We start from the raw sequence: 243,581 nt of genomic DNA, 5'->3' as shown, positions 1-243,581 counted from the left end.
CGTGAGTTGTAAAGATTTACATTACATAAACCTTTAGTAACAGGAGACTAACTTGTGCTAAACTTAATTCAATAAAAAATAAGCACTTTTGAGCTTTTTGATGGCAGCAGAATGTAGAAAAAAAGCTCGAAAATTGGTACTAAAAAGAAAAAAACATTTTGCAACATTTTTACAACTATTTAGGTAAACTAAAAGCAGGTAAGCAACATGGCTCCCTATAGAATTGGCAGCTTACACATATTGACAGGCACCATCAATGCTGAAAGGTTCAGGACCAACACATGCTCCCATGCAGACATCTTTTTCATGGAATGCTTGAAAGAGGCACAAAACAATGCAAAATCACATACTGCATCTATTACTACAGCATGGCTTCCTAGAAGCAGAGTCCGGGCGTTGAATGATCTTCCTGCTGTCCAGATCTTTCACCAATTGAAAACATTTGCTACATCATCAAATTAAAATATGAGAAGGAAGATCCAGCACTGTTGAGCAGCTAGAATCCTGGATCCGACAAGAATGGGACAATATTCCGAAAAGTCAAACAACTGGCCTCCTCAATTCCCAGACTTTTACAGACTCTTAAAGAACATAATGATACTATATAGTAGCAAACATGGTCTGTTCCAACTTCTTTGAGATGTGTTGCTGCCATCAAATTGAAAAAGTGCCAGTATTTTTCCAAAATGGTACAGTTGCTCAGTTTAAACATTTGACACATTCGCTATGTTCCGTTGTGGATAAAATATGGATTTATGAAATTTGCAAATCATTACATTCTGTTTTTATTTCCATTTTACACAGCATCCCAAGTTTTTCAGAACTACCGAGTAGTCTCAGACACATTGTAAGAAGACACTAAAACCAGAATGTTGTCATTTTTAGAGTTAGTATCCAGTTTATATAAATCCTGAAGGACCAAACATTACACAGCACTCAGCTGTTACAGTGACGGAATCCAAGATGGATCTAACTTAAGGAGAAATTTGCCAGAAATAGGCAGTAATCCTGGGATATAACGGTGTCTTTATGTTCCAGAAGGGTCACAGAGGATTAGCAAAATACACTAGAGAGATGCACAGAGCATTCTCAGTAGCTGGTAGAGGGACTTGGTGACTTTCATACCTTGCTTTATTGGTCACAGCTATTTTTGGCGGGGGTATAAACTCTGGCATGGATATGCTGCCAGTATATCTTGGCTCCATCCCAGTTTTCAGGTTTTCTTAATTGTCATGTTATTTATAAGAGGATGACGAAGGGATTGGCAGCCAACTTATATGCATGTGCGGCTCATTTTTAAAGTTTAGAAGACAGACTTGGAGGAAGAAGCTGCTGTTTGAATTGACCTCTTTGTTTGGATGGTTGGTTTGCAGTGCCCTTCTCACCTGTGTGTGGACTTTGCACCACTTAGGCTACTGTATTTAGTCTTCATTTACAAGTCAATAAGAAAGAAAAACACACAGCTTGGTGATATGTATAGAAATATTGACAAGAGGGACAGCCCCTCAAACACTCAAGCAGGTGGTGGATCTATTGAGCAATGTAGGCTAAACAGATCCAAGTGGGTAAACAAAACCTTTGAAATGCATTTTGGAGTTATGGTTCTTTATGGCTTTTGATCTTATTCCATAATTTGCCCTACATTTAGCTTATCCTGTTGCACTTTTTTTGGCCTATGCTGCACAGACTCACATGTCTATAGTTTGTGAAGATGAAGCATTTTGCTTCCTGCTGAAGATGAACCCCATTGCTCCAGAAACGGTCACCTCACACTGGCAGGGAGACAGTGAGAAGGAAACTATTTTAAATCTTTGTCCATTCTGGCAGTGAAATACCATTTTTCACTGAAATGACTGGCACAATTTTAAACAGATGTGTCCCAGCATACTGTCCAGATGTCAGGGTAAAATGAGAAATATCTGGGATACTGACTTATGCTAGTTTGATAGTTTATGATCATTTAGAACAAAAAATAATAATTCTTACTGTGGTGAACAAACACTCGGGCAATAGATGCCAAAGAAAAAAAGCCAAAGAAAAAATAAAGAGTACTAATAATGACATAATTGCAGTGTACTGTGTAAGAGCCAAACATAAAATTCTATGCTTGAATGATGCATTACTCAGCCAAAACAGTTTCTGTTCACTGTAAGTCTTATGAGTCAGGATTTACTCAATTTGTTTCCTTCAATTTATTTATTTTTTTACGCATTTTTTTCTAGCTAATAGCAGATACAGTATTTCTGTGTTGCATCTGTGAGTGGTTTTAGATAAGTATTCTTATCTTGCGCTGAATGACTGACTCCATACCCTGAGTGGAAATCTGAGAGGAAGTTCATACAGCTTTTCAAAAGTCCACGGCCTCCTGAGCATTTGGCTAATGCAATATAAGTCAGTGACATTTACACTGCGCTATACTGTAGGGGCAGTTTCCTCATTTTTATTTGGTTTCAACTCTGGATCTTTTTCCATACATACAGCCCGTTTTCAGTTTTTTCCCTTAGGGAACAAGCTGTGAAAGGAGCCTTCAGTTTGTAGTGTCTCTGTGCACCCTCCTGCAGAGGTGAGATACAAAATGAATCCACTGCAGTGAAACAGGACACCACTCCGTTAGTTTGATTTCCCTAACCCCTCCGTGAACCAACCCCATCATTTGCTATCAGTCTTCTCTAGGATTTTTACAGACACTTTTATTAGATATACATATATTAGATATAAGTACAGAAATGGGATGGATTCCAGGTCAGTGACATCAGCTACTTAGCAATGAGGACACTCGATCGCTTCTTACAGTAGTGACCTGGGATGCAACCCAGTCTTCAAAAAGTAACCAGAGGAATCAGGAAAATAGCTGTTATTTATGTCCCTATATTATGTCCCGAGCTTTGAGAGTTGCAAGACTGCACATGTATACTCAAAACCGCACCCAAGTGTCCAACAAATGCCAGCAAATTCAGCAGTAAGGTCTCTAAGTGTATTTTGTGTAAAGTTACCCAAAACTTCTTCCTCATGAAATGTATTCATTGTTTGGACACTTGGTGTGTTGATTCCCTGTGGTGATATGACTCTCCATTGCTTGCACTGTAAAACGTGCTTTTTAACATGTGACACCGGCAATAAAATCAGGCCTCCATCTACAAGAGTTCATGATGGATGGTGATAAATGACCTGCTGTAAACACTCTACAGACACTCTACTGGTGCTTTCTAGCTAAAGAAAAAGGAAGTATTCTGTGTTGTCTATGGTATGGTAAGATGGTGCGTACATAAAATGATCTGATTTCACTACCACAAAAAAGGGCCTTAAAGTACATTTTCCATTTTGCTAATAAGCCTCTTATTATCAGGGTGATTGGACATATTGTGAAGGACTCTTTTGGTGAGAGTATTTTGTTAACACAGAAATAACCTTTGTTCATGCTCTTCTCATGGGTTTGAAGAAGGCTCCGCAAGAACAAAGTGATGCCACAAAGATTGTACCAGTCTTAATTTAGCAAAATGTAATCTAAATAGATATTCATGCAAGGAACAAAGACTTTGGTACTGGAAGCTTTCTGGATTCTGCTTGTAGTCCAAGTTCTATTGACCACTGATGAGAATATTTACGCACAAAATCTATTTTCTATTGATCCCTCAAATAAAAGCAGTGTTTTCACGGGAGTGAACGTGCCTTTCTGTGATGGAAAAAGGCCCTTTTCCCATAACAGAACCAGGAGAAACTCCTAAAGATGTTTGTATGGGAAAGAAAAGGCATTCCAGAAAGTATACATAGATGACCACAGGTCATTTTTTCCTCTTCCTCTCATCTGCAAAGTACCAGAACAGTTCTTTATGCTGTTGTCATTCCATGTGAGCTATGCACCAGAGTTTACTTTCATTCCAGTTTTCCAGACAAGACAGAAAGGCGGTGAGTTGGGGCACACAGAGACCCCTTGGGAGTTTGCAACAGAGTGGGACCTTTTGGCAGAGGAAGCATCTTTGCTTCATGATGTTACAACTTATGCTGTAGGGACAGCAGTTCCAGTAAGACCAAATGACTGAGAAACATCCCAGGCTTTTATCAGGAGATGGGGAAAGTCCATTACTGTCTGTTAATATCTGTAGGCTTTTTTATCAAAGGCTTGGTTTCAGTTTGTAACACTGAAGGAGGAATATTTTTTTAATACACTACAAATAGAGACTGTTAATTTCCAGGTCTTGCATAACTTTTTACACTAACCACATAAAAAGAAATCCACAAATACTTCCACTTAGGGAAAATGCTTTAGTAATATAAAGGTCAACTTTAATTGTAGAAAAACAGAATAATAATTCCAGTATCTCTTATAAATACTGTTCGTACTATAGACACTACCAGGCCAGCAGCCACGCTGATTTTATTGTCTGTGTTACATTTAAGATTTGCAATGGCATAAAAATCACACAGTTCTTTACAAGATAAGACAAGACAAGATAGCATAAATGAAAATCTTGAAAAGTGTAATTATAGAAGCCATTGTGATGTAAAGCCAGTTTTGCTATCAGTGCTTCAACCACGGTTTGTTTCCAAATGCTTCTCTTAGCTTGTAAACACCGCTGCTACTTATTTAGTGCCATCTCCACAGCAGTCCCGATTATCTGCCCAGAGAATCTCACAGAAACCTTATTAACAGTTCAGATCTTTTGCACATTCCCCATATGCATCATTTTCACCAAGTTGGTAAAAATGGAGGACATCCCCACAGCAAGTGCCATCAGCAGTGGATCCCCAGTTTAATTTTCTATGGCTGGGCTTCTTGCATGTCACACTCACATACTCACCAATTCTTTTTTTCTGGGACTTTGTAGATAAGTCTTTTTCAGACATTTTAATTATGTTTCAGCAGAGTTGCGTGCAAACAGCTAAATGTAATTTTTAATCTGCATTTTCACTGATATTTAGATTAGTAGTTATTTGGAATACTGGAAAATTCAAGAAGTCAAAAAAAAAAAAAGCTGATCGAGGTGCTGCTCGGTGCCCGCATACCGGACCATTTTTCATGCCCGGACTGCCACTGGTAGTAGCTGAGGTCATTTTTCTTTCAGATGTTGTTTGACAGATGCCTTGTGAGCCATTGTAACACTGCTGCTTATTTCTGAAGTTCTGACACATGAATGCTAATATTTGTGCTTACAGACTAAATTTATTGTGGGTAAGTGTACAGAAAATGATGCTTGGGGGGGTTGTATTTGGCTCCCTGCAGCTTTTCACTCCAGAAGAAGCTAATGATGTATGTGAGAAACTGTAATTTCAGTTATTCACAGTGCAGTCATACACATACATTTCCTGTAATCATTTTAAGAAACATTTACCACAAATATACATATAGATTTCTTTCTTTTTTTGTCTACACACTCCACATGCAGCAGCCAAACATTAGAGAAGCTTAAACACATTGTGTTCATGTAACTGTCATGCGGCGGCTGTGTGAAGGCGAAAGAGGACCCAAATGCACGGCTCTAGACACACGGGGATGAACTCAAAGGCAGGTATTTATTAACAGGAACATAAGAAGTCATACAAAAACTATACTGGGAGCAACTAAAGCTGAGGCGCTGGGAAGACACGGTAAATGCACACAACCTAGAGGGACGACGCAACACAGAACAAAGGGACACTCTGACATAAATACACAGAAGGTAATGAGGGAAGTGGGAACACACGGGGAACACAGCTGAAGACAATTACTCATGACCGGGCAGGGAGGACACGAAACTGAAAATACTGACACCAAGATGTGGACCTTAAATACAACACAGTACACAGAGAAGAGCACAGAGAGAGAGGCAGAGAACAAGGATGAATACACGAGGGGATGAGGAGAACACAGAACACAAAGGACGGGAACATGGTACCAGAACAAACACCACAATAACAGCATGGATAAGGGGGGGGTCCAAATACCAAACCAAACAATCCAATGAACATAAGGAACGAAATACAAACCCACAGGAAAACTAAGAACACTGGGTCAAAATGACCCAGGACCATGACAGTAACAGCCTTATCTTAAAAAACATTCAGGCTCTATAGATTAGACTCCTGTAGAAATAGTAACAGAAAGCGTAACATCAGGGTGGAGACTCAAAATATAAGCTGGTTATCCTAAAACAGACTCTGCATTCATGATACTAAGATAAGGGCAATTAAATAAATCTGCTCCACGTGAATTGCCTCAGTGAATTCTACTCCTTTCTATACACCAGTTTATTCATGTAATCCTTGCCCTCTTGGCATCCATTGAAAACACCTGACCACTTCAGTGAGTCTGTTCATTCTTGCCTAATAACATTTTAAGAAAGTACAAATAAGAGAGGGCGCACCGATTTGGTAAGATGATCTAATAGATTGCTGCAAATACACTATGCTGCCTGTGCTATGAAAATGGTTCAACAAATGAAAGCATCACACTCTGTTCTTGCAAATAGGTTGATTAGATTTGGCTAATTTGTTAAAAAGGGATTTGGTTCATTCTGAGTAGCTGTTCTTGCTTTGAAATCGCCATATTAGTAATGCGTGACTTGTTTCTCAGGTAGTCTTTCTGGGAAAACTGACTTCCAAATAAAGCTAATGATCAGTCCTCCACATGAATCTCTATATCAGCTTAAACACGCTGACCTATAACTGCCACGTATTGACATTTTAAGTCACTAGAAAAATATAAATAAAACTACTCAAACTCCTGAGATCTAGACCAGCAGTGGCTATACTGTATGAAGCCTATGGAATTTATGGATCAGTTATATGAAGCATGAGCTCATTCCAGCAAGCACAGCATCCCCGCACTGCCAAATGTGGTTGGTGCAAAGCAAAATTACATTGGATTAGTAATCAGTGAGGGTGCGCTCCATGCACAAACACACACACACACACACACACACACACACACATATACACTGGGTTCATTCTCCCCACTGGGTACAAAAGTTTGCATCCACTCCACATCTGGTTTACATCATAGCCAGACCACCACCACCACCCAGCCTAGATCTATCATCAGTCCCCCTCTCGCGCGCTCTCTCTCTCTCTCTCTCTCTCTCTCTCTCTCTCACACACACACACACACAAGCCCGTTCAGCTATCTTAGTGAGGACCTTCATTGACATAATGCTTTCCCTAGCCGCTTACCCTAACCCTAACCATTAAAAACGAATGCCTAACCGAAAACCTAACCATAACCTAATTGTAACCCTGACACTAAAACCACATTTTGAGTCTCAAAAATGCCTTCAGATTTGTGAGGACCGGTTTGTGTGTCCTCACAAGTGACTGTTGGTTCTCAAGTATAGTAGAATGCGGATTTCGGTCCTCACAAGGATAGCTAGACAGGAACACACACACACTCAGATAGTCATACTCAGATGAATGTATGCACTTAGATTATATACTTCTAAGCATATATAAATATATATTTCTAAGCATAAATGACAATCCAACAATATAAACCTAACATTCAGTGTTTCATTTGATTACACTTTGGTTAAAAACCTATTTATTACTTATTTATAGACTGCTGACTCTTCATAATTATTTTCTCCATAAAAGTAACATTTTAAAACTTTTCTTTATAGGATATCTAAAGAAGCTTTATTACAATTTACCAAGTCTTGCTACTCAGAATCCTACAATCACCTGCAATTACTTCAACTTTTTGTGCTCATTGTTTGAAATTTCGTTTACAAAAATCACTGGTCAAATCTTTCTTTCTCACACTCATCTCGGGGTTATTGTTGCTACGTAACATTAATAATAAAAAACAAAAAAGAAAAAAAATCGTTGGCTTCTCATTGTGTGAAGTTATTGGGGACAGATGATATTATACTACTGCCCACAGTACTATGTAAACTGTGCCATTATCTCTTGTCGTTAAGGCCATCATTTATGAACTGCAACTGCTGGCACACACATACACGCTTGCCCACACACCCACTCACCCACACACCCACACACACAGGGTGTCTGCATGTGAGCATGTTTGCAAACACTTAGTCTTTTAATTGCTGGCTTTGTTTTTTATAGTAAATGCTGGTGGGGGTCGGTGGTCTGCACAAAATATGAGGTGCGTTGAGATGAACAGGCACTCACAAAGAGCCCCTTGTTTCCTCAGCAATCTGTTCTCAGTTGCAATGCAATTAAAGACTAGTTTACTGGCGAGGACCTTGCTTTTCTCTGCATGTGACGCAATCCTCCAGGTTTGCCCAGCTGAAGGCTGAGTGATGGGCATGCACACGCAGCAGCAAGCACAAAAAACCAGACACGTGTATGTGCATACAGGGGGAGACACACACGGACAAACATGGACTTGTGCATGCCTGCGAGCATGCATATACACCTACACACACAGATGTCATTTAAGCTCAGCCAAAGCTGGCAGAAGGAAAACACTCCACTTTACTTCAGCACAAGGCATGCCCTGTATGAGGCTCTTATTTTACCAACCTTACAATGATGATAAATCTCAATGAGTCACAGAAACTTTCACATTAATGGCAAAGATATATATATATATATATATATATATATATATATATATATATATATTAATTAGGGGTGCAACGATACACAAAATTCACGGTTCGGTTCGATACTTTGGTGTCACGGTTCGATATTTTTTCGATACAAAATAAAATGTTCATGCCTTTTTAATTTGTCATTTATTAAAATTATAAATATATATTTTAACTCAAAAGTACCGTTTTTAAATTTAACCCTAACCCTTGTGCGTGTTTTTTATTTTGACAGCGAATGCGCACCTGCGGAACACTTATGTGCACCCCTGGTTATTTAGCTCATCATATCGCAGCCACAGAAATTCTTTTGTCCATGAAACCATAAAGCTGCACTTTCTTTTTGCCTTATAGTCTGATTTGTCATAACTTCTCCGTTTTGTGGTAAGCTTTTCTTTGGCTGTCACTTCTTCACCCTGACCTGTCTTATTTGGCTCAGCAGAACTAAAATATATATCCTGCTGCTTATACACACGCACTCACATAAGCTCAGCCATTCTCTGCGCGATCAACCTCTCACATGTTTAAGCTTGCTGCGGGAGATTTCACTTGTCATGTTTGCGTTGTAAGCTAACGATTAATAAGACAATGTCAGAGGAATTGGTGCACAAATTATCATCACTCACAGATCAGTGCTGTCGCTCTCTATACACAGTTCACGCGATTGCAAAGTGAAAGCAAAAAAACAAGCGCAAATTCAAACGCGATTTCAATATGTCACATATTGACAGTGGCTCACCGATGCCAATGACATAATTACCCAGCTACATTTCCGAAAGAATGCAAAAGCATTGACATATATTTTTCCTTCCTACAATAGCCGGACGGGCAGGGCAGAGATAGATTTTGGTAGCCCGACTGGAAAAATCGCTAGCCCCAGGACGTCGGGCTAGCGATTTTGCGAGCCCTGTATCTTATTGAGGAATCACTCATCTTTGGAAAAGAGAGTTTATTACAGAGAAATGGCTCTTTCCAAATTAAAAGCTATACTATCCGCTTCTTCTGGGCTATATTCTCAGCAGCATATTAAACATATCAGGTCCCCATAAGGAGAATCATGTGCTAACGGCTGTCTAAATGACTCGGGTAAAGTTTGTAGCATGCATGCTTGTTGTTTTTGTCTTTGCACTAGGATGATGTCGGCGTCAATGTGCAGTCATATTCGTTGTGTTCCCACGAGTGCTTTCAGGTTAACCTCGTTAAAATGACCTTAACGCCACAACACGGCAAATCTCCGTTAACGAGCTACCCCTGATAGCCCCGTGCACGGGGCTAGACGGCCAATAAGTTAACGAGCTAACTGCGCTAACACACTAGCTCCCACCCATGTAATTGAGCATTGCGTGGCACATCCAACATACTGTTTTACTTTAGTCCATGACGCGTTTACCTTCAGGGTCATACGTCACATGAAAACCAAAATAATTCCAAACGCCAGATCTGAATGAGGGTGGGGGAGGTTCAATTTGCCATGTAAGGAGAGCTTAACTTCTGTCTCGCTAGCTTGCCCTGCGCTCTTCCTTCTGACGATGCTGTCTGTGTGGAGCGCTCAGTGGATCTGCGCTCGACAGTGCAGCCCAGGCGGAGTAGTCGAACGCAGATTCACTGAGCGCTCCACACAGACAGCATCGTCAGAAGGAAAGTTGATCAAATAAATTACAAATGTTGTATTGTTCGATACATATGCGTACCGAACCGAAAGCACTGTATCGAACGGTTCAATATCGATGCGAATATCGTTGCACCCCTAATATATATATATATATATATATATATATATATATATATATGTATAAGCAAACCACCCAGCATGCCTCTGCAGGCGGTTTATCCTTCAAGCTCGGGTCCTCTACCAGAGGCCTGGGAGCTTGAGGGTCCTGCGCAGTATCTTTGCTGTTCCCAGGACTGCGCTCTTCTGGACAGAGATCTCCGATGTTATTCCTGGGATCTGCTGGAGCCACTCGCCTAGCTTGGGAGTCACCGCACCTAGTGCTCCAATTACCACGGGGACCACCATTACCTTCACCCTCCACATCCTCTCGAGCTCTTCTCTGAGCCCTTGGTATTTCTCCAGCTTCTCGTGTTCCTTCTTCCTGATATTGCTGTCATTCGGAACCGCTACATCGATCACTACGGCCGTCTTCTTCTGTTTGTCTACCACCACTATGTCCGGTTGGTTATCCACCACCATTTTGTCTGTCTGTATCTGGAAGTCCCACAGGATCTTAGCTCGGTCATTCTCCACCACCCTTGGGGGCATCTCCCATTTTGACCTCGGGACTTCCAGGTTATACTCGGCACAGATGTTCCTGTACACTATGCCGGCCACTTGGTTATGGCGTTCCATGTATGCCTTGCCTGCTAGCATCTTGCACCCTGCTGTTATGTGCTGGATTGTCTCTGGGGCATCTTTACACAGCCTGCACCTGGGGTCTTGCCTGGTGTGATAGACCCCAGCCTCTATGGATCTTCTACTCAGAGCTTGTTCTTGTGCTGCCATGATTAGTGCCTCTGTGCTGTCTTTCAGTCCAGCTTTGTCCAGCCACTGGTAGGATTTCTGGATATCAGCCACCTCCTCTATCTGCCGGTGGTACATACCGTGCAGGGGCCTGTCCTTCCATGATGGTTCCTCGTCTCCCTCCTCTTTCTTGGGTTTCTGCTGCCTGAGGTATTCACCTAGCACTCGGTCAGTTGGGGCCATCTTCCCAATGTATTCTTGGATGTTCGTTGTCTCATCCTGGACTGTGGTGCTGACACTCACCAGTCCCCGGCCCCCTTCCTTCCACTTAGCGTACAGCCTCAGGGTGCTGGACTTGGGGTGAAACCCTCCATGCATGGTAAGGAGCTTTCTTGTCTTTATGTTAGTGGCTTCTATCTCCTCCTTTGGCCAGCCTATTACCCCAGCAGGGTAACTGATCACGGGCAGGGCGTAGGTGTTGATGGCCTGGATCTTGTTCTTACCGTTCAGCTGACTCCTCAGGACTTGCCTGACCCTCTGCAGGTACTTGGTGGTTGCAGCTTTTCTAGCGGCCTCTTCGTGGTTCCCATTCGCCTGCGGGATCCCCAGGTACTTGTAACTGTCCACTATGTCTGCAATGTTTCCTTCTGGTAGTTCAATCCACTCAGTTCTGACTACCTTCCCTCTCTTTGTTACCATCCGACTACACTTCTCCAGTCCGAACAACATTCCAATGTCATTGCTGTATAGCCTGGTAGTGTGGATCAGTGAATCGATGTCTCGTTCACTCTTGGCATACAGCTTGATGTCATCCATGTACAGGAGGTGGCTGACAACTGCTCCGTTCCGTAGTCGGTATCCGTAGCCAGTCTTGTTATTGATCTCACTGAGGGGGTTCAGGCCTATGCAGAACAGCAGTGGGGACAGAGCATCTCCTTGGTAGATCCCGCACTTGATGGTGACTTGTGCTATGGGTTTGGAGTTGGCCTCTAGTGTTGTGCGCCACATCCCCATTGAGTTCCTGATGAAGGCTCTTAGGGTCCCATTGATATTGTACAATTCAAGGCATTCCAGTATCCAGCTGTGGGGCATTGAGTCATAGGCCTTCTTGTAATCAATCCAGGCAGTGCACAGGTTGGTCAGTCTGGTCTTGCAGTCTCGGCTGACTGTTCTGTCTACCAGTAGCTGGTGTTTTGCGCCTCTGGTATTCTTGCCAATTCCTTTCTGTGTCCCGCTCATGTATTGACCCATGTGCCTGTTCATCTTAGCCGATATGATGCCTGACAGGAGCTTCCATGTAGTAATGAGGCAGGTTATTGGTCGGTAGTTGGAGGGGACCGGTCCCTTCTTGGGGTCCTTGGGGATCAGGACCCTCCGACCTTCGGTTAGCCATTCCGGGTGTCTCTCGTTAACTAGCAGCTGGTTCATTTGTGCTGCCAGACGCTCGTGGAGTGCAGTCAGCTTCTTTAGCCAGTAGGCGTGAACCATGTCGGGCCCTGGTGCTGTCCAACTCTTCATACTGGAGACCCTTTCTTGGATATCTGCCACTGTGATGGTTATTGGACCCTGTTCAGGGAGATCGCTGTGGTCTGCCCTCAGATCCACTAGCCACTGAGCATTGCCGTTATGGGTTGCGTCCTTCTCCCATATGCTCTTCCAGTATTGCTCCGTCTCCAGCCTTGGTGGTGCTGTTCTCTTATTATTATTGTTCCCTTGCCACTGAGAGTACACCTTGGCTGGTTCCGTGGAGAACATTTGGTTTATTCTCCTGCCTTCTATCTCTCTGGTGTACCTCCTCAAGCGGCTGGCCAAGGCTGTGAGTCTTTGCTTGGCAGTTTCCAAGGCCTCAGGTATGGACAGCTTGCTGTATTTCTTATGCACCTTCTTTGTCGCACCTTTCTGCAACTCCGTTAGTTGGCTAACCTCCCTCCGTGCTACTTTGATCTTGCCCTCTAGCCTCCTTCTCCATGGAGGGTACTGCCCCTTGTGGCTGTTCAACTTGTAGCCAAGCATCTCACTGATCACTGCTGCCGTATTGTAGATCAGCTTATTAGTGTCGGTAATCGTGGTTGTAGGTATTGTCCGTAGTGCTGCATTAACATCATCTAGCAGACCTTCTGAGGGTACTTCACGTAATCTTGGTAACCGGCTACGGGGGATCCAGGTTTCAAGCTTGGGGTTACTTGCGTAGTAGCATTCCAACAACGCCCTGTTTTTGTCTCTTGTATATATGACATATATATATATATATATATATATATATATATATATGATATAAAAATAAAAAAAACACCCATCACGCCCCTGCGGGCGGTTTATCCTTCAAGCTCGGGTCCTCTACCAGAGGCCTGGGAGCTTGAGGGTCCTGCGCAGTATCTTAGCTGATTCCAGGACTGCGCTCTTCTGGACAGAGATCTCCGATGTTGTTCCCGGGATCTGCTGGAGCCACTCGCAAGACAGATAAATATGAAGGCATGCCGGCTCGGACGTCGCCCGGATCAACAAGGTCCGCGTCAGGTGTTGAGGAACCAGGGCACCCTGACGAAAAGTGGGCTACTGGAACAGGAAGGCATCGGTGGGCAAGAGACGAAAACAGGGCGTTGTTGGAATGCTACTACGCAAGTAACCCCGGCGGAAGGGGCTACATGAATAGGATATATATATACACTCAACAAAAATATAAACGCAACACCTTTGTTACTGCTCCCATTCCCCATGGGATGGACGTAGAGACCTAAAATTCATTCCAGATACACAATATAACCATCCCTCCCAAACAGTGGTCACAAATCAGTCCAAATGTGTGGTAGTGGGCACATCTGCTATATTGAGATAATCCAGCCCACCTCACAGGTGTGCCACATCAGGATGCTGATCTGACATCATGAGTAGTGCACAGGTGTACCTCAGACTGCCCACAACAAAAGGCCACCCTGGAATGTGCAGTTTTGTCTCACAGCAAAATGCCACAGATGCCACAAGCAATGAGGGAGCGTGCAATTGGCATGCTGACAGCAGGAATGTCAACCAGATCTGTCGCCCGTGCATTGAATGTTCATTTCTCAACCATAAGCCGTCTCCACAGGCGTTTCAGAGAATATGGCAGCACATCCAACCGGCCTCACAACCGCAGACCTCGTGTAACCACACCAGCCCAGGACCTCCACATCCAGCAGGTTCACCTCCAAGATCGTCTGAGACCAGCCACCCAGACAGCTGCTGGAACAATTGGTTTGCACAACCAAACAATTTCTGCACAAACTGTCAGAAACCGTCTCAGGGACGCTCAACTGCATGCCCGTCGTCCTCATCGGAGTCTTGACCTGACTCCAGCTCGTCGCCATAACAGACTTGTGTGGGCAAATGCTCACATTCGATGGCGTCTGGCACGTTGGAGAGGTGTGCGCTTCACGGATGAATCATGGTTCACATTGTTCAGGGCAGATGGCAGCTGAGAATGTCCCAGTTCTTGCATGGCCAGCATACTCACCGGACATGTCACCCATTGAGCATGTTCGGGATGTGCTTGACCGGCGTATACGACAGCGTGTACCAGTTCCCACGAATATCCAACAACCTCGCACAGCCATTGAAGTGGAGTGGACCAACATTCCACAGGCCACAATTGACAATCTGATAGACTCCATGCGACGATGTGTTGCACTGCATGAGGCAAATGGTGGTCACACCAGATACTGACCGGTTCTGGGTCCCCAGACCCCCAATAGCGCAAAAAACTGCACATTCCAGGGTGCCCTTTTGTTGTGGGCAGTCTGAGGTACACCTGTGCAGTACTCATGATGTCAGATCAGCATCCTGATGTGGCACACCTGTGAGGTGGGATGGATTATCTCAATATAGCAGATGTGCCCACTACCACACATTTGGACTGATTTGTGACCACTGTTTGGGAGGGATGGTTATATTGTGTATCTGGAATGAATTTTAGGTCTCTACGTCCATCCCATGGGGAATGGGAGCAGTAACAAAGGTGTTGCGTTTATATTTTTGTTGAGTGTATATATATATATATATATATATATATATATATATAAAAACACCCAGCACGCCCCTGCGGGCGGTTTATCCTTCAAGCTCGGGTCCTCTACCAGAGGCCTGGGAGCTTGAGGGTCCTGCGCAGTATCTTAGCTGTTCCCAGGACTGCGCTCTTCTGGACAGAGATCTCCGATGTTATTCCCGGGATCTGCTGGAGCCACTCGCCTAGCTTGGGAGTCACCGCACCTAGTGCTCCGATTACCACGGGGACCACCATTACCTTCACCCTCCACATCCTCTCGAGCTCTTCTCTGAGCCCTTGGTATTTCTCCAGCTTCTCGTGTTCCTTCTTCCTGATATTGCTGTCATTCGGAACCGCTACATCGATCACTACGGCCGTCTTCTTCTGTTTGTCTACCACCACTATGTCCGGTTGGTTAGCCACCACCATTTTGTCCGTCTGTATCTGGAAGTCCCACAGGATCTTAGCTCGGTCATTCTCCACCACCCTTGGGGGCATCTCCCATTTTTCCTGTACACTATGCCGGCCACTTGGTTATGGCGTTCCATGTATGCTTTGCCTGCTAGCATCTTGCACCCTGCTGTTATGTGCTGGATTGTCTCTGGGGCATCTTTACACAGCCTGCACCTGGGGTCTTGCCTGGTGTGATAGACCCCAGCCTCTATGGATCTTCTACTCAGAGCTTGTTCTTGTGCTGCCATGATTAGTGCCTCTGTGCTGTCTTTCAGTCCAGCTTTGTCCAGCCACTGGTAGGATTTCTGGATATCAGCCACCTCCTCTATCTGCCGGTGGTACATACCGTGCAGGGGCCTGTCCTTCCATGATGGTTCCTCGTCTCCCTCCTCTTTCTTGGGTTTCTGCTGCCTGAGGTATTCACTGAGCACTCGGTCAGTTGGGGCCATTTTCCCTATGTATTCTTGGATGTTCGTTGTCTCATCCTGGACTGTGGTGCTGACACTCACCAGTCCCCGGCCCCCTTCCTTATATATATATATATATATATATATATATATATATATATATATATATATATGTTCTGCATGGCCTGAACCCCCTCAGTGAGATCATTAACAAGACTGGCTACGGATACCGACTACGGAACGGAGCAGTTGTCAGCCACCTCCTGTACATGGATGACATCAAGCTGTATGCCAAGAGTGAACGAGACATCGATTCACTGATCCACACTACCAGGCTATACAGCAATGACATTGGAATGTCGTTCGGACTGGAGAAGTGTAGTCGGATGGTAACAAAGAGAGGGAAGGTAGTCAGAACTGAGGGGATTGAACTACCAGAAGGCAACATTGCAGACATAGAGGACAGTTACAAGTACTTGGGGATCCCGCAGGCGAATGGGAACCATGAAGAGGCCGCTAGAAAAGCTGCAACCACCAAGTACCTGCAGAGGGTCAGGCAAGTCCTGAGGAGTCAGCTGAATGGTAAGAACAAGATCCGGGCCATCAACACATACGCCCTGCCCGTGATCAGGTACCCTGCTGGGGTAATAGGCTGGCCAAAGGAGGAGATAGAAGCCACTGACATAAAGACAAGAAAGCTCCTTACCATGCATGGAGGGTTTCACCCCAAGTCCAGCACCCTGAGGCTGTACGCTAAGCGGAAGGAAGGGGGCCGGGGACTGGTGAGTGTCAGCACCACAGTCCAGGATGAGACAACGAACATCCAAGAATACATTGGGAAGATGGCCCCAACTGACCGAGTGCTCAGTGAATACCTCAGGCAGCAAAAACCCAAGAAAGAGGAGGGAGACGAGGAACCATCATGGAAGGACAGGCCCCTGCACGGTATGTACCACCGGCAGATAGAGGAGGTGGCTGATATCCAGAAATCCTACCAGTGGCTGGACAAAGCTGGACTGAAAGACAGCACAGAGGCACTAATCATGGCAGCACAAGAACAAGCTCTGAGCACAAGATCCATAGAGGCTGGGGTCTATCACACCAGGCAAGACCCCAGGTGCAGGCTGTGTAAAGATGCCCCAGAGACAATCCAGCACATAACAGCAGGGTGCAAGATGCTAGCAGGCAAGGCATACATGGAACGCCATAACCAAGTGGCCGGCATAGTGTACAGGAACATCTGTGCCGAGTATAACCTGGAAGTCCCGAGGTCAAAATGGGAGATGCCCCCAAGGGTGGTGGAGAATGACCGAGCTAAGATCCTGTGGGACTTCCAGATACAGACGGACAAAATGGTGGTGGCTAACCAACCGGACATAGTGGTGGTAGACAAACAGAAGAAGACGGCCGTAGTGATCGATGTAGCGGTTCCGAATGACAGCAATATCAGGAAGAAGGAACACGAGAAGCTGGAGAAATACCAAGGGCTCAGAGAAGAGCTCGAGAGGATGTGGAGGGTGAAGGTAACGGTGGTCCCCGTGGTAATCGGAGCACTAGGTGCGGTGACTCCCAAGCTAGGCGAGTGGCTCCAGCAGATCCCAGGAACAACATCGGAGATCTCTGTCCAGAAGAGCGCAGTCCTGGGAACAGCTAAGATACTGCGCAGGACCCTCAAGCTCCCAGGCCTCTGGTAGAGGACCCGAGCTTGAAGGATTGACCGCCCGCAGGGGCGTGCTGGGTGTTTTTTGTGTTATATATATTAGGGGTGCAACGATATTCGTATCGATATTGAACCGTTCGATACAGTGCTTTCGGTTCGGTACGCATATGTATTGAACAATACAACATTTGTAATTTATTTGATCAACTTTCCTTCTGACGATGCTGTCTGTGTGGAGCGCTCAGTGAATCTGCGTTCGACTACTCCGCCTGGGCTGCACTGTCGAGCGCAGATCCACTGAGCGCTCCACACAGACAGCATCGTCAGAAGGAAGAGCGCAGGGCACCTCCCCCGCCCTCCCCCACCCTCATTCAGATCTGGCTTTTGGAATTATTTTGGTTTTCATGTGACGTATGACCCTGAAGGTAAACGCGTCATGGACTAAAGTAAAACAGTATGTTGGATGTGCCATGCAATGCTCAATTACATGGGTGGGAACTAGTGTGTTAGCGCAGTTAGCTCGTTAACGTGTTGGCCGTCTAGCCCCATGCACGGGGCGATCGGCGGTAGCTCATTAACGGAGATTTGCCGTGTTGTGGCGTTAAGGTCATTTCAACGAGGTTAACCTGAAAGCACTAGTGGGAACACAACGAATATGACTGCACATTTACGCCGACATCATCCTAGTGCAAAGACAAAAACAACAAGCATGCTACTAACTTTAGCCGAGTCATTTAGACAGCTGTTAGCACATGATTCTCCTTATGTGTTTAATATGCTGCTGAGAATATAGCCCAGAAGAAGCGGATAGTATAGCTTTTATTTTGGAAAGAGACATTTCTCTGTAATAAACTCTCTTTTCCAAAGATGAGTGATTCCTCAATAAGATACAGGGCTCGCAATATCGCTAGCCCGACGTCCTGGGGCTAGCGATTTTTTTCAGTCGGGCTACCAAAATCTATCTCTGCCCTGCCCGTCCGGCTATTGTAGGAAGGAAAAATATATGTCAATGCTTTTGCATTCTTTCAGAAATGTAGCTGGGTAATTATGTCATTGGCATCGGTGAGCCACTGTCAATATGTGACATATTGCAATCGCGTTTGAATTTGCGCTTGTTTTTTTGCTTTCACTTTGCAATCGCGTGAACTGTGTATAGAGAGCGACAGCACTGATCTGTGAGTGATGATAATTTGTGCACCAATTCCTCTGACATCGTCTTATCAATCGTTAGCTTACTATGCAAACATGACAAGTGAAATCTCCCGCAGCTTAAACATGTGAGAGGTTGATCGCGCAGAGAATCGCTGAGCTTATGTGAGTGCGTGTGTAAAAGCAGCAGGATATATATTTGACTACGATGACCTGGATGACTGAGAACCTTCACAGACAGATATATATTTTAGTTCTGCTGAGCCAAATAAGACAGGTCAGGGTGAAGAAGTGACAGCCAAAGAAAAGCTTACCACAAAACGGAGAAGTTATGACAAATCAGACTATAAGGCAAAAAGAAAGTGCAGCTTTATGGTTTCATGGACAAAAGAATTTCTGTGGCTGCAATATGACGAGCTAAATAACCAGGGCTGCACATAAGTGTTCCGCAGGTGCGCATTCGCTGTCAAAATAAAAAACACGCACAAGGGTTAGGGTTAAATTTAAAAACTGTACTTTTGAGTTAAAATATATATTTATAATTTTAATAAATGACAAATTAAAAAGGCATGAACATTTTTTTTGTATCGAAAAAATATCGAACCATGACACCAAAGTATCGAACCGAACCGAACCGTGAATTTTGCGTATCGTTGCACCCCTAATATATATATATATATATATATATATATATATATATATATATATATATATATATATATATATATATATATATATGCGCTAAATGTAAGGGTGGAGAAGTTTATATTCAGTTATTTCAACTCCTTTCTTTAGGGTTTAAACCTAGAAATGCATCACAGATTCTAATCGAGTGATACCTAATTGCTTTATCAAATCTACAAAAGTTATGTAAATATGCAAGTTCTTTTGCTTTCTTTCTCATACCTTAATTTCCTATACCCAGCACTTTTGTTTTATTTGGATTACATTTCAGTAAAATATCCATTAATCAGCCACAAGTGATCATTGTTATTCACTCGCCTTAGTCAATAAAAATTTAAATAGTTCTCACCGTTACAACACAAGCAAATCACTGAGCGTGAGTATACGATGTGGTTTAATATTATTGGACCTCAGTCGGACCAGTCTCCACAGCTCACACCGGTACCATACAGGTTGTGTGTTTTCACAGAGAGAGCCCCGCTCTGTGCTGATGTGTCTTATGATAGCACTGCAGGGTATGTGAAAGGACATAACTTCCTCCATGTGTGTAAGCAGTAGGCTTTACCGTTTCTCACTCCCTCTGAAATCTCTCCAGAAGCAAAAAAGACACACATCATAAAGAAGGATTAGATGGACTTCAAACAGGCTTCTACAGGACTGGGCCACTTGGGGTCAGCTGATTAGGGATTTTTGCAGTGGCTTAAGGGGGCGAAAAGGTGGAAGTAGCCTTGTCTATGTTTTTTTTTATGAGAAATACCAGCTGTGAACTTTACTATCACCTGGGGTTGCACTATCACATTAAAAATCTAATAAATCAGTTCGGTCCACAGGCTGTAGTTGTTTTCTACTGATAGCTCCCTCTGTGATGCTCTCCTTGTCTGATGTAGAGGTTGAATCTCACAATAGCTGCTTTGTGGTCTTGTATTTGTTCACTTTCCCGTGGCTTGTGGTAAAAACACCAGAAATGATCCAATCACTCTTACAAAGTTGTGTTTTATGTGTAAAGATATACAGTATGTGTTTGCATGCTCCCTCATTTTTTAAGCCTCTGAGTGGGTTGTTCCCACAGACACATGACTCACATGAGGCTAACACTTAAAAGGGTCATAAACTTATAATACTAAAGCTTAAATGATTGCCTTTCCCATATCATTAAATATCACTGATCTGTCTGTAAAATCTTATCGGCCTCATTCTTCATTTCTCACCTGTTCTCCTGTCCTGACAGTATGCAGTTTACGCCCGTCTCCAATCTTTCTCTCCACTCCTTCCTTCAGATGCCTCCTTGCTCCCCAACACTACTCTTTCATCACTCCATCATAATGGAGGAATTTGATTCTTGAGACTGACCTCCGCAGTTCTCCAGCCACAGTTTGGCGTGCTTTCTAAGCTTATCATGCAGTGCATTAACTGTGATCAGGGCCCGTATCACCACCTTCTCGGATGTGGTCCAAAACCTCCCTGTACAATGAGAGCATGCATCAGGAGTTACAAAAGCATTCACTTTTCCACAGTGTCACTGACTGGTGCCAGCTGGTTTCTCCTGGCTTGTCCATATAAAAAGGGATTAAGTGAAAAAGCCCAGTGGAGTGTCACTCAAGAGCAACAAAACCCTAAGCGCCAAGCCACTTATTTTAAATCTCAAAATTCATCTAAATGTAATCAGTCACTCAGTGGAGGGAGAAAAAGGAAGTTAGTAAAGTTGAATCGGAGCTGCAAAGGAAAGCACGGCCATCAAAACACACACAGAAAAAAGTGCAGTGCATTAATTGCAGATATGTTCAAAACGATTGCATGACAACCATCCACTGGGTGTTCCCCCTGTTATTTTTTTTAGCTTGAGCTACATTAGTGTTTTTTGACTTTATGACTTGTTGGATTTTTCCCTGTGAGAAATTTTCCACACACATTCAACTATAGAGTATTTAAGTAATCAAGTAACCAAGTAACACTTTGTATTAATCACTTCATTCTAATTCCACTTTGTCTTTTACTTATGTCATTAGTTTTAGTTAAAAAATATAAAAAAGCGACAGTAAGAATTCCATTCTGTTGACTTTGGCATATGTACCATATTATTTACTGTAAAATCTACCCATCCAGGCTACACTACTCATTAGAGTATGCAGAGATGCCAGGACCTCTAGCTCTTCTGAGGGGACACGGAAGCATTTCCAGTCTGTCCCATGTTTTAACCAGACAATAAAGGTTTCAGATTGGATAAAGCTACAGTTTTATTTCATATCAGAACATTTTTTCAAAAGTTTTTTCTCATCAAATTTGACACAAAAATTCAATGGGAGTTGGGGATCAGGGGTCAAGGTCACCTCGTCCGAGACTGTTTGGCAGATGCACCTGTGGTATCAATTAGAAAATCCTAGGCCAAGTTTTCAGAAAACCTGACCTCCACCCTTGACCTTGAGTTCAAGGTCACCAGGATTTGAACTTGTCTGAGATTTTCTAGCAAATGCACTTGTGGTATCAATGACAAAGTCCTAATTGCATCGTTCTTCAGGTATTGGATTCACAAACTTGGGTGTCCAAGTCAACAACACCAAATATATTTTTATAATTAAAAGAAAAAACAAACAAACTTACTATTACAAAGGCTTACAATAGATTAGAATAGAATAGATAACCAGAAAAACAAAAATATCACATAAAGGTGTTAAAAAAGCATGCACAATAGTGTCAGTATATAATTAAAACAGATTGTTGGAGAACAAAGTAAAGACACATCACGCTTCCATTTAAGTTGCTGTGTTCCTTTCTGGATAGAGAATTTGCCCAGGGAGCAAAATGAATACCTGTTGTTAGAGCTCTGTGGTCTGCCTGTGTGTTGAGTTTATAATTTATAAACAGCACTGACAAAGAAAAAGAAAGAAAGAAGAAAAGCACTTGGCATGAGCTGCAGAAAAAGAGGGGCCATTTACTATGCTGTGATCTAGGACCATGAGGAAAGCTTTTATCACCCAAACTAGTGCAGCTTCTAATCTTTCTCCTTTTTTACCTTCACCACCCACCACTGCACTCCCACAACACTCATAAAAACTTGTTAGTATTGTTCCGCAGTAAATACATCAGGCTGCCATCAGTGATGTTTACAAGTTTTGTACTGAGTTTCTTAGCATTCAAAAGAGGGCTGAGAGTGTTTATTTACTGTTATAAGTCATCACTTCAGCACACCACTCAGCAAATAGGTGGAAAATCAGTGCAATAACACTTTCGCGCCTGTTTTTCATTCAATTTAAATATCGCAGAACCAAGTTCTCACAGCAACACAAAAATGGTCAAATTTTGTCTGTGAGTTTAAGCTTTGCTTTTTCTTTTTTTCTTCCCTAATTTCCTGTGAGCTCAGCAAAGCAGACATGTAGTAAATGAGGGCTCATATGGGCTGCAGTCTAAAGCTGCAGATGCCAAGAACCCCTGCCCTGCATACCTGAGGGAGCTGAGACAGGACAGAGGAGTCAAAGAAGCAGCATCAAACATGCCGCCAATCAGTCTAAATGCTGCTCCAGGTTAAGGGTCTCTCACCAGTCTTTGAACTAGAATCATTTTTTTTTCTGTGCAAACATTGATTGCACTTTTCCTTGTGTGGGTCACAAAAGGCTTTATCCATACTAGTAAACTAAAAAATAGTAATAACTAGGAGCAACTGAAGGACACTATAAAGCAGAAGCACTATAACCATTTCAGAGTGATAATTCAGGAACATAACACTTTTTTGATGGTCTGCAGCTGTGTGTGTATGGTGGTTATAAAATACACATGTACAGAGCCATGGATCTAATAATGGCATCAATAATGCTATACAACAGTATAATAATGGTACTGTGGTGCGGATTGTGTTATATGTTTGATTTTCTTTTGTTGCACCAAGCAATAGCGTCAAAGTGGAAAAGACAACTGTACTTGGGTGATAAGTATCAGCCAGCTGTAAAGAGCTCTACTTCAAGGGTTTGGCAGCAAATGGTGCGTACCATTTGAAGTCAGAAGTTGGAATTTCTAAGTTCCCAGTAAGAATCTTCAACTGGAATACCCCTTAAAGTCAAATTTCCAGCTTGGAAAGTTGGAGCAGCCCCACCAATCCTGACTTTACAATCCACGATGGAGGCAGTGCACATAAACGCCATTGTACCGTCATTGCTGTGTATTTTGGACTGGATAAATAAGCTGTAAGCAGCACACTGACCAGGCTTTGGCCATGAATTTGTTGACCAGTGGTCATGGCAATTAGCTTTTTAATGATCATGAAACTGAACTCCTGGTCTATTGTTAGTCAATGATGCTAGCTTTGGTCATTAGGCTAATTTCAATTCAATCGGAGGGATGACCATCTGCCATTACCAGCTGGGGGTTAATAATAACTAATGATTAAAGGCAGAGTGGTGTATAAATACATAGCGAATGAAAAACGTGAGTGAAGCCCTAACTATTAGAGAAAGGAACCTTTAAAGCCATAGCTTAAAACTTGGAAGGGTTTCCATGGTCCAAATGCAAAGTAGAACCTGGTTCGACAGAAGAGGAGCTGAAAGCTGGAGGCCTCCCATTCTACTTTTAAACATCTTAGAAACCACAAGTAAGCCAGCAGTCTGAGAGTGAAGGGCTCTATTAAGGTGAAATGGTACTACGAGGTCTTTAAGGTAAGATGGGACCTGATTATCCAAGACCCACATGTGAGGAAAGGTTTTAAATTTGATTTTGGATTTAACAGGGAGCCACTGAAGAGAAGCCAAAATGGAAGATACATGTGTGGAGGGAGACCTGCAGTCAGCTCAAAGTGAAGAAGTCAACTGATAAAACATTTCTCCCACTGAAAACACAATGTACAGATGGAACAGAATCAACTTTCTGGATGATTGAGCATGTATGAAGGCATTGCATTACACTGAATTGCACCATATTGCTTGGTTTTTCCAGTTTCTCCTCCCTTTTCTTTTATTACTAGAAATCGCCAACTTAAGAGTGACGACAGTATACAACATCAATGAGAAGGATGCAGGTGAAAGACCATCTAAATTGCTTTGGCTTTTCTCTTTAGATAAGGCTGTAATATTAGTCCACTTGAAATGTAACTAAGCAATAACGGTTATTAGTTCAATAATAATTAGTTCTTTCTGCATTTTCAATTTTAATGTAGTCAGCACAGGTTTTTAATTTTCCAATGAATGTAACATACAAGCTTATCCACTAAAAACACGTGACAGGAAATTTGTTTTACTCTGCTTTGTTCTGATATTGAAATTTTTTCCACCTCTTCTTGCACTATTAACACATTTCCACGTACACATACACACGCACCCCGGACAACTTGCTGCTCCACATACCTGAGTGAATTATTCCAGTATACCTAATGGATCACATGTGCCACGGTGCACATTGGCACTTGGTCAAGTCACTCTCCACTCCCTGGGGCCAGGTCCAGTAAAAAGGCTTCTATAAATAAGGCCAACTGTTTCTCTGGAGCTCATAAATCTGAGGGAGCTGGATTTCTCCCCATTCTTGCATCTGGCGTCATTTGTCACATATGTGGTGAGCAATTAGGTTTAAAAGCAAACCAGGAAACCCAGCAGAGGCCACACTGGCTGGTGCCAGCAGCCAGTGCTATGTTAAACTTCACCACAAAGAGCCCTCAATCCAGAGACTCCAGTGGGGTTCGAGGGAAAGCAAAAAAAGATAAAAAAAAAAAAAAAACAGGGGGGGAAAGCAAAAGCAAAAGACTAAGAAACCCAAGTACGGGCTTTCGGAAATGACATCATTGTTTTTTCAGTGAATGATGTGGCTGAAGTTACAGCACTGTGTCTACCACAGGCTACCAAACATTTAAGGCTGTGCATAGACTCCAGTCAAATTCATGCAAGTCTGCACCCTCAAACAAACAGAGCAATAGTCTATTACTGCAATTCAGTATTAGACACTATTCCATAAAAGATGGCCAGTTTATGGTGTCACTGTGCAGCATTTCCCGAGCCTGTTCTTTTTAGACTGATGTATTTCTGTCCTCTTATCCAAACAGCAAGCAACATTCAGTGCAAACCAAACGCTAAAGTAGTTGCTTCCTGTGTCACGCCCAGTCACTTCCTGGAGCCGATCACTCTGCTCTGATCACCCCTGTTGGGTTGTCTACTTCAGACAACCCAGCCAAGAAGTTTCAAAATCCATTTTTACATTTACTGTATAAAGAACACAAACTTGTACTATAAATACTGACATATTGTAGGGAAAACTGTGTCCACAAGACTTTATGTGACTTTGATTACATGCTTGCTACACATTTTGTGTGGGTTTTACAAGGAGTGGACCAAAAAGCTCCCCATCCTTTTGCAGCCAATGCAAAATCAGAAACTAGCCGCTGCTATACCTTTCATATCCATCCATTCGCTTCCGCTTTTCAGGGTCGCGGGGGGCGCTGGAGCCTATCCCAGCTGTCATGGGGCGAAAGGCAGGGTACACCCTGGACAGGTCGCCAGTCTGTCGCAGGGCCAACACACAGGGACAGACAACCATTCGCACTCTCATTCACTCGCACATTCACACCTAGTGGCAATTTGGATTATCCAATTAACCTATCCCCACAAGCTGCATGTCTTTGGACAGTGGGAGGAAGCCGGAGTACCCGGAGAGAACCCACGCAAACACGGGGAGAACATGCAAACTCCACACAGAAAGACCCCGGCCTGATGGTGGAATTGAACTCAGGACCTTCTTGCTGTGCGGCAACAGTGCTAACCACCGTGCCACCGTGCTGCCCTACCTTTCACATATTAACCGCAAATAAGGGGCTTCACGGTGAAGGGGTTAAACAGCCGACCAACAATAATTACATAAAGAGGATTAGGCACATTAATGATTATAGACAGAACAGGACAAGTCAAACCTGCAGGGAATTCTCCATAAGTTAAATGCCTCTTGTCGTGATCTAATGTTTACATTTGTACTTCAGAATTACTGACTTAAAGCTCAGCCACATGGACACTAAAGCCACTTCCAGATCCCATCTAGTGTAAGAAAAAACATTCACCTCCACCTTCACTGGTATTCAGCTTCTCTTTCATCAGAACCCCTTCTGTTTCTGCTGACTTCCTGATCTGGCACGTTCAAAGTCAAGGACTGTGCTGAAGCACTGCACCTGTGCCAATAAACATAAAAGCATAAAAATCAGCACATATGTATGCACATGCAAACATATGTGCACACAGGGTCACACACAGATAAAAACAAAAAAGTTCAAAAGTCTTCCTTCTTCTTGATTATTACCCAAACATCTGTGACATAGCAGATCTTGGTTAATTGATTTGTTTCATATGGACGCACAAAATGTCTCTGTCTAGACACGTCTTAGTGCCTGAGTGTGTGGGCGAAGGGACGTCCCATTTGAGATTTACTGACGTCTGAAATGGGAAAGAGATGGGCAGCAGAAGCAAATTCTTTTTATTACCAGGCTGCCCTTTCCACTCACTTTCTCAACAGCAAACACAAAATAGCAACAAAATGCTGTCTTAATGGGGCTTTGACCTTCCCAGTGGGAAAGGGCTTTTGAATGCAGGAGCTATAATAGGGGGACGGGTGTGTATGGGCTGAGAGCAGAGTGGGATCAGTGATGCACACTGAGCTGTCAGACGTAAACCCTTCAAGCCGTCAACTACTCAATCCCGCTTCTATCCAAAGCCTCACTTCCCCTCCCACCACCACTGCTGTCTGTGGCATTCTTTCACCTTCCACCCCACTCTTTCTATTTCTATACATCTTTTATTGCCACTTTCCCTCTCTCCTCTCTGGATGTCATAGGAAAAAAGAGGGACTCTTTTAAGTTCACTGACACTGAAACCCCATTTAAAGCATTTTTGTCATAACATTTCTTTTTCACAGTAAAACTCAATCCTGCGATGTGCAGTTTTAACACGGTCCTTTAGCAAAGGTAAAGCCTTTTTTTATTTGCACATCAAACGTGTCTCGCATGAGCTGCGCATTTTCAATATGCCTATGTGCAAATGTCATATCCTCTTGTGAAGAGACTCTGTGCCGACCTTTGACTTTTTCCTATTAGACGGAAGCCGTAGCACACACCCGAGACCTTTCTAGCATTTACTGGTTTATGAAGAATTAAAATTTCTTGTGTGTGTATATATATATGCATGCGCCTGTGCAACTGTGCATTCTTGCACTGACATTTAATGCTCTGACACTTCACTCTAAGTGATAAAAGCCATTCACTAAACACTTGGAGCCAACTCTTGGAACTCCTGCATCACAAAAAAAGAATGTAATGCACCCAAATTAGACAAAGCACAATGTAGCTTCTGTTGTTACAGTGAAACTCGCCCCTCTATGTCCCCAACACACATCTGCAAAATCATTAACAGATGTCTAAAGAACCTCCTTTGGCCAGCCTATCGCAAACACACGCTCTACCTCACTATATTATTCCATTTTCTCAGTTACCATGTCTGGCTCCACTTCTCTCCATCTTCCCCTGCTCACATGCTTAAAAACACTCAGACCGCAAACACATGCAGACACACTGGGAGAAAAACATAAAGTTGAAGAAAAACTTGCTAACTCACTCATTCAAACTTCAAGAAAAACATTCAATCTTTCTCATGTATTCTGTCTTTTTCTGCAGCAATCACTTGATTGTGGCAGATCTGGAACATTCAGAAGAAGAAAAGAAAAAAGTATCTTATTTAGTACTTTTACATCAATGTGTTTGTTGAACACACCAAGCTTTTCCAAGCTCATTAAGCTGCACACCTCCAAAGGGAAAAGAACAGCAAGGGAACCCTGCATCATTACCCGCAGTCGGCCCTTCATCAGCTGTGCTGAATATAATTATCACCTCGTAATTGGTGGTCCAATTTTTCCCAGGCTAAACAGAAAGAGCATAAGGTGTGCCAGGGGAAGCGCTTGCCAGTCTGTAAAGCTGGAGGAGGCAGAATTTGGTGGAGTAAGAGAAAAACTGGATGCAGTCCACTGTGAGACACAACTCACTCAGGAATTTACAGTTGGTCTCATAAAGCAAATGAAAAGCAGAACTCAAAAACAGCAGGCATAGTCATCCGAAGTCAAACACTGGGAGGAAGAGAGACGAGCGGCAGTAAAAAGCTCTGAATGGACTGGTAGACAACAGGCAGAGGAGCTGAGAACCTGAGAGGAACAGAACAACACATCATGTTTATTTATTCATTTTCAGCTATCATTAATAATGAAGTATTGCTTATTTAACACCTGCATATTCGTGCTTTCCCATCGCTGCTTTTAAATACATCGCTACTTGGCTGCAGGATCAGAGGAAAAGGGATGAAGTAAATCGTGTGTGGTTTTCAGAGTAAAGTGATAATGTCTATTAGGGCTTATAGGATTAGTCTTGGTTACAGACGAACTCTGGAATGCGTAGAGAGTGTGGTTATTCTAGTCAATCAGTACAAATCCACAAGGCATTAGTCTGCTGACAGATCAAGAGGTTTGTGAACCGGCGCTGCTGGTAAAGGCTGGAACAAAGTCGTCCCGTTTGGGCCAAAACTAATGGAGTTCTGCCACAGACTACCTCACAACCAGAATGTGGCTTAGTTACACTGGCACTGGATTAATTGTGTGTAAGAGTGAGAGTGAAAGAAGGAGCAAGGATGCAAGTCAAAGGCATGGGCTATTAACCACCGTAGCAGCTGTGCTGGCGCTTGTGAAACCACACATTCATCACTCTTTGACTGAGTTATATTATGCTCTTGTACATTTGAGTGTAAGTGCATGCATGGGGGTCCAGGGAGGGCGTAATCGGGCAAAATGCGCACAAATCGTTTCAAATCCATATGACTCCGAAAGCTTACAATAAATACAACAAATGGAGGGGAAAGGGTAAACGGAATCCGGCGTCAACAAAAAATCAAACAGTTTGGAGCCAAATGATCCTGAATGAATGTGTAAACAAAGCTGCGCTGAGTTTCCATCAGACATCTGAGTGAACTCTGAGCTGCTGCTGCTGCTGGCCTCTCACTTCATGTTCCGATGTTAAATTAGCACTCCAACCACCAGGACTTTCCGGGAGACATGAGGCAAGATTGAAGGAGAATGACAGATGGCATGAAAGAGGAAAGACAGAGATGACACGGAAGGTCTTTGCTTCTTTTACTTTAGTTTCTTGGGCATTTGGCTCTTTTTTACTACTAGCATGAAGGGTCGACATTCAGAGTCTGGCTGTTAGGCTTTCTCATGGGGCAACGCACAGCAAAGGCAAGAGTCTTCTGTACAAGGAGGCCACAACCAGGCCAAACAAGTCTCTTTATTTGAGCACTCTTCACACATGCGATGGTGAGTACCAATCAGGGAAAACTGGAAAACTAAATTTATGTGAACAATAAAGCATCAGGCTCAGTGTGTGGTGCTGTATTATTATTTTGAGCACCTGAAGATTTTGACTTGTTATTCGTGAAAAGATAACTGATGAAACATTCTCAAAAGGTGCTTTGTATTCATTTGCAGATGGCTCACTTTGAAGTTCTTACAGAAGATTTGCATGTTTATTTTTTTTATAATGCTCCGTCTCATCTTTTGGATATTAGTTTTTCTTTTTCTATGACTTTTTACTCATAGTCTGAAGTTAAACATGAAAAATCTCCTGCATCTGCACTTGCCAGACTCCCATTATTGCACCCACAGCCACTCTGGAAAATAATAACTCTGACCTTTCCAGAAGTGGCACTGACTGTGCAGAGGTATCGCTGCTGTGACAAAGTGCTGCATGTGTTTGGATAGCACAGGAGATGGTTATGTGTTATAAAAACAGGCTGATTAGAGGCATTTAGCAGGAACAACATATATGAAAGGAACACAAAAGGTCTGAGCTGGATGCTATCACATAATAGAAAGCCTACTTTTTAAGCAACATCTAAGAAACAAGGAAAAGAAAAAATTAACTCATAACTCTATAATTTGTATGCACACAAAATAAAATAAGTCTAAAAATTATATTATTCACTTTAACATGTGGAATTTTTCAGTTAGAGCATGTTTTAGGGTTTCAAATGATCCGGACCTTGTTACGGGTGACACTGGGATATCTGATTGTTAAAGCTGCAAAACAGATAAGGATGTTAAAATATATTATAATCATCTGTCAAAATATAATAGCTGATAATTAGCTCCCTCCTTGAATTTGCACTGCATGTTTCATTAGTGAGTAAAAACTGATTTGGGGCTGCTATATGCTATACCCTCTACAAAATGCCCTATGTAAATGAGATGGTGAAATCTTACTTTAGAAGTGGTTTTAGTTACAAGGAAATTATTTCTCTTCTAGCACATAAGTGCAGTGTGGCGACCAGTATAGGGAAGTTGAAAGGATTGTGGAGAAAGCTGCATCTGGTCAGAAGGAAAATCGACAAAAACGTGGAACAGTTGGCCAGATTTATACAAAATTAAATAGCTGGCAGTGGACAGATGCAAGGATACTGGTGGTCACACCCTTGTGCAATAAAGAGGATGTATGTTGTATCACAAGACACAATAAGACAGCTGATCAATTCGTTTTGCTAACTCATTTACAGAAAGCTCATTTACACATTTTGTAGAGGGTATAAGAGCCAAAGCAGTTGTTTCGCTAATTCCACATTTCAACTTCATTCTCAAAATAGTGTTTTGAGAATATGATCAAAAATGTATATTTTTTTACCATATGTGTCCCTAATAATCCTACAGACTTTGTAATAAGATTAATTAAAAAAAAAAAAACTGCAAACAAATCTGTTTTAATTATTTTTTCCCCTCTTGAAATGTATGATATAAAGAATTAGGAGATATGTTAGTGACAAGCACAAATAAACACCTCTTGGTCATGGATTTTGGTATCATCTTGTCAATTATCACAGAATGTACTGTATATCCAATGTAATATCCCTTTTACAATCTGCAAGGCAACTTGGAAGTTTCTTACAATTCCAGGAAACCAGAAACCAGCTTTACTTGCAATATTTCTGTCAATCATATAACTGACCTATGTTTGACAGACCACAAGTAATTTCTCTGTCAGATCTTCAGTTTTACAGCCTGATTCGACACTTTCAAACACAACTTGTGCACAGATGGTTAACTGGGAGAGTGCTACAAACTTTTCGAAGCAACCGGGGCCGATAGATGACACTTTTTTTCGTGCTGCATGCTTCCCAAATTTGGAACGGTCTTGCTGCTGAAAGCCTTTTCCTGTTTTTTTGACTCTCAAATCCACAGTCGTCCTGTGATCTCACTGGCCAATGAGGGAACGCTATCCACTGAGAATACATAGCCTGCATGCCAAAATCAGTTTAAACAGTGTCATTCTGGAGATGGACTCTGGGCTTTTAATGGCCAGGTACAGTATGAGGTTTAGCAGACAAGTCAGTGATATGTCCAAACCACTTACTTACTAAAGGAAGTAGTTATACAAAGTCAAGGATTTGAGAACAGTTCTGTTTCATATCCAAGTATGAAGCAACAATTGGAATAATGGTTGGGGGGAGAGCGATTTCCTTGGAGTTTGACGCGGAAAACTCCTTGTCTTGATGGGCTGCTGATGATAATGACTGGGTTGCTATAATCCGGGTGGTCAAGGATCCCAGTTGTCCCAGCTCCCTCAGCCATGCCAGCTGGAAGCAGCAAGACTCTGAGAACCACTGGGACGAGGGGAACATAAGCCAGGAAACAGGGAACAGACTTCCTGGTATAATTGGTTGAATTAGCAGCATAAGAGGCACAGCTCAGAACATCCAGTGGATTAGTGACATATTTGATAGCAATTTGGCACTGTTTTTTGTGTGGAACAGAAACAAGAAGAGACAGTACTGTTTGGGTTGAATGAAAAATGAAAATCATAGGAAACTGAATGAAATCCATCGATAATACAAACACAACTGGCTGAGGGAAAGACTTAATGTCTTCATTTTGGATTCTAACCATCATTAGTAGCTCTGAATGCCTCTACAGATAACTTCAAGTACAGCACATGTCTGTTCTGTCCTTGCATTTTCCATTTTCAATGGTAGACAGATAGCTGACGCTACGAACTTTTCCAGTGAAAACAAGTTGCTACTTTTCTTAACTTTCTCAGAGCTTCTCATAAGTAATTGTAAGCAATAGTATTGTAATTCTTTTTCTGTAAAACTGCAAAACATATTCATAACATTAATATTCAACATTATTGTGCTCCCATTTACTATATAGCTCAAATCCTTGGAAAGGAACATAAAAGAAAATAAAAAGTCACTCCTCCAGGGTTGGTAGCAGCCTGTATGAACTGGACAGACTTTGAGAGGGGGCATTTGGTTCGAATCATTTTGCTATTCTGTTAAAAAGTCAGCTTGAAGACACATAGTAGCCTCATAGAGAAATGTAACCACTTCTAAAAATGCAAATAATATCTGCAAGGAGACACAAAGGACAGACATTTTCTCCGGGTGCAGAAGTGGATTGATGAACAAAACATTTCCATTTGTTTTGTAATTTTTGATCAGGTTCATACTTTAAAACTAATTGCACAAGCAGAGGAGCTTTTAGTTTCAAAGAGTCATGAGGGGTATTTCCCAGAGTCTGCTGAAGTGCTGAAGCCTGATTGTGTGGTGCTGAAACCTGCATAGGCCTGTCCATGCAGTGTCCTTCTCAGAGTCATGTTGGATGCCACGATTGCCAAAGAAGCACTAAACTAATATGACTTTCACTGCAATAACTTATTGATGATGTGGATGTTTAAGTTTTTCATTAGCAAATTGTATGAATTAGCGTAAAGAAATAAGTTAAGCTGAGGGGACACAGTGACTTACTTTTTTTTTTATCATGCTGCTCTCCACATCCAACCAAATATCAGTTATTTGACTTGAACTATATTTGATCAAACTTAAAATGTACCTCAATTAGTGTTTAAAGTACAATTACGCAAAATACTCACAGACAAACAGTTTCCAAGGCAACAAGGTGTAAGAATAATCTGAAGTAAAACAAGCTAGTTACACCATGTGCTCTGCAAGGTCCACAACTGCACTTTCTTGGCTTCAGAAGGTGGCACTGTGGTTCACAAACATGCTCAAACATGCTCTCTAATACTGAAAGCAGAAAACTGGCTGTATCCAAATTCAAGGGCTGCCTCCTTTGAAGGACCTGGCCAAAGTCAGAAGTAAGCGCTGTTAAATTGGATGGCCTAGCCTACAACTGCAACTCACCTAGCAACAGTAGTGGTGGACAGTATGTTTGACTGCAATACTTTTTTTTGGAGGAAATTAAGATGTTTTATTAGTATCTGGATCGAGTCATGGCCATGGATTGAGTCCAGTGGCATTACAGCAGGACAACTGTCAAATGTAAAATCCAAAGTACCAAAATAAAGTGATTTCTCTCTTTTTTTTCTTAGACATCACTATCATAAAGCTCCTAACCTGTCAATTATTTTTTGCATACATCCTTTCTATTACTGCCATCTTATGGCTACAGTCGAATATTGTCACCGAAAGCTGTGTATACTTCAATCTCATAGAACAGCGTAGTCGCGTCTGTCTCTGAGGGTGTGTCCATTTCCCGTTAACACTAACTGAAGTTGGCAAGATGAGAGGCCTGCAGCTTTTTTTTTTTTTTGGTGGTTTGCACACTGTGGATAAACTGCAGGTCTTTGACGGTACACTGAAAGGATACGAGCGTGCGAGGCAAGCTGCTGCTGGTTCTGGTTTTACTATTCCTAGATTAGGTATGAACTGCACCTCAAATGGAAACACAGTCACCATTAGCAAGTAAACAAGCTTCGGTGAATTAGCATCGTAACAGATGAGTTTGCGCTTGCTAATCACCTCGGCCAACATGTGTGATGTAGAGGAGATGGAGCATGAAAAGTTGGTAATAGCTACTTTAGTATATCAACAAGGAAAACTTTGATGATGATGGAGAGGAGACGGCAGCTCTGACGATATCTGGTCTATAATAAAACAGGCAAGTTGAGCAGGTGCATGCTCAGGCAGTGCTTTCAGAATAACATCTGTGAGAATGTCTGAATGTAAGAAGTTTCATAATATTTTTTATATGTTTAATTCCTTCTGTAGATATCGTCTCTGCTTGCCTTTCTGGTTACTGCACACCACAGACTGAGTCCCTTTAGCTCATGTCATATAGCTCTGTACCTGTATGACTGTCTCAGAGACAAATATTAATACATTGCAACCACCATAATTGTCTGAAATCTTTAGTTAGATATATTTAAGGGCAATATCCTATAGTGATAGCTAAAAATAAACCAGAAAAACATAATCATTTTCTATGTTTCAGATAAAAATTAATGGTAAATGAATGCAATAAATTTTACTGGGTGAGAAAATTGTGCAATATCATCATGGAAAACTCATCGGATGGGGGGCAAAAGGCTCTCAAAATCCCACCTGTCTGTCATTGAGCAAGTATTTATTTTGAATAAATGAGTGTTGAATGACTCATATTTATGCATACTGATGTGTGGTTGTCAGATATTCCATATCTAATCAGATTTATCGGCTCATTTGCTTGCTCATTTGATCTCCACATGTGTTACTGTGAGTATAAACGTGAGCAAACCCGAATACATGTAGAACTCCAGAATAACTAGAGTATCTGTGTTAATACCAAGGGGTATTTAACCCAATAACAGGAGCTTAAGTGATCAGATATCATTACGATGTTAGAGTGGACAGGGCCATACCGTGAAAGAGAAACGTTTTCTAGATTAAGAGATTTTAGACAACTTTACCAATATTCTCATTGTTATTTAAAGTTCTTTCATCTCCTTTCCTGGAACAAAAGTTTGCACAGTCATATCACAGTTTCTTCCAGTGGAATCCAATGGTTTAGAGAAAGGTCACTGTGGTCAGACAAGGATGAAAAGCCAAGACAATTGTTATGTGTCCGGTTTGGCTCTGGTGTTGCTTTCTGTGTTCTAAGATTTTGAAAGACACAAATCTTCCACAACAAATATTCACATCTGCAGACCAGAGCTAAGCACAGAAGAGATTTGATGCAGTAAAGCAGGGTGACACGCTTACATTTCCTAATGCAATAACAAAGTGAGAGAGGGCGAGAGAGAAAGTGAAAGTTAGAAAACCCGCGTGAGAACTGTATCTTGTGGTTGCTGCTGGATTTGATTATGGCACTCTTGCATTATATGGAAATGGACATGGCAAAAGAAGACAATGTCGCAATGCTCATTTATGGTGATGACTAATGGACTGCATCAATTTCATTTTTAGCTTATTATCACTAAATCATGTTCATGCATTTATTTCCTTTTCAGTCCAATTTGTATCCATGAGAGTGCTTTGTTAGTAAATAGAGCCCAACATGTCATTTCCCAACGGGGTGATTTAACTCTGTGTGATCTCCACTGAGGCCTTGATGGTGTGGTGCTGAATATGTCCATCTCTTGGATGAAAAAGCTTGTTTTCCCATTCTCTGCATCTCGTGGGGCCTCTCAACTTTATCACTTCCAGACAGTTCGATGACCGTGTACACGCACATGCACATCCACACTTGTGGGTGTTCAGCCTGTAAAAGCACAACACGAGATTGATACGAGCAGCAAGCCACAAAAACAGCTGCAATTCTGACACGAGGGTAAGCCGAGTCCTGCACAGTGTGGCCTTCTCATTTTTTAAACAAACATTAAATGGAAATTCCTCAACGCAGTGAAAGGAAAATACAAACACATAAGCACGTGGAGTAGATCGAGTGGAAAGTCATGGTGTTTCCCAGTCCGGGAAAACCAAGTAATCAAACCTTAGGATCAGGAGCTGTGCAACAAGCCTATATCCTCGCTGATAAGCCAAAATCCTGTTCCTATCATGCTCTGACCTTTTGGTTCACAGAAACTTTCAGTAATCCAGAGAGATTTTTTGTGTTGCGTCTTTTCCAAAATATTCACTGCAGCAATAGCGTTCAAATCTGCCTTCAGCGCTCTGGGTTGTTTCTGTGTGTTCTCCCTCCTTTTTGCTGCCTTGATGCTTCAGGTGCTTTGGTTCGCTCTCACACAAATGCTTATGAGACTAATTATTTTATTACCCTGTTTCTCTGTCTCATCCTTATAATAGAGTAGGTGTGCCCCACTTTTTGCCCAATTTACACATCTAGTTGGATAAGCAGTTAAGAAAAACAGATGAAGGGAAGATATACATCCATGCACAAAAAGATCCATTCACCTTGGGTAACAAAGTAAGAATTTGGAAGCCAGGAGCCCTCCTGTCTGAGTGTCTCAGTTTGCACTGTTCTCAGAAAGAATTATTCGATCAATCACAGAAACGTGTTGTGTTGAAATGTATTTTATCGCCCAACTATTTGGAGCTTTTGCTACATTATTGTAAACCTTGCTTTACATCGTCTGGCAGGACATTCAGCCTCACGGGATTAGGATGAATGTGATCGTTTTTAGATCAAACACATCCAGAAAGATTAAAAATGGCCAATAAAACTAAAACCTGATGTAGCGTAAACATTTAGAGCCACGTTTAAAGTAAAAAAGGAGCCTGAAATGTGCAGACATTACGTCATTTGTCTTCGTATAAACTTCCTCCATGTAAACAGTCGCCATGAAGACAGAGGGCTGTACACAGATCAACGAATGTTTGAACTTGTTGAACAGTGTCTGTAAACCCACACCTGTAGAAATAGGTGTATGGAATGGTCATTAGTGGCACTCCTGCCATATTGTAACATTCTGCAGTGTAGCGTGATGGCAGAGATCACTTCACATTGATAGGAGTTGGAGTTGGAGAGACTGAGGCTCATAAAATGTTTTTTTCCCTCTTTTACCAACAGATTTCCGAGCATTTCAATTCAAAGAATGCTCATGCTATACCCATTTTTATTAAAATAAATAAATGTTATAAGATTTGTAACATTTTTAACATATCTGTTAGTTGCCAGTCGAAACAAAGAGACTAGGTCACTCAACATCTTTAGCTGCTCATACATCCTGTTGGTGTATGAGGACCAATGGAGAAGACTCAAATACAGATGCCAAACTAATAAACCGAGAAAAACAAGAGGAGCAAGTAGGACACCAAAGAAACAACTGGAAATAAGGAAAGGACCTAACTCTGACCCATTAGATAAATGCTTTACCACAGCTCTGTCGTGTTGGTGCCTTTTGAGGCATTTTAATGAAATCTGACAAAATTTTTGGCTTGCTGTGTGGTTAATTGTATTAGTACACTGTCAAAGAGCCAGGGATCTGTTTGCTATTCACACATGAAGTGCATGGATCTATCTTGCTAACCAAGCTTGCCTGCTATAGGCTGTGCCTTTATTCTAACCACTTGGTCTACAGTTTGAAGTAATTTTGATCAAACTTTCTTTAGGAAATATAATGGAATACGCTCGTTTTGTCCCAGAGATAATTTCATAGGATTACATTTCACTGGACATTAGTTAGCCAGGGATTTTACTCACTAATTAGGTCGGACATCAAAGTACAAACAGATGCACTTGAAAGTGTCAGACTGGTCTGAAAATAATGGGATCTGGGTCATATTAAAATGCCAGATACGGATTCAAAAACACTTTGGACACATAGTGACAGCTCAGAAAAACATTTATCTTCTTTGTTATTAAAAGAAATCCAGCAGCTGTTAAACAATATGTTTGCTTTATTTGCTCCTATGAGAGAGGATATGTTCAGAAATTGGCCGAATTTCACAGATCACACACAGGGACCAGGACATAAAGAGCCTTATAGTCCAGTACATTGGTATGCAGACTTACCCGTGCATGCACACATGCACAAACAAAAACAGGCACCTTAGTTTAAGTGGACGGCTGCAGCCACTAAAGCGTGTTTGTTTTTGTGCTGATGGTCAGTTCCAATAGGCAGACTTTCAAAGCTGTCTCTAATCCGTTTGATTAGCTGAATCCAGGCACCCTGGCTGCACACAAAGAGCTCTTTCACACATGCAACCACTGCTTGCAGCTACATGTGATCTCAGGAATCTTTACATCATCAAATACTCTGCTGATCCCCATCTCTTTTGTCCTTGTTGGCAGATAAGTCTGAAAACTTGATATGATGTATTAGGGTAGATTATCGTGTACACAGATGATTTCAAGCTCGGTAGAAACTTTTCTTGTGACTCTTATGTGTTTAAAGTACACATTTTCTTATGAAAATGTGACTCTTCAGCACAGATGACAAACTATGTTAAGAGATGCACAGAAAAAAACTTGCAGTCCAACAGACTGACAACAAAAAACAGTTCCACCTCAATCATTACTTTTTTCTCTCATTAGGATAAAAGGTAAAAATGCACTCCTACAAGCTTACTGGATCACAGAAACATAAAACATAAATGTTCAAATTAAACACATAAAAAGTTATGATACCCTGATTTTATGTCCCTCTCAGCTAAACCAAAGGGGTTCTTTGTTTCACTGTTGTAAATGTGCTTAAAAATAAACTGCCACATCACTCAAACTCCATGAGCCATAAACTTCCTGTCCTCTGTGAGCTGCTACACCTGTCAGACTTTCCACTCTCACAGACTCATCATTTACAGATTTTGAAACATTTTGAAAAAGTCACCTGCTTACTTAATAAACCAATTGCAACCCCTGACCTTTTGCAGATTGTTCCTGTCAGCATATACTTTTGAAGAAGCAAAGACCTCATCAAGCACTGGGATTTGGGGGAACCTTTGTATTACCTCGTAATGCATTTGCTTTGCTCCTCAATAAAATTTGCATTGCCTCGACTCACACAGAAAGGATAAGTCAACACATCTGACCTACATTTTCCCCAAATTTAATAGAAACATGTTCACATGGAAGTAGCCGTGACGGAACCAGATGACCAGACGGAAACATGCGCAGGTCTAGAGTCACATATTTCTCACAAGATGACAAACTATAATCATAAAAAAAAGAAATATCATAATAGAGACTAAATGCATTACAGTTGATGCAGACAAAAAGAAAGGCTGACTGAAAAAACACTGCAAAAGATGGCTTAGATATACTCGTTTCAAACAAATTTTAAGTAACTAAACTTTTTAAAATTTGCTGAAGTTTGCATGGGCTGAAAAAAGAAGCTTAACTAAGCTAGCTACAGTATTAACTGATAAAATAGCACTCCACTTTTGCATCATCTGCACCCATCTGTCTATGCCTTAAAGCTGATGGCTTGTTAAGGCGGAACAGATAGAAATATAACATGAACATCTTCAGCTCAAGTTGTAAGTTTCACTTCTTGTTAGACCTCATATTTGGTCTCATTTTGTGTTATTGTTTTAAAAAAAACCGGTTCAGTTGCTCCTTGAATCAAAACAAAGCAAATAGTTCCCAAAATGTCTGAGAATGTGACCATAAACAGGATCTGTTTAACATATGAATAAATGGCAGCAGAAATGCATTCCGTCTTGTTAAATTTATGTCAGCATGCCATTAGCAGCTCCCATGTGTTGCTATCTCTGGTCCTGAACCTGATAAGTAATGGAAGGGCCATCTGGTTTGACAGCACCTCTGACATCAAATGTTTTCTGTTAAAAGACCAGAAAAAAATCTCCCAGGGAGGACCAGCATGGTCAAAGTGATGTGAACACAGCCATGCAGTTGAAACCTAACACATGATTCAGGGAGTGAAGCATACGTTGTAAAACGGTGGTGATCCAAAAAACCACAGAGGAACCATAAAAACCTGTAGTGTGAAGAGCTGAGACCGAGCGCTCTTCTTTGGTTTGCTTCACCCGTCCTGGATTAAAGATTTCACGAGTCCCCCAAAAGTTCACTGCTCACCCAATCTCAGTTCCGCTCAACGCTTTTACAATATAAACTGGAAAAAAAATCAAGTGAAGAGGGAATGGCTTGAATTCTGTTTTCACAGCTTTCTTCTTCCCTACACAACACAAGACCTTTAAATGGACAAACCCAGATGGTCAGAAACATATTATGTCATGTTTGTTTTGACACTATGTACCACCTTCTCCTACACACAAGCATAAATGCACACACGTGCATGTTTTACAGCTGCCTTCTCTAATGGAAAAAGACACCCATTTTCTCATGACCGCTGTCATAAATAAAATAACACAATGTCAAAACATTTAATGAAATGTGCATTAGCTATCATCCCCAAAAGACCAATTAAAAGGTGTGTTCCACAATTTAAGAGACTGTTCCAGACAAAGGCACTTGGGAGGCAGGCTGACTGAAAGCTTGTCCGCCTTTATGTGTATACGTGTGTGTGCGTGCACGCGTGTGCGTATGAGTGTGCAGGCTGTGCATGACTTTTATGCGACACAGAGGAGAGACAGATCTTGGTTAAGAAGGGAGTGTCGGTGTGAAGGGACAGTGGAAGCAGGCGGCCTTGTGTCTCTTGGGTGCATCTCTGTTCTGCTCGCTGAATACGCAGCAACAGTTAATGACATGTTTTCACAAATGACAATGATGACGACGAAACAGATAGACCATAAAGCGTACATACCAGCAGAATTATCCAGGTTTGATAGGTACACTCAGCTCTTTCTCTCCTTTCCCTCACTTTTTCCCCTCTCTGTTTCTCATCTGGTGCTCCTAGCCAGCTGTGAGATTGCCCAACCAGCCAGCCAGCGTGAGACATCTGGGATACATTGGGCTTGTGAGACAAGAGAGAAGGGGCAGCTGGAAGCTATCAGAACCCAGGAGATCAGCAGATCTGTTCAGTGTGTATGAGATCTGACCTGTCCTGAGCGCTGAGTTCATCCCATACAAGACTGATGTGAAGGTAAAAACGAGGGTCAGTGACTAAAATGCTGAGAAATTAATTTACTGAAGGTTTACTTTGAGGTTTTAGGTTTCTGTTGATTGCACCAGGGGTTTTTTTGGGGGGTTTTTTTTTGCAGATTTTTCCATGACAGGAGTTGAATATTTGCTTGTGATAACGCAGAGCGGAACTTTGGTTCTACTTCATTTTATCGAGTTTCAGAAAGATAAGATAAGATAAGATAAGATAACCTTTATTAGTCCCACACGTGGGAAATTTGTTTTGTCACAGCAGGAAGTGGACAGTGCAAAAGTTATGACGCAAAAATTAGAATACAATAAGAATAAATACAGTACACAGCTGTACAGAATAGAATAAAATAATATACTATATACAGTAGAATAAAATAGAATAAAAATATACAATAAGATAAAAATAGAATACGAATGCTATATACAACTGAGTAAAAATACAACGATGCCAGAAAAGATTATTGCACTTAGTGTTATTGCACATGTGTGGATGTGTGTGTTTGTTCAGTTAAAGTCTTTGTTGTGGAGTCTGACAGCAGTGGGGAGGAAAGACCTGCGAAATCTCTCCGTCCCACACCGTGGGTGCCGCAGTCTCCCACTGAAGGAGCTGCTCAGTGCTGTCACAGTCTGCTGCATGGGGTGGGAGACGTTGTCCAACAGGGATGACAGCTTAGCCGCCGTTCTCCTGTCACTCACCACCTCCACTGGGTCCAGAGGGCATCCTAGAACAGAGCTGGCCCTTCGGATCACCCTGTTCAGTCTCTTCCTGTCCCCAGCAGAGATGCTGCCGCCCCAGCAGACCACACCATAAAAGATAGCAGAAGCCACCACAGAGTCATAGAAGGTCTTCAGGAGTGGGCCCTCCACCCCAAACGACCTGAGTCTCCGCAGCAGGTACAGCCTGCTCTGCCCTTTCCTGTAGAGGGCGTCTGAGTTATGAGTCCAGTCCAGTCTGTTGTTAAGATTTGTCAAAGCATTTGTCAAACGCTATATTGATTTTTTTTTTAATATAGTTTTTACATTTTAAAAGAAAAATAGAAAATAGAAAATTCAAAAACCCTAAATAAATACAGACTGAAATGTAAAACTGATTTATTTTGTCAAAAAGCTTTAAAGGAGTTGGCTGACCCTTGCAAATAGTGGGTGGGGACGCTGCGCTCAAAGCCAGAGATGGGAGGATCTCTTGTTTTTGACATCATACAGGGCAGGGATTACTTGCACACATGCTGACCTCACTGTTACGTTGTTTAAAAAGCTGGTCATGTTTAATATGAGGATCCAAATACTGTGCACATATACTTAAGAGTGAGTGTCAGCAAGCTAGCATTAGCCCACCCTGCTGAGTTAAAGTGGAATATGAGATACGATGCAATAATTGTCTGTTAAACAAAAACAAAAAGTTCTTTGTAAAAAAGCAAGATAGGGGTGCTGGCTGGCTGGTAGACTGAGGGTGCTACTGACTAGTGAGGTCATTTACATCTGGGATTTATAGGGTTTGGCAGGTGTTGGAACCCCTGATCCAGTGAATGGAAGCAGCAGGGGAAAATGACTCACCTCAAAACAACTCATGAATTTATTGAAATTGTACTGTGCACTGTTGGACCTGTTCTCTTTGCAGGACATGTGATCAGGTGACCAGTGCTGCTGGCTGTGAGGTTTGCTACTCTTTAATGTATTAAACCAACTTCATTTTTTATGCACATTCACTGACAACCCCCCCCCCCCCCCCCCCTCAAAAAAACAAACAAAAAAACCCCAAAACTATTTCATGTGATGCAGAGCAAGCAGCTGGAGTACACCCAGAATGCAGGACTCAGAAGACAGGTGGAAAACTCAAAATCACAGCAATATCGCTGGCAAAAAGGCACTGCAAAATTAATAGCTATGCTGGGTTGGGACAGACTAAGACAGACATGCACAATATACAGATGCTCAAGAGTTGGGCGTTCGCCTTGTAATCAGAAGGTTGCCGGTGGTGGTGGTCAGAGGTGGCGCCAGTGTTCGGCAGCCTCCCCTCTGTCAGTGCACCCCAGGGTGGCTGTGGCTACAATGTAGCTTGCCATCACCAGTGTGTGACTGGGTGCATGACTGGATGTGTAAAGCGCTTTGGGGTCCTTAGGGACTAGTAAAGCGCTATATAAATACAGGCCATTTATACACAGAAGGAAATTAGGGCAAAGCTGACACACCTGTGGACCACAGCTGAACGAATCTGACTGATGACGAAGCGAAGAAAACGCGAACATCACACACACACAAGACATGAGACTATCAGAATAAAACAGGAAATAACACACTGAGACCAGACTAAGGCACGTGAACTTCACACAGAGACAATAAACAGACATGAAGACATGGCTGATGAAAGGATAGAACATGTTGCTAGCTACACTGGTAATAAATACCACAACCAGTCTTTTCTTTTCTTTTTAAACACTGAATTTGAACCCATTCAAGGGAGTTGTGAGGAGAGTGGAAACACCATAGAGACACATTACTTTCTCATTTATCGAGTTAAACAGATGAACTTGAGATTGACATTCAGAAAAACAGCTTCAGATTTTTTTTTCTTTATTTGAAGGTGCAGGCTCCCTCTGGCCCACCTTAAACTCTGGTGACACTTTAAGGCCAATCATGAAAAGATAGCATGTATGGCAATTTTCTAAAATCATTTCATATATGTGATGACTGGACATAAGCCCTAAAGCTTGAGCTAAGTCAGTTGATTTTATAAAATAGCATGGAAAGAGCTGAAAATGGAAACTTAAATAATTACATTTTTAAAAAGTAAATTATTGCTTTGTACAGACATCCTCCCCTGGCCTGTTGACTTATTTTGACTATCTTATCTCATTTTTGGCACATCCCCTGTGCTATAGACATATAAGGTAATTTACTTGGGGGCAGAGAGAGAATGACTAATGTCACTCTACAGTCCAAATGAAATGGAACAGCTGCTGAAAACATTTCCTTCAGTCAGTGCCTCATTAAGGATTCTATTTTTTTTTTCACTGTTCACAATTGGTTTATAAATGACCAGGTTTATTCCAGCTTAAAACTACGGTGTTATGTTAAAACAGCATTTATGTGTTCAACTTTACAATGCAAGTCTTGTTGGATGTAGTTATTTATTTTTTGTTTACATAAAAACAAAACAAAGCTTAGAAACTTGAATAAAAAACGAAACAATATTCAAAACTCTTTCCCCTTAAATTTAAACTTCTACCACATTCTTTGTTGCAGCATAGATTTTGATTCAGGATTCTTTTAGTGACACTTTCTCAGTCTATGGTGTTAGAGAGGAAACACCGATGATGGTCACAAACACATTATTATCCATTTATTGCACATGAAAGTGAAGCAACAGGTCTAACTTACTCTGTAGATGTTATTGTGGCAGTGCAAGGTACAAAGAACTGTGCAGGGAGTACTAAAACAAATATGATATGGAAGCTTGAGATAAGAGCTTTTGTTTGGTTTAGCTTGGGAGTGTAACGAATAACAAGTGTTTAATCAATCACTGCTTTCCATTCATTGGCGTAAAGGCTGCACCAAGACTTGCAACATCTTTCTGTAATATATATATATATAGAGAGAGAGAGATAGATAGCTCACTTTAAAGGACAGTTTGAGCTCAAGGGTGACTATCCTGGAGACCCAGCGTCCCTCTCTTGATGCTTGTTTTTCTTTCTTGCGTGTAGCAGGTGTCCAAGCTGTGATGGAGCGCTGGCGGGGCATTAAGGATTCTAGACTATTGTCTTCAGCAGCTTTGTGGGCAGGTTAAAGCAGGTGTGTCTGGTCCTGGGCCCAAGAAAGCTAGAGTTAGACTCGGCGCTTAATGGAGGAGGACAGATGTGTTTAGTAGGCATGCTGACACTAATTTGGCCTGACACTTGGAGCCTACGGTGATGATGGCAGTATTTGGACATGTCTATACCCAGTAAGCCTTTTATGAGTGGCCTTTTCAAAAGGGAAGTCCAGTGAGTGAAAAAAATGTGTCAGAAAACCACCTGATCAGCATATTTCTGGATCTCTTCCCTGAGGAAATTTGTCTCTTTTTTTTTCTTTCTTTTTGCTTTGTAAATTTAAGCCTGCCTGCCTCATGGCACCTGGCACCTGCTACAGCTGAGACGACAGACGGACAACAGACAAAATGTCAAAGTGTAAGGGGTCACCGTTGAGATGTGTCAGCAAACATGAAAGTAATTTTAAATTATGTTGACGGTAGCTATAATTGGATTAGTGGTTTTTCCCCCCCTAATATAGCTGAAAAGATCATTTAGCTTTGGCACCTGAAAGAAATTCTGCAAACAGCAGTGCACAACAATAAGAGCTACAATCATGTGGATACTGCTCATCTGTAAGGGCTTTAGGTGTGGGTAGTCAGAGAATGTGCTGTTGGCTTTCAGAACAATAATTGACTTTGTTCCACCCAAGGATAATTGAGCAAAATACAATGATCCTTGTGTGTGTAACACATTTATACAATTAAACATACAGACCCTTCTCTTCTGCAGCCACACATGCATACATGCATGCAGGCCTGAAGCAAGATTTATGATATTTGATATACCTTTATTCACAGTTTATACAAAATTTAATATATTCCCATAAAATTCTTGCTGATTCCCAACACTAGAGTCATTTGTTTAATACGATACAGTGTTTCCACTCAGAAGTGTCTACACTCAACTCTGCGAACTTTTACAACTGCAGATCCATACCCTGAGTTTACAGCTAGATTAGTGTTTCACATTTCATTCCTCCCATTGTCTTTTCTCTTATCTCTGGCCAACACACCGAATGCCTTTATTCACATACTGAGCCCATGTGTTTGATAAGTGCCCTGAGCAGCTGGCAGTATGGGCTAAAACTAAGGCTACAGAACACAGTATGAAATATCCAGCAAAAAAATGTGTTCATGGCTGCTAACGTGGCTGTTTCCTGATCATCAATGTGTAGTGAATCATAATCAGGCACCTTTTTTGCCCAGCTGTGTTTGGGGGTTTTTGCGTGTTGCTCTCTAATTCCGGACTCCTCTTTGCTACGATCCGTCTTCCAGTTTTCCCTCCAGTCACAGCACATTAACATATTATATAATCCTCAAATTGCAGCTTTTGTTTTAGTGTGCTTTCCAAATAATCAGAATTCACTCGGCAAGACACTGTCCAGCACTGTGACTCATTGTTTTCAACAGCACACTAGAGGCCTGTATATTAATCACTTCTCACAATGACAAAGCTAAAGCAGCCCCCTGTTTGTTTATGGGTTTTTCTGAAGAGTGCTTTTTTAGGAAAGTGTTGTAAAAAGAGCACTTAACACAGTGTCAGTGCCACTGAGAAAGTCTGAGTGACTCAAAGATGAAATGCTCAAAAAGCAAATGCCCGGTCATATTCAATCCAAAACTAGTGCCTCCTGCATGTCATTTCAAATGAATCTCAGCTGTCTCAAATATCAGTCAGTCTCGCCAGTGGGAAACACTATATCCTTTAAACCACTTGAAGCATGGGCCCTTCTTCCAAGACAATAAATGCAGAAATCACATTCCTCTCATTTACATATTTATACAGATTCACATCCTGTCAGGAAGCCGACTTTTCTCCATCCTGTCACTCGAAGCCAATCTGATTCCTGCAACTTCCGAGCCACCGTGGGGAGCTTGAGAATCCCGGAATTCAAGAATTCCAAAAGGGTTCCCTTTCCTTTCAGGAAATATCTCCACTTTCGTGTTTTTCTACTTATCCTTTCTTTTTTGTGTCTTATAGGTCAGAGGATGTTTTTTTTTTAAACAGTCTAGTTCAGCAATGCAGTAATACCAAAGTCACAGGTGGAGAGCTGTCCTGCAGAGCTGCTGTTAGACTCACTGTCACACAGTTCACTGACTCACAAACAACTCGTGACTTTTTCAGCTTTTCTTTTTTTGACCTCTCAGAGACTCCTTTCATCGATGGAACCATACACATGCAAAGTCATAGTTTCCAGTTATTCACTGAAGCAAACTGACAAGTTGGATTCCCCTACTCCCAGACTGTATCATGGACCACCCTGGTCCTCTTGACCTCTGACCATATAGTTGACTGTTAGCTACATCCACTGCTCTCTACCTCTCTTTACATCTGTCTGCATCTTTGTCCTCCTCACTGTTCAGCACTCTCATTGCCTTTTATCTCTTTTCTCCATCTTTTCATACACAGGCCATCTACTGTAACAGTAAAAAAAATCTCAGAGTATGATTAAGTTCCACTCCTCTGTTGTGTTCACAGCTCCTGCAGTGGTGTAAGAGTTACTGCCTGTGTTTCTCTTCTTCAACTCTGTGCCGTCTTCTTTGAGGTCTGAGCTTAATGCGATGCATCGAGCTGGTTATTTTGTCACTGAACTAATAAAAAAGTCCACAAGTATTTGTTCCACTATGTGGCTTCTCTGGCAAGAAGCCATATAGTGTATTTATCCATGCTGAGAAAATAAATAAATAAATAACAGTCGGGGCTTAGCCCCATTTCATCGGCTCGCCAGTGAAAGAATCTGTGTTTTTGTGTCTGTGTGGGCACCAAAGAAAAAGCTTAGTTTGGAGAGGGCTTTTGTGGCAAGTTTCTTTTTCTTTTCATGGCTCATTTCATGCCAAATGGAAAAATCTAAATAAATATATATATATCTGCAGTAATATATTTTCACAGTTATGATAAATGTAAAGGTCTTAAGAATAGTCTTTTAGCACCAGTGTTTGTAGTGTCTGTGCGTTTTGGAGACTTATCGAGACTTATTAATTTATGGTATGTTCTCTATGGAACAGACTGTTGGACGACATTCATCTTTTATATACAGTTTATGAATGACACATCTGAATAGTTAAATATATAGAAGCTGAACTGTCAATGTAGTGACATAAAGTTTAAAGGTGGAGTTCATTTCACTTTGGCCATGAAATTGAACAGCTTGGCTTACAGTGAAACACAGAAGCTCTGTTGGCACAGCTGGTTGTTTATGAGGACAACAGAGAGTTAAACTGAATAGATACTCTGGGTCTGAGATACAGACTGACTCTGTGGCCTGCTGGTCAAACAAAAGCCAGATGCTTTCCTGGCTTCCTGCATTATTCTCTATATTATTTATTAGCTTCACTCAGGGCCCATGCCAAGGATTTCCAGAATCTGACTTTCCAGCAGTCCGTTGCATCCAACACATTATCAGGCAGAATCCTACCCAAGTGATCATTTAGCATTTTTAACCTCTGGGTCCATCTAATGGAGACTGAAGACCACTGAAACAAATCCCACCAATCAATGACGGGTCCAAACATTTCTAAAACACAGTCAAGCACCATTTAGACTCTATAATGGCTGAACATGTGCAGTTAAGAGTGACTTCAGCTGCGCTTACTCCATGTTTTTAGCATAGGGAAAAACATTCATTTAGCTTTGTGTTTTTAGTGCTTAATCATTCCTGCCGGCAGGGTTTTTAGCGGGTTGTAAACACTATTTTTATTGTATACGGGGATTTTAGCTTGTATTTGGGGTTCTGACCGTGTTTTATCCTGAAAATAAATGGTGTGTTTGAAGCCAGCTAAATTTCTGTGCTCTGAGCGCTGACCCACTCACTCCCCTTTCTGCTTGTATGTATACAGACGTGGTGGTGAAGATTTAGGTCCACCAGTCTAGCGGCTACATAATTTTGGTGTTTGTCGACAGGATACAAGTTTGGGGAGCAGTGTTCCGCCCCTGGAGTGCAGATATAGAGATGATGATGCCAGTGTATCCGGGTGCCCCTTGGGTACCAAAATATAAGGGTCCTGAAGCAGATGTTTCATATGGAGACTGGAAAGAACAAATACAAGGTTTATTGAATGCTCAAGAAATAGCTGAGACCCGGAAAGTAGAAATTTTAATTGGGGCTTTAAGCGGTGAGGCAAAGCGTCAAGTAAGCGTGTTAGAAGAAAAAGATAGAGACCAGATTAGGAAAATATTCGCATATCTAGATTCTCTATATGGTGACAATACCTCCCTAGCGGTTTTGAGGTCGCAGTTTTTTAGCTGTATACAAAAACAAAATGAGTCGGTAAAATCTTTTACCTTAAGGTTGAGGGAGTTGCACTGCAGGCTACAACAGCGCAATCCAAATCAAGCACCTACTGAAAAGTGTTTACAGGAACAGATGCTGTTGGGCGGGCCCGTTGTCACAAACCCTGCGAGCCTACGTGTGTCACCATCCAGAAGAGGATTTTGCAACAGTCCATCGGGAGGCGTTGCTCCTAGAGGAGGAACAGTTGGGACACCAGGGATTGCAAACTACGTGCTTGGCAGTGGGTGAGTCCAGGTGTGTTAAGCCACCTTATGAACCAGACTGGAAAGAGACATTTAAAAAAGAAATTATGGAGGATGTCAAGGGTCAAATGCGCGCGATCTCGTCAAATATGTTGTTAATGAAATTAAACCGCTCTTGCCACAGCAAACCCCAGCCGGCTCAGCTTTTAATAAATCAAGGTTTAAGCCAAAACGTTCTGGGTATGCTAATAACTGGACCCGAGAGGGAGAACCCATTTGCCATCGTTGTAAACAAGCTGGGCATATTGCCAGATTCTGTCCGAGCACACTAGACCAGCAACCACCTTTAAACTAATAAACCCTGCTGCCGAGGCCCAGGCGGTGGGGACAAGGGACTATTCAAACAATCAGGGGGCCAGTACAGCTTTTGTGGGAGAATGTCCACTCATTGAGGTGTGTATGAGAGGGGTTAAGATGACGGGATTATTAGACACAGGCTCTCAGGTTACACTAGTGCAACAGCAGGTAATGGATCTCCATTTCCCTGAAGTGAATAAAACTGACACACCCCTGTTGTTCGCCTTAAAGGCAGCCAATGGACTTGAGATACCATACTCAGGCTATGTGGTTATGGATTTTGAGGTAGAAGGGGTGGAGATACCAGGAAAAGGGGTTGTGGTTGTGAGAAATGACTGTTCCACGCACCCTTTAATTATTGGTATGAATGTTATTAGTGCATGCTGGAATGATGTTTTTGCCAAAGGCAAGTCTGCTTTTCATCCTCAAAAGCTGAAGTCCCGCAGAGCATGGAAAGAGGCGTTTGCCATCTGTCAACAGACTGCTACCACCAAGACTGAAGGCTTTCTAGGCTATGTTCGACCTGCTAGCCGCAGAGGAGTCAAGGTGCCCCCGAACTGTGAAGTGATGGTCTGGGGCCGGACGTGTAAAGGTAAGGGTGTAAAGGTAAGGGTGGGACAGAATGCTTGACACTAGTGGAAGCCTTACCTGATGCCTGATGTCAGTAGTCAAAGGAGGGAGGCTCCCTATCCGGGTCTGTAACCCTAATCCATACGACGTGACTATAGGACGCTACCAGAAAATGGGCCAGTTGTATCAGGTGGAGGAGTCGGACGTGGAGATGGACAGTGATCTTAGCCTGACAATGGGATCCGATGGTGTGATCGAGGTGGGCGTAGTTGAAGTAGCTGGGCCCGAAGAGCCTGCGATCCCTGAAGAGGAGGTGAGTCAACTGCTTGACGGCATAGACTTGACCCCCCAGCAGAAGGCCGAGCTCCAGACCCTGCTGCAGAGGTGGCGAAAGGTGTTTGCTGTGAACGAGGAGGATTACGGAAGAACTGATTTGGTCCAACACCAGATCCACACAGGTGATACACCACCCATTAAACAAAAATATCGCCCTTTACCACCACTGATGTACAAAGAGATTAAGATACTTCTAGCAGATATGCTGAAAAAAGGTGTCATTCGGGAGAGTAGCAGTCCCTGGGCAGCCCCCATTGTGTTGGTGAGGAAAAAGGATGGCAGTTGAGGATTTTGTGTAGACTACAGAAAATTAAACGCAGTAACTCATAAAGATGCGTTCCCGCTCCCCCGAATTGAAGAGACTTTAACATGTCTGACCAGAGCTGAGTGGTTTTCCACAGTGGATCTTGCCAGTGGATACTGGCAAGTGGAAATGGATCCTAAGGATCGGGAGAAAACTGCATTTACCACTCCTCTGGGTTTGTTTGCGTTTGATCGCATGCCTTTTGGACTCTGTAATGCCCCTGCCACCTTCCAGCGCCTGATGCAGCGGTGTCTAAGTAGTCACCTTTCTGAATCTGTTTTGGTATATCTGGATGATATAATAATCTACTCACCTGACTTCTCTACTCATCTACAGCAATTGGAGAATGTCCTGCAGAAGCTGTGGCAACATGGTCTGAAGCTGAGGCTGGACAAATGTAAGCTGTTCCACCGTCAGGTGAAGTTCCTGGGGCATCTTGTCGACCAACAAAGGGTAAGACCGGACCCTGAGAAAATCCAAGCTGTCCAGAACTGGCCTGTTCCCTCTACCACCTGTCAGGTCAGAGCTTTCCTTGGCCTGGCAGGTTATTACAGGCGATTTGTCCCAGGGTTTGCTAGGTTGGCTCGACCTTTAAATGCTCTGCTCGTGGGAATTTCTAGCAGGTCATGCATGCAGGTCCAGTGGTCTGCTGAATGTCAGGAAGCCTTTGACAGCTTGAAATGTGCTCTGACCGAGCCCCCTATTCTGGCTTATGCAGATTTCCTGGAGCCCTTTGCACTTTATACTGATGCCAGCAATCAAGGCTTAGGTGCTGTGTTAGCTCAGGTGCAAGATGGCAAGGAACAGGTGATTGCATATGCCAGCAGGAGCCTACACCCCACCGAACGAAATGACAAAAACTATAGTTCCTTCAAACTGGAACTTTTAGCTCTAAAATGGGCCATTACTGAGAAGTTCAAGGATTACCTGACAGGTGCCAAGTTTGTCGTGTATACCGACAACAATCCTGTGGCCCACTTACAGAGTGCTAGACTTGGGGCAACAGAGCAACACTGGGTGGCACAGCTGGCATCCTTTGACTTCGAGGTTAAGTACAGGGCTGGAAAAGAGAATGCTAATGCTGATGCTCTCTCTAGATTTCGCACAGACTGTCAAACAGCTTACATAAACATCACGAGTGCTCCACGTCGGGATCCACAGGGGCTGGTGCCGCAGATGAATGACTGGAAGGAGGCTCAAGAAAAGGACATGGATCTGCGCATCCTGAGGGAGTATGTGGAACAGGGAATCCCCCCTGATGCACCAACGAGGAGATCCCTACCTAGCTCTGTACAGAAGTTATTACAGTAATGGAGAAGGCTGCAGGTTTGCGAGGGTACGCTGTGCAGAGAGGTAAGGGACCCTAACACTAACGAAATGTACCTTCAGATCCTATGTCCTGCAGAGAGACACAAGGAGGTGTGGGAGAAGTATCACGAGGCAGCGGCGCATGCGGGAGTGGAAAAGACACTGTCCAGGATACGTCGCTTCTTTTATTGGCCCAGCATGGAAGAGGAGTTGCGCGAATTCCAGCTAGGGTGCGCTGCGTGTGGCCTACGAGATAGAAATAGGCCTAGAGCCCCCTTGCATCCCGTTATTGTGTCCTATCCCCTTGAGGTTGTGGCCCTGGACGTTCTTACATTGGGGAGGCCCACAGACGGGTACCAGAATATTCTGGTTATGACTGATCTTTTCACACGGTACGCCTGGGCAGTTCCTACCAAAGACCAGACTGCTCAGACTGCGGTGCATGCTCTTTGGGCTCACGTGATTCAGACCTTCGGTTGCCCGACCAGGCTACACTCAGATAGAGGTGGTAGTTTTGAGTCTGCCCTGATGTACCAGCTGTGTAAGTGCTATGGCATTACAAAAAGCAAGACCACCCCATACCATCCGGCTGGAAATGGTGGGGTTGAGAGGATGAACCAGACATTGCTGCACATGCTTCGGTCCCTAGAGTCAGAGAGACAACAGAGGTGGCCAGAATATCTCCCAGAGCTCTTACAAGCATACAATAATACTGTCCATAGTGCCACAGGGTATGCGCCGTCGTACCTGATGTTTGGGCGGCATTTGAGGCAGCCAGTGGATTTGAACCTAGGTGTTGAGCGGGATTCCCCATGCCACAACCTGGGAGGGTGGGTTAAGGACCATCACCAGAAACTATCTTTTGCCTATGAGATGGCTAGGAAGAAGATGAGGGCAGCAGCCACCCAAAACAAGAGGGCTTATGACTGAAGTGCGCGGGCCCTGCCGTTGGTGCCAGGCGAGAGAGTTTGGATAAGGGACAGGAATAGGCAGGGACAAGGCAAGTTGCACCCAGGTTGGAGCTCAGAGCCGTATGTGGTAGTGGAAGAAGTTGGCAATACAGGTGTAGTATATAGGGTGCGTCCGGAGAAGGGGGGGGAGAAGGTCCTCCATCGGAATGCACTAAAGTTGTGCGTTACCCCTGCAGCAGACTACCACTCAGAGGGGCAGGAAGTCAGCCTTGAGGGAGAGGTGCTAGTTGAGCCTCCATTTTATGGTTTTGTGCCCAGCGCTCCAGCCCAGCAGCCGGGAGAGTTGTCGGAGGTGCGGCGCTCGACGAGGCCTAATTTTGGTCAGCCACCCGCCCGTTTACAGGTCGCTTGACTAGGGTGACGGGGACTGTCACAGGTAAAAATGTGGGGGGATGTCACACAGTGGAAAATTGTGTTTTTATATTTTGTTTTGGATCAGACTGTGTTGGTACATAGTGTCGATTTTATTTGTATGATTTTATTGTAATAGTGATATTGCATGTTTGTTTATTGATATTCCTATTGCATGATTTTATCCCCATATTTATAGTGTGTGTTTAGTGTTGATTGAACAATATGCTTTTTTTTATTCCACTGTGGATTAAGCGGACAATTGTAGGCACCTGTGAGGTGGGGGCGTTCCCCGAGGTGGCCTATCAGCCGCCAAACTGACTTAAGGGAGATAGTGAGCGCAAAGACTGAAAGAGAGACACACGAAAAGTGAAGAGCTGGAAACAAAACGTGTGCAAGCCAGCATATGAAAAGAAGGACCTCCGGCCTGACTGTGGGGCGCCACGAGACATTCGGCGATCGGCCAGCATAACCCGGCGATCCAGTCCCGACGGACAGAATAGCGACCGTGGGAGGTGACGCGTGAAATCCACAGTAGGGCAGGGGTACGCCTCTGCCTGCATCTGTGAGTATCGCTTTCCCACTGTTGGGTGCTAGGCGTAGCTTTGCCGGGGAAGGGTAACAGCGGCTGCGCCGACAACGTTGCTGGCCCGTGTCTGTTGTTTCAGGGCGGGGCTACGAGGGAGGCCGTGCGCGGGTGTGGAGAGTGGCTGGACTGCACAATCGCGCACAGTCAGGTGGAGATAGGAGCCTCCTCCCTGGTCTTCTGCTGGCGAGATTCCCCATCCCGGAAGAGGAGTTCCCCTCCTGTCTCTTTCAGCTCAGGACAATTTGCCCATGTGTTGCTGGACTGTGAGAATTAGGACCCTGGGGGGGAGTTTTTAGCATAGGGAAAACATTCATTTAGCTTTGTGTTTTTAGTGCTTAATCATTCCTGCCGGCAGGGTTTTTAGCGGGTTGTAAACACTATTTTTATTGTATACGGGGATTTTAGCTTGTATTTGGGGTTCTGACCGTGTTTTATCCTGAAAATAAATGGTGTGTTTGAAGCCAGCTAAATTTCTGTGCTCTGAGCGCTGACCCACTCACTCCCCTTTCTGCTTGTATGTATACAGACGTGGTGGTGAAGATTTAGGTCCACCAGTCTAGCGGCTACACTTACACAGGCAACCGGCCAATCACATCACTACAGTCCAACACTATCCCCTCTCTCAGTATCACTGCCATATGGACAAACCACAAATCAACAAGTGAGAGGATGTCAGTATGTTGAAATTGTTAACATATTAATGTGGGACATGTGCTGATGTGTAGGAGCACCCGGCTACGACAGGGAGTTGTGTATGTTTAGAGCTCTCGAATACGTTCTTAAAGTGGTTGCATTTTGTTTTTTCCACACTCTGCTTTGCAAAAAACAAAAAGCTGAAAACACGACGGAGACTGTGGAAGCTGCATTGCTGAAATTCTCCTTAAGTGCACTGCAATGAAAACAACAAAGATCTAAGAATTTTAAAGTCAGCTCCCTTGTGCCCCAAGTCGATGACACATGACGATAAGCTGTGTGATTGTGATCATAAAACTGAAAGCCATCTCTTCTGGAGGGCAGCCAAGAATTCCAAACATGTTTAATCCAGTGAGTCAGTGCTCTCAGCATCATGCACTCATTCAACCCTCCCTGTCTCTGGGCTGGGATCTACAGGAGCTTTAAAACTGATTTGATATGGTTTATTTGATATGGCTTATGTGAAAACCCCAATCAAACAGTGATGTGTAACTCCATGGTGTGGAATCTTTAGGGTAAGCCACTAAAAGTAGTTTTATCACTTAAATAACAGGCGGTTAACCAGCAATGTGCATAGCCTTCTGTGCTGACTTATCAGACAGTTTTTTTAGGTTTCCTGAATAAAACAGCATATCTGGATAGGTTCAAAATTTTGTGTTGCATTTTTAATTTATACCTTTATTTATTCATTAAAAAAATAGTTGGATAAAGTCTTCTGTTGCACATTTACAGAAGGCTGGCTAACAAGCTTCCGAGTTTTGAGTGTTGACACAGCTGCAAAGATGAGAGAGACCTGGCGACGGTAACGTTGCATAAGTTTTTGCTTCCGCTTTCAGTCGTTGGACAGTTTCAGTCCAACTTTACGATTTGCTCAACAGTTTTCTTTGTGTCCATTTCATCGCCAGTGCAAAGTCAAATTAAAACAGGGATAACCATTTATTTTCTTTCCCATAGTTTTTACCATGACCTCTCTTTACAGCCAGAGATGGCCTCGTTAAAATAATCCTACTTCCATAAAGTTGATTTACAAGACATTTCAAATGTACACGTGACACTGTCCAAACCCACAACTGAATCTTCTCTGTGAAAGTCAAGCTCAGCAAACAACATAACCTCTGATGAAATCTCATGTTGTGCTTGATTCCCCTCAAGCTGCAAATGAATGGAAATCAGCTTTCAGTTGTGAGCATACACACATGTGCACACACACACATAGATGTGCTTACTGTACTGAATGGGCACTTTATAACCCAAAGCAAGGATTTAAAAAGTTATCTGATCATAACAAAGCCCATTCAGCATTAATATAAAAGAATAGCACAGGAGATTTTAGAGCCAGGCACAGTAACCACAAACAGATGGGTCTTCAACCACTGAACTTAATTGATTGAGGAATGGAAATAATTTCAGCCTCACCAATCAGAGGTAATAGATGCTAGTCCTCCCCTGACACCCCTGTTCTAATTAAATAGTACTGCCAGTGTGTACTATAAATCTTTCAGTGGTTACTTCTGCTATGAGCTGAGATTTTTGACTTTGACTCCCCTCTGCAAAGCATCACATGACCGGACCCTCTAATTGTGCAGAACACGCTGTAATCGTACATGAAATTATTGTGTGCCTTTCCCTCTAAGGCAAAGTAATTAAGATAAGCATCTACTTTTTTGCAGGATCATTTTACAATTTGGATGACTTACAGATGAATGGTTCTCACTTTCATTCATTTTTTAATGAGCATTGGGCAATTTTTTGACATTAACATGGTGAAATGATTGCACAGTGTAGTGGCTGTAGAGTCAGAGTTACAGTGGCTCTCTATTATAATACAACTATACAGATCTTTCCCCCAGCGACTAAAAAATTTATCAGGAAAACGAAGCTGCAACCAAGAAAAAGGAAGATGAGAGCCCTTTAGTTTTCATGGCTGCTATTTGAAGCTTTCCAAAAGTAAGACAGTGGGACAAACAGACTAACGGAAAGCAAAACAAGACTGTATCCGGGGCAGGTTTCAAAAGTGACATTCAGTCACTTACACTTATTCTAATAAGTAATGAAAGTTGGACACTTATTGGTCTAATATGAGTGGGTGTTTAAACCAGAAAACATATAACGTCTGTATGATTCACTTATGTTGGTCAGTTATTTCCCCCATACTTTGCCCCATAATACTCCCACTGCACTGGATTACTACAAATATTTTCTAATTTAACAGGAATGACTTGTTTCCTTTGGAGTGTCTTAGCTCTTTTGCTGAGTATTCTGTTTTTATGCTGCGGCAGTTAATTAAATGAAAGCAATTCAGGGCTTTGATGTCTTGTGAAGAGGCATATGTTATGTACTGCTTTTAATGGTAATAAGATGCAAGGAGGAAAATGTTGGAAATACAAAACAGTTGAAATGAATAAACTGCATTCCGTTCAAGCATTGTTTTTGCCTGCGGTGGGTGACTGGAGAAGAGACTGGAAACTGGAGGGAAGGAAGGTTCAGTTTGCTGGATGCTGGTCAGGAGCTGAAGACAGCAACAAACTGAATGCACACCAGAGGCTGGTTCTCAGAACTCTGGAGTCCACTCGGTTCGGGTAATAATGTTGGAGCTCTACAACCGTAAACGCTGAGAGAGCTGCAATCAATCAGCACCTCAGGCAGTAAAAAGAAACTGCCAATGGAGGCTTTGTGGAGCTGATTATTGGTGTGTAGTCAGAGTGATCACCTAATCATTTAGGTCCATGTGCAAAGAACAAAAACTGCATACAACACTGTAAGACAATGGTGGCAAGATAAAATATGCTGCAGTTTATTGTGGAAAAAAAATATAGATTTGCCTAAGAGGATCCAGAAGTCTTTAAGGTGGTCTCTTGGAGAAGCTGGCAGAGTCATAGTATTGTATTCACTCACACTCTGGCACAGAGTCTTTTTTTGTTTAACAGCAGAGATGCTGAGGTTGCCTTGGGAAAAGGCCCTTGCTAACCACTGCAGTGACTTGAGTTCAGTTGAGGGTACTACTGGTTTTGTTTTGAAGCTAACCAAATGCAGAGCGCCTGTGGGGAAAGGAACCAAGTCTGAGGCACATGGCATCAACATCCTTGCGTGCGGCGCCCTCCTGTTGAAGCTGACTGCTCACAGGTGTAAAGAAGCAGATGGCACTATCACATACATTGAGACCAACACGTTCGCACAGTCCAACAGTGCAAGTTAGCATTAAGTAGAAAAACTTAGTGAATAATAAACTGAACGAAAACATGCAAATTGGTAATGATTTATCAGATGACAGAATTCATGTTCCAGTTCACACTTTTGCTGCCACTCTAAAACCCCTTTTGTAATATGAACCTTTGTTTTATATCCCCTAATTCATATCAGCATTTGACACACATGTGAATGTGTATTTAATCAGGCAGACATCTGGTGACATGACAGAGTAAAGTAATTAATCTGATGCTTTTAGACGTTTAGACAAGACCAAAAGAGCAAATCTCAACAATAATATATCGTGGCTTAAACTTGGCAAAGAAAGACTTCTGCAGCTCATTCTGTCTCAACACCTGTAATAACAAATAGAGAATCACTGCAGTTTGGATCCTACCTCTGTTTTCCCCGTTATCCCTCCAGTCTTAACCTGTGACACTGTGTCACTTGCAGGGACGATGCTTTTTGTCTCCTGATATATGTTTTTTTTTACATTCCAAGAGGACCTGGTTAGAACTCATCTGAAATTAAGAATGAATATAAATTTCTAAAAAAAAAAAGAAAAAAAAAAGAGTCTGACGTTTTGCTTTTCATTTTTCTGACAGCAGATAATCTTTGAGTCACACAAAAATCCTTTGTGTTTATGAGTTCAGGCCACCAGAAGGAACAGTTTCATGAATGTGTGTGGTAGCTCTGGAAAACATGAAACTAGAAGTTTAGACTACAGATAAAAATAAATAACAAACACAGGAGCATAAGAGAATAAATCAGAAAAATCATTTTTCAAATAAATAAAATAGTAGCACTGTTCATTGAGTCATGGAGCGTGGATGAGCTTTTAGTGCATCAGCTGTCCTTCTGTCCCAAAATACAGCAACAGTTTCCGATTGTAAGGAACAGGATTTCTCTAATTTGTCATATTTTTCTTTTTTTTTTTCAGTTCCAGAAGCTCAAATGTAAGGCCTGACTTTTTTTTAATCAACTGGCTGAAAATGTAAATGCGCACTGACATACATTTACAAACCTTCATTATAGCGTTTACATTAATAATTACCACGCATGAGTGGGTTTACTGTAGCTGTGACTTCATATAGGTTTTGCAATACATGTGTTAAAGAACCACTTTTTGAAATTGTGTGTAATATGTACAGTCATGATTTAGTTTAAAAGTTTAAAGTCGAATGAATGTCGTGGCAATAAGGGGCATGAATGATGTCTTTGAACTATTCTTTGTCCGGGGTGAAATGATTGTACTGCATACATCCTTAATGATATTAAAAAAACAAGAATTGGGCCCAAAAGTCTGAATTTATTTGGCATTGTTGCCAAGCTCAAAAGCCCAAAATTACCATGAAGTTCATGCTCAGGATGAGTGTGTGTAAACTTCTGATCATAACTGTACACAAGTAGCATTTTATAATGTGTGTAACTGGTACATCTGCATGTTAAGCCAATAAGCATGTGGTAAACACACTCAGACTGCAGAGTTTATTAGCAGGTATATGCATGAAGTCTTCTGGTCATAATGTTGCAATATGGCTTTTATTTGCTGATTTTTATGCTGATTTTGAATTTATTCAAAACGGTGTGTGTTAAACTATAAATCAAACATATTCATAATTAAACATTTACTCTATTCGGGTAATAAATCACTGTGCAGAACCAAACATTGCCCAAGATTTCATGGAAACAGAGCGAATGGACTGCATTCATAAACCACACTGATGGAAATTTAATGTGTAAACTGAATAAAATGAAATACTAAACAGTTTTGGGGCCTCTGTGCCAGGGATTGCATTTCATCACAAGCAAATATGCGTAATAATGTGTTTTCTATTGAGACTGTAACCATGAAATACACTGTAGGCCTGAAATGGGCATTACTGAATTCCTTTAATCAACTACATGAGGGATTGCACTCAAAGAAAAAAAATACTTTAAGGGTTTGCAGACGCATACCCTCGTGTAAGTTCAATGTGTGAAAAGAGAAATGTTAAATATATCCAACTAACAACTGAAGAATGACTAAAATTGATAAATTAATACATTTTAAACCTTAACATGGAGCAAATCCAGTAGTAAAAAGTCTTTTTGTATTCATTTAGTCATTCATCACTGCTCTGCCCTTCCAGAAACTTCATACCTCTATCATTATCTATACTGTATATCACCATCAAACGGCCAGTGAACTGGGAAGAGAGCAATGCCTTTCATTAAAGAATGTGTATCATCCCCTAAACTGAGCGCTTCACTGACCCACTTGGTGCATTGCATGACTTATTAGATGAGCTCAAGCTAATCCAACTGTAACCAATTGTGCGTTATTGTTCACGGTAATTACTCCATTAGAGGAGGCTGTTCTCTAGTTCACATCAGGAGGCCAGAGGTCACAGTCGCCCAGGGTTGAAACCTCTCACTCAAATGCCCACCTTCACCATCACCTAATCCCCCTTTCTCCACTCAGCAGTCTAACGTACATTTATAGTCCCCATACCGTCGCAGTCTGGGAAAGATTAATCTGCAATAATGGCAAAATTGGGTTGTCGCTGGAGATTTGAGTTAATACGCATACATCCGCTCCCCATTGTGGCCCTGTGACCTGTGCATGTGCTCCCGTCAGTTGAGAGCACAGGTATGCAGGGAATGCTATCACAGCAGAGCCAGACAGATGCTGCTCAGGGGTGCGAGTGGGAGGAATTGTAGGTTAAGGGGTGAGGACCGTGCTTCGCACCCAGCTGGATGTTTGTTCAACCTGGGATCTTTTATGAAAAAAGCACACGCTGAAGGAGGTGGTTACGCCGCCGTCGTCTCTATCTCGCCTTCTATCTGTATAAACTGTTCTCCCCCAAGCCGCAGGACACAAAAGAAAGTTGCAATGATGTGGAAGAAGTTAGTCCAGCACTGTACTCCCCTGTGGCGCAGCACCAGCCTGCAGCTATCGCTCAACACTGTCTAGCCTCTGTCTTTAACCCTGATTTGTCCTGTCTGGATTATAGGAAGAAGTGAGAAGGCTTATCATTTCACACATAATAATCTCATTTCACAGCCTCTGGCACAGGGTCAGAAAAAAGGGGAAGCACACAGAGTTCTGAAAGCTGGAGGTCCAATCACATGCTGCTGCTGCTGCTGTGTGTGTGTGTGTGTGTGTGTGTGTGTGTGTGTGTGTGTGTGTGTGTGTGTGTGTGTGTGTGTGTGTGTGTGTGTGTGTGTGTGTGTGTTAGGGGTCCTTTGTCTTTTGAGGCAATGGGATATTTAAGTTTCCTTATAGTAAAATTTAGGATGGCATTCAAAACGTATTAGGGTGCATGTATCCCCAAGTTATATATCTGAAACACAAAGTTCTTGGGGGAATAACTTAAATTCACCCTTCCTTCCCACTTATATTCACACCCTTCTCCAGTTTCCTCAGTTTGTGGCCTGCAGAAACGATCCCTCATAGGCACTGACGTTTTTTGGCTTTCATTCAGATTAAAATGTTTGGTCTTAATTAGAATCAAGTTAAATGGTAGCTGTTGAACTATCAATATCACAAGTATTTTCACTGGGTTCATTCCATCTTTGATTCCTATTTTGTTGAGCTATTTTTACAAGCTCAAAGCCTAGAAGTGCCCTTTAACCACCCTTACAAGACAGGCCTGTAGGACACATCAAGAAGGCTAAGCACCATTCATATTAGCTAGTAAACAACTTTGATAGCATCATAAAATTGTGATTCTATCTGATGCTGTCTTTGCATATTTGTTCAGTATGACATTATACAAATTGCTCAGACAGTGATATCTGCTGTCACATCTCCTGACCCCATGTTGTCACTCCTGAAGAATGCTTTAATGACATGTCAGAGGCTATACATGCAATTGTAATGGATAGAGCACATACCAAACACACAGCAGCTGCTATCAGTGCCTCTACTCTACATACCATCCTGTATGGCGCTTCACTGTGCCCTTAAAAAATCCTGAGCATGCATGCATACATTACTTTCAGGGGTGCCTGCAAGTCCCACCCTTGGATTTGACGAAGTGCAGAGGGGCTGTTGCTACATTACAGTCTGGAATGCAATTATGCTCGTTTGGTGGATCAGTGTCAATAAATCCCTAATGAAATACATGGATTTAGCTTGCACGCTGGATCGTGTTAGTTTAAAGAAGAGCTATATTTCACGGTGAAGTTTTGTATGACACAGTACCAGCCAAACAAATCTCATATTTTAATAAAGAATGTAATTCTTCATCTGACTGCAAGAGGGACCAAGTCCCGACTTGGTGCATTGCTGGAGGGAAAATATATTACGTACTTTAAATGTTTTGATTTTTAATATAAGGCCTAATGTGTGCGTATGAAATTGATTCTGGTGATATGTGATAAGGGGAGTCTGTTCCCTATTTATGCAGTCAGCAAGCCATGGTTGATAAGCACCCAGCCAATTATTAAATTAATTTCAGCAAAAATCAGGATGTGACACAACCAATCACTTTTAAAACGAAGACATTCACTGTAGATTAAAAGGAAAGGTCTAGCCCATAAAGGTTTGATAAGCCAGGTATTACAACATGAAAATAATTATTAAGAATCAAAGGTTTTTATTGTGGAAACGGTAATGTGGAAACAAGAAGTTTGGAATCTCAATGAAAACTTAATATTTTGTTACAGGAGTTGTTGCAAATAAAGGGCTTTGTAATAGCCAGATTTAAATCAGGTACCGCTTTAACTCTTTTTTTTTTTCTTTTTTTTTTTTTTGGCAAAGTCACAAACATTTTGATTGTAAAATGGTTGTAAAATAGCTGAAAAGTACCTTTCTCTAGAAGGCTATGCGGTCATTTCTTTTAAATAGCTCTGGGCATTGAAGACATTTTCATTTTGATGTGCTGTGCCATAATTTACACATATTTTTAAAAAGGCACTCCAATCACTATAGAAGCTGTGAGGAGCCACAACTAGGTTCATAAATCCAACTTCATAATCATCAGTATTTGCAGTATCATACGATGGTCATTACAGACTCTAAACTGATCTTTCTTTCTTTTTTTGTCTCTTATCGGAGGTGTCTTAAATTTTTACACCTTGTGAACTTTGGAGCAAACATGTTTGTAAGTACCAGTTCTAAGGCAAAAAAACGCTAAAAAGTACAGTGAGTCATTTTTTGAGGTTATTTAAAAAAATTTATAAGACTATTATACGCATAATAGTATATCAGTTAGTGTGTAATTACATCTTCCAATAAATTCATGGAGTCTCATAAATTTAGAATTAATCCCATAAAAATACACAGGAGCAGGTGTCAGTTTGTGGAAGCTGCCATGTCTTGATTATAGTCGCCAAGATGTGAATCACCATTCCAACTAATCTACATACTGTACGTAGTACACCAGGGCAGACACAAGAACTCGTAGGTGTTCATGTACAGTGGAGACAAATTTTAAGTCACACGTGCACCTTCAGACTGAAGATATAATGAATCATGCCTATGTTTTGTCACCTGAGAAGGGCTTCCCTTCACCAAAGAGGTAAAAACATGACAGAAAGAGACAAAGTGATGATTTTGGCATAGTATCTTTCCAGAGACAAGGATTTGCAGAGAGAAAATGATTTAAATAATCTTGACACAAAAAAATGTCTTTCCAACAGCAGGCGCTGCAGCTAGAATAATACACTTGAACTGGGTGGGGTAAGAAAACTGAATTCAATTGACTGCAATCTGCTATCTACAGTGAGATTTTCCACACTATACCATTAAGAATAGCAGGAATGCAACGGCCCGTGCTAGTTTAACTGACTCTAACCAGCAGGCTTCTTCATTAATTCAGCTCTGCAAGCTAAGAGCATCAGTCATTGTTGCATTCATTATTTCATTTGTTGGTTAGAATAACAAAATAATGAAAGGATGCTCTTCTTCTCTGAACCAGACTGGTCGCTACAGTGACTATGGACTTTTGAGGTACAAAATGGCACTAAGATGAGCCTAGCTGGTTAGCATGGATAACAATTCAGAGATGTCTTTGTCCTTGGAGGTATTTTTAAAGCCTTTACTATTATTCAACTTCATGCAGTGTAGAGCAGGTGGTAGTATGGCCATGTACTGCTTGCAGTTGTAATATAGTGCAATTGTAGTTGTCCTTTGCATCACTAACAGTTTATCAAAATAGAGAAAGCCATCAAAAAACTCTCAGTGTGTGAATGTGGTAAATGCACAATCTTCATGACTTTGTCCTTCACCCTAACCCTGATCCCATCGCCCCAGACCCATAAATTATATTAAATATCTTCATACCTAACAGGTTTCATTCAAGGAATGTAGTACTAATGAACTTTCTTCTAGTTTATTTGAATGAATTGTTCCACCTTCTTAATAATTTAGAGTTACAAAAGCCTTGAATCTGTAATTTAATAACTCATACTCTGAGAATAAAATACATCTTCCCCTGCTTGTAGCTCTTATCATCTCTTACTCTTCATGATGTAATGAGCTCAGTATTTTAAAGCATTTTACACTTTTCCTGCCCTGAAGATGATTTTTCTTAATGAAAATAAACAAAGGGTTCCAGTGGTTGTGATGGCATGAATTTATTAACACATCCAGGAATCTGAAAAACTAACAAATCTCCATTCTTTAGCAGACAGAGTATGAAGGTTATATGCTGCAGCAATCATAGAGCATGTGCCGGTCAAACACGTCTGGGTACGTGTATGTGCATTTAGTGCATGTGGGAGAAAGAGACACAAAGTGCATGCATGCACATGTAAGTACATTTTTGTGGTTTGGATTAAGAACCCCCAACGTGCAAACCTCCAACATTTGACTTTTCTCAGGCTATTGGTTATTAAGGCAAGAAATTGTGCACTGGTGACCCCAGACATCTAACTTATGGCTGATTGTTCCCACTTAGCATGGCAGCACTTCAGCTGAAACCGGGTATGGCTTTGACTTAAACAATTCCCAAATGGACTGGTCAGGATTTCTGTTAGATTAGCTAAGAAAGCCCCTAAAGTATACAGCCATCACCAGTGCATCCCAGAAAAGAGAAGCATTTTCATTGTTTTTTATGGTGCGTATATGTTGCCCAGCTGCAGTTACTCATAAAAAGTTAACATCTTTCCTTCATAATACTAGAACTCAAACAAAACCATTCATAATGTGCTCACATGTCCTTGCCAGAGACAAAGGTCACTCCTGGGCGTGTGAAATCACTCTGTGAAATGCTGGACTCCAAATTGGTTGGGTGTGACGGCCACTGATTTGCCAATCATTCCATTTCTTTCAGGAGACTGACAGGGCTGCCAAAAGAAGTGTGAAACACTGCCTTTCAGATTAAACCAGAAAGAGAAAGAAAGCCAACACACAGACCTGTAAAAAAGCATTATTTTTAAAAAAAAGCCTTTATTTAGACATAAAGAACCAATGCTAAATCGTGTGTGTGTGTGTGTGTGTGTGTGTGTGTGTGTGTGTGTGTGTGTGTGTGTGTGTGTGTGTGTGTGTGTGTGTGTGTGTGTGTGTGTGTGTGTGTGTGTGTGTGAACACAGAAGAAGACAACCTGTTATCCTTCTTCTCAAAACAGTTGTCTGAACACCATAGACTGCTTTGAACCACTGTGTAGTATCAAGGTTTTGCAGAGATGTGACTGCTAACCATGTGATGTTAATGTGTCCACCACTTTGGACCTATGACATCATGGTGTCATAGGTCAAATGAGGCACACAGGCCTAGAAATTGGTCTGCGACTGACTTGAAACCACCTGTTGCTATGGGAAAATGTTGGCAAAAACTGTAATTGTTTTGGTTTCTAATATTTTCTGTTGTTGCCTGTAGTTTGCACAAAGTGGCATACTTGTCTCAGAAACACTGTCCAGCTACTCTCCGAGTTGTCCTGAAACTAGCTGTAGCTCAGGAGGTAGAGCATGTCACCTACTGATCGGAAGGTTGGTGGTTTGATCCTTGACTCCACTGGTCTGCATGTCAAGTATCCTTGGGCAAGATACTAACCCCAAGTTGCTCTCCGATGCATCCATCGGAGTATGAATATGTGTGAATGTAGTTAGAAAGCACTAAGTACAGAGAAAGTGCTTGTGAGAATGGGTGTGCTTTAAGTACTCTGGGAGAATAGAAAAGCGCTATATAAGAATTGGTCCATTTACCATTTACCAAACTGTGAAAATGACTGTTTGCCTTCAAAGTAAAAGCTGTGTCCTTTGAGACATGTTGGCTTACTACCAATCATCTAGTATTTAGCAAGTATTTGAAGGCAAACATGAATAATTATAAGCACCCGTGGCAATTGGCTAGCAAATGAGAGCTAGCAACCTCCAGAAACATTGCTAACAAGTCAGGGAATACACATTTTTTCCTATCTACTGGTGGTTGTATTATATTCAATATGGCAAACAAGTCTAGAGTAACATATGCATGTCTTCAGCTTTGCCAACTTTAAGTAAAACTCTTGAGTGTGTTGTTAAGCAAGTGTGCTTGACAACACACTCTTTTGAACTTTTGAGCACAATACTAGAATCAGTAAAGGCTGGATGCCTTTGTGCACAGCATACACTGGGAACCAATCTTCCGTGTAAAAAATATTGCTTCCATTCCTCTCTTTGACCATTAAATGCGACCAGATCACTGCACGTGTTTCCGTCCGAGTGAGGGTCTTTGTTTGTCTACACATGAATCCCAGCAGCCCTGGTGTTGGGGGGTTTGCAGGGAGGGATGCAGGCTGGAAGCTGTGGGAGTAGAATATCATTAACCATAAAGCATAAATCTTCACTCTGCAGACCTCAGGATGGGGCAAGGACTGCATAAGGCCGAGGGAGCTTCTTCTTCCTTCAGTAACATACATGAACAGGACCCTGTGAGTCTGAACTGAGAGATGGATACTCCTTTTCAGTTTTGAAAATGTTTTTCAGTATGTGGATGCATTAGTGTCTCCCAAGGAGGAGGAGGACTGCAGGAGAATGCAATCTCAACTGTGGGTTCTCCTACTTAAAAAGAAATGGAGGTCCCGGTCAGCTAAAGAACATAGCTGAGATCAAAGATTTGATTTTACTTATTTATTTGCATGGATATAGCATGTTAACCAATGGATTGACTAATATACAATAACAAATCACAATTATGCTCTCATGTTCTTGGCTTTTATTCAGTAATATTTATATTGCGGCAGTGGTCTCTCTCCTGTTACTACACTACAGTAGTCTTTGTGCAGGCATTCTGTGGGCAGTCACTCCTGACTTTCATTAAGCAGCTATGGTTCCTCGCTAATCTGGACAAGAAGAAGGGCCTAAAGGAGAAACGTGGACCTCGTTCAGACCATGACAAGAGCCAGTATCTGTTTACTTGCCAGACATCTTGGGTTTAGAGAGGTAAACATAACAAGAGTGAAAAGAGTTGGTGAAAAAATGTGGCTGATTTGATACAGCGAAGAGGGAGAAGTTTGCTAAATATGTTTATGACAGAAAGCTGTGCTGCAGCTTTAAGTGACATCACAACAAAATAACAGCTTCTGCAAGTTGTTTGTGATTTGGGTTGAGTAACTCAAGTCCCTTAATTATCCTAAGCTGACATACCACAAATATACCACACCTAACATGTTTTTGGATAGCCGGAGAATTCTTTTCTTTTTTTCAAATCTAGATGATTTAACACTGGAGGTTGTGTCTGTTTTGCTTGTTATAAAGTATCGACACTCTCATTTCAGCTTAATCAAGACCCAGTGAATTCTCATGTGCAGATCAGTATTGTTTATCTATTAGCGTCTCGTCCAGGGTCATCTTCTCTTGCTTGCAGTTTCATTAAAGTATTGGAAAAATCTCAAACCACTTTGGCCATATCCACCAAATTTCAAAAATAATTGGCCAAATTTGCATTCCTGATTATATCTTCCTACGCATCAGTTGCCAAGTCCTTGGCATCAAATACAATCTTGCTCTATGTTCACCACATGGCTGAGTTTATAGTCTATGGTTTAACATCAATAGAAAAATGGCCTCCTATGAGCCAAACACGTGGCCACCTGGCTCCAGTGAGCCTGGCCACAATACGGACCCATACTCGCATGCACATACACACACTGACAGAAGCCTCTTCAATTAGACAGACTTAATAGCAGTGGTGACAGCAGTAGGATAGGAAAGGAGACAGCTAGCACTCAGATTAGTGATGATGGGCTTGGATGAGTCTAGGATTCTGGCCAGGGACACAGGGGAGTTAGAGCTGGAAGGCTCGATGGAAAGAGTTTAAAGAATATGGTAATTAAGAGTTATTTACTTAATAAACACCCTGATGAGAAGTGATGTTTCCTTAAGGTCTGCTAATGATTATGAGGGAATTTGGGGAAACTGACATTGGTACAGCAATGTCAGTTTCCCCAAATTCCCCAAAATACTGATAGCCGAAGAGAACTGACCTCTCTCTGCTCAGCTACGGTGGATGATGGTCCAATAACTCAACTCAGGCCTAGACGCAGAGACGCAGAGGTATGGGGGAAGTGGAATATGGTAGGAAATAGTGGGAAGGGTAAAAAGTACATAAAGGAGACAGGAAGATCACGATTTACTGTTGTATTAAAGAGATGTGGGAATAAAACAGGGGAGGCTGGGATTTTTCTGTGGCTTTTTAAATGCTGCCTGTGTCACAAAATAAATCGTGCACATTTAAAATGAGCTAAAGCACAATTAATAAAGGAGCATATGTGCAGTTGTAGTCAGAAGTTCACATACTCATCATCATGGCAGTTTGGGGCTTTGAACTGTTCTTTTTCCAGGGTGGAATAACTGTACAGCATAGACTGCTCAGCCTTGGATTGTCAGAACATGCAATAGCGTGGTTCTCAAATTATCTGAATAATAGAACCCAGTGCATTAAACTTGAAGGTCTTTGTTCTAAATTTGTTGCTGTCCACAAAGGAGGTGCCACAGGGCTCAGTTTTGGGTCCCCTTCTGTTCCTTTTATATATCAATGACTTGGGTCAAAATGTCTCAGACACAAATTTGCATTTTTATGCTGACGACACAGTTATTTACTGTTATGGATCATCTCTTGCTCAGGCCATTGAAACCCTACAGAAAGCCTTTGTTGCTTTCCAGCATTCACTTATTCAGCTAAAATTAGTTCTCAATGCTGACAAGACTAAGCTAATGTTGTTTTCTAAGTCAAAGAAGGTCCCGGAGCCTATTCCAGTGGTGTCCACCCTTGAAGGAAATGTCATAGAGATAGTTCATGAATATAAATACCTTGGTGTCTGGATTGATGACTCCTTCACCTTTAAACCACATATAGAGAGACTTGTAAAGAAACTGAGACTTAAACTTCGTTTTTTCTTCCGTAATAAACAGTGCTTTTCTTTTGCAGTAAAAAAACGTCTTGTCACTGCAACCTTTTTATCTGTGTTAGATTATGGTGACATTCTGTATATGAACGCTTCTTCTTCATGTCTTCTAATGTTGGACACGATGTATCATGCTTCCTTGAGGTTTATTACCAACTGTAGATATCTGACCCATCACTGTGACTTGTACTTAAGAGTAAAATGGCCTTCTTTGGCCATTAGAAGACAGGGGCATTGGTACACTTTTATTTACAAAGCTATGCTTGGATTGCTGCCTCCTTATATTTGTACTTTGCTCACAAGGACAAATAGTGGTTCTTACTCCTTGCGTTCTTGGTTTAAAATGGAGCACTGTAACAAAAAATAATTTCCCCCAGGGATCAATAAAGTATTCTGATTCTGATTCTGATTCTGATTCAAATGATCAGCTGCTGCTGTCTGTTCCTCTTGTCCGCACAGAGCTGGGTAAGAAAGCCTTTGTCCACTCTGCGCCTTTTTCGTGGAATCTGTTACAGAAAGACTGGAAACTGACTGAACTGTTGTCTTTAAATGTTTTTAAAACTAAACTCAAAGGCCTACAGACTGCCTCAATAATGTGTAATTGTTTTGTGTAATTTTAACTTTGTTTGTTCGTATGTATTTGTTTTGAAATGTGCTGCCTCTTGGCCAGGACTCCCTTGAAAAAGAGGTTTTTGATCTCAACGGGACATTCCTGGTTAAACAAAGGTTAAATAAAAAAAAATAGATCTTTAATAAATTTTTAAAAAAAGAATTGGGTACAAAGGTTTGAATTAATTCTGGATTTTTTTCTAATCCAGACAAGGTCAAAAGTACAGTCATAGGCTCAAATATATATCTATATATCTATATATCTATATATCTATATATCTATATATAGGGGGTTCAGGCCTATGCAGAACAGCAGTGGGGACAGAGCATCTCCTTGGTAGATTCCGCACTTGATGGTGACTTGTGCTATGGGCTTGGAGTTGGCCTCTAGTGTTGTCCGCCACATCCCCATTGAGTTCCTGATGAAGGCTCTTAGGGTCCTGTTGATCTTATATAGTTCTAGGCATTCCAGGATCCAGCTGTGGGGCATTGAGTCATAGGCCTTCTTGTAATCAATCCAGGCAGTGCACAGGTTGATCAGTCTGGTCTTGCAGTCTCGGCTGACTGCTTGGTCTGCCAGTAGCTGGTGTTTTGCACCTTTGGTATTCTTGCCCATCCCTTTCTGTGCCCACCCATGTGCCTGACAGGAGCTTCCACGTGGTGCTGAGGCAGGTTATTGGTCGGTAGTTGGAGGGGACCGGTCCCTTCTGGGGGTCCTTGAGGATCAGGACCGTCCGGCCTTAGGTTAGCCATTCCGGGTGTCTCTCGTCAACTAGCAGCTGGTTCATTTGTGCTGCCAGACGGTCGTGGAGTGTAGTCTGCTTCTTCAGCCAGTAGGCGTGAACCATGTCAGGGCCTGGTGCTGTCCAACTCTTCATACTGGAGACCCTTTCTTGGATATCTGCCACTGTGATGGTGGGGACCCTGTTCGGGGAGGTTGCTGTGGTCTGCCCTCAGATCCACTAGCCACTGAGCATTGCCGTTATGGGTTGCGTCCTTCTCCCATATGCTCTTCCAGTATTGTTCCGTCTCCAGCCTTGGTGGTGCTGTTCTCATATTGTTCACCTGCCACTGAGAGTACACCTTGGCTGGTTCCGTGGAGAACAGCTGGTTTATTCTCCTGCCTTCTATCTCTCTGGTGTACCTCCTCAAGCGGCTGGCCAAGGCTGTGAGTCGTTTCCAAGGCCTCAGGTATGGACAGCTTCCTGTACTTCTTAGGCACCTTCCTCATCGCGCCTTTCTGCAACTCCGATAGTTGGCTAACCTCCCTCCATGCTACCTTGATCTTAGCCTCTAGCCTCCTTCTCCATGGAGGGTACTGCCCCTTGTGTTGTTATACATATCCTCTATTTGAGCCTTTATACATGGAATATAGAGAGCCTCTATGCCTCTATGTATACTTTTGACCCTGTGTGGATTAAAGAAAATCCCAAATAAATTCAAATTTGTGGATCCAATTCTCATCAAGAGAAAAGTTCAAAGTGACATTCATGCCCATGATGAGTGGTTGTAAACTTCTGACCACAACAGTATCTACAAGACTTTTGTTTCATAAGAAAACAAACAAACAATCAAAAATAACTAGCAGAGGTTAATCCAAAGCAATGTAAATAAGTACAAATCAAACAGGAAATGAAATGTTGGAAGCAACACAGTGTTTGCTTGTGTGTAAATGGTAAATGGCCTGTATTTGTATAGCGCTTTACTAGTCCCTAAGAACCCCAAAGCGCTTTACACGTCCAGTCATCCACCCATTCACACACACATTCACACACTGGTGATGGCAAGTTACATTGTGCGTAAAGAATAAAAAAGGGAATTTTAAAAGTTTAACAAAATAGCAATGAATAAAGCAGGACTGACAGGAAAGCTATGAGTAAAGAAAGTTTTCATTCACTTCAGAGACCAATCTCAAAGGTCCAGTCTGCTTATGTGTTTGCCTCCATGCTGCAGCCTTTTGGGGGAGTTCTCTCTTGAGTGTTTGGCTACCAGGAGGGGTCTGCTATCACCTCAGAGCCCCCTAACAGAAAGTGAGCAGCTGGAAGAGTGTGTGCATCTATGTGTATTTGGGGTGCAGGGGTATTCAAATCCTTTTTGCTGTGAGGATGTCGGCCAGAGTTCGTGCCATGGCCAAAGACAACACGAGCTCACTAAAAATGGAAGTCAGATTCAGTCATCTGAAGAGCAGGTGGGGTAGAGTGAAAGATAGCTGATGGACTGTGAACGGGGGATAGGAACCAGAAAGGTCTTGGTTTGTTTAACCCGCGTTTGATTCTCAATGATCATCTGATGTTTATTTAAGCTCTCAGGGATGACATACAGCACAGGTGTAGACACTTTTATAAGCTCTGTGACAAAACTGAAACATGTAAGTGAAGGTGATCTAGGCCTCTGTTGTCCTGGAGCATCTCTATGTGTTCATCACGGCCGGTGCTTTTTTCACCTCAACACATTTAGTTGCTTAGTCTGTGAAATTTATTGGCCAGCTGCTGTGTGCTTATGCTGTACTTGATCAGAAAGACACACAGATGACTGCCGACTAGGTCTCAAAGGTCTGTCTTCTTTTTAACTCCTGCCTTTAATCGCTTCACCAGATCACTATAGCAGAACATATTGTTCATAGACTCACTCTCTCTCCCCTGATGTGTATGAAATTTCCAGGAGAGATTTTTTTTAACCTCGTTCATCCTTTCTTTTAACACCCCTACAACTCTGCCGTCAATAAGTCTGGGTTCAAAATGTGCACGCACCCAGACCGCACACTCATATATGCACCCTGGGAAAATGTACACGTGCCTGAATCACATTTGGGTCATGCGAGTCAGACATGTGAATTCCCGCTAGCACTGCAGCAGAGAGGGATTATTGCAGTGCCTGGTCATCAGCATATACTTCCCAATTTAGTAAATGCCAAACATCAAGACAACAACAAAAAAATGAGAAAAAGTAGCTTCTGAAAACTGATGTGTGTATGAACAGGGAATAAAATCCATTCCACAGATGCACACACCATCAAACTTTTTCTGACACCAGTTTTGGTTTATGAGAGCAGGTCATTTTGCCTTCATCTGGAATATTTGCTTGCATTTTTATATCAGCAAAACCAGGTTTGATGCAGAGCAAACACCCGTTCCACTTCTGGATCTATATGTATCCTTACATATAACTTTGGGACGCAAACAATGACTGAAATCTTACTTTTTAACTAGTTTTTATCCAGATTATGCCTTCTGCTATAGCTCAGAATAGTCCTGGAAACATGCAGACATAACTGTGTGTACACACAGGGAGGGAGAACAAAGGAAATCACCACATGAAATTAAAAATAAATAAGAAAATCATTTGACATTTAGCAGCAAATCTGTGGATCCTGATATTTTTTATATTTCCTAGTTAATCTCTGACTTTACACCACAGGGATGGCAAAACGTAACTGTTTATCCCAAATGAATTAAGAGTTAGTAATTTAGCAGTTCAGTACGCGCATGATCAAACACCTGATTTGTTTAATCCACAATGAATTCATCACATCCAGCCCACCGACTGTCAAGACGTCGCACACACTAAGCGCTATCCATCTTTCTGTCTTGAAAAGAGAAAGGCGAGTGGGCGAGTGACTGAAAAAGAAACAGAGGGGCCTGTGTTTACACTGGCAGAGTGAGCGGCCTGTGAGCCCCATGGAAATGGCCAGCTCACATCTGATGGCGAGAAAGCTCCACCATGACTGACAGGGCCTGGCTTTTGAAGCTCTGCACAGTCAGTGCAGTCTGTTTCTCTATGTGCCTCGCTCCCCCGGGGTGGCCACACCAAACAAAACAAATAAGAGAGATTAGAAGGAAAATGGTTGCCATACCAGGGAACACAGAAGGAGAGCCTTCACTGAGGGTGAAGGGGTGCATGTGGCACGGAAAAACTGGACCCTCAGTGAGTTGTCCGCTGAATTCCTATACACTGTAATTCCAGCACTAATAGAGGGGCTGGAATGCCAAGGACATCCCAGTGGAGTCATTTCTGCAACTGTCTTCATCAACAATGTACAGTATTTCATCTCCGGAGAGGAAAATGCATTTACCAATCACTGGCATACATTTTCCTTCCATGTTGTGCTGATAAGTTTCCGCCATGCTCTCCAAGCCATACTCGCCATTTAATTGCATTTAAAAAGGAAAATAACAACCAGCACAGGGCCCCAGTGGTCTCACAGCGGACCACAAACACGAACTGATCTTCTTTAAAGGGTTGCGTAAATCTTCAAAGGGGAGTTTTCAGTGTAAAGCCCACTATTACCATCACTTTCACAATACCAGCTGTCTTCCTGGAAGAGAATGGATTTCTTGTATTGCCATTTAGATTTCCAGCAACGGGCTCGGACTCTATTGATTCCCATAATTGCATTAGATGACTTTTGTCCTTTTCAAAACAGCTTTATAGCTATAGATTGGTTCATGGAGCCAGGGCATGTCAAATAAAAGAGGTCCAGCTGAAGAGAAAAGGGTTCAAGAAGTGCAAGAGCAAGATTAACGGGTGAACAGATCAATGAACCAACAGGAGAGCACAGTCTGTGAAATCCACCGTTGTAATTGAAAGGATGGAGCTGAAAGGTATGGGTAAACTGTATAGGAGTTGTAACTGCATATGTATACAATTACATTCCTCCTTTGGTGTTTTTCCACACCGCTCTAGATAATCTTATATAGATATTTGAAGATAAGTGTTAAGAGTGATGGTGGAAGAAGAAAAGGTCGATTAACAAAAAAAGCTCTTATCCCAGTCATCCATGTCATCATGATAGCAGCACCTTTTATCTTCTCTTTACTCTTCTTTAAGTGAAAAAAACTTATCAAAGCTACTAAATTGTTGGTTGAGTGTGGAGTAAGTGCATATGAGAGCATGAGGGTGGGAATGGATGTTTGTATCTGTGTGTGCCTGTATGTCTGTGTCTATATGTCAGGTTGGGTGTCAGGCGCCACCTCTCTGGGGACATCTCAGGCCCTCCAAGGTATGGAGGCCTATCTCCCCCTACCACCACTTCCCCTGCCAGTGGCGGTCCCCCTCGGACATCGGTGCGTTGGTGGTTCTTTGTGTCCGGGGGTGGGCGTCCAGGTACACACCGGCTCACTCCTTGGCGGCCGCTTATCGGGGCCTGGAGCCTGGGGCTCGCTCGGGCCACTTCGGAGGTGGGGTGCCCCCGGCCTCTCGGCCTGGGGCTCGGTCACTCAGGCGCGGCTGGCTGCCGGCGGAGCTCACGGGCGCGTCACTGCAACTCCCCCTGGCTTCTGCTCCGCGGCTGCTGGGTGAGCCCTCATCTGGGACTCTCCTCAGCTCTTTCTGGGACAGTGCTTGTTTTCTTTTTTCTTTCTCAGCAGGTGACCCAGGTGATTGATATATGCATTTTTTATTTCTTTTTTTTTTTCTGCTCATTCTGTTGGTTTTTGTCTTTTGCCCTTCTCCCCCGTCCCTCTTCTCAGCTGTTTCTCTTTCCCTCTTTCTTTCTCTCCTTATTTCCCCCAGTCAAGTCTGTCCCGTATTCAGTAAGTGAAAATAAAATAAACAATAAAAGGTGAATCAAATGGACCATTACGGCAAGGCTGGGATGGTCAATTTGGTAAAGTAAATCCGTTGGGCATCTTTCTTTGCCTTTAGACAACAATTCTGATGGCAAAAGAGCCAAACGGGACAGGCAAAAAAAAAAAAAAAAAAAAAAAGCTACTAAATTGTATGAAATTCTTCTTACAAGTCCTTCCCACCAAAAACAGCAGCTTTTATCGATTGTGGAACTGACAATCTGCAAATATGGTGTTATAGAGCAGCTTTAAAGCTGTAAATAAGCCTATGTGCGCCATCTAGTGGAGGAGAAAGAGAAAAGACATGGCAGCAAGTATTGAAAGCTTCATTAATGATAAACAACAGTGACAGAAACCACCAGACACAGGTGGATATTTTGTTTCAGAAGTGCTGTTTTTATTAAATTGATTACAGTAAAGAAATATAATAAAAACAAAATTTAACAAAGCAGTACTTTAACAAGAAAATCATTACTTTATGAGTTCCAACCCTTTCAGAAAACCTGGTAAATCTTGTGAGTATGCTTTTTCCCACAGGTGTAGTGCAGCTCACACACGATCATTTCAATGCACTCTGCAAAAGAACTAATAGAGCTACACAAACTAACATTATGAGGATTCCTTGTAACTAGGAGAAAGACAATGATGGTAGCAAACAGCTGGAAGCAGTCGCAGTGACCAACAACACGCTCAGCCTCTGAATGACTGAATAGGTTCTGTCTGCAATCACTCTCAGACAGACTGGAGAAAGTATGCTGTCTAATTTATGAACACAAACAGATTCAACACAACACAATCTTTCTGAGTCAGTCTCTGCTGAACCAGACTTCACTGCATCTCTCTGCAACTGTTTGCCAGCTGCTAATTTAAATGTGAGGCTGCCGAATGCTTATGTGACTCTGCAGCTGAATCATCGTCCTGCAGCAGCTGTGTCACCATTCGTGTAGAAATGTCTGAAATTATGCTTCAAAACTATCAGGTCCTAGCTGGACTCTGAATGTAAGTACATAATGTGAATTTCAGTGTATTGCCATTTTATCGCCATCACCAAATCCACTTTAAAGATAGCAGTTGTCTGCAAGTGATCACAGACTTGGTCGCCATCTTCAAAGCAACTATTTGAAAGCCAATGAGATCAGTCAGTTGCAAAAATGTTTGGTCGTGCCGTCGTCTCCACCCACTGTTTTCCCTAGTGTGACTGTAGCATAAGATACTTTGTGGATCTCCTTCTGTGTTCCTTTTTCTCGGTGAGGAGAGTCCATTGAGTAGTTTCAGTCGACTGTCACACCTTCAGGCAGCTCCACCACAACAGGTTCACAGTCGTCCAAGTCTGAATCGAAATCCCATCTGAACTTCTTGGTCAGGTGGGCTTTGAATTTCTCTGCTCTCTTACGCAGGTTGGCATCTACACCAGGCCCAATGGCAAACTGGAAAAAATCCTGTGAAGAACAATTAATCAAACAATTTTATAAACTGGTAACTGTAAATGTGATCTGTAAAAATTCAGGTGATGCTTTGATACTGTGGTCCATTTTCTGTTTGCAAGCATTTCTGTGTGTCGTGGAGATCATTCAGGATTATGAACGTATGTTGTACGGATCGAATTATAAACTGTCCTCAGATACCAGCCATAAAAAAATAGTGTTGTGAAAGGTATTCAACACACTGGCAATTTAAACATCCCTTTCTCGTTGCATACGAATTATTATCTTTATAATTTATTTTTTTACATTTAACCAGAAGAGCATGCAAAGTGTGGAGCAAGCCCAGGTTTAATCCCCGCTGGGGTTTAAGTAGTACAAATGCAGGGTTCAACATAACCAACAGGCCAATGGCCCAAGGCCAGCAGAAAACTCTACTGGGAAAGTTGATACCCCAGCTGCTGACCCATTTGGACCAGTGACGGTGTTTCCACTGACCGATTTACCCCTGAACAGAGCTGACCGAAATGATCGACTGTTTTTAGCTGCTTTGACTTCCATTTTATTTATTCCACTACATTTATTTTAAACCTTTATTTACAGCTTTTTTCCTAATAATCTTCTTCTTTTAGCTGCGTCATTTAGGGGTCACCACAGTGGATAATCTGCCTCCATCTCCGCCTATCCCTAGCATCCTTCTCTGTCACACAAACTCTCTGCATATCTTCCTTCACTACATCCATGAATCTCCATATTCAGCTTCTTTTGTACAATCTGGCCACTATCCCTCCTCTGCATATGTCCAAACCATCTCAGCCTTCCCTCTCCAAACTCTCAAACCTGAGCTGTCCCTCTGATGTACTCAATTCTAATTCTGTCCACAGATCACAATGTAGTCTGAATACAGCTTGAATCTACTAATAAAAAATTATATGTTCCTATAGTATAATCTTGAAATTAAACTGTCATTTTTGTGGGCCAATAAAGTCACACAAGGAGCAAGTAAAAGGCTGATCTTCTGGCTTGTTGGTTGAAAAGTGTGATACTGGTTAATGGACCCTAAATTACTTAAGATTAGTTTGCAAGAACACATTTTTTTAACTTTTTAATATCACAACATCTTAGTTCACATCTAAAATCAATTTTGCACCAGTGAGATGAATATATATTATTTAGTTAGATATAAAGGAGCATCAAGTGACAAACACTATAGTCTGATTTGTGCATGTACCTGCAGCGTGGAGGTAAGGAAGTTGTTTTGAGATACAATGTCAACAAAAAAATCAGGAGGTATTTCTCCAAGCTGGTGGTAGAGCACGGCGATGAGCCCCAGGTAGAGGTCCTTGCGCTTCAGAATGGACTCCTCTGAGCGGCACAGCAGAGCGAGGAGGCACTTCCAGTGCTCGAAGCCCTCGTACACATTTCCAAAGAGAAAACACACAAAGGCAAACTGCAGCTCACCTGAGAGAGGGGCTAAATGTCAGTACTTTTTCTTGCATAATGAATCAAGAGTAACCCATTTTTAACAAATGTGATACATACCCAGCACGTTAAGAGCGTCCTGCATGTGGTTCTTCTCCAGCACCGTCTCCAGAGCGTAGCTCAGGTCCATGCTGCACTTGGTGATCTCAGCCGGCGTAGCCCCGGGAGGGTAGGTCTTCTTAGGGATGACAGAGAAGCGCAACTCCGTACCCTCCCTTTGTTTCATCTTGGGGAGCCTGTCAAGCCCCTCTTTCATGCTCTGACAGGCCGTGTCATTCCTCGGCTGCTCCGCCCTGTCTTTGGTGTGTGTGAACTGAAGCTCGGGAATCACGTCACTGAATGCACATACTCGACCTGAGAGAGGCTGCAAGTTTTTGGCCATTTCCTCACTGATACGGTCAGTGAGGGACACCCACTTCCTCATCACCTCATAGGGATAGGGGCCCAGGTAAGGATCCAGCTCGCGCAAGCTGGCACGAATCCGACTCAACTCCTCTTCATTCTTGGAGGCTGAGAAGTCCAGATCTTCTTCCTTGGCGTCCCAGTTGGCCAGTATGATCTCTCTGGGTTTGAGAGAGAGGAAGAGGCCTGTCTTCGGGCCAATTTGTCCTCCATAGCCTGACGAGCAGTAGTGGAGGAAGTGCAGACCAGGGGGGATCATTTTAACACCCCGGAAACGAGGACCCACTTGCCAACTCTTGCAGTCGATTCCGAGCTCTGTACCCTGAGGAACACCCAGCAGCACGAGGGTAGCTCCCTCCTCGAAAAGCCTCAGGGCAACATCTGGATCCATGTCCACACTACCACTGCTGCTGCTGGCCATGTCTTTTAAGGGGTACTTAACGTGAATCTACTAACGAATTAACTAACTAAACTCTGCTCTCACCTGTTAAATGCAGATCACTCAAACGGATTTCCTCAAAAGGTCAGAGAGCCGCTGCTGCTTTGACGCTAATACTTTCAATTGATGCGATTCTCGATGACTGAAAACATGGCAAAAAATTTTTTAAAGCTACACTGTGTTAGTAACTTCGGTGTAATAGCCTTTCTCACAGCCACACTTCATACATCCAGCTGTTGACGTTTCGAGTCGTTCGTATGGTGGAAGTTGTGCCACAAATTTCTTGCTCCGGACGGAAACAGTACCATGAAACACATTTGTGTCCGTCTACTTTTAATTTAAATACATTAATTAATAAATTTAAAATGTTATAAATCGTTTATGTATAATAGAATAATTATATAGATGTATTATATGATTTGTGTATGTGTATAGTTATTGTATATTATCTATATTTGCACTTCGTCTTTTGCTTGCTGCCTGTAGGTGTCGCCAGAGATCTCACCCTATGCATCGTCCTCTGTCTCACCAAACCTTGGCATGCTCCCCTTCGCTACATCCACGAATCTCTGTGGTCTTGCTCTTTTCTTCCTCTTCATTCTTGTATCCGCGCATGTCCATCTCAGCCTTGTCTTTCTAACTTTGCCTCCAATCCACTCAACGTAAGCTGGCCCTCCAGTAGACTCATTTCTAATCTTGTCCATCCTTGTCACCACAAATGAAAATCGTAACATTTTCAACTCTGCCACCTCCACCTCCTATATTTTTGTCTGCCTTCATTACCTCTGCTCCTTGCATCCTCACCTTTACCCCCTCTCAGTCACACACATGTCTTGCTTCTTCTGACTTTCATTCCTCTTCAGTGCACACCTCCACCTCTCCAGGCTCTCATCCCCCTTCTCACTACTCTCACTACAGATCACAATGTCGTTTACAAACATCACAGTACACAGAGACTCCTGCCTGACCTCATCTATCAGCTTGTCCATCACAACTGCAAACTACAAAGTGGCTAAGAGCAGATCACTAATAAATAAATAGCAGATTGGTTGGGGTTTTTTTGCTACACTTTATTTAAAATATAATGATTTAGCCAGCATGTATTAATATCTGCTTTATTCACATTTAGCTTTTTCTTGTGACCTCTTTATGGAAGCTTTTTTCCGTCACTCAGAAAAAAAAAAGTAGTTAGAAGCTAAGTTAGAACTTTTTTCACAAAACGTCAAGTTACTGACTAAATGTTTTAAAATTGAGTGATTTGTCATGAGTAGAAAATTTCAAGACATCACCTGAAAATTTTGACTAACAAAAAAAAATTAAATTAAAATAAAAAAAATCTTGATTGACAGAAACAAGCTTCTATATGTTTCCATTCTTTACAATAAAGACATTGTGCAATATTTATTGAATGACATTTTGTAACACTAACATTCATTCCTTAATCAAAATAATGAAAAAAAGGATGGTTATATAATATCTTGCAACAAAAGTCTATTGTAGCTGATACACCTATAGCACCCCTAATAATAATAATTAATTAATTAATATCATTATTACAATAACTGCATAGGCTCACTTCAGAATAGTATAAATCAAACATGTACAAATTTTATTATGTGGCATATACTCAACTATATAACCGACATAAGAACATCTTTGGGTATGATGACATGTGGTTTGCAAACACAAAACATAAGAGTTTGTACAACAGGAGAAACTTTTAAAATGGTCTAAAAGTATCTGAACGCGTCGATCTTTAGCTTATCTTTGCTTACTATATAAAGCTATTCCATAAAATGTAGCAATGCTGACATGCAGATGCTGGTGTAGCTTTTAATACACAAGACACTGAGAACTTGACAACAGTAAACATTCATGACTTTGCTTTTGAAAAATAGCTGTCTAAACACAGTCACTGATTGGTCACATGTAATATTCGCTATCTGTAGCAAGGAACACTGTGTAAATTCACCTTATGTCTTCATGAGAAAGTAGCACAGGCCTATAGGAACCAGGGAGATACATTTCCTACTTTTAAAGCACAGAGACACTTTGAAGTTTTTGCCAGCAAGTGATCAGTGCCTTGATAACTCGGATTAACCTCATCCTTTTTCTCTTCTTTCCTCGTATTTTCTGGACAGCTGAACAAGAGGTTTTATTTCCCTGAAAAAAATGGAAAAAGAAAATAGCACAAGAGCGGTTTGGCTTGTTTTCTCACTGTGCGGTGGTGCTGGGGGCTCAGAAGAACACATTAAAGTCATCTTACCAAATACTGGGGACGGCAGTTTTGCACAATTAGCTGCTCCATGCTCTCAACTGGCTTCTCCAGGTCAGATTGATTTTTGCCACTCCCCTGACACCGCATCTGCTGTGTCATACCATAGATGGAAACCAGGATGCGACGTGCCTGCCATGAGATAACAGCCCAAACGTGTAGAAAATTAAAAAGGTGGAATAGTCCATCTAGCATGTCAGTCAAAGGTTGAAAACTTCTTCTGTATTTACCCAAACGTAAATGTACAACATGTGCCACGCAGGTTGTCATTTTTACCCTGTCCATGGTGCTGAAAGTGCATATAATGTAGTGCCACTTACCTTTCCTGAGGGACAAGGGTCTCTCTCTTTAAATTTATTCGCTGAAACAGTCAGATTCTGCAAAAGAAAAAGCCCAGTGTTGAGTTATTTAAGACATTTATTTGGCTTGTGATGCAAAAGAGAGAGGGGAGAAAGAGCTTTACTTGAAGAGCAAACACTGGAGGGCAGCCTAGCACATGTTATTAACTCACAAGCTTTATCACAGCTGTAACTGATTGCAGTGAACTTGCATTTAATGGTAGTTTAGTTAGTGGGGATGTCTGCCAATACAATACTTAAAACACAATCATTTTTAAATATCTACCACAGTTAATTAATCCCACAGTCTTATGATAAACTTTGCAATCATACCAGATTCTGTAGTTCAACGGAGATGACTTCTCTGTAGGAGCCCAGTATTTCTTTATAGTTACATCTACTTTTCCCACAGGAGTAGGCCAACAAGACAGCCACCAGGACACTACGGAGCAGAGTTCCAGTCAGACACTATGAAAAGAGAGCAGTGTTACAACTCTTCACACGCAACCAAGGAAAACAGGCCACGAATCATCGCTCAATTTGGCTCCCGCTGAGGCGCACAGTGCGTTAAAAGCATCTGTCAGTTTCCAGCTGTCTGCGCCACCTGACATCTCGACCAAAGTCGAAATAACCACATTAATATACGTCGGTGTGCACGCTTCATCAGCAGCAGCTCATTTACTGCGTAAGTACGCACCAGATGTTCAAACTGCGCTTACCATTTATCATGTTTTTCTGCAGGATCTTCAGACGAGCAAACCCATCTCTAGTCGTGACCGTCTTCGCTCATGGTGAGCTCCAAACTTTCACTTTTTTTTTTCTTTGGCTCCCCTTCAGTACTTTTGCACTACCTGTGGCGGAGACGTTAATACGGCGACGGGTAGACTTCCGATGTGGCGCTCCGTGGCTTCCAACATTACCAAACTGACTGCTCCTATTTCCTTCCCCGTCGTGGATTGCTGACGCCGGGCTTAGGATTTCACCAAACTCCAGTCCGATCAAGTCAAGGACAACTTCTGCAATCAATCATTTGCCTCCATCCTTTCGGTTTCGTTGGAAAGACACGACGCGGCATTTATCCAAAGCGCCGATTTAAACTTTTTAAAAGCTTGTTGTGATAGCAAAAGAAAAAAAAGGCAGCCTACAACATAAAAAATGGAATGAAATACCAGAGAGAGCAGTCAAAACTATGACCCTGCATGGGAACTGCTTGGGAGGATGAATGTCACTCTTAGAGTGAAAGTGTGGGAAATCACATCTCACAAACAAAGTGTGCAGTCAGAGTTTGAGTTGACATTTAACTTACAGCACAAGAAAAAAAAAGTCTTAGAAACCAACTTGTTTGGGAGAAACAGTGAATTCTGCAATAAACTTTGTCTGTTTATTGGATGCCTGCAAAGTATTTTTAAACACATTTCAGAAAAGATATGTAGAAAGGACAAAAATCATGGCTACATGATATAATCCTTGAGAAAGAGTTTATATACACTGTCATGTGTTTCTAAACAGATATAGCCAAATCTGGAGAAGACACAAAACATATAATTCCACAAAAATGTAAAGTGTTTAACAAACACAGCTACAGATAAAAACACCTTAATGTGTTCAGTTCAAACATTCTGTAAATGTGAAACTGCCCTTTTTAGATAGTTCTTGTATAAAATGCCTGAAATATGCATTTATTTCACAATTGTAATAACCACATAGACTGAACTCAGAACAATAAATCAAAACAATAAAGCATAATTTTTGATTTAATAGTACATTTTTACCACCTTCAATGTGAGCTATAAATATAATTCGTTAACAGAATTCTCATGTGTGCCAAATCCAGCTGACAGTGTGCTGGTTTGCTGTGAGATGACTTGAAATGGCTGGTCACAGGCAGCTAAAGAATGATGAACAGATCAAGCATCGTGAAAGCAAAATAAGTGCTTGTCAACACACCAGAGAACACATTTTCTCATTTAAAGATTTCACAAAAACAAATTCAAGTGTTACAGAGTAGGGCTGGGTATCGTCACTGATTTCTAGAATAGATTCGATTCGATTCGATTCGATTCGAATCTGGGAAATTTTGCCTCAGACAGTCAGAAATGTTATAATTCAGATCAGTACATTTACATATTTTTGTATCTATAAAAAGGAAGCTGACACTTTCCAGACTTTATCAAAGGTGTGAGCATCACAGCAGATGCCTTTGTGTCAAAGTAGCTGAAGATAAAACACAGAAAAACATGAAGGAGGTTTTCCTGGCCTGGGATTTTATAAAAATATTCTGCAGTACATCAAAAACGAAAGAAAACCATTAATCAACATATGAACATTATCTCTGAAGTTACAGTGGTTTTATTAGAGACACAGCGTTTTGCATTTTGTATAATTTTAAAAAGTTTAAATTTGTTCAGAAGCCTATTGAATGGCAGAAATTAGGTTTTCTTTTCGGAAGTAAGTAAAAGGAAAAAAAAAACAGTGGCCGACAGCGCTGTAAATAACGGTGGACTTGTGCGTAACAAGCAAGCGAATAATGCAGAAAACAGATTTCGTGAATAGACGGGAAACTGTTCTTGAAGTACACTGAGAAAGAGAGAGAGAGAGCTGTGCATGAAGTGTGATTTTATTGTGGTGGAAGCAAAACAGAAAAAGTCAGAGGGAGTCCATGACGATGTTTTTGTGAAGCGTAGTTGGGATCTTCTTTTGCTGCTGGTTTGGTCAATATTGTTTGGAGAGAGATAAAACTAACAGCTTTAGAATCAGCGCAAAAAGGGCGTAAACACAAAGCGCGGACCCGCGGATCAGAATCAGCGAGCTGTCGGCTTTCAGCCCAGACCGTGTCCGTGCTGTCGGGTGAGAAAGGCGACATCTCACTGATTCTGATCCGCGGGTCCGCGCTTTGTGTTTACGTCTTTGTGCAGAAGCCGTGTACCTGCTCTCATTTACTGTTTTAAATGTTTGGTGGTTGTCAAAATTTTGTGACGTTTCACCTGAGATTCTTGAATTTTGGGCAAAATACATTTATATAAAAAAATCGATTCAGGATTTTAATGAATCGATATCACGTTATCCAAGCCAGAATCGATTTTAATCGATAAATCGATTATTAAAACCCACCCCTATTACAGAGTGAATATGGACGTTAAGTACAGACTCTCAGCTTTGAGTTAAACAAAAATATTGCATGAACTGTTGAAAAATCACAACCATCTTTCACAGTCACTTATTTTCAGCAGCTAGAATGTAATTTAATAAATTAATGTGGAATGAGTTTCCTACTTTGTGGTGTTTAGCCCAACATTTAAGTTTTTCATGACTCTTTCTGTCTTGTGTCATCACAACACTAGTGATTAGTGAAACTGGAAAGCATGTGTGTCTGTGCATCATACTGTTTCCAGTCCATTTTTTTATTAGATGCTGTATGCTTGATTTATGAGCCAATGGATGGCTGTGCCAAATTTTTTTTGTCCCGTCATTCCGGTAAAGGTTGATGTCAGTTTTATTTGTTTAAAGAATGATGTTTCCAAACTGCTCTGGCAAAGTCTTTCCTTTTACTTTCAGGTATGGTTTGAACCTTGTCGTTAACCCTCTGTATCCTTATAATTAGAGCCCGACTGACTTAGTTGTATGCCAGTCTATTGGTATCTGCATTTGTAACAGCTCATAAATGACATAGAAGAGAGAAACGCCCTTCAACCACGTTGTGGGTGTTGATATTGCATAAGTTGTCCACCAGAGGGCACTCTGCAACTTCCCTATTCGCAACCCACCAAACGCAACAAGCAGCTGATCCGTGCAGCTTCAGGTAGGAGATAAAAAAAAAGTACCGTACACGTAACAAATGTTTATGTTTATTTTATGTCTTCTTTAAAAAAAAGAAAAAGATATCGACAAATATATCGCAATATCATATTTTTAAAATAACAAATATCAGTATCGTCCTAAATATCAGTCAGGCTCCATTTACAATGGAAAGGATCCCAGGATCATCCACCGGTGTTGTCATCCATGGAAATGTGGACTTTGTTATGTTGCAAAGTGCCTTGGTTTGTTTTTTTTCCTGTCTAAATGATTTGGCCTCTCTAATGCACTCGCTATCACGCTGAAGGAGCTGTTTTTTCTTGTTTTGCAGCTGATATTTGGTCTGTTACACTTGTACTTAAGAGCTCTTTTGATGGCACGTTGTGGTTCACAGCTGCTTTCCAAACACGTCACTTGGAAACATCTCACAACCTTTTACCGCATTAACTTGTGAAGAAAAAAAAATAGAAGCAGCTCACAAAACAAAATAATAAATAAAAACAGAACACTGTAAAAACACTGGACCAGCTCTAACTCATCAGTGGTATTGGACACCCCTTGAATTAAAGCTTATAAGTCTGTCCTTTAAGTCCATATTGATTATATAACTGTAGCTTTTGTTACATTTTCAGTAACAAAAAACTGCCATCTTCCTACTTGTACACAGAGCTGAATGTTACCCAACTCCAACTCCACAAAGCTATTATAGCCTGCCCTGTTTATCTTTTGTTGCCCTTCTTCTGCCTAACAAGCAGAATACCAACACTGACCAATGGGAGTGCAGACTGTGATATTTGATCGATATCGGTAAAGTTAGTCAGGTTGTTAGCTGAACTAGGCAGACCTTTGGAAGAATTCTGTGGTAATATATTAAAATTTAGATGATGCTGAATGATCCAACACGGCAGAACTATAAAATAACAGCAGGGATTATTGGATAAAAAAGATGGGAGACACTCTGCATGACTCTAAACCAAAGAGAAGAGAACGGCAGATTTACTATGACATAATCATTTATTTAATAAACCTGAAAGTAACCTTTTATACTCAGTAATATTCTAAAAAGGTGGATTTAAAAATGAATGAATGAATCACTAGAATGGGTGTTTTTCTCTTTAATTATTCAATGCACATGCGACAGCTGCTTACTAGATGATTCATCGGTTGCATCTTCACAGCAGAGTTGCAAAGGGAAAACAATGTATTATTTGCCAGAAGGCGTGTGGGACCTGAAGCAAAACAAAATTCAATGTTTTAACAAAACAAAACAAAACAAAACAAAACACACCACCTCTGATCTTCAACATCAAGCAGAGCATGACTCAGGAGGTTTAAATAATAACAGAAAAATGCTGTGAAATCCGAGAGGACACCTAAGGGTACTCTTCTAGCACTTTTAGGAGAGTATAAGACAAGGATTTTAACAAAGAAGCCAAATCACAACGATAGCTGAGGCCACACCTTGAAACCCCATACACACAGACAGATCAAAAACGTATCCACAAAAATCTCACATCGCAGCCAAAGATCTCCTTACTGCATATCAGGATGAAGAGGGTAACCATCAGTCACTTTGATTTTTTATTTTTATTTTTAAAAAACATCCACAGATTCCGTCACTTTGACGTCAAATCATTACTTTCTCCTGACACATACAACAACAAAAAAATGTAAGGGCGTGTGTAAATACTTTAAATCTGCCAGAGATGGGCAAGTCCTGGTACAGAATAAGCATGTCAATAGCTGCTCACTTCTATACTGGTGACTGCCAGAGTCCTCCAGGTGTTTTCAGTCCAAATTTCCCCACTCTCAGAATGTGTTCTTGATCTTGCTGGCTACCTGTGCTAAGATCTCTCCTGTCTTCTTCTGCCAGTTTAGTACATGTTTGGACTCGGCACACCACAGCTCTCCATGACGGGGCTCTGCATTCTCACAGCGTTTTCGCACCTCTTCCTGCTGCTCCTGAAGCATACAGAGCAGTAATGTTATACAATCACAGCACAACACATGGACCGGCCACACAAACAAGTGACTACCAACTTTGTGAAGAAAGGAAAAAAAAGCAAGAATGTATACCATAAATCATGCAGCTGGAAAAACTAATTACATGTTTATCATGTATGATTTCACATGTTTTACTGCACATTTTAACGACTGAACATAAATCTGAAAATTTTAAGTTTATAGCAGCTGACATATCCACTTCATACAATAACACTAAGTAATAACAAACAATTGATTCACAACCAACGCCTGGAGTAAAACTGGACCAATGCAATCAATACTGAGGAAAACTCACACAGCTACATGAAGAACTAGAAAACTCCACACAGAAAGCCCCCAGCCAGGCAGCAGGTTTGAATCAAACTTCAAATGATTTAATCAACTTATTAATGCATGAACAAAATAGCACAAGTCTAGACACCAGATCCTTACCTCTGTGCCATGCTGCAGCTCAAACTTGTAGAAGAAAGCCCAAGCATCCCCCAGATCTGGCTCAATCTTTACGGTCCTGAGGAACCACTCTCTAGACTTGGTGATCTTACGCTCACTCCAGAACAACCTGACATATGCAGAACATCTCAAAATGTTAAGAGTTTCATACAGAAAGGTCTGCTGAATGTAAAACACCAACAAAATACACATTTTTATATTGTAGGTTATCACAAAAAGTAATAGCTATTACTAAAGGGAGTGAAAAGTTCAAGTCATACTTGGCTACAGCGAGCAAGACGTGTGGATCATGTTCACACTTCTTCAAAGCATCCACACTCTTTGTCTTCCTCTGGGGCCTGGCCTCCAAAAACACTGCCTCAGCCCACAGGATACCTTTGAAGGAAGAAAATAAAAGGAGATTGAAATTTGTGCATTAAAGTCCAATAGTGCCAGTGCAATGAACAAAAGTTAAGTCTGCATAAACGTGAAGGGCACAGAGGAAAACAAACCATCTAAAGCAGGGATCACAAACTAAATACCCAGGGGCCAGATTCGGCCCGCCAAAGACTCCAATCTGGCACAGCCTACTTCAAAACGATTTTATGTGGTACACGGCGCTCGAAAATCTGTCAAATGTTTTAGCAAGACTTTGCTAAGCTACGAACCTGCACCGCTTGATGGATTGTCTGAGTATTATGGCTATCGTAGGCAGGAGCCTCACGGAGTGATACGTACTGTGCTTCAACATAATATTGCCGTATTGTGTGTGTTTAACCTCTTTTAAGTTTTGTGGATATTATACATGGTTATGCTGAGGATATGTCGGCCAATTTCCACTGGAAATGCCTTTTGGTTAAACTGTCAAATTTTTATATAACTTTAATCCACATAAAAAACAGTTGCTTGTTTAACTGAAAATACATTGATGTTGGGTTTTTTGCACTAATACAGGTTCAGAAAAACAAAGCTTTTCCATCTATAGCAGCATTTTATACACACCTGAATTTGGGCACTCCTGCAGGGCTTTGGCCATCAGCGTATTGGCAATGTTCTTCAGTCCAGCCCTGTACTCCAATCTGACTGACTCCAGCCTGATTAATAAGATCATATGTACTTTTAGATGCCTTTATTTCAGAATTTATGGCAATAAATGGTGTTGGTGTTATATATGTTCTTGATGTGCCAGTTTCGGTTGATGTGGTTTTGCAAAAGCAAATTAAGCCTGCTTCTAGTTTGGAGGCACAAATATAATGTTTTCCAGCTGTAACTTTTTACAGGTTTTCATGGATAGGAGAGAAAAAAAACCTGCATATGCTAAAATACACTGCTGCGCAGGTGACCTTTTCCAAACTCTTCCTAGTTCCTTGTTGTCGTGTATTTTCTTACCACAGCTCAGCGGTCTGGGGATTCTTGAGCCGCGCCTTCTCGAGGATTGCTCTGGCTCTGGTCAGCTGTCCCACTCTCTCTTCCAAATGTGACAGCAACAACCACAGTGGCACAGAGTGGGGACACTTCTTTAACTGTACCAATGAAAATAAAAATCCTTAACCCTTACTCTGGTTTTTAATGATACACTCATTTTCAAAAAAAATAAAACACTTCCTTCCTTTGCATTTGTGGTCAATCCAATACTACCGGTAAAACAAACCCACGCCCCAAACATAACCCCATCCTCACCCCTTGGTTATAGGCCTCTCTAGCTTTATCCATATTTTCACATTGCTCCTCGATTTGGCCTCGCATCATCCAAAGCTTAGGGAAGTCCTCGTAGTGCTTCAGGGCCTCGGTGCACAACTCCTGGGCAGCTTCTATGTTTCCCAACACCCACTCCAATTTCACTGACTTCATAAACACCTGTAGAGATTACAAATACAAATGAGACCTATGAAGTTTTATATTTGCAAATGCATTGTAATACACCTGAAACAGAATAATGTAAAACAAGGAAAATGCTTATACTGAACCCCAGTACTTGCAAGTCTATACATCAGTTTTATCAAATGCCAACTTGCTAAGTTTTTGCCTAAATGCTTAAGTGGTTAACACTAAAACTTTGTGTTATCTGATAGGACAAGCAGTACAGCAAACATTAAGGCAGATTCTCTTACTCACATCTGTCAGCATACAACAAAGATAAAGGGGAGTGTTGCCAGGTCACTTGACAGACAGAGTGGTGGTTTAAAAGCTTGGCTGACACATCTGTCAGCCTATGTGGTACTTAACGGCATAATCTGTGGAAAACCTGCAAGCCTGAACCTGACAGTGTTCCCAGAAACAACCTCAAGGAAATTGCACCATTATGTAGAGAGCAGTGGTTTCAAAACAGAAAAATAAACTAACACTTGAATCACTCATCCAAAATGTGTCAGAGTTCAAAAATTAATAACACTACATGAAAAACACAATGTAGTACAGTTCATAAAAGGCCAGTCAAAGTGAAAGGACAGGATTGATTCAATGCAAACGCAGTCATACTCAGTGCAAGTGACATGAGATAACCTGAACAACTTGATTTCATTAATCTTCTTATAAAAATATTCAGTTTCCTTTAATAGCTTTTTAGGCAATTCTATAATTCAACCAAGTATTAAAAGCTCAAACAGAAAACCAAGTATTAACTTTTATCCTTTCTACGAAGTAACCTTTACAATAGTTCCCTACTCTGAAATTCACACAGATACACTTACCCTGGCTGTTGGTGCACTGCTGCGGGCCTTGGCTAGCAGTCGACGGGCTCTTTCATACTCATTATTCTCCGACTCCAGTTTGACAGCAGCAAGCCAGATCTCTTCACTGTTTGGGTTAGCCTATGAAAACAGACAGAGGAGGACAGAGGGAGAGGAGAAGCAGAAGACACAGGATAACAGAGTTAGACATAGGTATACATAGATTACTCTAATATTTGACATGCTGTATCGAGAAGTGAATGCTTTTTAATTACCTGGAAGGCCAGAGCAAGGATGCTTCTGGCTGCTGGCACATCCTCAGCAAGCCACTTGGACTTGGCACCCATTAGCCACAATACCTCTGCTTTGGGGCAGTGAGCCACAGCCCTCTGAAGTAAAGCCTCCAAGGACTCTCTGAGAAATTAAATGTGCCATGAAAGAATAATGGATGCGGCGGCAACGACGAAGCAGCAGGTCATAAAGCACAGGAGCAAAAAAGAATAAATAAGTATAGTGATGCGAAACAGCAACTGTCACCTTCTGACTGCTAATGTTTGCATTTGGAAATTAAAGATTGTCACCTGGTGCCATGGTTCTTCTCAAAGTAGGCAGCTCTAAGCCAGACACTTTTTTTACTTGGGAATACTTGGAGAGCATGGGCATAGATGGCCCTGGCACACTCCAGCGCCCCATGGGCCACACACTGAGGCACAAACACACAACCATCTCATTGTTAAATTTAACTACAACAGCAAGTATGTAAAAAACTTATTTTAAAAAACCCAAACTAATCTCTCTATACTTACACTCTCGGCATCTTCCATCCAGGTGTGTTTGCGGTCCTCCTCCTCAATTCCAATCCCTATGACAGCCCTTATCACAGCCTGGCAGGTAGCCACACTACTTGCTTTGTCACACTCCTCTGCGTCCTGCAGGGTATGAACAAGCATTTAGAAGGATAGACACTTTGGTAGAAGAAGAAGAAGGGTGCAAAAATTACTGGATGAACTGCTGGTATCAATTCTAGGTAAGCCATTCAAATGAAATGATAAAGTGATTAACACAAAAATAATTCTAATATTAATTAGAAAGAAATTTTAAAACTGACATCAGAACACCTGCAGATTTATAAAATAATAATAATATTAAAGCTGACAGACATTAATAAGCAAATATTTGCGGTGACAAGAAAAAAATACCACTGGCAAAAAAAAGAAAAAAGAAACAAATAAAACAACTATGCAAAAGAGGAATTTCAGTTAAAGCCAATTACTGCAAAACAGCTGTGTACTGCACTAAAGAAAACATTAGACACAGTGGTGTGTTGTTTTGCATCCAGATGAAACATTACTGGCATCTCTTTGAGGATCTTGTGTGAGTTGTTTGCTGTTCTCACAAACCATTCATTTAACATGTCCCACACTTGGCAAGTGGATTGCTGGGGAGCCAAGGAAGAGTAGGGTTGACTTCAAAGTTGTTTGGATAAGTGTTCCGCATATTCTGGCTAAAAGCCGTTTTCTCTTCACAACAGTGAGACAGGTAATGTGTAAACAGGCAATTCTCTGGAGCCTTTAGGGGACTCTAGTCATGTAAATGTAAAATAAATCAGTAGTTTGTCTTTGCAAGGTTTTAATTTGCTCTTGCAGACTTACAAACTTAACTCCACAGCAAAGTCTCTAAAAGAGTAAGTCCAACAACAACAACCAATGAACAATTCGCAATAACAAGTTCGTATGAAATCTCCCAAAACAGATCCTCGCTTCAAGTTTAAGTGCAGCAGGCTGTTCAGCGTGAATCTTTGGGCCTTTTCAGAAACAGGATACGTCACATTATTGGCTTCCTCACTTAGTTAACCCTTTAAGACCTACCATAGAACCAAGTCCGCCAGAGCTTATATTATATTTTTACATGCTGTAGAGCCATTTTTGGGAGCATTTCAAGTTGATATACATCAATACAACCATTATAGCTCAAATTTAAATAATATGTCTGCATTAAGTGCATAGTAATAACATAATTTGCAAAAAAGTGCAATAAACTACAAAAAAATTTAAAATCGTTTTTGTTTTTTTAACATATATTTCTAGTTAGAGAAATTTAAGAGGCTTACCCCTCAAAACTGCAAATACAAAAAAGTTGCACAGAATAGTTTCCCACCACAGGAAATTTATTTTAAAGTGTCTTCATAGTTTTATTTTTGAAATACACCAATTTTACATACTGCAGGAAAAATGAAAATAAATATTATAATGCAAATTTGCAAAAAAAAAAAAAAAAACAGCATATGCATCAAAATAAACTATTTCCAGCAGTGCAATATGAGTCCTAAGCATCCCAGAAACGACACAGAAAGTCATAAAGTCAAACATAACTTTTAAAAACACCAGTATAGGCTCATAAGGCCCTGATGGTAAAAAAAAACTACATTTCCGCAAAATGACGTCACTTCCAGTTTCGGGCAGGTCATGGCGGACATGCGATAGTTCGCGCTGTTGGATATAGGAAGTGTTACAAATAGCTAGAGCTGGGCGATATAAGATTTTTTCATATCACGATGTTTTTTTCATTTCAGGCGATAACGATATCTATCACGATATAAGCCAAATAACTATATTTGTAAGATTTAAATGTGCCGTTGCTCACAAGTAAAATGTGAAATAATCAGCAGCTTGTTTTTATTTAAATATTTATTTCCCATAATAAGTTCAACAGGGTAGATGTACTTAAGGAACATGAGACTTTTTCAGATAAATAAAGGCAAATATTGCAAACTACACAAAAGGCAGCCGCTAAAGCGTTTAAGTTTCAAAATAGAACAAACGAATCAGACTCCTAAATTGTCAATTCCACTTAGAAACAAAATATTAATTCTAAAAATAAATCTTAGTTTGTTTTACAGAAGAACAGACAAAACTGACTAACTTTTGTCAATATCAAATAAACTGAGAACTAAAAGGAAATTCTCAATCTCTCCTTGTTGTATAGCTTAGCTTTTCAAACAGTTTTAACAGTTACTTTAGTCTGACAAAAGCCGAATGACGAATTAGCGCTTCCAGTCAGAGACTGAGGCTACGTCCACACGTACACGGGTATTTTTGAAAACGGAGATTTTCCGTTTTCGTTTTAAAAAATAATCCACACATAATCCACACACCGTCCACACATAAAGGCAGAAATGAAGGAAAACGCTGCTATGAACATGCCGAAGCAGCAGGTGGCACTAGATTCCTAACCGTGCAGAAATGTTGGCCAATCAGAAGTCTAGAAGCCTCGGTGGGAAATAGTAAACAAAGCTGGGGCATAGAAGCAGAACCGAGTCGGGGCATAGAAGCAGAACCGAGTCGTATGTGTGGAGGGACAGTAACTGTGTGTATATGTAAGCATTTAAACACTGCAGAGAGTACAAGTAACAGTAACAGTATTGTAGAAATTCATTTCACCGAAACAATAACGTGGCGCACAGTGTGACGTCAAAAAATGCGCACACCTTTGACGCTGCGTTTTCTCCGTTTTTCTAGTCCACACGTAAATGCAAAAACGGGAGTTTTCAAAAATCTTCGTTTTCAGTGACCAAAAACGCCGTTTACGTGTGGACGAAAGGTGCAAACTAGGGCTGGGCCATATTATACCGTTCACGATAATACCGGTATAAAGTTCGGCAACGATAGGAAAATGAAATATCGCGATAGAATGTGGGCAAAATGCGCATGCGCAGTGCCTTTGTTTTCATACGCACATGGCAGAAAAAGTATGGCGGCAATGGAGGATGACACGGACGAAGGCGCGTCTTTGAATGAAGCGGGTGAGCCAGAATTGGTCAGTAAAAACGGTGCAACTTCGGTGGTGTGGAAGTGGTTTGGTTTTCGTCCATCGGATACCCACCAAAGCAAAATTTTTTGTAGAACATGCAAGCGGGCCATCGCGGCGAAGGGAGGAAACACTACAAACCTATTTTATCATTTGAAGCAGAAGCACTCCTCTGAGTACAAAAAAGCCATTAAAGCACGTGAAGAGTTGTCCGCTTCAACTAGCGAGGTGGTAAGACCAAAGAAGATGACTCAACAAACAATCTACGTAGCTTTAAATAGCTCCATGCCTTATGACAAAAGTAACAAACGCTGGGGGGAGCTAACTAATGCAGTGACACATTGTTTAGCCAGGGATATGATGCCTATTCAGAGTGTGGAAAGAGAAGGTTTCAAAAAGATGCTTAAAACGTTCGATCCACGCTACAAGCTACCCACAAAGAAATACTTCTCTAAAGTCGCCTTGCCTGCTTTATATGAAGAGGTCCGTACTGAGGTGTCAAATGCGTTATCTTCGGTGGAGTTTTTTGCGTCCACCACGGACATGTGGTCAAGCCGAACATCAGACCCCTACATGAGCCTCACAATACATTATGTGGACAAAGACTGGAAGCTACAAAACAAGTGCCTCGAAACATGTTTTTTCCCCGAGGACCATACTGGGGAAAATATAGCCAGAGTCTTAAAAGAGTTCCTCAGCTCGTGGAATCTTCAGGAGGAAAAACAAGTGTGTGTGACGTCTGACAACGGGGCCAACATTGTGAAAGCCGTCGCACTCAACAACTGGACCAGACTTTCATGCTTCGGACATCGCCTGCACATTGCAATAGGTACGTTTTTTTGGGTTTTTTTTGCTATAGGTAAGTTAATTATAACGTCAGATTAAGAACTTATTGCATCAGTTTAAATGATGGTAATAATACTGTTTGTGTTATTAATCTCTGAATGTGGGTAGTTGTACTGCAAGAGATATATATATATATATATATATATATATATATATATATATATATATATATATATATATTAGAGAGAGAGAGAGAGAGATGTGTGTGTAAATAATTGTGTGTTATACAACTTAAATGTCACATTCCACACCGCATTAATAGTGCTGTTGAAACTGTGTTTCCTTTTAAATGTATGTCTTTTAGAAAGAAGTGTGAAGGACCCAAGGATCGAACGAGCAGTTGGAGTGGGAAAGAAGATTGTTGCTGCTTTTGGCCATAGCTGGAAGCGCCAGCGAGCTCTGCAGGCTGCCCAAAAGGAACTGGGCCTACCAGAACACAAACTCATAACTGAATGTTGCACTCGTTGGGGTTCAAAGCAGAGAATGATCCAACGGCTGCTGGAACAAGAAAAAGCTATAACACAGGTTTTAGCTGCTGATAAAACCACAAGGCACCTCATGTTGACATGGCAAGACATTGAAGTGCTTGACTCGGTCAGCACTGCACTGAATCCACTCCTAGAGTTTACAGATGCTTTCTCTGCTGAAGAGTATGTAACCATTTCATGTGTTAAGCCTGTTCTTCAGATGTTTAACAATGACATGTTAAAAGTAAAAGAAGGTGACACTGAGCTGACCAAAGACATCAAAACAGCAATACTTGACTACATGAACAAAAGCTACACAGACAGTGTCACAGAGAGGCTTGTTAACATGGCTTCTTTCCTTGATCCACGGTTTCATACAGAATATTTCAGTGAGAGAGAAAGCAAAGCCATCAAAGTTCAAGTCATGAGTGAACTAGAGCATCTTGTCCCACACCAGGGTATCACAGGTTTTTCAGAAACACTTCATACATCTACTGGTGACCAAACAAATCAGGGAGCTGTTAAAAAGCAAAAGAAGAGTCTCGGGAGTTTTTTGAAGGGACCAGTTAGTGGCAAGATGGAGGTAACTGCAGAGAGGTTATCATCTGAACTGAGATGTTATGTGAATAGTCCACCAGCAGACAGTGAGTGTGATCCTCTTTCGTGGTGGAAAGTTCACACAGTAAACTTTCCCCACATCAGCAGATTAGCTAGGAAATACCTCTGCATTCCAGCAACTAGCTCTGCATCTGAAAGGTTGTTCAGCACAGGTGGAAATGTTGTAACTTGTCAAAGGTCCTCCCTTAAGCCCGCATCTGTGAACATGTTAGTGTTTCTGACAAAGAATCTTAAAACTTGAAATGTAGAAAAACTTCCAGGAGCAGTAGCATAATTTATCTGTTTTTTGTTTGTTTTGTTTTTACTCAAGAGTTTGTGCAATATTATTATTTGACTTATTGATTTTGCACACTGCACTTTTGTTACAAAGCACCTCTTAAGTTTTGTGGATATACATGATTATGGATAACCATGTATATAACAGGATAACCACTGTTGAATTTTGTGTGGCTGTAATGCACGTTAAAATAAACAGCTGCTTGTTTAAACAAAAACAAATTGATGGGGTTTTTTTCCACTAAAAAAGTTGTAGAGTTGTATTTTGTTTTGCGTCAATTATATCGTCAGTTATATCGTTATCGCAAATTTTCAAATCTATATCGTGATAAATATTTTTTGCCATATCGCCCTGCCCTAGTGCAAACGCATAGAAAAATCTGCGTTTTCAAAAATACCCGGGTACGTGTGGACGTAGCGCATGCACCAGTTTATTGTATTTCCAGACTTGCTTTCGGCACAATTTACAGTGCACGCTACTCTGTTTTTTGTCAGACTTGAAATAGCCGAAATACCTTCACACTACGGAACTTCTATGGCTCTTCCGTTCGACAATCTCTCCGGCATTGGAACCATCATCTGTTTTCTCTTCGGTAACCTTCGGTCACGCTCGGTTGATTTCTCTAGTCGGCTCACTCTTTTCCTTAATTACCCGGGCGGTAGGGTGGCTGGCTGCTTCCCAAACAAATACACATGTGCGGCTTGGCACTTGTGCTGTACGTAACAAGTCACGTGACGTGGCGCTGCGGCTGTGATTGGTTCGGCTCTGCGCTACTTAATTTGGATTGGCTGTTCTTTTTTTTCTTTTTTTTTTAAGAGGACAAGAGCGGCGAGGTCTATCGCGATAGTTTAATTTTTCTATCGAGAAAAAGTTATATCGCGATACATATCGTTATCGTTCTATCGCCCAGCTCTACAAATAGCTGATCGGATCGGCAAAGCGTGTTTCTGGAATATTATGTTTTTGTTGCTGCAAGTGCTTTTTATGCAATTTTTGCAAAGCTATGCGTGGAAGGAAACTGCGACCTAGGACAAGCTGATGGCATCAAATGTAAGTTCAACTCCTCCGGTTTCATATGCAAAAAAAATTATTGCACTAGCTTAAACGGTTGCAGTGCTACCGGGATTTTACTGTTGCCATCTTGGTTAAAAAATGGGATGTGACAAAGACGAATGAGCATGCCTGTGAAATGGCTTGTTTATTGGCTGTTGCCTGGTCAATCACAAGTTGTTAGCCAATGAGCATATCCTCTTTTTTTTTTTAAGGAAACATACTCAATTTTTTTCCCTTCAGCATGTCCTGAAATGAGTGACTGATCCCATTAAATCATATTGAAAATTTAAATGCTAAGAAAGCCATTTTTTCCATTTTGACTTTTTGTGACTTTTTGAGTCCTCAGCTTGATAGCTGAGGACTCAAAAAGTCACAAAAAGTCTGTTAGCCTTCAGATCGAATGCAGGTTTAAAGCACCTCACAGTTCAAAGTGGGAGCCACTCATTTATGAATAAAAATAACAAGCAATTTGGTCTCCCTTTATCTTCTCAGTCATTTCAAAGAAAACAGAAAGCCCCAGAAACAAACCTGTATCCACTGTTCTCTGTTGATCTCCACACCATTGGCACGCAGAGAAGTGATGGCTCGGTCAATGATCTTTTCGACCATCTGAGTGTTCCCATTGGCCTCCTCCAGCTTCGCAGCAGTGATCCAGATGTGGCGATCAGTGGGGATATTCTCTCGAGCTTTGTTCAGGACACGACGAGCGTTCTCATACGTCTCTAACCGGGCCAGTGCCAGCCAGAGCTAGAGAGGACAGAGAGTTAGTTATAAAGTTCATTGCATATGTTCATATATTGTGCTGCACTCTGAGACATTCAGTCCAATTTCCAAATGTTCATGTTGGTGAAGTACCTCCACACTTGTAGGGCAACACTCCACAGCTCTGCTGAGCATGATCCTGGCATCCTCTGGTTCCTCCAGTTCAACAGCTGTCTTCCACAGTCGAACTGACTTGGATACATTTTCCAGCGCTATGACAGGGAACAGTTAAATAAGTACTAAGTTATTTTGCTGATGCTTTTTATTTTGAATAACTTCAATGCAAGAATTCATAAAAACAAGAACACAAAAACTATTTAACAAAGATCCTATAGAGCTCAGAGAACACACAAGCACAGACAACAAAAATAAATAACATATTTTCAACAGTGTCAGCTGGGATGGGAGTGTGCTTTGTATGTAACTGAGAAAAGTAGAGCAGAGGCAACTGAACATGTAGAGGCGGAGTAAGCTCTTCCTCAGAGGAAACGCTGATCCATCTCTGTCAGTGGGGTATGCTGCTGGGAAGTGTTAATAAGCGTTTGTGTGTGTGCGTAAGTTAGAGCATTGACACCATGGTCTCGCTTTGACAAGAAGCCAGAAACACAGCTGCCAAATGTAACTGTGATAAAATCTTTTGTTGCAACCTTATGAATAAAGAAAGTGAGCAGATCTGTGCGGGTGATTTTATAAGAAGATAAACAGATTGAGACTGGTCTTGAGTTTTGGCCCTGCAGAAATTAAGTTTCTTTCTTTTGGCAGAAATGGTTCATTCTGATATGCATTGCTGGGAAGGCGCATGAACTTCGGCTCATATCATAACAGGAAGACGAATTTCTGGTAATCTGTGAATAAATAAACACAAACACACAAAAAAGCTTTTTGTTAAATATTGGAGGGGATAAACGACAACCTTACCCTTTCTGAGGACTCGTTTCTTAGCTCTGACGTCTGTCTCCAGCTCTGCAGCTCGGATATAGATGCGCACAGACTGTGGAAGGTGACGGACAGCCTGGGCTACCACCGCTTTGGCTGTGTCACCAGGCTGGAGCCTGGCAGCCTCCAGCCACACATCCTCACTCTAATCCAAAGGGAAAACACTTATTTAAACAGGAAAGCACAAACCATTGCCCCCATTTGCAACTTATTCAAGAAGTAATGTTACGTCTTAAATTTAAGCAGCTGTTACATTATAATACTAGCGATATACTAATACCATATTCTAAGAAATGCAATCTTAGAGATTATAGGGTTAATTTGAGCAAAATATCCAGAAAACATCAGCATCCTTGTGTTGTCATTTAATAGTTTTATTGTACTGTTTAACTTCCTTTACCTTCGGACACATCTCTGTGCCTTTCATGATCAGGTTTCTGGCCACCTGCAACTTCCCAGTCACCTCCTCCAGCCTGGCAGAAGCAATCCAGGCAGGTGGGTGATGGGGATTTGTTTCCCTCACTGATTTCAGCAGCAGACGAGCCTTCTTGATGTCACTGAACAAGCAGAGCCACAAATAAGCGATTAAACACATATACACACAGCAACTTCTTTTACACAAATATAGCAATCTGATGCTGTCAGTGTCTCTCTACCTGATGTCTCCTCCATAAGTGGGGATCATAGAGTTAAGATCTGTCAAGTAACCCTTGGGATCCACTACTGTTTGTCCACTCACTGAGTCAGACACCTGAATACAGAAAACATGTAGACAAAGGGATAGAGAATAGTTAAGTTGTTTCTATCAGTATAATGGCAGCAGCATGAATCCTAGAAGAAAGTAAAAGTTGCGCTAGGTGATGCATCATTTACCTGACTGAGCCTCATATCCATGAGTGTGTTTCTGGCCTGACCAATTTTCCTCATATCCAGTTCTCCGGTCCCTGGTGTCATCAGACCAGGTGTCATGCTTCCTGGATAAGGTGTGTTCAGACCTCCCAGCTAGTAGAGATAGGAAACAATGTCAACAGAGAGGAGCAACACAGTCTGTGAGAAGTCTGTCATGGCACGTTTAAACAGCTCTTGAAACAAAAGCCTGAATCATGTAACACTTTTCTAGCCAATGCAAAATGACACAAATTACTTCAATCTTTTAATTTAAAGTCAAGCAATGACTTTTTCTCTGTTAGGAGGCTATACCTCTTAAAAAACTCAACTTTTTAAATCAGCACGCATGTCTCCATTTTCAATTCATGGACGTCTACCTGCATGCACAGGTCAATGAAGTGTCCCTTTCAAATGTATTTTAAATGCCAACAAAGTTCGTGTGACCAATTACTGTAGCAACAGGTGTCCAGTCTGTTAAACAGAGAAAAACTGAGCAAACTGCTGTAACTGGAGAGTAACTTTTTTTCCAAGGAGATATCCTGACTCCTGCTGGGCCATAGTGAAACTACACCCTGAAGTTTAGTGAAGTGCACTTGGAAGTAAATATGAGTTACAAAAATTATTATCTATTTGTATACACAGTATACTGACCCCTTGCAATGGGTCAACAGAGGTGTGGTTCTCTCCACTCTGCAAGTGTTTGGAGAAGAAGCTGTCGGGGACAGGGGTGAGCTTCTCATAGCGGGGATTCCTCTGGCGCTTGTTTCTGGCATCTCCCACTTCAGGAATGCTCAGCCATTCCTCCTCTGACACCTCTGCAAGCTTCCTCTGTAGAGAAATAGTAAAGAAAGATGTTGGAGAAAAGAATGGGATGTGAGCATTGCTTTCATTTACGATTGTTTGATAATACCTGAGTACCTAAGCTAAATGTGATTTACTGCACAGAATCTGCAAATATCTGTACTGATTAAAATAGCACCTCTATTTTAATCAGTATTTTATTTCCTCAGTAAAACAAGAAGAAAAGGGAACACTGTTTCAGAGACAAACATGCAAGGCACTTTTCACTACTAGGCTATGACTAAGCTATTTTCACAGAAAGATCTTAGCCTGGGAATTCATTGCTTAAAAATCATGAATCTAGAGACTATAACCGATCCTGCCTGTGGCTATCTCATTGTACAATTCTTCCATTTAAAGCACAGTGTATGCTGTACTGCCTGCACATGCTTACTATTTGCACATCCTCTACAGAGAAAACAAAAAAGCACAGTATGACAAGAGGGGCACCACAATGTCAACTATATATTTCATTTGTGTAATATACTGGGACATTTATCATTAAAGCCATTTATAATTAAAGCCATTTTTTTTATATTAGAGCTATTTTATTATATTGCATAACTTTGCAATATATTGAAATATTTAATTTATTTTAGTTAGCTGCTGTTCTTACAGTCTTGGAGAAACTCTGATCACATAATTTCCTCAGGCATTAAAAAAAGCCTTCTGATTCTGATTCAACCAAAGAATTGCATTGGATAATATTAATCCTTTTCTTCTGTAGATATGATAATAAAGCCAATAAAACCAAAATGCATTTAAGATGCTTTTAGTGCAAAAAGAAGACAACATTAGATTTTTTAACTCCATAAATGATACTGAAGAGAGGTTTGGAATATTAGGGTCAATCTCTTACCTTTAAATCTGAGAACTGCTGCTGAATCTTTGGTCGCTCCATACGGTATTTCTCAATTTCCTCCTTTTCTCTCAGCTCCCTAAAATACAACGACAACCATGAACAAAAGACTCCTGCAATATAAAATCCATAATATATTTGAAAACAAATACACTGTGCATTGATAAACAATTAAACAATAGACTCTTTTTTTTTGTAACCTTCTTTCTTTGCGTCTTTCATCCATCCTCTTGTCCAGCGCTGCATATATAGCATCGGCTTCCTCATCATCTTTCTCATAGGGCCCACTTGAGAACAAGCTACCTGCATAACCATTAAACTACAAGAGAAACAACAAAGTATGACAAGATTATCAAATTAACTGCTCATAATAAAAGAAATTGGCTTTAAAATTGTGACTTGATCATTTAAACTCTCAGAAAAAAAAAACTTTATCTACAACAAATCACAGATACCTCATCATAGTTGGTGTCATTCAGATCTTCATCATCATCATCCTGGTTCTTTTTCATTTGGTCCCCGACCGTCCTCTTTCCAGGGGGTGCATGCCGGTCATCCACTGGATCATTGGCATCACGAGCAGGACCGATATCAGATCGGGTGGTGAAACCGGTGGCACTGGAGGGAAAAGCATTCATTTAAATGTGACATAAATAAACACAGCCAGGCCAAAATTATACCGCGAGGTCTTTACTCTTCTCTATAACACAGTGACATAACACTATTTTGATCACTATGACTTTTTAACTTAAATTTTGCTCGCTTGTCTAAAACAGATTATATATTAGATGACTATGGATTTAGGAAGAGCATATATTGACATTTAACTATATTTGAATTAAATTTCAATTTAACAGTTCACGTTTGGTAAAGCAATTAAATCATAAAACCACTAAACTATTTAAAAACTTCATAGTCTGGCGTACTTGCCATGGTAAAGGAAACGATATGCACTTTATTCACGTATAAATTATATATATATATTAACCAATTAATTAATGTATTGTAAAACTACCTTGTACTTAAATTTTACTCATTATTAACTTGGGTTAGTACGATTGGAAAAAAAAAAAAAAAGGGTCAATCTGGCTAGCAGCATGTAGCTTTAAGTTAGCTCACCCTCTGCCGAGACCGGGAACGTAACCGAGCGGAGCAGGCATCCCTAGAAACGGCTTTTTCTTTTTCCCCATGAGCGGAGAGGCGAGGGGCATTATCGGGGGCCCACCACTAGCCCCCGCCGCCCCGGTGCCTCCCGCAGAAGTTTTGGAGACAATTTTAGGCGCTTGTTTTGCACCAGTGCTAGCCATCGTTGCTCACACGACGAGACGATGCAGAGCCGGATAAACAACAGTCGAGCTTCCGCTCCGAGGAAAAAGAGGCCTAAGGTCTAGAAACGCCTGGCAGCGCCCCCACAGGACTGGCGGATTATTAAATATTATTATTACTATCTTTATTTTACATTGTATCCAATACTATTTTAGTTTAGTTATAGCAAAACTGTTATACATTAACTATTCGGTTAATATTTATTGTTTTGAATGCAACTTGCTGTGAGACTATGTGGATTAATTTATTTCTTTACTTATGTTTTCAGCAGATTGAAATTTGCACAAAAGTCACAAGAGGGCACCACATCCTGAAAAATAATGCCGCTATGGAAACTCATTGAACTCAAGGGCCCGACTGTTGCTTCACAGCAAGAAGGTCGTGGGTTCAAATTCATTCTGGAGCTTTTCTCTGAGGAGTTTGCATGCTCTCCCTGTGTCTCCATGCCTTCCTCCAACAGTGCAAAGACAAGCCTGTTAGAATAAGTGGATGGATGGATGGTGTTGCATAAACTATCATCTGACTTTTGTGTGAAAACACCAAAAAGCTACATATTGTTTTATTCTGAGATATTTGTACTTCATTCTACTTAACCCCAATGGTACAAACATCCTGGCAGTTCCCTGATAATCAAATACCGAAATAAACTTCTCACATTATTTCATTCATTTATTTTATGGTTTTGTTTTCCCATAACAATATGTCATAAATGGACCACCTGAACCTGACCACTTGATGGGACACATGGCACAGAAACACCCTAACTGAAACACACAGTGGTAAAATAGCAGTAATGGCATTTTCAAAATGGAATACTTACATGCATACACTAACTTAGACATGTGTTAGCATATTAAAGTCCCAACCTATTTAACATTATGAGGGAAAAATATCCATTATCCTCTATATAATGTGGATATTCAAACTTGAGACAGGAAACTGTAATAGTGGTAATTACATATTAATATGGCATTTCTGGGTTTCCTCCCATAAGATGAAATTAGTCTATAGGCTACAACACTGCGCTTCAATCACATTTAACTTCACTGATGCACAGTCTGAGCCTCGGCTCAGGCTTTTACATTTTTCTTCATTTACATCGCCTGAAGGGCAGACATTATATTACTCCCGGGAGAAGATGCTATGATGAAAATGGACTGTCAGGCACATTAGCCGATATATAGCTCACGCAGGACTAATTTAAACACGGAGCGTAACTCAAGCCTTTATTTCATCCAGCTATTGTATGGCCTATTTTATTTTTCCCTGATTATTTCAATGATTGTTTGATTTCAACCGGAGGATTTTTATAGTCACACATAGAAATCAGAATTATGTCAAGCCTGAATTGACAGGGAAAGGTGGTAGAGAAAACCCCACATCATATATCTACAGTCTCTCATAGTCCTGAGCCATAATCCACTTCAGTCTCATTAATGATAAATTGTCTTTAAAGTATTGGCCTATATTAAGAGTGAGAATTTCTCAGAGCCTGATCCAAGCACACGTGTAGTACCAAGATTAATTTGCACAATAATTGATTCATTATTCTCTGCTACATGAGTAATGGTTACTATACCTAAATGAATAGAAAAGGTGTCTCCAATAATCTGATTTACATATTGGTAACAAAAGTGTGTTTCCATAAGCATAAAGCACCTAGCAGGAATCCACAAACCACCTCACATGCAGAAACGAACACATTCAAATCTGCAGTTGTGATGGCAGTGGAAGCAGAAGATAGCGGATATCTGCTCCGGGGCTGGGAAGACTGACTGAGTAACGGCGGTCTCGCCAGAGATCATGCTATCATCATTTCCTTTGATGTGCAGCCATAAAACATTTGGCAATGCTTCCTGTAAATGCAACTGTGAGTTGGAAGCTGTGTCTCGCATTAATAAAGTTTAAAAAAATGACAAAAAAACAATTTTTTTTCTACTTTACCTGCATCATAGACAACTTGGCATCATGACACAGAAGTCTAAAAGGGACTCATTTGACTTCTACAACTCATCTGCATGAAAAAGACAACTTCCTATATATGTTTGTAAGCAAACAGATCATAATGGAGACCAAGATTTTGACTGACAAGCCTTTTTTTTTTGCCTAGTCATTGTTATAGAAACCCTTTTTTTTTTTAGAACCAAGCAGTGCTGAAGGACAATAATTTAATGGCTTTTTTTTTGTTGTTTTAACAAAGACTAATCACTTCAATTAGCAAGAAAATGCATTTTGTGTTATAGAGATTCACAAAATAATATCTCTAATTTCATAATAAATACTTTAATTTGTGATCTGGTGATACACTGATGCTTGACAAACAAAAGTGTAATTGGAAGAATAAAATGTGCTCTAAACAAGTGAAATTACAAAGAGAGTAATTGTGAATATTTTAATGGGTGCAAGCATACAGTAATGTGTGCATTCTTGCATGCTTATTCGTTTACGTGTGGGCCAGTTTGCATGGATGCATAACTGAGTTTAATCTATTTTTTCAGTGCACAGAACTCAGGATGGAGAAAACAGTGGACTTTCTGCCTCAACCTGTACTACACCAGATGTCTACAGTGTCATGTGAATGCAAAAGAATGGGTCCACAGCGGTTAATAGGAAGATACCGAGAATTAAAAAGATGCAGCATCTCAGCCAAAAGCAGCATGTTTACGGTCCACTAATTGAACGAAGGCTGCTGTTTGGAGGAAGAAAGCACAGGAGGGCATATGTCAAGATGACAGGTTTATTGATATGCTTAATGCATCGCCTACAAGCACACACCTACACTCACAAAGACACACATCATTCATTTTGCTGGGATTCATTGTGAGTTAATATTAGCTCATATTTTACAATACATTGTGGACAAAGGGAAAAAATAGGACACAGACAAAACCATTTTTCAGTGTGCAGACATACTAAACTGAATGACTGTGTCTTAGCTGAAAGCAGTCTACCTTAACAATGCCTCATTTCATACGTAGAAGAAAGTCCTGGGAGGATAAATGATTTATTTAGAGCTGATTAGTGGCTGTTTATTATTTTGAAACAAAGAGAAGTGTCCTTGTGGAAGGACAACAGTAAATTCCTATTAGGGCTTTCCTTTTGGAGTGGCTATCTACAGCTGTTTTGGCCAACAGATGTTCAAATAGAATTTCATTGATCCACTGAGTAAAACAAGGCTTTGGATGAGGATAGTCCAATAATGAGTCTAAGGCAGGATCTGCGACACTGTAAAAAGGAGGGAAAAATGGTGGTGGTTTTTGTGATGTGAATACTAATGCATTGACAGTTCAGGCAGTCGTGGCAAATGCACATTGCAGGTCAAAGTTAATGCTGCATTAGGCTAATTGCTGTGTAAAGAAAAAGACCCCTCCACTCCTCTCTTTAAGCAGTAATAGGATCACCACGAGTCTGTGGGAGGAGGCTTGTTTGGCCCATGCACACATGCCATGTTACATGTCTCCTTGTAGGCATTTAGTTTTTGCTCAGTGTGGGAGAAGAATGGAAGCGTGTGAATTACACTCACTGTGGTTTGATAAGAGGTTTCTCATATTTTTTGCATTACATTTGACAGCTAAGACAATCCAAAGTACAACTGATTTGTTTCCCTGATGGGTGAATAGATAAACGAGATTATTGAGAGCTGTTCTCCTGCCACGTTGCCTGTTGTCTGCTCAAGACGGCGGGGTTATTTAGACACGGTGAATCGGTTCATGATGCCTTGTGTTTTCTCTGCTGCTGAATTTCTTGAGAGGAGAAGAAATATAGATTCTCTCTGATCATGGAGGTCTCAGGGGACCAAACACAAAAGGGTCTTCATTTATATATATATATATATATATATATATATATATATATATATATATATATATATACAGTTGTGGTCAAAAGTTTACATACACTTGTAAAGAATATAACATAATGGATCTACTGAGTGTCCCGTTATTTCTAAAACTCTGATTTTTCTCTGATAGAGTGATTGGAACAGATACTTCTTTGTCACAAAAAACATTCATGAAGTTTGGTTCTTTAATGACTTTATTATGGGTTAACAGAAAAAAGTGATCACATCTGCTGGGTCAAAATTATACATACAGCAACATGAATTAGCAATTTTGGTGACTTAGAAAGTTGTCAGTGAACTGAGCTTCATAGCATGGCCTCTTAACTTCTTGTGAGTGATTATGAGTGACTACAGCTGGTGACTTCTCTTAGACAGGTTAAATAGGGCTCATTGGATACAAACGCCCACAAATGCTACAATGGGAAAGTCAAAGGAGCTCAGCATGGATCTGAAAAAGCGAATTATTGACTTGAACAAGTCAGGAAAGTCACTTGGGGCCATTTCAAAGCAGCTGCATGTCCCAAGAGCAACAGTGCAAACAATTGTTTGTAAGTATAAAGTGCATGGCACTGTTTCATCACTGCCAAGATCAGGAAGAGAATGCAAGCTATCACCTGCTGCTGAGAGAAAATTGGTCAGGAGGATGAAGAGTCAACCAAGAATCACCAAAAGGCAGATCTGCCAAGAATTAGAAGCTGCTGGAACACAGGTGTCATTGTCCACAGTTAAACGTGTTTTGCATCTCCATGGACTGAGAGGCTGCCGTGCAAGAAGGAAGCCCTTGCTCCAAAAGCGGCACCTTAAGGCTCGACTGAAGTTTGCTGCTGATCATGTGGACAAAGATAAGACCTTCTGGAGGAAAGTTCTGTGGTCAGACTAAACAAAAATCGAGCTTTTTGGCCATAATGCCCAGCGATATGTTTGGAGGAGAAAAGGTGAGGCCTTTGACCCCAAGAACACCATGCCTACAATCAAGCATGGTGGTGGGAGTATTATGCTGTGGGGCTGTTTTGCTGCCAATGGAACTGGTGATTTACAGAGAGTAAATGGGACAATGAAGAAGGAGGATTACCTTCACATTCTTCAACATAACCTAAAATCATCAGCATGAAGGTTGGGTCTTGAGCGCAGTTGGGTGTTCCAACAGGACAATGACCCCAAACACACATCAAAAGTGGTAAAGGAATTGCTAAATCAGGCTAGAATAAGGGTTTTAGAATGGCCTTCTCAAAGTCCTGACTTAAACCCCATTGAAAACGTGGACAATGCTGAAGAAACAAGTCCATGTCAGAAAGCCATCAAATTTAACTGAACTGCACCAATTCTGTCAAGAGGAGTGGTCAAAGATTCAACCAGAAGCTTGTGGATGGCTACCAAAAGCACCTAATTGAAGTGAAAATGGCTAAGGGACATGTAACCAAATATTAGCACTGCTGTATGTATATTTCTGACCCAGCAGATGTGATCACTTTTTTCTGTTAACCCATAATAAAGTCATTAAAGAACCAAACTTCATGAATGTTTTTTGTGACAAAGAAGTATCTGTTCCAATCACTCTATCAGAGAAAAATCAGAGTTTTAGAAATAACGGGACACTCGGTAGAGACATTATATTATATTCTTTACAAGTGTATGTAAACTTTCGACCACAACTGTATATATATATATATATATATATATATATATATATATATTAGGGGAGCAACGATACTCGCATCGATATTGAACCGTTCGATACAGTGCTTTCGGTTCCGTACGCATATGTATCGACCAATACAGAATTTGTAATTTATTTTATCAACTTTCCTTCTGACGATGCTGTCTGTATTGAACGCTCAGTGAATCTGCATTCGACTACTCCGCCTAGGCTGCACTGTCAAGCGCAGATCCACTGAGAGCTCAACACAGACAGCATCGTCAGAAGGAAGAGCACAGGGCAAGCTAGCGAGACAGAAGTTAAGCTCTCCTTGCAACATGGCAAATTGAACCTCCCCCACCCTCATTCAGATCTGGCGTTTGGAATTATTTTGGTTTTCATATCTAGCCCCACACACAGGGGGACCAGGGGTAGCTCGTTAACGGAGATTTGCCGTGTTGTGGCGTTAACGTCATTTCAACGAGATTAACGCTGACAGCACTAGTGGGAACACAACGAATATGACTGCACGTTTACGCCGACATTATCCTAGTGCAAAGACAAGTGGAAGCAGACAAAAACAACAAGCATGTATGCTACAAACTTTACCCGAGTCATTTAGACAGTCGTTAGCACATGATTCTCCTTATGGGCACCTGATATGTTTAATATTGTGGCGAGCTCAGACAAGGTGGAGACGGAGGTGTCGTTTGGTTCCCGTGAGCTAGCCAGGGAGCACAGCCGTTTATTGACATCTGCAGAAGAACACTGCCGCTAGCTAACTGCTCAGCGCGGCAACCGCACAGCAACAACAACAGCAACACACAGGGCGCCCTCTGACCCCGGAAGGACACACCGTCGCAGCTAGAGGGCGTCACCCGTCACTATGGCAACATAAACAAAACATAACTGTACAAACAGAACCCCGAACAGCCCTGACCCGCTACAATATGCTGCTGGGAATATAGCCCAGAAGAAGCGTATAGTATAGCTTTTATTTGGGAAAGAGCCATTTCTCTGTAATAAACTCTCTTTTCCAAAGATGAGTGATTCCTCAATCAGATACAAGGCTCGCAAAATCGCTAGCCCAACGTCCCTGGGCTAGCGATTTTTCCAGTCGGGCTACCAAAATCTATCTCTGCCCTGCCCGTCGGGCTATTGTAGGAAGTAAAATATATGTCAATGCTTTTGCATTCTTTCGGAAATGTAGCTGGCTAATTATGTCATTGGCATCGATGAGCCACTGTCAATATATGACATATTGCAGTACTCTTACCAAAAGCAGTAAGATTTTGATAAAATTATAAAACCATTTGGTGTTTAAGTATTACAGTTTTTCTTGATAAATTTGGTGTAATTCTTATATCACAAACATCATTCTCACCACTCTTAAGGCACTGCTCAAGACAAGCATTTTTTCCAACACAGATTCACTTGTGCAAAAGACACTAAAACAATAAAAACCTTTTCGCACATATGTAAAAACATGGAAAGTCAGTCACTGAGTTCAACTTGGTGATCAACAAATAAAAACCCTTGCATGAGGAAACACAGTAATGCACTGGAAGAGGTTTACACGGATCAGTCGTCCTGTCCACTTGGCAGAAAAACAGCCCCATAGCATGATGTTTCCACCCCCATGCTTCACAGTAGGTATGGTGTTCTTGGGATGCAACTCAGTATTCTTCTTCCTCCAAACACGACGAGTTGAGTTTATACCAAAAAGTTCTACTTTGGTTTCATCTGACCACATGACATTCTCCCAATCCTCTGCTGTATCATCCATGTGCTCTCTGGCAAACTTCAGACGGGCCTGGACATGCACTGGCTTCAGCAGCGGAACACGTCTGGCACTGCGGGATTTGATTCCCTGCCGTTGTAGTGTGTTACTGATGGTGACCTTTGTTACTTTGGTCCCAGCTCTCTGCAGGTCATTCACCAGGTCCCCCCGTGTGGTTCTGGGATCTTTGCCCACCGTTCTCATGATCGTTTTGACCCCACGGGATGAGATCTTGCGTGGAGCCCCAGATCGAGGGAGATTATCAGTGGTCTTGTATGTCTTCCATTTTCTGATGATTGCTCCCACAGTTGATTTTTTCACACCAAGCTGCTTGCCTATTGTAGATTCACTCTTCCCAGTCTGGTGCAGGTCTACAATACTTTTCCTGGTGTCCTTCGAAAGCTCTTTGGTCTTGGCCATGGCGGAGTTTGGAGTCTGACTGTTTGAGGCTGTGGACAGGTGTCTTTTATACAGATGTTGAGTTCAAACAGGTGCCATTCATACAGGTAACGAGTGGGGGACAGAAAAGCTTCTTACAGAAGACGTTACAGGTCTGTGAGAGCCAGAGATTTTCCTTGTTTGAGGTGACCAAATACTTATTTTCCACCCTAATTTACAGATAAATTCTTTACAAATCCTACCATGTGAATTCATGGATTTTTTTTTCACATTCTGTCTCTCACAGTTGAAGTGTACCTCTGGTGCAAATTACTGACCTCTGTCATCATTTTAAGTGGGGGAACTTGCACAATCGGTGGCTGACTAAATACTTTTTTGCCCATATATATATATATATATATATATATGTCACAGAATTTAAGGCCTTTATAATCACAGAGCATACAGAGAAAAGTACTAAACTGAATCAATTTCAGCTTTTGTTTCTCGTGATGTATATTGTATTAATAATTAAATTTCATTATCTGTGTCTTTACCACACAGGTGTAGATACTGTAGGTTCAGTGAATGCTTAAATTGCACTGATTAGAATATACTGGACATTCAAAGCTAAGATTCAGCGCACTGTGTTAGAGGCTGGGATTTGACTTCATCACATATACAACCTTTGATCATCGTTTATGTCCAGTTGAGAATGAATCTGTGCACTCACATATTAAATGAACTGAAACCAGTAGTGTGATCTCCAGTCTTGATATAAGGAATGAGAGAACTGATAGCTGTTATTTTAATGAGCCTGCCTCAGTTGTTTTAACTCCAAGTACCACAGAGTAATGTGGTAACATCTGGACTGACGAGTTTACTGTCAGCATTTTAATCGCTAGTTTAAAGGCTATAGGTTGCAGCCATTGCTCTAACACTGTATGGCCTCAGTGCTGGTTCTAATAGTCTGAGCTGCTTCCAGCTTTATGTGTGAAGAGCACAGCAGCTTACAAAACACGTAGCTAGCTCATACAGCTGCGACATAAAATTTTCATAAACTAAGATCACCTTAAAATAACGGGGCTACGTGCGGTGATGCTAGCGTTAGCCATGTTAGCACGTTACCTTCAACAGGTGGTCAGACTGTGAAAACAGGCACTCAGTCAGAGGTTGCGCTCTCCGTTTCGCTGCAGGGTCTAGTAGTGATGGGTCGTTCGCGAACGAAATGGCTCTTAGAGCCGGCTCTTTGACGTGAACGACGCGAGCCGGCTCCTTATCGCGAGCCGTCACGTGGGTTTTTTTTTCCTTTCTTTCTCTCAGCCTCTCTCTCGCACTTTTTTTCCGCTTCACTCTGCACGCGAGCCTTGTGCTTTACGCTGGGCAGAGGGGGGAGGGGCGGTAGTTACACTCAGTAGCACAGGAACAGAGCCAGAGAGAGAGAAAGAGAGGCAGGGACAACAACATTAGAAAGGTATAGTAATCATCCACAACTATTTTCGGTTGCAGATGATAAAGGATTGAGAAAGTTTATTCATGCAGGTCCATATGACAGAGAATATGCATGTTCTTTTTGTTTTCATATTATAATTTATATTTAATTGTGTTGTGGTTTGCAGTGTTTTGTGTTCTTTTCACTTTAAATTTGTGAAAGGAAAAAGCTGAAAATTTAAATAGTTAAAACTTGAAATGTGAATAGTTGATTTTTGTATTATATGATTTATTTATTACATTTTATGTGGAGTGAATAAATAAAAGTATATTTACGGTGGCCCCTAGAGACAAAGCACATACAAACTTCAAATCACGTACGAACTCTGAAGCATGTACAAACTCCAAAACACGTAAAAACACGTACAAACTCCAAAACACGTAAAAACTCCAAAACACGTAAAAACACGTACAAACTCCGAAGCACGTAAAAACTCAGAAGCACATAAAAACTCAAAACACGTACAAAAGACAACAGAAGTGCTCCAGGATGCTGGGCGCAGCGTTGAGCCTTTGTTATCTTGTGGCTACACAAGCCAGCAAGTACCAACGACCGGATTTGGTGTGTGGTAGTAACAGGTAAATGAACTTTTTTTTAAATTATTTGAATATATATATGAGTGCCTGTGTATAAATACACAAACAATACACACATGCTTTCAATTGTGTAATTTAAGTGATCTAGTAGCTTTGCTTTGGAAGTTCAGTTCATGCTAGAAATGTGTTTTGGAGTTTGTACGTGTTTTGTCTCTAGGGGCCACCGCATATATTTATATATAAACATATATAAATAAAACCACTTGTTTTTACGTTAGTAATTCCTTTTGTGCATAATTTTATATTATTGTTAATAATAAATTAATTAAAGCAACAAAACAACCTGAAGAGCCGGTTCGGAGCCGAAAGAGCCGGCTCTTTTTAGTGAGCCGAACCGAAAGAGCCGGATTCTCTAAAAAGAGCCGGAAATCCCATCACTAGGGTCTAGTGATGGGACGTTCTGTATCGAGGCTTCGGAGCGTGTGTCGAGTAATGGAGGGGGCGTTTCCGCGAAGCGCGTATCGAGGCTTGCTTCATTTATGGGAGGAGCTGAAAATGATGACGTCCGAAGCCTCGCTGCCCGGCTGTACCACGTGACTGGTTCATGAAGTGGTTCGAACTTTGCCGCGAGATATGACAGCGATATAAACCCCTCAGACTTCATTCAAAAATGTGGGTGTTTGATGGACAGTTGCGGTTAGTGAGAGTTTGGAGACCGTATGGAGGTTTATGAGAGTGAGGAAAGTCAGGAGAGAATGGAGCCAGCTAAGAAGAGGAGGATGTCCTCCCCTGTGTGGGAACATTTTGATCTTATTCCTCCCAACAAGGTATGTATTTTCATGATACTGATGGTGCAATACAATTTATGTTGAGCTGTCTTGACTTTTGTACAAGGTGAAGTGTTTGCTATGTGCCAGGGAGCTGGGATATAACAGCAACACCTCATCCATGCTTAGGCACTACAGAGCTTTGCATGAGAATAAGGGGGACACCGATCGTGGAGCAAGACCAGGTGAGCCATCAAATGCAATGATAATATAGGATGCAGTAATGTTACTAAATGATATAACAATATTATACAACTGTTATAAGTTACGTGTGTGATATTTATATTTGTGCTTTATCTTTATTGTCTTTCCTCAGGAGAACAATCTCAAATAGATGAAGACCTGGTCAGCATGGTGATTGAGGACTCCCAGCCATTTAGCATTGTGGAGGACAAAGGATTCAAAAGATTTGTTAAATCATTAAATCCTAGCTATGTTCTCCCCACTAAAAAAGGTCATAAAAGCAGTGAAAATTTAGTTTTTACAGAATAAAATGTGAACAGGCAGGACTGAGGCTCAGTGTGTAGCTGTCCATACCTCAACGTTACAAAAGCACAACCACTGTCCACACCCCAACCACACCTCACCTCACAGTAAATGATCATTTCCATTTCAAGCATTTCCAAATAATCATTTCCCATACTGCCACTATAAATATACACAGTATACTGCCATCACTACAATATACATGTTTTACACACTCCTTTTGTTGTTGACATTTACAGGCTGTGTGCAAAATGCCACACTCTTCAAATTCATGCCAGCTATTATTTTTACGTCCAGTAGGTGTCCTGCTAGAGCAAATGAAGCTTCATGAAGCTTCGCGTTGGGGTGAACCAATTGGATGAAAAGCTTCAGTGCTTCATGGGGCTTCATCTGTCCATCACTAGCAGGGTCCCTTCATTCTTCACATATCCGCGTGTGTTGTGTTGGGCTCTTGAATAAAACTCCCCGCTCAAGCGATAACGTGGAGCAACAACCATCTTTTATTTTAGCTTACTCTCGTCTGATTACATGCCATCATTTCCTGACTAAAGGGTAAGTACTGCCGCCTAGTGGCGCATGATGTACATCAATATAGATTACACCACAGCGTGGAGCCGAGTGTAAATCCTGAGGCTGAACGGCCTTTGTACAAGCACACACGCTTCTTAGCAGGGCGAAGCTATGAGCTAGAAAAATCCAGGCAGACAGCCTGTATCTGTCCAACCAATCAGAGAGCTCCTTACTTTCCTCGATGTGGCTAATTTGAATAGCCGCAAGGAAATTGTTAATCGAAGAGCTAATCCAGCAGCTAATCCCTGAGCGAACAGGAAAGGGAAATGGATTTTTGAAATGCAGTTTATTAAATTGGAATTCAAAAATGAATTTACAAATGCAGAATTTATTCTACAATTCATTATTTAAGCACAGACTTCTTTATTTCGATGCGCATGGCTCTTGTGGTCCTCCATATTTCACATGTACCAAAATACTTCAATACTTCAACTCCCTGATGAATGAAAAACAGATTCACCACCTTTTAAAGTCATCAAAGTGTTTAGTTTTTTTCTCAAAACCTTACTGCCTTTGGAAAAAGTCTTAAAAATGTAGGCTGAATGGGAAGTGAACATTTTTCAGGCATAAAAATGAAATGTGAAGGATTTTTAACTAAATGAAATTTGAGAAAAGCAAAATAAAACCACCATAAAAGACAAAGAAAATAGATACAGTCTGTGAACATAGAACCAACTAAGGTATAGTCCAGTAAAGTCACAGTACAAACATTCAGCACCCACTTTATTAGGTATTAGGCACAGTAATCCAGATATCTAATCAGCCTTTCACATCAGCAGCAACTCAGTGCATTTCAGCATGTAGACATGGTCAGGACAGGCTGCTGAAGTTCAACCCAAGCATCAGAATAAGGATGAAAGATGATCGAATGTGGCATGGTTGTTGATGTCAGATGGGCTGGTGTGGGTATTTCAGACATTGTTGATGTACTGGGATTTTCCTCCACAACCATCTCCAGGGTTTACATGGAATTATCTAAAATGAGAAAACATTCAGTGACCAGCAATTCTTAGGGTGAAAATACCTTGTTGATGTCAGAAGAGAATGGGCAGATTACTTTGAGCTGATAGAAAGGGAGAAGTAACTTACATAACCACTCATTACAAACAAGTTATGCAGAAGAGCATCTCAGAAAGCGCAACAGCAACAGAAGACTGTGCTAGGTGCAACACCTGTCAGCTAAGAACGGGAAACTGAGGCTACATTTTGCACTGATTCCCCAAAATTAGACAATAAAAGATTGAAAAACACTGAACTCCAGTGGCCTCCACAGTCATCAGATCTTAGTCCAGTAAAACAGCTTAGAGGAAGGAGAAATTTGGATGAGCAGCTGACAAATCTTCTGCAGCTGTGCAATGCTATCATCTAAACATGGAGCAAAATTTCTAAGCACATTGATGAATCTATGTCACAAAGACTTGAAGTATTTCTGAAGGCAAATGACGCTCCACCTTGAGGCTTGCAAGGTGTAACTAATAAAGTAGCAAGTGAGTATATGTATAGTATATGCTTGTGTGTAATTAACAGCGCCATGACATCAACCTGTGACACAAGAGTATGTATTTCTATTTTTTTCCAATTAACCTTTTCTGAGAACATATGTTTATATTAGCTTTCAGCTGAAGATGAGGTTCCTGTAGGTCTGTCACTGTCAGTGAAAAAAGTAAAATGTTTGAAGTAAGTAATTTGAAGTAATTTGAAAATACTCTCCAACAATGCTGCAGAGTGTTAAGGAAAGTGAGAGACACAATAGCAGTGTACAGTGTAGACAGAGACCAAATAGAAAGGCTAATGTGAGTGGGGAAATGTGTTAATTAAGAGTTAGTGAAAATGAAGTTCCTGATGTGAGAACTGCACCAAAGCGATGGAGAAAAACTGTAATTAGTAAAAATCTGTACACAGTACCTTAAAAATCATTGTATTTAACCCATGGACACATTACTGGCATCATTGACATTCAGCCACAAGGATGACATTCTTGATTTGCTTCATATACAGTATTTAACGTAAACATAAGACAAACAAGAATAAAGCTCTTCTGTAAGACTTCAAAGACCTTTGCAGTGGTGTGGAATGAGGTCATGATCCCCACGTGGTCAGCAGAGTCAATTCAAACAGCAGAGTTCAAGAAGGTCATTAAAGAGACAGCAACATGGTTACACTGTGCACATTTGCATGGGTGTGGCTACTGTGAAGGAGGTTGTGGCATCTGAATTGTGTTCCATCCCTTCCTCCTTCTGCACATGAGCAAATGTATACGTGCATACATGTATTGCATGTGGAGCAGGCGAAAAGAGGTAGTGATCAGGGAGTGGTAAAGGGAATATATCTCTCAAATGTGTCTGTCATCTTTTGGTCCACATCCGGAATAAATCTAGAAAGGGGACGCAACACTTTCAAAGGAGGCCTCTCCTCAATATGCACACAGAATTGCCAAATACTCTCCCAAGTCTTTGATTAGGAAAGCAGCTCAGGGCCACAACTTAACGCTATAAAGTGGATTCCTCTCTATCATCTGCACTCATCTCAGTGGAGTAAATAGCTTCCTATGGGAATTCATTAGATTGCTTTCACTTTCACCAGAAAAAAAAGCATCCCCCCTTTCAGATCACATTAAGTGTAGAGAGAAGACGACTCTTCTGTTTTACTGATATCCAACCTCTTTGAATCTTTTCTGTTTCTGAGCCATTTAGATGCACCCAAGGTTTATCCGGTCTTCCCTTGGCTGCCCTTCTCTATCCATTTTACTGTTGTATTTGGCACTATTATTCTTCACTGCCAACTCAGGGACAGCCGCTCACCATGACACCAGCTTTGGTGAGGCTGATGCCACACTCCACTATCAATAGCTTCTCTGTGCTTCTTGAGGAAGGGCTCTCTTTCTCCCTCTCTCTTTGAAGGGAGCTCTAACACAAGTCCAAGACACTCCTTTTTCATCAGCAGCTGCAATCTGGTTGTTAGCAGTACAAGCATACTGCTTGCTGCTGTTGTTTATGTTGTTGGAAAGCTCTGTCTGCTTTTCAAAAAGTGCATTTTTAAATGGCATGCGTGGATGTGTTTGCGTTTAGATTTTGCTAGTTTTGCACTGTCCGAAGCAAAAGAACCCAAAGAAAACAAATGGCATGGAGTTAGGGTTGATAATGCTGGTACAGCATTATCAGAGAAATATTAATGGTTTCATATATCAGTTATACTGAATATTGTATTATAAAATAAATGGAGGCAAACACTCTCTTAGTCACCATCACTCTAACCTTTCACTGATACTGCTTATCTCACTAAAAATGCTTTAACAAAACTCTCAGCTTGTGCTCCTGCTGCCGACTGAAGAATGAATTATAAAAAGTAATGAATGACTACAAACAATAACACTTTTCATGCCCCTTTGCTGTTGTTCTCTTCTTTATCTGCACTGAGATACCTCTACTCCCTCCCCCGCAAGAGTTACTCATACTTTAGCTGCTGTGTTGCTGTCACCTGAGACCCTGTGGTTCTTAGCAAGTTTGTCTCTCTCTTGATCTCTGTTGGACCCGTTCTATTCATTATTCAGCACACAGACCACCCTCTGAATTAAAGATGCAAGGGTTCAACCGCTCAATTTTTTTTACATGACAAAATGTCCTTACAGGCATAGAGAACACACTTCTAAATTAAGCTCTGACTCTGTGAGTGTGAGGGAGTGAATGCAAATGTGTGTGTGTGCATGTGTGTGTATGTGTGTATTAACATTATGTATACAGTAAATCCGTGCATGTGTGTGTTGGCGTGTCTGGCAGGCTCACTCCCAATCAGCATGTATTTTGGTGAAGCCCTGATGGACCAGCTAGTCCTTTGTTCCTTGTTGTTCACCCTTTGATGATCCAGTGCAGTGCCTGAGCTTTAGGGAGGGCCCCCATCTTCTTCCGCAGACTGATGGAGTCTTTCAGGGACATATCTCTCGACTGTTCTACACACACACAAAAAGCACTGGTGCAGAGCAATCTGCATGTATCTGAATGCCAGCAGAATCAATTAGTCGGATATGCTGTGAGATTATATTGACAAAGACACGTTCACAACTTTCTCCCATATTCTCCGCTTTGAAGTGAAGCTCGGTTGTTTGACGGGCAAATAGCAGCTGACGTGGATGTCTACAGGGGGATGGCTGTTTTTAGGTTTTGCTGCCAGAGGATCTCTCCACATTTCTGCTTCTTGGTTTGTGGTTTGAGACCTTCTGCTCACATAGATGGTAGCAAAAACACGTACTTAAAATTTCTTCTGTTCTTTCCACTCAATGCAGAGGACCAGTTTTTGCACACACACAGACACACAAATAAACTAAATGAAACACTTCATTCATCAGCGTACTATTGTGAAGGCAAATAAAGATCCATAATGTCTTCTCTGATTTGAGTGGCTCTAATGTAGTGATTTGCACATTTGCCTAACAAGCAAAAGATCTGGTTTGGTTCTAGACACAGATCCCTTGGGAGGAGTGTGGACAGTGATAGATTTACTGATGGTTAGAAGAAGTGTGCTAATAATGGCAGGGAAAGAACGAACGGATGAAAAATAACATATCTATTGTAAAGTCTTTCAGCACTTCTTCACTCTATATTTGAACTACATTTAAACGTTTAACAAAATTGGTATGAGGAAACATGTTTAATATAACAGGTAATATCAATATTGGAGCAGTCCCAAAACAATCAGATTAAATTTAGGCAAAGAAAGTTACAGTGACAATGTGGCTGCATAATTTTCTTTAGATAACATTTGTGTTGGTAGCTATAGTAAAAAGTGAGCAAAACTCACTGACTATACTGCCCCGCTGATGCTGTTTTCATTTTGACCGTTCTTCTTCCTCCTGTCGGACCCTTAGTGAAACCACAATGCTGCAGTATATGATAACCAGGCTTTCTGTAATGGGTCATTTTATCCGATTGCTGTCCCAGTGTGCAGAACTTGGAAACTTTAGGTTGAGGAAACTAGAAGGTTTCAAGCAAACATCAGAGAAAACTTCTATATTATTATTATTATTATTATTATTATTATTATTATTATTATTATGACAATAACAATATAGTTGGAAGACGAAAGTTTTTCTGGACATTTTTAAGAAAAAGGGGGTGGGGGGTTCTGTGTTATGTGAATCTCTATCGTCGCTCGTGATTTAACAAAAAAGAGGCGTGGATGTGTTTGTGCGTGGGGTGAGAGAGAAAGAGAGAGAGGGAGTGAGAGAGAGAGCGGCGTCTGTGTCCTATAACAGCTGGTGTCGGGGCGTAATGACCTTTTGTCTCCAGCCGGTCAGGTACGGAGGGAGGGGGGGCGGAGATACTGAAGGAGCAGTTTCATAGCGGACTGGTCCCGGCATCCCGGAGACCAAATGGCCGTGAACCGACAGAGAGGAAGAGTGTGATCTAGGTTTTTCTTTTCTCCCAGTACTAACAGCAGTAAGAGCTGTCTCCATGCTCACATAGGTTAGAAGGGGCAGGAAGCGCTCTTCATCTCTCACGCTCAGTAGCCTACATTTTATCCGTCTGGCAGAAGAATGAGAGAGTCCTGTTGACACCACGGAGAGATACACGCTGAGACCGACTATGGCTGTGGACGGTAAGAGCGCCTACTATTCCCTTTACTAGAGCATCTTACCCATATCCACAGTGGGTATTCATACGGGGCATGAGCTGGTCTCTAACTGTGACTTTATAAGCTACTTTGGGGTTTTCTTTGACACCATATCACATTTGCACCACATCTATTGTTTTTTATAGAACATTTATGATGCTATTTTTGGTAAAGGGAAATAAAAATGCCTTTAAGTAGCAGGAAATGTTTCTATGGAGATTATTTTATATATGTTTTCTTTATTGTGGAATAGCCTCTAGATTTCAACTATCCTCAGGAAAAATAAATGAATAAGTAAATCTGCAAAGTTGTTTCTGACAGGATTTCAGGTAAGAACTTTTCAAAATAAATGTGGATTTAGTCTTCTCTGTCATGTTAAATTTACCTTTGAGAAAAAAGACTTTTAAACTTGCATGTAGTCAAAAATACCCAGCTGTAACGTCCAGTTAAGTAGCCAAAGTCTTTGTTTTACAGGAAAGAAGACTGTATTGGAGGTTCAGTGTTACCCATGGTTTCTTTGTACTTGATTGTATTTGTCCAGCGTCTGGCTCACCTGAATACATTACCAGCTGAAGAATAACAATGATGCTGTATTCTTTGTTATTCATGCTTTTGTTTTGCTGTTACACAAGTATGAAATATGACTTCATCAGTCATGTAAGCACAATAACCCACCCCCATCCTTTCAAAGCACCACCAACCCCACCCCTCACAAAACAGAATTTGTTGCTTTTAGATCTGGATTGAAAGGATGGCATACACTACAAAGAATGGCAATCCATAGCTCTCTCTTTTCTTTTAAATCTGCTGATTGATCTGATGACTGTTCTTCATTCATTAATTACTGTTTGTTTTATGAAAAGCTAGAAAAGAAACTGATAGTAAACTACAAAAGCCGTTTAGCAGCTTTGTTTTGCTTGGAAACATGACTGAAATTTAGATTTTGCGTATCAAAGTGATGTCTTTAAAAACCAAAATTCCCCTGAAAACATGTTGAAATAAATCCTACCCATTTTTTCCTTTTGTTTTTGTTATGAGGTCACATTTTACGCAGCCTCAGCTCAAAACAAATTTCTCTTTGCAGAGCTCTGATTGTCTTCCCCCCCCCCCCCCCCCCCCCACCCAGCCCACTTACCCTAGCTTCAGGGGACCAAACGAATTAGACATTAATATACTGTGCAAAAAAAGCTCTTCGGTGTTTTTTTGAATTGTTTGTACCCTTGTTTTTTGTCCTGCCACTTTCTCTTTCCCGCGCTTGGGTGGTTGGTGTTAGCTCCCGGCTAACTAACTTAAGTGAAGCCTAATCAGAGCCTCTCTTTGCTCAAGGGCAATAATGTGTGTGAGAGCGTTGGTGTAGTGCCAAGTGGGGTTTCCATCTGTCCTCTGTCTACTGAAGCAGGTTAGCTCTTCATTAGCATGATTGCAAGGTGGAGGCTCAGTCAGATATGCATACGTGCATACTGACACATTGGACAATCCATAATTAATCCATAGTTTACTTAAGCATCATTAATTTACTCAGAGCCTTGGGCGCTGATGCCACCCTGACACTGCTGTGCCACTTAAACTTTAATGAATATGGGTCCAAAAAGACAGTATCACTGCTTGAAGACATGCATGGGGATGACTATACAGCTAGGAAACGATATCAGACTTACTAACATCTGCAATAAGTTATAGGGCACGGATACTTATTTAAGAAGATTTTGTCTCTTATTTAAAACTTTTAGAAAGAAAGTTTAAGAGTCTATTTGAGGAATTTAGATAATTGTTAACCGAGTTTACATCCAATTTGTGAACTGTGATTACTTTCAGTTGGGTACGTACAGAACCAAAGCGACACTGACTGATAATGCATTGCATTGATTTTCATATGCCAGGAGACTTTAGTGTTATTGTGAGGTAGGCTCTCGGCAACCGGCCTGTGACACTATCATTTACAAGAGCTGATCTGCATTTTAAATGGTATAATAGACATTTTGCCTCATCTTCATGTAAATTGCTGAGGGAATTACATTTTTCTCCTTGCTGCCTGCTGCACAGCAAGTCAAGCTATATAATTATATTCCCCTCTACGTTAGGCAATTCCGATTGGATGAAATTCATCAGATGTTTGCTTAAATCATCCAGGACATCTGGCTCTGTTGTCATATCTGAGATAAGCAGCCATACAAATGATCCAAGTGGGCCACTGTGCCGTCCAGTGCTCATTGTTTAGGATGAGCAGGATTTTTTTTTCTCCAGAGGAGAGGACAGCAGGCTTCATCCCATGTTCACATTAGCGATAGACATGGGGGCAACCCAGTGTGTGTCCTCCAAAAGGCAAGCCTGGCCAAGCCCAGCAGCAGCATATCCAAAGATTTTGGGCCAGGATAGAGCATTCCAGCATGGTTTCCATCCATCCATAATACAGCGAGACATAAGCACACACACTCAGACATACAAAAAAAAAAAAGCCAAAAGCCATGCCCACACCACCAACCTGACAGGCCCACACAGAGACAAGCGCACAGCTGGATCTGAATCTATAAACAACACATTTATTTGTGTCTCTCTCTGGGCATGTTGGTAGAAAGCCTGCCAAAGAATGGTAAATGGCCTGTATTTATATAGCGCTTTACTAGTCCCTAAGTACCCCAAAGCGCTTTACATATCCAGTCATCCACCCATTCACACACACATTCACACACTGGTGATGGCAAGCTACTTTGTAGCCACAGCCACCCTGGGGCGCACTGACAGAGGCGAGGCTGCCGGACACTGGCGCCACCGGGCCCTCTGACCACCACCAGTAGGCAACGGGTGAAGTGTCTTGCCCAAGGACACAACGACCGAGACTGTCCAAGCCGGGGCTCGAACCGGCAACCTTCCGATTACAAGGCGAACGCCCAACTCTTGAGCCACCAGCTGTTATAGGACAAAGAAGGGTCGATAGTGGCTGTTTGCCATGGTTCATGATGGACACCTACTGTAGGATGGGGGCTTAAACATGAGGAATGTTTGTACTGTAATTTTCTTCTAAAAGACAGACATGCTGCAGCATTATTTTCTTTTAATTACTCTGAAAATGTAGTTCTACCATAAAATAATTCATAAAAATGAACAACTATGGCCTAGTTACACGCTCCTTGAATAATCTATTGTGTTGTCCTTCCTCCAAATGATGGTTAACCCTTTCTTCAAAAGCCCCAAAGCACAAATAAGTAGCGTTTCTTCAGATCAGGTCACACCATTGTGTGCTCATTTGGTTTTAAATGAACTGCCCCTTTCCACTGAGAAGCCAAATATGCACACATGCTTTGGTCAATGCATCCATTTGTGTTTGTATGTGTGAACATGTTGATGAAGCATAAGGGAAGCTAACACCCCTCTGAGTGAGGCGCTGTGGCAGGAGGAGTGTTAGCTGTAAACAGACAAACTTTGTTGTTTTCCTGGTGTGTGCTATATCGCCTGCTAGAGAGTGCATCCATTTGGTGCTGGAGCCAAATGTGTTTGGGGCCTCTGTAGTTGGGTAATATGGTAATGGTGTGCTAACCCTCTCAGCTACAGTGGCATGGAGGGGTTATACAGCAATTTCATGTGTTTATGCTTGTCAGGGAGCGTGCAAGCTGTTAACCTCTTTGCCGTGTCCATCATCATCCCGTGCTTCCTCACAGCAGGAGGGTGTGCCACTCAATATAATGCATGGAGAATCCTCTTTAACACACGCATGCACACACACTCATGCACTCCAGTCATCCATCATCAGCTCTCTGATCCACTGCTGCCCTGCAGCTGCACCTGGTATGAGCATGTGCATTTTAGACTCGCAGAGAGAGGAATAAAGGCTAAATTGACAGAGGGATAGAGGAAACAGGGGGGATGTGTTTGTGCAATCTTGTACAGTAACTGGAATTCCAAGACCACATTAACAAGAGCCCTGAGAAGTTTCCATAAGGTGTTTTATCAGCTGAAGGATATATTATTGTTATTAGTTTCTTCATAGCTTTGGCTACCATTTTTTTCAAGTGATGATATTCTTGTAGCTCACTCAAGAGAATACTGAAATGATTATGTCTGTACATAGTAATGTATGTTTATAATAGAAAGGTTGGGCCATAATTTTGTAGTTTGTCCTTTTCCCACCTTTTTCATATATTGTAGCTAAATCGACTGGATAATATGAAGGAAATGATTATCTCATGAAACATTTGAAATGTTATTTTAAAAGAAAAGTATGATATATGATATGACATCATCATGCTATATGAGAAAAATGAGAAAGTGACCTTTTCATGAGAAAATATTGATATGAGAGTACCAATGAAGCATTTATTATTAGAAAAATATGAGATGTGTATTCAGTCTTAATTTTATTTATTTTTGTCTATAAAGGAAACCTGTAATATCTTTGCATTACTTAAATTTTAACTTTGTTTTTTAAACCAATTCAGCTGCTGATAATTTGATTAGAGATTGTAGTATGTTATTCGAGAAGCCTCAAGTGTCATCCACTATTACGCTCTCCAAAATAATGAGATATTTTTGTACAAAATAATTTTAATTCCTCAATAAGCTTCTTACCTCCTTTTTATATGTTCTTGTTCATAATGATATTTCTGCCTTTCTGGGTCTCATCACTGGTGAGAATAACTTTTGGGCAAAACCACAGACTTTGGTTTTGACTTACTCAGGTAGACTGTGGTGTTTAAATGATGCTCAGTTGGTACTAAGGGGCCCAAAGATTGCCAAGAAAATATTAAATATCCCCCACTCATTACACCAATGATACAAGGCAGGATGGAATCATCTTTTCATGGTGTATGCACAAAATTTTGACCCTGCCATCCAAATATTGTAGCAGTAATCAAGACTCATCAGACCAGGAAACGTTTTTTATTTCAATTTTCTGTTCTCCAATTGTAGTGAGCCTGTGTGAACTGTACTTTCCTGTTCTTAGCTGACAAACAAGGCATCCAGTATGGTCTTCTGCTGGAATCTGCTGCAGTCTGTTCATTCTCCTTTCTGACACTGATTTGGCCTTTTCACTCAAAGAACTGCTGCTCACTAAATATATTTTCCCTTTTATGGACTTTTCTTTGTAAGCTTTAAAGATGTCTACACAGGAAAATCACAGTATATCAGCAGTTTCTGAAGCACTTACTAAAAACCTTGATACTGAAAACATGTTTCTTTCCCATTCATTTGAAACTATGCCTAAATGCATTGAGTTGCAGCCACATGATTGTTGATGAGATATTTGTGTTAAAGAGCAGTTGAAGAAGTATACCCAATAAAGTATTAGGCGAGCTCTTGTACTTGTTACGTTAGTAAAGTTTTAGGTAAGTGAACTTCTCTTGGCTTACTGTTTTATAAAAAAAATGTTCAAAGCCCTAAGCCGAGCCAGGGATATATATATGTATTATCATTCAGATGATTTCCCAACATGGCTGCAGGTTGGTAAGACTTCCTTCAAGATGAACTCTGGTAAAACTAGAGAAACATGACTTAAGTTGCACAACTCACTTGGTAATTCGGGGTGAAGCCAGTCGTATTAGTAACACAATATGAAGTTTAGATCAAACTCAGGTATCCATTAGAGCAGGGGTGTCAAACTCAAATACACAGTGGGCCAAAATTCAAAACTGGAACAAAGTCGTGGGCTAACGTTAATATTTATTGAAATATATTTATTCCTCCAGATATAAGAATGAATCTTTTCTTATGGACTCAAACAGGTTTTGCTGAAAAACTGAATATGGAACAAGCAAAGCTTAATACTAAACAATATATATATATTAGCTGTATAACACCAGTAGACAAGCTCTGATAGTAATTTGGTATGGCTTCGCGGGCCAAATGTAATTAGGCTGCGGGCCAAATTTGGCCCGCGGGCCAGAGTTTGACACCTATGCATTAGAGTGTTGCTGTTGGTGGAAAACATTTTCTGAGATAATGATGTAACGGGTTTTTTTGTGGCTCCGTGAGACCAACCGCCAACTGCTTTAACCTCTGACCCGATGTGTAGGACTTAGATGGACTCAGTACGGTTCAGCGGATAAACATTTCTGCTTTAATCCTGCAGGCCTTTCGCAGATTGATGAATGAGTAAAAGAGGAGAAGCCTGTTTCGGGGTAAATAAGTCGCGGATTAACAAGAGCACAGTGCGGTGGATTTCTGAAAGATTCTGTTCTGAGGCGTCACACCTCAACTGTTTTCATTGAGTCTGCCCTGTGCCCTCATTGATACCAATGCCATGCCTGTAATACTCTGCCAGATGACAAGGCCTCACCTTTCCCAAATTCTTGTCCTGGCTCCAACTTTTCTCCCGCCTCTCCCCCCTCACTGCTTCCTTTCTCTATCCTCTTGCTGAATTAAAGTGCGCACAGGCCCATATCCAATTTCTGTATTTTAATTAGCCTTCTGCACACAGAGAAGGATCAAGGGAGAGGAACTGAAAGGGTGTAGGGACAGAAGAAAAAGAGAGATGTAATTTTTCTGAAGGATTGCACTAATTAGCTTTAATTTCATACAGTGGTTGTATCCCCCATGCATCACTCTGTTGTTACTTACAGACTTAACTCACTGTATTTTCCCTCACTCGCATACTTGATCAATTTAATTACTGAATTTTGGCTGTTGTGATAAAGCATCTGTGTAGTTTTATTTTTGACCATTATTGCGGTAGTTCAGTTGTAATGACTCGCATTATTGTTTATTTCTGCTCTCCATCATTACCATCGGTCCCGAGAAAATGAGATGGCAGCAAACGGGAGGCCATGTTCCACTAATATCTTTGTGTCCTCAGCCTCATCCTTGGCCAGATGTCTTTCAGTCTGCAGTTTCAAGGAGAGCAGTCAACCCCTTTCCCTCAGTCGCTAACTCTCCCATTAGAGTCTGCTAAACAAACAGCCTAATTAAGTGTGGCCTTGTGTGATAGGGTATGCTTGGAGCTTTTTACTCTTTTTTTAATAGGTTGGCCTGCTCCTCCTACCAAATGCTGGGGGTCAGTGAAGCTTGTGGAGCAGATTGCCCATTACACCAAATGGCTAATGGCTCCAGCTACACCCTAACAATGCATACCTCCTTGCATAGTCAGGAGCACAAGTCACATCCATTCATCCACTCGAAAAACAATTACATTACTCCTAATAATAACCTAGGAGCGTGTGGCAGGGTCCGTCTGCATGTGAGATGTGTCTTCTACATCGGTTTACGTGTATATATTAAGCCACTGAAGTGTGCTTGCGTGACTTTGAAATTGAACAAGTTTAAATCTCGTTCCTCCCGCACCTCTTCCAAAAATAGAAATCAATTTTGTGTTCCGTCTTCCCCTCTTATCAGTCACTTAGCTGTTCCCTCGCTTTCTCTGCTCCAGCCTATAAATCACGCTTTTTAATCGCTCTACCTCCATACGGCCCACCTTATGTTGCGCTCCTTTTTCCTTCTGTCCATATTCCACTCTTTCCCTTCCTGCTCTGTTCCCTGATGTGTATGATTACAAAGTTCCTTTGAATATACAGCAACTGGCAGGGTCTATAGCCTCCTCTGGCTGTCACGGTGCTGTTCGAATAGGCCCTCAATTTACCATGTCAATAGGCAGCCAAGTGTCAGCCGAGGTGGAGAGGAAGAGTTGTTTAAATGCAGCTCAACGCACAGTGACTCTCTTTAAGCCAAGCAGTATGCTCTCTAGTTAGCTGCATTTACCCCCACACATTTATACAGTGTTTTATTTCCTAATTTTATATGTTCTCAATATATCTTTCTCAAATGCACTTAATTTCCACTTCCTTTTCATCATCTTTAAAGAGATTTTTGGAAACATTCCTGTCTGGCTCTTCTCTCTTCCCTATGGTACCTCTCTGAAGTTACATTAAAAAGAAGCCCCTCCCCAGCCATGTCAGTTCGACAATTCTTTGCATGTTCATTGAACATGTGACATTTTCACTTCACAAACTTTTTTTTTTTGTATTTCCTTTTTTCACTCCCATGCTTACCAAACCCAAGGGAAGCTCTGGCTGATGAAAAAGCCATATGGCGCTATCGAAAAGTGCCTCAGACCATGGAAAATACACATTACAGTGATTTATAACATGCTCGAAATGCACTGATAAATGTGAGTAGTTTAATATGACATTCAGGTTCCCGTTTGTGTGTACATGTGATCCGATTTTCTGCAATTAAGTCACAAATAAGAACTGACTTTAACGTCCAAGCCCAGGAGATGTCTGGAGGCTGAAAAGAAGAAATTCTGTAATTTTAGCTTGAATGTAACCCACTTTTCCTCATGTGGCCCTTCTTGACTTCTTAAGTGATTCATTCTCAAAAAGAGATTGGGGCTATTATGTCAAAGGCAATCTCTCATACGGCACATAAAGATCATGTGTTGAAAAAAAATGTTTCTATCTGCGCTTGATTTTGAAACAAAATCTTCTTAGATTCTTACCTGTCTTATATTATTTCCACTTCTAGCCCTGGTTCTCTATTAATTTGTGGTCGTTTTGATCCTTTACTTTGATCGCTGACATCACATGGTGGAAACACTGGGCTTTAGCGTGGCACTCTTTGTGTACAATACTACGCTTTTAAGTGATTGCACCCTTTTGACCTGATTTAGTTGAATCCACTGAGACATGCGGCTGTTGCAACTTATCCTTAGATTAGGATGGATGTGTCTCGTAAGAGTTATAGATAGAGGCTGCTGAAAGTGATTGCCTAAGTGCTGTATTGGTCATAATGGCTGTTAGAGCAAAAGACAAAAATCCTGTAGCTATATATAAATTTTTTTTAAGCACATAGAACAATCTAAGACTTTTGCAGTTCTTTACAGTTGCTTAAGGGAATAAACAGCAATCAGTTTGTCAGAGTCCAATTATATCTCCCTCAAAACATTTCCTCTCATTCCACTTCATGTGCTTTTGTCCTCCGGTTGTAGTCTTATGCTTTTATAGAATTTTGCTCCAGAAATAGCTGTTATATCAAACTAGGAATGACAGACGTTAAAATGGAACCAGGACCAAACTATTGTCGTGGGAGGCAGCCGAGGTTACGGTGCTGTCAGTCAGAGTTAGTGGGGGCGGGCTCTAAGCTGTCATCCCAGTGTGTCGGTCTCGCCCTACATATCAGGTCACTGGTGCTCTGCAGGCTTTGGATCTCGGTAGAAGCAGACACACACAGAGATGCACATACACTACTTTTAGGGATATAGCTATGTGGGGTATTGTATATACAGTATTTTTTTCTTCCTTCCACTTGTGTGTGCACAGCACGTTTGCACTGATGGGCCGAGTCACCGAGTCTGGAACAATGCTGGAAATAAAAACTGACACAAGTCAGGAATAATTCTTGTAAGAAAGTCCCTGCCTTCAGTGGATTTTCGAAATGGATGACGAGATGAAACAGATCTGACCAACAGATTTGACCAAAAAAAAAAAAAACTGATTTAAATTTCTCTGCAATGACTGAGAGAAGAGAAAAGCACAGCCAGTAAATGTAGGGATATCATGTGAGATGGGTTTGAGGTGCACTAATTTGACAGAAAGTGATGTAATTAAGGTCTGTATAATAAAACTCTTCTCTCCCAGCCTGTCTCATCTAAAGTGAAAATGGTAGACAATCAGCCAGTGCATTAACATCAATAGATGTGATGGCACAGAGATAGGGCTGTGTGTGTATGTCTGGGAGATATAACGCAAAAGAAGCAAAATGGGTCACTCACGCTTGTGCCATTAATGCCCTATTGTTAGTGTGATGTATCTGTGGAACAACTAGTGTTTATTTGTGTGTGTGTGTGTGTGTGTGTGTGTGTGTGTGTGTGTGTGTGTGTGTGTGTGTGTGTGTGTGTGTGTGTGTGTGTGTGTGTGTGTGTGTGCGCATTCGTATAAGTGTCTGGCTGTGACATCTGAGTAGCTGGGTAATAATATGGAAATGGTTCAGTAAAGTACAAGAGAGCGTAGCGCTGGTTTGGCACTGCAGTTTTGGAACGCAATTACTGAAACTACTGAGACTGTAGTTTCAGTAATTGTAACACTTCTGACCAAGAAGCACTGGTGTTGGCGCTTAACAAGCATACACGCACACACGGGGGTGATTAATTGGCTGGTTTCTGAGAGGAGCCCAGAGCAGTTTCTGCTTCTCTATGAAACATCTGGCATCATTAGAAGCCAACATTAGGGAGTTATCAATAGAGAGCTGATAGTGTTTGAAAACCTGTTATTTATGGAGCTTTGTGGTGCATTAGCCACGGAAATGGGCACAAAGACAACTTACCAAGCTCGAAAAAGATATTTGTTTGAGTAAATGCTTTAAAAAAATAGCCTGAAGTGTCTAATTAGTGTAACAACATGTGTTAGTGCACCTCAATTTGACCTCTTACCGGAAGCTTTACTCTTAGTTCTAACCAATGCCCTTTCCCTCTCTCTGGAATTCAACATGTGTCCTTCTCACTTGGATTCACTTCATCTAGGCGGCTCTCCCATTTCTTTTTTTGTCTCTTGTTCCCACCTTTGATGCACTGATTTAATATTTGGGTTTGCTACCTGTCCAATTCAAGCCCAAAAATCTAGATAGGATATCTGTGACTATGAGGCAATCCACTGGCACGATCTATTCAATTCAGTTCTATGTTATTGTGCGTTTGCTTTGCCACTGAGCTGCAGCTAGCGGCAAAGCTAAGGTAGAATGGAGCTAATGACAGACAGAGAGCAGTTTGGAGGCACATCACGAAGCTACAACAATATATTTGAACTCAGCCACAGCCAAGATATCAGTATCAGACTGGACCAGGAAAAAGCTGGATCAGGCAATCCCTACTTTTGTAGACACCATCAAGTCTTAGTCTAGAAAACTTTTTTTTCTTTTTGTTTTTTTGTAATTTTTTTGTAATGCTATTCTTTTTTTCTTTTTTTTTTTCTTTTTAAAGTGCCTGCTCTTATAAACACTAGGCATAATTGCAACCATAGATGGATATACACTCTTAGAGAAAACAGCCATGGTTATAAAAGTGCAAAAATATCTGTGTTAGATTGCAGAGGCAAAGCAGGAGACAAACAGGAGAGACATTTTCTCTCGGTGCCGAGATGGATCAATGAACTCATCACACACTAGGACAGCTGACTGTCAGCACACAATATCCTCAACATATTTCCATTTGTTTTGCAATTTTCGAGTAGGGCCATGCTTTAGCACTATATTTTTGAATAGACGTGAGGGGTAATTTGACCTGCATATGCCTATCCACTCGATGTCATCCTCAGTCATGCTGGTTACCATGATTGTTGCAGATTCACTAAATTACTTTGAACTGAATAATTAAACTGAGCTTGCACTTCAGTAACTCACAGGCGATGTGGGTGTTTTCCATTATCACACTGTATAAATTAGTGTAACTTATAGCTGAAGTGGAATTCAGCTTAAGGGGCACAATGACTTTATTGGATCGAGCTTAAGTTTACATGACACTCATGTAACAAAAATTCTTCAGGACTATTTTTGTTTTAATCTTTTATATTTATAGCTTATAGAAACAAAAAAACAAGTTTCTCACAATATAAATTCTGAGTTTGAATAAATTATTGTTCAAATAGTATAAATACCTTGTGTCTCTTGGTTTAGCTCAGTATGTGTAATCACAGTCATGGGAAGACAGTTGATTTGATGGTGTTGGAATTAAATAATTTTCTAGATGATAATCATGACAGTCAAAAGGAGGGTAAGACACAGAAGATCATTGCTTCGAGAACTCAGGGAAGTTTCACAAGGAGCGGTCTGATGCTGGTGTCAGAACATCAAAGGCCACCATACACTGACATCTTTGGAATAGAGGCAACGGCTTAAGCATTTTTAATGTCAAACTACACCCAAATGAACGACAATATCTTACCTGCGCTAAGGAGTAAAAGAACTCGATTGTTGGTCGCTGGTCCTCTTTACAGATAAAAGTAAATTTTGTGTTACAATTGAAAATCAAAGTCATAGAGAGACACAGAAGTCAAGGGTTTTGATGTAGTGTGTGTACGTGCTGCAATGTGATGGTGTTGCTGCAGGACTACGGTGTTTTATCAAGTCCAGAGAAACATAGCTGTCTGCCTGGAGATTTTAGAGCACTTCATGGTTCCATGTGCTGGCAAGTTTCATGGTGATGCTGACTTCCTTTTCCAGCAGGTGTTAGCGCCTGCCCTCAGTGCCAAAACCAAATTGTTTGTTGATCGTGTGTGGTTGATTGGTTGGCCAACTCGTTTGAACTGAACACCAGTGAGAATTTACTGTATGGGGTATTGTGAAGAGGAAGAGGAGACCAGCACACCTGATCAAACAGATGAGCTTGTCAGAGCTAGATATTTCTAAACAGTCAGTTCTTTATTGACGGAAATATTCAAGTAAAATGAGTTGCTCTATTGGAGGTAAGATGGCGCCGGTGAGGTCGGCTGCCGTCACGACTGCTCCGACCACTTTTTCTTTGTCTTTGTTTTTTAAGTTAGTTTTCAGCGTTTCTAAATCGGCAAAATCACCACCATTGGGTACATTAGGTATGACAGTGACACTCTTGTTTCTATTGGTTTACAATGTACTCACAATTCGAAGTTTTTAACTCCGGATCCGAGCTGGCCGAGTGAGATCTTGAGGGAGAACAAAGGGAAGCGGCGGCGGCCTAGAGGGAAGCGAGCTGGCGTCAGGAACAGGCTGAGAGCTCGTGCACACCGCACACCTCTGCCTAGCATCCTGCTCGCCAACGTCCAGTCACTGGAGAACAAGCTTGACGACCTCAGGGCCAGGGTAAAGTTCCAGAGAGACATTCTGGACTGCAATCTCCTCTGCTTCACCGAGACATGGCTGAACCCAGCGGTGCCGGACCACGCCATCCAGCCGGCCGAGTTCTTCTCGGTTCACCGCATGGACAGGACACGGGACTCGGGGAAGTCAAGGGGAGGCGGCGTGTGTTTAATGGTGAACAACAACTGGTGCAACAGTGCGAACGTTGTTCCTCTCACACGCTCCTGCACACCAAATCTGGAACTACTGTCCATCATGTGTCGTCCTTTTTATCTACCTCGGGAATTTACATCGGTCATTATAAGTGCCGTTTATATTCCATCACAAGCGGACACGGTCACCGCCTTATGCGAGCTGCATGAGGCACTCACACAGCACCAGACACAACACCGGGACGCTGCGCTTATTGTGACGGGGGACTTTAATAGCGCCAACCTCAAACGCGCAGCGCCGAACTTTTGTCAACACATCTCCTGCCCCACCAGAGGTGAAAGGACACTGGACCACTGCTACACTACGGTCAAGGACGGCTACAAGGCACAATCCCGCCCTCCTTTTGGCAAATCTGATCACGCCGCCATCTTCCTCATCCCAAAATACAAACAAAGGCTGAAACAGGAAGTTCCGGTTCAGAGGAAGGTCGCGCGCTGGACGGATCAATCGGTGGCCGTGTTACAGGACGCACTCGATGACGCAGACTGGGGCATGTTCAGAAACAGCTCCGATGATGATGTCAACGTGTTTACGGAAGCGGTTGTGGGATTCATCGGGAAACTAGCGGATGATACCGTGGAGACAAAGACTATCACAACGTTTCCCAACAAGAAGCCGTGGGTGGATAAAACCATCCGCGACGCTCTGAGATCCCACACCGCTGCCTACAACACGGGACTCATGACGGGGGACATGGACCCGTACAAAGCCGCGTCATATAACGTGCGGAGGGCGGTGAAAGAGGCGAAGCAGTGCTACGGGAGGAAACTAGAGTCACAACTCCAACAGAGTGACTCTAGGAGCCTGTGGCGGGGACTAAGGACAATAACGGACTATAAAGCACCAACAACCGGTATGACGAACGCGGCCGTGACTCGGGCAGACGAGCTGAACACTTTCTATGCTCGCTTCGAGGCTGCAGCTAAGGACTCCAACAATGCTAGTGCTAGCAGCGCTAACGGCTGCAGACAGGAAGATACTGCCAGCACCGGAAACGTGCTCGTCATCTCCGAGCATGAAGTAAGGAGAGCCTTCAAGAGAGTGAACACCAGGAAAGCAGCAGGACCAGACGGCATCCCAGGTCGTATCCTAAGAGACTGCGCATACCAGCTAGCTCCTGTGTTCACTGAGATATTCAACATCTCTCTATCTCAGTCGGTGATCCCCACATGCTTCAAAGAGTCCATCATTGTTCCTGTCCCGAAGAAACCCCACCCTGCTTCTCTCAATGACTATCGCCCTGTAGCCCTCACCTCAGTAGTGATGAAGTGCTTTGAACGCCTGGTCAGAGACTTCATCATTTCTTCACTACCAGACACACTGGACCCACTACAGTTTGCTTACCGTCCAAATCGTTCCACAGACGATGCCATCTCTCATCTCCTCCACACATCACTCACTCACTTGAACACTAGAAGGGGGAATTATGTTAAAATGCTCTTCATAGACTACAGCTCTGCATTTAACACCATAATTCCCTCCACACTCACCACCAAGCTGGAGCATCTGGGACTCAGCTCATCTATGTGTCAGTGGATCTCCAACTTCCTAACTGGCAGACCACAGGCAGTAAGGATGGGCGGACATGTCTCAGCCTCCACCACTCTCAGCACTGGAGCCCCCCAGGGGTGTGTTCTGAGCCCCCTGCTGTACTCTTTGTACACATATGACTGTGTGGCCACTACCAGCTCCACCACCATCATCAAGTTTGCTGACGACACCGTCGTGGTGGGCCTGATCTCTGATAACAACGAGACGGCCTACGTGAAGGAGATTAGGAATCTGGAGAACTGGTGCCAGAGGAACAACCTCCTTCTAAACGTCAGTAAGACAAAGGAGCTGATAGTGGACTTCAGCACTAAGCAGGAGAGGAACTACCAGACCCCCGTCATCAACGAGTGCCCAGTGGAGAGAGTGGACAGCTTCAAATACCTCAGAGTTCACATCACGCAGGACCTGTCATGGTCCTGTCACATCAACACCGTGGTGAAAAGGCCCGTCAGCGTCTCTACCACCTCAGACGCTTGAGAGACTTCCAACTGCCCTCCAAGGTGCTCAGGAACTTTTACTCGTGCACCATAGAGAGCATCCTGACGGGAAACATCTTAACCTGGTTCGGGAACAGCACCATGCAGGACAGACGAGCTCTACAGAGGGTTGTGCGGTCAGCTGAGCGCACCATCCGCTCCGAGCTCCCTGACCTGCACTCAATCTACAGCAGGCGGTGCCGGACCAAGGCCAGGAAGATCGTGAAGGACCTCAGCCATCCCAACAACAGACTGTTCTCTCTGTTGAGGTCAGGAAAGCGATTCCGCTCCCTGAAGACCAACACAGAGAGACTGAGGAGGAGCTTCTTCCCGCAGGCGATACGGTCTCTCAATCACACCACCACACAGTACTGACCCACACATACAGTTCTTACACACACTGGACATTCTGGACATTGTTTCACTTCATTACTTAAATCACGCTGCTGTTATTGTGTATATATTTATTTATATTTCTTCATACATTCTTATATAGTTCTATATTGTGTATTTTGTTGTACAGTTATTTTATTTTCAACTTTAATTTATATATTTTATCTTATTCTCCCAGTTAAATTTACCCTTCATTCTAATTTGTGTTGTACAGTTATTTCATTTTTAACCTTAATTTATATTTTATTCCTTCCTAGTTAAATTTACCCTTTTTAATTTTTCATATTTATTTCCTATCTTATTCATAGCCTTTTTTGTTTTCTTTAGGTCACGAGCAGTTGTCCAAGCATTTCACTACATATCGTACTGTGTATGACTGTGTACGTGACAAAAAAAATTTGAATTTGAAATTTGAATTTGGTGATTTCCATTAGTGTGATTGAAGTACTCTGGTAATATTCATATTTACCTTTCTATCTCACTTTTGCATGACGCTAATTTAAAGCCACTGAAGCTATACAGCACAAGGTTTTAATCTGGTTAGTTTGTTTCAATACATGACAACTGTATGCAATAATTCAAATGATGGTGCACAATTTGGTTTGCTTTTGTCAGGATACTATGGGTATATGTTTGAGTTGCCTGGCTGCTGCTCCAGTCCTTCCTGGTTTAAGTAAAAGAGGAAGCTGAGGGCAGAGCTGGTTTAAGTGCAGAGGCCAACAAATGGACTTAACCATCTGGTGACCACACAGGAGAATGGGGTGTCCTCTTGCAATGTGTTTAGCTATTGTGTCTGTGGTTTTTCCCTTTGATGTTTAAAATGGTTTATTCAGTTACTATATAAGTTGCTAAGTATTTTTTGAGTAGAATTTTGTTTTCTTGTTTTCTTTGTTTGACATCTTTTATGGGCCCACTTAGTCCTTAAAATAGTTTGTTTCCATTACTGTAAATTTTTGTAGTAACGTCTTTTTTGGGGTATAATAAAACCCATTTTTTGAAGATTACACCTGTGCCTGTACATTCTTGGCTGATTGGTCCCTTATTTATTAGTTATATGCCATAATCAACAATTTCTTTTTTAAAAAAGAGAGAATATTTCACTTGATATGTTACTTCACTTGAATACAGAATAATTTACTGTTTTGAATGAAATTACAAAAACAGAATACATTTTTCATGATATTCTACCTCTTTGAGATGCACTAGTATGAGCTCAATGTTATAAGTGAAACAAACCAAAGGAAAATGCATCAAAAGAACCGTGCATAGTGCAGGTTGTGTAGGCAGGCAAAGGCACCCTCATCTATGGGGCAGGTGAAATGAAAAGAATACTGAATTCTAGGCAGATGTTGTGCATTACGGCCTGTACTTGGCTTGACACTGAGGCAATTCTGCAACACTAACAACACAGAGCACGACAGCAGAGAATTTGGTTTCTTCTCAAGATATTATTACTATTGTAGCTGTGGATTTCAGCCCATTCAATTACACTGCCTCTCTATGAAATGCAATATAAATATTATCCATGTGCTTCTGTTTCTCAGTTTCAGGGAGGGTGACGGTAAATGAGGATTTTCAGCACAGGCTTGAACCTTGACAGTTTTATTTCCTCCACCAATGCATATGTGATAATTGCAGTTTGAGTGTGTGTGTGTATGTGTGTGTTTATTTGTCAGCAAGACTACATAGAACCACTAATCCAAATGCCATAAAACAGGGACTGTTTATTATGCGTTATAATACACAGTCTGAAAATTGAAGTGCAACTCCACGACTTTGCTTTTATTTTGACATTTTGGTTTTGGACCTTTTAGAGCTGCTAGTAGGAGATGGAGAGAGACATTTCCATCTACTGCCAATCTCTAGACATGACACTGATGTCAATTCATTCCTAGAAAGGAAACTAAGAGAATGCATGCAATTTCAAACTGCTGAATAATGCCCATAAGAAGAAGGGAAGGCAAGAAATGAAATAGGTACAAAGTGTGTGTTTTGGAGTAAAGGATTAAGAGGAGAGAAAGTAGAAAGGTACCCCGGGGATCTTTGGCCCCGACAAGAAACTCCTGCTGAGACTTTATTAGATTTGGTGTGTGTATTTTTCTGCATGTGTACATAGAGGTGGTGCAGAGATTTGATTCCTTTCCCCTTTTTTATTCCAAACTACCCGCTATGTATCAGCTGCTGCGGAAGCTATTTGAGTGAGCAAGAACAAGTGTGTGTGTGTGTGTGTGTGTGTGTGTGTGTGTGTGTGTGTGTGTGTGTGTGTGTGTGTGTGTGTGTGTGTGTGTGTGTGTGTGTGTGTGTGTGTGTGTAGAAGAGCAGTAATTGGCATGTCCACCTGACTGAAAGGCCTGGGCGAAGTGGCAGTGCCGGAGTGGAGCTGATAACATGGCAATTAGGCTGCGAGAGACAGACCCCCAATCAGCTCAACATGGTACAGAGACTTACAGAGACAGGTGGGACTACAAGGACCGACAGAGACCAGAGAATGGGCGAGTGCCCCCAGGTGTGAGCTAATTTGTCATGCTGCTATACTGAAATCAAGCAAGCTCCGCGAGGGCTTCTGCCAAGCTATTCGTACAGGATGGCGCAGGCAGACAGCTCACGTTCACGCAGAAGACACCTGCTGCGGCTGCTGACGAAAACCTTGGTTTTGTTGCGTCTTTTTAAAACTCAAATGGCACACTTTAAAAGGATGAAGAAAGCGGGCAAAGGTTTACATGCTCTGTGTCTCACTACTAATGCACAGATAAAAAAAGAGGAGAGTAATTTCATGGCTGTGTCTGATTGTTTTGGTTGGTTGGTTGGTTGGTTGGTTCTTTCTTTCTTTCTTTCTTTCTTTCTTTCTTTCTTTCTTTCTTTCTTTCTCCCTTTCTCCCTTTCTCCCTTTCTCCCTCCCCTCCCCTCCCCTCCCCTCCCCGAAAGATTAGAAGAAGCCTCCTGGATCGCATCACATGAGCATTGCAACAAACTTTTAAAACTTCAAAGCGCTGAGTTATATTTCAGTTGGCAGACAGAAGTGTTAACACTATCACCGCCTCTATTGCTGAGTTTCTAATCATTCATGCTGCTTGCAAACTAACTCCCTGTCTGGAGCCTTCAGTCTCGACCCATCTATCTCAGCTCCAGATTCATTGGCACATTTTCCTTTTCGCCTCACTGTGCTCTTTTGTCTTTCTCTGTTTACCTCTTAGCTTCTGCAGAGCATTAACTTTTATCTCTTTTCCCCCCCCACACCAGCTCTCCACTCTTTTGATAAGCCTACTCCCCCCTCCTCTTTATCATCTTTTATCCCCTCATCCTGGCGTCTTTGTATGGATTCAGGGATGGTGTAGAGCAGATTATCAACTAATGCTCACAATGGTCATTTATTCACCTCTTTGTTTGCAAATCCTCTGGTGTTCAATAACCTTTGTGTTTATTTATGCAGAATAGTGTGTGTGTGTGTGTGTGGGTGTGTGTGTGTGCTTGTACATTGTGTGTTATTGAATGGTTATTATGGCCACGCTATGCTCCGATGTTTCCTCTCTAATATGTGGCGAAGGCTTCATGAGTGCTGACATACATAAGCAAAAGCGGGGTTTGTGTGACAGTAAAGCTTTAAGGACACTCAATAACATATTGAGTACTGAACCCAGACCGCAGTGTGAGTGCACTGCATTGATTTACAGACCACATGACAATCACAAATAAGTGCGGCTCATACTCACCACTGTAGGCCACTGTGTGTGTGTTTATGAGTGGCAGCTTGTGCACAGACTCCCTTGCATCACTCCAGGAGCTTTTAACCCTTGTGGGCGATCGTGGCTCAAGAGTTGGGAGTTCGCCTTGTAATCGGAAGGTTGCAGGTTCGAGCCCCGGCTTGGACAGTCTCGGTCGTTGTGTCCTTGGGCAAGACACTTCACCCGTTGCCTACTGGTGGTGGTCAGAGGGCCCGGTGGCGCCAGTGTCCGGCAGCCTCGCCTCTGTCAGTGCGCCCCAGGGTGGCTGTGGCTACAATGTAGCTTGCCATCACCAGTGTGTGAATGTGTGTGTGAATGGGTGGATGACTGGATATGTAAAGCGCTTTGGGGTCCTTAGGGACTAGTAAAGCGCTATATAAAATACAGGCCATTTGTGGATGATCACCACCTCCATATGGAGTTATCGTGTAATAGTATGAAGAGAGGATTTCTCTATGATCAGCAGACAAAGTTTAGCAAATTCCTGCCGGACAGCCTTTCAGGCTATCACTGAAGGTATGTGTGAACTGGGAACTACTACCATACTGCATTTTGCTTTTTCAAATTGCTTCTTTAATTTCAATTTAGAGGAAAAAACAAAACAATAATAACGAGAAAACCTATTAGTCTCATTGCTTGAACCACTTTAGAGTTCATTAGCACGCCATCTGGCTTATAGCTCTTGGTTCCAGTGATAGGCTTAAACTGCTCTTTAAATGAAAAGATAATATTTTGACATTGAGATGAATGCTGCTATTGTTTTGCGATAACCTGTTAAATGACTAATTTCCTGCTGGCTTTATCGAGGACATGGTTGTAAGTTGAGGAGGAAATTGAGTTTTTCAGAGCTTTGATATTTTGCACCCAAGCATCCGTTAATCCACTCACTGAGGATGTTTTGCCACTCAGGGGAACAGCTGTAAACAAACACCGCATGTTTAAGAAGCCAATTTTGTTCTTAGCAGAGACGTTATGTCATTTCATTTCCATCATTATTTTGGATTATTTCCTGTGGCGTAGAGGAGGACGGCACGTTTGACAAACAGTCTCTCTCTGAAACATCTGAAAAAGTGAATTTTAAACATGGAATTAAATCAGCAAAGTGCACAATTCTGGATGGACAGTTCTGCATGTTTGAGTTATAATATTATAACATCTGCCTGGGGATACCACTGCCACTGTCACGAGTATTTGAAAATGTATACCACGCTTTGCTCGGTCTGAGCACCTCAAGTAAATTTTCATGCCTTGTCTAATTTCCCTTGATTAATTTCTAAGTCCTAATGAGGCTAATTTGATTACATTTGTCAAAGCTTTTCACACATTGTGAATGATAGCAGTTGAGTAGTTGTGAATAGGCAGATTGATCTGTGTTACCTCTGTAGTTCTTGTTAAATAATATTTTACAAACATGTACATAAACACTGATACTGGTTGCCGTGTGACACTTGAGGCTTTAATGGAAAATCACTGATTCATTGTAATGATTACTCTATGGATTCATTATGTAAGTGGATGCCTACTGCAGACTGCCAAAGTGTCATACAGTAAACGGTACATATATGTAGGCCGTATAGGTGAAGTAGTACTAGATCTACAATGTCTTTACTTTCAGTATTTGAAACATTCACATGGTAATGTGATTTCAGTTGCTGGGTAGTGTCCTCACATGCCAGCCAGGTCTCTGTCAGCCAGTTCTGACCAATCCACACTCACACAAGCTTGATGATGTATGAATGCTGTATACTATTAATATCACACCCTTTTGTTACTTGCCATCTGGCATTTGGTGCAAGGCGGTTAATGTACACTGAGTTTTTCACTGAAAATGGCTAATGACTCAGAGGATAATTTTCTGTAGTTAATTACTACAACCAACCCGCTTGCTACAGTCTTACTGTAGTTGCCTTTATGTTAGGATCTTTTCCATTTTATAATGTAAAAGGAACTACATATGGTCAAAGTTTGAAATAAAGAGGTCAGGCCAGGATTCAGACTGTTTCTTATTCTTGGGTCAAGTTTATTTTTCAACTCTTGGATTTGTATGATGTCAGAGAGAGTGGATATGCTGTGGGGCCACAGCATGATGATGAGCCACAGGTTTGCAGAAAGGTCAGTATCAGATAAATGAGGATTATTTTTAAAGTGTGAACGATCCAAAGCTACTGCACCACGGCGGAGTCAAGTGTAAAAATACGGGGCTTGAAATGAGACCCATACAACAAGCCCTCTTACCTCAACGACATAATACGTCATAATGTACTCTAGGGCTGCCACAAACGATTATTTTGATAGTCGACGTAATCGTGACTAGTCGACTAATCGTGGCAGCCCTAATGTACTCTCAAAGCAATAATAAAGGTGTGTTTACAGAAACAACACATGAGTGTTTCCACATTTGAAGGTGGAGGCGGTGATGATGGCACAGCAAAGATTTTTAACCAGAAACAATTAAGAGACCTGAGTTTGCAACAATGTGAAAACAGTAAAAGAATTAAAGATTCAAAATAGGCAGTTTGATGATTTTAACTACATTTCTTTATACACAGAAAACAAATTCATACACATTTGTGTTGAGTGTTGAGCTAGTTTTGACGTTATGCAGCATCCTTGTTTTCAGGCTGCTGTTTTTTGCTCCTTTCATCACTTTGCAATGAAACACACGGGTACCAGAATAGTTATGCATTGCCAAAGTCAAGTTTTAAGTTTCATTTCAGGGTGTAGTTACTATAAAATTGTTTATAACAAAGCATCTTGTCTGTTCCCTGGTTTGCTCAGCCCTGGTCACAACTCAAATTCTATTATTCAAGCTCATCTCCTCCCCCTTGTCCTTCCTCATCCTCCCTCTGCCTCTGACATTCACTCTGGATTATTGATTGTCAGTGAGATCTAATCTGTCCTCCCATGTCATCATACAGGAGCTTGGCTGTGAAGGGGAGAAAACAATAGACATGCATGATCTCCACAAACTCATCTTCTTAGCAGTTCACACCTTCATTCTTCGCCCCCCCTTCGTTTCCTGGTGCAATTAATTTTAATGCTCTTCTCTAAAGCTTCATTTTCCATCTATTCTCTTTCATTTGTAAATTGCCATTTCGCCTAGTTCCCTGACGTTCTATTTCTCCCTATACTCTGGGTTACTTTTCGTCATCCACTTAAGAGAGCATGACCGTGTCAGACCCTTATATCCTGTCTCCTCTTCCTAGTAGTCCTTTGTTTTCTTCCTCTTGTGTGAAACATGTAGGAAGTTCCTTTGAACAGGAGTGGATATGACAGCCAGTGACCTCGATTGGAGGAGTTAGGTGGTCTGTGTCTGTGCCTGTTTTATCTAAAGTGATCTGTAATTGTATGTTCTCTGAAACAGTGATGGATAATCAATAGTTCTGTCTGTCTCTGTGAGAGTGTGGTGGTGGCTAGAGTTAGAGAATAAAAGTCATTTTGTCCTTAATGCGGGACCATTACAGAGCTTTTTTTTTCTCTCTCACACCACTGCTTGCAAAGAGGAGACCAAGGTTGGCCTGGCATTTCCTATACCAGCTTTTGTTATTCTCTGTTAGGTGCTCTCAGGGTAGTGCAAGCTCTCACTGGCAAAATCATAACAGAAATGGCAACTCCAGCTGCGTTCTTGGCTGCACTGTGCACTGTAAGCCATAACTGCCCTGCAGTTTGAATCCAGAATCCAGCCTCATATATACAGCCTCTCTGCAGCTTGACTCAGATCCTCTGGCTTAAACAAATACAGACAGGGGATTGTACAGATGTGTGAATATATGAGTATGCATCCTGGCATTGTGAGGCCCATTAATGTATGTATGTGTGAGTATGCTGGCATTTACTAACACCCACAATCAGACACACAGATTAAGTTGGCATTTCTCTCGTCTGTGCCCTGATCAGAGTTGATGACGGGACTTGGAGCCTGTGTCGTGGATGTCCATTGTTTACTACCAATTCTCTGTTTGTGTGTTCCCCTGACACTGATCGCTTGTGAAAAGTAAACCTCAGCCCTAGCCTCTGTGACAATGTCTCGTGTCACAGCGGATAATAGACTGCAGTGCATCATGGGAAAAACCCTGGGGTCCTGGGTTTTATATTTATTTTTAAAGCTGCGACCAGATTCTTCTTCTCCCCCCCCCTCCTGCTCGTTCAAATGAAGTAATTTCATGGCTCATTCCTGGGGTTAAAACTGGGTCTGGTGGAATGGATGAGATGTAAATAGCCCCATGCTTTACCTCTAACATGCTATAGGACCAGCAAATTGGGATCATCGGTAAACGTGTTGGCAGCATTGGTCTGCTGAATGCTGTATTTAGGAGTCCAAGTTTAATGTGTTATACAGGCATGAAATCACTGTGTGATAGAGTTTCACCCGCTTGAAGATTACAGAGAAATGAGGGTAACTGTGATTTTTTTTCCTTTCCTCTTTTATATAAAACTTGGACTGCAAATAGAAATTTTATCTTAGAGTTGACTAAAAGGTGTTTGGTGGGGAGGTACTCGATGCCAATATCATGCTGCTCAAATACACCATGGCACCGTCTCTGTGATGCCTGAAATAAGGTGGATAACCGGATCATTTGCCTCATCCTCCATGCATAAGGATGAAGCAAACACATATTCAGATGCATCCTAAAGTTGAAGCCAAGGTTATGCAGAAATCAAACTTCAACAAAAAGCCTACACAGCAAAAGAGTCCACATGGACTCATTTAGATGCTCTTTTTTAGAGTCAAATGAGCAATGTTCGGTGACGCCATGTTAATCTACTGAGGGATTTGGCTTGGAACGACCTTCCTGGGTGCTGTACCTAACAGCTTAATTACCTTTTCAAAAGGAAATACCTCTGAGAGTTAGCAGCCACTCTCACAGCAGATATGCTGCTCCGTCAAGAGGAGGTGATATGAGGTTACACTTCACTGGGCTGAGTCATATTGACCTACCTGTCCTCTACACACACACATACACAACAGACGCACACACCTGTCCGACACTTTGCCCTTGATTTTGGCACCTTCACTATACACATACCTTTTTTCTCAGTATGTGAAGCTGGAGGTACAGACTTAAATTACACTCCATCACTGTATATCTTCTTTTTCAGCTACCCACAAGACACATATCTTGCTTTTGTCTTTCCATTCTGCCTCCCACCATCCACCCTCCATCATTAGTTGTCTTCTCAACACTCCCTCGGCTGGAAGTGAAAAAAAGTCACCAGCAAGGGCAGCGAGAGATAATGCAACACCAGATAGTGACAAATAGGACAGTGGAGATAGTGCGGTTGTCGAGTCAGATCAAATTCAAGCTGAGACAGACAAGTAAAGGTGACTGATAACACATTTTTTTTTTAATGGTAAGGGTGGTAATCACCCCAGATCATAAAGATCTGAAGGGCTTTAACACAGATAGATGATAGTGCACGTGCATGGTCTTAAAGCTTTGCGTCCCTAAAAGCAAGCAGTAGAGGGATATGGTGCAATGTCATTTCAAAAGCGATGTCAGTTGAAAGGTATGGATATTTAATCATCTTTGCCTCATCTTAAATTCTCTGCAGGGAGAGCCTACAAAATCCATTAAACCACAGAATGAGCAGTTTGTCTTCATTTGTACGTAACGGAAGTGGTGAGGCCTGGCAATGTGGCAAAGGTGGGATTTCAGTGGCAGAGGGAAGTCACGATCCTGTTAAAAGTGATGTCTGCTACATCTTATACCTTGAAAGCTTGCTCTTTAACAGCTTGTAAAATTAAGTTGTTCTGTGGTCTATTAATGTGTCTCCCTGCCTTCTTCTGGAGCTCTTTCACCTTTATAAAGTTTGATCGGTTTGCATGAATCTGATGCTAATTTGCAGCTTGGCTGTCTTGCTCTTGCTTGTGCACTTTCTCTTGCCTCTTTTTGTGAGATTGGCAGGTCTTTAGGGTTGTGAGGCACTTAGCTTCCCATGTTTCTTCCTCCTGTCTCCTCCCCCTGACTGGCAGTAATTACATCAGGTTTGGGCCTGGTTTTTCCTGACAACCCCAAAGAGCTGACAACCAGAAAGCTGAAAGAGAGTGAGTGAGAAAAAGAAAGATGGGAAACAAGGAAGATACTGCTTAAGAAGACACAAAAGTGGCAGCATACAGAAATGGGGAAAGCAGGAGTGAAGTGCAAGACAAGAGTGCAGAGGGAGAAAACCGTACACGAAGGGAGAGAAGCAGAAAAGGCTACACATCAGTGATTCCTGACAGGTCTTTCTTCTTCTTTTTCATCTCTACCCCCTTTTGTTAGTCTTCCCATCATGGCTGTGTGAATTCTGTATTCACCACTGCTCACTTCGACCGACGTGTAGGATGAAAAAAAAGTGTCCCCTCCCGACTCGGAGCTGCAACCAGCTGTTTCCCACCATTTTCAGCTGTCATACAGCAGGTCTCAGCAGGCCTTTATTTAATTCTAATATGGAAATGGAAAGATTATAATCCTTTGTTAGTTAATGAACTTTCTTTCTTTCTTTCTTTCTTTCTTTCTTTCTTTCAAGATGACCAAGTGTCAAAAGTCCCTTAAAGACAGAAAAAAAATGTAGAAAATTGGTAGACTGATAGATGAACACATCAGAAAGATCAGATTCAGCCCAGTTCAGTTTCTCCCTTCTCTCTTTGGACGAATGAGGAAAAGAATTTAAGAAATCATTCACAGAAGATGGCATTTTTGTTGTTGTTCCCTCAAAGCATGTGCTTTTGTTCTTCTTTTGTAAAGAGACTTTCAGATCAATAAGTAATGAATACAACATTTATTATTCCACATTTCACTTTTACTTCTATCATCAGCAAGTCTGTCTCCATCTCACTAACGGTTTTCACATAGTCAGATAAAACTTGTGGTTTGAAGTAGAAGTGTTTGTCCACCACTACTGTCTCCAGTTGAATAGCCATCACCAGTTGTGTCTGTATCTGGAAGTCCCACAAGACCCTAGCTTGGTCATTCTTAACAACCCTATGGGTGTGTGCCATTTTGACCTTTTGTGGACTTGCAGGCCATACTCAGCACAGATGTTCCTGTATACTATGTCAGTCGCTTGATTGTGTTCCATGTATGCCCTGCCTCCTAGCATCTTGCACCTTGCTGTTATGTGCTGGATTGTCTCAGGGACATTTTTATACAGCCTGCACCTGGGGTTGTGTTTGGTGCCTCTATCGAGCTTGTGCTTAGAGCTCATACTTGTGCTGCAGCCACTTCTTCTATCTGCCGGTGGTATGTACAGTGCAGGGACCTGTCTTTCCATAATGGGTCCTGATGTTGCTCCTATTCTTTCTCATGGTATGTACTAAGCATGTGATCACTTGTGGCCATCTTTCTAATGTAGTCATGGATGTTCGTTGTCTCATCCTGGATAGTGGATCTGACACACGCTAGTCCTCGGCCTCCATCCTTCCACTTAGTTTATAGTTACAGATTGCTGCATTTGTGGTGAAACTCTTGATGTAGGTGGCTTCTATCACCTCCTTTGGCCAGCTGATTATCCCAGCAGGGTATCTGGTGAGTGGTAGGATGTAGGTATTGATTGCCCAGATCTTGTCCTTCCCATTCAGCTGATTCTTCAGGACTTGCCTTATTCCCTGCAGGTATTTGGTGGTTGCAGCAAAGATGTGGTCTCTTTTCAAGTGCTTCACATTTGTCTGTGGGATTCTCAGGTACTTGTATCTGTCCTTGATGTCTGCAGTGTTGCCTTTTGGTAGTGCATTCCCCTCAGTTCAGACTACTTTCCCTCTCTTAGTTACGATCCAGCTACACTTCTCCAGTCTAAATGGCATTTTGATGTCGTTGATCCTAGTCCTAGAATTTATATCGTTTTTAACTTATAACATACATGATGTTATCCATGTAGAGGAGGTGGTTAATGTTTACTCCATTCTGTATTCGGTACCTGTAGCCAGTCTGGCTGATGATCTGGCTAAGGGTGTTTTTTAGGCCGTTTGCCAAACAGCAGTCGTGACAGAGCATCCTGGTATATCCCACATTTGATGGTGACTTGTTCAAAAGACCATGTTGATCTTGTATAGTTATAGACATTTTAGGATCCATGTGAGCCATTGAGTCATTGGCTTTCTTCTAGTCTATCCAGGCATCAAATTCTGACTCCACCACCCAAATGTTGCAGCAGAAATCGAGAGTCACCTGACCAGACAAAATTATTCCATTGTTATTCAATTTTGGTGAGCGTGTGTGAATTATAGCCTTTCCTTTTCTTAGCTGACAGTCTACAGGTATGTGTCCATTCCTATCTGCTTCAAAGTTTGACATATGCATTCTCTGATGCTCTTCTGGATACCCTGGTAGTAACAAGTGGTTATTTGAGTTACTGTTGCCTAGCTATCAGCTCAGTCTGACCATTCTCCCCTGACCTCTGGCATCAACAAGGCATTTTCACTCAGAGAACTGCAGCTCACTGGATATCTTCCCTTTTTATGACCAGTCATTGGAAACTCTAGAGATGGTAAAGATGGGGGGGAAATCCCAGTAGCTCAGCAGTTTGTTAAATGCTCAGACCAGACATCTGTTACAAACAGTTATGTCACGTTAAAAGTCCCTTAAATCACCTTTTCTTCCCCATTCTGACACTGCCTAAATGCACCGAGCTGCAACCATGTTAGTGTCTGATTTGATGTTTGCATTCATGAGAACTTGAATAAGTGTACCACAAAATGGAAATTAAACAAATCTTACTCGACTGGCAAAGAGCTTGCAGTCAAAACGTAAATATTATTTCATTTTTGTTTGAACCAAAATAATCAAGAATGAGTGTATAAATGATTTACAGAATATCAGTGGTTGCATGTAAACAAGGTTTCTCATTTACCACTAATAAGCAGGTTTCTTATCAATCACTTTTTTTTTTAATTACCGCAAAATGACTATGTTAACCAGTTAATTGTCATCAGTTCTCTTTCTGTTTACACACCCTCTTGACCTTTTTACCCCTCTACTGCCTCCTGCCGCCTAGCCTCTTATTATTTGCATTACATCACATTAAATCAATGCTTAGGTAAACTGAGCAATGACTGCATGTCTACGCTTTGAAATAAATCCATGGCTACAGATGACTAACCGCAGTAAAATAGCTCATTCAACTTGATGTGAACTGTAGAAGATGCCCTTTGGCCTTCACAGAACTATACTCTGACCCCGCACTGACAACTTGTCTGCTTCAGTGTCTCATAGCAAGCATTTAGTCTTGACAGGGAACGGGGGTAAAGATAGAAAAAGAAAAAAAATAAAATATTCATGAAGTAGGATTTAAATAATCAAGGACTAATCTGAAAGAGAGACACAGTTCCAGAAATCATGCGGTGCCTCTGTGAATATGCACTCAGCATAATTGGAGATCACACTGTAGTTGCACTGCTGCCCACCACCATCACCAAAACAGCCATCTGTTTGTAGCTGTTATAGAATCAGAACACACAGCATGTAATCTGGGGTGAATGCTTCCTGTTAAGCTCCTAGAGGATTATCAATCATTTATTTTTGTTAGGTTTGGATGTTCTTGTTTCTTAGTCCATGGACCTTATGAAAACCCCTTTCGTAAAGAAAATACAAAGTGAGTGCTTATCAGTAGCTATTATTTCTCCTCTGCTTGTTTCCTTCTGTTTCATTTGCTGGTTCTTCTTCTTTGCTCTCTTGTCAGCGGCGTCCAGCTTCAGTTTTTGCCGTGCCTCCCTGGAGCACACAGTGTCTGCTGAGGAGCTGAGTTACCAGCTGCCGCGTCACGCCGGAGGCAGCAACCTGACCTGGCACGACGGCCGTGGCCAGAAGACAGCACACACACGCACCGTCAAACTACTGCAGCAGCCCGGCACAGAGGGCATCCAGGTATGAAGATGTCCACACACACAAACCAAAGGCAATGCGGAGGAGTGTTTTCAGTGCATGTGAATAACTCTGAAGGGTTTTTGCTTATATTTTTATTTTTATTTTTCAGAATTAAAAAGGCCAGTGGGCAATTTAGCATCTTAGAAAAACAAATTTAAGATCCCTCCCCCTCTATGTCAACACACTTTGCAGTACCCTTAGGGTCAGCGCAGTCAGTCAGTTACAGTTTACTCTTGTCAGTTCATTTTAATGACATTTTTATACAGAAATTTAAAGTTTCTCTTTCTTTGGATATAAAATAGCAATTCCTCAGTCACACATGCCTTGAGACAGGTTAGCGACCGGCAGTCACTGTTCACAAAGAAATGCCCAAGTGGTTGCTGTAGGTAACTGGTTGACACTTGTGATTGTTTGCAAAAAGAGTGCTGTACCGAAAACCTTCTTGCGATTGATTTGCTCACAGTTGTATATAGTTTGAATGAAATACTGCAAATACTCCCCATTTTACTGTGAGCGACTGAAGCACGAGAAAGTGCGACACTCTCTGGAAATAGGGAATGTTTGCTTTCAAAGCAAAAGTTGTACCCTACCACTGCAACCAACACATTTCAAGTGAAACCTTTATTTCCAGACTGCATCAGAGTTTTCAGTCATTCATCAGTGCTTGATGAGTAGTTTGCTGGTATTTGCAGCCAAGTTTATGTCTGCCATGCAAGCTACAGGCGACCCTAGCAACCTGCTAGCAATCAAAGCAATTGCAAGGATGTTTTGATGTAGCACCAAATACCCCTGTGCACTCAATTTTGCGACGGCTAACCACTCGTAACCACTCGCCAATCTGTCACAGAATACACTTGCATGCAGGTCTCTGAAAGGCTTGCATGAAGAGGGATTTGACAATCAAATTCACAGCAACTGCCACCAACCACTCGAACCACTGGTCATGAGGAAAAATGTGTATTCTCCAACCAGTGGTTGCTACATGATCGCTAACCAGCCTCTAGACCTGTGTGATTGAAGCATTTAAACATAAAGCATTCTTACTACTTACTATGCCAACTGTGGTCCATTTTTGCTGTAAATAATGTTACATGTCACTTGCATGGTGTTATATTACATTACATTATAATGAAATGCTTTAGTAAAATTATTTGGAAAAAATACTTTTTCTTTGAGTATAATTTTGTTGTAACTTGGAAGTAAATAATATGTTACAAAAATGTATGTAATTTCAAAACAGTGTCTAAGCTCATGCAGAAGAGTGTGGTGCAGCGAACCTATCCACACAACGTATCATACAGCAAGATAAAGGAATGTGCACAAGCAACGGGAGCTTCACCTAAAGCGATCTAGTCTAGTGGGAAAGAGGAAGACTAATTGTTTAATTTACATAATGTTGGCTCGCCTCATCTTAGACTGTGGTGGATACCATCAGAGAAAAACTTATATAATTCAGGAGTGGCGTGAGAACTGCCTTCTGATGTAACTATTCTTGTACAGTCCAAGCAAGCACATACTGCACAGGAAATAAACTCCCAGGAGCATGCAATTTATAGTGACCTAAATGTCTCAGATCATGTTTTTTTTTTTTTTTTTCAGGTCCCCCTTTTTTTATGCTCAGCAAAGCTTTAGCGGAACTGACTGGTATAAAAACTACATATTGAAGTTGTTTCACTGCTGATTGATGGATGCAGAATGTGTGTCTGGCGGCTCTTAGCAGTATCATTTAAGCACAGCAACCGGAGCATCGTTTTCTTTCACACATCACTTTGTGCAAAATGAAATCCCATCTGTCCAGCACCAGAGACAGTCTAAACAAAGAGAGAGAAAAAAAATCTATTTTAAGGCTTTCTGTCTGTGTTTACCCAAAACCAGCACATGACACAACAGCTCCTGTCCTTTCTCCTACTCCTCAAATGAAAGAGACCAGATAGGCTAGCGGAGGACATTTGCTCTGTCTCACCACTGGTTTGAAGAAAATTTGCAACCTTGAGGCCTTAAGATGTACATGTGCACGACAAAATGTGTTCAATAATTCATAAAACAGTGCCCACTCAGCTATAACAGCTATAAAAGGCCTAATGAAAGACGAGTGGGAAGCTGTTTCCATGTGATTACACAGACACCGGATAATTAAACCTCCTCTATACCATGAGAAGCAAGGCTTATCATTTCCTTGTGGCAACAAGCCTCTTAATGCATTATTCAACAAATGGGAGAGCCGTCCAGCTCTGTCTGATACGTGTGCGTGTGAGAATGAGTGCCTGCGCATTCAGAAAGTGTTTCAGAGTCCATTCGTACATCTATACATTTAAGCACTGGTGTATATTGGTGCGTTTTTACTGTCGATTGTTTTCTATGTATCCAGTTCTCTCAGGATGATTAGATTATGCTCCATTACACTGGTTGTGCACACATCAGCTGTAATGAGGAAGCCAGTTAAGTGAAACACAGCTTGTCTTCTGTATAAGGTGGGACCTGGGGAATTTCTTGATCTGTTTAACAAAGCTTATATAACACATTGTGCACTGCTATCCAAACACTCAGTCAGTGGAGACAGAAAATAGTGACAGCAGAGTGGGAGGACAGAAATCTTTGATATTTATTGGTGTTCATGCATGCACAAAAGGGGCCATTATTACAAAAGATGCCCTCAGCATTAAAATATTTTCAATGCAAAAACTATATCAAAAATGTAATTTTTAAAAACATTTTTTTACCACGGTGCACTATATTCCAGTTTTTTTTAATTTTATTAAAATGAAAGCAAAGGAAAGACACCAAGAAATGATTATTAAAAAGGTTGCAACGGGTAGACAATTGCACTGAAAACAGCTCAATTTATATTGTAAACAAGTTAGATATTGTCTGCACACAGTAGCAGCTGGCTCAACAGGAGTCAGCAAAAGCATATGTTGAAACAGAGGTTATATACTCCTTTGCCTTATTAAGTTTAGGCTTACAGAGATCTGTCTTCTGACTAGATTTTCCAAATAATTAGTTATTGCGTAGTTGACGTACCTTCTGTGCCATCCCTGAATTGGCTGTTTAGATAGACAGATGGGGTGAAGGGAGGGGTTTGTGGGTGGCTCATTTTGCCGTCTGACTCACAGCTTGTGGGTGAACCTTTAGATGAGACTGGGGAATAGGTGGAATAAAATGAATGCAATCTAGGAAGGTATAGAAGCCACTGTGTCTCCTTTCTCTGAAGCAGGACCAAGTGAGTTACTGGAAATGAGGCTTTTATTCACGCTATGCTAGGTGGGCAAATAAAAAAAACCCACTTAGTGAAAATTTTTACCACTATCCTTATTGAAGACAGTTTCTGACCTGAGCTGATACAAAAGAGTATATTCCCTATTCTCACATATATAATAGTGTTCACTTTTGCGCCAATAGCACCAATGTATGTTGTTTCATATGTTTCTGTATTACGTACTCACTTCTATCATGTATGAACATGTATGAGATTGCTTAGATTATCGTGGTCTGCTGTAATAAATTAAGGCACACACAAACTACTTGTACAATGTGCATCATAGGCTCCTTTCAAAGTGCTAGGTTTTTAGACAGGATAATGGCATGGTTCTACAGATTCCACAGTTGGTCTGTCAGTCAGTTCACAGCTTGATCCAGATGAATTTCATGAAACTTTTTTCAGACATTCATGGTCTAAGGGTATGAATCCTGATGAGGTTTGTGAAATATCGAAATTCTGGCAAACCACATCTGTACTTTCTTTTCAATGGTAATTAGTTCATGTCAGTGTAGTAACATAGTAAGCCAGGATGAAAGACATGGCAATCAATTTGCCACCCTATCACCAGCATGTTAGTATTTTCATTGAGAGTTTCATCCATCTATTGAGTCCACTAAAGCTCATCTCTTCCTATATGGAAACACTGTGGCATTCCCAAGCCAACAAAGAAACATGTTATGGGCGTGCCAGAGGATCTCCTCCCAGTTGGACATGATTAAAACAAGCTCACCTGGGAGGTGGGCAGAAAGCATTTTGGACAGATGCCCGAACCTAAATTGGCTTCCTTCAGTGTGAAGGAGAATCATCTCTGCTCTGTGCACCTTCTGATCACCTGCTCTACCGGCAAAGGATACGTTAGACACTCTTAAGTGGAACCTAGTCTCTGCTGCTTGTAATTGCAGTCTTATACTTTCGGTCACTAGCCACAGCATGTGGCTATGGATGAGGGCAGGGATGTAGCTCAGCCAGTAAACCAGACCACATTGTGAGTTTCCCAATGTAAAGCATAACTTTGGAGCCCGTCGGGTGCACTGGCGTAGTGCTGATGGTGAAGGCTAGTGGTTCACACCGAAACACACAGAGATAAGTACGAGTGGCTTTGCATCGAGGCAGAAATACTGTAGACTGCATTGTCCTTGTCCTGCCACTCGGTGATGTGTTGCCCTGCCTAAGACACATGTTTGACTCATGCTAAATAGAAAGCTTTGTGAAAATCCCATCTGGCTCTTTGTCCACCCACTGAGAGACTGTTCATATTTGCATGAGTGCAAGCCATTTACGCACTCAGTGTCCTGAGGACAACCAAAGGCAGTTTCACAAAGCTGACAGAGGTTGACAGTTCACACACTCACACAAAGTTACTTGCACAGGAACAATCAAGTAGACACTCACAAAAGCTTCTGAAACATTTTCAGAATCACAGTGACACACTCAAACACACAAATGCAAAGGGCTAGATATAGCAGTGGGAGACACAGGGGTGCTAAATGATGCAACAGAAACTGCTCTGGAAAAGGGATGGGGTTCACTGTTACTAGAATGAAAGATAAGAAGTGTGAAGAGACATGAAGGAATCAGGGAAAGGATCTGTCAGGGTCTTTCGGATTGGAAAGAGAGGATAAATATGCAATTATATGATGACATTACAGCAACTTTTAGATTTGTACAGTAAATGGAAGAGAAACAGAGCTGTTCGGTCAGAGGGGAGAGCATACAGGACACGGGTTGAGTGTTTGCTGTCCTGTGATGAGATAAAGATACGGTAGGAAATGCTGCAGAGCAGAGAGGGGCAGCAGGTGATATATTTATAGTATGCATGTCATGTACAGATTATACAGTACATGACATGCATCCTATAAAACGTCGATTCACTCATTCACTTACACCCACCTCCAGAGTTTTACTGCTAATTGGCGTAACGTCATTGATCAATCTCAGGCAGGGTCTGGCTGCGCAGAGACACAGGCAGTGATCGGAAGAGAGGCGTTATCGGTCACAAAGAGTGATTTTTAAGGATTCCCCACGCTCCCTTGACTTTAAGCTAATCCCCCGATTCGGCTTCACAGAGAGGCAGGGCATGCACGTACGCGCACAGATACTTGCAAGTCCACGCGCACCAAAACCCAGGCACTAATATGGACAAAAAGTAGCTCAGTGCACAGAAGTCAAAGCAGAAAAAAGATAGAAGGGAGTGAACATGTGAGAAGGAGGGGGAAGGGAGGGTGGATAAAATTTGTGAGAAGCTAGTAGAAGTGGGGAGATCAGAGACATGATAGAACAAAGTACGCTGGGAGGACAAATGCTGTGCGAGGATACAAACAGAAGGATCAATAGAGAAGTGGAGAGAGAAAGTCAGAGTATGGGGTGGGTAAGAAAAAATTATGCAAAAAATGATGAACAGATAGAGACAGAACTTGTGTTGCTGAATAAATTAATGCACCTAATAGCATACTCAGTTATTAGAATTTATTATGTGCCCTTGTGGCAGTTTCTGAAAGATGAAGTCATAAAAATAAATTATAGATTAAAAGAACAGTAGTACATTTTAGGCTACTAACACAGTTACATTAAAAGGCTGATACAACTTGAAAAAAAGGTGAACATATCCCATATTTGAATGAACAACATTTCTTTGAAACAATGGCTGTTTGTTAAAAGCAATGTTCTGAAACAAGTGATGCATTAAATTTACACTTTGTTTCATAATTCAAGCAAATCTTAAAGAACAGATTAGTTATATGGAAGAAACTGAGGACACTCTTATATTTGTTATACTTTCAAATTCATAAAATTTAAATCAGATTCCAGGTGCCAATGATTAGAGATTCTTTGGGGAGTCATCATATCAAGATGTAAACAGAATTCCTATGAGTCCGGTAAGGAATATTCAAATTATTCAGTAGTTATTTGAGATTAACATACAAGACTTCAAACAACTATCCAAGATTGGTCACCCTGGAAACTTTGTCCCGAGAGCAAAACTTGTCCAATTTTCTTAGCAAGATCTGAGCCTGATTAGCGCTGTTTCCTCACAGGAAGAAGGTTCTGGTGTTAATCTACCAGCAGGCTTGGCTCCTCCCCTACACTGAGTCTGTGCAGAGTCTGCATGCTTTCCCTGTGCATTCTCTCCGGGTATCCCAGCCTCCTCCCACAGTCCAAACATATGCTTGTTAGACTAATTGGTGATTTTAAATTGGCCGTAGGTGTGAATGCTTTTCTGTCTCCCCGTGTTCGCCCTGTCCAACTTGCACCCCCTGCATGACAGCCAGGATAAGCTCCAGTCCCACTGCAATCCTGATTTGGATAAGTGGAGGAAAAGGTATAAATCTGCCACTAGACATAGCTTTTGTTGTCAAAGTACAGGTGTCTAACAAAGAGACAGCACAAATTTAATCTGCATGGACACTGTGCCAGGAAAAAGCTTGTGTGTTAAAAAAAACAAAAACAAAAACATTAGAGCAACACTACAGTTTAACAATAAACATGTTCACCAAAGACTTGCTCAAACAGAAGCAATGGAGGGTTATGTAAGGATTTAGTGAAAAAAGGGCAAAGTCTAAATCTCAATGATATGTTATAGAGGGATTTTAAATGCACAGTACATGCAAGATATCTGAAGTAGTTTTGCATGAAAGAATGGTCGGAAGTTTAAATAAATGTCATGGACAAGTAGCCGTCTGTGCAGTTCTTAGTTTTTCCTCAGAGGGAAACCACATGTATTAATATCTTTTTTAATGGATGAGGTGTATCAAAAATCCATTTTTTCTGGGTGCTGTAAAAAAGAGAACCAAATGTGTCCAAAAAAGTCCAGAGACAACTGTTTTACTTTTTCACATCTATGGTCTGTAGCTACACATCTGTTTGCTGCGTTTACCACACTTAGGGATTTAAATACTCTTCTTGCTAACTGCAGTGTATGATTGCATTTACAGTATACTATTTTCCGCCTTTCTGTCTCTTTCTTCCTCCTCTCCATCCTGAATTTCTCCTTACACTTGCGCTCTATATACAGTCTCCACTTTGCATATGCCTCCTCGCCAACTCCAGCTCCTCTTCTGTATGTAACAAATGAGGGACCTCCTCCAGCTGGACAGAAGTAGGTCTCGGGAGGAGGAGGGAGGTCGTAAAAGGGGGGAACGGCGACGAGAGAGAACTGGCCAGAGGAGATACAGTCTGGATGGCCAACAAACAGAGCGAGAAGAGCAAGGGAGGAAAAGGAGAGCAAGCAGGGATGATGGGAGCGATCATTCCATTTCCCTTCTGTCTGGCTCCTTGATAATGAAGGCCATTACTCATAAGCATTTCACTCTCCTGGCTCACTGTCTTCTCTTTCTTTTCATCATTTTATTTTCCTCTTTGTTCACCCTCTCCATCTGCCTTTGCATCTATGCCTTTCGCTGTCAGTTTCAGTACTTATAATGAACAGTTAAATAAATGTCAACAAATGTGAGTCATAAAATATTCAATAACGATCCTTCATTGCATCTTAAGGGCTTATGATTTCATCTCTAATATGCCAGCACTCCTGTGGCTTAGCTAATCATTATTACAGATGGTGGGGTCATCCTTTCTGGGAACGTGGATATTCTAGTTATTAAAATGTATATTATCATATTTAATAAATATGAACTCATCAAGATTTTTGCTGTTGAAATGAAAATGGGGTAATAAGCTGTTAGAATCAGAAACCACAGTGCTATTTGTATTACCTTCACCCATTTTAGCATCTCTTTATTCATGTAGTACTCTTTATGTAGGCTACGTTAAAGCCCTGTTAGTAAAGAACAGTGCTGCATTTTGAAATTTGATCCAGAATTCATGTGGCTGTGGCATCTGTAGTCCAAGAGTTAAGTAAGTTGTCTATTAATAAGAAGGGTGGTGGTTCCATTCTCCTCCTGTCCCAAAGCATCCTCAAGAAAGACACTGAAACTAGAGTGTGAGTGTTTGAATGATAGGTTAAAAGAGCTCACCATAGAAAAAAGGCACTTGTGTGAATGGGTGAACGAGTCTTCTTGTACTAAGAAAGCACTTTGAGTGTTGCATAAAGACTGGAATAAGGGAAATAACGGAAATTTCAACCAGTCTACAGTTATATTACTTTAATGTCACTAATAAACGTGTAAAATGGTACATATCTTTGGTCTTTACTGAGTTTATTTGTTATGCTGTGTCTTTACAATGCACAACATCTAAGAAAAAAGGGGAATAGGAGTTAATAATTTTTTGAACTTGTAACAAGTGGCTTTTGAACTTCCCTCAAAAATCAAACCCCTCGCTTGTTGTGAAGACTATTAGCCCTCCAGGTCACGTGATTATGATTATGTCCTTTTTTCATCCTGAGAGAGCAAATCGTAGACCGCTGACTTAATCTTGGCAAAAAATCTATTGGTCTTGTTAAATTCACAGAAGTGATTGATAGTCCAAGCGTTCACATCCCCCAGCGACTTCGGTATTTACTCAACTATGTCAACACGAGGATAGTAAAAAATGATAGACTAATTCTGCAGGGATTTCAGCTGCAGCTTTTACTCTCTTTTGGCCACACTCAATCATCTACAAGAGTGGCCATTTCTACATGTCTCCTAACTTTATCTCAATTAATGATTGGGTCAGAGTTGTAAATTTAGGTTATTAAAATGGCTTTGGCGCTCCACTGAGTCAGAGTTGAAGTATGTGTGTGATTAGGAAACCACCAAACACATTGGAGCGGAGAAATTGAGTTGTTTTCAATTAAGGCCTACAAAGCAGAACGCACTTCGCTAGTGGACCAGCCAGAAGTTGATAGGCCTCGTTGGTGTTTAAATTGATTGAAGGAAATCTCATTACAGCGGCTGGCAAAGATGTAAATTTAGTTAGTTGTGAACAAACTCATGTCTGTCACCTTTTTTGTGCGTGAAGGCATTCTGTGAGTTGCTCTTCGTATCATTAATAAGAAAGGGGTGGGGAAAACATTAGATATGAAGCTACAAGAGCAAGCGAGTGTAAGTTGCATTTGTGCATGTGACATTTCAGCATACATAATCCTATTTAATACGGTCAGTTATGGAGTGGAACATTTGGCAGCACTTCTGTGTTTTTCTGTTGAAAATCAGCCAGAGCTTTTGTCATAGAGTTGGCTCAGACAGAGCATGAATAAATGGATTAGATATGAGAGTAAGTCAGACAACAGAGAGAGAGTTGATGGGACGAGGAAACGGTTGGGGTTTTTTTGCTTGTGAGAACTGGCTGTGGCTTTATTAATGTTCCTATTAATTCCCCGCACATGGCATTGACCTATGGGGGAAAAATAAATAAATTAAAAAAAAAAAAAAAAAAAAAATATATATATATATATATATATATATATATATATATATATATATATATATATATATATATATATATATATATATATATATATATATATATATATATATTAGGGGTGCAACGATATTCGTATCGATATTGAACCGTTCGATACAGTGCTTTCGGTTCGGTACGCATATGTATCGAACAATACAACATTTGTAATTTATTTTATAAATTTTCCTTCTGACGATGCTGTCTGTGTTGAGCGCTCAGTGAATCTGTGTTCGACTACTCCGCCTAGGCTGCACTGTCGAGCGCAGATCCACTGAGCGCTCAACACAGACAGCATAGTCAGAAGGAAGAGCGCAGGGCAAGCTAGCAAGACAGAAGTTAAGCTCTCCTTGCAACAGGCAAATTGAACGTCATTCAGATCTGGCGTTTGGAATTATTTTGGTTTTCATGTGACGTATGACCCTGAAGGTAAGCGAGTCATGGACTAAAGTAAAACAGTATGTTGGATGTGCCATGCAATGCTCAATTACATTGGTGTGAACTAGTGTGTTAGTGCAGTTAGCTCGTTAACGTGTTGGCCGTCTAGCCCCATGCACGGAGTGATCGGCGGTAGCTCGTTAACGGAGATTTGCCGTGTTGTGGCGTTAAGGTCATTTCAACGAGATTAACCTGAAAGCACTAGTGGGAACACAACGAATATGACTGCACATTTACGCCGACATCATTGTAGTGCAAAGACAAGTGGAAGCAGACAAAAAAAAGCAAGCATGCTACTAACTTTAGCCGAGTCATTTAGACAGCTGTTAGCACATGATTCTCCTTATGCTGCTGAGAATATAGCCCAGAAGAAGCGGATAGTATAGCTTTTATTTTGGAAAGAGACATTTCTCTGTAATAAACTCTCTTTTCCAAAGATGAGTGATTCCTCAATCAGATACAGGGCTTGCAATATCGCTAGCCCGACGTCCCAGAGCTAGCGATTTTTTCAGTCGGGCTACCAAAATCTATCTCTTCCCTGCCCGTCGGGCTATTGTAGGAAAAATATATGTCAATGCTTCTGCATTCTTTCGGAAATGTAGCTGGGTAATTATGTCATTGGCATCGGTGAGCTACTGTCAATATGTGACATATTGAAATCGCGTTTGAATTTGCGCTTGTTTTTTTGCTTTCACTTTGCAATCGTGCGAACTGTGTATAGAGACCGACAGCACTGATCTGTGAGTGATGATAATTTGTGCACCAATTCCTCTGACATCGTCTTATTAATCGTTAGCTTACTATGCAAACATGACAAGTGAAATCTCCCGCAGCAAGCTTAAACATGTGAGAGGTTGATCGCGCAGAGAATCGCTGAGCTTATGTGAGTGAGTGTGTAAAAGCATTTCAGTTCTGCTGAGCCAAATAAGACAGGTCAGGGTGAAGAAGTGACAGCCAAAGAAAAGCTTACCACAAAACGGAGAAGTTATGACAAATCAGACTATAAGGCAAAAAGAAAGTGCAGCTTTATGGTTTCATGGACAAAAGAATTTCTGTGGCTGCGATATGATGAGCTAAATAACCAGGGGTGCACATAAGTGTTCCGCAGGTGCGCATTCGCTGTCAAAATAAAAAACACGCACAAGGGTTAGGGTTAAATTTAAAAACTGTACTTTTGAGTTAAAATATATATTTATAATTTTAATAAATGACAAATTAAAAATGCATGAACATTTTTTTGTATCGAAAAAATATCGAACCGTGACACCAAAGTATCGAACCGAACCGTGAATTTTGTGTATCGTTGCACCCCATATATATATATATATATATATATATATATATATATATATATATATATATATATATATATATATATATATATATATATATATATATATATATATATATCTGATCTACAATACGGCAGAAGCTGATCTACAATACGGCAGAAGCTGATCTACAATACGGCAGAAGCTGATCTACAATACGGCAGCAGTGATCAGTGAGATGCTTGGCTACAAGTTGAACAGCCATAAGGGGCAGTACCCTCCATGGAGAAGGAGGCTAGAGGGCAAGATCAAAGTAGCACGGAGAGAGGTTAGCCAACTAACGGAGTTGCAGAAAGGTGCGACGAATAAGGTGCCTAAGAAATACAGCAAGCTGTCCATACCTGAGGCCTTGGAAACTGCCAAGCAAAGACTCACAGCCTTGGCCAGCCGCTTGAGGAGGTACACCAGAGAGATAGAAGGCAGGAGAATAAACCAGCTGTTCTCCACAGAACCAGCAAAGGTGTACTCTCAGTGGCAAGGGAACAATAAGAGAACAGCACCACCAAGGCTGGAGACGGAGCAATACTGGAAGAGCATATGGGAGAAGGATGCAACCCATAACGGCAATGCTCAGTGGCTAGAGGATCTGAGGGCAGACCACAGCGACCTCCCTGAACAGGGTCCAGTAACCATCACAGTGGCAGATATCCAAGAAAGGGTCTCCAGTATGAAGAGTTGGACAGCACCAGGGCCCGACATGGTTCACGCCTACTGGCTGAAGAAGCTAACTGCACTCCACGAGCGTCTGGCAGCACAAATGAACCAGCTGCTAGTTAACGAGAGACACCCGGAATGGCTAACTGAAGGCCGGACGGTCCTGATCCCCAAGGACCCCAAGAAGGGACCGGTCCCCTCCAACTACCGACCAATAACCTGCCTCAGTACTACATGGAAGCTCCTGTCAGGCATCATATCGGCTAAGATGAACAGGCACATGGGTCAATACATGAGCGGGACACAGAAAGGAATTGGCAAGAATACCAGAGGCGCAAAACACCAGCTACTGGTAGACAGAACAATCAGCCGAGACTGCAAGACCAGACTGACCAACCTGTGCACTGCCTGGATTGATTACAAGAAGGCCTATGACTCAATGCCCCACAGCTGGATACTGGAATGCCTAGAATTGTACAAGATCAATGGGACCCTAAGTGCCTTCATCAGGAACTCAATGGGGATGTGGCGTACAACACTAGAGGCCAACTCCAAGCCCATAGCACAAGTCACCATCAAGTGCGGGATCTACCAAGGAGATGCTCTGTCCCCACTGCTGTTCTGCATAGGCCTGAACCCCCTCAGTGAGATCATTAACAAGACTGGCTACGGATACCGACTACGGAACGGAGCAGTTGTCAGCCACCTCCTGTACATGGATGACATCAAGCTGTATGCCAAGAGTGAACGAGACATCGATTCACTGATCCACACTACCAGGCTATACAGCAATGACATTGGAATGTCGTTCGGACTGGAGAAGTGTAGTCGGATGGTAACAAAGAGAGGGAAGGTAGTCAGAACTGAGGGGATTGAACTACCAGAAGGCAACATTGCAGACATAGAGGACAGTTACAAGTACTTGGGGATCCCGCAGGCGAATGGGAACCATGAAGAGGCCGCTAGAAAAGCTGCAACCACCAAGTACCTGCAGAGGGTCAGGCAAGTCCTGAGGAGTCAGCTGAATGGTAAGAACAAGATCCGGGCCATCAACACGTACGCCCTGCCCGTGATCAGGTACCCTGCTGGGGTAATAGGCTGGCCAAAGGAGGAGATAGAAGCCACTGACATAAAGACAAGAAAGCTCCTTACCATGCATGGAGGGTTTCACCCCAAGTCCAGCACCCTGAGGCTGTACGCTAAGCGGAAGGAAGGGGGCCGGGGACTGGTGAGTGTCAGCACCACAGTCCAGGATGAGACAACGAACATCCAAGAATACATTGGGAAGATGGCCCCAACTGACAGAGTGCTCAGTGAATACCTCAGGCAGCAGAAACCCAAGAAAGAGGAGGGAGACGAGGAACCATCATGGAAGGACAGAGCCCTGCACGGTATGTACCACCGGCAGATAGAGGAGGTGGCTGATATCCAGAAATCCTACCAGTGGCTGGACAAAGCTGGACTGAAAGACAGCACAGAGGCACTAATCATGGCAGCACAAGAACAAGCTCTGAGCACAAGATCCATAGAGGCTGGGGTCTATCACACCAGGCAAGACCCCAGGTGCAGGCTGTGTAAAGATGCCCCAGAGACAATCCAGCACATAACAGCAGGGTGCAAGATGCTAGCAGGCAAGGCATACATGGAACGCCATAACCAAGTGGCCGGCATAGTGTACAGGAACATCTGTGCGGAGTATAACCTGGAAGTCCCGAGGTCAAAATGGGAGATGCCCCCAAGGGTGGTGGAGAATGACCGAGCTAAGATCCTGTGGGACTTCCAGATACAGACGGACAAAATGGTGGTGGCTAACCAACCGGACATAGTGGTGGTAGACAAACAGAAGAAGACGGCCGTAGTGATCGATGTAGCGGTTCCGAATGACAGCAATATCAGGAAGAAGGAACACGAGAAGCTGGAGAAATACCAAGGGCTCAGAGAAGAGCTCGAGAGGATGTGGAGGGTGAAGGTAACGGTGGTCCCCGTGGTAATCGGAGCACTAGGTGCGGTGACTCCCAAGATAGGCGAGTGGCTCCAGCAGATCCCGGGAACAACATCGGAGATCTCTGTCCAGAAGAGCGCAGTCCTGGGAACAGCTAAGAAACTGCGCAGGACCCTCAAGCTCCCAGGCCTCTGGTAGAGGACCCGAGCTTGAAGGATAAACCGCCCGCAGGGGCGTGCTGGGTGTTTTTTATATATATATATATATATATATATATATATATATATATATATAAATAAAACACCCAGCACGCCCCTGCGGGCGGTTTATCCTTCAAGCTCGGGTCCTCTACCAGAGGCCTGGGAGCTTGAGGGTCCTGCGCAGTATCTTAGCTGTTCCCAGGACTGCGCTCTTCTGGACAGAGATCTCCGATGTTGTTCCCGGGATCTGCTGGAGCCACTCGCCTATCTTGGGAGTCACCGCACCTAGTGCTCCGATTACCACGGGGACCACCGTTACCTTCACCCTCCACATCCTCTCGAGCTCTTCTCTGAGCCCTTGGTATTTCTCCAGCTTCTCGTGTTCCTTCTTCCTGATATTGCTGTCATTCGGAACCGCTACATCGATCACTACGGCCGTCTTCTTCTGTTTGTCTACCACCACTATGTCCGGTTGGTTAGCCACCACCATTTTGTCCGTCTGTATCTGGAAGTCCCACAGGATCTTAGCTCGGTCATTCTCCACCACCCTTGGGGGCATCTCCCATTTTGACCTCGGGACTTCCAGGTTATACTCCGCACAGATGTTCCTGTACACTATGCCGGCCACTTGGTTATGGCGTTCCATGTATGCCTTGCCTGCTAGCATCTTGCACCCTGCTGTTATGTGCTGGATTGTCTCTGGGGCATCTTTACACAGCCTGCACCTGGGGTCTTGCCTGGTGTGATAGACCCCAGCCTCTATGGATCTTGTGCTCAGAGCTTGTTCTTGTGCTGCCATGATTAGTGCCTCTGTGCTGTCTTTCAGTCCAGCTTTGTCCAGCCACTGGTAGGATTTCTGGATATCAGCCACCTCCTCTATCTGCCGGTGGTACATACCGTGCAGGGCTCTGTCCTTCCATGATGGTTCCTCGTCTCCCTCCTCTTTCTTGGGTTTCTGCTGCCTGAGGTATTCACTGAGCACTCTGTCAGTTGGGGCCATCTTCCCAATGTATTCTTGGATGTTCGTTGTCTCATCCTGGACTGTGGTGCTGACACTCACCAGTCCCCGGCCCCCTTCCTTCCGCTTAGCGTACAGCCTCAGGGTGCTGGACTTGGGGTGAAACCCTCCATGCATGGTAAGGAGCTTTCTTGTCTTTATGTCAGTGGCTTCTATCTCCTCCTTTGGCCAGCCTATTACCCCAGCAGGGTACCTGATCACGGGCAGGGCGTACGTGTTGATGGCCCGGATCTTGTTCTTACCATTCAGCTGACTCCTCAGGACTTGCCTGACCCTCTGCAGGTACTTGGTGGTTGCAGCTTTTCTAGCGGCCTCTTCATGGTTCCCATTCGCCTGCGGGATCCCCAAGTACTTGTAACTGTCCTCTATGTCTGCAATGTTGCCTTCTGGTAGTTCAATCCCCTCAGTTCTGACTACCTTCCCTCTCTTTGTTACCATCCGACTACACTTCTCCAGTCCGAACGACATTCCAATGTCATTGCTGTATAGCCTGGTAGTGTGTAGCCAGACCTGAATGAGAGTGGGGGAGGTTCAATTTGCCATGTTGCAACGAGCTTAGCTTCTGTCTTGCTAGCTTGTGTTGCGCTCGGTGGATCTGAGCTCCACAGTGCAGTCTAGGCGGAGTAGTCGAACGCAGATCCACTGAGCTCTCAACACAGACAGCATCGTCAGAAGAAAAGTTGATAAAATAAATTTTAAAAAATTGTATTGTTCGATATTGTCTCTCACTGTCGTTCTCTAAACCTAAAAGACAATTATGGATTTGATCAACTGGTCTCTGAGTGCTATTGACACCCTTTTCTCAACGAGAAGTCGGGGCTCGGGAGAGCCTGAGTGCCCTGGAGGGACTTTCCCTGCCGGTTACACGATGGACGGGTGGCAGAACTGGAGGACCGTGTGCCTGGCGGGACTGTCGATCGAGGACGCTGAAGATATCTACCTATTCGGAACCATGATAACAGGGTTCATGCTGATCGGCGTTGGCCTAGCCCTGCTTTATCAGAGAAATAAGAGAGCGGAACCGGCTGTTCAAACCCCCACATGGCTGCCCGCTGGATTCGAAGCGCCGGGACGAGGTGCGACCTCTCACAACGAACGTAATATGGTCAACACCTTGGAGACGCTTACTGCTGCTGTGAAGGCTCAAAACAACGCCATTGAGCGTATGAGGGGAAACATCAGAGAGAGGCCTGCTCAAAATGACACCCTTGAGCGACAGCTGGAAAACATCGCGGAACGGATCACTGCAGTTGTGAAGTCTCAGAATCAAAAGACTGACAACACCTTGGAACTGAAGTTTGATACCATCATGGGGAGGCTCGCGGCTCTCCAACGCGAAGTTGAGGGACCAGTCTCAGAGTGCTAAAATTCGAGCTGCTCACAAAACAGAAATCAACAATATTCAACATTCGGACACCACGGCGCCAGCTGCAGGCCCAAGGCTGGAGCCCACCAAAACAACTCCCTGATAACGACTGTGTGATGACTATTCTTCCCGTCCCATGAAGGCCACCTGGGTTGGCTGGCAGACTGTTTACTTAGCCTGATAGTGCGAAGGACACTGTCTCCGCTGAACTCTGGACACACACACACTTACACTGACAAGCACTCACTCATCCCCCTCCCTTTCCAACGCCTTCGATGCTTGTGCCCTACCGGGGAAGATAGCAGTCAACTGGACCAGCGCAGATGCTGCAGGACCGGATGCGCTGTCTACGCCGGCTCTCTCATACCCTTTACCCGCCCCTGTTGCTTGTCTCGTGTTTCTATGGTGTATTGATAGTCATGTGCTTTTGTGCTGAGGTGTTTTTTCTGTTATCAAACTGTTCTCCCACCAGGAGCTCAGTCTGAGTGGAGTTTTTTTTCTCCTCCTCTTACCTCATGTAGTGTATTTTCGTTGTTTTTTCCTATCAGCCTACCTTTCTGACATGTCTCCCCAATGTGATGCTTGTGTAAAGTTGGTCAGAAGGTTCCTTTGTGAGTGCGCATGCGCCATTAGCGTGCTGCCTGCTGTAACCCCTAATTTCCCTCGGGATGAATAAAGTATTCTGATTTCTGATTTCTGATTTCTGACATATGCATACCAAACCGAAAGCACTGTATCAAACGGTTCAATATCGATACGAGTATCGTTGCACCCCTAATATATAAATATATATATATATATATATATATATATATATATATATATATATATATATATATATATATATATACATACATACATACATACATACATACATACATACATACATACATACATACATACATACATACATACATACATACATACATACATACTTTCTGGCAACTACAAGGATCATAGGAAGGTGTGTGAAGAAGAAGAGGAAAAAAATAGAGAATGAAACAAAACGAGACATGCTTTCATGTAACTGAAAGACGACATTGACAGAATCATATTAATGCTGCGCTGACTGTATAATGAAGCACCGCTGTCAGGGAAAATTACCTTTGGAAAAAGATCCTACCAGTCACAAAAAGACACATCAACACCCATAGAAAATGTGGAATGTAATTACTCTCTCACTATGTGTTGCTGACAGATGTACAAAATTTGAATAATAAAATCTGTTTGAAGCTATGTGCCAACAGAACATTTAGATGGATGGATGGATATATTTATTGATTTCACAAAGGGAATTATTAAATATCTAAATTTCAGTCACAAGGTGATGAAGTTTATTTATCCAGAAGAGCATCTGCTTACCCTTCTATGCCTGCAAGCTTTTAAACTGCTGATTTTTCTTTTGCCATTTGCACTCATGTGGACTTGATTTGTTTCGTACAATACAAAGTCATAACCCTGCTAAATTTTAAATGAGCTGCATTTTTTTTGTCTTGCATGAGAGAAGTATCACTGCAGGCTAAATAATAATGTATGGACACTTAATAAGCTTCTTTCCATTACATGATGTTATTTGCACTCGCTGGGTGGTTTACTACCAGAACTGATTTTGTAGCAGTCGTTGGCATTAGAATGCATCATCCCAGCTGAGTTCACATTAATGAGAAAATCGTGCATGCTGCATATTTAAGTAAGCTAGAGCAATTACAGAGTGTTTATTTGAAAAAGCAATAAAAAAAAACAATGTTTTAAATTGCATAATATAGTAACTCAACAAATTAAAGTGCAAACATACAGGGAGTGCAGAATTACTAGGCAAATGAGTATTTTGTCCACATCATCCTCTTCATGCATGTTGTCTTACTCCAAGCTGTATAGGCTCGAAAGCCTACTACCAATTAAGCATATTAGGTGATGTGCATCTCTGTAATGAGAAGGGGTGTGGTCTAATGACATCAACACCCTATATCAGGTGTGCATAATTATTAGGCAACGTCCTTTTCTTTGGCAAAATGGGTCAAAAGAAAAGTCAAAAATAGTGAGCTATCTTGCAGAGGGATGCAGCAGTCTCAAAATTGCAAAGCTTCTGAAGCGTGATCATCGAACAATCAAGCGTTTCATTCAAAATAGTCAACAGGGTCGCAAGAAGCGTGTGGAAAAACCAAGGCGCAAAATAACTGCCCATGAACTGAGAAAAGTCAAGCGTGCAGCTGCCAAGATGCCACTTGCCACCAGTTTGGCCATATTTCAGAGCTGCAACATCACTGGAGTGCCCAAAAGCACAAGGTGTGCAATACTCAGAGACATGGCCAAGGTAAGAAAGGCTGAAAGACGACCACCACTGAACAAGACACACAAGCTGAAACATCAAGACTGGGCCAAGAAATATCTCAAGACTGGTTTTTCTAAGGTTTTATGGACTGATGAAATGAGAGTGAGTCTTGATGGGCCAGATGGATGGGCCCGTGGCTGGATTGGTAAAGGGCAGAGAGCTCCAGTCCGACTCAGACGCCAGCAAGGTGGAGGTGGAGTACTGGTTTGGGCTGGTATCATCAAAGATGAGCTTGTGGGGCCTTTTCGGGTTGAGCATGGAGTCAAGCTCAACTCCCAGTCCTACTGCCAGTTTCTGGAAGACACCTTCTTCAAGCAGTGGTACAGGAAGAAGTCTGCATCCTTCAAGAAAAACATGATCTTCATGCAGGACAATGCTCCATCACACGCGTCCAAGTACTCCACAGCGTGGCTGGCAAGAAAGGGTATAAAAGAAGAAAAACTAATGACATGGCCACCTTGTTCACCTGATCTGAACCGCATTGAGAACCTGTGGTCCATCATCAAATGTGAGATTTACAAGGAGGGAAAACAGTACACCTCTCTGAACAGTGTCTGGGAGGCTGTGGTTGCTGCTGCACGCAATGTTGATGGTGAACAGATCAAAACACTGACAGAATCCATGGATGGCAGGCTTTTGAGTGTCCTTGCGAAGAAAGGTGGCTATATTGGTCGCTGATTTGTTTTTGTTTTGTTTTTGAATGTCAGAAATGTATATTTGTGAATGTGGAGATGTTATATTGGTTTCACTGGTAAAAATAAATAATTGAAATGGGTATATATTTGTTTTTTGTTAAGTTGCCTAATAATTATGCACAGTAATAGTCACCTGCACACACAGATATCCCCCTAAAATAGCTAAAACTAAAAACAAACTAAAAACTACTTCCAAAAACATTCAGCTTTGATATTAATGAGTTTTTTGGGTTCATTGAGAACATGGTTGTTGTTCAATAATAAAATTGTTCAATAATAAAATTATTCCTCAAAAATACAACTTGCCTAATAATTCTGCACTCCCTGTAGACTCACTGGTGTCGTCTTACTGTCTGCTCACATACATGTGCGAAAGTGTGAAGCCACAGCTGGTTTTTAAAAAATGGAAAATTGGTGCAGCAATTTACATATAAACATGGGAAATACAGCATATTTTTGTAAAATTCAACTGAGCTGTGTTTTAGAGATGGCTGTAGATACTCATTGTTAAATCTGATATCATTCATACAATATGAACTACAAACTAGAGATTTTGATTCATCACACTATAAGCTATTGTCACTGATTTTTGTGTAATTTCACATACCCCAGCCTTTTCTCCCTGTTTCCCTTCCCTTCACTCTTCCACTGAGGCTTCAGTGAAGAGTAGATGGATCAGCTGAAGGGCCAGATGTGTCCTGTGTCAGATCTTTAAAGGATTGTTTTCCTATTTCTTAAGGACATGACTGTCAGATACTGCTCATCTGCTGTAGTTTTTTTATGCCTGCCGCTTATTCTTTTGTTCTCCAGTTGTTCAGTTTTAAGGAAACACTGCACATCATGTAGATTCATAGATTCAACAAAAGAAATAGAAACTAATTTTATGTTTTTGTGGCAGACTGCAAGTAGGAACGTGATTTATAATTGGTTCCATTGTTAGCTGTCTGGTTTCTATATACATAACACTGGTCCATCCCTGGATTTTGTTGTGTTTTTGTGCTTAAATGATTCATAGGTTAGTGTTAAGTGTCATGCTGAAGAGTGATGTAGTGAGGACCTAAAGGCAAAGGTGGAAAGAGAGAGCGCACAAACAAAAAGCAAACTGTTTAAGTAGACTGGTAAGTCCATACCAATCTGAAATAAAAAAAAATAAAACAAACACCCGACATAAATAGAAATTATGAGGAAAAAATTGCCAAACACAAGATGTAAGATTCACAAAATAAATACCAAATCACAGGCATAAAAACCTCATGTTCATGGCAGCTTAACATACAAACACAAATAACATTCCTCTAAAAATGGTCAAGCGCAAGGACTTGACTGAAAATGGGTGAAAAAGCAGCCAATCTACATAGGCAAAGTTTGAAAAAGCTTCAGAAATCCTGAGAACTACTTCTCAAAACAGCAAAGTATAAAGAAATCCAAGACTTTTGCACACTATTGTACAATATGCACATTGACAAACTGCTTCCTGTGTGTGTTCTTCAGTTACGTCCAGGTGAAGCGTTCACTGTGTACCACACCAGTCCTACACTGTCCAGTCTGTCCAAACCAGTGGTGCTGTGGACTCAGCAGGATGTCTGCAAGTGGCTTAAAAAACACTGTCCACACAACTACCTGACCTATGTAGAGGCCTTCTCCCACCACGCCATCACAGGTACAGTGCACAACATGTGAATATGTAGCATCAGTTGTTACAGAACTTTATGCTGACTGGGATTGTTGTCTTTTATTTGCAGATAACGTCAATCACTATCCCTGCTAATAGTGTAAAGTGCACAAGATCTAGTCTTCTAGAGGGTGCTGTTTGTGTTAAACTTCTCATTGACCTCTGTTCCGTTCAATAAGCATAGTAGTGATGCTCATTTGGACTAAGGCATTGCAAACCAGAGCCATAAAAGGCTTAGTAAATCTCACACAAAGTTTTATTTTTAGGTTTGTGGTTCCACAGCTTAGCTTTCTCAACTGGAAACAGGTTTACACCCAAATCTCTGCAAAGGAGATTTAAAAGGCATACATGTGAGGTAACGAAAGGAGTGCAGCCTATTTTTGCAGAAGAAAGGCAAATCTGTGGAAAAAGTGCTGTGTTATCGTGTTTGAGTTCAAACAACACGCTCTCACACATTTATTTGTTAATACTCCCACACAAATGCATGCGAGTGCTTAGATACACAAACCAAGGTAGTAACAGACATATGAGCATGTACGTGTTGACACATCCTCGTCCTTGACAGACCAGACGGTAGAGCAGTTTCTTTTTCAGAGTCTCATAGAGAACAGATTGCTGGTCTATGCTGCAGGGTCAGCCACCACTCACTTACATTTACACACACACACACACACACACACACACACACACACACACACACACACACACACACACACACACACACACACACACACAGTGCATTGCATACACAGGCTTCAGGGTTAACAATGCTGCCACCATCATAGCTGCCGTAGCTCTGATCTGATCATTTCTATTTATGTATTCTCTAACAGAGAGCGTGAGATAGAGGCTTCAGCTCAATTATCCCTGTGTATTCACTTCAAGATGTCCAGCTGAATTTTATTTTGGCTCTGTTATTAGCTGATGTATTTTTCTTGTGCAAATGAGAGTTGAATATGTGTTTGTGTTGTGGATGCATTCGGTCAGCATAAAAAATAACCTCAGAAAAGACTACATACAAATTCTTTGCCTTTTTTGAAGGATGCTGATTCTCATCAGCAGCCATGAAATGGATTCTGTGTTTGTAAAGGAAAATATTTCTCTGAGCTGCTCTCAACCACTGGAAAAAAGCTATACCTGAGAAAAATCAGTGTAGCTTTCATAGTTTCTCCTGCAGTTTGAGTTGTTGTGCATTTATCAGCATGTTTAATCTGTTTCTACTGTTTCTAGCAATAGTGAGTACACAGTATTTTGTCAGTTTTCTATATAATCTATATTCTGTAGACTACATGTGCAATTTGATTACCACGTAGTAATGAGAGTCAAACTTACGATCCCATTAATGAACAGTTTCAGGAACAGTTTGAATTGAGTACTAGAGCAGTTACAGGACAACAATAAATGCTAAAATGTGCTATAGATGTGTAAATAAGCTAATGCTAGCACTAGCTAGCTTGAATAGCTTTTTTGGAGAAAATAGTGGTTAGAGACCTCAGCAGAATCCAAATTATTGTGATGGTGTGCAATAAACTTTAAATCTTTTTGCCTTTGAAACTGCTGTTTCAAAGGCAGGGACCAAGTCTGCAACTGCTGGCAGTCAACTGACATCTTCAAAGCAGATTTAGTGCATCAAGACAGCAATAAAACGGTATTAAGATGGAATCAGTCTGCTATCAGTTTACAGTTAAAGTTGGAAATTGCATGCAATCTGTTTGTGATAATGCTTTGATTAGCTGTGATAAATGACCAAAAACTGTGGTGTCTATTACAGAAATTCACATTAATTGCTTAGTCTGGCCAGAACCTCCCATATATAAAACAGAAAATAAAGACTTTCCCCCACAAATAGTGATATAGTTGCTACAGTACAGCAATTTAGCTGCAAAATAACATAGGCAACCTTGCTTTCATGTATGAATAACACCCGTCAACTATTGAGGTAAGTCTCCTATTGCAAAGAGAAGCATCGCAAACAAGTTGCACTTATAGGAGCAGGCTCTGATTGATTGCAATGTGTTGGTAAATTAGACAACAATTATTTGCAAAGCTTTGCCAATCTGTGTGGGAGTGATTATAGTTAGTCTGAGCCAGACTTTTGTTTGGAGTTTGCCTCTCTCCAGGTGACCTCTGCAATCACCTTGCAATTGAAAGTGGTCGCCCAGAGCCTGAGGGTGTTCCATGTTAAAATATAAGTGCGTGGTGGGGTACTTCCAATCAATTGTCGAATGCAAAAAGTATCAATTTTCATGGTCACAAGGAGGCTGTAGTCATATTTTTTACTCTAGTGTGCCTGAGCCATTAATAATGTGGACATGTAGATACCAAAAATGCTGAACAGTAGCCTACGTGTGAATGTTAAACAAGCCCTTGATGCACAGAATAGCCACACTCTAGAGCACACACTACTTAATTATCTGATTTACTCTTAATGGGAGTATAATTTGCAACGTGAATACTATTCTACATTCAATTAGAATAAAAACTCCAATCTGAAAACATAAACTTTGCAAAATATTTATCAAGATCATAAATCAAATGAGAAGTGGAGTCATTTTCTCAAAGTTTTCCGTACAGCAATTTTGCAGCTATTGGAGTCAGCCCCTGCAGGACAGTAGAAATACTACACATTTAAGTAATGTCCTTCATGACTTAAATGGCTTCATCAAGCGGCAACTATACTATACTGCATGCTGCACTGCAAGTTAGAACTATGCTACCGTTCATATTAAACTAAAATAACCTCAACTCTTTTGCAAAATGAGAGGAAAACAGGGCAAATAAAACTCAAACAAGCAAAGTGTGAAAGCAAGCAAATTTCTTACTTAATGCTTTTAGAGTTGATCATGTTACATGATGTCTGTTTAAGTCAAGGATCTGAATACTTCCTCCATCAGACAGCTGTTGTTTGCAGAAGTAAATAATAGATGTGATTACACTCGATTCTAGCAGATGTGCATGTGAGTTAGTGGCAGAAAACCATTTTTGCATTGCATTAAAAAGTTGATGTGATAGATGAGATGAGTCAGACTGAGGAACAGATGAGTCACACATTCAGACCAGTTCTTTCAGTTTTGTGCACTGTCTCCTCAACATTTTGATAAGTATTTCGTAAGTACTGTACAATAGGCCAAGAGGTGTGAAGCTGATAAATTGGCACTTGCTATCCAAATCTCATGTACTGTTACTTTCTCATAACATGGCTGTATACTTCACAGACTGAAGTTTGAACACACAGAAAGCTAGACCACCTCTATATGAGGTTTTAACTAGATTGCCCCTGAAGTTGCTCCTATATTTATTTCTTATGTTAATATTCTTAGTATAATATTTTATACCAAGTATGATTAACAGATATATTCAATAGATTAGTAATATAGACAGACCACAAAGTATGTAGCCAATAAAGCAAAAGTTAAATAGTTTAAATTGTTGGTCAGTTTGATCACAGATTTAAACTAAAGGTTGCCCTTTTATAAGGAAGTCCCCCCCCCCATGCACACACACCTTGGATTGCTTTTCAGACTGTTTTAAGAGTCATTATTGTTCCAGCCAAGGCAGAACTGCTTCCCATTTGCCCAGAGACATTGTTAATAAGCAATTTATTTTGAAGCCAAATTGAGAGAGGCGATCTCTATTGAAACAGCTTTTGTTTTTGTGTCTCTTTTCTGCCTTTGACAGCATACTTTCCCTATATCTGCAGGCAATTATTAGGAGCTGTATTAAGTCTGTCTGAGGGGAATTGATTTGAGCTCCATTCATCTGCTTTGTCTCATTTGTACACATGCACACACAGACATTCACAGAGCAAGGGCAGTAGTTTTTTTTTTTTCTAGGACACACTGGTCCTGCTTTTGGCAAGCGCACATGAGAGGGCTTTTGTGGGGATTGGGTAAAGAGGCCGACGAATGTGTACGAGCAGACAGAAGTGTGTGTGTGTGTGTGTGTGTGTGTGTGTGTGTGTGTGTGTGTGTGTGTGTGTGTGTAAAAGAAAGAAATACTGATATACCACACAAAATAAATGGAAAATTATTGTTGTATCCTCGAGGTAGTTGTGCTCATACAAATTGGGTAATTCGACTCTGCGTGCTCGAAACAGGGAGCACCTGGACTCGGAGGAGAAGCAAATAATCTCCCTTTAAACAAAAAGTGCATAGACACACATGCACAGCAAACACACACGATCCATTCAACCATTATAAAAGCTAACTGGTTTGTCATGGCCTTTCCTCCAAGGGAGAGCAGCCATACCCACAGAAGAGGGAACTATTGTCTATATTGTTGGAGCCCATCTGGTAGTAAGGAAAAGACAGGCTGACAGTTCTGTCCTCATTTGGCTTGGCTAGTTCCATTGAGAGCAGTATATCGTATATCAGAGAGCTGGGAAGTGTACAAAACACACATTGCTGCTATCTTATATTATATTCAGCTGTCTGTTATATAAAGTATCAATTGGCTTTAAAAGAGCATTTTTGCTGAGATAGTTCCTCACTGTTTTGCATTGTTCTAGTCTGAAATTGTATTTCAGTTTACCTCAAGAGGAAACATACCACACTCACACACACATACGTCCGTAGTAGAGTATAAAAATAAGACTGGAACCAAAAGAGTAGCAGCTTTTATTTGTGAGAGTGTACTAAACGGCAAATGAGTCAGCTGAGTCATGCAGCCAAAAACATGGAAATCTGTCAAGATGCCCATGCTACACGAGCTGATGGAAACAAAAGGTTTCCTTTAGCTAAATATAGAGCTGTTGGACTCATTTGGAAAAATTACACAATCCCAGATCAGTGCTTTTATACTGGTTTTAGGTTAGATGAAGGGTTTTTGCTGTATAACTTATCTGAATTGCTGTGATTAAGATGTTAAAGAAGAATATGGTTTGGGGCATGTTACATTTTTCTTAACAGATGGTTTTAGAGGCACTCAGGCCGGGCCTGGGTCACAACAGACCTATTTCAGTGTAATGTAGCACACCATCAAATCTCTTCTCCAACATAGAGTCTGTGTTATAAAATATGACTACAGAGTCCTTTAAGGGTATTTATATTTTATGGGCTAAGAAAAAAGACAGAGGGCATGTGGGTCTAATTCTCTATCCATTTTCCCTCTTTTGATTTTATTTGCTTTTATTGTGTTCCCTTCTTTCTCCTCTGCTTTTGCACTCGTCCTACAGATTTGCTCACTGATTACTGTGGGTACATAAAGGAAAAAATTGAGGCTCAGTGTAAGTGTGACAGCAAAAGAAACAGAAAGGAAATGTGAAAGGTGTTTACAAGCTATGAAATACACACTGGTTGTACATGCAATATATAACCTGTGTGACTTTTCTTCTCCAGAACATACTTATGATGCAGGTATAGAAAAATGAAAAAAACAAAGGTACAGAAGATATGTGCAGGGCAATGAAATGGAAATGAATAGAGTGATATAGAGAGCTGCATGAGTAATGAGTCAAATTATGATTTGGGCGTCGTACAGAGCTGCTGCAGGTATGATGGATTCCTCTTCTTTCTGCGCCTGTGTCACGGCTGGCGGAGGGAGCCGTGTGGTGTGGAGGAAAAGGAGGACCCAAGATGCAGCAAACTGATGATACGAGTGATGTTTTATTTACAAAGGTGGTGGTGACAAAAACAGGCAACGAGGTATGAGTACTTTACAAACGGAAACCTAAACTGGGAGAAACTAAATAGCAAACCTGAGACCGTACAAAGGGGGTGCGGGGCAGAGGGACGCAGAGACAGGACACCATGGAACGCAGATGAATGCAGAGATACGCAGAAATACACGGATGAGTGCAGACGACCCGACGAGGAGCACAGGCAGACACCAACTATAAATACACACACCAGGTAATGAGGAAATGGCACACAGGAGGGGACACAGCTGGAACTTAATGGGCATAACGAGACACAGACCTACAAAGTAAAACAGGAAATCTAGAACCCGAACCGGACACAAGGGGGGAGGACACAGAATAACTAGAACAGAGGGAAATAGTCACAAAACACAAAACGCTGGGTCAACGACCCAGGACCATGACAGTACCCCCCCTCCAAGGGCTGGCACCAGACAGCCCAAAACAAAAACAGACGACCAACCCAGGGCGGGCGGCGGGGGCCCAGGACGGAGGGACCAACACCGAACAAAACAAGCTCCAGCGGACCGAGGGAATTGTCCAAAACAAAAACACACATGCTGGAGTACTAGGACAAAACACAGTTCAGGAGGCCGGCCCAGAGGCTCACAGCTCAGAAGTCCAGGACAGTTTATCTTCTGAGGCCGGCCACGTCGGCGACGCAGATCCATAAGCCGACCAAGCGGAAGGCAGCGGTGGCGGAGTGGAGGCAGTTCAGGGGGCCGCCCGTGCACACGGCAGCGGCGGCAACAGGGAAACCATTCAGGCGGCCGACCGTGCGGACAGCAACGGCGGCGATGACAGAAGTCTGGAGGCCGACCGTGCGGACGGCAACGGCAGCGATAACAGAAGTCTGGAGGCCGACCGTGCGGACGGCAACGGCGGCGATAACAGAAGTCTGGAGGCCGACCGCGCGGACGGCAACGGCGGCGTCTAGGAGGTCGTCCATGTTGACGATGACGCTCCACCAGCGGCCTGGCAGATGACCGCCGATGTCGAGGCGGCAGTTTGGGACCCGAAGGTGGCGTGGCCGTCGCAGCACCAGACGAGACTGAAGCAGAGGCTGGACCAGACGAGGCAGCTGATGAGGATGCTGAAGCAGAAGCCGGACCAGGCGATGCTGACGAGGATGCTGGAGCCGGGCCAGGCGATGCTGAAGACACGAAGGCTGGAGCCGGACCAGGCGAGGATGAAGCAGAAGCAGAGGCCGGACCAGGCGTGGGTGAAGCAGAAGCCGGGCCAGGCGAGGATGAAGCAGAAGCAGAGGCCGGGCCAGGCGTGGGTGAAGCAGAAGCTGAAGCCGGGCCAGGCGTGGGTGAAGCAGAGGCTGAAGCCGGGCCAGGCGTGGGTGAAGCAGTGGCTGGGCCAGGCGTGGGTGAAGACACATAGGCCGCAGCTGGCGAGGATGGAGACACAGAGGCTGCAGCTGGTGGCGGTGATGGGTCACAAAACACAAAACGCTGGGTCAACGACCCAGGACCATGACAGCCTGCGAAGGACGTAGCTCTCCTACTCTCAGTAAGCTCTCTGTGTGCTGCACCTCCACACATACAAGTGTTTGATATTGTGTCTGTGTTCATGGGAGTGCGGCTTGGTTGTAAAAGCTGTTTACTGTGGGTAATGGTATGTTAAATGTGAGTGTCCCCAGGGTTAACTGCCAAACTGTAGTAAAACTTAACCATAGAAAGAGTCTGCCTGTGTGAGCCAGCCTTTTTACTGTTAGCCACCAGGTGGCTGAAGTGCTGACCAGGAAAAGAAAAAACATTTCTAATTTATGTACATAAGAATGTGCATTTCATTTGCCTTTTCTTTTTTGAGATTGGGAGAAAATTCACATTGGAAACATGTGGAACCCACAGATTTCTATCAAATGTATATTTTTCTTATTTTATTTATGTCAGCGACAACACTGCAACATTTAATAGATGCTTTATAACACTCACACACACAAAGAGATGGGTCCTGATATGTTCTTGCAGCTACATTACTGTTACATTTTATCAAATGTAAATGTAGTAGTTAAATGTGTCAGTATTTTCCCATAGGGTTATATGAAACAATATTTCATTTACAAGGGCTAAATCAAAATTTTAAGCTGATAACACTGAAATATCTATTTTATGGCTACTTTCTGAATTAGTGGAGAAAACTATCCTGACGTTACCCTTCTGTTCCTTGCAGGACGGGCATTGCTGCGTTTAAATGGGGAGAAGTTGGAGAGGATGGGCATTGTCCAGGAGACACTAAGGCAGGAGGTCCTCCAACAGGTCCTCCAGCTGCAGGTCAGAGAAGAGGTCCGCAACCTGCAGCTCCTTAGTAGAAGTAAGATCTCAAGATTTTGTGAGCGAATAACCACGCTGCTGTGCACTTCTGTTTTGTGCCTGTAATTGTGTGCTGGTGTATTGATGTGAGAGAGGGAACAATAACAAGAGACAGGGGAAGAGCAGTTGGGCTTGGTTAAATTGGGAGGTGGAAGCGTGAGACCATTGATGCCTGCTGTGACATACGTGGAGTTGGGCATTCAAGTGCAATTGTTTGTGGCTGTGTGGTTTTATTGAAGGGAGCCCTTGATTTGCTGCACTGCCTCTGAATGGTGACTTCGGTAAATTCTTTTATTTTCCAGCCATCAATAAACTTGCTCAGGCAGGCACTGCTGACCTGGATTCAGACGTTGATGTGGTTTGTGTCTTAAAAGGAGTGTTTTTCTTTTTATCTGCTGCGGTGATTGTTTTCTGTGCGCATTGAGGACTGGGTGGCATCAAAGGGAAACACGTGCACAGGCTCCTTTCTCTGTATGAGCACGATTATATGGTTATTTAAAGCTTCCAACATTTTCAGTACATTTTATATTCCAACTTTAGCAGAATTACCTCATCCAATAGGCCAAATGTAATGATGATAAGTGCCATAGTTTTTCTTGGTGTAAGAGTTTGTATTCAAAGCCAAATGCGGGGCACCTTCACTCAGTTTAAACACTATAATCTTCAAGATCATGACCTATATCAAGAAGCAGCAACATCCTAGCTGAGCACATACCTTGAATAAAAGGGATTCTGCAACATTTAAGGGGAATTGCAAGAAGCTTACAGCCTTAGTCGTTTCTAGATTGTTCAAGCTTAAAACAAAAAATGTCTCGAGGTTTCAGATTATCCTGAAGAACAAAGCTTTTTCTGCAAAATTCAAGAAAAAAAAAAAAAGCCCAGTCTCCCTTAACATGAGTGTTTTTGTCTAAAATTGATTATTTTGTTAAATCAGGCTGAGCAGTGAAGTTGTTTTTGTCATCAAGTGATCATCATCAACTGATGGCACAAGGGCTCTTATAATCACCAGTTAGATACAAACAAGTAAATGAAACACTCCTTGTACTTTGACAAGCTCTCCACTTTCAGTATCTGATCATGCATGCTGCTGAAGTTACTGTTTGGTTTTCTGCATATTCCTACTTGCTGCAGACCACTTTGGGGTAAGTGTGGGGAAAATATGTTTATGTGAATTTTAATTTTTCAGTGGCCCATACATAAAGCTGTGTACAGAGCCAGAGAGACGGAAGAGCTACACATCTGGGGCTACAGCACGAAGCTGTACAAAAATCCTGCATGGTTGTGCACTGTTGTCAAGGCATGGACAAGTTTGCCAGTTAAACATCTACAACAAACTAACAACAATAAAGATAAATCATCTTCAGTTTGAGATATAGGGAAGCAGTGAAGAGAGTTTATGTGGTTTAAAATATTATCATGTGATAGTTTGAATTTACATTCAGTAATGAAAACACTGGAGTTGTAGTTCTCTATTAATAAAAATGAATTCTTTAGAGCTTAGAAGCAAAGGTTGTGCCTGAAAGAGCAATAATGTAGATATATTCGGGGTGAGAGGTTGGGGTTGCAGAAAATGTTTGAGAGTTGCTGAATTAAGAATTGTAATTGGTATAAAACCCCTACAGTAATTAATGAATAACAAGAAACAGCACACAGGACTGAATTGGGTGACTACTAAAGACTAAATTCTAATTTGTTTCAGTAAAAGGCGCTGCACTTTCTTTGAAGTGGTAATTATACAAAATCAGTCTCAGGTTAGCACTCAGTACTGTTTGACACGGATGGACCACTCCCTCTCATCTTTTTGCCTCATTCACTTCACTTACAGATAAAGAATGTAAAAGTGCATTTGATGGCATGCGTGCCAACCAAGCATGCTGTATTAAATTAAGCTGAATTAAACTGAGACATGTGATGCAACTTACTGGTAGGCAGAATTGCTTTTGGAAACTTCTATTAACTGGAAAATGCATTGCAATGCAAATGTAATTTCCCAGTTCAGCAGCCTCTGACTTTAAGCTATAAGGCCAAGCTAAATTGGTGCACTCATAAAACACCTGAGTTTCACAGGGTTGCAGGGTATTCAAAGGTGATAAAGGCAGGTCGAGGTGTGAACCCTTGGAAGAAGCGATAATGGGGATGTTTCAGTGGCTGAAATGAAATGAGAAGCGTTATGAGGTGGTGTGATGTGATGAGGTGCTGATGAGGTGCTCATCTCAGGAAAAGGTGAAGGTCTGGACTGAAACTGGTTTAGTGTAAGATAACAATCTTGTCATTTTCTAAAAAACAAGTTAATGTTGCAATCAACTTCATGTAACCAGTGTCAAAGTCATCCACAATTTTATTGTCAGAACTTCTCAGAAGTAGAGGAGGAAGAGACACAGCTGTTTTCTAGCCTAAAGTCAAACGTCGCAGTTTATTGTCAGTGCCTCAGCCAACTTGTATCTTAACCATTCCAGTAACATGGCTGTAGAAATAAGACACCAATGGCTGTCACTTACCTGACCATTTTCATCCAAACCACTGATCCCACTGCTTTTGTATGATTTTGGTGTGCCTGTAGCTCAGGTGGTAGAGCATGTCACCTACAAATCAGAAGACTGGTCATTCGATCGCGGGGCTGCTCCAGTCTGCATGCCAAAAATCCTCGGGCAAGACACTAACCAGGTTGCTCTCCAATGCATCCATCAGAGTGTGAATGTTAGACACAAAGTGCTTGTATGAATGAGTGTGACTAGGTGAATGAGGCATGTTGTTTAAAGCATTTTGAGTGTTCAGGTAGAGTAGAGAGGCACTACATAAGAACCAGTCCATTTACCATTTGCCATAAAGCTTCATAGAGACATTTATGGCCCGCAGATTATCCTCTTATTTCCAAAAGTTCCAAAACTCTTCCTTTATCCCTACCAAAAAAATATATATTTCAATTTTTTAGTAAAATATATTTCTGATGGAATTAAGTTTCTGTGGATCAGTCACCAGGTGGGGCTGGGTTAAGACGGAAAAAATATGCTGATGTGAGGAGAAAAGGGAATGAGGCTGACGTTTTGGCTTGTGAGTCAGATGTGGAGAAGGATGCTGATGGTGAAACGGAAGATAGAGAGAAAGAAAGAAAGAAGCAGACTCACTCAGTGGTTAATGCATATTAGGATTTAGACTTGTTCATCTTTGCTCACTCCACACACACTTCTAACTATTCTCCCTGAATGATTCGCCCAATACACTTTCAATTCTGGGGTGATTTAGCAGAGCCGTCATACCAGCTGTCAGGTCTGATTCATCTCCAGTGGATTTACCAAAAATTAAATATTGATCTCACAATAACTTTAAAAAAAAAGGGGGGGGGGGTGAAAATACAGATGCAGCAGTAAAGCTGAATCTGATGGGAGCTTGTCTCTGATCTGAGCCGCGATAGCACACTTTAACGCAACCCTTACAAGGCCCTCACATTATTGATGTCAGGATTGTAGAAGGCTCTGTTCAGTAATTCTTAAGCTTTTACAAGCAGTGCAGACTTTCTCTGTCTCTCTCCAATTCATTAAAAAAGCTGAAACAGAGCTGTGATACAAAATTAAAGGGACAAATTATAGAAAAGAGCACCTAAACACCTGGAGGGTATGATTTGAATATGGAGAGGTGAAAAAGACAAGACTAGTGTGCCATAAAAAGGAGGACAGAGAGCTGAGACTGGAGGTGAAGTGTTTAACAGAGAAAAATACTGGAACTGAAATGAACAGATCACAGAGATAAAGAAATGAGACAGGTGAAGAGGTTAATAAAGGGACATTGATACTTGATCTGATTTCACTTTTATTCTCTGACTACGGGGCCCTACTTTTCTGCTTCTTGTTAATCTGCGTAAAGCAGGCTCAGTTGCTTAAAGCAATGTAATAACATTTCACACTCAGCCAAGAATGAGATTACTTTAGCTGCAAATTATGGTTGAAAATGCTCTTCTGCATGCGATACCCAGTGAAAAACAAAACTCTTGTCTGTGGATAAAAGGGAAGTTTGTCTGTTATTTGATGTCGATAAAAATTGTGGAAAGATTTTTTTTTTAAGATGTTCCCCATCTGTAAATTTTGATTATTAAATTAAAACATTTCATGATATTTCCATGCCCTGAGAAAATAGCAAAATAAAACTGGAGGTGCAGAAATGTAAAAATAGACTAAAACACTAGATGGGATGGTTGGAGGGGGATGTTTTGGCCTCCACTGCACCAGCTGCGAATGTTCATTTTTAAGATGTCTTTCACAAGTCACCCAACTTCATGAAAGCCCGTGACTAAACTGCTACTCTGCCCTTTAAAGGTTGGCTGTGGTGACTTCAATGGTTAGGTATTTTTGGTTTCTGTAATAGCAGCCCTTCCTGTGAGCCTCGGAAGAACACATAATCTCTTAAAGTCCTCACAAGCCTTTTCTTTCCTCCCTAAACTCCTGATATTCACTTCTAAAGACTTTGCTAGATTTTTCTCATTGGCTTCTTTTTTCTTTCCTTCTACCATATAAAACATGAATGGAAACAACATAAATAAAACTGATGTTTTAGAAAACACACAGTTCATTTTCAGTCATTGCTGCAGATCCATGTAATGGATCTTGTCTTACTTACTGACCACTCAAAGCACTTTACAACTCACCTGCCTCACAGCCATAATCGATTAAGAATCACCAATTAACCTATAATTCGGGTCTTTTGATTCTAGGCTGAAGGCGGTGTACCTTGAAGAAATCTATCCTAATCAGAGAGAAAGCAAGAAAAGTCCACAAAGAAAGGCCCAAGCAGAGCAAGAGATTCAAACTAGGAACCTTAAGCAGCCTATCACTGTGCTTTAAAAATACATAACTTGTTTGGGACACTAAAAAGCCCAAGGTAAACTCTTAAGGCATACATATATATTCATGTTTGAGAAAAAAAGAACCCATCCACCCATCCATCCATCTTCATCCGCTTTGTCCGGGGCCAGGTCGCGGGGGCAGCAGCCTAAGCAAAGAGGCCCAGACCTCCCTCTCCCCAGCCACCTCCTCCAGCTTATCCGGGGGAATACCAAGGCGTTCCCAGGCCAGCCGAGAGATATAATCTCTCCAGCGTGTCCTGGGTCTGCCCCGGGGCCTCCTCCCGGTGGGACATGCCTGGAACACCTCACCCAGGAGGCGCCCAGGGGGCATCCTTGTCAGATGCCCGAACCACCTCAGCTGGCTCCTTTCGATGTGGAGCAGCAGCTGCTCTACTCTGAGCCCCTCCCGGATGGCCGAACTTCTCACCCTATCTCTAAGGGAGAGGCCAGCCACCCTTCGGAGGAAGCTCATTTCTGCCGCTTGTATCCGCGATCTCGTTCTTTCGGTCACTACCCACAGCTCGTGGCCATAGGTGAGGGTAGGGACGTAGATCGACCGGTAAATTGAGAGCTTCGCTTTTACACTCAGCTCCCTCTTCACCACGACGGACCGGTGCAGCGTCCGCATTACTGCAGCTGCAGCCCCAATCCGTCTGTCGATCTCCGGCTCCCTTCTCCCATCACTCGCGAACAAGACCCCGAGATACTTGAACTCCTCCACTTGGGGCAGGAACTCATCCCCGACCCGGAGTGGGCACTCCACCCTTTTCCGGCTGAGAAAAAAAGAACCCTACATCAATTGGCATGTTTTCAGTTATTCTTTTGATATATGGGCATTTTTGATAACATGACATGAAATTTTTTGCTTTGCAATAGCTCATTTTGCCTCCTTCACCTAATAAGATGTGTTCATGCAGTCCAAGAGTCTTGTTGCTTCTGGTTCCCCTCCAGTGCTCTTTTGAAATTGGCCAAGTTTCTCTCAGAGGGGATGTTTGGTTTCCAAGTGCCTCTTTGCCTTATTTGGCACCATGTTCATATTAGACGACTTCTCCTGACAGATGACACGCTGAGGCTGAGGGCTGCTGACATCCGCGGTCTAGCAGAAGTCATAAGAAAGGGGGATTTTAAGATCATTCCTGATAGCTTCTTCTCCCTGTTTTCAGGGGGTCTGTGGTCACATTGTTGGTAGATGTGTTTGGTTCATGCAAGAAAACGATTCATGTTCCCCTATCTGAAATCTTGTTACGCTCTTTGCTAAACCAGGGTTTAATGTGTTACGCTATGATAATTCCTACCCTCCAGAAACAACATGAAATGACTTAGTTCAGTTTCACAGAAACCTCTTAAAAAACAGGGAATAGAATTTGCATCTGAATTGGAAAAAGGGGGCCTACAGCTATCAGATATTGGATATGTTTTATTTCGTTTTACGGCATGTAAATAATAGTCAAGTAATTGTCAGTGATGAGTAATGATCAGTCAAATGAACAATAAGGGAATTGATAGTAATCTTTTGCATATAAAATACCAATCATCTATCTAACCCATCCAACCATACAGAGGCTGATTCCAGTGAGATAAATGTGTTCTGATAGTCAGGGTCCATTTCATGGTTAAAAACAAAGTCCAGCTCACAATGATGTGACTCTTGGAGCATAACCCACCTCACTCCTTTACATATTGTTTAATATTAGACTGAAAAACTTTTGGAATTCACTGTTATAAACTTTTTATCCACTTTTTAAGTCTGCAGACAGTAAGCGTTTGAAATGCAAAACATTTGAAAGAATGTAGATTTACATCCCAGCATCAAAGCTAAATGCAAATTTATACATGAGCGCATCCGTCCTGGCAGTACTATGCAGCATACAATACTGCTCTTCATGTATACAACCCTGCTACTGTTGGGAATGGTGCGGTGCCTTATCTTTTTTTGTGTGTGTGGATCTTTTATTTGTACTTTTACACACTACATTTCAAGTGTTCTCGGTAGAATTGGTTGCTTTACTTTAGTCAGCAAGTGAAAGGTAAGGTTGATGTCTTTCAAAGCCCAGAGCCACAGCTCTCTTAGGGCAACGTAAACCATGCAGGGGTTGTAATATCTTGAATGCTTTGGGAGAGAGGATTCACATCAGAGCCCAGTGGGAGATCCACCTTCCCTCTTCCTCTTAGCCACTGGTTGCGAATAATATCTTTATAACATACTGTCAGAACCCCCCCCCCCCCCCCCCCCCCCCCCACCTTCTTCTTCAACATATCAATTTTTCATCAGTCATTCTGTGCATTTGTATGCAGCCATCTGCCATATTTTAGACTCTTTCCAGTAATTATCTAAAACTGATGAAGTTGCAATTAACCTCTACAAAACACCAGACACCACCCACCCCCAAATGCAAAAAGAAACCCTGTCAATAGCACTTTGGCTGCCTTACAAGACTGCCTTGGTAACCTTTTTGCTCTGAATCGATTCTGTGTGTTGCCCATCCTTGCACAGCTTTACTCGGAGCTCCCTATGGTGCCCGCCAGCTGAATTAGAATATGAATGAAACTCTGAGTGTGACAGACAGAGAAGAAGGAGGAACATGTCATTTCTCCTCAGAACAAATTTTGCTCAGTTGCGTTTCACCCCCATCCCTCCCGTCTTCCCACCCACCTCCCCTCCTCTGCTTCATCTAGGCTCTGACGACTCCATAGGGAGCTCATTTAAAAGAATTTCTATCACAGAAACTGTTTTCTCTTTGTCTGTGCAAGCCTCAAGTCATATCAGCGCCTCTCTGTCCTGTCTGCTTTTCCATTCTGTCCCTCTGTTGTTTCCTGGTCGAGGTTTACTACGGTTCTACGTTACATCTGTCTGTGTTGGCTGCAAATCTACAGACAGGTATTGTCTCTTCCTTGGCAATCAGAAAAGGAGGGCTTGGAGCTGAAATGCCAACAGTCTGGGAAAGAAAAGTCTGCCGTTCTGCTGACACTGGTGTCATTTTAGGATGCAACAAACTGGCTAGTTGTCAGGGAAACCACCTGGTTGAATCTGTTGTTTGAAAAGACCCAAGAATAGATAATTAGAGAAAAAAAAAAGGTTTGCTAATTAAATCCCTTTTTTGTAAAGCTTTGTAGCCTTTTCTACCTCCAATTATTAATAATTTATTCATCTCCATTTTATTGTCTTTTTCACTACTTAGTACCATTATTCTACTTCTTAGTCAGTCTGCCAGTGCTTGTCCAAATGACTGTTTGTTTTGGAGACTGTTGCTCTGTGACTGAGTGCAGAGTATTACATCAACAGAGATTAATCACAAAAGTTTCACACTAGTGTAAATGTGGTTGTATATTGTACTCGGAACAACAAGCATGAATTTTATTCTGTTGTTCGGTGGTTGTCTTTTTCCCCCACTTCTTTAGTTGAACCTATGAAAAATGCAAGCAACAACACAGTTTGATAGCCATGAAATAGTAGTTTTACACCAACATGGTGATTCCCAAAGAGGTATTAGTCAAGTTTAGAGCATGCTGTATCTCTATACGTTGTGCAGTCCCCCCCCCCCAAGAAAAAAAAAAAACCTGAGGAGACTGAACCAGGCCTGAAGACTATCCACTGCCGATGAATAGTATCTTGGGGGGGGGGGGGGAAATCTGACACAGGATTATAGAGATGTGTCTGGTCCTTCCATTTATCCATCTACAGTTCACCAAAACCACAATGAAAGGTTGCTGACAATAAGGCATCCTTACTGAGACAAATGCTTGGATATTAGAGAGACTCTTAGATACATCTGTGCTCTCAGGACAGCACAGACTTGCACTGAGTGCATACAGAACAAGCATACCAAGAGAGAAATGTGTATTAACTATTTACTGAGGTCACAAAGGAGTATGATGTAAGAACAAACTAGTGCTGCACTTTCAACCTCTTTTGCATGTGAATCCTATTTATGTATTCCCCTCTCTTCTCTCCCCTCTCTGCAGCCTCCTTTGGAAATTTCTCTTAGCTCATCCCTGGATCCATTTAGTGGCCCTTTCCCTCATCCCTTGTCACAATACGTCTCTAGGAGCCATGGAAGAGCTGCTGTCTTCAAATATGTGAGCGGAGAATCAACGAGTGAAAGGGGAGAGGACGAGCCTATAGACTACATGCCAACCAGTCTGGAGGATTCTCATTCAACACGGCCAATCGGGTTTACAGACACTGAGACAGAGACAAAAACCCCGCTCTAGGCAGGGTTACCCCCTGTAACATACGATAAGATGATAAGATGAAAAGATGAAAGATTAACAATCTTTGTGATGATGTTTGCCTGGCGCGGGTATATCTTCGGTCATAGCAAATCTCCTTTTGGTTTCCTTTCTCAGCTGGAATGCACTGATTGAGTCATTTCAGCAGTAGCTATTGAAATTATATGTATTTGACATAAGTAGCGGTTATTGAATGAATTATTTTTTGACATGGTTTCACTTAGTTTGTAATAAGCATTTGGCCCAGTGGCAAAGGAAATGTGGATGTAACCATAGATTTATAGGCAGAGCTACAATTTAGACAATGGAACCTTACATTTAATCTTTATCTCCCTGTAAAGTAACAACCATGAGCGTATTCAAAGGTAATTAGAGCTTTTGTTAAAAGCATTTGACTAATGCCAGTTTAATCAACCCCTCACCCACGTGTCACACTGCATTTTCCTCTCAGGACATCGGTGTCAGAATTTGCAGGCTTGGAAGATGAACATTAACACTTCAGGCTGAATGTCATTCCCACAATAAAATTTTTGTATTGTGACTAATCTGCAGTATTTCAGTGAGAATTTAGAAATATATATTATAGGGTGTGAGCATTGTAGAGTAACATACACTTTAATGTGTGTATACTGTAACAGTTCTTTGGTCTTTTATTAATGAAATGGATCCAAGGGGCTCACAGAGTTAATGAGATTATAATTGCTTGATAAAGCAATAATGCTAGTGCTAAAAGGTGAAGAAGATGCACATCTGTAGAGATGGGATGCACCGTGTGAGTGTCTGCTGACGGAAATAAACACCTTGCCCTCTACAGTGGCAGTACTTGCAAGCCTTGTAGTTTCAGTCCTTTGTCTGTGATCATGTATACTGTATGTCACCTCTTACACACAGATACAACAAGAAGGATGGGTCTCCGTTTGTGTTCCATCTTGTTTCTCTCCCTGATGTGACGCTGTACTGTCAAATGGTCAGAAAACAAGATACGGTTGAGATTCCCACTGTGAACGAAACCAGCACCTTTGATGTCCTTCTAGGCAACAGCAGACAGCGACGATGACAATGATGCTCAAGACGGATGACTAAATCAGTGAAATGAAACGTTAAAAAAAAAAAAAAAAACACACAACTTCCAAAACATCTGCACCAACCATCTTCCAACTGTCCTTTTACAAGGACGCTTTGAGTAATGTGAGATATCGACTGTTAAATGGGAAGAAAACACACTTTTATTTTTAGATGAAAAAATGTACTGTAAATACTGGTTTACATTGACTGATGATTTATGACCTGCAAAAGGAGAAAATGTTTCTCTGTTTTACAGATTCAACAGTGGAATGGAAAATGATGAAAGCTGTCATCATGTTTTTTGAATAAACTAACTGAGATGAATTGTTAGTTGAGTTTTTAATCGGCAGCCTTTGAAATGCATGTATTTGACAGTAAAATAACAATGGGGGGGGGGGGGGGGGCACAACAAATGACGCTAAAAAGAGGAGACAAGACAAAGGAAGGCATAAAAGAAAGAATGGAAAAGAAACAAAAAAAAAACAAGCCCCAGAACATAATCACACTTCAGCTTGATATACACCGCCAAAACCTATGAATCAGCCCTTTATTTAGTCAGTCTTACAATATAACATCCAATATTTTTCCAAGATAGAGAGATATTTTAAGTTATTTAAGTTAAAATAATTTTCAAAACTACAATTGGTTCCTCTACCCTTCTTGAAACACAGCGTCTGATTGGAAACAGATTTTTGGCAAGCAGTGCTCCCATTATCAAAATGGCTACAGAGCCAAACGATAGATTGTCCTCTCTGTTTCGACAAATCAACCCGCGTCTCTCTTGGAAAGGAAATTGGTTTGGATATTTTGAAATAAATACACCAGACACATCCAAAAATAAATGCAACGCAGTTCCATTTTTAGTTTTGAAGCTGTTAAAAAGGTTGTTTTGATGGTCAAATAATGTTTAAGACTTCTAAAAAAATGAATATGTAGCTCAAACTGTGAAATAACATTTTTATTTTCTTGCTAAACAGAGAGAAATGCAACTTGTGGGTTTCTACCTTCATTATACATAAGCAAAGATGAAAATGCATAGAAACATTTCTTTTTATTTTGTTTCACACATGGTAAAACAGTAATTCATTTCCTACACACAAACCTTTGTTTCAATTAAAATGACACTGTATCCATGCATGAAAAGAAGCAGGAAGAAGAATAAATTCTTATTAACGCCTATCTATAACCATGCAAGTAGGCACTGACAACCAAAATACACTCTGACACTATTCTACACACAACAAAACAAAACAAAACAGCAATCAGCAATGAGCAATACCACTAAATAGCAAATTAAAAAGGATAATTCTTTCTATAATTAACTCCTGTTATTTGAATCTTCTTCATATTGGTTTAACATTTTATTCTTATAGCACCTTTTAAATTGATAAACATTTGTACAACCCTTAAGATGATCATGGAGAGAATTCCACATTCTTATACCTATAACAGTTGGACTCATTTGCCTTCGAGTGGTCCGAGCAAACCTTAAAATAAAACTTCCTTCTACTATCCCCATTTTCTGAACACAATACAAATAATCTTTGTAACTTCAGAGGCAATGTTTTATTTTTTGCCCTAAACATAATTAATAATGTCTGTAATTTCACTATATCTTCTAGTTTTAATAATTTCAATTTTATAAACAAAGTATTTGTGTGTTCTCTGTATTTAACATTATGCATAATACGCAGTGCTCTCTTCTGTAATAAGTATAATGGTTTCATATTAGTCACAAACACAAACACTTGGTTTTAAAAGGTCACAAAACTTCCCCTCAGAATCAAAAAGTGCTTCTAGAAATTATAATTTGGCGTTATTACCTTAAATGAAGTGTGTTTATAATTTCAAGTGCGTAAAAATGTTCAAAAATAATTTTTTTAAGAAAAATTAACTCAATTTGAATTACAGTTACTGAATATTTGTTCCAGAAGTCGCACGTGCTTCCTGAATTGTGGGTCCATCTGTGACGACTCTGACTCTGTGAATGCAAAATAGTGCTACACACGATTATTGTGTCTTGCATGCACATTCATGCACGCACACTCACAAACACACACACACACATTGGCATCCAATTACTGAGAGACATGAAGCATCTCACCTGTTAATAACAGGGCACATGTATGATAAACAGAGTCGGTGAACAGTAGCTTTCTCAAGCTTGACGGGGAAAAAAAAATCTGGCGCAGATGGTTGGATGGTGCAGTTAATTGGATGCTGTTTACTGTTAAGTGTCTTTTCTTTCTCTGTGTGGCATTTGTAGATGAATGAATTCCTTTCAGAAAGCTGCTCTTTTATGATTATTCGCTAAAATACCCCAAAGCTGACACCCTTCTACCAGATTGTTTATCGTTATCTGCTAGTGACTTTGATCAGATGGATCTTAGTCATATGACAGCACTGAAATTGAATGAAAAACACTCTGTCCCCTCTCATCAGCTATATCTGTTGACAAGCCCTTTAACGGTTGCTTGAGTGAATTTCCTCTATGGAATAAACTTAAACAGCTAGAGAATTTAATTTTTACTGGCATCCCTCAGATGTTAATACAGAAAACTAGTACAAAACACATTAGCATGAAATAGTGCATGCCTGCTCCCCAGACTTTCACTGGAAAGGTCAATAACAGTCAGCTGCTGGTTCAACTTTTCAAGAGCCTTTAAGTGCACAGACCACTCCACCTGGCCAATTTTATAAACTATTAAGTAGCCTTTTGCTCACTCAGCAGAGCAGGAGTGGGAACATTAATCACTGCCATGGTTGGAAGTCTTAATCAGGGGTCAGACTAGGCTCTGTATGAACTATTCATTAACAGCCATTAAGGAAAGCAAATTTCAGGATCAGCTGGATATTCGGTGTAGAATGGCAGAAGCCAATTGCACCCCGCAGACTTGGTTTGTCAGCTGAGTGTCCCCTCTGGCCTAACAGATCAGAGATCAACCCCAACAGTGTCTGTACCAACACGTGTCGCTGCATAAAGTCCAGTCACTATGGAAGAAATATAGTATCATCAGAATTCAACTATTTTTAGACATTGAATTTATAACACTGAATTTTTATCCTCCAAATTTCCCTGCAAAAATATTCACCTGCAAAAATTCACCTGCAAAAAATTCACCATCAAATATTATGGAAGAAATATAGTATCATCTCTGATGATACTATATTTCTTCCATAAGTCACACATTAAATAGCGACAACAATGCTGCAGGAACCCAAATATTTCTATCCAGTAATCAACAAGAACGGTTTCTAACACAAAACAGGACTGCACTGCTCCCTTGTGGAAGAATCCGGATAAACCTTGACTGAAAAGAATAATGAAACTATATGAAAGCTTTTCAGTGGTAATAACTTAATGTTATATAGTCCAATCGTGTGAAATTAGTATCTATGACTATTCCCCACATGGGTTTATCTTTTTATTGCAAAAACATGAAGCCACATAAAAACCTAACCACTTTGTATGTTAAATACCACAAAAGTGACTATCCCTCTCTCTCTCCATAGATAGATAGATAGATGGATAGATGGATAGATAGATAGATAGATAGATAGATAGATAGATGGATGGATGGATGGATGGATGGATGGATGGATGGATGGATGGATGGATGGATGGATGGATGGATGGATAGATAGATAGATAGATAGATAGATAGATAGATAGATAGATAGATAGATAGATAGATAGATAGATAGATAGATAGATAGATAGATAGATAGATAGATAGATAGATAGATGGATGTGTGGTGGTTAACACTGTTGCCTCACACAGTTTGACTCCACCATCTCCACTGAGGTATTTCAGTAGTTGTATTTCTTGTTCCACTAGCCCACTTCTCATGAGTTTGTCTTGGTTTCCCAGCATCTGATGTGGACTTTAGTAAACCAGGTCACATCCAAGTTGGTATAAGTGTCACGTTTTGCATATGTGTCATGCTCCAGATCTAGCCTGGGGACCCTTCCTGGACACATGCTGATAGGGACATATATACACTCACTGATCACCTTATTAGGTACACTTTGATGGTGACTGGACTGGCTGGACTGTCTTGGACCTCATATCCTTCAGAACTCTCTTATTTTTTCCTCTCAGAGGTTCATTATTATTGCAGGATCTCTGTGTTACAATATAAAGCTTTGGATAATTTTAGCCATTCTCCTCTGACCCCTGGCATCAGCTAAGCATATTTGCACAGGCGACTGCTGCTCACTGGATATTTTCTCTTTTTTAGATAATTCTTTGTAAACCCTAGAGACGGTTGTGTAGGAAAATCCCAGTAAGAGTTTCTGAAATACTCATAAAATCCCGTCTGGCAACCATGCCACATTCAAAGTCACTTAAATCACATTTTTTCCCTAGTCTGATGCTCAGTTTTAACTCCAGGAGTCCATCTTGACTCTAGGGATGTATATATGGCCATTCTGAGACACAGCAAAGGAGTTGGCAAAAGTGCTGGAGACCGTGATGAGGTTAATTTTACTTTGTATTTATTATTGCTTTTTATCTTAATTCTTTTTCACTCATTTTGTTTTGAAAAGTGTCCCATTGTGCACTAATGTTTTTTTTCTCATGCTCAAGTGCATGCAGGTCTTGGGGTCATGATATTTTTCATCAAGAAAAACCTTTTTAATCGCTAAACTCGCGCCTTCTCGGAAATATTTATTAGGCATTATTGAAATACCAGTAATACTTTTACATTAGTCAAACCTGCTATAAAAATGAGGATCTACCGCCCTCCTCTGGCAATAACGATCCCACATAAATTACATCATGGTTCCTGATGATTTCCACTAATAGGAAATATCGGGTCATGATGACTGGCACCAATCAAAGACTAGCAGGGACCCTCTGTTGTTTTACTGGAAGTGAGTGACGTGGCAGTGATGCTGTGAATGATTAATTTAGAAAGAGAGAGAAGAAGAAAAAAAAGATGTGGGCTCACACCATATGTGAAGCATTTATTATTCTGTGTTAAATGGGGAAATGCCAGTCTGTTCATATAGCCCGTAACCAGCTTGCAGCTATACAGCAATTAAAGACCCAGCAGTGTTACTGACTGCAGGCCTGTGTGCTGTTAAGCTGCCATTAACATCAAAAAGGACTAATGGCTTATGTCTAAATACTGACCTTGAATTGAAAACACAGCATCAAAGACTTTTTACTCTTTACAAAACTCTGGCTTTAAATGCAAAATATTGAGCCAATTAATAATTCACTTTTTTATGTGGAGCCTTTTGCTCTTATGTATAGCCTTACTAAATTATAGGCATACTTGATATTTCAGAGGCTTTTTTTGGAGGGAGCTACTTGCAGTGACTACAGCACCGGCCTGGTATGACAGCTAGAACAGCCTGCCACAGACTGGACAAGAAGCCGTTATCGGCTACGCGGGAGGACATGGGAAGAACATTTTGGCTGCAGCTAGATTAAAATAATTCGCTAAGGGTTTGTATACGGAATTTAAGCCCTGACCCTTTTTTTTTTGTCGTCAGGAGCGAGCGCCGTTACGTCGGAAGAGTAGCACGAGCCGGTATTGCAGCGAGTTTATTAGCCAGAAAGCCCACTATTATTCAGCTCGAAAATTGATAATAATAACGCGAGAGTTTGCAAGTTGCCTCAAGACTGTAGTCGCAACTGTCAAAGGTGGAGTGGATACGCGCATGACCCAACACACATTACTGTAATACTGTACACGGCCGCCGAGATAATATCCGTATAAAAAAAACGAATAATCCCGAGGTAAGGAGCGAGGAGTGAACCAAACCCGACCGAGATTTGGCGCTTCTGCTGATTCGTTTTCGTTCGTTTTCTTTTACTCTAACCAACAGACTCACAGCCGTCGAAATTACTGCACTAAACATATTTTTGTGCCTCCCTTTAGCTCCAGCCAGCGCAAGGATTTTTTTTTTTACTCCTCCTTCGTAATAAAGTCGCCATTTTGCTTCACTGCCTATATAAACCATCCCGTATTCTAATATTTTTTCTCAAGGAGTCGAGGGCTCTGTCTTTCCTGGCTATTTCTATTAATTTGGAGAGTTTAACGAGAAGACAAGGGTTGGAGAAGTGCCTCGTGGTATACATATTAATGCACGAAAGGAGAACGAGAGGGGGGGGCAAGGCAATTGGAAGCTGGAAATAAGGTGAAAGTATCCTGGATTTCTTTTCATGTTCAGACGAATTTATAATTTCTCATCTCCTGCACTGCTCTTTTTTTACCGTCCACCTGGTCGTCGTCTGCAGACTGGGGGGGACAGGACGACGGTGACGACTGTCCGCTTCCTTTCAGGCCCCCCAAGCTCAACCTGACCGCTCCTTGACGCACAGCAGGTGTGATTGCCATGTAACTTAACGTTGGTGAAAAAAAACGCCTACTTTGGTGCCTGTCTCCTGCCCCTGACCTCCTCCTACCTCACGTGGATGACCCGGGGCCACCCGGGCTCTGGTGCTGGGTGACTGCTCGACAGTTAAGGTAGGTGTGGCCGGGGAGGAGGAAGAAAGTAGAGCACTATTTTAGTTAACCACATAAATAGGCAACTCAGACCTTGTTGTAGTTGTCAAACAGCGTGGCCGTGTGCCACGTGCGGTGTTAAAATACTTATTTCTAGGTTGGTCTCTCAGCAGATTGTGAGAGGAGATGTGAGTGGGTGTCACGGGGTTTTGTTGTGTCTAGCTAAGTATATGGTAATAAAGTTTCTGTAGCAGGTTTGTGTTTACATGTAGATTTAATCGTTTACGAAAACCCCAGCTGCAATGTATTTATTCATTTATTTATTTATTAGGAGGATGCTGTTGAAACACTGTGGCAAATCTAAAAGGGGGTTATCCTACATAATTATTACAGGGTTGCACAGTAAGACTCACCATCAATCAGCCATATCTTTCTCACCACCTGTTTATTTTAAGTAGTTATGAGCTGATCTGTAGCCCATCTCTTCATGCTCTGATACATCATACCGGAAAAGGAAGATGCCTAGTGTTAATGTGTGAAAGATTTCATCAAGTTGCACCCTGCAGCAAGTTCACCGTGCATTTTATAGTCAAAATCATCAAAACTTTACAACTACTGTGAACGCTTTATCTCTGTGGTATTCACGCAGTGAATTGCACAGCATGTAAATGGACACCGAGTGGCCCCCATTGAGTGACCCTTTGTGTGCTTTGTAATTCATTAGGAGAGTGACATGAATGTGTGCTAAGAGAAACCATGTTGGATTGTAATCAGTACCACTCACCATAATTAGCAATTGTCAGCCTCTATTCAGAAGGCTGTTCCTTCCTGATGGGGAATGATGTTTAAGCACAGAGAGTCTGAACTTGACATGTACAATATAAGCATCGGGATTGATAGATGTAATGTATCTCAATTGACCTGAACTAGAGATCGCTGGTTTTCATAGTAAAGAAAGCTTGCACAGCTGCTCAGGAGCGTAGCTTTGTATCCCCACCATCTCTTTGACTCACCTTTTGTCTAATGGGCAGAGCATGAAGTTAGTGTGCGAGTGAGAGTATTGATTTTGAAATGAAAACATGGAAGGTCACACCCTCATTATCACACGTGTGCCTGCGCTCAGATAACCTTCAGGCCAATAGCACTGATGGCCAACATAAAGAAGCTGCATTATTGAACAAGGAGACAGCATCAGCACACGCTATTGATGCAGCAGACTTTGCTAATAATGTTTTGACAAACAATGGATTCGGATTAATGAGCAGCAGAAGCATTTCCGATATTACCTTTAGCTATGTCTCCTGTGTGTTTGTACCCCCTCGTTTGTACATTGCAGGCATGGAGAGCCCAAGTGGGCCCAAGCTTGGGAAGCTGTCCTCATCAGGGCTGTCGAGGGGCCGAACGCCCAAGCATGGACATCCCCAGGAGCAAGTTAGAACCATGTCAAGCCCTGAAAACCACAGCAAACATAGTGAGTGACAAGCCGCTACATTTTGTTGAATGAATACAGTGTGTGAGTTCAGCTTTTGTTGGTATGACTCAAGTTTGCTCCTGGACTGATTCTAGGATGAAGTTCATGAAGCGATACAGTGTGAAGAGTAGGTACTGGGTGCATACAGCATGACATACTAACACATATATGACAACTGAATTTTTCGTTTTTGCATATTTGTTTCTTAGATCCAGCAGGTTTGCATTGGCTAAAGTTTTGTAATTCCAGCTAGTGCACTTTAGTGTGCTTTCTCAAGGATTTGATTAGCATACCATGCATGCAGGGGTCTCTGTAGCTGCTTTTTTTTTTTTTTTTTTTTTTTTTTTTTGAATGGATTATATTTTATTAGAAATCAATGGTTTCAGGTTCAGTGTAATTCTACCCCACAGCAGAGCCTGGAAACTCCAGCAATTTCCCTGAGACTGCTTTACAGTGAGAAAAGCAAACAAACAAGAATTGCCAAGCACTGACACAAGTGAAACCCCAGGCCATCTGGATGGAAATGGAAGATTTTGGAAAGAGAGGGCCAGACTGGGGAATTATTTTTCAATCCAATAACCAGTAGATCATCATGACTTTGTTAATAGCGGTGGGCAGGCTTGGAAAAATGGGGCTGTTCTAATATGACCCAGTTGTTTTGGTTGCTACAAAATAGCCTCTCATTCCCAGACACACAGAGCACAAACACTAGACTAGGTGCTTCGGTTTATTTTCTTTTCATGTTATTATTCAGCCCTGTAGGCCAGAGTTTCATACTGTTGTGCATGCATGTGTTTCTGTGTATGTTTGCTTGTTGTGGTTATTAATGCAAAGCTTGTGTTGCAAGAAATGAGAGTTCGGCGACACATGGTACAAAAAAAAGTGTGGAATCCCTTTACTAAAATCTTTCTTGTATGATCTTTCATGTATTTATGACTGTCTGCAAGATCTTCCCATAGTTAGAAATAAAACACTCTCCTCAACTTCTCATTGTGTAGGGTCTGGCAGCTGATTGGCTGTTTTTGCTGTTGAAGTACATTTGTTTTTTGAATGAAATGGTTTTCTCTGCAGCCTCTTAAAGCTTTGTGTTTTATGGGCATTTTTTTACACTTTATTACTCAGTAAATAAGAGGAGTTTATAAATCAATCAGCAGAAAGTTTGTGCTGGGCTCTGCTCTGATCGATGTGAGGCTAAAGACAAGAGATTAGATACACACTTTTGGCTTAGCTTCACTAATGAATAACTCTGATGACTGCGCGTTTTACTGTGTGCGCGCGTCTTAAAGTAATACTATAACAGGTGATGGATTGGCCCTGGTTTTTATGGGGCTTTTTCAGGTTACTTAAGATTCTGCTATTTCTGTGTGTCTATTTCATTTTCTCTTTTTACACTTGATCTGTTCGGACTTGCAATTATGTTGAGCTTCTAAGTGATACCAGTAGTATTTAGATCATGTTTGATACTGCAAGTCTGTGCTATTGTCTGTTTTAAGAATAGCTTCTGGCACAAAAGATAAGAATCTATGTTCCACTATGTCTAAGGAAGCTTAGCTGGTAACATTGCCAGCTGGTTGAGATTTATCTTCTCTAAGAACCACAAGGAGAGAGACAGATCTTCTCCTGGAGCACATGTAGATTGTACTGACCAATAAGAAGATGAATATAGACATAACATACAACACGGGAAATGTATAAGAAATTCTACATTTCCATTTTAGGAATATAGTTAAATTTTGTACAGTTTGGAATATGATTCATAAACCAGTAAGATATTCATTGACTGACTGACTGTGCCAAATTGTGTTTCAAACACCAAGCAATCTTTTACAATTTTCAGTCTCCTTAACTTATTATTTAGAAATTTTATAGATGTTATGATAAGGAGAAATGCTACAGTGGTGATATAATGAACCTGGCACTGGCCTGTCTATCCCAGGGGGGATATGAACCTCAGTTTGGGGAAACAAAGGCTCCCTATGAAGGTTTTTCAGTCCATGCTCATTGCACACAGTGTGCTCTTCTGATAGCCTCATTATCTGCCCTCATCCCACTGGTTACTTCTTCATTTTTCATTTTATGTCCATGGAGAGTTTGGACTGTTATGTTGCGTTATCAGTTCTCATGTTGGCCCATAAATCTCCAGCTGGAAACTTTGCATGATGTAATAGCGGAGAAATCCCGTCTGGCTGTTGTACTGGTGGTTTCCTGAAATCACTATGTGCCTTCATATGTGACAACAAAACCTGGGTTTGTGTGCTTTCCTAGAGTGTTGTGGTTGAGCTGTCACCTTGCCACACCAGAGAAGTCACAGGAAAGAATGTGGTCCTTGAGGGTGATTTGCGCGCTGTTTCTCTCTTTTGTGCTTCAAGATGTTTCCTATTAATGTCTTGTTTGATTCTAAAGCTAAGTCATTTTTTTATTTATATAGAACTAATGCTGTTTTGCCAAGTGCTGTAGGCCCTGAAAATAGTTACCTTTCAGCAAACGTTAACCCAAGTCTAAATAAGTAAAACCTGGATGTGTGAAAGGCCGCCCCCTTCTTTACCCTCTCTGACCCCAGAACACACTATCCAGTCGGCATGTTCTGTGTAAGAGGAGATGAGCGCTCCAGATTTGTTGTTGTATGGTAACATAAGTGGGTTAGGAGGGGAGCTGAGAGCGTGATAAGTTTTATGCTTGTGGCTGTGTGTGAATGATAATGTGCTATTTGGTGCCATTTGTTTGTGTTTATGTTTATGCATCTGTTCGTGCCTGTGTTTGCCCTAGCATGTGTGTTCTCATGCTACACTTGTCTACCCTGCTGTGGGGACCTTCTTTTCAGGTCCACAGTTGCTCTCTATTGACCTGGTATATCTGCGTCAGTATCCGTCCATCAGTCTCTTGCTTTTCCTCTAAATGTGCTGCTTTTTCAAGCTTTCTCTCACTTACTTGTTGTCCAGACGTGACTGTCATTGCTCACTGTTCTGTTCTTCCTCAGCCTCCTCAACTATTTCTTGCTTACGTATTAGCAGTGACTTAACCTCACTATTCCTGCCACTTCCCATTCCTTCTTCAGCCTGTTCCCAACCGTTACCCTCACTTCTGGTCTTCACTCTAATCGCATTTCATATTTGTTACATTTTCTAGGGACTTCCTCTTAATGGCTTGAGTCTATCAAATCAGTAAAATAACAAAATATCAAATCAATAAAAAGCTATAGATTGAGACTGTTTGTTTTTGGGTAGAAATTGAATTCTGGTGCTTTTCTCAGCCTGATGCTACACCTCATTTTGAGGAGAGTCCTTTGTCATCTTTGTCACACCTTCACTTGGCAGACTTGTGGATGGTTGATGAGAACGAGTACAGGGAAATGGGAGAGGAGAGAGATTGAGTTGGTGAGTCACTGTCCATAAGGAGGGTATTGCAAACAGTTTGTAGCAGGCATTGTCTCTCGGCACACATATAAAGTGCTGGATGCCCTGTTGCATAGGCTTATTTTATTATTATGTTGTTGTTTTTTCAAGTGTCTGTATATGCTGTGCATCAATTGTAAACTCCCCAGTGATTGGTCAGTTCTCCATTATCCCTCAGGTTTTATCTAAAACTGTTGCGATTTGATGTCACTAAACATGGCATTGGCTGTGGGCCAAATAAGTATCAAGTAATTCATTGAGTTTCCAATAATATGAAGCATGCTGTTGATGTGGAAGGCTGTAAAATCAATACAGGTCTGAAGAAGCTGTTGAGGTACAATGAGTCACCAGATTATGTAGCAGAAATCTCAAGCCTGAGCTCTATTCTTGGCTGCTTTACGTGTGGTTTAGTGGTGGAAGTAAACTGATATTCTACCACATGTCTGTGTAGTGATCCCTGGCCTCTCAAACAAAGTGATTCCCCATACAGTAAGTCTGCGGGCAATAAAAATTGGCATTCATTAGGACATTGAAGAATCTCCCAGTGTAACTGTTTTCACTAAGACTGAGTGACTAGTGCAAGTATAGAAATAAATGTAATTATTTTATATATCCATTTTCTTACACTTGCACAATTCAGGGTCATAGTTGGAGCCTATTCCAGCTGTCCACCCAGACAGGTCACCAGTCTATTACAGAGAGGCAGATTTCCATTCAAGCTCACAATCGCACCAATGGACAATTTAGAATCACCAGTTAACCAAACGTGTTTAGGTGGTGGGAGGAAACCGTAGTGCTCTGAGAGAAGAACCCTTGCAAGCAAAGGGAGACGATGCAAATGTCACACAGAAAGACCTCCAGTCAACCAGTGGTGTCAAACCAGGAGCTTTTTGCTTTGAGGCAACAATGTTAACCACTGGACCAACAACTCTCCCTGAATAATGCAAGTGATAGCAAATGCCACAGTCTATGCCAGCACTCAGAATGGTTTAATATTAGGAAATAGGTGAAACAAATAGGAAGGTGGTGCCACTAGACAAAAATCCAAAAGTAACCTATCAGCATATTATAAATCGAGTTGTCTAAGAGGAGTTTTTACTCCTGCAACTGCTTTCGGCTCTGTTCTGCCCCATGATACGGAAACTTTGGCCAATCTGATCTTTTCTGGAAAAGAACAGTCAAATAGTGTAGCATAGTATGAAGAAAAAGTTTGGGTATAAAGCACCCCACTGTGCAGTGGGCTAAGGAGAGGGCATTCTTAGAGGAAAGCTGGATTTGATTTCTTTGTAAAGCCATAAGTCAACATTGGCATTATTTTAATACATACCAACACATACATATCAAACTGGCAGGGTGGAATGGGGCTCAGAAGAGAGAAGGAAAAGCTGTGGAAGGCGGGACATCTACTTTCAAATTCTGGTCCTTTCCTAGATTGCTGCCAACAGGAACTCTAATTTATTTTGCAAATAAACCAGTGGAGCTCCACCTTTTATTTGTGGTTGTGTCCACTTTTCAGTTAAGGCAACCCAGAGCAAAGGTATGTTTTCTTGCAATGCTCTATAAATTATACAGATTTATAAACATTGCTACTGATGAATTGCTGTTTCCTTTCCATTAAAAAAATAATGAATTTTGACAGATTAGTTAAATGTTTGTGTCTTTCAACAAGTGGATGTATGTAAAAGATTAAGCTCAGATGGTTACACAAAGCAAGAGATAGAAAGGAGGGAGGGGAGAAAAAGACAGAGAGAGAGCGAGAGAGAGATAGAGAGAGGAAAGACTAAGATGGAAAGTGAGAGCCAGACTCACTGAGACTCTGGGGGTTTTTTTCAGTTAGCTGTATCAGGGTAGTAAGACTTGTCTGGTGTTGCTCCACCTCACTCCTTACTCACTGTTTGGAATCAGGCCTGACTGTGAGGGAATATAGGAACGTCTTCAAAAGGAGGTGTGTATATAAATGGAACAACTGTTGTGCGTGTGTGTGTGTGTGAGAGAGAGAGAGAGACAGAAAGAAAGGAGGGAGGAAATGAGAGAACATAATGTAAAATAGCATATAAATATGTGCGTGTGCTTGTATAAAAGCGGTGAACTGTTGCTAAATCAAATGTGTGAAGGAAGGAAACAGTAAGCAAGAAGAAGTTAAAGCACAATAGACAAAAATTTATAGCAGAAACAGAGATGTTAGTAAGGTCCTGTGGTTGCATTCACTATAAAAGCTGCACAGCTTGCACATGCTGTACAGTCATCTGCTAGTGCGTTTGCTCTGCAATGAGTCCAGGTGTATTCGTTTATACATCTAGCGTCTGTTGAGATTGAGGAAGTACTGTGTCTTGTCTTTTTTTCATGAAGTAGCATGAGTGGTGAGTGATGTTGTTTGTGTGTTGTCTTTCTAAACTACAGCATGTCTAAAACCAACTGTGAAGGCACAGACAAAGGCTCCTGTGTGACTGTTTGTCAAGGAAAACAAATGACTGTTCTGTGTGTGTATATGTGTGTGTACATTTGTGGGTAATGTGTGAACCCTTGCACTCAGGGAGAGCAGTTGCAGGCGTAGCTAGGAGAACTCAGAGGTTATTTGAGATCATTAGACAGCTGCCAACACTCCTGGTTCTCTTCTCTTCTCTTCTCTTCTCTTCTCTTCTCTTCTCTTCTCTTCTCTTCTCTTCTCTTCTCTTCTCTTCTCTTCTCTTCTCTTCTCTTCTCTTCTGTCAGTGTTAACCATTCTCTTCGCTTCTGTGAGTGTTAACCAGTCTGCTGCAACAGTTGCAGACAGCTGGGAGCGAGTCACACTCTGACATTAGTTGAACAGCTGTTTTATCCCTATGGTCTGCGCCTGAGAACTGGGGTTTAGATTTGCCACAATAGACCTGCTTTGTTTCCTACCAAGACAATGGTTGTGATTGCCTGAATGTTTGAGCACAAGTGTGCTAGCCATAGTCATTTCAAACAAAGTAAAATGTATAAAAAATTTTTGTGTGTGCACAGTTCACCCCAGAAAATCATGGGGTTTTTTTTTTTAAAAAAATCTTTTTGCTCTAACTTTTGCCAGCATGTGCACTGCTGTGGCTTTGCAGTGTGATTTTTGCCTGTTTGCACTATAGCCTGCTGCATGTGGGCCTAATTGTTCTGCTTGCTGTAAAGAGGCCTCTGATAATGGTAACTAAGACAAGTTGATCTTATTCCCATAGCAACAAGAACATATCTTTCCCAAGAGCAGAATTCATTAATTATGCCTTTCTTTTACAAGACCTTTATTTTCTAAGACAGGAATTAGAATGCATGCTCAATTTCCTCCTCAGCATAAGAGCTGCACCGCCGACTGCATCACCTCTCCAGCTGCTACCCAGACAGCTAATAGAGAAATGCTCTGTCGCCTGGAGAATATTAATACACTCATATCCATGCAATCACATCTCGTTCACACTCGGTAGTAATGGTTTTGTGTACTTGTTTGCGTGTCAGTGTGCCCTGATGTGTGTGTTTACACCTTGTGTCATCAACTATTCCAAAACACAGTCAGTATTGCTTTGCTACTTCTTATTACATTTTATTCAGTCTTGCTTTATTTTCAATCTACCTTATTATTGTGAGTATGAAGTAAAATGTTACATATAATCTGCCTACATATGTTTGTATCTCTGTTTCCCAACTGAGAGAGTAAAAAGAAGACAAATGAGGGAAAGGGAGAGAGCTGATACTGTGTAATAAAACACGAAGGGAAATGAGCAGGGGAGGCCATAGTAGGTTAGTCCTCGTGTGCTTCTTATACACATTAACATCCCTGGTATAGAGAGTTGTTTTTGAGGGGGTCAAAGGGTGGCTTTTGCTAACACAAGCTGTTTTTTTTGGGGGGGGGGGGGTTTGTTTTTAAGAGAAATGATGGCATTAAGTCAATTCATTTATCTGATGAAAAATTATCCAACCATTTTGTAATCCTGGTAGGCACACAGTGTGCTCTGATCCAGTTTGGGACCTGCTGCAAATGGGCAGCACCAGGCATGTGCATGCTGCCTTGGCTTGTCAATTTGCAGGAGAAGAAAATAGTTAGCAGAAAAAAATGTTATGGTGATGTGAAAGAGATCTAAAAAAAAAGTGCATTCCACTTCACAACAAAATACCATCTTCCCTACTGTAAATAGATTTTATGTCATTGAAGCATCTCTTGAAGCGTCTTTGTTTCCTGCTTATTATTTACTTATTTTCCTACTGTTGCTGTTGGGTCTTGTCAGATTAATGCAGAGTAAGTTGAGAGAACATGTAAAGATGTCATTTTGTAGAGCAAAGTACAGCTACCTGGAGCACTATGATTCAGTGTTATGCTCAATCAGAGTTATCCACCTCTGCAATTCTCTTCTCTTCCTCAACATCCTGTGCTCTCCTCTTCTTCCTTTGTCAACCCCCCTCCCCTTCTTCCACATGCATACACTCATCTTCAGCTCTTTCCGCCTTCCCTCTCTCCTTCTTCAAGGAGCAGTGTATAGAGGGAATAGAGTGCAGGGCTGATAGTGTGGAGGTTTAATTGCACCCAAGAAGAGAGCAGTGATGAGCCAGTGGAACCGTAGAGAGACATTGGAAAGGGTGTGAGCAAAGAAAGGGAAGAAAAGTGAGAAAAGTAGACATGGGGTGAGAAAGAAGTAAAGCAGCAGCATGAGAGATGGAGGGAATTAGCAATAGAGAGCACATAGAGAGCTGAGGCAGTCGGTCTGCAGTCTGCTGTGTCAGAGGTCCATGCAGGCACTAGCGATTTATAGCTGATCTGTTTGGCTCTACATAAGGCCTTTGCCCAGGCTGCCTCATTTTTCCCTCACTTACACACACAATCGTGGACATCCATTCTGTGTCCCTCCACAGAAGAGGCTAACATTTGAACAATGGTCACAGTTAAACCTAAACACTGTATAACTTTGCATTTATTTGTTTTTCTTCAGAAGTGTTAGTGTTCATACTTATTTTGCAGTTTTTGTGAATACAAATCTATTCTTCTAAATCTCTTTGTGATATCTCAAGAGCATATCTAGACATGCCAAGTCAAATATAACTAGGCTTGTTAGGTCAATAACAAAGAAGTTCCAAATGAAACTTCAGGATTTTAGGTATTACAGAATTTTTTATTTTATGGATATGAAGTGCTGGCAGTAGATTGTTTTTTGCTCTGATGTGGCTTTCTTTCTCGCTTTGCCAGGTCCAGTGTGTGATGAGCCAGCAGAGGGGAAGCGGAAAGGTCGTCCTAAAGCAGAAATGCAGGAACTGAGAAGCATCCCTGTGAGTATTTCTCTTTGAAATGAGTGGGTACTTGAAGTGGGCTTCATTTTTCTTGCACAGTAGGCAGCTCCCCATGAATATTCACAATATACAGTGCTATATAGCAATAAATCTGGCGTGGATTCAACTCTCTCTTCCTCACCCCTGATCAGGCCCATATGATAGTACAATGGAAGGAAGAGTTTAAGCGGCACTCCAGGGTAAAATGTCCGTGTTCAGGCTGCTGGTTAGAGTTTCCCAGCATCTATGGCGTCAAGTACCACTATCAGCGCTGCCCGGGGGTGAGTCACTAGCCTCTGCTCTTTCCTGCCACAAGGCTGTTTATACCTTTATGCTTCAGAGTAGACTTGTAGCACTGGACCATTTTATAGGAGAAACCCATCCAATAGGGCACCGTTTAATAATTCCAGAGAATATATAATGGCCTTATTACAAACCTGAGCAATTATTAAGGCTTTTTCAGAAACCTAAGATAAGTCAGCTGGAGGGGGGGGGGGTGGTATTTTCTTTTTTGTAACAGCTACCCACTGTCATTAGATTTTGGATAGGGAGAGAACTCACTTTGAATCTCCTCTTCGTATGTCTGCATCCAGGCCACCGTAGCTGAAAAGCTGAGTCATGGCTGTCCCTACTGTGAGGCCGTGTTTGCCACAAAGGTGCGTCTGCAGAAACACAAACTGTGGAATCACCCAGAGAGAGTCAGCATGGAAACCAAGGACGAGCAACCTAAGCTTCAAAAGACTTTTGTGAAGTCCAGCGCTAAGAAAAGGTGACTGAGATATAGCTCAAATTCCTAACCAGATTGAGTCACTTAAAGATAACTGCCTAAAACTGTCCTGTCTCATTCTGTGAATTCAGGCCCATGGAGATCAGTCCCCCCTCTCCTGTGTTCTTCAAAGTGAAAAAGACCCATGAAGTGTCCACACCCTCTCAGAATGGGGAGCTGGCCTACCAGAAAAATGAGAGGAAACAGCACAGCCACAGCCAGCCTTCACAACAAATTCACCAGACCCTGCCAGTCCAGCCTCACTCCCAGCAATCTCATTCCCAAAGCACGTCATCTGATGCAGGGGGAAGTGAAAGCGAGGGGGGCAGCCTTCCCTCTTCTTTTCCTGACGAAGACCCAGAGCGAATGAAGCACAGTAAGATTTCAACATGCCATTTGAAATGTTCTCAATTATATGCTCCAGTATATTTGTATAACCATTATGCACTGTTTTTCCTCCTGCACTAGGACGAAAGCAGAAAACACCTAAGAAATTCACTGGAGAACAGCCCTCAATATCTGGAACTTTTGGATTGAAAGGTAGATACCTTTTATTAAAAGGAAAACATGGGGTTTTTTTTAGTGAAAACTTGAGCATGACAAAGAATTTTGTGATGTAATTTCACATGCCACTGTAGGGCTGTTTGATATAACGATATATATCGGATGACGATATAAAAACATCTATTGTTTCATTTTACGCTATCGTTTGTTTCGTGGTGTTGCAAAATAAACTGTTTACGGCAATATTTTTTCATGGTTTTGATGGTCACTGTAGTGGCTATATTAATTTCTTAAAGTTCTCTCTTTCTCTTATATTTAATATAACCACACTAAGGATGGACAAGCGCCTGTTTTTATGCGTTGTCGTTAGCAACAGCGACGGTAAAACCACCGCGTGTCCGCTTGTTTATTTTCCACATAAACCTTTCACAATAAAGCTCAAGGTCCTGTTGAGACTTTTCAAAATAAACTGAATCACGTGAAAGAGCAGATTATTTACGGATGAGAAGCAAAAAAGAGCCGCCAGGTGCTAAAAAATAAATCTTAGATTCAAACGTTAGAACAGGCTTTTCCCCGCAGCACGCCGTGTAATAAATACTCACAAAGAAAACGGCGGCCGTTACAACTTATGTCTAAAAATGTATAGTTTCATGCATCGATTAAAATACTCGACTCGACCAGGTACATGACGCGCAGCTGGAAACACTTCACGCAAGTCAAGCTGCCCGAGATTCACAGAATTTACAGAAAATGTTACATTTCTGTGATTTATATCGTTATCGGGACGATAGATGTCTTATATCGGGATATGAGATTCTGGTCATATTGCACAGCCCTATGTCACTGATATAATAAAAATATGAGACAGAATAGTTTTTTTTTTTTTGTATGCTGGTTGATTTACAACAGACCTTAGGAGCCCTTTGCTAATTTACTTAAATATTGAGTTCCAGAGTGGACAAATGTGCCACTGCTGGGAGGAGGGACATTATTAGTTATGTAAGTGACTGAGATTGCTCCCTGCTGCCACTGATCAATGGTGCTGTTTTTTTACACAGTGCTAATGTAGCAACTGTAGAGATGTCTCATATCTGGCTAAATTAATCAGTGACTCACACATCAAGCACACATTACATACGCATATTTTTTTCAGCCTTTCTTTGTCTCATTCACATATATGCTGAAAATGCTCAGTGACTCATATAGCATACAGAGGGCTGTAAACTACTTACTATCACTTGTCAGACAGTTCATCTGCAGCTCACAGGCGCTGTCTTTTGCTGTCTTTTAGTCTGCTTGTCATTGATTTGGTATAGCTCAAAACAACTTCCATTTTCAGCCTCCTTTTTTCAATTTATAGTCAGTATCAACTTTCTGTTTTTAGTATCGTGTTCTTGTTTGGTTTGCCCTACATCTGTCCCACTCGCATTTCTCACTTTATCTTCTATACTTTCAGTTTGAATTTTAATCACTAGCGTGACTGTCTGTGTATATGTGTGTGTCTGCGTGTGCACATGTGTGTTGTAGGTATGACTAAGGTAGAGGAGAAGCTGAAGGCAGGCCGTGTGAAGAGACCAGAGGGGAGTGGGTTCATTGAGGAGGCTCAGAGAAGACCTTCGTCAGGTCAGCCCTCTAGAAAAGACTCGGCCACAACAAGCTCTGGTGAACACCAAGATCACATTTTTTTAATTAATCATCCATCTATCTAGCCATCCACACATCCATCCATCCAGCTATACATTTTTGTATCTACCTGTCCAATTCAGGGTTTTGGGGGGCTGTCATAAGGCTAACACAGAAGGTAACACATTCATGCTCACTTCACACCTACAGCCAACCAAGTTTATTAACTAAAAACTAAAATTAGGTATGAAAAAAATTAGTTGACTAAAATAACAATAAAATGTATAAAAAAAATTAAGACTATCTTTAAAAAATAGTGAACTTGAAAAACTAATTAAAATATAAATACAGCGAAAGTAACCTTAGTTCTAGGTATAGTTTGGTATAAATGTTATTATAGCTTCCTTGATTGGGCATTGATGGACATGCTTGAACATTTAAACTAACTAAAAGAAAACCAAAACTATACATTTTCAAACAGTAAATGCTAAACTGAAATGAGAAATCCATTCTGGAAAATAACTGAAACTAGAATTGGAACTAGAAAATACACTGATCACTCTGCCACCAACTTAGAATTACCAGTTAACCAGTTAACATGCATGCCTTTGGACTACTTGAGGAAGCCAGAGTAATTGGAGAAACCCCACGCAGGTAGAAGAACATACATAGTTATTAATCAGTTAAATATAATTATTACTTTTATAAGTTGCATCATGTTTTCTTCAAAGAGCATTTCTTAAATCTTAATGAGATATGCATGCATATGACAAAAACGACAAAAAATTTATCTTCAAACTATCAAAACCCCATGGATATTCATTTCAGTCATATGAAACTGAGAAAGCAGCAATCTTTCACTTTTGGGAAGCTAAAAACGTAAGTGCTTACTGATCATCTAGATTGCTGACACATAAGGACATCATACCAGTGTAATTTCATTGGCTAAATAACAAAGCAGTACTGTGTTCTGAATGTTACTCAGGAGCTGTTCCTGACACTCAGTGGCAGCGAGCAATCTCAGAGAGAGGTGAAGTGGTGTGTCCCACTTGCTCCATCGTTACCAGGAAAACAATCCATGGCCTCAAGAAACACATGGAGATTTGTCAAAAGGTCAGTAGTCGATGCATCTGTTCATCAGAATGGGAGCGGGGTGGCTGCGCTGTCAAAACAGCTGTTAGAGCAAACTGTGAAACCAGTAAAATTGTTTTGCTGGTAGTAGCATTCAAAGACAAACTGGAGCTGTAAAGCTCAGCTTGAAGAAGCCTTGCATTGTGGTTATTGTGCACTGAATACGTTAAAACTGGGGAGCCTGGGAACCTTTTCTAGTAAAGATAATGAAAATAAGGCTATCGGATCGCCCATGAGTCTGTTGCTGATTCACCACTGTTCTTTCCTTAGACCAGTTGTGATAGATACTGACTGCTGCAGTCCAGAAACACCCCATAGGAGCTGCAGTTTTTGAAGATGTTCATAGTCATCATAATCTGGTCCTTCTCAGGCTCATTTAAATCCTTACACTTAACACATCAACTTTGAGGAAAAAATGTTCACTTGCCCCCCTAATATATCCCACCCACTAACAGGTGCCATGATAAAGAGATAATCGGTTTTATTTGCTTCATCTGCCAGTGGTCATAATGTTATGTATGATCATAAAAGGGGAAGGGAAGGGCCCTGTAAGCTACTGAAAATATAGTGTGTAATGGGCTAAAGCGTGGGGGGGAAAAAGGGTTATTTCAGTTGTATTATGTCAAGCTTGTCTAGTGGATGAATGAGGTTGAGTGTTGCAATAGCCTCAGCCCTCAAAGACAGTGTTCCTGGAGCCTGTTTTAATGGCTCCTTAGCCCAGTGGCCTGTGTGACTCTATTAAAGTGACAGTCTGCTGTTAAGCAATGACAGAATCATCACATTACCACTGGGTCACTCACCATCAAGACACCTCTGTCTCCAAATCAATACTGAGGCGAGGAGAGAAGCTACAACAAAGTTGTGATATGTGATAAATTGGGGTGGGGGGGGTTTAAGGTTCCTAATGTGTCCCTTGCCTTTTACTTTGACCAGAATATGCACTAGTAACAAACTTTATTAGGTTACAGATGAAATGTTGCTATACTGATGGATTCAATAAAGAGCAAAGCCAGCAGGAGTGGGTTATTTTCCTCTCATAGAAAAATGTTATCTGAGCTTCTTCTTTGGCCTTCAACCCCTGCAGCTCCAGGATGCCCTGAAGTGCCAGCAGTGCCACAAGCAGTTCAGGTCCAAGGCTGGCCTCAACTACCACACCATGGCCGAGCACAACAGCAAGGTAATTCGCTGACGTTGTACTTTGTAAACCGGTTTCAAAGACTTTAAACTTAAAAATGACACCCTGTGACTGATTTTGCTCCTTTTTCTATGACTCATTATGAGTCCAGATGGTTTGGGTGATCAGATCATCACTGAACATGGTAATTAGTTTCAAACAACACCAAAGAACTGAAAAGTGAATGCTAATAGTTTGGTTTGTCATGACAGTATGCATGGAAATCCTACATTTATTTCTGCTAGTATCGGTTTACACAGCAGATGTCCATCTATTTATATGCATCAACGTATAGAGTAAAAAATATACTCTATCCTATAATTTTATCAGTTACAAAAGTATTGTCAGATGCTATGATGATCTCTCAAAATTTGATCTTGTGGTCTCTAAAAAATCGTGATTGTAAAGTTGAACTGGCGATTGGTATTCCTGTCAGTGAAGTGCTCACATTTCTTTCTGCAGCTGTCTTAACTCTGACAGCAGAGAGCTTCATTAAGATATTATCATGACACTCCTGCATTAGAGCAGTGGTGCCACTATGAAGTTTGCTGAATAATTTAAAGCTACCCGTTTCAAAAAGTATTATAAAAGATTAATGAATCTACACTCAGCAAACCTTGTGGCATGTGTGTTTGTGTTTTTGTGTGAATGCGTATGGTTATAGTATATGAAATACATGGTAATCTATGTGTATGTGTTTAACAGGCTTTGGCTGTGTAATGTTTGCTAGATTAAGGGCTCTGATAGATGACCGTGCCATCTGTGTCAGCCAAGTTAAACTGTTTGATGCTGCCATTTGTCTTCAGAGGGGACCTGTTGTGTCCTGACCTTATTGGCGGGATTCCAGTCCAGCCGAGCAAAAGGCATTAGTGCATTATTTTTGTGTGTGTGTGTGTGCTTGTGTGTGCGTGCGTGCGTGCGTGTTAAGAATAAAATGCTTAAAGGTTGCACAAGGTAGCCTTCCTACACATCTAAACTTCTGCTGTTTCTGTTCTTCTGATTAGATAATTACAACTTTTGTGACAGAATGAAAGCTGTTATTGTGTTAATCTCTGTTTGTGTGTTGGTGTGCTCTAGATTTGAAGTAGTTCCTTATTAAAGAAGGCTTTTTTAGCTTGTGGGTTTGACTGGTGTCACACTCTTTTTACTTTCCAATGAATTTTAAATTTCAGGAAATTGAAAGATCAGGAGGAGATAGCACATTTCTTAAAATCAGTCTGTAGAAGTATGACGTGCCCTCTTTCTGTTTAGATACAAACGTTTCCTTTGTGCTACAGTAAGACAAGTACTTTTCTACAGTATCAATCATGTTATTTATTAATGCTACAATGTATACAATGTTATACATTGTAGCGGTTTTAGAGTCATGTTTTTAAGGAAGTAGGCACTACTACAACTGTGCTTTTGGATACACTGTATATTAATAATAATAATAATAATAATGGATTGGATTTATATAGCGCTTTTCAAGGCACCCAAAGCGCTTTACAATGCCACTATTCATTCACTCTCACATTCACACACTGGTGGAGGCAAGCTACGGTTGTAGCCACAGCTGCCCTGGGGCAGACTGACAGAAGCGAGGCTGCCATATCGCGCCATCGGCCCCTCTGGCCAACACCAGTAGGCAAGTAGGGTAAAGTGTCCTGCCCAAGGACACAACGACCAGGACAGAGAGCCCAGGGATTGAACCGGCGACCTTCCGGTTACAGATGCGATTCCCAACCCCCTGAGCCACGGTCGCCCGTTAAGGCATTTATTCATTCAAAAGTGTCAAAAAGACCAGTGTTTGGTGCCTTTGAATTGCAAAGCAGTTTTTTTTCATCACTCATGTGTTCCACCGACAAATCTGCAGAACTTTTGTTCATGCAAATATGTTGAACTAATGTATTTTCCAATATTTGTGAATCACTTGGTACAGTGTCCTTTAACATAGAATAGAAAAATGAGCATATAATGAAAAAAAAGCTTTTGCTCATACATTTTATTAGAGGTGTTAAGTTTACATATGTTAATTTGTCCAGCACTATTGCAATAAGTTGAATTTCTTATTAATATTTCTATATTAAACCGATTTGCACTTCAGTCTCATGTAAGCTGTGTTACTGTGTTTGGTTTCTGTATGACTTGGAGACTTCACTGACCATTGCTCTGATATTGTAAGTCTTGTCATGTGGCTTTACCCAAATGCAGTGTGGGAAAGGCAGCAGGCTGACAGAAGGACAGGGGTCACCCACTGAGATTGACCTTGGCGTTGCTACTGTGATAGTGCTGCCTCATTCTCTTACGCTTGCTCTTTTGCTCCTTCCCTGATAGAAGCATTAAGAATACAAGCTGATGTCGTTTCATTGTTGCTGTCCCTGTCATTGTATATCAAAGGCTTGCTGGTGCCTGTCCTGCTACCCTCAGGCTTTTGCAGTAGCTTTATTGAAGTACTCAAGTGGTATCTCCCTCCTACCTTTACAGAAAGCTACTGTAGTGTTGTGTGTCAGTCATCTCTGTGTGTTAACACATGAGAAAGCACATTAAATGTGTTCCGCTGGGATCCCTCAGTTAGTCTACTCTCTCTCCAGTCCCCTGCATTTCTTTTCCATCTCTGGCAGCCCTACCATCTGTTGTTCTGGTCTTGGCTGGTGTTTGGCACCAACCAACATGCGAGCGAAAACACGAGTTTGACCGTTGTCATAAACATGCCTTGAGTAACAGCCTCACCAGGAAACCATTTAATGATCCTGGCATCGTGTGAACATTAGAGATAGAAAACACATTTTGGTTGCTTTTTTTTTTTTTAGTCATGAGGAAGTGGGGTGTGTGGTGGTGTGATAGTGTATTTGTTCCCCCTCAGCCCTCAGGGAGTGAAGGCCAGACGGGCAACGAGCATGAGGAGAGGGAAAGGCTGCGCCGAGTGCTCAAACAAATGGGACGAATCAAGTGTCCCAGTGAGGTATGCACTTCTTCTTTTTACCTGGTCCTTTCCTCTTTTACTGTCTCTCATTCTATACTACTCTTGCTTTCCTGTGTCTTTCATTTTATGTCACATTTCTGTCCCTCGTCATCTGCCAGTTTTGATTTCATTTCTCTCTTGTCCTCAGGATCTTCTTTTGTGCCTTTCTCCTTTTACATCTCTGTCTCTCTCTCTCGCGCTCTCTCTCTCTCTCTCGCGCTCTCGCTCTCTCTCGCTCTCTCTCTCTCTCTCGCTCTCTCTCTCGCTCTCGCTCTCTTTCTCTCTCTCTTGTTATCTTTCTCTCTCTTCCTTCCCTCTTCCCTCTCTTTTTCCTTTATGCCTTGTTCTTGACATGTTGCCCAAAATCACATCAACACCCTGCTTCGCATTACTCACACTAGAGTGCAAAAGGCAGAGAGAGTAAGAATAGAAAGAGCTGTAAAGAATAAACTCTACAGTGACATGTCTTCACACTGAAAAATGAGCATCTTTCTCCTGTTTTCTCTGTCTTTTTAACATTAACCACAAAGTATTGACCAAATGCAGAGTTCCATTAAAACTACACTTTGTTCCACTTACCCAGTCTCTTGCTTAATGTTTGTTTTCATTCTGTCTCATTTTTGTCATTGGCGTCACTCAATCACACAAACATTTTGTGTACAAACACACACGCACACACGTACACAAATACAGGGCTGTTCAGCCCACTTTTCCAGTCTGATGGGCTACCAGTATCACCAGCAGCGTTGTGGAAGAGAGTGTTCTGACGATGCGAAGCCTGTGTTTCTGTGCCAGCACTGTGGAAAAAGCTACCGCTCCAAGGCTGGCAGAGACTACCATGTACGCACCGAACACTCCCCGGCCATCACCACCACAATGACAGCCGCAGCCACCACCAACCTCATGGATAGTATCACTGACACCAACAACAACACTGGCAAGGAGAGGGTGAGATCATCATAGACGAGGGTTGTAGTAGCAGTTATAAGAGATGAACCTTTTTTTCTTTTCATTTTATGCTGATTACAAGCACATTTTATTGAATTTTAATGAGTACCTAAAGTTTTCCTATATTTTCACTCAAAGGTCTTACTGTTCCTTCAGGTGATCTCTGAAGAATCTCCAACAGGAGGTAAGAAGGAGCAAAGCCAAACTGAAAAGAAACGGTGGCAAGAGAAAGCCCCATCCAGCCATCCTAAGGAGAAGGACAGAGGCGCTAGAGAGAAAGACAGGGAAAGGGAAAGGGAGCAGGAACAAGATCAACAAAAAGCAGCACAGATTGAGAGACAGGGGGAGGACTTTGAAAGGACCCCCAGTGGCAGGGTGAGACGGCGGTCAGCTCAGGTGGCGGTGTTCCACCTGCAAGAAATAGCTGAGGATGAGCTGGCTAAAGACTGGGGCACAAAACGCCGCATCAAGGATGACCTGGTTCCTGACAGCAAGAGGGTGAGGAATAAAATTTGGATGCATTAAGTGCACATGGTGACCACAGTAAATACAGTATATTAGCAGTCCAGGTCAAAGGCCATGCAAAGGCTCCACACAAACTCCATCAGCAGATTTAAAAAATCCTTTATGTTACATCCACTTTTTTACACTGTAGAATTATATTAATAACTTGAATACTGATAGATTAAAAAAAGTTGTCTTCTGCATAGTTAAACTACACCCGCCCTGGCCTCCCCAACTTCAGCCCAGAGCTTCTAGAGGCTTGGAAAAATCAAGTCAAGGAGAAGGGCTTCATCTGCTGCACAAACGAAGTAAGAATATACAAATACACCATGTACAAAAAATAACCTACAATATCTGAGCAAAACAAAAGGGATTTGCCTTAACGTTGAGTGTAACATAAATACGAAGTCAGTGTGTTTAATCCTTGTTTGTTTCTGCTTTGTTCTAGAACTGTGAAGCTGTCTATTCCAGCGTGTCAGGACTAAAGGCCCATCTCGCCAACTGCAGCAAGGTACAAATCCACACTACTGCAAAACTCAGTGTCTGAGAATATTACTGGATATACAGTAATATTCCAACAAACCAATACAGACATCCCAAAAATACACTCAAACTGAAAAAATTTATCTTAAGCAAAAGGAAGTGGAATCTGATGGTACAGTTCAAATAAAATTAAGACAAATAAAGATACAAAATGAAGAGAAAGCAGGAAGTATTAGAATCACAGCATGATCTTGTATAACTTGTAAAACAGGATCTATTTTGCTCATTTCCAACTCATCTCAACGATTTTTCACTCTCTACTAGAGTACCTTTGTATTATTAGCAATTTACTATGATACGTGCGGGGGGGGGGGGGGGGGGGGGGGGGGGGTATACTGGGCTTTTGTGCTGTCTCTCAGTTCATCCGCTGTATACTACAAGCCTTTTTAGATTGACTGTGCCCTGGAAAGAAAATGTTGGGAGGGGCTGCTGCGCTCATATTAAGGATATCCCTTCTCACTGACATCATACAGGGTGAAGCATAGTAAATATTTTCCGAACATTCTGAAACCTGAGTTTTTGGTTGATCGGCATTCATTGCACGTAAGTTCACCTCTGCGTTTGAAACTATGGCCCTGATCACTATCAGAATCCACCAAGATTTTGTTTTTGAGCTGTATTTTCTCAAAATATGTTTTTAAGCTTATTTAAATAAAAACTTAACTTGGAATATGTTTTTAACACCCTCCTGCTGTAAAAGGCTGACAGGGTATGGTTTTTGATGGGTTCTTAACTTGCACCTTCTGCAGCAACCTTAAACTGGTTATCTAAGCAAATATCTTATTAGTCATGAGGCAGAAAATTGGCATATGAACAGGTGGACATGGTAAAGATGGTTTGTTAAATTTTAAAAAAGAACATTTCTGTCCACATGGCAGTCAAGAATGGGCAAATAAGGCTATGGTATAGTTAGAATTTGGCATAAACAACATAGAAACATGCATCTATTCTCTTTTGTGTCAACAATTCAGGGTGTTCAGATAGTGTAATGATGTGAGGGATAATTTCTTTGCACATTTTAGTACCAGTTGAGTGTCATAAATTCCAAAGACTGAGTATTGTTGCTGACCATCTCGATCACTTTATGACCATCCCTTTGTCTTGTCCTTGTCATCTAATGACTACAGCTGGCGTAATAATGGACCAAGTAACAAAGGTCATACCATCTCATACTGGTTTGTTGAACCAAACAGTGACTTTAGTGTACTCTGGTGTCTTCCACAACTACCAGATCCAACAGAGAACCTTTGGAATGTGGTGGAGCAGGAGATACACCAGATGATGCCGTTACCCACAAATCAAGAACAAACATTTGATGATATCATGTTAACACAGACCAAAATCTCAGGGGAAAGTTTAAGTGTGTCCAACCAGGTACTAGCAACATTTCTGGTGTGTGTGTTTGTTACAGGGTGGTGGCGAAATGGGGAAGTACACCTGTCTGATCTGTCAGAAGGAGTTCAGCTCGGAGAGTGGCGTCAAATACCATATTAGCAAGACACACTCACAGGTGGGTCACTGTCAGTATAAACTTAGAGGTTGCCATTAACATGACCCACTTAGTAAATTTCATTTCTGGTAATACGTCATAAAATAATAAACAGCATTGGTTAATCTTAGATCCAGTTTATTTTATCAGACTTGTTGCCAATATGACCGAAAAGAGCACTAAGAAGCTGGTCACTGGGACTCACTGGGAATTGTTGTGGAAAAGTGTATGAAGAAGAATGTGCAGACCACATTTGGCAATAGTAGTCAACCAGTCTATAATAATTTGGTTGAGTGAACTGTAGGACAGATCGTATCTTCCTGCTGCCATGAAATTTTATGATGTTGTTATTAACACAAGATTCATGGGCAGGTTACCAACGTGGTAACAGTAATGAACTTGAATTGAACATTAAGTCCATTATGGTTATACTTTTAACAGCCAGATAGGAGGACTTTCTAACGACATGTCAATCATGTCATATCCGGTTTCAAAACACCAAGACAGTGAAGCCACACACTTTAGGCTTCATAATGAGACTTTCTAAACTAACGAGTGACATCATGGTGGCTACATCCACCTGTTATACTGTCTGTGGGTAAAACCAGCTAGGTTGCACATTAACCTTGTCATAATACTCTTGCACTCAACAAGTCTATACATATCTTCCTTGAACTAATCTTTTCTCTTCACCAACAACAACTTTAGTTACAAGATAACACATAGTTTTTTTTTTCCTTATAAAAAAGCCTCTTTGTTTTTCGGTTTTAACATCCCCATCTTGTCCCCAGTTAACATTAACCTTTGGTGTTCAGACATGGTGGTTTATACAGTTATTTAGAAAGAAAAATGTATACACATGCAGTTGTATTCTGCTTGTTTGCCTTCTTTGGATCTTGACTGGTTTACTGTTTTTTTTGTTTGTTTGTTTTTTTGTCTTAGAACTGGTTCCGTGCAGCTGCCAGTCAAGTTGTGTCCAGTAGCAAAACTAAAGTCCCAGAGAACAATGGGATAAAGGCCGAAGTGAGGAACGGAGCCACGACTGGTAAAAAGAGGGGCCGTAAACCAAAAGAGCGCCCCCCTGTGAATGTACCTCTCGAAACAAAAACTGAGGCGCTTACCACCCAAAACTCAACCCCTGCCGCGACTCTGTTCTCTGGCACAGCACAGCCCCCAACTCTGTTCCCTGACCCAACGGACAGTGATAATTCAGGCCAAAACAGACAGCCAATTCCCTCCGCCACCAGAAGAAACAAACCCAAGAGGCTGTTACTGTCCGACTAGCTCTGCTTTTGTTGACCTAGGAGCCCAAGAGGATTCTTTCTTTAAATATCTGCCAGGAAGCTTAAAGACATTTCTAGCGCTACAAGAACTTGGCACTGAGAAGAAAGCCAAAAATCAACCAATATGAAGTAAAACCCAGTCTTCAAATCTTGGTTTCGAACCCCCCGAGATACTGTTGTACTCAGAACAGTAGTGTTTTATTTCCCCATTCCACTTTTGTCTCCCATTTAAGGCACATTTTTCAATTTCTGTACTCACAGCAGGGGTGTCAGTAGTAATCAAAGTCCTGACCTAAACATAGATTTTTTTTTTAAACAGAGTTAGTATTCTAAATACCAATGGAGAGTCATTTTCTCTGCAAGATTTGTGTTGTGTTTGAGAGGTTTTAAAAAGGATATTCTATTAGCATGGTGAAGTCATTTAATAATAGCTAGTGTTTTCACATTTTTTCACAGATATACTGTACTGTGTACATGAACAATATCTATATCTATATCTATATACTCAAAGCAATGATGCCATCCGTCATTTCCAAGCCTGAAACATCCAACTGGATCATAAGCGGTCAGAATTTTTTGCAGTGTGTGCTTTAGTGCAATGTTGTTTTAATATAGTTTTTTTTCTAGTTTGACTTTTATTGTTTCTTGCTTTTCATGTTTTACATAAGCAAATGTCATATAAGCTAAAATGTTTGTAAGTTGTTCATGTCTCACATTATTTTTTACAGTTGTTACTTCCAAGGATTTTTTTCACATGACTGTGAACAGTATCTGCTTTGACAACCATAATTAAGTGTGAAAAGATTATTTCCAGACTGGTTTTACACGGAAGTTGAGATGCAGAATACCCAGAAAAGTGACTGATATTTTCATCTGTAAGGCATACTGCAACTTAGTTGCTATTAGAAATAGAAAGACACGTTTAATTGAATTTAAAAAAAAAAAACAACCAGGAAAAAAATGTTGAAACACTCTAAAATCGGTCTAGCAAAGCTAAATGTTTGACAGGAGGAAGAATTCTGTGTGAAGCTTGTTGCACCATTGCAGCACAATCAAATGATGAGGCCACGTTTTGGCTACTGCTTTAGCTTCAATCAAAGCTGAGGAGGGAATTTTAAAAATATATTATCTTTTCTAGAGAGGTCCAGGATAATAATCTTTTATTAAACAGAAAAACTGCTAATTAAGATTCACATATAATAATGTAAATGAATGAATTCTTGAACGCTCAAAGTTATTGCCTTGCACTTTAACCTTTAACCCTTCCTGCTCCCCTCTTGTAGTTTTGCACTCCAGAACTATTCACCCTAACCTAGTGGCTGTCTGGTGCAGGAGTGGGATTTTTGTTTGTTTGTTTTTTTAAACTCTGGTGGTAAACTAGAGAAAGAGACTAAGTTTGTCATGAGCAACATGACTGACACTTTCTATATTGTATCTGAAATCCAACGCAATGGTATAATTATGATTCACCTCACAAAGCCATAACTGGTCTTATTGAAGTTTAGGGCTGCTTAGCCACTTAATGTTAGATTAGCTTAAAATATATAAATATATAAACAAAATATTAAATGACTTTTCAAAATCTAAAAGATTAGAGAATATTTTCACTTTAACATGTTGAAAGTAGATACTTGAATCCACAGTTGTATTAACAATTTGAGCAAATTAAAACTCCATGAATATTTGATTTATATTTGAAGTTTATGTCCATGAAAATAACGACTTGCTTGCTTAAAAAAATACAGATCATAAATCTATTTTATATTCTATGGTGTGTGTTACTTAGATGGCAATCTGATAGCTTTGGATAAAATTATGTGAGGATATTCTGGTGAGATAATAAGGGTGCTTTACTTGCCACTCTACCTTAAGGGCCTGATACAACTCACTCAAGTCCATATTATCCTTACTGGCAAGTCCTCTGAATTTTGCATCATAATGTCAATGTCATTAAAATCAAGCACTGATGTCAGCAGAACATTTTCAAGAAACATTGAATTTGAAATGTGTGTTTTTCCAGGTGGTTTCATTCCTACGCTGTGACTTTTTATAACGTAACGCAAAGATTCAATCTGAATTCCTCCATTGCTAATCAACTGATGGAGTTAATTCAGGTGGGGATGATTATGCACGTGTCTCTGTCATGGGGATGGACCTTTATCTTCTACCTGGGTTCAGATGACAGAGAGGATAAGATGAACAAGCACTGAGTGGTCCTCGGACCTTTTCAATATGAGTTGTCCAGACTTTGTGTGTGTGCGTGTGTGTGTGTGTATTAAACAGTTAGCACCTTTTTTTGTAATGACTGGATGTCAGAAATAGTAACACTTTTGAGTGTTATGCTGTGGCACAGAATCAGTTCATCAGCTGCTTGTTACTCGTTTCATTAATGACGTCACATTGACTGTGTTTACCTGACGAGCTTTGGTGTTGCAATATGATAGTTTAGCACTGCTTTTAACAGTGGGTATTTTATATTTTATCACACCCTTTACTATCTGTCTTCCTATGATGTGGAAAACACATATCTATCCCGCAGTGTGAGCTAACTGCAACATGTTTAGAGAGTACAGCAATACACCATATTTAGCTGATTTTGTTGGCTTGCTGATATTTTGATATCGATGTGTCTTCTCGAAATTGTATGGCTTTTTTTCCCACTCCCCTTCTTTTATTAATTTGCTTTAAAAAAAATGCTTTTTACATATGATGAAATCTACACAAAAAAGGTTGAGAAACTTTGTAGACCACAAACAACATTGTAGGCCTGAGTGTTGGCATACACTGTTATTTGATCCATTTTGACGATGCACATAAATTGAGCTTTTTCAGTACATGATGGCAAACGGATTGAGAGAGTCCTTTTATTATTATCTATTCAGTATGGGACAACAAGGCATATGTATGTGTGTTTGTTTCTGTATTTAGTGCACTTACTATACCATGAAATAGGCTTGAAATAGGAGTGTTGTTGGAGCTTTCTAGTTACCTGGACTGTGTGTGGTGTGACTTTTGTACCTGGGGAAACAGCAGGCTCAAGTGTCTTCCCTTTGTCAGCAATGTTATTTCCAAAACCAAGATTATTCCTTAGAAATTCCCCTAGACAGCTGAAGAAGTTTACACTTTTTATTTGGTGGTTTGTTTTGTATGCTACCTAGTTCAAAAGCAGGAAATGGCATCCAGCTCTGTTGTTGGGGTCATTGTGATGAGTTTTAAGAGATGATGTTGTAGCTCATAACTGTTTATGGTATATAGGTAACAAATTAAATGAGACTAATGATGTATTAAAGATTTCCATATCTGAAATTAAGCTGTATAGTACCTAACATTGGAGGATTCAACACCTCCTTTGAGTCTGAACTGTTACAATTTTTTCTCCCAAACTTGTTGTATTACCTGTGCATTAGTATCCCTTAACTAATTAATAAAAGTTTGTTGACTAAACATGTGTCATCTCTGTCACCTTTTAGTTACTTTTTTATAGCTATTGCAATGTACAATGTAGTTGATGGGATTGTAGATTGTGTAAAGATGATGAAGATGGTTATATACAGACAATCAGTGGAATATAATAAACTTATTAGGGTGAATATTTTTGACAAACACAAGGCTGTGAAATAAGATTAATAGTCCTTTTAGCCAAGTACAGACAATAGACTATATATATTCAAACCAACATCACACATTAAAAGGAGCCCTTAGTGCATAGGTGTCAAACTCTGGCCCGCGGGCCAAATTTGGCCCGCAGCGTAATTACATTTGGCCCGCGAAGCCATACCAAATTACTATTAGAGCTGGCCTGCTGGTATTATACAGCTAATATATATATTGTTTAGTATTAAGCTTTGCTGTTCCATATTCAGTTTTTCAGCTAAACTTGTTTGAGTCCATAAAGACTCATTCTTATATCTGGAGGAAGATTTTTTTCTTCAATAAATATTAACGTTAGCCCGCGACTTTGTTCCATTTTGAATTTTGGCCCACTGGGTATTTGAGTTTGACACCCCTGCCTTAGTGCATAAATGTTTTTTTAAATGCAGCTGAATAATTAGGGTTACAATTTTATCTAATACTGGCTTTTATCACACTTGTTCATAGTTTATTAAAGCTGCACTTAGTTGCCACTAATTGTGCTCATGAAAAAAAGGAAATATATATTTGTACAGTACTGTGCACAACCCCTCACTGAGCCACCCCTCACTTCTTTATATTTTGCTAGGAAACTGGAAATTTGGGGCTGAGATTTATTGAAACGTACAAAAATTCCTGGAAAATAGTGTAGGTGAAAATAACTCTAAAAAGCTTGGAATGTCCACCTTCAATCACCAACACAGCCTGAACTCTGTTAGGAAAGCTTTCTTTTAATTTCTCAAAGAAGTCAAGCCAAGCCAGTTTATTTATACTGTGCACTGAAACACAACAGACACTGAACAAAGTGCTGTCACAACACTGGTTCATTCCTTGATATAGGTGGTTTTTTGTTGTTTTGTTTGTTTGTTTTCCATTAGTAGGTCAGTGTTAAGTGGTTTAACAAACAAATAACATTCTTCTGAAAATGTTAAGGTACAAGAACTGGACTGAAAATCATTTAAAAGACTTTAAGAGAACTATTGCTCAAGACTGCTTTAAAAAATTACCAGAAAGTCTGGTTTCTTGGAAGCAAAATATAAGGACATAGGAGTGGCTCAAGACACAGCACTGCAAAGTTATTTAGATTTGGAGAGAGATTATGAAGCAAAACTAAAATTTAAAAACTGACTAAAAAGATTCATCTCCACTCCCACCTACACGTGGCCTGTAAAAGGCCCTGTAAGCTTAAAATAAAAGTACATGCTGTTTATTGTGAATAGAAAAAACGGATCACGTGCATTCTGGGGCTTGAAGTCCAAGTGCAGCCGCGAAGCTGAAAGAGATTCCACTGAAGAAATATAAGTCCCATGATGCCTCAGCTGTGACTGCGCTCTTAACACCTGATTGTCAACAGGGCAGAAATGTCTGTGGTTAGCGTGGAAGACAGGCGCTCAACGATGGACAGCGAAGCGAAAACTTCCTCTGTATCGAACAGGTATAGAGTTTGTAGATTGCTTCGGAAACCTTTGGTATTATAGTACATTATTATGACGTTACTGGATGCATTTTTTTTTTTCATCTTATCCTGGCAGTTGGGTTAAGCATCTTTACGGAAACACGACCTGTTACACTGTACGTCCCAGTGGTACAGTAATTAATATATAATACGCCTGATAAATGTAACAGCAGTCTAGAAGTTACAGTATAATTATTAGTTTATTATAAATATAATAAACCCGAGGCCTGCTTTTTGAGTCTCTCTTTTTGTCCACTCTCTCTCCCTCTCTTTGGCTTTACGATCTGTCATCTTATTTTACACGAGGTTGCCTCGTAGCTTTACTTCATTGTAATCTTCGGAAGCGAAGAAATCACATCAAACACGTCTTTACCAAGCAGTCACTGTTAACTGAAACATGCTCACCTATTTTAACGTGTAATGGGAATCGCTAGAGAGAATTGGAGAGCTAGCTTAAAGCAGAGAAAGTGGACTAAGAGAGCTTTCTTTTAGCAGAGGTGGAAAGCACGCGCCTTGGTGTTTTCTGGAGGTACTGCGGCGTGAGTAAAGCGGGTATTTCTGGCAAATGTCATCTTCCTATGGGATATATAAGGTAACGGAACAGAATAACATTTGGGTTAGGTGACTAAGACTCAAGCTGAAGCACTTGGTCCAGTTGTTTGTCAGCTGCTGGTCTGCCTTAGATGTTCAATACCTCGTTATTCCACAAGAGGGCGGTATTGTATTGGTGTGTCCGGAACAGAGAAGTTCCTGCTCTTCTAGACGTCAACCTTAGTGGCTCGCAGGCTTTAAAGTTATACTCACATTATTAAATGTATGACCGCTGATATTAATATAGTTGTATGACAGAACTCAGTTGGTCACTAAACTATAACCTAACACAGAGGCACCATAAACTGTTAATTGAGGCAGTACCGGGCCAGTCGAGAGCTCTGCAAGGCAAAGGTTCTATGCACTGCAACCTCCCTTTATCACTGAATATATTTGACTTTTTTTTAAAATTAGTAAGTAAAGTCAGCATTACATGCTGTTACTAATACGTTTAGCTTATATTATAGTGTGTTTACAGTATTAGTTTTAGGTTAAGTGTTATTGCAGCCGAGACTTTGTAAGCCTCCTGTGCATCACTGTCGCCATAGCGAGATGGCTGAATGTTTGGCATAGAAACCAGTTCAGGCTTCTTGTTTCGATGTGGCTTTCTTGCTCTGCAGCTGTCCTCTCGATGAAGATTAAAGCGACAGTGACACTACCAAACCATTACAGTTCAGATTAGAGGAGAACACTCAATTCTCTTTCCCCTGTTGGTCCCCTGTATAATATAAAAAAGTGAATAAAGAGAAATGAAGTCTGGTCAGAATCCATGTTCCAAAATATTTGGAAAAGCTTTCATGTTGCTTTGTATTATAGCTAGTAGCTTCTCTAAGCTGCTTGATTGTTTTTCTGTGCACTGAAAAGCAATTAGTCCATCTCCTCTGAACTCTGAGCATAATGATTTGTTTGTCTGTACAAGTTGTGGCTAGGGAGGAGTGGAATGGCGTGCATGTGTGTGTGTGTCTGTGTGCGTTTCCCAGGGCTGTTCCCCAGACCGTCAGCTGATAGAGCAGCAGTGGTAGTGTTGGGTTTCATCATGCTGTTTATTCCCCAGTCTTCACTGTGAGTGAAAACAGGGAGGGGACTTTGCTCTTCGGGCGTGTGTGTGTGTGTTTGCTGTGGTGCTGACATCTCTAGACTCGGTATAAGGCACACAGAGGCACTGTATGTCCCCACAGGGTAAAAGCACATCAGCTCCCCTCTACCCTTCCCCTCTGTCATCCCCGCACCCCCTTCAATTTCTCTTCACCTCCCCAACACAGCCTGAGGCGTCTCTGTTGTGAATTCAGCCAACTGCATCAACATCAGAGGAGAATAATGGCTGGCTGTGTGACTGCGCTGCACTCTTGTTATTTATTTCTTTGTTTTGTCTTGTTTTGGGTTGTTTTTTCCACCCTCTAGTTTGTTTCTTCTCTTGTCACTCTCTTCTGGTTCCTCTTTCACCTCCGGCCACATACTGCGACACTGACTGCCAAAGACAGATGACCCAAGCTTGGCATGTGTCTGTGTGTGTTTATATATGTGGGTGTGTGCGTGTGTGTACCAGGAGTGGTGTGGTCTGGTTCTAACCCGGTGCTATTAATACACCCTAATGAACATAATCTGGAGGGCAGGTTATCCTCTTATGTTTGTTGGCTGGGCGTCTAATGGGAGGAGCAGCGAGTTAGTGAAAGAGGAGGGAAATGCTGTGCTGTAGTTTCACACTGAGTGCGCCTCCTCTACCAAGCTGCAGTGCCTTCTCTCTCGCTCTGTTGAGAGAATGGAAGAAATAGAAAGCTAAGCAAATGTTTAAAGTTTCGTTTCTCATCCAAGCCGATTCCCATGTATATTAACCACCTTCTGTCGCCACCTCTCTGGATGTGATGCTCCAGAGAGGAGCGCTGTTAAGTGTGTGTTTGAGTGCATATGAATATGTACACTGAGTATACCGGCTGACAATAGTATAGGATTAAAACACAACTTTTGGAGTACAAACACTGGAAGCTTCCCAGTTATGAACACTCTACCAGCTTACTCAGGAGCTAGAATATCTGGCTGTTGGACGCTAAGATCTGATGGCAGGTAAGTGCATTTTATTTCCTTTAATGTACTCCTTAGGTGACCTGGGCAACTTTATTCCTGTCTGTAGTTTAAATGTCCTTAAAATGTGTACAGCTAATGCTTTTAAAAGTCTGGATAAACAGGAAAGACAACTCCAAGTTGAAGCTCACTTGTTTATACCCTCTAGGTTTTTGTCTACATACTTTAGGAAATGTGGCACCTTCTAAGTGCAAACGTGATGTGAGGAACCGTAAAGTTTTTTTTAAACTGAGAATTTTACACTGACATTACAGTAGTGTTACGTACTTGTACATACTCGTTTTTTATGAAATCTTGTTGGACAAATGAACAAGCTGATGTGAAACAGTAGTCACTTTATGCAGCTAGGTTGTGTTAATTTACTCTTTGTGTGAGCCATTGTGGAGAAAGTAAAGAAAAACATGTCGCTTTACTGACATTAGATGTGACGTTGCGTCTTGATTTGCTGCTAATATTATCCTTCAATCTGCTGCCCATAAGGCTTAGATGTCTGCTTCATAAGGGCCTTCTCAGGTACCCCACACTATAACTTCTTATCACAAAGGTGCATTCATGTAATGTTTTGAAGCACTGGGTACTGTAAGTGTAGCCACAGAACAAGGACATGATTCAGCACAGTCAGCTAAGCTAATCTTTTATTGCACACTAGTTGGGTTTTAACTGATAACCATACTTCAGTGAGCTATGTCCTGCGCACGCTCTCAGCAGTCTCCCACTCTGCTCCCTGGCTCCCTCTAACCAGGTGACCCTGGTGAGATAAGATAAATCTTTGTTCTCTCTTGTTTGCTCCTCTTCTGAGCTCCTGGCAGTCCACCTGGGCAGGTATATGACCTATATAAATGTGTGGAGCCTGACAGTTGACTGGAAAACAGAGGAAGATCTAAGACTTGTTTATTACAAACGCCGCTATAGTTATGGCCGCTGGCTTTTTACAGTCTTCACTGGGTGAAGTGTGGATGGCTCGGATAATGCAGTAAGTGTTCCAACTGTTGCTCAGTTAGGCATACCGCACACAGATGTTACGTTGTATTTGTTAAACAATGAACGCAGCAGTTGTTTTCATGATGATTGTGGGCGGCAATCGTTGAGCGACTTTAGATTGCTTCGCTAATCGAGTGGCATTTTCCTAAAAAAGCAATATTTTGTTTATCAAACGTCAGCGGCACAGCAGATTCTTGAGACGCTGACAAAATAGAGTTATGTAAGAGAAGTGAGGCTGTTGTTTTAGAGGAAGTAATAGAGAGGTTGCTCACCAATCTGCTCGACCAGTTCTTTGTACCAAGTTTTTTCTCTGCTCTGAATTCCAGTTACTCACAACTGCCGAATGATTTGTAAAGGCACAACATTAAACTTAGTCATTATAGGTTAAGTAACTTACAATAGTGAAAGAGTAGCCCATATGTGCAGCTGTTTGCAGTTTAGACACAAAACTCTTGCAACGGGTATTACATAAATTTCTTTCTTAATTTCTTCTATCTTACAGAACAGATGAGAGACCATCAGGTGTAGTTTGAATAAGTCAATGCAAATTCACTCCATGCCTCGCTCGCCTAAGCACCTTGTACCTGTTTTGAATTGGCTTGTTGTCATTTGTTTATGAGGGCCTTTTTGCAGCAATCTTTTCGCTCGTAAAACTGATCACAGGACTATTCGATTAGTTGAATCAACATTTCTCCACTTCTAACATGTTCTGTAGGTGTTTTTAGGTACTGTAACCACCTGCTTTTCTAGCATGCTGTCTTTCCAGTGGCGGATACCTGATCCTTTCAATTGGTAAAATACAATGGACTATGAAAACACAATCCATCACTTTGACTCTATAATTCTCTTATGGTTATGGGGAGCTTTAGATGTAATATATTATACCATCTGTACATTAGTACCTGCAGCAGTTACACTGGACAAGACTGGACAAAGTTGACAGGTTGAAAAATTAACCAGTGACAGGAGGGAAAATGCTACACTGCTGTTTTGTTGGTAACTAACTGGGCCGCCTTTCTTTAGTCAATCTGTTCATCCATTGCATGGTTACATGCCACAAACAATGTCTGTCTCTGTGTGTCTAATGTGTCACCGGGCATTAGATACAAGGGGACAACAAGGCTATACCAAATAAGAGATTGCTATTTCAGTGGGACTGATCCTGTATATTACATTGGTATGTTATTGCCTTGATTCTGTTGTTTTACCTCGTTACCTTTCCATGAACGCTCACCGATGTTAGAAGTTGAAATCATGACACAGCACATTCGGGTTCAGTGTGTCTTACTATATACAGGTGGAGAAGATGTGATGATGGAGAATGTTGGCGTTATACTGCTACGCAAAAGGTTTTATGAAACCCAGAAAAATGCAGTGACAAGAAGGAAAGTTGCTTCCTGTGTACCAGAGAGTAATGTCATGTTTCTCATCTGCAGTGGAGGTGGCGAGGGATCACTCGACCGTCTCCTCCCCTCGGTAAGCACAGGCCTCTCGCCCAGGAAAAGGTCAACCAGCCAGTGTAAGTCAGAGCCTCCTCTGCTACGCACCTCCAAACGAACAATCTACACTGCTGGTCGCCCACCCTGGTACAACGAGCATGGAACACAGTCCAAAGAGGCATTTGTCATTGGTAAGAAGAATGACTTTCTGTGTTTGACATTTAGACATCATAAAGATCTATGACCTGTCAGAGCCCCAGCTTAGATTAAGTGGTGAGTTTTCATCTAAAGTATTATAAATATGTTCGGATTGTACCTTTAAATTTAGGAAACTAATGAATAATTGTTTATAAACTAACCTTATACTTTGTATAAGTGAAAATTTTTAATGTTTAGAAAACTCAGGGAATGCACACATTAGCATAATTTCTTCCCATATAGTTGTGGCACAAAGTTGTCATTACCTTATTTAAGGTAAGGTAAGGCATTTTCTTGGCGTATTTGACCATTTTATGAAGAAGAAAGCTTGAGAAACCTAAGCCCAGTTAGAGATGCACTGGTTAAAATTAGTTGTTTTTCACAAACTGGAGAGTTTCCTCTTTGGCAGAGTGTTTTTAAATACAGGAAAGCCCTGCTATACTAGTGATAAAGGGCATTAACTCACAATTTCTCACTGGATGGAGCAAAGCAGATCCATCCAAGTATGTTAAAGATGGGTGTGCCCTGCTATCAGGAAGTGCTGAACTAATGTGTGAGAGACTTTGTGAAAAATAGGAATAAAGAGAACGTTTATGTTGAAGAACGTTATTGGCTCTGTTTCTGCATGCCTTTTTAAAATAGCCTAAAGCAACCTCACAATGCACTCAAACAAGTCTTGCCAAACTAGTCAAACTACTGATAGCATGTTTGCACCAAGTGAAGGTACACTTACCAAACACTTTATTAGGGCCACCTTGCTGGTACCAGGTTGGATCTCCTTTGGCCTTCAGAACAGCCTTAATTCATGACATAGATTGAAAAAAGTACTGGAAACATTGCTCAGAGATTTTTGTCCACATTGACATGGACTGATTCTTATATAGCGCTATTTTACCTCAGCACTCAAAGCGCTTGTTTTTTTTATTGACATGACAGCATCACACAGTTACTGCAGATTTGTTGGCTGCACATCTCAAAGGTGTTTTCTCACTTGCATTGATCTGTGACTGTGGAGGCCATTTGAGTAACTCCTTGTCATGCTTAAGGATCCACTTTGAGATGAGTTGAGATTTGTAACACGGCACATTTTCCTGCTGGAAAATGTGACCACATGAACATGGTCAGTAACAATACTTGGACTGTGGCATTTAAACATTGCTCAAGTCGCTACTAAGGAGTCCAAAGTTTGTCAAGAAAATATCCGCCACATCATTACACCGCCCTGAAGGCAGGGTGGTTAGATTAGATTAGCCTCTATTGTCCTCTGGGGACAAATTTACCTTGGACAAGCGAGGGAAACACATCATGTAAAATAACACACATATGCAAACACTCACAGAGAAAATGTAACTCCAACTCACAGTTTTGTACCTTTTTCCTGAAGACATCAACTCATAATCATTATAAAGGATGTCATTTTTGTCCGTAGTAATTTTAACTATCTTTGAATCAGATTTTGAATTTGGGATCTGAGCTTGACAGAAAGGTTTTCAAACCATGTAGTGATACCATAACAGATAATAGATTCAACAGTTCCCCTAACATCACGCATTTATTCACTCCAAGGTAGCCTTAAGCTCTGAAAACCTCTGACTCTGCCATCTGAACGTCACAGCAGACGTTTTTCCAATTTCCTTTTTTCCAGTTTTGTTGACCCCTGGAAACTGTAGCATCAGATTTTCTATTTTTGGGTCATCCTCTGTAAAATCTAGAGATGGTTGTGTGGGAAAATCCCAGTAGATAAGCAGTTTGTGAAATAATTACAGTAAAACCATACCTATTAGTCATTTCAACTTTCTTCCCAATTCTGATGAACTTTTTAAACGTCTGCAGATCATCTTGACCATGTCAACTTGCCTAAATTCTTTTGTTTTTGTAATTTAACTGGAAGGAAGTTATTACTCAATGGCTGTTTGTCAATTTTTAATTTCAGGCCTGTGTGGTGGCAGCGCTTCAGGAAAGACAACTGTAGCAAGGAAAATCATAGAAGCTTTAGATGTACCCTGGGTTGTACTACTCTCAATGGACTCTTTTTACAAGGTATTTCTGTGGTGTCTACAAAACCGTATATGTCCTTTTGCATGCAGTGATACATTTGTCACTGTATCTGTGAAGTTGTTAAAAGTTATCTGAATTTTTAAATGTTGCTGCATGTCTAAATAAGTGTTTAGAGTTATAAATAAGACATGTGATAGGTCCAAGAAACTCTGTTCTTATCACTTTTGTCTTGAATGGCTGTTAACCACCCAGGGGCCTAAAGGAAGGCTAAAGAAAAGCGAGCCTGAGTGCAGGAAACAGGGTGAAAGAGAAAAGGAAACATTTCCTTTGGATCCCAGAGGGAAAATGAGAAAAAGAGGTTTTGATTAGAGAGAGAGAAGAAACAGAGTAGATAAAATATAAGGAGGCAGTGCTGAAAACAAGGATGAAAACACAGTGATGGGTGTTAGGGGGAGAGAAAAAGAGATGTAGTGAACAGTGTAGCAAGAGCCATCATTCTTGCCCCCTCTACACCTCCACCCACTCTCTAGTTGTGTAATCCTGTCAAAATCTGACAGCGGCAGATCAGACTGTGCAGAGTTGGAGGGATTTACCAGTGACCAGTGCCGCTGTAGCCCTCAGCAAGTGGTGGTCTGCTCACCACATTTTACAAAAGATTGCCATTTATTTTCAGTTAATCTATGCATTTTTATATTTTGCTTTTTTTCCAGTATAACATTGGTTTATTACATAAATATGTTACCAGTTCATTTGAGAAGGGAGTGTTGCTGTTCATTAACTGCCAAATACCAGGACTGGGTTTTTAATGTTCAACCACCCAAAGGACAGATACGTGCGTGCACATACCACCTCGTACGGACGTCACTGTGGCACATGATGTCCTCCTAAATTTAGGTCCCCAAACTTCTCTGCTCTCGATCAGCGATCTGTGCCAAAATGTTTTTGCGTTATTATTTGTGAATGCATCATTTGTTGTACTGCAAAACACGTGTGTAATGTTAGTTGACTAAGAGATTTTTCTTTTGATATGCAAATATTATTATGTGTTCATGCCATTTTCTCAGGAAATCTTGTAGCATTGAAAAGCAGCATGCAGTGGTGACATACTCTAACTTCAGTATCATGGCAATCCTCAGGTCCTGTCCCCAGAGCAGCAGGCAATGGCTGCCAGTAACGACTATAACTTTGACCACCCAGATGCCTTTGACTTTGATTTGCTGACACACACCTTGCGCAAACTCAAACAGGGCAAGAGCGTGAAAATCCCTGTGTATGACTTTACAACTCACGGGAGACAAAAGGACTGGGTAAGGATGAATGCACAGACCCAAACATTTGGCTTTGTATTTTTAAGTTATTAAGTAGCGTGTCATTTTTGCATATAATCCCTCCTTTTTGTTTACCGAAGAAGGTTTTAATCCTCTTTTCTATAGATTTAGCTGCATTGTAAAGCTGTACATCTCCAGATGGTCTCCGACAGATCGCTATTGTGATATCTGTCTACTTCTCTTTATCCTATCACACACAGACATTCACACATTAGTGAGGCAAGTCAGTTTGAGAGCTTACAACGATTGTTGGAATACATGCACACTTAATGTGTAGTGCTTTAATGCCCTCGTTCTCATTTTTGGTATGTAAATTGTATTGTGTTATTACATGTACATGTCTCTGCCCCAGAAAACAGTTTATGGAGCCAGTGTTATCATCTTTGAGGGAATCATGGCCTTTGCAGATAAAGAACTGTTGCAGGTAAGAGAAGGTCATTAGCCCTGAACAAACCAATACAAGGTCCTACTGTCAGCTTTGTTGTCAAAAATATGTATTACCTAATAAAAAAAAACACTCTTAGAAAACACATACAAGTGGTGTAAGAGGTCTTTATTAAACAAGAGGTAGCTGTTTATTTTTCCCATGTTGTGTACATAGACAAGATTTGCAGGTTTTTAAAATAGATTCAGCATATGCATGATAGCCCAAGATAAGTAAATAGATTGAAAAGCCTGATATGTTTGTATGCACTGTGTGTCAGCTAATATGTGCAGAGAAGTGAATATTGATTTAAAGATAAGAAAAAAATATCTGCAGTACATAGTTTGTCCACTTGAGGGCGATGACAGGTTTGTTTTTCAACTGTTAAGTGTCATCGATTTAAAAGACGTAATGGTTCTGAATAACTGCAGTATCAACTGCAACACAGTAAAGTTAATGAGTTTTTTCCTTTAAAGGTCTGTTAAAATCAGAAGTCATTGTAAGCAGAAGAGAAGCAAACATTTTCATTAGTTATCTAATATTCATTCATTTTTCATCTATACTTACATTGACGTTGCAGGAAATATTTTTTGCTTTCAGATCTTTCATTCATTCATTCAATTTTTTTCTAGAATTTCTTGCAGGCTTTCACAATAACCCTTTAAAAATACAAATTTGAATACAGTTTGGTATTTTAAGCTCGCTATTTTCATGTCATCTGTTTGTGAATGTGTCTTATATTACTTTGTGTTGATCTAATCAACTTGTTTTTCCAGTTGCTGGACATGAAGATCTTTGTGGACACAGACTCTGACATCCGCCTGGTGCGCCGATTGAGGAGGGACATTACAGAAAGGGGCCGAGATATCGAGGGGGTCATCAAGCAGTATAACAAGTTTGTTAAGCCAGCTTTTGAACAATACATTGAGCCTACCATGCGACTGGCTGATATCGTGGTGCCACGTGGTGAGTATATACCAACATACTTTCATGTACATGTTCAGTATAGCAGCAACAATCCTAAAAAGATTTAAAATTAAAGCCTCATTTTTATGCTTTCTTTTTTTTCCGGTCAGGAGGTGGCAACATGGTGGCAATCGACTTGATCGTACAGCATGTTCACAGTCAGTTGGAGGAGGTAAGTGAGGTCATGCTTACAGACATAAATATAAATACACACGCAGAAAATCTGTCATGCCACTTAAATAGTTAATTTGGGGGGAGAATTATAACCTTTCATTTGTCCTTTTTCTTGATGGCCTCCGGGTCAGTACATCTAGTTATGTTATTGCATTCATAAGAGGGTGTATGTGCAGGCTCCCCTTCAGTATGTGCCTGTAATTTCAAGGCAGATCACCCCCTCTAGTGGAAAGAAACTTTACTGAGGCTGAATGTCTGTAAGTGCTTTGGGGAAAGGTTTAATCATTAACACTCAATGGAAAAAACTGTTCTAAACTGGTTTTGGTTTTGCTAACTTTCCTAGTAACAGTAACAAACTGTAGTTATTTGGTTCAGAGAACATAAATTTTAAATTGCTTTGTTTTTTTATCTTCTACTTTTTTCTTCTCTTATGTGTTTATTTGAACACTCAAAAAACTTGACAAGATTTTAAAAAGTGTTTAATTATTAGTCATTTTCTGAATCTACTGCCAAAGCACTTAAAGCAAGAAGGCTAAATGATGTTTTCTGAAATGTGCTCTATGAAAACAGAGCTTCTGTTTCTGTTTTCTTATCATTTCATACTTGAGAAGAAGAATGAATATGAATATAGCCCTTTAAATATGGCATATATGTGTGGTTTAGTGATTTACACAAACAAACAATCCCTGGTTAGACCCTTGGAGGAGACTCAAATCCCTTTGGGGAAGGACATCCGGCTAATGCAGAGCTCCCCACTGTGGTGACCCCTTGTGAATAAGGGAGCAGCTGAAAGTAGCTTCCTCAAATAAAGAAAATATGTCAGATGGAGCTTGCTGACAGAAATAGGTTTCAGTGTTTTAACCATATTAACCTCTTGCTGTGGTTATTTGTCCTGCATTAATTCAAACCAAACTAATCTCCAGGCATTTAGTTTAGGAATAAATGTAATCACAGTGGAAACATTACATCCTAATACATAATTATGCAGCATTAGTCACACAGCCTTATAAGACACCCTATCTTCATACTTGTCATACACAATGTCGATTGATGGCCTGTTAGACGCACTTTGGGATTAGCTGTGCAACATGCACTAATCACTGGTCACCAAAGGCACGCTCTTGGCTGTCGGAGCACTTTGCCCTACTGTGCAGTTTGCTTTGTTCCCTCACAACATACACACACTGAAACACATATGCTGCTGATGGACTGCTCTCTCACTCTCTCCCCCTCATCACCAAATCCCTCCATTGCTTGCAGCGGGAACTCAGCGTCAGGTAGAGTGGCCTTTATCCTTTATATCGTTCTCTCCTCAACATCTGCCCAGTTCCCCTGCTGCACCAGCTTTTTTACTGGGAGAGCGAGAATAAATGTCAAATCAGAAGAGAGCAAAACCAACCTCTACCTTCCACCGACGTGCTGGCTGCCATGACACGTCACCAGGCGGCATTCTTGTATCTTGTAGCTAACCAAATATGGCTAATTAGTGCTCTGTCAGTGGGGACATAATACACGGTTAAGACTCGGTCCACACCACCTCAGAATAAGAAGAAGTGGATCAAAATGTGCGAAAACTGCTGTCAACATTTAAAAGCTGCACTCTGATAAGAAGTTTGAAAGTGGTGTAGTGCAGCCAGCATTCAGTGTAAAGGTGTTGGTTTTCCTTCTCTCTACCTTTTAAAGAAATGACAACTCACACTCTTCCTGCCTTCTGTGTCTAAAAATACACCAATGAGTCAAGTCACTGACCCCTCCTTTCAGCAGCAGCAAGAATAAGAGAGAGAGTGACTACAACTGAAAACGAGAGAGAGAGGAAGCTCTTGCTACAGCTATTGTTGACTATCGCATACCTCAGCCACAGAAAAAGTTTCCAATACCCTACTACAAAGCGCTGAGTTTTTCCATTGAATGTCGGCCACAGTATCTGAGACAGAGAGAGAGAGGAAGTGAGCTTGGTGTCTGTCTTTAGACACAGGATGTGCTGGGGCCTGTGAGCTGAAATACCAACTTCTACTGTTCTACACAGTGTAAGAGTGACAGCCACACGATAGTTTGTGCACCTCCCACGCATACACGCAAGGGATGCATGGGTACAGATATCAAAATCGGAGCTAACACTTGGTTGGTTTCTTTTTCTCATTGCATTATTATTATTATTATTATTATTATTATTATTATTATTATTATTATTATTACTATTAAATTTTGATGTCATTTAGTTCAAGGACTTTTGACATTTGCAATTCTGGCTGTCACACTTTTCACTGTTCTCGATAATCTTTTCATCCACCTGATTTTATGTCTTTTCTCATTTTTCTTCCTCTTATCTGTTGTTGTTTTTTTTTTGGTTTGTTTTTTTGTTTATCTGTGTCCCTCCCCATAGAGGAAACTTCGCTGGGATATGTGAGCAGACATGCTATGATTTCTCTTTTCTTTGCATCTGGCTAATGTGTATCTCAGTGGCATTGCAGTCAGTCTAGTGTGAACAACACTGCATCACTGAGAATTTGTAAAAGCGTGTCTATTCCCCTCAAGTCCAAGGTAGAGCGAGGCTAACAAGGCATTCAGAACTAATATTTATTCATGCAAACATGGGGAAATATTAGAAGTGCAGCCCTACCATGGGAAACTAATTATGCATGTGTTTATATTGCACATTTAAATCTTTTATTTGTATCTGTATAATTATAATTTTCAAATTAATCTATTTTTCCATTATCACGGTCTCTGTGGTGTTGTTATTTTCCACTGAAATACTCAAAACTGGCCCTGTGTGCGCTGCAATTTTGTGTGTGTGTTTCTTCCCAAGCACTCCCATTACTGTGGGTACACTGCCATTATCAACTTTACTCTAACTGCTATTGAAAAATTATTTGTGTGGGGTTTTTTTGTGTTATTTATTTATCTGTTTTTGCATGCACACACAGGTCTGTGTGTGTGTTAAAGTGTGTATGTGCACGTGTGTGTGTGTGTATGACCTTGCACATACTGTACACATGCGTGCAGAGCAGTCTTAATTGCACTGGCTTTCACGTGTTGCACTCATGCGTCTGTCCATCTTTTCTCTTTTCCGCTGCTCTCGGCGTGTACCACCCCCGCGCTACTATTTGTTGCCGTGGTTACAGGGCAGCCCTGGCTTCTGCACACCAGGCCCAACCCCTCCCCCAGACCCTCAGCGTTCTGGAGAGCACACCTCAAGTCAGGGGCATGCACACCATCATCAGGTAAAAGCTAAGAAAGCACATTGTTGTTCCGTTAATAACTGCATTTGTTTTCATGGAAACCTGGACGGTGGAAAGCTGCCGAATAAACCTTCGATCCTTCTTTTCTCGACCATCACATCTAGAAACAAGGAGACCAGTCGCGATGAATTCATCTTTTACTCTAAGAGGTTGATGCGGCTGCTGATTGAGCGAGCCCTCTCCTTCCTCCCCTCACAGGTCCCAAACACAAACACAAAACGGTTCAATTCAAGTATTGTATTACACTCTTTCTTAATTAAGTTACGTTCTTTATACCAAGGAGGGCATTTAAACAATTGGAAAACTACCACAGATAGAGAGAGGTGTAGGAGAAAGAAAGCATGAGATAACCACTCAATAGAAAGATGCTGACAAGTCACACACGGAGACCGTGCTACAGTGTGTGGCCCTGAAATGGGGAAAAATCTGAAAAGGCACTGATAAATGGAAAAAAGAATCTCCCCATCTGTCTTCAACAAAGAAAATCAGATAGACATAGTGTATTGGCCTGCCACATGAGTATGGAAACTTATCAAGTCACCACAGTGGAAAGTTTCCATATCTTTATCGCAACATTCAGTGTGCATTTCACAAATGCACGTGACCGACAATTCAGCATTCACTGTAGCTTGTCACAGTATATTTTCCTTACTGTGGTAGACTATAGCATCGTTCTAAAGCTCTTATGATTTTTAATATTACCTCAGGTCCACATAGTGCAGACCCCCCAGGGAGAGGATTACGAAGGCAAGACTTTCCACGGAAAGAGGGTGAGTGAACTCCATTTGCTTCCTGCTATATTCTCTGTGCGTTATTTTTAATTGAGAAAAAAAGAAAAACATTCTGAAGAGTTTTGTCTCGAAACTAAATTGATGCAATTAACCTCTGCTTAATTTTTGTACCCCTCTTTGTTTTGCTTTAGATCACAGGGGTGTCCATCCTGAGAGCCGGGGAGACCATGGAGCCGGCTCTGAGGGCCGTATGCAAAGACGTCCGCATCGGCAAGATCCTCATCCAGACCAACCAGGACACTGGAGAGCCAGAGGTAATAAACCACATTAATGTCACATGCTGTCAAAAACCTATAACCAAAAACAATTTTGGTTATATGAGTTTTTACATTTACACATTTTCACAGTAACCTCCTTTGGCCTAGTTTGCCATGAAGCAGTTGTTTGTAATATTAGAGGTTTTCTATATGTATATATATAGCTGTAGGTCATATGTGTCACATTTTAGCGTGAACCCACATCCTGTCTGTGCACAATTTTAGCTCCATTATCTTCGTCTACCGAAAGACATCAGTGAGGACCACGTGATTCTAATGGACTGCACTGTGTCCACTGGAGCTGCTGCCATGATGGCCGTGCGAGTCCTGCTGGTGGGTGCACCCAGTTGTTCACAACAATGCCAATGCCTCCTGTGCAAATGAATTGCACATGTAGATCATTTTTCACAGTTGTGTTTTCAATTTCAGGATCATGATGTTCAAGAGGACAAGATCCTGCTGGTTTCTCTGCTCATGGCTGAAATGGGAGTCCATTCTGTTGCTTACGCATTCCCGCAGGTCAAAATCATCACCACGGCTGTCGACAAGAAAGTCAACGATCTCTTTCACATCATACCTGGAATAGGTGAGCAATGCTGAGGAAGCAGGAAGGACAGGACAGTTTTAAAGTCATTGAAATGTAAAAATAAGCATTGTAGCACTGTATTTATATTTTTTATCGATGTCGTTTATTGTTGTTTTTTAGGAAACTTTGGAGATCGGTATTTTGGAACAGACGCACCGCCTGACTGGAGTGATGAAGACATGGATGAGCCCAGTTACTAAATCAATTGCTGTCAGTTGACTTACTTTTTGAGAGTCAGGGCTGTGCTCCTGGACGATATGAAGACATACCATTTGCCCCCGTATGGCTGCTGTTGAAAAAAAAAGACTAAAGAGAAGAAAAATGTTGCTTATTTGTATCTGTTTGGTTTTTTTTAAATAATGTTATTTAAATTTGTGTTAAATATATTTTTATTTGTACAGAATGTAATAAGGTCAGAGCGTTTTAGCACTTAAATTGTGACAATCTCTATCGATTTCTGCAGAAATGTTCTGAAAAGATTTTTCTAGCCTTAAACTGTGGATGACACAACTGAATGTGAAATTGCATGCGACATAAAAGGAAAAGAAAGAAAAAAAGAAGTAAACTTTTTAAGGTTATTTTTTACCACGCACCTTCCTCACAACTTTCACAAAAGTAAAATCAGAACATGAACTCATGTTGCTCAACTTCCATCGCCATGAGCACTTTCTGAAGGACCATTCAATCGGAAAATGTGTAGGTGTATTTTTTTTTGTCTCTCTCTTTTTTTTTTAGCTCACTGGTTCACTCTTTTCCTTCTCTGTGGATGCTGACCTAACCAGTTGAAAAGGATGTTGAAAAGCATTTTTCATTATACGGCTTTAAGTGCGTACTTGTGGTGCGTATTTATGCAGAATGTCGCTCATTTGCATATTTTTTTACTATGGATAGTCCTGACCAGTCAGCGAGCAACTCGTACGTCTTTTTGTTGCAGTGAAAATGGGTCATCTTCATTTATGTGAAGTGTTTATTTTAGTCCCTCAGATCCCAATTTATCCCTCCATTATTTCATTTTTTTCAGCAGCCCATCAGATTGTTTGTTCAAAAACGGCTTTTGTGGACATATGAACTCAAAATATCCAAAGGTCACAAAGAGTCCTGATAGTGCCTCATCTTTAAACTGTCACGCTAAAAATGAATGAGATCTGTCAATGCCGTTGCCTGTTTAACATTTCCTTACTGTTTGCTGAAAATGATGCTTTAGTTTGCCAAACACGAGGCGCTTCGCTTCATCCTTGCGGGTATACGAGTCCGGGATATTTGAGGAAAGTTGTCTATAAACTTCTGATATTATAAACCGGGCCATAATTACCATTACACAGTGTTCAGTTTAACAACATTTTCTATTTTTTCACAGTTATTTGCTTTTTTCAGGAAAGGATTCATAAAACGACAAAGGAAAAAACAAAAACATTGCACTGAAACTGTAAATCTGTTCTGTCACATACGCAGCAAGTTCACCTTTAAATATTAATTGTGTGTTAATGTACATTAAATGTGCACGGGTATGAACCGATTGTGTTATGTAGCCTCATTGGGTTTTACTCATCTGCATGTTTTGATTTTAATTCTTTTTGGGACTTTGTTTGGTTTTGTTTTGCTTTTTTTAAATATTGAATAAAAGTGCAATACAACTTTTAAACTGCTCACAGTTTATTTATGCGAAATGTGAATTTCAGAATCTAGTATTCTGCCAGCTCCCACGACTTATCTGAAAATATTCTCCACTCTGGCTGATTAAAATACACCTGCAAAAAACATAAAGCAGGGTGAATATTTCTACCTTTATCAACACATTTCGAGAACGAGAGACACATTACCTACACTCAATGAACAGGAAGGATATTGTGGTTGTCCTCTTCTCATGGAAAGTAACCTTGATATCTTCCATCACTTTCCATAATTATCACTCTGACAGCTGTCAAGATGTCAGCCGCAGTAAAGTGTGATTGACGTGCATTTCATGAGGCTGATGGACAATTACAAATCAGCAGCCTCTTGGGCAGATATCAACACACATGAAGCATCGTGTTTTCTTTCTTTCTTTTTTTTAGAAGGCAGGAGGACAGTCAAAAGACATGCAAGAGATACAAATATCAAGAAGCTGAGCAGCAACATTTGTATACTTGTTTGGTTCTTCAAAATATCAGCCGATTTTAAAGGTTTTCAGCAAAGGTTAAGTAGGCTCTGAAATGAGCTAATGTGCTAAACTGGTTTAAATTTGAAACAATCTGGTCCTTTCTGCTGCTTGATCATGATGATGACAAGTGTATTTTAAAAAATCGGCACAGATGTGTTTTATTCCACGTGACTAAATGCTTGAAAACTTCAGATTGGTCCTCTGAATGAAGATGTCAGTGGAAAGTTTACCACCAGCACTGACAAACAGGAAGGTAGTGTGTCTATGTGTGCGTCTGTGCGTGTGTGAGTTGCATCCCCATTGGTAGTACAGAGCATGATGAGGTCACAGCTTGGTAGAGACAGCAGGGGTGGCCGTTAAAACTCAGCGACCTGTGTTTCTTTTTCATCCTCATGTCACCAGCTTCTAACTCCAGGTTGCTGTGCTCTCTTCCTGTGTGCCTTCTTTTGGTCTTGACTTTGAATGAAGATGAAGCTTGCCTCCCTGTCTTGCTTGACTGGGTCTGAGGAGTCTGCCATGTGGGTAAGGACTGCACAGAGGAGACTATGAAAGCTCTTCCACACAATGAGACTTTCCAAAGTTGTTGTAATTACGCTTGAGAAATCGTGGAAAGGAACCGTGTTTTTTTCATGGTTGTTATTTGTTTGGTTAAAGTGTTATCTGGCAGAGAGTGCGTCTGGGTTGTAAATGTTGAAGAGATGGTGTGAGTAGGCCAGCACAGAGCAGTAGCTTAATGCGGAGAGTAGAGGATGAATAATTCAGACGACGAAGTATTTCTGAATCATGTGAAGAGGGTTTAGATTAGTCTGTTGAAGAGGGTAAAGTATTGTCTTTCCCTTTCGCTCCCTCCTTCTCCTTTCACTCTCTCGCTCTGTGTGTGTGTGTGTGTCTTCCCCTCCACTCTCCATCTGCATAGTTTATCATGAGAGTAAAAATTCTAAGAGACTGGACTGTCCTCATAAAGTCAGGCCAGGGTGATTTAGTTGTTTTTAGTATGAGTTTTAGTTTGTGCATTAAGCTCCGTTGCCTGAGTGTTTAATTGCTCTCTGAGTGGTTTTAGTGCAAGTTAGCTAACAACAGGGGCCAGATGTGGTGTTAATCTATGGCTGGAGTTTCTGACTGAGAAAAATGGCACAAATGTGAGGCAGATATGTTGTTTGAATGCTTTTCACTGTGGCAGTGTTTGCCATCAGGTTAAAAACTTGTATTCTACCGAAATGAGCTATGATGAATCGCTGTATGCGTCGCTGCTTTAAACACAATAACATATATAGATCACAAGAACAGGAATTAAATTGTGTAACCTCAATAAACTTAATGTGACGCTGTTTCCATTAATAGCTTTTCAAGCGTTTTTTAATTTCTCAGTTTTAGTCTCGCTGGGTGGTTGCCTGTGGCGCCAAAATCACACCCTTTAACTATACAGGTGGCTAACAAATGATTTACTTTTTAGATTTTCAATTAGATCTTTGTTTGGTTTTGCTTTTGGAGTTGCTTTTTGATTTTATTTCATATGTATTTAATAATCCTGCAGGAAATAAGAACAACACCACAAAATGGAATCCAATCAATAAACCTGCTGTACTGAAATTCTTATGTTTAGCTTTAGAAAAAAAAAATCTACCTTTGGGTGATATTTAGTTCAGAGCAATTAGAAATGTTGGTGGTCAAAATATTATTGCTGCAAAATATGATTTCAGCTCTCCACCACGAGGTCATACAGTAGATATTTGTGCCTCCGAATTATGGAAAAACAGCTCACTAGAATATCCATCAACAGGTGTATATTTCCAGATGTGTAATCACATGTGGAGTGTTATCATAGACACATTCTCATCTTTTCTTTGTCAAGTAATTTTATTTTTGTACACATTTGCCTTCAGCGTGGACTCTGCATGCGGCGGCTCGCAGAGCGGCCTGAACAACACATCCGGTCCCGCTTTAAATCTTGAGTAGTCCTTTCAAGGACTGTCCAACCTGAGAATGGTGATTATAGGCTCAATCTCAGGTTCGTCAGCCCATGAAATGCTAACTCGCCTCAGCAAAGTATGAGAAGGAACACCAAAAAGAGCCCAAACCTTCCTGGACCGTGCTGGAATTTGGTTCCCGCATCAAGATTTTGAATTACCTGCTGAGGACGCTGACAATCACAAGCTTTACGTCTCTTTATTGCATGGCTAAAAACTGAAAAACACAAAGATCCTTCGTGTTTTCTTAACTCAACGGGAATATTGCAATCTAACAGCAAAGAAACCCCTTACTAAGTTCATTATGAGCTATATTAAAGATGGTTTGACAGGTCACTTTTCCTCAAACAGAAATATATTGTCATAATATTTAATGTTGAGTTACAGAATACAACAGCTTCTTTCAGTAATTATTAACCAGTAGAGGGAGCAATGTACACAGTAACCAAAAACCAGAGGCTGTTGCTTCTTGTGGAAATTGTATTAAGAATGATAATTTTAATCAAATCTAAATGTTCCTATTCAGTAATTCTGTTTTAATGTCTTCATGAAGTAGTTGTTGCTCTTTAAATGTTGAGGACAAACACTTTTTTCCAAATATGGTCAAATAGCATTAGACCCAAAGTAAAATATACTCTCAGCATGTTTTATTATTAATAATGTAAGCGCATGTGCTTTCTCTTCTAAAATACTGAAGAAAAATCCACCTCTGATGATCCAGAATGATCTAGAATCTTGTTTGCTCCGATAAAGCAAAAAATCTTCCTCTTGTTCGACGACTTGACATCTCTGTTAACGTTCAAGTTGTCTCCGATTTTTTTAAAGAGAATGCATGGCTGAGAAATGTAAAAGATGCTTTAAAAAACTTGAGAATTATATTCAAAGTGTAAGTGATGCCTGCATATTGTAAATGGGTTGCACAAGCTCATAAAAAAAAATTAGGCCGCACTTACCTTTTTTGCATTATTAATATTTTTTGTCAT

General features: G+C 41.3%; 8 protein-coding genes across 24 annotated transcripts; 5 read left to right on the top strand and 3 right to left on the bottom strand.

The window, feature by feature from the left end:
• Positions 1–75,872: 75,872 nt before the first annotated feature.
• Positions 75,873–79,514, bottom strand: aar2 (AAR2 splicing factor). The gene is made up of 3 exons (XM_080899345.1): positions 78,455–79,514; positions 78,144–78,373; positions 75,873–76,930 (listed from the first exon to the last, which is right to left on the bottom strand). The coding sequence occupies exons 1-3, from the start codon at positions 79,215–79,217 to the stop codon at positions 76,763–76,765; spliced, it is 1,161 nt and encodes a 386-aa protein (XP_080755471.1). The 5' UTR covers positions 79,218–79,514; the 3' UTR covers positions 75,873–76,762.
• Positions 79,515–80,374: 860 nt separating this feature from the next.
• LOC308408064 (uncharacterized protein) lies at positions 80,375–82,693 on the bottom strand. Its single transcript, XM_080900133.1, has 5 exons — positions 82,568–82,693; positions 82,182–82,316; positions 81,831–81,887; positions 81,502–81,642; positions 80,375–81,398 (listed from the first exon to the last, which is right to left on the bottom strand). The coding sequence occupies exons 1-5, from the start codon at positions 82,568–82,570 to the stop codon at positions 81,270–81,272; spliced, it is 465 nt and encodes a 154-aa protein (XP_080756259.1). The 5' UTR covers positions 82,571–82,693; the 3' UTR covers positions 80,375–81,269.
• Positions 82,694–87,211: 4,518 nt separating this feature from the next.
• prpf6 (PRP6 pre-mRNA processing factor 6 homolog) lies at positions 87,212–103,445 on the bottom strand. Its single transcript, XM_080900130.1, has 21 exons — positions 103,218–103,445; positions 102,554–102,716; positions 102,299–102,417; positions 102,099–102,177; positions 101,051–101,227; positions 100,385–100,513; positions 100,168–100,262; positions 99,912–100,068; positions 99,494–99,656; positions 98,669–98,787; positions 98,342–98,560; positions 91,552–91,674; positions 91,327–91,448; positions 91,021–91,159; positions 90,767–90,886; positions 89,757–89,933; positions 89,466–89,599; positions 89,079–89,170; positions 88,358–88,472; positions 88,080–88,206; positions 87,212–87,605 (listed from the first exon to the last, which is right to left on the bottom strand). Exons 1-21 carry the CDS (start codon positions 103,403–103,405, stop codon positions 87,453–87,455), a joined length of 2,910 nt encoding a protein of 969 aa, XP_080756256.1. The 5' UTR covers positions 103,406–103,445; the 3' UTR covers positions 87,212–87,452.
• Positions 91,683–97,884, top strand: LOC308408062 (E3 SUMO-protein ligase ZBED1-like). The gene is made up of 2 exons (XM_080900131.1): positions 91,683–95,381; positions 95,703–97,884. Exons 1-2 carry the CDS (start codon positions 94,418–94,420, stop codon positions 96,722–96,724), a joined length of 1,986 nt encoding a protein of 661 aa, XP_080756257.1. The 5' UTR covers positions 91,683–94,417; the 3' UTR covers positions 96,725–97,884.
• Positions 103,446–113,799: 10,354 nt separating the features above from the next.
• Positions 113,800–114,772, top strand: LOC308407764 (uncharacterized protein). The gene is made up of 3 exons (XM_080899616.1): positions 113,800–113,914; positions 113,982–114,099; positions 114,231–114,772. Exons 1-3 carry the CDS (start codon positions 113,807–113,809, stop codon positions 114,404–114,406), a joined length of 402 nt encoding a protein of 133 aa, XP_080755742.1. The 5' UTR covers positions 113,800–113,806; the 3' UTR covers positions 114,407–114,772.
• Positions 114,773–120,245: 5,473 nt separating this feature from the next.
• On the top strand, positions 120,246–189,001 carry LOC308406969 (sterile alpha motif domain-containing protein 10-like). The gene is made up of 5 exons (XM_080898313.1): positions 120,246–120,562; positions 149,340–149,524; positions 170,590–170,758; positions 178,587–178,727; positions 187,527–189,001. Exons 1-5 carry the CDS (start codon positions 120,550–120,552, stop codon positions 187,547–187,549), a joined length of 531 nt encoding a protein of 176 aa, XP_080754439.1. The 5' UTR covers positions 120,246–120,549; the 3' UTR covers positions 187,550–189,001.
• Positions 189,002–194,181: 5,180 nt separating this feature from the next.
• On the top strand, positions 194,182–221,785 carry LOC308407398 (zinc finger protein 512B-like). Of its 14 annotated transcripts, none has more exons than XM_080899016.1 (18): positions 194,182–194,608; positions 195,110–195,338; positions 196,654–196,788; positions 205,363–205,442; positions 205,595–205,723; positions 206,036–206,211; positions 206,301–206,584; positions 206,677–206,748; positions 208,240–208,374; positions 209,321–209,448; positions 210,551–210,643; positions 213,486–213,584; positions 214,278–214,532; positions 214,671–215,030; positions 215,243–215,344; positions 215,485–215,547; positions 216,991–217,089; positions 218,011–221,785. In XM_080899016.1, the coding sequence occupies exons 3-18, from the start codon at positions 196,656–196,658 to the stop codon at positions 218,350–218,352; spliced, it is 2,550 nt and encodes an 849-aa protein (XP_080755142.1). In that variant the 5' UTR covers positions 194,182–194,608; positions 195,110–195,338; positions 196,654–196,655; the 3' UTR covers positions 218,353–221,785. The 14 variants fall into 14 exon arrangements, with proteins under 14 accessions (XP_080755142.1, XP_080755139.1, XP_080755140.1 ...); XM_080899013.1 differs by having other exon boundaries at positions 194,859–195,338; XM_080899014.1 differs by having other exon boundaries at positions 194,182–195,009; positions 195,156–195,338.
• A 1,518-nt stretch (positions 221,786–223,303) lies between these two features.
• Positions 223,304–240,119, top strand: uckl1b (uridine-cytidine kinase 1-like 1b). Of its 4 annotated transcripts, none has more exons than XM_080898142.1 (15): positions 223,304–223,416; positions 228,525–228,718; positions 230,659–230,765; positions 231,860–232,030; positions 232,404–232,475; positions 233,252–233,441; positions 233,552–233,613; positions 235,999–236,018; positions 236,741–236,839; positions 236,962–237,055; positions 237,565–237,627; positions 237,780–237,902; positions 238,131–238,238; positions 238,335–238,491; positions 238,612–240,119. In XM_080898142.1, the coding sequence occupies exons 1-15, from the start codon at positions 223,343–223,345 to the stop codon at positions 238,689–238,691; spliced, it is 1,614 nt and encodes a 537-aa protein (XP_080754268.1). In that variant the 5' UTR covers positions 223,304–223,342; the 3' UTR covers positions 238,692–240,119. The 4 variants fall into 4 exon arrangements, with proteins under 4 accessions (XP_080754268.1, XP_080754269.1, XP_080754270.1 ...); XM_080898143.1 differs by lacking the exon at positions 235,999–236,018 and adding an exon at positions 234,876–234,892; XM_080898144.1 differs by lacking the exon at positions 223,304–223,416 and adding an exon at positions 223,489–226,089.
• Positions 240,120–243,581: the final 3,462 nt, after the last annotated feature.

Source organism: Rhamphochromis sp. 'chilingali' (genome assembly GCF_963969265.1).
Source record: "Rhamphochromis sp. 'chilingali' genome assembly, chromosome: 12".
In the NCBI taxonomy this organism is placed as follows: domain Eukaryota; kingdom Metazoa; phylum Chordata; class Actinopteri; order Cichliformes; family Cichlidae; genus Rhamphochromis; species Rhamphochromis sp. 'chilingali'.
Note: the sequence above shows the minus strand (reverse complement) of the source record. Positions and strands in the feature narration are given on the sequence as shown.

Bases quoted from the DNA above. Each gene is read 5' to 3' on its own strand.
- LOC308408062 (XM_080900131.1), top strand. From the start codon at position 94,418: ATGAAATATCGCGATAGAATGTGGGCAAAATGCGCATGCGCAGTGCCT. The intron at 95,382-95,702 runs GTACGTTTTTTT...TATGTCTTTTAG, and splicing joins TCGCCTGCACATTGCAATAG to AAAGAAGTGTGAAGGACCCA.
- LOC308407764 (XM_080899616.1), top strand. From the start codon at position 113,807: ATGGAGGTTTATGAGAGTGAGGAAAGTCAGGAGAGAATGGAGCCAGCT. The intron at 113,915-113,981 runs GTATGTATTTTC...CTTTTGTACAAG, and splicing joins ATCTTATTCCTCCCAACAAG to GTGAAGTGTTTGCTATGTGC. The intron at 114,100-114,230 runs GTGAGCCATCAA...GTCTTTCCTCAG, and splicing joins CGATCGTGGAGCAAGACCAG to GAGAACAATCTCAAATAGAT.
- LOC308407398 (XM_080899016.1), top strand. From the start codon at position 196,656: ATGGAGAGCCCAAGTGGGCCCAAGCTTGGGAAGCTGTCCTCATCAGGG. The intron at 205,724-206,035 runs GTGAGTCACTAG...GTCTGCATCCAG, and splicing joins ACTATCAGCGCTGCCCGGGG to GCCACCGTAGCTGAAAAGCT. The intron at 210,644-213,485 runs GTAATTCGCTGA...GTTCCCCCTCAG, and splicing joins TGGCCGAGCACAACAGCAAG to CCCTCAGGGAGTGAAGGCCA.
- aar2 (XM_080899345.1), bottom strand. From the start codon at position 79,217: ATGGCCAGCAGCAGCAGTGGTAGTGTGGACATGGATCCAGATGTTGCC. The intron at 78,374-78,454 runs GTATGTATCACA...CCCCTCTCTCAG, and splicing joins GGACGCTCTTAACGTGCTGG to GTGAGCTGCAGTTTGCCTTT. The intron at 76,931-78,143 runs GTACATGCACAA...TGTTCTTCACAG, and splicing joins TCCTTACCTCCACGCTGCAG to GATTTTTTCCAGTTTGCCAT.
- LOC308408064 (XM_080900133.1), bottom strand. The intron at 81,888-82,181 runs GTATGATTGCAA...TTTCTTTTGCAG, and splicing joins CCGTTGAACTACAGAATCTG to AATCTGACTGTTTCAGCGAA. The intron at 81,643-81,830 runs GTAAGTGGCACT...ATCTCATGGCAG, and splicing joins ACCCTTGTCCCTCAGGAAAG to GCACGTCGCATCCTGGTTTC.
- LOC308406969 (XM_080898313.1), top strand. The intron at 149,525-170,589 runs GTATGAAGATGT...TGTGTTCTTCAG, and splicing joins CCGGCACAGAGGGCATCCAG to TTACGTCCAGGTGAAGCGTT. The intron at 170,759-178,586 runs GTACAGTGCACA...TGTTCCTTGCAG, and splicing joins CTCCCACCACGCCATCACAG to GACGGGCATTGCTGCGTTTA.
- uckl1b (XM_080898142.1), top strand. From the start codon at position 223,343: ATGTCTGTGGTTAGCGTGGAAGACAGGCGCTCAACGATGGACAGCGAA. The intron at 223,417-228,524 runs GTATAGAGTTTG...TCTCATCTGCAG, and splicing joins ACTTCCTCTGTATCGAACAG to TGGAGGTGGCGAGGGATCAC. The intron at 238,492-238,611 runs GTGAGCAATGCT...GTTGTTTTTTAG, and splicing joins TCACATCATACCTGGAATAG to GAAACTTTGGAGATCGGTAT.
- prpf6 (XM_080900130.1), bottom strand. From the start codon at position 103,405: ATGGCTAGCACTGGTGCAAAACAAGCGCCTAAAATTGTCTCCAAAACT. The intron at 99,657-99,911 runs GTAAAGGAAGTT...CCTTTGGATTAG, and splicing joins GCACAGAGATGTGTCCGAAG to AGTGAGGATGTGTGGCTGGA. The intron at 91,160-91,326 runs GTGACAATCTTT...TTAATTTCTCAG, and splicing joins GAGAAGAACCATGGCACCAG to AGAGTCCTTGGAGGCTTTAC.